Raw genomic sequence first — 222,134 nt, forward strand, 5'->3', positions numbered from 1 at the left:
GAGGTTAACAAGTTCTTAAAGTTATCTGTGTGTTGCATCATTTCTTCTGCCAAAAGAACCACCAATTATTTGTGCTAGTGTTTCTCGTATTCTGTTACTGATGTATGTTTTTTTCACAGGACTGAAAATTTGTCCAGGGCGTTTATACTCTTTTATATATTGCCTCTGTATAGTGCAGTTGAATACAGCTGCTTGCTTTGCAATAATGAAATATTCATTGTCTTTTTTAGGAGATTCAGTTCTGGGACATAAGCTCTTTGGGTTCTTTATTGAATGTCTAATGGCAGATTAACAGTACTTCCTTGTCTGTAGAACTGCTTGATGTGCCATCATAGAACTAATCTGAGTAGTGTCTTCGTCTTAACAACTAATCAACGTCTAACTTTTCTCAGGTTCAAATCTTTTTTCATAGAACTTTAAACTGCACTGTCTTTCTTCCTTCTGTTCCTATAACACTGGAATCGTACTCCTGGTAGCATTTAGGTTGAATTTCGCTTTCTGTTAATTTTGTTGCAGTTAGATTGTAGAGGAATGGTGATAAAATCCAGACAGTAGTTTAAAAGAGAAGCAATGGCCCAGCCTGGCGTGGCTCAGCCGTTGAGCATGGACCTAGGATCCAGGAGATCGCGGTTTGACTCGCGGTCAGGGCACAGGCCCAAGTTGCGGGCTCGATCCCCAGTTGGGGGCGTGCAGGAGGCAGCTCATCAATGACAACTCATCAGTGATGTTTCAACTCTCCCTGTCCCTCTCCCTCTCTCCCTGAAATCAATAAAAAAAGATATTTGTTTTTTAAAAAAAGAGAAGCAATGATTCAACTTTTCCTTTAGTTCTATGCAAAGCTGTCTTTCTGTATTTGCACTGTTCAGTGGTTGTGTGTGTGTGTGTGTAACAGGAGTAGAAAGCTATGGTCATTTTAATAGTTGGATTTTTCTTTAATTAAAACTATTGCTTTTTCATGCTAATTAGGTTTATATAATAAGTAATTGTATTTGATGAGGTGGCTGTAACTATGTGCTTAGAATAATTGGGCATAGAATGATTATTTATAAAAAAAATTTTTACAAACCTACTTGCCTGGTTGAATTTCCCCTCACTTTTTGCCTTTGAATTTATGGCTCTTCGAATTCCCTATTCTTTTATTCTTTCATCCCATGTATTTTCCTTTTCCATTTCTTCTCGTCAGCAATTCTTTAAGATTTTTTTTTATTGCTGCCATTTTCTATCAGATGTTTTGAAGACTTTTTAAAGAATTACCTATCGAGAATTTTAATTCCTTCTCCCCAGCTGAAGAAGCTTTCCTAGAATTAACTGACAGGAGAAGGAAGAGACAGGGCTTGGAGAATACATGCCAGCACGACCCTAGAATTTCCCCTTCCTTTTGGAAATGTTTCCTTCTAGAACCTACCCAACGAAAATACTTCAAAACAAGTAAGAATCTGCCTTATTATTTTTAACCCCAAATTGATGTCATCTTGTTTGGCAAAAGTGGTGCATGTGGTTTTGAATGGCATTCCTTGCGGCGGAGGACAGCTCTTGGGAACAAAATCACAAGTAAACCTCTACTCTTTGAAAAGTGAGGCAGAGGATTCTCCTGTGCTTTGCTTTCGCCTCCTGGGATAATAGTTGTGCACTAGGCACTGCCATCTTCTGCTGTGACTTATGTAGCCTTATGGAAGGAACTTATCTTCTCTTATTACCACAGCACAACAGAGTCCAGACTTCATGATGTTCCTGAATAACAGAAGGAAAATTCCATAGAATAATTTAGAGAGCTGCCCAGACCCAGTGGGATTCTCTTGCCTCTTACCAAACCCCATTCCCAAGGCGCCACAAGTAGCTGACCTACCCCCCACTTCTAGAAGCATTCCGGATACCACCACACCTTTAGAGTCAGAGCCACATTGACATCTACCCTAAGAAAAATGAGGAAGATTTCCCTTCACTCGGTCTGAGGCTCTCTCTCCTCACGTCCTGCTGGAGAACTGACCCTTCCCCTGGGAAACTGACAGTGAAAACATTCACTCTCTTCAGAGGAAATCCCATCTTTACCCAGAGACGTGTGGTCTGGATTTGTGGCCCCAAAAAGAAAATCGCCCAATAGTCTGACAGTGTATTTCAGGACGTCTGAATTGTTTGTGCTTAAGTAAATCACATGTGGAGCAGCAACAGCCAAATCCAGGTGAGGCTGCACCAGACTCAATCCTGTTTCTGTTTCACCTCACTGCATTAGGGTTTCAGGCATCTCCTAGGCCCCAATTTCAGCCGTGACCACCTCTCTATAACACTAATCAGCCTTGAAACATAATAGAATGTTACTTTATAATTTCATTTATATTATGTTCTTTTTGAAAACTAGCTACTTTCAAATCAGTCTTCTTCCTCTTTAAAATATCAAAATTTTGAAAGTAGAAGCAGAAAAAAAGTCAGGGAATAAGTGAATCACCTGTTTTCTTAGTGATCCTAAATTAAACACGTGACCAGTTATTTCTGAAATCCTTAAGCAATCATGATAGTTGGTATTTTTTTTCCATCTGAAAGTCTCATAATCTTTACCAGGTTAGACCTTCATTCCATGTTTTATTGTCCTTAGACCCTCTTAGGCTGCTAAATCCTCAGACACATTTACCAAATGGAAAACTGGTGTTCAGAGGTCGAGTGACTCAATGAGAGCAAGTGAAGCAGAACGGAGTGGTGAAATTTAACCTGAGTCTGAAGTTTCAAAACATGGCCATATTCAGTGTTCTTTATAATGCACTGTTGACTTAGAGGGTGGAAAGAGATTAAAAACAGCTGCATGATCAAATTTTAATTTAAGATCACAAATGACCTCATTTAGGGCAATTCATTACCTCATAATAATGTAAATTAGTGCCTTAATATAAGATTTGTGCTACATGTTAAGCAGTAGAAATTTATTTGGCCTCTTACTAATTCAGTAGTCTTTACCAATCCTGAACTTACAGAATATTTTCTAAATTTGCTCTTTGATAACTCTAGATCACTGCATAGAATTATTTGAAACTCACTTGTCAGGATGTCTTAAAGAATTTTCTTTTTTTTTCTTTATATCTAATTACACATAATTAGATGTATAATTACTCAAACTTTCTGTTGTTACTGAAATGAATAAGTGGAGGAAGGGAAACAGATGCTGTGAAAATGTGAAACAGTGACTTTACCCAAAAGCACAGTTAATAGTATCAGTGAGATTAATTATTCTTTTAAATTACATTAAGGTATGTAGATTGGTTCCCTTTGAACTGGTACCATTATCCTCCAGACTCCACCTATGTGACAGGATGGTAGTTGTTTCCTCTCTGAAATAACTATTGTACTTCTCACACCTAAGAATTAAAAATTAACCTCACCCTTTGGCATATCATGTTAAAATGAGGAGTTGTCACAATTATTTCCTTTCACCTCTCCCACAGGTAATTCCTCCCAAGATTCAACCCTGGCTCTTCTGTACACACTAGGTCAGCAAATATTTAATTAATTTTGTTAGCTTTTATATAAGTCAAAATCATATGCAGGAGGCTGGGGTGTGGTAACACAGACATGGGATCTCCTAATACCCTAATTCTAAACCAGTCAGTCCACACCCTCTTTTGTAAGAGAAAGAAGGACAGAAACAGTCTGATGAGTAACACTCTGGCTTCTAGAGCCATGAACAATGTGGTTCAACTAAACCTTGACTGTTCCTGACATTTCTGAACTGTGTTTTAGGAATAGTAGCCCCCTCCCATTAGCAGCGCAGAGAACAAAACATTCCTCAAGGGCCTCACTCTCATTTAGTTCAACAGTCTGGATGGGGAAGGGAGATACAGAGGCAACACAGGTACAGTGACCCCATTTCCCACCTCACGCACTGCGCACAGGAAAAGGCCCATAACTTGGCTCACCAGTTTTTTCTGCTTTAGTATTCTAGTCTTCAGTCAAGGTAACTAAAGAGTGACTTCAATATCGTATTATGATTCTCACAATTTCCTTCCCATTGGATGAAATTTAGCTGTACCTTTGAGCCCTCTGCTAAACACTGAGATGGGTGAAATGTTACCATTAGAGAAGTGGGAACAGACCCGACCCCTGCTCCATCACCATCAGTCAGGACTTGGGTGCAATCTTCCATTTTTATACTCCCACAGAGAATAGGCATGATCTGTTAGTAACGAGAAGAGGGTCACGCTTCTATCCAACGTTGTGAAGGGCGGGCTGGCCAGACGGAGGCCGGGGATGTGGAGCTAGGGGAAGTAGAGGCAGAAGGAAACTGCCTTGAGAGGAGAAGCAACTTCCAAGTATGTAGTTCAGGCCTTTGCCTAGGGCTTGTCTTTTCAAAGTCTGTCTCATTAACCCTTTCCCCAGTTTCCTTCTACTCTTCAAGCCCAATTCTTGTATCCATGTGAATGACTTTTTTTTTTTTTACACATATCTATTGATTTCAGCGAGAGAGGGAGAGAGAGAGAGAAACATCGATAAGAGAGTCATTGATCGGCTGCCTCCTGCACGCCCCAGAAGGGGGGATCGAACCCCGATCTCCTGGATCCTAGGTCGATGCTCAACCGCTGAGCTGCGCCTGGCCTGGTGTGAATGACTATTTTTGTTCCCAGGTACTTTGCTGGTCCTGGGGTTACAGAGAGGAAAAGATAAAATCCTCAGTGTCTAGAGAAGGCTACTACAACTTAACAGAGCCAATGACAGCCTTCAAATACATCAAACCAAAATGAGCAGTGAAGGCAAGGACTTAGGAGCAAAAAGCAAGTCAAACACTACAGATGCCCATTTACCTGAGATAAAGCCCTGCCAGGAGAAGCCTTCAAGGCAAATGAGGTTGCCTTTCGGAGGCTAAGCTTTTTATGAGATTAGAGAGTGAGGGAGGTCAACCAGTAACCTCCATAATGAAAAGTTTTGTTGATAGTGTTTGTTCACTATTTGGCCATCTTTTGAGTTCTTGGTTTCATTTATCAAATATTTCACTTCTAGAATTTCCATTTTGTATTTTTTTAAATTCCCAGGTGTCTTCCAATGTCCCCAATCCTATTTTTTTTTTTTTTATGTCTATAAACATATTAAGCACAGACATTATAAAATCCATGTCTGCTACTGCCATTATCCGGACCCCGCCCCATGGGTCTATTTCTATTGTTCATTATTTTTTTGGTATTCAGTTATATTTTCTTGTCTTGTTATTTTTAAGTGAATATCACCCTTCACAGTATTCTTTAGAATAAGACAAATGAATCTGTCTCACCTTGTGAAAACCACAAAATCTATGCTACCTGAAGTCTTCAGTGGCAGTGGTGTATATGTGGCTCTCAACTCAAGAACCCCGCTCACCTGCTGACTGACCTAGTGAAGTGAAAATGTTACATAGAGAGCTCAACAAAGGATTGACCTCAGAGACCCAAATGAGAGAGAAGCCCGCTCTGATTCCTATGATGTGTACAATACTCACTGATTAGTGTACTGATTAGTATTCAGTCTACTAAAGTCCTGTTCATTTAGACAATCAAGGATGAGCAGACCCATGTGGTCTTAGGAGGGAGTAAGCTTGTATTGAATGCCTTTGCTGTCACACTTCCATGGGGGCTCCATGAACCCAAGTTTAGAGAACACGTACTGAGGGAGTATCTTACATTCCTTCATTTTTGAGTCTTAGAAGCAAGCTCTACACTGCATGCTTAGCTTGACATAAACTCATTAAAGCTACATTTGAGAGAGACTTCCTAGTCTTCGCCAAGATAGTAAAGGCTAAGGGTTCGACCCTGTGCACTTCTGGACAGGTACTGCCTCAGTCTCTCAAGGAGGTTCTAATGTTAAACATCTTCTTAGGGGTCTGCAAGTTCTCAGCTTTTAAATTCAGATCATAAAATATAGAATAGACTCCAGGTCTGGGCTTTTGTTGCTGAAGTTAGAACCTTAATGTTGTAGATCCAAGAACTCTCTGGAACAGTTAATGGACTGGGACATGCTCATACCAACAAATCAATAGTAGTGTGGCAAATTACATTCAGAGACTAAGCACAGACATTGTGAATATATTAATTTTGATTTTGTCTGTTAAAGCCACCTGCCTGTCAAAGTTTGATGGCAGAGTAGATTGGAATTATTTCTATTTATGAGCTCACCCATCCAGCATGTTGGTCTTGATCTTAGAGTGGGGAAATAAATGGAGAGCAAAAAATAAAATTACCAGTTGGAATTTTATAAGCATTATACTAAATGACTTCCAAGAGACAATCTTACATGAAGAGATGTAAGAATAAAAACCGAATTGGGGAAAGTTTGAATTACATATTTAGTTGAAAAGTAGAAAGATGACATTTTAGATTCACAAAGAGCAAGAATTACTTCTCAGCCTGGCCGGTGTGGCTCAGCGGTTGAGTGTCAACCTAGGATCCAGGAGATGGAGGTTCGATTCCCGGTCAGGGCACATGCTCGGGTTTCGGGCTCAGTCCCCAGCAGGGGGCATACAGGAGGCAGCCCATCAGTGACTCTCTCTTCATTGTCTTCATTGATGTTTCTCCCTCTCTCTCTCTCTTTCTCTCTCTCTCTCCCTTTCCCTTCCTCTCTCTGAAATCAAAAAAGATAAATTTTAAAAGAAAAAAAAAGAATTACTTCTCATTCACCTTTATGTCTCCCACAGAGGTTTGCAGAGAGTCGGTCATCTGTAAATATTTGTTCAAGTAAAAGCATCTCAGACCATGACTTCATTACTTAAACCTTGTATTGTAACATACCTGTGTGCTTTGGTCACAGCCTATGGGATTTGGGCTACACTTATCTTTGAAGACTCCTTTGGCCCTAAACCTAGTCATCCTATTATGCCGTTTTTTCTTGCATTTTCATGTGCACAGGAGTCACCTGGTGTGGTAGTTATTGTGCAGAATTCTAGACTGAGTAGGTCTGAAGTGGGGTCAGGAATCTGAATTTCAAAAGCAGTTGAGATGATTCTAGTGCAGATAATATGGAGCCTCGCTTTAGAAACATTGAATTATGCTGTATACTCTCTTGCTTCAAGTGTTTGCTTAAAATGTAGCAATGTATATAGTATTCATCACCCTAAAGAATGTAATTTTTAACCTAAGGTGATTCCCTCTAAAAACGTATGTTTTACATTTTTAAAAATCTTTTGAAGCCAAACTTTTACCCAAGATGGGTATCACAGGAAACCAGAATCTTTCACACACCTCTCACCCACATCTGGCCTTCTTGGTCTCCCACCACATTTAAGAGCACCTTGTGCCCTAACTGTTTAAGATTGGGTTAAGAAATGCTCTTTTGAAGCAATTCCTATTTTCACAAAAACCAAGGATATCAAAAGACGTAGAGAATGTCTACAGAATTGTCTCCTTTGGGGCATGAAATAGATATCTACATACATGAATCTCACATGTGTTTTAATATCCAAACCTATTCCACCTTACCCTATCCTTAGACACTATTAATTTTTCTCTCCAGAACTTTGCAAATACTAGCTTAGCATCAGCATGTCAGTTCCAGTCAAATTAACACCTTCAAAGAGCAGGCCTGGAGGTCAGTGACTCAGGCCTTTTGTTGCCCTTTAGAAGAGACCAGCCACATCCTAAAGAGCAGCACTTCCATCCGGGCTGCCTTTTCAGGCCTTGTTCTCACTTCGAGGTGAAATTTGGGGGGAATAATTTCCTTGAGTCATTTTTGAAAATATGGTGGAGAATTCTTAAATGTTAACTTGAACTATGAAATGGCATTATTATTTTTCAAATTACATATCCTGGCTAGCTAACTGTGGCTGACGGTCTACCCCCTTGTCTCACTACGCCCAAACCATGTCATGTCTAGTGCATTGTTGAAGGAAATGAATTTGATCTCTTGATGCCGCTCTGAATGTTTCACCTTTCCATTGTTAGCTTTTGGAACTCGTTTTGGCAGAGGAAATTGAGACTTTTAGAAAGAAAAATGGAAGCTCATGATGGAATTTTAAAATCCAATATTTTATTTTCCAGTCCCATTTTAGACTGCTAGATCATTTGCCCATGCTTATTTTCACAAATTAAATGCAAGAACACACATTTGTGCCTGTACACATGCACCCATACACATCCACCCTGGAGGCCTCTGGTGAACACTCTGTCCTCAGGGCTGATGGGACTTGTTAGAATCTGTTGCCAGCTGGAGATGAACTGTCAGGAAGGTGTTTGGGAGGTGCTGCTGGGATTCACACCTGTAGGGAAGTGAGAGAAACAGGTTTGTGCAGGAGATGTTGAACCTGTAAGGCTGTTTTAACAAAGGCCTAAGCCAATCCCTCAGGGAAACTCTAGAACTGGGATGACCTTTCAGTCTTGTCCTACTTAGGGCAAGGCTGCCTGGCCTTTATTCAGCAGTATTTACCCATCAGGGGGCGAGGGCTGCCCAGGGAGTGGGCATGATCTTGGACGAGGCAGCTCTCTCAGCTGAGGGTAATTCCTTGAGAGAAACTCAGCCGAGAGCCATCAGCTGCCGACACTCCCAAGCAGCTGAGGGATGGGTGCCTTGAACTTGAAGGGGGACTGAACCACCCCACACCGTGTCCGCTAGAAAATCACTATAAAAGCATGGCCATGAAAGCTCACCCATGACTTCTGTCTTTAGGCCTTTATTGTTTTGTTTTGCCTTTTCAAGATTCTGCACTCTCTGGTCTTTGATTTTCAGTACTTGTAAGTTTTCCCAATTTAAAGATTGAAAATCAGGCTGAAACCATACCTGTCTGAAAACTCCTAAAAAATACACTGGCCAGGTATACTTTGCTCCAAAAGAGTAATTTTCTGGACCAATTTGGTGCGTGTGTGCACCACGTTTTCTTTAGTCAATTTGTCAGTGGACACAGGTTGTTTCTATGCCTTGGCTACTGTGAATAGTGCTGCAGTGAATGCAGGTGTGCAGAGATCTCTTCCAGACAGTGATTTCATTTCCTTCAGATAGATACCCTGGTGTGGGGTTGCGGGGTCATATGGTAGGTCAGTTTTAATTTTTTGAGGACCTGCCATACTGTTTTCCATAATGGCTGTACCATTTTACATTTCCACCAAGTGTATAGGGGTTTCCTTCTCTCCGTATCCTTGCCAACCTTTGTTATCTCTTTTTCAGAATAACCATCCTAGCAGGTGTGAGGTGGATCTTATGGTTTTGATGTGCATTTCCCCGGTGAACAGTGATGTACTTTTTCATGCACCTGTTGCCCATTTGTATGTCTTCTTTAGAAATATGTCTATTTAGGTCCTTTGCCCATTTTAATTGGATTATTTGCTTTATTTGCTATGGAATTGTGAAGCTAATTTTATAGAGAGAAAAGAATGGCGCTAGTCAGGGTCCTGGTGTGGAGGAATAGGATGATGTAAGGCAAAGGGTATGAATTTTCAGATATAAGAAGAATAAGTTCCGAGGACCTAAAGTAGAGCATGGTGACTATAGTTAATAGTATGTTTTGTATACTTGAAAGTTACTGAGAGTAGATCTTAAGCAATTTCACCACACAGAAAAAGAGAACCAATAATTTTCTTGATCTTGGTAATCATTCTGCAATCTATGTTTATCAAATCATCACATTGTACACTTTAAATATGTACAATTATATTCATCAATCATTCCCCAGTAAAGTTAAAAGTAAATAAATATTGTTTTAAAAAAAAAGAAGAAAACTAGAATCTGCCTCTAAAACCAATCCGACCAAAGAGCAGTGTGGACTGAGATCCGAAACTGTTGTGCACTATTACGTGCTGGCTTGAGTTTCCACTTTACGTATACCAAGTCTAATTCCTAGCCTATGTGGCAAGTACTATTATTATCCGACTATCTCCATGGGCTGCTAATTGTGTTTAGAGATACTGGTCCAGTAGATTCTTAGTGGTCCAGAATTACCTAATGAGCTTAAAAAAAATAAATAAATCCTTTCCCCTAGCCAGTTTGGCTCAGTGGTTAAAGCGATGGCCTGCAGACTGAAGGGTCTCGGGTTTGATTCCAGCCAAGGGCACATACCCTGGTTGCAGGCTCGATCCCCAGCCCCAGGACGCCTGCAGGAGGCAAACAATCTATGTGTCTCTCTCACATTGATCTCTCTCCCTCTCTCTCTCTCTAGCTCTCTCCCTTTTACTCTCTCTGAAAAGCAGTGGAAAAAATATCCTCAGGTGAGAATTAAAAAAAAAAAAAAATCCTGATAACTCAGGCCTCACCCCCTACCCACTGAATCAGTGAGGTTCAGGCCTCTGGCACTGATAATTCTGATATTCACCCAAATGATGTTTGACAACCACTGGTTTGAAGTGTGGTCCTGCCTCCGAGTCCCCTCAGGCCCCGGCAGACATCAGAGGCTGTCCCCCTGACAGCCATCCCTTGCTTCATTTAAAACAGAGCCCCAGTTATGTCCAGGTGGCAGTGTGCGTAGGGGACCAACATGGTTGTCTCCGTGTTACACTCTAGTCCTGTTACCTGTTGTACTGTCCCAAACACCTTCGCATCTCCTTGCAGCTAGAGAGGCCACTGGGAACAGTTCGGCCAAAAGCATATAAGGAGACTCTGCCGGAGATGGGCTTTCTAGGAAAGATTTTGCTTCTGAAAGAAGATGAAGCGAAAGAGAGAGGAGAAGCTCAAGGAGAGCTGGCTAGTGCCACTCCTGCGAGCATGGCGTTGAGGGGATGTGCTACTGAAAGTGGCAGCCATCTGTGGCCTTGAGATGACACGTCTAAGATGGAAAGCTAACATGCTGAGAAGGCGGGACAGAGGGAAAGAGCCTGGGGCCCTGATGACATCACTGAGCCCCACCAACCCTGCAACCGTTTTTAGGAGACTTACGTGAGATGGTTAGATTATTATTGGGCATTTTGTTACATGCAGCTGAAAGCATTTTTAACTGTACAGGGGGCTAATTTACAATGCAAATCAAAATTTCTAGTGATGGGGCTTGGGTTACTCGCATTTTTAACAACTACCCGGTTCTCTGTGCACTAAAGTCTAAGGACACTGCTCTCATCTATCCAGAAAATGATGACGCTGCTTCTAAATGACCCATGCTTTTCCACGTTACTGTGCTGCAAAGAAATGGAAAGACATTTTCATTTCCATCTGTAGTCCTCCCTTGTTCCCACACTACCCATGGAAATGTTGGTATTAGACATATCGGAAAATAATAAGTAAGGAAACGATTTGGAGAAAACGTGTCTACAAGTATTTTGTTAAACAAAACTGCAGTCTGTAAAATCCTATTTGCATACACACTGGGAAGTAATGGGTACATGGGGAATGGTGGGAGAAAGAGGGGGTAGCCAAGATAGCACCACTTTCACATGAGTTACAAGGGACCTGCTGAAGGGTGGTAGCCCCCAGGGTCTCTGAAAATGCACACCATAATCAGTTTACACAGCTTTTCATAAACATGTTAACTGCATGTATCAGAATATGCTCTAGTAATATATGTAGGGACACAATCTCTTTGTCTAAAAGAAAGCTTCCAGGCTTCTCATTTTAGAGTGTTTTGTATCTTCATCACTACCCCTTAGAGTTGGCTCTAGTCATTTGGAAATGATTCCGTGCGTAGAAAATTTTGAGTTCCCTGAAGAGACTAGTCTTTCCCTTTTTTTAAAATTTTATTATTAAAATATTACAGATGTCCCTTTTTCTCCTCAATGACCCGTTCATTGTCCTATCCATCACCTAAGGCACAAATGCTTTGTGCATAGTAGGAAGTGTTCATCCAACATCAACTGCAAAATCCCAAAAGACCCAGAAGGCAGGCAGCTTCTTGGAAACTGGCATTTGTGAGGCACCTGGAATATATCATTAGCTCATTCAGATGGGGCCCAAAACACAGAAAAGCAAAGCATTGTTCCAAAGGTCACAGAGCTAAATAGTAACAGAGCCAGCTCTCTGTGTTTGTGTGCTCTTTCTCCCAGGTTCATTCCTCACAATGCCCAAATCAACCTTCTTTAAACCAACATAAACATACCTGCCCTATGAAGATTACATGGAACAGGAAGGAAACTATTTACTCATCAAATAACATGCTGCCATTTAAAAGAAAAAAAAAAAGAAAGCACATTGTAGGGTCCTCTTGTATAATTAGAATTTAAATATCCTTGAGATCGAGACACGTGACTCTGATATTGTACATTATATGCAGCATAATGACTAGTATTTGGAAATTGAGTCAAATTCATCGTGCTAATACATCAAAGCACAAGTTTCTAGACCCCTTTCTTCCACCTCGCCCTCTATCTATCCCTGTTCAGTGCTTTGCAGCAAGAATCAGCATCTCACTAAATGCACAAAGAAATATCTGGCCATTTCCTGTCCAGCCCTGGGCGTATCAGGGATTCTGGTCCACAATAGCTAACTATCAAGAGGAAGACTTGCAGAAATTTCCTTAAAATGAGAAGACATTTAGGGAAAGCAAAAGTTAATAATAGAGTCTCTGTATGGTTCAAGACCTAGTTATAGATGCCCAGAACCTCCCAGCTGTTTAGTTATTTAATTATTCTGCAAGTAGCTTTAATTGTCCCAGTGTACTATTGACGCCAAGATGAAGTCATTTCCTTGGGTGTGAATACCAGCTCTGCCTCTGTCCAGCTGGGCAATCTTAAGTTTATGAAATTTGAACCTCCCTTTCCTTACCTATAAAATAGAGATAAGCAGTGTCATGACCATGTATGTAAATTCCTTAGCATAGTCTCTTGGGCATGTAAGAACTTAATAATTCTCTTACAATGATTAAGTAGTATGCTTGAACCGGCCAGGTCCGATCTATGCTGGAAAACAGCCAAGTGGAAGGACCTCTGTCCTAGCTTCTTACACTCTTCTCAAGACCTAACTCAAAGCGAAGGCATCTCTACCCTCACCCTACCTAACTGCAGTTTTATTTATTAGGAGGGAAAATGGGGCCTAAGAATCTCTTTTGCCAATATAAGTCATTATAAGTTATTAACGTTTTGCTCAGTCTCCATGAGTCAGGACAGGTTACAAAGACATCTACTTATATTACCAAAAAAAAAAAGGGGGGGGGGAAGGAAGAAAGGAAGGGAGAGAGGAAGAGAAAGAAAGAGAGAAGGGGGGGAGAAGAAGAAAAGGAAAGAAAAGTCCCTCTATTTCTCTCTATGTCCATTTCTTACGTTTGGTTCCCTGATTCTAGGATTGTATGAGCCTCGCATCCCCCATGCTCCCCATAGTTTCACAGAATAGCAGGTAAAGGGTTTCTAGCCTTCTGTCACTACATTTTTCTCTCAATAAACCCTATTAACGTGGCCACCCAGGTAGAGGAGAGCCCTATTCTAGCTACGGTCTAGATGTTTGCAAAGCCAGATCAAGGAGAAAGTCCACTGGGCATCTGTCTGCTAGAGGCACCACCTGTAAGGGGCACCAAAACATTTCTGGAGACATAATAAGATTAAGAAAACTGTGTTGACCAGAACTTACCTCAGGGAGAGAACTCTCTATAGGGAATACTTTGATAGACTGCTGAAGATGATACCGAGTGTTGGTTCGGTTAACCGAATGCTTGCTGTTTTGTTCTTGGGGGTATGAAGTATTGAGACCTGAGCTGAGGACAGCTACCAGCATTCTACCCTTTCTCCATGCAGAGTTTGGCATCACCTCTAAAAAATTGTTGAACAAATATTTGGAGATAAAATTTAATAGGATAGCCAGGTACTCACAGGTCTTGGTTTAGAAAAGATTTCCAAATATCACCTGGGATGATACACATAAAATCTACACTGTCTCTTGATGTTGGATATTACGTTTCTAGAGGTTATTTATTGGAGCTCCCTTTCTGGAAGACGGGGACATGCCTGTTTACCATCAAGAACATAGATTTACCCATCACAGTGAGATTCATTGGCCCCACATCTTGCAAGTGCCCAATTCACCAATGTACCTAACTGTATCAAGCACAACTCTGCTATTCATAAAAATATAAAACAGCAATTGCCAGTAATAATGCACATGCTGGTGAGTTTACTCACTTATATAGAGCTGTTCTGTTATGGCTTCATCTGTCCTGCCACATTGCAGAGTATTTCTTAATACATGTGTAGATAATGACATGTCAGCAGAAGAGATCGATTAGCTTGAGCAGTTAGCCATTAGCTGTTAATTTGTTGATTGCAGTTTATCCAATAGCAAAATTCCATATCTTCTTAAATTTGTATGCCATGTTATGGCACTAGTAGAACCAGAAGCAGATGTTTTATTCAATTTTACTTGTATAGTGGGGAGGGTAGAACTCAACAATTGCAATGTATTCTGTAGACTGTAATTTCAAACACTGAAACTGCCCGAACATACTTTTTTAAAAAAAGAATAGTTTACTGATTTTTAGAGTGAGGAAAGGGAGAAGGAGAGAGAGAGAAAGGTCAGTGTGAGAGTGCAACATGGATCGGCTGCCTCCTGCACACCTCCTGCTGGGGTCAAGCCTGCAACCCAAGCATGTGCCCTGACAGAATCAAACGAACAACCTCCTGACACCCACCCAACTGAGCCACATCAGCCAGGGCTGAGCATACTTTTTTAAAACGTGAGAATATACACTTGTTATGCATGTGTGATAGGGTGATTTGATTATAGCAAAACCGTGAGGACATGTGAGTTTGTGTGACTTGAGAAGCTTTGGATACAATCATCCTATTAAGTGGTAAATTCATGTGCCAAGGGAAAGAAGCTCCTGCACTGGGTACATTTCTGTGCGTTGAAATGTTTTTGAGGAAATCATATTGACAGGACATATACCAAAGAAGCCCCAGCACGTTTCTTGTCTAATGATGAGATTTGCTTTGAACTTTATGTGAAAACCCAGGATATCTGGAAGCAAGTTACAAAGACTGCAAAACCTATTCCTCTTAAAGTAGATATGAGTTTGACAAGCCACATGACAGTAATGGTTGTAGTCAGCTGTTGGTAGTTACTCAGTAAGGGGGAGAGTGTGGATGGGTGAATCCTCCTTTTGTGTACTGCTTCGGTTAGCTGTGAAAGGGATCAATGTGTTCAGTCTCATCCAAGATTCCGTTTTGAACCATAAACTGACACTCCGTGTGTGTGGATCAATGTGCACCGATGGTCCCCCTGCTAAGCTTGGTGCTTGGTAAAACTTCAAGCTTTGCTATCTATACACAGAGAGGAGTGGCTGTTTGTATAATACACTGTCATACACTTGGTACAAGAAATTTGTCTGCAAAAACAAAGAATACTCTGGCTTTTTTATATAGTGACAAAAACTCTACCAGGAGATAAAAACCACATCTTTGCATCTTTCATGATTTTTGTTAAGGAATTGGTAGCTGGCACATTCATTCATTTCCATAAGCAATTGAGATGACTTGCCATGGCGGCATGTTTATTTTGTAACAGGCTAAAATTATGAAAATTTGTGAAGCACTTCTTTCTTTTGCCTCTCTGAGAGGGTGGTGTTTGCCCAGTTGGCCTGAGTGCCCATCTGACTGACTGGGGGTGGTGTACAGTGGTAGAAACTGGGATTTATAGTAAGAAGGGATGCAAAAACATTATTTTATATTATTCAGATTCTGGCATAAGAAATAAGATTATGCAGAAAAAATATAAAAAGGACTGCCAAGTGAGGCTATTGCCTTGAGAGAGGATTTTCCAAATACTCTTATCTCTCCTCTTTAACATAGCACAGTCGCAGCCTAGAGGATCCAGCTTATGGAGTGTCCCCGTGGGCTAGAGAAGAAACCTTTGCTATCTGACAACAAAGCCCCAAGACCTGCTGCTTCTGCATGGAAAGAGATACAGCATCACAAAATAAAAGACAACCCATCCATTTTTCTTCCCAAGGAATCGAGGGAAGAGGGAAGCAAGATGGAGAAGAAAGGCCAATAAAGCAAAGGACAGGGATGGTGTGTGTCCCCCTACCCCCATCCCACACACACCCCCAGCTTAGATGAGTGAGGAAAACTGAGGTAGAGAGGACAGGGGGTTCTTGCCCTAACTCTGCACTTGGGGCTCTGGGAAGGGCTGCCTACAGACTGTTCTGGACCAGCCTGGATAGAACCCACACCACTTGGCAGCGCAGATGGTCAGGAGGAGCTTGTGGTTTCCCCAAGTGGCCTTGGTTCCCATGTGGCATATATACAGGACCCTGCATCGCTGAGTCGGGTGGAGAGCATCCCAGTGGGGGTTGCTGTAGTGGGGGTGGGTGCTTTGTAGAGAGGGTTACAGAACAAGCTGTGAGGCCAGGGACTCAGAAGTGCCTATAGCCCCCAAAGAACCAGAATGGGACTAAGTCAAGGAGAGACCAGATGACAGGGTGGCCGCAAGTCCCACAGATAAGCCCATCCTCTCACCACGTGGAGACCTAAGAGCAGCTCTCAGGGGCAGCTCCAATGGTTCCTAGCCATCAGCATTGAAGAAGGAAGGATATAAAGAAAGTGAAAACCTGTGTGGAGAATGGAGGGGAGTGTGCAGTTGCCAAACCAGCACACATGGGGACTACTTTTGTGGCACCTCTTGTTATACAATAGCCACAGAATTGAGCCACAAATACCAGCTGGGCAAGAACCAACCAAGTGAACTAGGTCCATCATCTGTCCAGTGTGCCCAAGACCCCGACCCAGGAATTGTGAAAACCACACTTATTTCCCTGTATCCACAGAAGCCCGCATGGAGCTGAGTCAGGGAGACATGCCATATAAGAGACCTGGGAGGCTGTTTCTGTTTTTGCCTTTCCCCCAAAGCTGAGCACTATCTGAAGGGATCATTTCCTTTATTCCTTTGAACTATGATTTCGCCCAGTTTCCCCCACTACTGAAGGTCAAGGGGAACAAATTTTGGTTGTAATGTAAGTTAAATTTGTAACCCTGTTACATTTATTTTTGAAAGCCATAAGAAATAAAAGTCTGTTTATTTACAACCAAAGTAATACTTTAGTTGGCAATTTAAAAAATAGGAAATTTATTCTTCACTTAGTACATGCAGTAACTTGTACTGAAACGTGAAAATGAACACAGTTCATCTAAATATTGATCTAAGAAGAACATGGTATGGCCAGAGACAAATTATTTGCTTCTGTAAATACACTTCTAGTTGGGATAAAGCATGTTGAAATAATTTTCCTTTTCTTGGAGAAAGTTTTAGAAAGTGAAGAAATGTCCATTGCAACTGATGTGACCACATGTTTGCAACAATCGAGTGACTCTTTTCATGGATATTTTCCACTGGAGATTTCATGTAGAAATAATGGAAACAAAAAAACAAGGGGACTAGAGCCATTTTTTGAGTAAGCTCGATTCCATCAAGGATAGTCTTCTGTATAAAAGATAATCTTATTGAATTATGATCCAGTGAGTATGTTTTAGGAAAAAAAGCTTGGGAATTTTTAGTGAACTTGAATAGCATATCCTAAAATGGCAAAGGCAACAATGGATATTAGTGATTTTAGATTATCTCACTGTTAGACATCAAAAAAAGGGTCTAGAAACTGATGACATAAATATAATTATTTCCAAGTAATATTCCCTCATTTCTTGAATATCTTTGAATAAAAACTATAGACAAAGAATATAGTGTTCTTATATGGCTATACTTTTTACTGTGTTCTTATTAATTCAATACTCTAATAAGTGCTAACTATATTTGATTTTATAGTTAAAATTATCTAAAAAGTATCATTCTCTTTTAGGGGTTTGTAATACATATGTAAGAACACGATTTGAGAGAAAAAGGGTGCCAGTGGCCATCGAGTTAAGGACCAGGGTTCCACATCCAAACTGTCAGTACAGCCTTCCAGAGATCTGCTGCGTGTGTCCCAACAGCAGCAACTCAACGGAAAGCCCACTGCCCACAGCTAAATGTAACTGAAGCCTCACCAAGGCATCCATTTGCCTTTCATTTTTAAACAATGTCTTATAGGGTTTGATAGACATAATGTCTACTAAGGACCAGTATGAAAAGCTGGTGTATTACATAATCACTTTCACTGATATCAAACAAATAGAGTAACTCTAAATTGTAAGAGTACATGTTGAATATGAAATTATAAGTAGGCTTTCTCATCACAAACTACTGGATCTTGAAGGCTCAGCATGTCTTATCTAATGTGTTAGCTCAGTGTCATTTCACCTCCTCTCCAGTGTTTTTTCGGTTGGCACTCCCTGTACATCGTTTTTTTCCCTTCTTCAGTGGTCATTTGTCTTGTCTGAGAGTGATGGAGCCCACACCCAACATCTTAGCCTATCCCTCTCCTTACTGTTTCTCTTGTCCAGTTGTTACATCTTTTCATGTCCCTACAGGGCACCAGATCAGCTTTCAAGGTCTCTACCATGAGAAGTTGCAGGTAGGGTAGAAAATCCTTACATGCATAGCACTTTATTAAAGTGTACATTTGCTAGAGTTATGCAGTTAAAAGATTTTCTGGATTCAAAGTCAATCTTGCCGCCAAAAAATAGTCCGCGTCTCCCAAGAAGGAAGTGTATCTCAGTCACATCCTTGGGTCCCAAGCTGTCCGACTGGGTGTGTAAGGTCGCTCTTGGGAGCAAAGTTGTTTGGACTTCTCCCAGCTGCTGTGGGTGGCCAAGGGGTTCTTCTGTGCTGACTTTACATTTCTATTTCTGTATGTATCTGGGTGAGTCTGGCTGCCCACTTCAGCCTCTCAGCCACCCACCCCTTCCTGCCCCGAGCACGTGCTCACAGTAGATTCAATAATGCATGTGTATATTCTCTTTTCACAATTTCATTAGCAAATCAGCAAAGTATTGCAGCGTGTTTACAAATGCTGCAAAGACAGCCCTGGCCAGGTAGTTCATTTGGTTAGAGCTTCGTCCTGATAGGCCAAGGTTGCGGGTTCCATTCTCAGTCAGGGCACATACGAGAATCAACCCATGAATGCATAAATAAGTGGAACGACAAATCGATGTTTCTCTCTCTCTCTCTCTCTCAAAATCAAAAATATTTTTTTTTTTTTTAAATTAAAAGAAACACTGCAAAGGTAAATATTTTCCAGTCTCCACACTGCCTTGCTCCTGCCAAAGTCTGAGAGTCTCCGCTTAGACCTTCCTGGTTTTGACTAAGACTCTGCCTCTTTGGCACAGTAATGTATCTTAGAGTCACCTGAGCTCACGCCCTTCAATCAAAAACCAAAGACGTACCTGAGTGCTGCTCCCCTTGTCAGCAAGATCACACCCATATAATAAGTATAAAATCTCACAGATAAAAAATATCGAATTCATGTCTGATATTCAATGAGAGACTTAGAAGAGGATTATCATGAAATTATTTCTGGGTAAGTTTTGGCTAACAAAAGAATTTTGAATCAGGAGTAGCTTTTGTTAGGGGGACTCAGAAAAAAGTGGGGTGGGGGGGAGGAACAAAGTAATTGACAAAGACAAAAGAAGGCAGAGAGAGCTGGCAGGAAAGGAACAGAGGTTTTTGCAGTAGAATACTGGAAAGCTAAGAGAAAACCATTGAAAGTAACCTAGGGCCTAAGAACCGAAGCCTGAGGGAGTATGTGAATAGAGATACTGAGGAGCTGGGAAAATGGAAAATAGGAGATAGAAGCCAACTGCCCCATAGTTACACATTCAGAAGATATTTGTAGCAAATATAGGTAGCAATCTACTGGATTCCATTTTCTCCTTCCAATCTAACAAAATGCTCATTTGTTTAGGACAGAAATATCATCAGTTAAAAATCGTTGCCTTCCTGGATTCCCTTTCAGCTAAAGATTCCCTATTGATGGGACACCAATGAGATGTAGGCGAATATCCCTGCAGGCTTTCCTTCCCAGTAGCCGGCCTCCAGAGGAAAGGAATGTTGCTAGGCCCCCATGCTCTGTCTCACCTTGCAGCCACGAGGGAGAAAACACACGACTAAGGACAGAAAGAGCTGAGAGGTGGGAGGTTTGTGGTTCCTGATGAAAGCCTTGAGCAACTGCATTTTTTGTTTTGTTTTGTTTTGATTTTGTTTTGTTTTTTTGTTTGTTCGTTTTTTGAAGCAGAGCCCAATTCTAAAAGATAGAGTATAAGGTACATTAAGAAGAGACCCACACAGATTTAAAAAAAAAAGATACTCCTTTTGAAGATATTATCTAGAACAAAAAGAAACTAATTAGACGCCTCTAATGCTGAAATGGTGAGAGAGGGATAGCCAGTTAAATTTCCAGTGAACAAAGAATGATAAGTGGAAATTAATTACTCATATAATTCATGTAAAATGAGGAAAATAGTATGAATACCATTTCTATTTCAAGTTCTGCCTTTCTTGGTATATTTTAGCAAACCTAAGAATATGGGCGCTTTCCTAAGTATGCATACAACCTGGGTCTGCCAAGGTTTCCTATTTTTTCTGTATAAGGTTTTAAGTTTTCTTTATAAGGTTTTAGTACTTCCTTGGGTGGTTTTGAGGAACCTGAGTCCGCATGGGAAAGAATTACTGTGTTATAGTCCTTTAGGGCTTTGAGCCCAGGGATATACACATCCCAGCAATCATAGTCTTATAGGCGCTGGCTCTATTCTCCTGCAGCTGTTGGAGTTTGGGTGTAACCTCTCAGAAATGAAGTTATTAGCTGGATAAAACAAACACCTCCAACGTTGCTATTCACCCTGAGGGTTCCTTAAACTCTTTGTTGTCCAGACAAATCCTAATGATATACATACACCCAAGATGAGTTATGGAGAATTAATTACAGACTCCTGAGAATCTAAGAATGGGATGGCAGCCCAGTGGTTCTGACCCCTGAATCATACTCTTTCATAGGGTCAACCTACCTTAGGGAAAAGTATTTATTTTTGATAATGCAACAAGTATGAACATAGGACACATTTCCAAGTGACTTCCTTTAGGAAGTTTTGAGTATATACCTGTTAACACTAATATGTAGTAAAAAAAAATATATGCCTTTAAAATTTGGACAACAAATTGAAAAGTGATGTTTCTCTTCTTTGGGGGAGAGGGGGAAGCAAATGTATTTAAAGTATATACAGAATGTATAAGTGGGTAAAATAAATCTAGCAGTTCTGTTTAAATTATCCTTTTTAGGATTATCTTAGTTTCTTATTCAGGAATGTATTAGGTCAACTTAAGTACTATTTATTACATGAGAAATACAAGCACCTTTGTTACCCAGTTTGGAAGAAAGAACATGGATCAGGTGTCAGTTACTCTTTAAATAAAGTAAGTCATTTCCTTCCGTTTTAATAGTTGAAATGTAAGAAAGAAAAAGGGCCATATGGGGATGTGACATGTTCCAAATGGCAGTGTAGTTCCAAGGAGACCTTTAGGGGTTGTTTTTTATTCCAAGAGTCGGCTCAATACTTTATTATGCAGAAAGTGTGTTTGATCAGGCGAGACCTTCAAGTGTGAGCTCCTCTGTGGTCAGGGGAATGCTAATGACTGTCTGACAGCTTGTCACAGACGTTGGATTTTTTCCCCTGCATCTCTGGCCAGTTTTCTTCCTATCTGGCGGCTGATGTGGTGCTAACTGCCAGCAGGCACCATACCCACTATATTGGGAGGATCTGTTTCCAGCAAGCCTTCTTTCACTGTCATCTCTATATTGCATCTCTATCCCAGGCCCTTCTAGTATTTATAGCCCTATGATTTTGATTTGCATTTGTTTGTTATATTGCTTTACACGAAATCTTTGTCTACTTCCTGAATCTGTGACTGATCTCCCCAGGACATCAAAGTGCCTGGAGGGTCTGATTCTCTGTGACACAGAGAAGCTCACCAAAGGCCATGCCTTTGATTTAGTTTATAGCTCTTTAAGACAGTGTTTTTGTCCCAAGCTCCCCTGCAGACTAGCAAATGACCTAAATTCTTGAGTGGGGAAGAGAAGGAAGGTAGTGGGAAGAAGTGAAACTCAAGGAAGCCACAATGCCTGTCCCCTGAAGAGGGGGATGGTGCCTCTCAGGTGTTACAATCTGTTAGCACTACACAGAACCGCTCATCAACTAACATCAACCACTTACTTTTACCTTGGGGCAAAATTATCTTGTATGCAAATAGTAAATATGTTTAAAATGATTTATGATGCCTAAACAACATTCTCAGATGATAATGACAAACTCGAAGTGTGACAGGGAAGAGTTCACAAATGTCCCAGCTCAAACTTGTTCAGTAGGTTCATGCCCAAGTGCAGAGGTTGGGAGCTTTCACTTCCACCCCTCCACCCTCCTTGGGGAGTCTAGGCCCAAGCCCCAGAGAGGTGGTGATTCTGCTTTTTAAAAAGTGCAGTTTGCATTAGAATAGGTCCAGTAGGACTGGGGGACGTCTTGAGACATGATGGGCAGACATTGCGCCTGCTGGGGCCTACAGGCATAGGACAGCCTGCTGGGCCTGGGAAGCAGGACAGATACTGTTGTTTCTCAGCACAAGCATGTGTCGGGCACTAGAGTGGTGAGTGTGTTGGGAGTCACCTATTGTTCAGTCGTGACAGCTGGTGCAGAGAGGAGTATATACGCAAGTGAAGACTGGGAGGGGCACGTACAGAAGCTGAGAGCTTGCAGCAAACCAAGGGCTAAGCAGGTAGTATGGTCGTGCCAGGAAGTCCATCAAAATGGAAAGTGGGGAGTGGGACCTCAGGCCTTGGGTCTTGGCTAAATCCTAAAAACTGCTCCCTGTGTTTCTGTTGTAGACAATGCATAGGAGTGAATGGGGCAGAAAGTGAGACATGAGGGTAAATAAGATGAGGAGAAGAGCATGGAGTCAAGAATGAGTGGCTTCTTGTCATGCCAATGGTCCTATGTAGGCAGAGCATGTGGATGGGAGGCCAAGGACATGCAAACATGTAAAATGGTGAATACTTGGATTGAGGGCACTGGGGTGATCAGTGCTACAGGGATGCTAGCTTTTTACTCCTTGGTATGTTTATCCCCCCACTCCCACCCCACCCCAGAATATGAGCTCCTTGCATTGTTCATTTCTGTCTCTCCAGCTCCTGGAACAACCTGGCACATAGCAGGTGCACAATAAATATTTGTTGATTGCAGGATTAAACTGGCTGGTACTCCTCATTCATTATTGGACAAAAGAGCCAGCCAGCCTACAAAACCCATTCTTGATTTAAAAGCAATAAAAAGCCATGTGTTCCAGTAATAGTAGAAAACCACTCTTATGCTTCTTCCCTTCTCTATCTTTTCCGTCCCCAACACTACCTCACCTACCCCCAACCTACAAAAGGTCTTTTCTCTTCATGTAGATTCCCAACACCAGCCCTCAACATGATTTCCCCCTCCCACCCCGCCCCAACTCTGTTATACCACATGGTGGGGAATCACTCTGCTCCTCCATGCAGGGAGCTCAGCACCATTAAGTTTGCTGGTAACTAAGAGGAATCCTTCCCAATACAGATGAAGCCTAGATGAAAAGCAGAGACATGGGCTAGAAGTGGATGGGGTCTTCCTGGAGGACACTTATATCTTACTGAATTTCGTCCATTATGAAACCATAAACCGGCCCTACAGATTCAATGCCTTGGCTTGGTCTACAACTGTATTCAGAGAAGCTTCAGAACAACACAGAATAACTTCGTGCAATAATACTCGGTTTTTCCCCCTGGGCAGATGTAGTCTTGGCACACCATCTGGTTATGTAGGATTCATTACTGCACTTGCGCAGGCCTCCTTTATTCAACTCTTAAATTGAATATCCTGAGCTGCTAGCTCCCACCCTCTTTGAAATTAGGCAGAGATAAATAAGAAAACTCACTACAGAAAGCTTTATCCAAAAAAATAATTAGTGAATATAGAGAATCCACAGTACATATTCCTGTGGTTTCCTGAGGTCCCTTAGGTAATATGGAATTCTTTAAAAATGTGGAAAGATTTTGATAACATCACAGTAAAGATCCTCTTAAATCACTGGTATCCAGCGGACTGTAAATTTTTCAAGCTATTCTCTCTCTTCCAAGCCCCAGGCCTCATCCAGAGCCTGACCTAGTGACTTGCTTACAGCCCTTACCAGACAGACACTGGCCAGATGAATGAAACCATTCACTAATCATCATGACAGGAAGAAGCTGAATAAATGATTCCTGTTTCCTTCAGTCTAATAAGAGGGAAACAGCTTGATAAGCACATGTGAATTCTCTTAAATATTTGCAAACCCGTGATTTTATTTCTCAGATGCATAGAGCTTATTACGGCTTAGCATAGAATTTTTTGCAGTTAGCTACTTCTGTGCATTTTCTTTATTAACCAATTTGGAGTTCTCTCTGTGCTTTCACTATAGTATTCATGAATCCTGTTAATAATAAAATATTTAAAGTGAAGGAAATAAATCACTCCCATGGGAGGCTGGGGATGGTGCTAGAACTGGAGGGGAGGAGAGATGACTAGATCTGACTATACATGTTTTGGTTTGCAGGAGAGCTCGCTTGCATGGGACTCTCTTCCACTGAACTTTTGTTGGCAGAAGGTATTCAGAGCAAGTGAAAAATTCAGAGGTGAATGTGCCAGAGTCAGAAGAGATACATGTGGGCACTGGTTTTACATTTTTTCAGTGAGGAGCTGATCCTTTTGCTTTATATGGTCCCAGCCCCCTTGCTCTGGAGCTCGGCTAGAGACCTGCCCCTAATTATAAGATTCTGAATGTGGAAGCTGCTGTTTATGCCTAAACAGCTACTCAGAATATCACTGTAATTGCATGTCTTCCTTTCTCAGTTCTTCAAAAACAGGAGCACGACTTGTAGGTTTGGAAAAGTTTAAAAAAGTGCTTAGTGCTAAAAGAAAAAGAGCTAAAAACTTGCTAGTATTCCATTATAGTTCTTTGTTTTAAGATTCTCTTTCTTGCAGTAGTAATACCTTGAATTTATAAAATTCTATAATGTTTTAAGCCTTGTCTTGCGTACTTTCCTCCCTGAAAATATAATGTACGCTTGATGGTTGTCATTATACCTAATGTGAAGGTAAGAAAATAGAAGGGAAGCCACTTGTCCTGCTGTCTGCTCTTTGTGTCCACAGTCTCTGTGGACCCCTTTGTCACTGTGGATTCCATTACTCCTCACGTGTGGGTGGAAGACTGACCTCTCTTCAGAGCTCTCTCCCCACATATCCTCCTGGACACTGTCCACAGATGTCCCACAAGTACCTTGAAATGAGTATTTGAAAACTGGACGCCTTCTCTTAACTCCGATCTTGTCCTTCACTTGTCCCAGCAAACGGCTCTCCTCCCCAACCGTCACCCAAGGCAGAGTCCTGGCCCAGCCCTTCACCTCCCCGCCCTCCCTTCTTTCACTTTCAGGTCTCCTTTATCCGCAGCAGCCACGGCTTCGTTCTGCTCTTTGTATCCCTTCCACGGCCGGCTCACACCACGCTCCCATTGTCCTTCCTGCTCTCAGCCTAGACTGTGCCAGCTCCTGGCTGCCAGAGTGAGCTCTTTGAGTCACACATCTGAAATCGTTAATTTCTAATTAAAATCCTTAAACAGCTTTCCATGGCCTACGGAATGATACCCAAATTATTACATATGGCATATAAGGTCTGGCCCTCGCCCACATCTTTAGCTTATAACCTTCAAGCCCCTAATATACCCTCCACTCATATTTCTAGCTCACTGAGCGCACATATATGCTTTGACTGTCACCTACTGCAGTCTGAAGCAAAGAAACCCATATGATCCCATTTATAGACTATTCCTGAAATGACACCATTATAGAAATGGGGAATAGAGTAGTGGCTGATAGGGGTTACGGTGGGATGAAGGCAGGAGGGAAGTGGGTGTGGCTATGAAATGGCAACGCGAAGGATCGTCTGGTGAGTGGAGATGTTTGGTCGCATCAGCAGGAATATCCCGGTTGTGATATTGTGCTATATACTTCTGCAGTTGTTACCGCTGGGGGGAAATGGGTGAAGGGTACACAGGATCTTTCTCTTGCTCCCTGTATTATTTCTTATAACTGCATATGAATCTACAATGGCCTCAAAATAAAAATGTCAATGAAAAATAACTGACAAATATTATAATAAATGTATGTTTGTTTGAGTAAATATTTCCAGGATTATTGAAAATTAAATCTCAGCACCACTCTTTATCTGCACTAGCACCAGGGTTTATTAGGCACTTAGGCATTACGCAGCCTTACGAAATATTTGGTGAGCAAATATTGCCCTGTAGGTAAGTCTCTCAGGTGAAAAGATTTCCCTGATAATTGCTCTTCCTGTTACAGACCCACATCTAATGTAAATTTCCCTTATAAAACGGTAACTTTCACTCTGTTTTCAGAGCTTCTCCTGGTTTCTCAAAACAATCAGCTCAAAATAATCCTTATGCAAAGAAGCACATGCTTTCCCCCTTCACAAATATGTTCCAAGGATATTGGCCGGAGCCCCTGGATTGCTCGTCTTCAGCTTTGGGCAGCCTCGCCTGGTTCCCGCAGTGGACAGCAGCAATCATTTTGTACGTGGTCATGAAAAGGGTCTTGTGTGAAAAGCCAGCCTAGGGTCTGGATTGCAGGAGGCATGAAAAGCATGCTACTTACTGTTTTGTGAGTAATGTCTCAGAGGTGTTTGGCATTTACTGTGTATCGGACACACGGTGCACTGCACCTTATCTCCTCTGGACCTCACAGCAACTTTATAAGCTAAATAGTATTATCCACAAAGAAACAAAGCTCAGAGAAGTTTATTAACTTGCTCAGTATCTCATGGTCTGTAACTGGTCAACCCAGGGGTTTTTATGCCAAACCCAAATTCTTAACATGGAGTAATCTTATTTTACCTGAGGGTCCCCATATTCAGCAAAATCTATAGTATTACAGGTGAATGAGAAGCCGGTCTCTATGCAGATAGGAGAGTCTAAAGGGTGCGGCTCGCCCTGGCTGGCTTGGCTCAGCGGTTAGAGTGACACTCTGCGGACGGAAGGGTCTGGGTTCGATTGTTGCCAAGGGCACGTGCCTCAGTTGCAGGCTTGATCCCTGGCCCTGGTTGGGCCACAACCAATCGATGTGTCTCTCTCACGTGTTTCTCTATTTCTCTCTTTCTTTCACTCTCTCTGCAAAGCAATGGAAAAATATCCTCGGTCGAGAATTTAAAATAAAATAAAATAAAATAAAATAATAAAATAAAATAAAATAATAAAATAAAATAAAATAAATAAAATAAAATAAAATGTGCCACTCAGGGTAGGTCAGAGACCCACAAGGACTTCATTTCTATTGGGAAATGAGCACAGTGCAAATACCTATGAGAAGTAACACTTTAGACACTATTAGTAAATAGTCTTTGGTATGAAGTAATATTTTATAGTCTTTGAAGAAGGAACTCAAATAACCTGAGCCCTGAGATGTCTATAAGGAAGGCAGGTTGGTGCTTTCTGCAGCTGACGGCAGACAGAAACAAGCAGGGGGGAAAGACCAGACTCAGAAGGAAACCTAGCGCTTTAGTGCTACTTCACTGTTTCCTAGCACAGGCAGAATTCCCCTTTTGGATCAAATGGAACCAGGGAGATGTGAGTGAGCACTTTGTAAATATTTGTTCAAAGCAGTTACCATTTCTTTCCAATTCCTTTCAGTAGTCCTCAGTGCCTGATGAGGACTCACTGGCAATTTTCTAAGACATGAAAAAGAATATTCTAGCTGAGTTAATAGACAAGATACCAAAAGGAGATGGGGAGCCCTGCACAGCCTTAAAATGATAACAGCCAAATTAAATATAGTCATCAACTTAACGATGAAAACTTTTTTGAATTGCTGTGCAGTGTGAGCAATTTCCATATAATTAATGGTTGCTTTGCATGTGGGGTGACTAAGGCAGCAGGCTTCTGGTTTCCCTGTAGGGAGAGAACATACTGCTCTGCAGATGTCTCACTAGCTATCAGTGGCTTGATTCCTTTCCTTTGCAGTGAATTCAGGGTGGTCCACTTCAAAACAAATCCTTTTTGGGTAGCTACTATATGCAGAGCAATCTCGAAGGCGTAAGAAGAGAAACAAAAATAAGTCTCAATAGCTTATCTCAAGAATACAATAAAGATAAACTGACATGTGTATGTACATTGCAATCATCTCTGATAGGATAAATGAGTGAGCACATCTGGTCCAGGTGGAAAAGCTTTGTCTTGCATTTGAGATAAGGCAAGATTCAAAAGACAGATAGAAAAAGGAATTTCCAAGAAAGGGGAACAGTGCCTACCAAGATAGGCACCAAATAATTTTGGAGTATTTTCAAGGAAACACAGGTATTGTGGCTGACAGGTATTTAAGGGGTTAGGGTCTGGTAGAACTAGTCTGTGTTCTCCAATACACTAGCCACTAGCCACATGTGGCTACTGAACATTTGAAATGTGTCTAGTCCAAATAGAAATTTGCTATAAATTTCAAATTGCTGTAAATGTAAAATACACACCAGATTTGAACACTTAATTTAAAAATACAATACCTTATTAACATTTTTACAGTGCTTATAGGTTGAAATCATATTTGGATTGCAGGGAAGAAAATAAATTTTTTCTCTCTGCTTACCTTAGATTCATTAGCCGAGGCCTTGCAAATTAGACTGACAAAAGGCAGATTCACAAGAGGAAAACAACCAGAATTTTAGCACTGCTCATAAACACAGGGGTAGGCAGTGATGAGTAACTCTAAGGGGTGGTTAGAACTTGTGCTTACAGAGCATCTTAACAAACAACAATAAATATGTAGAAACAAAGAAAAGGGACTTTGAGCTTCTGGGGGCAACAAATTGTGGGAAGACAATTTGGATGGAGAAATTAATGAAAGATAAGGGTGTTTTAGCAAGCTTTGTTTGTGTAGATCACTCTGGTGCCATCTCTGGGCTGAAAGAGTCTGGAGTTGTCTCTAGTGATTAAGAATCCTGCTGCCCTCCCTAAGAGAATGGGAGAAGGTAGAGTTTTACTTGGATCTGCTTCTTTTCAATTGCTCCCATGTCACATACAACTTACGTTGAATAAATTTATATGTTGTTCACCTGTCTTTGTTAGTTTGATTTTCAGACCCCGCCAGGGACCCTAAGAAGGTTGAGGAAAACTTTTTCTTCCCCTGCAGTATCAAGGGGGCAGTTCCTTTCACTGGAAGGTAGGCCAATGCTGCACATCCAACAGAGGCCCTGCCCAGGACTCCTCTCTGTGGAATGATTGAACAGAAGCCTCCTGCCCTTTCTTCCCTTGATGACCCAGCCCAGTAATTGTTCCCTTCTCCCAATAAGCCTCTGTCTTCACCCATGCTGTGTGGTGCTGTGGAATTTGTCCTGAACCCGGACAAGAGATACATGGTGACCACAAAGAGACCTGTGTTGCTTGACAGCTGACCACTCAGTCCCCAAATCCTACTAATCCTATAGTCGCCAGTTTATTGAATGAGCTGGGCTTGGTAGAAGCAAGCAGAGCACAATGTCTTTTTCTTCTTTCTTTTCCCCCTCAGACCTGCCCTGTGGATCCATTCCAGGCCAGCTCTGGAAGAAATCTCAGGCAAGTCTGTCACCTCTCTGGTCACTGTCGCATAATAAAAGGACCATCCCAGCCGACCCAGCTGTGGAGCTGGGTGGGGGATGCACAATGGAAGTCACTGTTGCCTGGGTCACTGCAGCCCATTCTCCCTCTCCCTGTGGTGGGAGAAGACTTTCAAACAGCTTCACACTTTCAACAAAGGGGAGAAGGTGACCACCTGATCCAAGAACAGCATCCTACCAAATTCCTAGGGATAACAGAAAGATACAAGGGTGAGAAGCAGCTCCCTGTACTGGATAAAATTAAGTCCCTTGGACCAGATCATGTCAACATGAGTAATTAATTAGGAGAATTCAAAAGGCATACAGCTGAATGCTAATCAAGCCTTCTTCCTGTTGGTGAAGGGACGCTGAATGGTGGCGTTTCCATGACGACTTCTGGTGTAGGAAAGTGAGAATGATGAAGATGGATTCCTGCATGTGGTATATGCCTCTCAGGAGACATTCGGAATGCAAATGTCCACATAAGACAAACTCCATCTAGTCTAGAATGTTTGAAATCCTTAGCAAGGATAACAGGGATGCTACTGATTGTGACTGATCGATTTGCCTAATCTCAGGTCATCAAAGCAGTGGGGTTTGAACAGAAAAACTGAGCTTCAAATGAGCATGTTCAGTTTTGGAAAAATTACATTATTTAACCTAGGCTCTCATTTTCAAACATTAGAAGTTTTTAAAAAAAAATACTCTGCCTCTTAAGTTGCCAATAAAATAGACCTTGGAGTTACTTCCATGCTTTCCCTCCCCCCAGCAGGAACTTGCAATTCAAGCAGTAACTTAAAGGCACTCAAAGAGATGTTGTTTTGGGGTTCAGGAAAATGCTGGCTTTTTATAGTAGGGTTTCTATTCAACTAGAAAAATCATTATAGGAGGATCTTTAAACATCAGTTGTCAGGCATAACCCTCCAAAAGTGATTTGCCATAGTGGTTGGAATAAAGCAGGATACATAGGAGTGTATTTTTGTTAAAAATTCTGACTCTAGTTGTTGAAGCTCCTGATTCCTTAGAACAAATACACCAAATGTTAATTTTCTTGCAGTGTTAGCAAGTTCTTATTTGGTTTTTCCTTTGATGATCACACACACACATACACACAAGCGCTGCTTCATAGGAACCATGAAAGATTTATAATATGGGGCCAGCTTCTAAAAAGTTCCCAAAGGAAAAAGGAATAGCATTTCTTCTGTTTTTGGATTTTCTCTAAGAACTCAGACTAGTTCTTGATTTCATAAACAAACAAGCAGTTGCATCCATTTCATTAGTAATTGAAACCATAGATTACAAAAGCTAAAAGCGTTACAATTCCAATGCACTCCCGTCTACCTTTTGGTTTAAAGCTGTATATGATTCAGGTTATCTTTTAAATGAATGACTAAGATATGTTATTAAAATTTTCTCACATTTTTAAGAGTACTTCCATTATCACTGTTATATGCAACAGCCATCAAAATTCCCCCATGTGAAGTACATATCCACTGTGTGGTAAATGTAGCAAAGGAGACATATGCTCTTTACAAATATTAATGGCAAGAGTTAAGTGTCTTCTAAGTTCAACCTAGAATAAACGACTTGACTTTTCCTGTTGCCTGCATGGGGTTTACTCTCAGCTTTTTTCATGCGAATTTCAGAAAATCTCAGCAAGGTCACGTGAGATTATACAGGTAGCAGGTGAAAACATCCTTGTGTTTAGGTGTGTGTGGAATGCCTGCGTCTGTTAGTGAAAGTTACTGGAGTAAAGGGGGAAAGGCAGTGTCACTGCGCATGGGCACTCACCCAATCACAAAGGGACCCCAACTTCCTGCCACATGCTCTTACTCCACGCATCTCCACATGGCCAACGTTTAACATGTATATCTTTTTACATTATATACAGTCTTAATCAGCCTGCCTTATTTCAATTGCATATATCATTATATCTGACGTTCTTATAACTACTGTGTGATCAATAAGATTCCTATAAGAGATACCGCTTTAAAAAAAATACCACACGAGAAGGGTGACCTATAGCCTACCTAAGGCGATGGTCACTTTATTTATAGGATTTTTAAAACAAGTACATTTTGTGTGTGGAGGGGGATTATTAATCCCTTCACCTTTTTCACCCAGCCCCCCCTTCCCTTTCCCCTCTGACAGTTATGGGTCTATTTCTATTCTGTTTACAACAAGTACATTTTTAATGAACTAACATGAATAAAGGCACAGCTGAACTCTTGCTCCCAAAAGAAAAAAGTCCAGTCCAGGGAAATAGTGAAACTCAAAAGCCCCCTCTAGTTTAAAACTTCCCTTTCCTGGGTCAGGCCTACTTCAGGCTATGAAATGTGCAGCTGGGAGGCTAATTTAGTTTTTCGTTATTTCTTTAGTGTTTGCTCTACCTTTTCCACACTGTTTGGATACTGCTGTGGGCCCCTCCATGGATAGAGCACCAGAGGTCTGCAGTGAGTGCAGAATATTTAATTTGAAGGCACAACTCTAATTATTATCCGGGCCCCTGGAGCCAGCCTGCACTCCTGTGGGCTCTGCGGAGCTAGCCCATCGCTGACCCGTCCCTCACCTGACAAGTTTCGGGGACAAGTGATACCTTTTTCAGGTGTCTGCTTGTGAGTTCCCACTTAGCTCCAGGTTCCCAGAGAGAGGCTCGTTCAATGGTTAGAGCCACTTCCCAGCCCCCAGCCCCGCCCTAGGCTGCCTGCTTGGATGGGGGCCCCTCTCCGAATGGCCTGGCCCAGCTGCTTCTCCGCGGTCCCCAGCGCACAGTCATCCCGGTCCTGCCCAACTGAAAGCAGGCGGCTCCTAGGCGACCCTCTCCCCCGCGGCTGCAGCTGCTGCCAGGCAGGCCAGCTCGCACCCAGCCTACTGGCTTCGCGTCCCAGGCAGGACGCAGACGACAGTTCCGATCACTCAAGTGTCAAGACAAGTTCAAATCTCCAAGTGCGGTTTTCTCTAAGCTCCTCTCGTTAGCTTAAAATAAGGAGGAAACACCCATTTAGAGGAACACACCAACCCTTCTCTGCAAAGAAACCCTCACAGGAGGCTCTTCAACCTCCCTGTGATTCTCACCTTCTCTTTCGCAGTCTGGAGGCACGTGACCTGCCAATGCTGGCAAAGCCATTTCACATTTTCTGGAATGCTCTGCAAAGGCAACACACTACCCGGCTTTGGGGATGAGGGTCCACTTGGCACTCCTCTTTCGTCCTCAAAACTTGGGGCCTCTGCTAAAGTTTCAGGACACCTTGTTACACTTGATGTGCTCAATTCTTAGATGCCATCTTTTATAACATCTATGTAGTTAGAGTTTATAAAGTGACAAGGAGACAGCCTTCGAGTGACAAAGACTCAAGATAGCAGCCACCACGGGCTCGGGAGTTAAAGTCCCTCGCAATTTTTGACTGTTGGAAGATCTCAAAGAAGGCCAGAAAGGAATAGGAGATGGCACAGTTAGCTGGGGTCTAGAAGGTGACGAAGACATGACACTTAGAAGATGGACAGGGATGATAATTGGGCCCCAAGAACAATTTATGAAAACTGAATATACAGCCTTAAAATAGAATGTGGACCTAAATACCCAGAAGCACCCCTCTTTGTAAGATTTGTAACAAAAATTAATATGAATGGAGTTAATAGTTCTAATGGAGTGGTGGCAGAATTCATATAGTATCAAAGTTGTCCTGCAGGAGCTTTGGCGCCTAATGATGTCTAAAGAAAATATGAAACTCCCTCAGCCACCTGAAGGACAGTGTCACAGCAATTAATCAAAAAGAAAAACCACAAGCCCACCCCTCCCCCATTCGATTTAAGCAGTCTTCATTTTCCACACTAGTAAATTTTCTAGATATGTCTTGTCAACCTCAAAGTGCTGGAAAGGAAGTTCCCATTTAAAGTCAGTTTATCTTAAGATACTGTAAATGATACTAATTTTTTGTCCATTTGAAGTATATAAGTTGTGCTATAACAAAAAAAAGTGACAAGGAGAGAGAAGCAGTAGTGTGCTCTGTGTGTTACTGACAAGGAGGTGACATACCCCCACTTTAGGAAATCGGGGTCTAACAGAGAAGAGTCTGCCCTTCAACACAGGAAATAGTGATTTCTTACATCTCTCTCCCTTTCTGCATTCTCACTGCCCCAGCATTGCTTTGGGCCTCATTGTGTCTTGCTCAGTTATGGGATATCTCCCTAATTAGTCATCTGAATGACTGGATATTTATCCCTTTCTCTGCTCACCTCAAATTGTTTCTACTAAATCACTGTATTGGCTTTTTAGGACTGCTACATCATATTACCACAAACTTAGTGGCTTAAGACACCAGAACTTCGTTGTCTCACAGTTCTAGAGGCCAGAAGTCCAAAACAAGGTGTTGGTAGGATTGGTTCCTTCTGGAGTCACTGAGGAAGAAACTGGCCTATGCTTCTGTCCCCTGATGGCTGCAGCAGTCCATCAGGGGACATTCCTTGGCTTGTAGACACATCATCCCAACTTCTGTCTCCATCTTCACATGGCCTTCCTCCTCTCTGAGTCTCTGTGTCTCAGATCTCTTTTCTTTTATAAGGACACCAGTCATTGACTTTGGACCCACCCTAAATCCAAAACAACCTCATCTCGAGATCCTTAACTTAGTTACATCTGAAAAGACCCTATTTCCAAATAAGGCCACATCCACAGGTATTGGGGGGTGGGACTTGGACATAGCTTTTTTGGGGATACCATTCAGTCATTACTGTCACAAAGGGCTTCTATAACATAGCCCCCTTCTCTTCTACTCAGCACTCACCATCTGACCTGCAAACAGAAAGGAGGAAAATGCTTCTGAAAGACTCAGTATGTATGCTGAGACACTTTTGTTTTTGTCTTTTGTCTTTTGCATAGACTAAGTGAGTTAGAATGGGGGCTGGAGAACATGGAGTGGAGAAACCTCAACCTGGGAAGGAGGGAACTGTGCAGAGGCAGACTTAGGGAGAGCCACCAGCCACCAGCAGGCAGCTCTTTCTTCCCCAGTAAGCAGCCTTTGTGGGTTAGTACTCACCCATGCCTGGTAACCCTGCCCAGCACACCACCCACACACACATCACATACCATACACACCCCCAACACACACCACGCACACATCATATACCACACAGCATACCACACACTATACGTACCACACACACACGCACATTATATACCACACAACTCCCTACATACATCACACACACACAGACACACACACACATGCTCACACACATACCACATAAACTCCAGGATTGGAGGTAGAGTCTGGGACACATATGGTGTGATGGCGATGTGAAGGGAAAGCTTGGCCTCTTTGGCCAAGTTAAAACGCACACCCTGTGTGCGCCTTGACACCTGCCACAGGCCATCTCCTCCTTGTCTCCTGGTCTCTGGTTCATTCAGCACACTGTCCTGCAGCGATCTTCCTAAATACCAAATCTGACCTTAAACCCACTTTCCAATGGCTTCCTAGAAGCTTCAGAATGGAATCCTCTCAGATTCTAACCACACAGCCTGCTTGCAGTTCCCTAAATAGGCCTACTTTGCCACCACTCCCCCGCATAGCTGCTCCCTGGCCTGGGTTGGCTTCCTATTTCTCTCCCTCTCACCCTTATCAAGCTCATTATCTTCTCTTGAGCAGCTTTGCCCTGTAGGTGTCGAGAGAGGTGGACAAGATGGGTGAGCAAAACGTGCCCAGACTGAAGGTGGGACTGGAAGTTGGTCCAACATTTCAGTGTCACGATGCGCTGGCTGCCAGGCCAGATCGTACCCATTCCAGGAAGCCCTCCCTGCACCCCAGGCTGGCATTCTTGCGGCTGCCACGTGCACATAGTGCATGACATCCTGGGCACGTGGCTCCAGCCTAGTCACACTGCTCTGACATTGACTGCCTCCTCCACTAGATGGTGGCTCCTTGAGGGCAGTGACTTGACTTATTTGTCATTATGTTACAATGCCTGGGACACAGTCAGTGTTCCTTAGAGTTGGATGCCTGGCAAAGGAGAGATCGCCTCCCAACTGCTCCCCTATCTTCCACAAGTAGCGGTGGTGCCTACATTTCCTGTGGGGACGGAATTAAGAATTGGAGTGATTCCTGTGCCCTCAGTTCCTTGGACTCCAACAGTAGACAGTCAGCATATTGACCTTCCACCCACAACTCTGAGTGATTGCTTCCTTTAAGATAATTATAATGCATTTATTTTCAATCTAGAGATATTAATAGTTTATTATAGAAAATTAAGAAAGCAAAAAAGTCAGAAAGATAACATTTTGGTGTATTTATCTCCAGAGTTGGGAAAGATAATTCTATTTTTGTCTGTTTAGGTTTGCTGCTTTAGAGAGAATTGGAAAACAGAGATGATACTATGTATTTTGCATCTGGCTTTTTTTAAATTTAAATTTTTAGAGATTTTTTTAAAATTATTGATCTTGAGAGAGAGAGGAAGGGAGAGAGAAAGAGAGAGAAACATCGATGTGGTAGCAGAACATTGATAGGCTGCTTCCTACATGCCCCCTACCGGGGATCGAGCCCACAACCCAGACGCGTGCCCTGACCTGGAATCCAATTGGCAACCTTTAGTGCATGGGGCACGATGCCCAACCAATGAGCCACACCGGCCAGGCTGCATCTGGCTTTTTTGATGTAATGCCTTAACATAAGCATTTTTCTACATTATTATAAAGTCTTGGTAATCGTTTTGTATCTTAAAACTGCACTACCTCTCCCTCCTCCCCCTCCCTTCCTTCCTCCCCCTCCTCCCCTCCTCCCCCACCCTCCCCCTTGTCCTCCCCCACCCTCCCCCTCCTCCCTCACCTTCCTCCCCTTCTTCCTCCCCCTCCTCCCCTCCTCTTCCACCCTCCCCTTGTCTTCCCCCACCCTCCCCCCTCCTCCCCCATCCTCCCCCTTCCCCACCCTCCTCCCCTCCTTCCACACCCTCCTTCTCCTCTTCCTCCTCTTTCCCCCGCTCCTACTCCTCCTTCTTCTTAATTTCACTCCCCGGTTGGCTCTAAGGGAAAAAGACTAGTGAAAGTAAAAAATTCAGAGTAATACTGACCTCCCAGTATTTCCTGCTCAACCAGAAATTCAAGTCCTGGAAATCCCCTTAATCTCTGTAATTCTCTCCTTCCTCATTTGTTAAACCTGTTTTTAATGCAGCTCTGAGGATTAAATGAGATAATCTGCAGTAAATTTCTACACATTCTGACAGAAGGTTGGCACTCCAACTGGGTCATTTTCCGCCACATTTTATAACCTCTACTCTCAAAGGTGAGCCCCAGGGGCGTCATGGGTCAGCAAATGAACAAGGGTGCTCCTAAATCCACATTCACACTCCTCAGATCAAAGCCTTGCTCAGAGCTCCACGGCTTCAGAGTGACAGAACCAGAAGCCACTTCTCCGACTTCCAAACTGGGCTTCTCCTCTTAATTGATATTTAAATTTAAAACAAAATAAACGTATCAGTATTCAGACATTCACAGCTGAGAGCTTTATTAGGAAGTTAATAAGTATGTATGGTATTGTATTACCCCCGGAATGACAAATTATTTCATGCTTCCACAAAACTCCTCCTTGGCGGTGGTAGAAAGCAGGAAGGAAGTGAAGTAGAATGTAATACGGTCCCAGGCCACATGCCTTCTCCTCCCCTCTGCTCCCCATTCTCCCCCTTCTCCCTGGTCCTTTCAAGGCTGTGGTAATTGGATTGCCACTAGCGTTTGGAAATTATGGAGTGGGCCTGTTCTGTGTCAGCTAGGGGAAAGATTTGGTAGGGGGCCTCCAGGTCGAAAGGGAAAAGGGCCCTCTTGACCACGTCATTCTGGCTTAGCCCAGGCCCTGTGCCAGCTTCCCTTTGAACGCGTGTGAGGTTCATGGAGAAGGTAACCAGCAACCGCATTCCCTCGCCTATCTGCGTGTCCACGCAGGAACTGGCCTGGAATCTGGAAACCCAGATAGAAACAGAAAGGCAGCAATTGTGCCACTGTTATGCCTCCTGGGTCACCTTAAAAGACAGATGTTCCTGGTGGCCTGTGGATAATTATGACTCTTCCAGAGAGGTGCCCTGGGAATCCAGAACATCAAGGGGAAACTGGCCATGGAGGAAGGCCACACTGGGGACAGAACCCCGGGTCAGAGCCACCACATCTCTCAGAGCCTCTGTCCCCTCACCCCTAAAAAGACTCTCCTTGGACTTTTCTCTCTTAGCTCAAGTAGTTTCAAGGAACAAATTGTTAAAGTAGTTATCTTTAAAAGATGGGGGTTAATGTATAGCTGGGGGGACCAGAAGTGAAAGCCAAGGGAGTACAAGGAGCTTCAGAAACCATCCCGATCATTCTGGGAGCTCTGCTTCCTTCTGTGGCTGCTCCAGTCTCTTCCCAGCTCCGCTGGCTTCCACCTTGCATCTGTTCTGCTCCAAATAAGTCCTGCTTGCACATAGCTTTCGGCTGCCATGGCCCTGATTCAAGCTCAGCATTGTGTATTTCTTTGAACTTCACTACAACTGGTTAGTCCTCTGTGTCTCTTAGTTCACAGTCCCAAGATAAAAGCTTTGATTGAACCAGTGTTTGGGGGTTGAATTGTGTGCCCCCAAAGGATATATTCAAGTCTTGTCTCTGGGTATCTGTGGATGTGACCTTACTTGTAAATAGAATCTTTGCAGATTGTAACCAAATTAAGATGAAGTCATAATGTATTAGAGAGGCCCTAAATCCAATACGACTGGTGTCCTTAAAAGAAGAGGTCAAATTTGGACACAGAAAAAAAGAGCACAAGGAGAAAGCCATGTGACAACAGAGGGAGATTGGAGTATTGCATTTAAAAACCAAGGAGCAAAAAGGATTATTGGCATCCAGCAGACACTGCAAAAGGAAAGAATCTTCCCTAGAGCCTTTGGAGCTTGATTTCAGACCCCTGGCCTCAGAACTGTACAGAATAAATTTCTGTTTTCTTAAGCCATTCAGTTTAGGGTAATTTGCTATGACAGTCCTTGAAAACTAATACTCCTAGCTTATCATTTGGGGCCAGGCCAACCTTGGAATGAGGCTCAGGTGGGACATTCACTCTTTGCCCAGTCAGCCAGGACCCAGAGACTAGGGCAATGTCATTCAATCATGGCCACTTAGGAAGCAAGGCTGTAGGCAGAGCAATTTCCTGTAGAAGGAGACATGTGGATAGGTATTTGCTGGTGTGACTTCTCCATGACCAACACATTGGTTTTCAAATTAATTTCCTTTCCAAAGATGCACACTGTCCAGGATTGCATGCCATCTCTGGTTGTATTCTAGTCCGAGGAACATATTTGTTGTTGTTTGCCAAAGCAATATTTTTAGTATGAATTATTTGCCCATCTGCAATTCCCAAGGGACAGTTTCTTCAAACAAAAGATGTGTTGATTACTGTCCTGATGTCTCTTGTTGACAGGGAAGCCCAGTGGCAATGCTGCCCACAGTGTCCCCCACCGAGGCAGAACAGCATGTTACCTAGCACAGCCAGTGACAATTACCTCTTAACAAGAACTAATGATCTTACCCAGAAAGCTGAATATAGCCACAGTCACAGCAAGTGAAATAGAGAAAAAAGAAGCAATGTCTATGGCCTAAGGTGCTGAAAGCTTGATGGACCAAGGTGACAGGAATGGCAAAGAAAGCAATTTAAAGCCATGACCATGAATGATGAGTGTGGACAGGATTTTCTCTTTCCTGCCCAAACTGTGTGCCTGCAGGGTGAATATGGTATTTTTAACACAGAGGAGACAGCCTAAGACTCTCTATTCCTAAATAATAATAATAATAATAATAATAATAATAATAATAATAATAAATGCTTTTTTGAGGAATTTACTTTTGGTTTAATGAACAAACCATTTTGATATATTAGAATTCTATATTTATGATGGTGGCCCTGAGTATTTGTTCAAAAAACTGATTATTAATTTAGGTACAAAATCAGAGACTGTAAGTTACTGACAGGGTAGGCTAGGGTTTAGCTTTGCCACTTATCTAGATACAACCTGCTTTCTTGTGTGTTTTAAATAACTTACTTTCATGAATGTAAACATTATACTTATTCACTGTAGAGATTTAGGATAGAAACTTGTTTATACACCAGTGACTTGCATTTGTTCATTCAAAATAATTATAAGTAGTTTAATTTTTTTTGTTGTTTTGTCCTTGGTCTGTTTTTCCATTGGGCTGTTTTCTTTATCTATTGATTAATTAAGAGATCTTTATATACTAAGGAAATTCATACTTGGTCATAGGCTGAGCAAATATTTTTTTCTTCAGTTTGTTATTTGTATTATACTTTTTAATGATTTTTCCCCCCTGTAGTATTTTTTACATAATTAACTTGTCATTATTTTCCTTTGTGGATATTGGGGTTTGTATCTTGCTAAGAGAAGCATACCTCACCCTAAAATAATAGTAAAAAAAAATCATTCATGATCTCTTCTAGTACTTTCTTTCCATATATATAAATGCCATCTTGAGAAATATGAACTAACCTTTAAGAGAGAGCACCCGAGTGGTGGAGATGGAACCTAAAACCCAGGTATGTGCCCTTGATGGGGAATTGAACCCGAGACCCTTTGTTGCAAGCTCTAACCACTAAGCTACACTATCCAGGGCAACAGGAATCTTTTGTAACTTTTCTCCCAGCACTCTCCTACTTACACTTAGACATTTTTTTCACTGTCATTGAGGTCCTGACGCGCTACAAATCACTGACCTTTCTGAAACCATGACCCTCAGGCTAATTGCTCTTATTTATCCCTTGGCCACATGCACACACTGATTCCCACTCTACACGTGCACTTTTCTTACAATCACCTGGTATCTCCATTCAAGAAGCAGCTTGGTCAGAAAGCCCATGGTATCCCTTCCCTCCTGCTAGAGGCGGTGTGATGTTAGGAACCCAGTCAGTTTCTAAAATTTGAGATCAGCAACAGCCTCCATGGATTAGAACAGAACTCTTTCTCATGTTTCTTGGGCTCTACTTGGGTTACATCTTCAATGCCATTTGGAAGATAAAGCAACACTTTTACATTCTTCTTCAGGGGAATAGGGATTATATTGTTGGAAGTAAGCAGTGGTTATTATAAGATGGAAGGAATTAGTATTAACATAAATAGGACACATTATGTCTTTCATCAGAGGATTCTTATTAGGTTATTGCCAACTTGATCCACCTGTCTCTTGGGATTTCTGTATAGGCTAAAGAATAATGTTCTAAAGCCCCATATAAGCCTCGCTAACAAAAACTCAAAGCCATATTATGACTGTGCCTCCTAAAGGGTTTTGTTTTTTCCCCTTAATATGAATTAATTCACTCACTAAACAAATCTTCATTGAGCACCTATATGTTAGCCAGTTCAGGTTGCTATAACAAATTACCATAGGCCAGGTGACTTAAACAATAAACATTTATTTTTCACAGCTCTGAGGCTAATAGTCTAAGATCAGGGTGCCAACAAGTTTGGGGTTTGGTGAGAACCTGCTTCCTGGTTCACAGCCGTCTCCCTGTATCCTCGCATGGTAGAAAGAGAGTGAGAGAGCTCTCCGGGGTCCCTTTTATAAGGATGTTAATCTCGTTCATGAGAGCTTCACCCTCATGACCTAACTATACTCAAAGACCCCACTTTCTAATACCATTACAATGGGCATTAGGGCTTTACCATATAACTTTGGGCGGGGGTAGGGTGGGGGACACACACAAGCATTCCATGCATTGCAATCTACTACACTAGCAGCACTTTGGATAAAGTAGTGCTGTACAAACATAAATCCCTGCTTTTACATTCTCATGAAGAAGACAGACAAAAATTATATAAATCAATATATACCCTCACATTAGGTAGTAATAGGTGCTGTGAAAATAAAATAAGGCAGGATAAGAAGGTGAAGAGTGATGAGAACCAGGCTAGCAGGAATGACCTCGCTGAAGACACAACACTGGAGCAGAGACCTGAAGGCAAAGCATTTCAAGAATAGGGAACAGCTGGTGCAAAGGCTCTGCAGCAGGAGTATGCTTGGCGTGTGTAAGAAACAGCAAGCTCGCCACTGTGGCTGGAGAAAACAAGTGAGGGAAAGTACAGAGATGTGGTGAGAGAGGACAGCAAAGAAACTATAAGCCACTCACTAGTTTCGAGCAAAAGGATATAACCGGATTTATATTATGCATATAAGTATATATAATATAAGGATATATAATGTATAAATTATATATAATATGTAATAAAATATATATAATATAAGGATATAACATGATATATATTATACACACACATGCACACACACATATATATGACATTGTTTTTATTTCTACTTGAGGACTTTCATTAAAAGAAAATAAGATCTAACTTATCTAACAAGAAGGAAGTTATTCATTTGACAAATTATTTAAAAACATTAGAACCTGATTTATATTTTAAAGGGCTCACTCTGGCTGCAGTGTGAAGAATTGACTATGGGAAAGAAGGAATGAAAGCAAGGTGTATTAGTCTGGGTTCTTCAGAGAATCAGAACAAATAGAATTTATGTATTTATTTATTTTTTTATGAATTATAAAGAATTGGCTCACACAGTTAAGGAAGCTGAGAAGTGACAGATCCATAGTTGCAAGCTGGAGACTTTAAGTTGAGTCCAAAGTCAGGAGGAGACCAATGCCCCAGTTCAAAGACAGTCAGGCCAAGAGAGGGAATTCTCCCTCCCTCAGCCTTTTTTGTTCTATTCAGGATTCCAGTGGGTCAGATGAGATCCACCCACACTGGGGAGAGAAATCTGCTGTATATACTCTATTGATTCAAACATCACTCTCATCTAGAAACACCCTCACAGACAAACCCAGAAAACGTTTAACAAAATATCTGGGCACCCCCATGGCCTAGTCAAGTGGACACATAAGATTAACCATTACACAAAGAGACTAGTTAAGAGGCGATTGCATAGGCTTGGCTAGAGCTGATTTAATAGTGGTTTGGAACCAGGAAAGTAGCCTGGATTGGGAAGAAGTGGTTAGATTCCAGATGCATTTTGAAGGTTTGGCATTTAGGATGAGAGGAGCTGAGGATGACACTGAGGCTTTTGGCAAGAACATGTGAATGGTGGTATTAGGGAGATGGAGAACACTGGGGGAGAAATCAGTTTTGGGGGCTGAATACAAAATTTGGCTTTGGACCTGCTAGTCTTGAGAGGCCTATTAAACATCTAAGTGGAGATTTCAGACAGACAAGTGAGGCTAGAAGGTAGAGGACAGGGCTAGAGATAAAAACTGGGAAGTCTTTAGCACAGAAAGAGTATATAAAGTCAGAGGCTGGAGGAGACCTCCAGGGAGAAGAATGGATTGTAAAGTCATCTGAGGCCTGAGCCCTAGGTCTCTCCAATATCAGAGGTCAAGGCCAGTGTCAGAGGAGGAAACCAGAATATGATTTCCTGGAAGCCAAAGAAGAAAGAGGCGCTTAACAAGAAAGGAGTGATCAAGTGTTTGAAAGGCTACCTAGAGATTAAGTAATATGAGTCCTGAAGGTTTTCCACTGCATTTGGCTCTTTCCTCCATGTTTCTTCCCATAGGATGGGTCCCTGGGGGGCACCTAGAGTCACCCCTCCCAGTTCAGGGAAACTGCTAATTGCCTACTGAAGATGCTTTCCTCTTTCTTATTCACAGAACCCCAATTTTATCCAGAGTGGTAATGTGTCTACCTCCTCATAAGGCGCAGGTCTGGTCAATTAAAGACAAACAAGGCATGGATTGAGGAATTGGGGAAGGTTTTTAAAGTGGACTAACTCAGCTGGCTTGAGTGTCTGTTTTCCTTAGTTCATCCCTTCCTGTCTGAAGCATGGATATGATAGCTGGAAATCTGGTAGCCATCCTGGCAGCAGAAGGACTGTGGACACCCTATGAAGAAGGTGGATGGAAGCTGGAAGAAGCTCAGATCACCCGGTGACAATATGGAACCTTGATGTGAGTCTTGGATTATTTACCTTTTTTCTTTTTTGTGGAAAAAAATTATATTTCTAATTTGTTTAACTGTCTTACATTTATTTTCTGATACTTGACAACAGAACCTAATCCTAATTGAAACACTGGTTGTGCAGCCTTCACATTGGTTCTCCCTGCCAAAGTACCCTATCTATCATCCTACACAGTCGAAATAATGTGGGGCTTGAGGTACAAGCCATGGTTTTAGGACCATTTTGATAGTCATATGCAGTAATGTGCCTTTGGCGAAATCAATTGAACAATCTTCAGACTTCTCTTTCCTTATCAAGATGGTGTGTTAGAAGGGTCAACCCTGCTCCTTTTTTATAGCCCTATAGTTTTCTTTCAGAATTAATTTTTTTCTTAGATATTAATAAGCTATACTGGTTTTGCTGCTTGAAGTAAATGTGAATGCAGTACATCTCCGGGACCCAGACTAGATCAAGGCTGTGGGAAAGGATCCATGGGCAACAATTCTTACAGAACTTTAGCTATGAAAATAGAAAGCTCCATGAGCCTTTTAGTGGCTTGAAAAATCAAGTCCTGTAAAGCAAGAAAAGCAAGAGCAAAAATTTCACATGTAAATGAAAACTACCTAGGCCTGATGCATTTCAAGGCCTAGATTGGCATTCAAAGTCAAACAGCTGTGTCAAAGGGCTGGGGGATTTGCACAGGTGTGGCTTTACAGAGGCCTTTAGTAAGACTGCTGGACACGCTGGCAGAGCCTACCAGTCAGTCCTCCAGAGAGGGGATAGTTTCGTGTTGGTGAACTTGGATCGGAACTGGCTTCCTGCTCAAGACCGATGCTGCTGCTTCAGGTCAGTGGGGCCGACTTTGGAACCAATGTGGGGGGCGGGGGAAGAAAGAGAAAGAGAGAGAGAGGGAGAGGGAGAGGTGGGGGGGGCGGCAAAGGAGAGATGAGAAACAGCAAGGGGAGAAAAGTGTAACCTCTTAAAACAATGATTTTAAAGTGTCATTTATAAACTCTGATACCTGAAACACCAGCATACCAAGTGCTGGTTCCAAGAGTGGTGTGCATCCTGGGGTTTTTCTTTTTTAAAATTTATTTTTATTGAAGTTATAGGGTTGACATTGGTTTCAGGGGTACAATTCTATAATGCATTATCCGTATATTGTATTGTGTGTTCACCACCCCAGGTAAAGTCTCCTTCCATCACCATTTATCTCCCTTTACCCTCTCCTACCTCCCCCCATTCCCCTTTCCCTCTGGTAATCACCTTACTATTCTCTATGAGGGGTTTGTTGTTGTTTTTCATAATCTCTTTACCTTTTCACCCAGTGCCTCTCTCCTCTCCCCTCTGACAGCTGTCAGTCTGTTCTCTGTATCTATGAGTCCGTTTCTATTTTGTTGTTAGTTTATTTTGTTTATTAGATTCTACATATAAGTGAAATCATATAGTATTTGTCTTTCTCTGACTGGCTTATTTCACTTAGCATAATGCTCTCCAGGTCTTCCATCCATACTGTCTCAAAGGTAAGATTTTCTTTTCTTTTTTACGGCTGAGTAGTATTTCATTGGGGAAATGTACCACAGCTTTTTTTAACCACTCATCTACTGATAGGCACTTGGGTGTTGGCTATTGTAAATAACACTACAATCAACACAGGGGTGCATATATTCTTTCGAATTAGTATTTCAGGTTTATTTGGATATATTCCCAGAAGTGTGATCACTGGGTCAAACGGCAGTTCCATTTTTAATTTTTTGAGAAAACTCCACACTGTTTTCCATAGTGGCTGCACCAATCAGCATTCCCACCAGCAGTGTACTAGGGTGCCCTTTCTCCACACTCGCCAACACTTGTTGTTTGTTGATTGATTGATGATAGCCATTCTGACAGGTGTGAGGTGATAGCTCATTGTGGTTTTAATTTGCATCTCTCTGATGATTAGTGACGTTTTCATATGTCTCTTGGCCATCTGTATGTCCTCTTTTTGAAGGAGTGTCCATTCAGGACTTTTGCCCATTTTAATTGGATAATTTTTTTGTTTTGGTGTTGAATTTTATAAGTTCTTTATAAATTTTGTATATTAGCCTCTTATCAGATGTATAATTGGCGAATATATTCTCCCATTCAGTGGGTTGTCTTTTCATTTTGCTGATGATAAAACTTTTCAAAGTAATTAGAGAGGCAGAGGAAGGGACAGTTCCTGAGCAGAACTGTTTAAATCAATGTTAATGCTTTCATTTGCATTACTTAAGACAGATTACATCGTTTATCTCCGTCCATCTTCATAATTCCCTTGTGAGGCAGGTTGGGCAGGTTCAGGGCTAATATCTGATCCAGTCTTGTTGTTCCTGCACTTGTGAAGGAGGAAGCCTCTTCTCTACAGAAGTCAGATGAGGCTAAACCCTTAAAGCTGGCTGGCAGCTTGGGGGGCACTAGTGCGGGGGCCCAGTCAGTCTGATCTGCAGTTGAGCTGGCGCTGGGCATCATTTGGATTCTATTTACCACTTGCTTCAACTGTTCAGTTTGTAAATGATGATTTTGTACCTCACCAGTCTCATTCTTATCGTTAGAGTAGGAGTGGTGGCCCCTCGGGACTTTCCATTTCTGGCAAAAGGGAACCACCTGGTTCTGCTTCATTCCCAGGCAGGCTCATGCAGCCCCTGGGATCCAGCAGCTCTAGACAGTGTGCTCTGTGCAGTTAATAGCAAGGAGCTGGTGACAACTTTTTGTGTTACCCTGCCCAGAGCTGTTCACATTTGGAAAAAGGAGCAGCCAGGAGGCAATGGCTTAGCTAAAAGGCACGACTATGCAAATAGGAGGATTTCAGACAATGTGATGTCAGTTATATCTCAATTAAAAAATAAGACAATGTGGCCCAGCCGGATGTGGCTCAGTAGTTGAGCATCAGCCTAGGATCCAGGAGATAAAAGTTCGATTCCTGGTCAGGGCACATGCCCAAGGTGGGGGCTCGATCCCCAGTTGGGGGCGTGCAGGAGGCAGCCGATCAATGATGACTCTCTCATCATTGATGTTTCTATCTCTCTCTCCCTCTCCCTTCCTCTCTCTGAAATCAATAAAGATATATTATAAATAAATAAGACAATGTGGCAAGTAGATGGAATAGGTATTTTAGGGTCAGAGAACACTTGCCAATTCCTTCGTATCACAGCACCTTGAACCCCTTCCATCTACGCTTGAAGCCTGCGCCTGTGGCTGCTGCTGCCTCCTCTGGTACCTTAGCTGGCTCTGATAATAGGAAAAGGGCCTAGAGCCAAGGAGGAAAGATGGGGGATGGCAACAGGGGATAAAGAATTAGGTGGTGAGGACTCAGAATCCCTTCACAAAGCATAGGCCTGCTGGTCCTACTCTCTTCCATCCCCCACCTCCTAAGAATTATTTCATTAATCCATTCAATTTATACAAATATATTGCAGTGCCAAATTTGCACAGCACACGATGCTGGATCCTGGCTATATAGCGAGCAAGACATGCAAGGCACTTGCCCTCAGAAGAGATAATAGAAAGCAAACAAACAAACAAACATTGTGAGGAGGTGGTGAATGTGAGAGTCACTAGAGGAAGAGTGACTAGACAGGGAGGTCAGGGAAGAGCACTGGAGATGAAAACTGAACCAGCCAAGCAAAGAGCTGGAGGAGGGACCTGAGGTTGAAGGAACAGTAAGAACAGATGCTCTGAGATGGGAAAGAGCCTTGCTTGTAGAGAGACAGAAAGGATGGCAGTGTGGCTGGAGTGTATGGGAGGTGACCAGGAAGAGGTGTGAGAGAATCAGGTAGGTAGGCAGGAGCCAGAGACGGCCTGTTGTGCAGGTTGTGAGAAACCACTGAGGTTTTCATAGTGGGAGAGTAGCTTGATATAATTTACATACACGTCCAAGACCACAGAGGCAGCCATAGGACAATGTATTGTGTGTTGGAGCTGGAGGGGAGAGAATAGAGAGTGATTGCGGGAGACTGAGGACTCCCTCCCTCAGCCTCTTCTGCAGGGTTGCAACAGCGGGAGGAGAGTTGGGGGGGGCAGGGGCATGCCTACATTGTCTTCATCCCCACCCAGAACTCGTTCCCTAGTTCCTAAAGGTGCTTGATCTCTCTTACTGGCCATTGTGTCTTTTGTGCTGAAGGTATGTGGCCATATGATCTTTTTAATATATCTTCATTGATTTCAGAGAGAGGAAGGGAGAGGGAGGGAGAGAGACAGAAACATCAATGATGAGAGAGTCATTGATCGGCTGCCTCCTGCACACCCCCAACTGGGGACTGAGCCCCAGGCATGTGCCCTGACGGGGAATCAAACCACAATCTCTTGGATCCTAGGTTGATACTCAACTGCTGAGCCACGCCTGGCCAGGCATGTGGCCATATTCTTGTCATTGTTAATTGACCACCCAGTAACACCTGGTGTCATCTGTATACTCCTATTTCCCCTTTTCATGTTGCTGCCACTTGCTGTTAAGCTGATGCAAGGACTATCAGGGACAGGAAGTGCTGGGGATTTTGCTTCATGATTAGAGAAATTGCACTTGGCAAGAATGCCCTAGAATCCATGCCAGAGAGCTTCTGAAGGTCATTACCAGAAGCCACCTAGAACACAGCTTTCAGTGTTCTGCTGTTGGACTATCCTGCCTCTGGTTCTCTGAGGGGCTCCAACTGAACCACCTTCTACTTTCCCACTAACAACCAACACCCCCGAGTTATGTCAGGCACTGTAATGTCTCCCTCACCTATTCCCATTCTGTTTTCAATCTAATGTACTGTGATTCTTACCTTAGACTCTGTAGACCTATTATCCTAGATAATGACCATTTGTGGGTGGTATTTCTGTCTTTTGACCCTCAGCTTTTCCTAATGACCTCTGACCTGGTTTGCCTCTCCTTCCCCATCTCGGCCACTGTGGAACCTACAGGTAGCCCCAGCTGTTTAACTGGCCCCTGGTCCCCTTGAGAAAGACTTGGGGACTGCCTTGGCTGCATCCTCTGCCCAATTGAGTCACCCCACCCCCAGGAACCCAACCATCAGATCTGAAGTTGCTTTTGCCTTTCCTCCTAAGAGTCTGAGTATGTCCTCATTCACACTGGACTCACAGCTGGCCCTGATATTCTAGAATTCCCAAGGCGGGCATGAAAATTAGATCTAAGCTGTGACCTTCATTTCAAACATGTACAAAGAATGTATGAGGACCCATAGCTTGTGAAAGCAGCCTCATTTCTTCACAATCACTTTTCAGAAACCACTAATTGCTTTATGATTTTTAACTTGAACAAAAGTATTACTCTAGCAGGCATTGAAATAGATGAGGAGATGGTATGTCATCTGAATCACCAGCGCAACACCTGTATCTCTAATGACAAGGTTCCTTTCTGTCCTCCCTCCCTTATTCTGGACATCCTGGTCTCAGAAGGCCTGAGACTGGAACAGACCATTGTCTGAATCACACCTGTGAGCATCTTCCTTGCTATCTGATAGAGTCTAACTCATACTTAATTAAAGAGAAACAGATTCAGCAGAAGTGAGTATGACTGTCTTGCTCTTTACAAGGCTAGGAGCCAAGCCACCGAATGGCTGATCGATCACTTCCCTGCATATAGGGAGAGAAGGGAAATTATGACGCGGAGACTAGTTCTTTCCTACAGGATGCAAGAGGAAGCGGAGATCCCAAGCTTGTAGTCTTTTGGTTTTGATTTTCTGAGAAGGATTGAAGAAGACTTAAGTGTATGCTCTTATAGTAGGAGGGGATATGAGGGAACTGGGAATAGAAAGGCATGTGGATAAAATTTCTAAAAATCCAAACTCCATCCCAGAAGCACAAATGTTCTTTCTCCACAAGAGAGGGTATAATCTGTGTTTCAGGGTACTGACTGGGGTATGATATTGTTGAACAGATGTTTTAACGTGCTCGGAGTCGTCTTATTCTCTTCTCATTCGGGTCACTGAAGTAATTCTGCGAATGGTGGGGTGGTGCACAGAGGCAATACAGAAAGGGCGCTGGGCTGAGGGCAAGGAGAGCTGGATTCTGTATCATGTGGGAACAAAAGGTCCCCCTAGACCACTGTACAAGGGGCCTCCCTGCTGGAAGACAAAGACCAGGGGACTGGGCAGGGCCCTGAGTAGTGAATCAATCAACAGCCAGTGCTGGTCTCGCTTGAAGACCAGCCCCACTCAGAGCAGAAGTCACCACTGAATTACAGGGGAATAGGCCTGATCTGTTCCATGGTAGCCCCTTGTCTCTGGCAGGACCTGCCTTCCCAGGGAACACCCCACATAGCCCCACACAAAGCAGGCTTTGGCCCCTTACTCTGTAGCCCGGTGGAAGATGCAAAATGCTTAGTGGGCCTGAAAAGTTGACTAACTGGAGCCATTTAAAATGTACGTAGGACAGCCATTCCAGAGGAACTGCTTTGCATGTCTTACTCCTCAGACCTTTGGAACGTGTGAACTGAGCAAAATAACCTTTGGACTGGGCCAGAGCAGCATTGCATTGTTTGGGATATAATTAAAGAGACACAGAAATACAGTGCTGCTCTGGCCCAGTCCAGAGGAAAGCAGATGTCCTGATCTTTCAACTGATAATTAAAGATGTTCTTTAGAATTAGCACCACCATGTACAGCTAAAGAATAACTTCTCTGGCTATAGGAAGTCCTTTCTTGACTTATGCACACCAATAGAAATTCCTTCCTTTTATGCATATAATTGTTCCCCCTTCCCTTTCTCATAAAAATCCTGTCTTCACCCCCTAATCAGGACACTATTTGGGTTTCTGCCTAAATCAGTGCTTTCCAAATAGCTATTCTTTTGTATCTCAAATAAATTCGTGTTGCCTCCCACTTTGGCTTTTTTAAAACTTTCTTTTTTTAAATACATCTTTATTGATTTCAGAGAGAAGGGAGGGGGGAGAGATAGAAACATCAATGATGAGAGAGTCATTGATCGGCTGCCTCCTGCATGCCCCCTACTGGGGATCGAGCCTGAAACCTAGGCTTGTGCCCCGGCCAAGAATCAAATCCTGACCTCCTGGATCATAGGTCGATGCTTAGCCACTGAGACATGCTGGCTGGGCAGCCACTTTGGCTTTTTATTCTTAGGTTAACATGGGCCACCCTTGCCCACTCTCACCAACTATGTTAATAGGTACTAAGGTCTTTGGGTTCCCTTCTGAAAAGTATCAGTTTCCCTTCCCAACACTGGAATGCAGACTTCTAGGCTAATTCTTAAGGGTTTTGGAGTTACTGCTGAATTAGAAGAAATTGCGTTGTGAAAATTACAAATGAGATTTGGTATTGAGGTAAAGAGGAATTGGTGTTTTACAAATAATAGTGGTAATTGTAAAATGGTACTTGTAGCATTATGCGTGGAAATGGGTATAAATTCTAATGAAACTTCTTTTGGATCCCTTTTACATTACAGTCTGCATCTAGAGCACAGAGGACTGGGGAGGGCCTGTCTGGATCTTGAGATTGTGGAGAAGGAAGGTAGAAGTTTGATTAAGTGTAGGTTTAAAATTCAAAGACACTTGGGTTGAGAACTCCTTGAACAGCTCTTCAGTTTCAACTCAACTTTAAGAGACACTCTATTTATAGTTTATAAATGGTTGCTAATGTATTTCCTACATGCCCTGTGCAGAAAAGAGGTTGAGTTTCTGTTATAGTAATCGTGCTGCCCAGAGTCAACCAAACCCACAGGTCTGACTCATAGCTGATCTACCCATCTGAATACCTGTGACCTAGGAATGACCCAAAGCCAGGAAGGCTGAAGGTTACTGTCACATCACTATGAGACTCAGAGGCCATAACAAATCACAGAATGGACAGATAGTGCCCTGAGGTTAAACCAGACCTGGATCAACCTTTGGAACTGGGCTGTGTGTCAAGGACTCCTCACAGGTCATTTACCCCATTTCTAGACAACCTGGGGACAGTTAGAGCAATAGCAGCACATTCCTTGAAGGTAGAAGAGCTGTTTTTGAGCAGTAACTTTACTATATAACTAGCTGTGGGACTAGCCAGAGTAACTAGCTAAAGTAACTATCATAAGTGACTGGGAGCAAATCATTCCAGATCCAGGAATGAGTTCTGGCATTTGTAAAATGAAGGCCTTGGACTCAGTAATGACTAGTAAATGATAAACTTCTATTAATATTTATGAAAAGAAGCATGAACTTTTAGGATGTAAGTCATAGGAAGTCTACGTCTAGTTCATCTGAAACTCCCTAAGGTATTTCCCAAATGATTCAAATAAGTTAAGCTTAGAGTTATAAATAAAGATGCATAAAACTGATAAGGCAAACTTTTGGGATTTCCTTAATAATGGTAATATACATACTTTATAAAAATTCCAGTTATTTTAAAAGTTAGAATAAAAGTTCAGTATTGGATGAAAAAGTTTACATTATAAGAAAAGTTCTTTTACATAACATCTGACATTCCCTAACAACGATAGTTTTATGAAATATTATAATTGATTTGCTGTCCACATGTGGAGTTAAACTTACTCCTTTAGTAAGTAGGCTTAGTGGGGATACATTGTTTTTTGCTTCTGTTTCAGCCCTAATCACACCAAATTCAGTACTCTAAATATAGTCAGGATTGAACAAAAATTTAATTACTGACTGAATAATGGTGTGTGATGGGGAAGGACATTGCTACTTGTTTGGACATGCCCCTCTGATTAAATTCCACTTTTGCCTTTCTAGTTAATCAGACAGTAAACTAAATGATCTTCCCCCTAAAAGAAGGTCAGTGGCTGAAAATGAGACCCAGTGTGATCATATTGTTATCGGTAGGGATCCTTCTGTGTCCCCAACTGACCCTGATGGATTCCTGTGGTGCTGTGGGAACAAGAATTTCCCGAGGCTCCCATGGGGGGATGAGATATCATGGAAAGCTTTATTGATGATGTAACACGAAGGGAGTTCCCGTCCAAGGTCCCATCTCCTACCATTCCACCATGGAAAAAGTCCCATTTTGTCTTCAGCAGAACTAGGATTAAAGCCACTGCCCAGAGTTTCCATTCCATGTTGAAGCACAATCCAGTCTAGCACCTGGCTAGTTTAGCTTGTGTTCCCAACTGTAGTCCCTTGTGTATGGGGTCCACATGCCTTGGGCCAGGCAGCTTCTAGAGCCACATGGCTGTGGAGACGAGTGTGAGTCACAGAGCAAGTGAGTGCAAGGAAGCAGGAGCAAAACAAGAGGAACAAGTGAGCAAGAACCCTTTGTCTCAGAGTTATGACTGGGAGCTGAACCAATTAAGCCTTCAGGATTTTGTGGGCTTGCAGTGGCTCTGTCACCCTAGCCAATTATCTTTGTTCTCCAGGCTAGACTGACAGGCAAACACCTTCCCTACATCACCGCAGACTTCACTGCGCAAGTGCCCATCTTCCCCTTGGTTGGACCCCTTCACGCAGGGCTTTGCAGTGAATGGACAAGTGGCTTCCTGGGGAGTGTGAAACTGTAGTTTTCTGGTGAAACTGCCCCGATGACCATGTTTATAATGTCTGTTCTTCCCTTTGCTCTCTTCCTATTATTAATAATAACTAGCTAGTTACAACTGTAACAATATTAGAAGGATTTTTATGTGTACTCCATCAGGGATATTAAGTCTAGGTGCCTTTCACATTTCCCCTTAGAACTTGTACTTATAGTCCCAATATTTTAAGAGCAGCACCAAAACATTCATTGCCAACTTCTAATTATGTTCTCAAACGGTAACTGTTACATACTGTTTCATTCAGGATCCTCCAGAGATATAGAACTTATAGGATGTATATGCAAGAGAGATTTGTTTTTAAGGAATTGACTCACTGATTATGGGGGCTGGAAAATAAAAAAATCTGAGAGGTAGGCAGGTGAGCCAACCCAGGGAAGAGCTGATGTTGCAGCTCAAGTCTGAAGGCAGTGGGGAGGCAGATTTCTTCTTCCTCAGGGGTCCTCGGTCTTTTCTCTTCAGGTCTTCAACTGATTGGATGAGGCCCATCCACATTATGGAGGGCAATCGGCTTTACTCAAAGTCTATTGATTTATTTTTATTTTATTTTATTTTTTTAAATATATCTTTATTGATTTCAGAGAGAGGAAAGGAGAGGGAGAGAGAGAGATGGAAACATCAATGATGAGAGAGTCATTGATCGGCTGCCTTGATCCTGCAACCCGGGCATGTGCCCTGACCCGGAATGAAACCCCAATCGCCTGGATCCTAGGTCGACGCTCAACCGCTGAGCCACGCCTGGCCGGGCAAAGTCTACTGATTTAAATATTACATCTAAAAACCAATATTTTTACAACATTCAGACTAGTGTTTGGCCAAATATCTGGGCACCAAAGCCAAGTCAAGTTGGCACATACAATTAACCAGCACACATGACAAAGAAGAAAAAGGATTTGGGCCCATTGCAGTTATCTTCTGAACATTCTCTAATTTCTTTTTTTATTTAAAATATTCTACAAATAACAAATAGTTTTTATGTTGATGGTTTTTCTAATTTTAGAAAGAAAACATTTTTTCTGGCCTTTCACCGTCTCCTCTCACTGAATCCTACTTCAAATTATGTTTATTAGCTTTATAACTGCTATACATCAGTGCTCAGGATACACAGAAGAAAAAGCATGGTTTCTGACCCTCAAGGAGCTACAGTCTGAGAAGAGAAGGATGTGCAGAAGACTATTGCCAGGCTATGTGCTTGTTTTTCTGAGTTGCTTGGCCTTGCACAAGGACAATAGAGGAAGCAAAAGCTTAATAAGTGAGTTAGCATATTGGTGGTGCTAGCATGTGCTAGTCCTGTTTGTTTTCTCTCTCTGGTACACATGTCCTCCTTGCACAGCAGTTAGAAATTTGATTTCCTCTGGAGTTGAGGCTGAGGTCGCATGACCTAAAAAGGTTTGTTAATTCATCATCCAACTCCATTTCCACAGCACACACTCAGCTAAATGAATTTAGTCTCCCAGTAAAACTTGTTGCCTAAGGAAATGAAATTTACCTCAATGGTGGTTTCTCTTCTCTTTTGCTTGCAACTTTTTTTTTTGACTAATTCATGATAATTTTTTTTCCCAGTTACAGTTGACATTTAACATTTTATTAGTTTCAGGTGTACAACATAGTGTTTAGACATTTATATAACTTACAGTGTGATCCCCTAATAAGTATAGTCCCCACCTGACACCATACATATTGTTGACTCTGTTCCCTAAGCTGTACTTTACGTCCCCGTGACTATTTCGTAACTGCCAATTTGTACTTAATCCCTTCACTTTTTCCCCTAGTCTCCAACTCCCCTCCCACCTGGCAACTAGCAATTTGTTCTCTGTATCTATGAAATTGCTTCAGGTTTTTTTTTGCTCATTTGTTTTGCTTTTTGATTCCACATATAAGTGAAATCTTATGGTATTTGTCTTTCTCTGTCTGACTTATTTCACTTAGCATAATACCCTCTAGGTCCATCTATGTTATTGCCAATGGTAAGATCTCATTCCCTTTTATGGCCAGGTAACATTTCATTACATATGTGTACCGCATCTTCTTTATCCAATCATCTATTGATGGACACGAGGGTCTTGGTTTTTTGTTTTGTTTTTTAATTTTTATTTTTTCAATTGCAGTTGACATTCAATATTATTTTATATTAGTTTCAGGTGTACAACATAGCGGTTAGACATTTGTGTAATTTATGAAGTGATTCCCCCTGGATAAGTCCATACGTAGTTATTACAATGTTATTGAAACTGTGTTCCCCATGCTGTACTTTACATTCCCATGACTGCTTTGTAACTGCCAATTTGTACTTCGTAATTCCCTTTACCTTTTTCACCCAGCTCCCCAACCTCTTGCCCTTTTGGCATCCATCAGTGTTTTCTGTTTCTGTTTTGAAGGTTTGTTGTTCTTTAGATTATGCAGATAAGTGAAATCATATGGTATTTGTCTTTCTCTGTCTTATTTCACTTAGCATTGCTTGCAGCTTTACATTTCAATTCTTTATGTTAATTAAGCTCCAGGTTTCTTTCTTTTTTTATTGTATTAAAATACACATAACATAAATTAACTATCTTGACCATTTTTAAGCTATGGTTCCAGTGGTATTAAATACATTTGCATTGTGATGCAGCCGTTTCCACCTTCCATCCCCATATCTCTTTTCCTCTTGTAAATCTGAATCTATACCTGTTAAACAATAAATTTCCCAGCCTCCCAGCCCCTGGAAACCACCATCATGCTTTATGCCTTTGTGATTTTTACCACTTTAAGTACATCATATAAGTGGAGTCATACAGAATTTGTCTTTTTGTGTCTGGAATTAAGCTCCAGATTTTAAAGTAGACTTTATGGCTACACCTGTAGTCGATTGAGCTGTGTCTGGTGATGGAGTGGACAAGGTGTGGGCCTATGTCGCCGAGGTCAACAAAAAACCTCCTCTCCCGCAATGGCACTAGGGTTTGATCATGCAGCTCTGGTACTGGCTCCTCAGAGCCAGGGAGGTGTTCAGCCCAGACTTTTAACTCAGCCTATATCCCCCAGGCACTGCTGAGAAGCCGCTGTCAACGAGGAATGAATTCTAGTACCTGGCATGCCAGCTAATATACCTCCTGGAATTATGAGCCTTTGACAGTAGCCTGGCAGGTCTGCCTTCCTCTCATTGACATCAGTGGTAGAGAAGGGACAGAGGGGATGGTGGGTGGATGGGCTCATGGACAGAGACCTGAAACTTTCAAAAATCTCCAGTTCTAGAGGACAGATAGCACCCTTTGTTTCCTAGTCCTGTTGTCTAAACCCTGTCAAGGGAGTAAAGAAAGCTATCCTCAGTTTTACCCTGTCTAAATCTGAGAGAGTCCTTCCCTGTTCCAACTCAAAAGCCTCCACCACTTCTCTTTTTCTAGTTTTCTTCACTCCAAGGCATAAGCCTTATTCATTGTCTCTGGCCAGGACACAAAGGTTGAGAAATCCTGCGTTCTGCTCAGTGTGGAGAGCTCTGGGTTTTAGATGGCGCCAGCTATGTCTGCGATTGCTTTCTGAAGTATTGGGGGAGGCAAAGAGAACCCAAGTTTCTCAATTATCCTCATCACATGCTTAAAATTCCAGTGCGCCATTAGATCCTAGAATGATTCAGAGTGAAAATTCCAGGGGAAATGGAATTATTAAAAAACAGAGCCTGAGGCATGTATGATTTAATAAAACTGCAAAAACAGCCCCAGATTCTGCATGTAAGGAAAAAAAAAAGGTTAGTGTAAGACTTATTCTGGCTTTTTAAAATGGCCTTCACACATTCTTTCTATATTCTGAATTTAAATGTTTTATTGCATGGAGATGACTTCTGCACATTAACCATCAGTTTGAAATGTGACTCCAGGGCAAATCCTCTATGCTGCTTTTTCTATGTTTTGTTCTCCCAGTTCCTCAGAGGAATTACATTAGCTCGAGTCTTTAAAAAATCACCGAAATAAAAAAATTGCAGTCCCTTTTATTTTATTCTAGGCAAATGAGAAATGCATAATCAATTCCTTCTCTTCCCATAGGCACATCTCATGGGAATCATAATTAGAAGGATGCTTAGGAGCCTTGCATCAGAGCAAGGGATGTGGTGGGGTGATGCCCGTGTCTGCCCACAGTGGTCTGTGACAGCCTGAAGCATCTGTCCACAGCAGGGTGAATTTGGGCACTTGATGTGGCTACGAGCTGGTATGCCCCCCACTTCCTCTGCCAGAGCAGGACGGGTGCCACCCTATGCAGTTTTAAGATAAATTTAAAATAATTTTGTTTTGCAAATATGTTGAGAATTATGAAATACCCCTTGAATCAAGATAATTTTGCAAAGACATAGCGAGTAGGATTCATCATTGCTGTCCACGTGCTTCTCACTGGTCCAGGTCAGCTTCCTTCCTCAACGCTGCTTGATGTTGACGCAGCAAGTCCTTAGCTTGGAAGGAAATGCCGCAGGCATCACATGCAGGTAGGTCCAAACCCTAGGAAGAAGACAGAGATGAACTGGGAAAACTGAGATGGAAAAAAGTAGAATTAGAAGAGGTGAGAAAGTGAGAGGAAGGAAAGGGAGAAAAAATGTGTATGTTTTTAAGAGGACCTGTTTTTGTTGGAAGTGTAAATTGCCTCCAAAACCTGACCATAGTTCCCTCACGGCAGTTTAGGCCACCCCAGGGTTTCAGCTCAGGGACAAGCCACGCGTCCTAATCATAGACTGATGTAGCAACAATGCCTTAGGCAGGCTGCTATTTTCTCTGTATTTTTCATCCATAATCATGAGATTACTAATAATTGCAAAGAACAATGAAAATAAAGATAGAAACGTGACTTAGCCGTGATGGTATCCAGCAAAAACTACTAGGTTTTTTTCTCAGCTCTTTCCTTCTTTCCCCTTTTTTTCTTTGCCGTTATGTATCGACACCCAACTGAGCACATCAAGATTGCTAGAACGTAATAGGCTAGAAATTTTATCTATAAATTGCTTCAGGTGTAAGCACTTTTGCCAAGGAATTAGGAAACAAAATTATTCAGCACTGTATGTTAGGTAACATAAATACAGTCTGATTTGGTTTTTGTCCAAACTTGCTAGATAGGTATTATTTTTCTCATTTTATGGACAAATAAACATTTCAGAGAGTTTTATTGTGTATATTCTCGCTGCTAGTGAACGGAATGGTGATTCAAACCCACGTCTTTGTGACGTGAACCTTTTCCCATTAATTCCTAGTATCAGTTCCCAGTGTGGGGAGTATTTGAAGAATCAATTCAGGAGCCTCCTTAGAAAGACGTAGTAACTTCTGTCAAACCTGCTCTTAAGACATACGTATTATATAATTTATAGGGTAGGCTTATTAGTAATGTGACCTGGGGCTTAAGGTTACTTAACCTTCCTGTGCTTAAGTTTCCTCATCTGTAAAGTTAAGTTAATAATGGGAACCTCACAACAACAAATAAAGCAATGGAACAGAATAGAGAATCCAGAGACATACCACCCAGGTCTGCTCACCTGATTTATGACAAAGGGGACACTTCAGTGCAATGGGGACAGGCTGGTCACTTCAATGAATGAGACTGGATAGAAATGTGAGGGGAAAAAACCTTGATCTCTACCTCACATCATACGTCAAAGTCAATTCCAAATGGATCGAAGAGTTAAATATGGACAGTAAAGCAACAATATTTTTAGAATAATAATAGAACAGCTTCAGTATTAAGCAAAGGTTTCTTAAACAGAATAGGAAAAGTGTTAGAAACAAGAAAAAATGGATAACTAGAACTATATTATAAGATTAAGAACATGAAAGGCCGTACTATTAGAGTGCACAGAATACACAGAGAAAATTTCTTTTTGCAATACATACAACTGACTCAAATTCAAAATAGAGAACACCCAAAAGTCAATTTAAAAAGCAGATTGTCCAAAGAACTTCTATGCATATATATATATAACCCACGGACACAGACAATAGTGTGATGAAGGCCTGGGGTGGGGGATGGGTACAGGGTAGAAGAGGTCAATGAGGGGAGAACGGGACATCTGTAATACTTTCAACAAAAAAGATAAATTTTTTTAAAACAGATTCTCATGAAGATTAAATTAATACAGGTTTAGGATAGGATTTGGCACATACTATGCATTCCCTTCATATATGCTATGAGTATTGTTACTAATCGAAACAAAGATCCAGGATTCTCCTGTTTTGAATTCCTGTCTTCTTCCCAGCCTGCGTGTCTCCTACACATAACTATGTATATGGCTATGCAGAGTTTGACTATGGTTACTATGGTATCCATGGTAATAAGGCACTAAAAATGTCAATCTGTGGAACAGGATTCAAAATAGGTGATTTAACTACATGGAGAGTAGTGTTCATCTTCCCAATATTTCAGTATTTATTCACTGCTTTCTATTGCTGTGTGCTAATGGGAAAGGTGTAAAGTAAAGAGCAATGTTACCATCTAAATTCAGCTTAAAGAGGATCTCACACTTACTCCACCATCCCTTCCACAGGCAACAGCCATCTCATAGACCTCTCATTCCTTGAGCACCCCCAAGCCCCAGACAGCCTCCTATCCAGGAGTCCTGAGCTCAAGGCCTCCCCGTTGAATCCTCACACTTAAGCCAATCTGAAGCTCCAGAGGGACCAGAGTCTCCCCTTCCACTTTATATTTGGCCCCTGGGAAGGCCCTCTGGAAGGAGGGCCTCTGTGTTCCCACATCCACCAAAAGGGCTTTGAGGACTAGTTTGCTCACAGTCTTGCAGTCCCCGTAACCCATACCCTGTTTTTAGTACCCTCCACCCAAGTCCTCCCTCAACCTGAGTGACTTCCATTTTCATGTGGAATCCTTGCCTGGTGAGTTCATGACCACTCTTTCCTCTTCAGCTACCTACTTTCATGACCTCAACTTAAACTTTTGTCAACTACCCACTTTCATGACCTCAACTTAAACCTGAGGAGCTCCTCTGAAGTAATAAACCTAGCATTCCACTCTTTAATACAAAATTGTGTTCTTCCAATTATTTTTTATTCATTCCTGTGACATTGGTTCTTTGATTTCAACAGAGTCACTAGTCACTGAATCCCATCACTTCCCAGCAGTCACCAGTATTTTCCACTGAATTGTGTTCCGAAAATCAGATGTTGACGTCCTAACTCCCAGTACCTCAGAATGTGGCTGTATTTGGAGATGGAGGTTATGTGGGTTGGCCCTAATCTCATATGACTAATGTCCTTATAAGAGAGGACATTAAGACACAGACAGGTGTACAAAGAAAAGACCGTGTGAAAACACAGTGAGAAGGTGACCACAGGCAAACCAAAGAGAGAGAGGTATCAAAAGAAACCAAATCTGCTGACACCTTGATATTGGACTTCTAGGCTCCAGAACTGTGAGAAAATAAATTTCTGTTTTTTAACCATCCCGATTGTAGTATACAATCACCTTCCATATTTGCTTCTTTGTCTAATTTGTATTTCATAAGCTTTTCGCCACTCTTTCCACATTCTTGTTCCATTGCCCTTCCAGTTAATTGGCTTAGCTAGTGCATGCCTACAAGTAGGCACTGATGGGGAAAGGGAAAAATTGACCCTCCATCCCCCCACCTTAAGTTCTTGTGGCTGGACTAATAATAAAACACAAGGTTAGATTAACAGGAGAAATACCAACTTCATACGTGTGTATAGGAGAATCATAAATCGTGCTCAGAGAAATGATGAACCAGCCAGCATTTTATACTTTTTTAGACAAATAATATATTTGTGAATTGACAAGACCAAAATAAAACTACTGCTCATTAGAAAAGGGTCTAAGCAAGGTCTGGGTATTCATTAGTGAGGAATCTAAACAAAGTTTGGGCCTGGGTAGTGAATTAATACAGAGGCAACAGCCCTGGCTGGTTTGGCTCAGTGATTAGAGCGTCAGTCTGCGGACTAAGCGTCCAGGGTTCAATTCTGGCCAAGAGAATATACCTGGGTTGCAGGCTCGATCCCAGCAGGGTTGCGTGAGGAGGCAACCAACCCATGTGTCTCTCTCACATCGATGTTTCTCTCTCTCTCTCACACTCTCTCTGAAAAGCAATGGAAAAAAAAAAAAAAAAAGCAACAGAATTGCTTCATACAGGGTGGTGCAAAAGTAGTGAGTACACAGAGTTTATTCTTGTATTATTTGTTATTGTACTTTTCCCATACGAACAACTGTAAACCTATGTTTGCCCCACCCTGCATAGGCTCTTCGGCCCTGGGTCTCCTAGCTCTAGCCATAAGGTTGTGTCTCTCAGCCCTCCTGGAGCAAGGAGGCCACCTTTCACATGGGGAGATTTATTTCCTACACTCAAGGAAACAAGGGAGGGTCAACATGTCCTTCTTGCACCAGCAGCTTGTCAAGTAACTTTAATTCAAAGTAATCAATATGCCATTGTGGGATATTTAACAGCACCTTAATGTGTTTGGAGAAAAATCACAACACCATGCTAACTGGTGAAACTTTCAAGTTAAGGTCTCAAATCTCAACCAGGCCCACTGCTTCCCTAGTTAGTTAGGTTCCTTTCCACATCTATAGACATGCAAGCTTTCCACCTCTCTCACTTTTGACAAATTATTTTGCCTCCTCAGTGAAAAGGAGCCATCGGACAACAATTCACTCAACTTCCTACCACCATAACAGCACGTTGCCCCGTCTAGTCTGCACCCATCTTTCCCATGTTGCTGTGGGACTGGTACCTGGCTAATCCTTCTGCTTGTGCTATAGATCACATGCTCTCCCCTCCACTTCAGGAACTTCCTTCTTTCCATGACCTCTTCTCATATCGTCAACCTCCTCTCCTTCTCTGTAACTCCTTTCCAACATCATAATTAGGTCTGTTCCCTTAAAAACAAAACAAATATAAAAACCAGCCTTTATCGCATGTGGAAAATTGATTGCAAAAAAATGGCCTCAATTCTGCACCCTCACCAGTGTGCCTGCAGTGGGACTTTGTGGTTCCTCCAGTCAAGAGCTAAATCTCTTTCCCTGTTCCTTGAATCTCGGCTAACTTGTGACACACTTTGGACAGGAGAATGTGACATAATGGTGTGCTGATTCATAACGAGGCCTCGAGAAAGCTTGCAGACTTCTGTTCTCTCTTAGAACCCTGCCATTGCCGTGTGAACTATCATGCTGGTTAATGAGAGAAACATGGCCCAGTTACCTCCATCATCCCAACCAACAGAAAACAGCTTTCAAAATGGTAAGACCCATCCTAGATCAGCCAGCCCTCAGCAGACCCCATGTGCAAGAGTGAGCACACCAGACCCAGTTCACCCAGAGTCACATGAGTGGTAATAAGTGCTTGATTTTAGAGACTGAATTTTAGGGGTTTTATACTGATACATGTATGTCCCCTCTTAGCTACCATCTAGTCTCTTTCTTCTAAATTCCCACCTTGCCCGACTACACTACATTTGCTCTTTTCACTTCCTTACTTCCCATCTTTTCCTCTACCTCAGCCTTGCTCCAGCCCTAATATTCACTCTTCTGCGAGAGTTTTTGCCAGAATCTCCATGAACATCCTGTTGTTAAATCCAATGGACGCTTTTGATGTGAATCTTACCAAGCTTCTTAGTAGCATTTATCACCATTGACTCTTCTGCTTTGGCTTTTGTGCTTAGACATCACACTTGACTCCCAGGCCTCGCCTCTGAGGATCCTTGGCAGGTTTCCCTTGGATTTCCAACCCTTGAACATTGCTATTAGCTGGGAAACATGTCCTAGGGCACTGCTCTTCCCACTTCACAGTCCTTCCTGGGCGATCTCATACTCTCATTTTCTTTCATAAAGCTATTTCTTTTATGATTTTGTTCCTACTTAAAAAAAAAAAAAAAAAAGTACATTATTTAATGACCACATGTGAATCACCACCCTATTTTGTTCACCAGATGTAACCACTTTATGAGTGGCTAAGCAGTAGCCCATATTAAATAAGAAAATTAATTTTTTTCTTAGCTTGTTGAAATTAGGTACCTTGTAATCTTGTAGATTGTTTCTGTTGCATCTATACTGACAGATAATTTCTTTCAGCTCTTTGAAAATGTTGAGACAATAATCTTAGTTGTTAATCATATGGTCGTTCCCTGTATTTAATGGGACATTTTTCTTTTGTTGCTTTCAAGATTGCCCTTTCATATTTTTGCTTTCGGGAGTTTGGCTGTGTTGTGGTTGGATGTGTTTTCCTTTGTATTTATCCTGCTTGGGATCCATCAGCTTCTTGGATCTTTAAGTTAATTTTGTTCCCCCAATTTGAGATTACCACTATATCTTCAAAAATAGAATATTTTTATCACCCTTAAAGCTTCTTTTTATGTCCCTTTGCAGTCACTACCCCCTTCCTATTAAACTCCCCATCTTATGTGGCCTAGAGCTTTAAATTTTGTCCTGCTCACCCTCAGAAGCTATGAAAGCTAAAATTTAAGACATTTTGAAACAAGTGGTATTTGGCAAAACCAGCTCCAATGACCTACTAACATCTAATTTCCCACTTCCTCTTAGATTTTAGCCTTGTTGTCCCTCAATATCTCATTAGCAGTTAGATGCTATTAAGAAATTTCTTCTACTTTCTTTAACAATTTCATTGTTTTTAGCAGGAGGATTTGCCCAACCACAGTAGCCCTATTAGCAGGAACAAAAGTCTCTAATTTTAAATAGGTTAATTAAATATTTTTTAAAAAAAATAAGCACAGATATTTAGTAAAGAACTTTTCTAGAAACACTTTTTAAAAAATGATGAGAATCTAAAACATAAAAAAGCCCTTTCTGTGAAAAGCCATACAATGCTGTTTGAATTGGAAAGAAAAAGATCTTTCCATTGTGCAAACAGAAACTACATAAAGTACCGGAAACCAATTCAAGGCTTTTAACATATTCATGACTATTTATATTTGATGGTTGAGGAAATCAAATAATACCATCCAATATCCTATAGTAATTAATTTGAGTCTTTTTCTCAAAATAAAGTTATAAAAAATTTATTCATTTAGGAAGCTCATTGACGCTCTATACAAAACAAAATGATCTGAGAAGGGGAAGGATTTGTACTGAGAAAAAAAGTATAAGAGAGATATTCATTAATTTGAAACTAACAGTTCTAGGAAAGTGCACAGAACAAACATATCATGGTAAAAACTTTCCACCTCGCTGTGCCAAAACTTCACTTAAAAATTATTTACCAGAGCCTTTTGGTACTGGAAATATAAATATCATCTATGGAGTTAAGTTTAAAAGCTTCATTGTCTTAAGATACTAAAAATTGTTTTTTCTTTATTAAACACATCAGATAAATCATTTGCAAATAATTTTTGCAAAGCTGAGTTAAGAAACTTGTATCCTGACTTCCATTACTTACACCAGATTGGTTTTCCCACAGTGGTGGATATTTATTAAAATAAATTGTAATGCCCATACTAACCAAAAAGAATGTACGTGGGCTTTCACTTAGCATTTGGCCACACTGGCCAGTAGGAGATGACCAGTGGCCTTCTTGTCCCTGGTGCATGAGCCCCATTTTAAAATGCCTGGTTATAGTTTTCATTAGAACGACAGAAGTCCCTCTGTCAGTAAGCAAATTATTTCTTTCCTAGGTGTGTGTGTGGGGGGGGGGGGTGTTAATAGTTGCAAGCTTCTGAGTGCCCAGAACATAGCTCTTTCTTCTCCTGATGTCTATCCTAAGAAAAATGGTTGTTCTCCATATTTTATTGCTATATTTCTTTTAAAATGTTCTTAGTCTCCAAGTGGCTCTAAGAAAGGTGGTGCAACCTCTCACCTAAGCAGTCCCTCTCTCCCCTGGCTATTTCTTTTACATTAGCATTTCTGTGACTCCTCCCAGTCCTAACCGCTGTAGGAGTCTAAGTCCACTGCCCCAGGTTACAGTTAGTTATTGTTTTATTTGTAGCCATCAGTAGCTACCACAAGGGCATTACTACTTGGGGGTCATACAAAAGGGGGTTGTTTTAGAAAATGCTTCATTAAAGATATAATATTTAAACCAAGTCTCTAGCATATGTAGGAGTCTGCCACACAGGAAACAGCAAGCATGAAGACGCAAAGGCAAAGACACCGAAATCAAAGCCAACTTAGTCCACTTGGGATTAGTCAGCAGAGTGGCTGGAGCATAAGGAGGGGAGGGAATGGTGGGACAGGATGAAAGCTGGATTGTGAGGGCCATGATAAGCTCTTCTGAGAAGGCTGGACTGTTATGTAGGCAATGGGGAGTGATGCTTTGAAAATAACCTGATTTGTATCTTAGAATATTTCTGATAATTCTCCGAAGTATTAATTGGCCCAACAATGCGTAAAAGGAGAACATTTAAAGAAGTTAGGACATAGAGGAGGGGGTAGATTTGAGAGAGATTTCTGAGGTCTAATGGGTAGGTCTCAGGGACTCATGGAAGGAGGGTAAGAGCTGAAGCTTAGCTCGGAGGATTGGCTACATGGGGATGCTGGTAACCGAGATGGGGCCACCGCAGTCAAGCTGGGCCTCAGAGAGACGTGGGGGTACTGTTGGAACTGTGCCAGCTCGGTCATGGGTGAAGCAGTGTCAGAGGGGGGTGAGGTCTCCACCCCCTCCGGCCCCAACGCCTCTCAAGAACAGCAGTGCTAACCTGATCGATCACACTCAAGTCACCACCATAGTTACATTTACCTCTAGACAGGGGCAATGCGTGGTATTAAACTATTAAAATGCTGAGTACATAAGGGCTATCTAGTCTCTGGAGAGCTCTCTCTCTCTCTCTCTCTCTTTCAGGCTGTGGAAGGGTCAGCTCATTCTCTCTCACACACATAAAGATACTCTTAAAAATATGAACCAGCTTTTTTGAGGTATAATTGACATACAATAAACTGCATATATTTAAAGTATGAAATTTGATAATTTTTGAAATATGTATATACCCATTTATTTTCTGCTTTCTATTTCAAAATGAGTTTCCATTTTGGTCTTATTTTCTTTCTTCTACTTAATTAAGATTTAATTTGCTCTTCCTTTCTAGTTTCTTAAAGGAGATGCTTAAATCATTGATTTGAAACCTTTCTTCTTTTTCTAAAGTCATTCAGTGCTTAGAATTTCCCCTAAGTACTGCGTTAGTAGCATGCCACAAATTTTGACGCATTGTGTGCTTATTTCCATTTAATTCAAAACACTTTCTAATATCATCTTTAATTTCTTTTTTGACCTATGAATCTAGAAATGTTTTATAGAATTTTGAAATGTTTGAGATTTTTTCAAATATACAAGGTGGGGCAAAAGTAGGTCTACAGTTGTTTATATGGAAAATTATACAATAATTAATAAATAATAACATGAGAATAAACTCTGTTTCACATACTCACAACTGTAAACCTACCTTTACCCTGCCCTGTATTTTGTTATTGGTCTATAATTTAATTTCATTGTGATAAAAGAATCTACTTGTTATTATTTGAATTCTTTTAAATTCATTTGCACTTATTTTATGGCCCAGAATATGTACGCTTATACCCAATACTCCATGAATCTTGAGGTTTTTCCAGTCTGGCTGGTGTGACAGGTGTTGTTCCCAGTCCAGTGTTAGCACCTGGTACTGCTCCCTCTAATCCTTTCCGTTGGTTCAGTTCCCAGCTTTGGGCAGTTTCCTTGTATGAATTCACTCATCAGCACTTAGCTGAATACTGAAGCTGAAGCCTCCACAGATCCTCCAAATCCTTGCTCCAATTTCTCTCCTTTCCATTCGTTTGTCCTGATCCTCAGAGTTCTGGTCACCTTGGTCTTCCTGAACCCTCAGCTCTTTTTCTTCAATCCAGGGAGTCTGCAAAGTTCAACCTTAGTTTCCCTCTCAATGTATTGTAGCCTGGACACACTTTCAATCAGTAGGCTGGAGCAATTGTAGGGTTCACTTCATTTTCTTTCCTGCTTATCGAGGATCACTGCTCTTTCTTAACTGATTTACAGTGATTTGTAAGCTGTTGTTTCCTATGTTTGGTCTGTTTTTGGTTGTTTCAGGAATGTGGATAAATCTATTCCATGCTACTACATCTTGATTGGAAGCAAAATTCTCCTTCTAAGAAACTGCAACAGTAACCATGTCAGACCCTTTCCTACATGGGAAGAAACTCAGCCATCTCCTATCACCTCACTCTTTGTCACATGCCAGCCAGGCCAAGGGCTACAGCCTACTACACACAGCCAAGACAAGCCTGAGAGTAGGAATTTGTACTTGTCAACTTTCATGGTCGTAACAAACAACCCCAAACCTAAGTGACTGACGAAAACAAACATGTTATTTCTTGCTCACACGACGTGAGGGCTACAGTTGATTCCAGCTCTGCTGGGCTCAGCTAGCTTGGCTTCATTCAGCTGGATTTGCCTGGGCTCAGCTCTGTGCATCTTATCTTATTCCAGAACCAAAGGTGAAGACACACTATTTCGTGGCAAAGATCCAGAACAAGAGGCACAGGGCCAAAGCACACAAACACACGCAGAGCTTCTGCTCAGTCATGGCACACTGCACATCTATGCACATTCCATTGTCCAAAGCAAGTTAACAGCCAAGCCCAAAGCCAGTGTATGTGAAAGTACGCCCTACCTACAAGGAGCGTGACAAAGAGAGGAAAAGAATAATTATGATCGAACAACTATAATCTTCCATAGCTTTGAAGACTTGCTCTCTCTTGCTGTATTTTCTCTACTATGTTCTCTGCTAACACAATGGACCTTTCTTGTAGTACTGAGCACATCATAGTATTTCACCGATTCATTTCCGTATGACATTTGTGCGACCCTTTTGTGTTTCCTCCACTAGAAAATAAGCTTCATAAATGCAGAGATGGTACCTCACACACAGTAGGTAGTAACTGTTGTATGAATGAATGAATGTCTTTCTCTACTTACTTTCCTAAGACATGAAGGAATGTGCTAGACAGCATTTGGTTAGAAACTGTTAAGGATGGATTAACCTAAAACCAAAAGATGCTACGTGATCTAGCCATGCTTGCCATAGAGCTCAGCCCTGGCATTGGACTTAAGTATAGACAACGAAGTGGAGTTTTGCTTTCCTTTGCTGTTGTTTTCTGGACATATTCTTGCAGACATAGGGAGATGGAGTTTGGAGCAATATTCAGGCATTCCTGGGTTCTTGACATAATTCCAAAGGAATACCTTCCATGACCACACCCAGTTTTTACGTTTGGCATCCTGAGTGGCTGTAGAGAAGCAGAACAGCAGATGAAAAGATCAAAGTTCCTGTGCTGGAAGAGGTTTCTGCAGGTGTTTAGAACTTGACATTGCATCCCCATGAGCCACAGGGCTGAGTTAGGCTCCCACGGAGTTCTAGTACTTCTGTGTCAAGTATTTAGAGTTCATACTGGATTGGCTGCCCCAGATTATCCTGTTTTGAACTGCATCCAAGAATAACCTCTGGGGATTCATGGCACATCCTTAGGTACAGTAACCTCTGGGATCCACACAGCACATTTTTGGCCATGGTAATTTCTGGAAACTCATGGCATATCCTTGGGTACCCCAAATCTCTGTGATCACTTATTTTCAGATTGGTTTTGGCTTTGTCTGTTTGGGGACAAACTTAGCGGCAGCTTCAGTGATATGGGTAATAATCTATTTCTTTAGCTGGGTGGTAGATACACAGGCTTTTAAATGATTATTTTACCTGAAAACCCAGTTATATGTAACATACATTCTTTTGTATATATAAAATATTTCAAGTATAAAGAAATGAACAAATGAAAGAGAAATAGATTAAGACTAAACTGAGATTTCATTTTCAACCATCAGATGAACAAAGATCAATTAACTGACAACACTCAATGATGGTGAGGAAGTGAGAAAGCGGGCATGCTCATAAGTTGGGGGAGTGTAAATTGGTACAATCTTTAAGGAGAGCACTTGGAAATCCCTGTCAAAAGTATGTTCTCTTTGTCCTTACAACCTTCCTTTATAAATATCTTTATAGATATACCTACACAAAGACTAACATGTGCAAGGATGTTCAATGAAGTTTTGGTTATAATAACAAAACATGGGAAACATTTAAGGGCCCCCAAAACACGAATTGATTAAATTGAACAGTGATGAAGGTCTTAAAAAGTCTCAAGTAGCTCTTGATCTACTGATAAGGAATGAATTCCACGCTGCTAAGTAAGGAAGTAAGGAAGAGAGAGAAGGAGGGAAGGGAAAATCCCAAAAGGAAACGAATGGTGCTCTCAAAAAGTAGCAAACGGTTGCGCATAAGCTGAATCGAAAAACATGTATAAATCTAAAACATGTTTAAAGAGCAGAATGTTTGGGTTAAATTTACCATAACTTCACAGCCCTGGGTGGATAAAGATTAGAGGTGAACTTAAGATGGAGGTGAAGCCAGTTTGGAAGAAATGACCGACTCAGCCCCGCCAGGCATGGCTCAGCAGTTGAGCATTGAACTAGGATCCAGGAGATCGCAGTTCGATTCCCGGTCAGGGCACATGCCAGGGGTTGTGGGCTTCATCCCCAGAATGGGGCGTACAAGAGGCAGCCGATCAATGACTCTCTCATCATTGGTGTTTCTATCTCTCTCCCCCTCTCCCTTCCTCTCTCTGAAATCAATAAAAATATATTTTAATAGAAATGACAGACTCAGGGCAGAGAGGAACAGAAAGAAGAAAGACCAGATCCACTGAGCAATTGGATATGGGGAGTGAGGGGGAGGAAAGAGTCTAGGATGTCTCTCAGAGGCCAATGTCACTGGCTGAGTGAGTGTGCCATTCACAGAGAAATGGAGTACAGAGGGACTGCTGGTTTGTCATGAAGCTGTAGAGTGGGACAATGTAAATTTGATAGATTTGGCCTCTTACTTTTAGTATGGAAAGAGCTCTGGCAACGCTCTAAAATTTGAAGAGGCACAATTTTAATCCATTTTACTGTATTTGTCAATATTTTTCTAATAACAGTGGAATACACCACAGGGAAAGTCCTCAAATTCCAGTATTTATTTCTTGGAACACTGTAGATGAGACAATTACATAAAGGCAGGGGTTGCTGGGTTTTTGTGGGTTTCTTTCCCCCCATGAGAGACATGTTCTGTTTTGTTTTGCTTTAAACAGCTAAAAGCAAGTCTGAACCGTGATTTATTCATAATAGAATCAATTTGAGAAAAATCCCAATTCATAGCATTCTTCATTAAGATGTGAGAGGGGGAAAACATCCAAGGAACAAACTTAAGACACCAACTAATGTGCTAAGGAGGAAATAACTGGAGAATTCTGTTAGTACTTAAAAATAATGTTAGGAAACTGTGAATGCAGAGTTTAAGGGCAAATTTGAAGAATGGCAAAAATACAATTATTTTGAAGCCTCTAGTCAATTTCAAAGAGAAACCAGAAGAGAAGTCTTTGCCCTCTTTGTAATGCACGAGGCCTAGTTTACCATTGAGAATTCCTACCATGTAATTCCTCTGTTTCTTTTGGCCTCTAAGATAGAGGGAAATTTCCCCATGTCTTCTATTAAAGTGGCAGTCATCTTCAGTTTTTAATATTCCATAGGAACATAATATTTAGAACAAAGGATGTGTTCATTTGCTCCTCTCCCCTACTCTAGTTACTAGGAACATCCTCACATACTGGAGGGCATGCTCAGAATTAGAGGCTAGGATGAAAAAAGAGCCACAGAAATAGCAGAGGCTGCGGAAGCAGCCGAAATCAAAAAGGACTTATCACTGGTCTTAAAAGAATAACACGGTCATTAGAAAAGGCTCTGCAGGTCAGCGTGGGAGTTTGTTAGGGCAGAAGCCACAAGATGCATCCAGCTCGACTTGCAGCAGTGAGAGTTGGTGTTGTCTAAAGAATGGGATAATTGTCCTACCAGAAATGTTCACCCCAAGAACGCCCAGTCACTTAGGGTATTTGTATAAAAGATATAAGCAACAGAAGAGTCACAGAACTGGAAGATTCTTGGAGATTCTCAGAGCCCTTAGTTTTCATCCTGATTAAAGCGGGGTTTAAAAATTCCTAACTTTCATAGTCCAGTGTGACTTTAAATGACTTTGTTTAAATGAAATTTTCAAAGGTATTAATTTTTATAAAATGATAAAAAATAATGCTTTTAAAATTCAAATCAGTTCAATATTTTTTTAAAAACCCAAAGTACCATAAATATATGGGTGAAGTATGATTTGGGGCTATTCTTGTTTTGACGATCACACTCTCACACACCCATACACACACATACCCATACATTCTAAAACGTCTTATTTTAGTGACATTATCAAAAAGGTATTAATAAGGAGGGGGGAAATCTTGGACACTTCAACAGCATTAATTCATCTTTGCATTGCTCTTGACAAAAGACATTGAATTATGGATTTATAGAGAAAAGGGCATAAACAGTTGAACACCTAAAATTCCAGGTCAAATAGAGTCTCTCCTAAGGCTAGCATAATGCAGATGTGTCCTTGCGGGTTTTCAGCTGGGGTTCCTCAGCAGACTTCCCTGGGGGGGTTCCAGTCTCATCCTAGATCTACTTAGCATGCATTTATCTGGCAGTTAATGAAGCTGAGCATCTCTTCACAGGTTTATTGGCCATGTCCTTTGAATTGACAATCTCTATCATTTTTAAAATTTTTTTCTTTTCATTGTTTTTGGTTTATGGGACCTCTTGGTTTACTAGAGATATGAAACAATTCTGTTACATGTTACTTGAAAATATTTTTCTCTCATTCTCTCGTTTACTTTTTGTTGTGTTTACAGTAAACATTATGACTAAAATCACCAAGCCTATTTTTCATTTTATACATTTAGCATGCTCTTCAGACCCCTGAGTAGAGCATTTCTTGCAGTTGGCAAAGTTGTTTTAACTGAATGAAAATGATGAATTGATCACCTAAGATATTTTAACATTTCTATGGAATGTTTTCATTGTTGACATTCTTCAACATCATTAGTACTTGATAAAATATTAAAAATTTCTCAATATCAATTTAAAATGGAGACTACTTTAGATACACATTGTTACTTCTCACACATATAATATATAGTCTGTCATTTTTTTCATTTGAAAATGGAGGAACAAAATGTCATATTTCTCCTCCATCTATATTGGCCTTTTAACTAGCTTAAAGCAAAAACATAAATCATTTTCTTTTCCAGAATTAATTCTCATATTGTTCAATTCAGCCTCTTTGATCCTTCATCTATCCCTCTTCCAAGCAATTATCTATTTATGTAATAAAACAGTGAGTTCTAATATATTTTTTAAATGCATTGTTCTTCCTATGTGCCAGGAACTAGGGACACACAGATAAATAAGACATGTCTTGCTCCTAAACTCAGAGAGCAAGACAGATGCTGTGATTGGGGGTATAATGGTTGTAACAATGTCCATTCCCTAGCCCCAGGGCCTTTAAACAGTTACCTTACGGGGCAAGAGGAAATGTGTAGATGTGATTAAGGTTAAAGATTTTGAGATGGAAGAGTATCCAGGTGGGTCTGATCTAATTACATGAGTCCTTAAAAGCAAAGAACCTTCCCCCACTATAGTCAGAGAATCACAGCAACAGCAGCATGAGAAATAGTCAACTTGCTGCTGCTGGCTTTGAAGACAGAGGAAGGGGCCATAAGACAAGGACAGTGGGCAGCCTCTAGAAGATGGAAAAGGTAAGGAAACCCGAAGAAACACAACCCCACTGACACCTGGATTTTAGCCCAGTGAGACCTGCATGAGACTTTTTACCTACAGAACTATAAAATAATACACTTGTGTTGCTTAGCTGCCAAATTTGTGGTAATTTGTTAGAGCAGCAAGAAGAAACCAATGCAAATGCTCTTCACTAAGTGCAAGGCAGTTCAGACTAGGGATAGAATGGAGGCATAAGCCAAGTGCTCGGGCCCTCAATGTTGAACATGGCCCAGCTGATGAAAAAGTACCACAAAGGAGGAGGGGAGGCCTGCAAGTTGTCCTTGAAGTATTAGGATTTGGTCATCACCGAAGGAGAAAAAGGATATCTCAGATAAAGGGACAAACTCCCAACTCAATATTACAACGTGTTTGCATATCAATTTTCTATGTGGACAAAGTTGTGAAAAGCTTGAAAAAGGAATATAAGTACTTCTACTTCTGGCAAAATAGCAGGCTAGGTATTCTAAAGGGTCTTTCTACTTTTCAACAACCATATGGTGACTAATGTATGCTTTTTAATGTATTGCTGGACTTCCAGGAAATAAGAAAATTCCCAAAGCCCTCCATCCCACAGTAATAAAATATGGTAATGGCCATCTCTGTAGCTCAGATCCACTTCCATGCTGAGGACAACTAAAAAAACACACCAAACAAACAAACAAAAAATCACCTAGAAATTACCAAGGTGCTAATACAATCAAGGAATCACCAGCCATGAAGATAGGAATCTAGAAAGATACACTCAACACCAAGACCTTTTTTGTGTGTGTGTGTGTGTGTGTGTCTTGGGAGAGTTTCCCACCCAAGAAAGGTGGCTGAGAGGTTGATCAGCATAAACAAGGAATAAAATGTGCTAGCCACAGAAGAAAATATGGGTAAATTTGATGGCATTAAAATTGAGAACTTCTGTTGAAAAAGAGTAAAGTGAAAAAACAAGCTGCAAAGATATTAGCGATACAAATATTGAACAAATAATTTGATTTAAGAATATATAAGAAACTCCAGAAATTCAAGGAAAAGACAAACAATCCAACAGAAAAATTTTCCCCAATTATAAACATGCATTTCACAGAAGCAGAAGCAGCACAGATGGTGAAAAATAGGGCGAAATATCGCCAGAGAAGGTCTATGCAGCTGTAAAAAAGAAGGATCTCTTACCTTTTGTGACAGCATGGAAGGACCTGGAGAGTATTATGCTAAGTGAAATAAGCCAGTAAGAGAAAGACAAATATCACATGATCTCACTTATATGTGGAATCTAATGAACAAAATAGATCCAGATGAACAAAATAGATCCAGAGGCATGGATGCATGGAACAGAACTGAGGGTTGTCAAAGCTTAACCCAAGAACATATACACATATATGCATAATGCATGGACATAGACAATAATGTGAAGGCCTGGCGTGGGGTGGGGGCAGGGTGGAGGGGGGCGAAGAGGAAGAAAATGGGGAATATCTGTAATATTGTCAACAATAAAAAAACATACAAGATACCATTTTCTACCCAGTATTAGCAAAACGAAGAAGTCTGACAGTACTCAGTGTTGATAAAAATATCAAGCATTGGAAACTGTTATACACAACAGGTGAGAGTTTATAGTGAATTGGTTCAAACACTTTGGGAAAAAATTTGATTTGGTATGATATACTATTTTCAAATGTTTACATATTCTGCCACCCAGCAATTTCATTTTTGGGTATATAGCCTAGAAAAAAGCTGGTGTGTGTATACCCAAAGCCACACATAAGAGCATTCATAGCAATGCTCCTGAAATTGTGAAAAATAAATTAATAAACAGAAACAATTCAATCGATCATAGACAAGACAATGGTTAAATATGTTATGATATACTCACACAATTATTATATAACTGTGAAAGTAAATGTGTATGAATTATAATGTAAAAACATAAAAGTTGCAAAGAATCCTATATTATAAAACAAATTTTCTAAAGATTAAAAAAACCTAAATAATAAATTTTGGGGAACACATTTAGATATTTTTAGGAATACATATGGTAAGAACATGTGGATTAATTATAATATTGAATGAAAATAACAAGTTGCAAAAGACTAGAGTGTAGCACCATTTTTATAAAGTTCTAAAATAAGCAAGACTAAGTATTGTTTAGAGATACATAGAGATATATGTGGTTTTACATGTAAAATTACATATAAAAAGCAATAGCAAAGTGAAATGATAAACACAAAATTCAAGATGAAATATCCCCGGCAGGAAATAGGGGGCTAGGATGGTTGAGGGGTACACAGGAAGCTTCAACAGAATTGGTTATGTTTGGTCATTCTCTGTGTGAAGTGTTCACTGGTGTTCATCTTATCACATTTTTAGTTACAAGTATATTGCATGTATTCTTTTGTAGTATTAAATATTACATCATAAAAATTTAATCAAGCTACACAAAATTATTTTTGCTAAGACAGCTGTTCCTCCAGCACCTCCTTCCTTGAGTGTTCTTCTTTGTGCCGCTGACCTTGAGTGAGGGTCGCAGGCCTGAAAGAAGAAGAGAGGGTGCTGTCAGATGATATATACAAATGCTGTCTGCACTTAGCTCAGAACTGATGATCTTCCCAGACTGGATGTCGCAAAATTATTATAAAATGACAGAGCCAATTCTCTATTACTCTGGTGGGTCATATTTCAATTTGGCGGCTCATTTTTCAGCCTAAGACCTAACTTTACAATACCCGGCTCAAGAGCGGATGTGGGCTTTAAGTAGTTCTTGGCTGTCAAGTGCCTTCTTTTTCCATCCCCCTAAAACTGAAAGTCATATTTACATATTTTAAAGGAAGAGTGAGAAAAGTTTCTTCATTTAAATTACAATTTCTTGTGTGCAATAGTTTAAACATACAATAAAGGTTTGTTACCAAACATGTTAGAGGAGTGCAGAGTGACAGCTGTTAATCCATTTAAGTCACTTAAATTCAAATTCAAACTGAGTTTCTTACTCAGTTTCAAAGCAAGTGAGGCAAAAATCTAACCACACCACTCCCACTCCTACCCCAGCTCTCAGAAACATTCCATCTTGCTAGGTTTCTGTCAAGCAGGACATCTTTCTTATCTCACTCCCTCCTACATACTCCCAACACTTCTGATTCCCAAACCAAGTCCTTCCCACCACCTACCTACCTTTTTTCTACTGGCAGGGCTGTGAGGGGTTTGGGGGACTGAAGTGGGTAGAAGGGACCAGAGGGACTAGGAAAGAATGGGGGGCTGGGCTGGGGAAGGAGTTTAATTCAACATAATACATAGAATAGGAATGAACAGGAATCAGAACCACATTGAGGTTGGGAAATAGACACTAAAGCCTATGTGTTGAGCTTGCACAGCTCTACGTTCAATCCCCAGCTCCACCATTTTTTAGTTGGGTTAACAAATTACTGTTAACAAATTATTAAACTCAGATCCTCAGCTTCTTTATCTGTAAAAATGGTTAATAATACCCACACCCCAGTGTGGTTGTAAGAATTCAATTATGTTCATAAATTATAAATACTCTGTATGCAATGAAACATGGTGCTTTATCTGTGTTGGGTGAATATGTTGAAATTAAAGAGGTGCTTTCTGGGCCTGCTGATGGAGATGGAAATTTGAGTCATGACAGGCTGACTTACCTGCTTAGCCCTGAATGCAGATTTCTTGACATTCCTTTTCACTGTTGAATCTGTTTCCTGAGCCATTACAGCCACTGAACCAAAAGCGGGCACAAGAGTTGACCTGTTGGTCATAATACCATCGAACCACATATTCACCACAGTTTCCAGGCTTTAGGTCTTCCAAACACCTAGGGTCTAGGTTGAGAAAAGGACACCGTGTTATTATAGGTTCTTCTTTCAGTGAAAAGATGAAAAAGAAAAGCTTCATAAATTATCCTCCATGCACATTAACATACCAATTAAGAAAACATTGTTCTAAGTTAAATAAGGGTTCCCTGATACCCAAAACACATCCTCCATCACCCCAAACTCCACCCTTAGATATTCATTCCTTTGAAAACAGAAATTTTTTTAATCCTCATGAAACTCCATTAAAAATTCATATTTCCCTTAAAGCATAACACTGTGAGCCTTCTTTGGCTAATATTCTTGTGGGGATTAGTTGACAGGAGAAAAATAGAACTTCTAATTTACTTTGGAATTGATTTAAAATCAAGTTAATATTTGGACTGAAGATGATTTTGGCTTTCTATCCACATTGCCTTCCAGTTTGTTCACAGAAAACACCATGGCAATCAAGTCATTGTGCTCCTAAAAAAGGAAGATTTCTTTAAGTTACAAAAAATAAGTAAAACAAAGGGCTCTCTTTATGCCACAAGTTTCCTTTATAAAGAGGAGCTATTGCAGTATAATAAAACATGACCTTCTATGTCAGTTTACAAATAAATTTCAGAAACATGTCCACTGTGAAAAAAAGCAAAGAAACGCTACAACAGTAAATCCTTTGTTAGATCCCTTTTTATTTCATGGTACTCCTTAGTGTCATGAATCATATTTCCTACCTAAGGAAGTGATTCCAAGGCCAAAAAAGACCAAAGAAGTACTTGCTGTCTGTTTCCTGGGTTCTGTGAGATGGTTTATATGTCATAGGCTTCATTTATCAACATCAAAACCAGCCCTCTCCCCATCTCCCATAATCATTTCCCTAGGTTTGGAATATGTCTCAAGTAGTTTACTTTCTAAAACTAAATGAAAACTCCTTAAACCAATTGGAAAGGATCAGTGGATTTTCACTACCTTTGCTCTTAAAAACAATAAATAATGTCGTGTAACTTGTTTTCCAGCCAATCTTTGCTTCTTAAAGCAAGGATATTATCTCTCTGGCATGTTCTTCAGGAACTATGTATCTAATGATTCATTTCTATGGATGTTCTGTAGAAAATACATTGATGAATCTAGATTCTAGCTTTTTTCTTTGTCTTCTACAATCTAAGATTCAAAACTCAAATGTCTATATGTGTGAAGGCCACATGTAAGATAATAGGGACTGGTAGGGACTGTGGCAAACATGAGAGCACAGCCCTGTGTAAAGGCATTCAAATTAAAAATAATAACAAACACGAAAGAGCTTTAAAATTTTTTGACCAGATTTGTTCTACAGATAGCCAGTTTTCTAATCCTTCATATAATAAAATGAAAATTATCTTTTGTCCTTCCTGTTTACAAACAAAATACGTTCTCTCTAGAGGTTTTAGAGACCACCGTCTCTGTGCCTTCTTCACATTGCAGATGCAGAGGCTGATTGGCAGATATCTCTTACCTTTGTGCACCAACTTTCCCCACTGTAAGTTCAAACTGGGACTTGGAGTTCTGGTTCCCAGACCCACTGTCCTATCCTCAGAGGGGCTGAGCAATGGCCCCTGGATGGTGGCAGCCTCGGATGAAGGAGTGGTGGGTAGGCTGTCAGCCCAAGTAGGCTCTGGAGGCTCATTCTCTCTGTCCTGGGCTCCGGGAGTACTGACCTACACAAAAAGTTCACACTTTTGTTCCTAGTGATGTCAAGTCAAAAAAAGCAAGTTTGCTTTTGGGAGCATTTAAGGAAAAGTTCAGCATGCTGCTTCTCTGCAATTCTTCAATATTAATTCTTTCAATAAAAGCTCAGGAAATGATGCCCCTCTTCTATATCACATATCTCTGGATACCTAAATTATGGACTTTCCTATCACTTTGTGTGAGTGTATGTGTACACACACACACACACACACACACACACACACACACACAGTGGGGGAAATGCTAATCAATTCTATTATTGGTGTATACATATATTTACAATGATTCCAGTACTACCAGATAAATCAGAGCAAATATTTCCACTGGGACTGATCTGGTCATCAGCCCTGTGTAATGGGCATTCAAGTCAAATACAGTAGTGGGTTTTCACTAGCCCCCAAACACAACCTTTGGTACAAATGGAGGTAAAACTGTGGTTCACTTGGCATTCCTATTTCTTTCAGAATGATCTTGTGTGTACTTATGACAATTTGAATGAGAGCTTTTGTTATAATCATAGAACTAGAGAATTTTTTTTAAAAAAATACATGTCTTTATTGATTTCAGAGAGGGAGAGAGAGAGATGGAAACATCAATGATGAAAGAGTCATTGATTGGCTGCCTCCTCCATGCTCCCCACTGGAGATCGAGCCTACAACCCAGGCATGTGCCCTGACTGGGAACTGAGCTGTGATGCTCAACTGCTGAGCCATCAGAACTAGAGAATTTTGAAGGTAGAGGAAAATTTTCTCAGTATTTTATTTTCTAGGAGGGAATCTAAAACTCCAAATGATTAAGGAACTTCCCCAAAATTATTGGTAAGCTAGTGGCAAAATCTGAGAACTGCCTGTTTTAGGGAAGAAATACTGTTGGGTTGTTGGGGTTTTTATTTGCACACATTTTATTTTCAGCAAAAAATAAGTTAAAGGAGAAGGATGCCTGAGGAGCAGTTTATCAAACATAAAAAAGTCACTGGACATTAGGCTACACTTCAGACGCTATCAGCCAGGCTCTACTGTTCCTTCAAAGCACACTGGGCAGCGTGGTTTTCTTAAAGGGATTAACTCAGCCTTTACGTCATTACTGTAGTCCAGCCTTAAGGCCTCCTGGGTTATCTTTACCCCTGTTACTTACAGGAGTGTGTGCTCTCTTTCTCAGTCACCTCATCATTTCGGAATTTTGACCACAAGAGCATTACACCTGAAGTTCTTAGAACCCGTGAAATAAATTTATGTTTTCATAAATGAAAATAATTTGATTTTTTGGCTCCCCAAGATTCAGGTTATTTAAACAAGTACATGATTGTTATGGTTTGCCATTTTTAGATTTTCCTTCCTTATTACAAAAGCAAACATGTTCATGGAAGGGATTTTAGAAAATCTGAAGAAGCAACAGGAAGGGAAGAGAAATCACAAGTGATTGATTCCACCTCCCCAAAGTAATTGTTGTTGACACTCAGGTGTATTTTTCCTCAGTCACTTTCCTGCGTGCATATATTTTTTTAATAAAAAAAATATACTGTAGCGCAGCCAGGCGTGGCTCAGCGGCTGAGCATTGACCTAGGATAGGAGATCGCGGTTCGATTCCCGGTCAGGGCACATGCCCGGGTTGCGGGCTCGATCCCCAGAATGGGGGCGTGCAGGAGGCAGCCGACCAATGACTCTCTCATCATTGATGTTTCAACTCTCTCTCCCCCTCCCTTCCTCTCTCTGAAATCAATAAAGATATATTTTTTAAAATAATAAATAAATAAATAAATACCCTGGTTCCATATATGGTTCCATATATTTTACTGTGACTCTATACACCGTTTTAAATATAAAATATACATAACTACAATGGCCTTTTATAAACATTTAATTTGCTCTTTTTCTATTAGAAACCACATGGCTGATAGCTGGTGAAAGAACACACATACTTGAGCTTCTGAGACAAAGTCCTCTTCAAAAAATTTTACCAACTTGCACCCTCACTACTGAGTGTCCTTTCTAAATTATCACAATTTACTAGATATTATGGTTGAAAAAAGAGACAATTACCAATTTGATAGGTAAAAAATTCTTCAACTGGTACCTGGCCCTGCCACGGCCTGTCTCCTCCACACTGTCGTAACCATGTGAGCTCGCCTCCCACTGCTCCCAGCACATCTTGCTGTGACCTTTCCCATCCCTTCCTCTTCTTTCTGCATCGGGCTCAACATGAACCCTCTTGCCACGGGCCCCATCTGCAGAACCTTCCCAGTAACCCAGCCGGTCCCAACCTGCCCCTTCCAGATGGTGCGTAGGACCTTCTAATGTTTCTACGCCTGGCCCTGGTCATACGCAAGTTAACCTTTAATCCTGTGCTGTCTTGCGTCATTTCTTCTTTCATATGTGTAAATATCACTTTCCTGATAAGAGAACTCAAACCATGCCATGCTTTTATTTCTTTTTTCCTTCCTTGCTTTTCTTCTTTTTAAAAGTCTTTATAGCATAGATCAGCAAATAGTGACAAGAGAATAAATTCAGAATGGGAGAGGAGGGAGAGAGAAAAAGAGAGAGGCAGAGGCAGAGGGAAAGAGAAAGGGGGGGAGCTTATTTTGGACTAATTATTTAATTCCTCTAGGCTTTAATATAATCATTTTAAAATAAGAAAAGCTTAGACCCTAACATGACTTCCAGCTCTATAGGTGGGATTTAAGCAGCCCCAAATTTTACTGGTAAAATACACACCAAATTCATGGTGGTGGTTCCCTCTGGAGAAAGGAGAGAGAAAGAGACTCCTAAAGAAAACAACAAGGACTTTATTTGAAGCAAAAGTGAGTGAACAAGTGGAAACAACGGTTCTGTCTGGGTGGTGGGGACTCAGATGTTTGTTATATGTACTCTCTGTTCTTTTTATAAATCTTAAACACAAAGGCCTGCCAGCAGCTCCACACATTTCTACTCCCACCACACTGGCTTGCCTTCAAGGAGACAAACGGTCCCAGCTCCAAGCAGGGGCTCAGCACAGTAAAAAGACACAGAAGAGGGGAGTAGGGGCACGTGAAGGGCCAGCACCTGGAGTCCAGGGCTGCTCCAGGGAGCTGCACGGGCGGATGTGTTATCGCCAGTCCCTTTCGATCTTAGGGCAGATCTTTAAGGAAAAGAAAACAGATTTTGAGCAGCATCCTAGGAACATGAATGTATGACCGAAAGGAGGATTACTAACAATTCCAAAAGGCCATCTGGTTTCTGACTTCCTAACATTTTCTTCGTAATTCATGACACAGAATTGTGCATTTATTACAGACAAGCTCTTCGAATCTGAGCTCATGTCTTCTCTGGATGAATGCAAATGATCATCTGCATTAGCCCATGTGTTCAGTCTGAGCTTTTCCCAGCAGTGTGGGTCCAAGTTTCTCCCAGTTGGCTGTGGGGATTGTGCTCTTGCCAGCTGGCTCAGCAGCCAGTGCCTTCAAGGTGCCTGGCTTCTCAGGCTCCTGACCTTGATTGCCTCTTCTCAGGTGATAACTTTTTTTGCCAGGACTCTCAGTGCTCAAGTAGTATTTAAATCAAATGCTCTTTATTTGCATTTAAGGTTGCTGAGGACTTCATCCAGTGCTTATTTGCTTAACAGACCATTATTGGTTATAACCAGTTAGTATGATTAAATGATGTTTACCTGATTTTATTACCCCACTCCCATTTATGTCCTGGAAATCTTAACCCAACTGGCCAAACCCAGAGATAATAAAGGAACATGAAGGACCAATATTATTAGTCCCTTAAAAAAATAAGGATTTTTTGATGTATAGTCTTTTATTTATTTATTTATTTATTTATTTATTTAATATATCTTTATTGATTTCAGATAGAGGAAAGGAGAAGGAGAGAGAGAGATAGAAACATCATGATAAGAGAGTCATTGATCAGCTGCCTCCTGCATGTCCCTGACTGGGGATCAAGCCCACAACCCAGGCATGTGCCCTGACCAGGAATCAAACCCCAACCGCCTGGATCCTAGGTCCATGCTCAACCACTGAGCCATTCCCGGCCGGTCAACAGTCTTTTATATAACAGTATAATTTATGCCTTCCATTGAAGAAAATCTTTAGATTTATTTTTTAGTAGAACAGTTGGTATAGCGTTTATTTGGTCAGTGGTATTTATTGAGCATCTGCTATTTGCAAAATGGGGCACAGTTTTAGGTTGTGAGTGGGACACAAAGTTTAATTAGACACAGATCATGTCCTCAAGGGTTTTAAATCCATTAGGAGAGTCGAGGTGCATATATAAATAATTATTAACAATGTAAAATGTGCCCGGCCAGCATGGCTCAGCAGTTGAGCATCGACCTGTGAACCAGGAGATCACGGTTCGATTCCTGGTCAGGGCACGTGCCTGGGGTTGTAGGCTCAATCCTCAGCAGAGGGTGTACAGGAGGCAGTTGATCGGTGACTCTCTCTCTTCATTGATGTTTCTATTTCTCTCTTCCTCTCCCTTCCTCTCTTTGTAATAAATAAAATATATTTTAAAAAACACAATATGATAAATTACAGAAGAAGTATAAATTATCAAGATTTCAGGAGAGAGACAGAGTAGAATGGATGTACATGTTTCAGTTCCTGGGACTGACCAGAAAGAACAACAGAGCAGGGTGTTGCTGAAGTGCTATGAATTTGGTAGAACCTGGGAAATCCTCCTGCTTTCTCTATTTCCCAACACACCTGTACCCAGATGTTTAGTGTATAGCAAATTCATCCCACAATTACAAAAAAAAATGCTTAAAGTATAAGTCCTTCTTGGAGGTGGAAACCTATTGACTTAGATTTTGCACTAAAGTGTAAATAACCAATATCAAAATTCTCCTTAAGAACGGATCTTGATAGAAAAAAGAGGAGAAAAAAGGACAGAGATAAGTGTCTAAAGGAGTGGATAGAAGGGACAGCAGAGAAAGGAAATAGAGACACAAAAGGGCTTCTGAGATCATGTGCTTTGCTGTGTTGCCTAGGGTAGGCTTCGGAACAATCCGAGAATCAAAAGGTTTTGACAGATCCTCTTTACTTCGGATGTTTGGCTACAGTGATGACACTTTTAGATAAAGGTGGGTGTGCATGCACAGATGTATAAATACGTTTTTGTATTAATGTGTGTATGTATTATATGTACATATGACAGAGATAAATGCATATATGTTTGTTAGGCTATATATCTGAGGAACATTCATTGTTCAGTCTTGCCTTGGTGCTTTTGTGAAGAGAGCCAGGGTGAAAGTCTAGAGAAAAAGGGGGCTATCCAAGAAGCCCAGGTTCAATGTGAGCTCCCATTATCTCAGTCACAGGCACCCTAGAGAGGCCTAGCTGATGCTGAGTTTCCTTCTGTGCAGCTGTAGGTGTTATAAATCCAAATTATTTTGGATGTACTCTTCTTATGCCCTTCCCTTCCCAGATACTAGAATGATTAAACTGTCATAATCCACTAACATCACTTGTGTCTCAGGGCCATCAGCCTTCCTGGGTCATGGTATGAGGCATAGGGTCTTGCTGTGCTTCATTCTGTGTCATAACTGCCTTGGATTTCCCTCAGGCACCTCTACTTTATCCGGTGCAAACTAAGCTCATTATTTTCCTTCAAAAAACCCCATCCTGCCTCCTAATATTCTCCATCTCAGTAGATGGTGTTTCATTTCACCCCATCTCCAAGCTAGAAATCCAGCTATCACCAAACGTCTCCCTCTGCCTAACCTCCAATCTATACCATCGCTAAATCCTGCTCATTCTGCCCCAGAAATGGTTTTCCAATTCATGCCTCCTTTCATTCCCACTGCTCTCATTCTCTCTCACCTGGACTATTACTCTTCATATCTGTCTCTAGTCTCCTCTCCAGCTCCTTCTATTTATCTGTCACACTGAAACCAGGGTTATTCCTCCTGTGAACTGAATATGACCTCATGACTCTTGCTTTAAAAACTTCTCTGCTCTCTCCTGGCTGCTTGGCCTATGAATACAATTTAAGCTCCTTTATTTGACAGATGAGGCCATTTATAATTGGTCCTCAAATTATTTATCCAGATTTAACTCCCACCATTCTGCCAACCACACTTAGGTTCGTGTTGGACTTAACGAATTTATTGAAATGCCCTGCCCTTTGGAATCCTCCTTCACCTATGTGTTCTTTCTGCCAGAAGTACCCTTCTGCTTTGAAAAACTCCTGCTTATTCTTAAAATTCAGCTCAGTGCCACCTCCTCCGTAAGGCCTTCCATTACTTTGCCCTGAAGTTAATTGTATCATTTCTTGTGGTTCATCCACAGCTCTGCTAAAGTTCTTAATATTTCCTATACCCTGGACTTCTGTTGGGCAGGAACTGTGTCTTTTTTATTTTTTTCAGAGAGAGAAAGAGAGAAACATCAATGTGAGAGAGAAACATCAGTCAGCTGCCTCCCGCACATGTCCTGACCAGAGATCTAACCCACAACCTGGGTATGTGGCCTGACCAGAAATCGAACCTGCCACCTTTTGGTGTAGGGGACAGTGCTCCAACCAATTGAACCACCTAGTCAGGGCCAGGAACTGTGTCTTAACAGTTGCCACCTACTAGAGCAGTAGATGATCGATTTATATTCCTTTTAATTAGGTGAGCTCGGTTTAAGCACCACTTGCTGGATGCAGCCCAAGCGGGCTCTTGCTTAGGAAGTCTTTAGAAAGAGACATGGATTGACGAGGGAAGAACAAAGTCATAGACTGTGCACATTAATGTCTGTAATTCACTTTAAAATGCCCGTAAAGACCAGGTCAGCAAAACCCCAGGGGCCAAGTCCTAGCCTTTGTCTGTTTTGGAAATAAGTTTTATTTGAACACAGCCCTGTTAATTCATTAAGTAATGGCTAGGGTGCTTTTGCACCTCAAAGACAGAGGTGAGTAATTGCAACAGAGATCAAATGGCCTGCAAAACCAAGAAGATTCACTGTATTGCCTTTTACAGAAAGAGTTTGCTGATCCCTGATATAAACCATGTGGTAAAAATGTGTGTTAATTTCAATCAACAATCCAGGGGCAGTCTGTTGCCCTAACTGAAACTACCCATCTCAGAGGCAGTTAGTATTTAATCAAATAGAAATATATTAGAGGCCTTTCTACCCTTTTTTTGAGCAGAGTATAAGAATCTAGTGAGTCCTAGAGTCTATCCCATTAAGAAAGCTTCCTAGGCCCTTCCTAGGATCCACGTACTGATCTGGAGATTTCTCAAGGCCTTAGTCCAAGTAGACAGCTGAATCCTGATGCTAGAATATTGTTGCACTGGCTCATCATGAATCTTTCATGTTCATGAAGCCATCATAACAGGGCGGGTCAGGGACTTCATTGAGCTTACAGAACAGGGTCAGGACAGCTATGTGCCTGCTTGCTAGAGGATGTCCGTATGTGTAATGCAGATGAGTCTAGACCTGCTTTATGTAACTTGGTGGGGAAGAGACTACAATACCCGCTGACCAGTAATTATAGGAAGCTCTCCATTTTTTACCTAATAATTGCTCATAACCTGATGGGCTGAGGTCAGTGCCCAGAAGCTGGCTTTGAGGATAGCGTCATTTGTCTCAGTACATTTAGGAGGTAGTTCTTTCAGTTGCTCTGAAAGAGAACATCCACCTTGCACCACATGCAGGCATAGCCTCCCTCCCAACCCCTACTCTGAGCACAGGAGGTGGAAGCTAAATCAGTAAAAGTGTGGCTTGGCTTCAGGCATGGTGGCAGGTTGAATACTGCACACTTTTGAAGAAATTTCAGAGGGTGCAAAATGGGCAGTGAATATACAGACAGATGAGAAAGTATTGTGACCTGGTATGAAAGGATCTACCTAGCATGGCAAATGGGTGATTCAAATAGTATAGTGCTAATCTGTTCTAGTGGATAGAATTACTTTGGTGGAAGAAGGAGTCTAATATAAAATATTACTTGCAACATTTAATAAAGAATGTCTTATAAAATAGAGAAATATTTTTAAATCTCATATTCATGCTCACAAAGCCCCAGAGCTGAACTAGAAATCTGGAGACAAAGTGCTAATATTTAGAGCCAAGGACCTGAAAATACACATACCTCAGCTGATTCCTGGCATTGCAAAGCAAGATGTTCTTTGATGTCAAACAGACAGAAAACACAATGTTAAGCTCGCAAATTAAGCAAGACAGTTACTTACTGACTCAGACATTTCTTTCTGAGGCTCTGGAGTGGAAACGCTGAGTTCTTCCCCTGACATCCCAAATTCAGGTTGGAGCGGCAATGAACCCAAAACTTGAGTGAGGTAGGAATCAAAATCTTCACAATGCTTTTTAAATAGTCTTTGCTTCAGGGTATCTTTTAAAAGAGAAGCAGAAAAAGAGACATTGTAGGAGCAACAAAATATTACTCAAAACCTGTTTAAAGAGAGCTGCACTCTCCTTAAAATAAACAAACTTTCCCATCACTTGAAGTCAACTACAAGGTGAACTATGTTTTAAAGCATTTTTACATCACCTGTAAAAGGACATCTAAAATAATGACTTAGCCCTTGCCAGTTTGGCTCAGTGGTTAGAGAGTCAGCCCGTGGACTGAACGGTCCTGGGTTCGAATCCGGCCAATGGCAGGTATCTCAGTTGCAGGCTCCACCCCCGGCCTCGGTTGGGCTGCATGTGGGATGTGTGTCTCTCTCTCTCACATCGAGATGTTTCTCTCTCTCCCTTCTACTCTCTCTGAAAAGCAATTGGAAAAATACTCTCAGGTAAGGATAAAAAAATAAAAATAAAGAATGACTTAAATGCTTGCTTATCTAAAGCATCAGTTAACTGTGAACCACTCTGTGGAAGGGGCAGCTCTCACCCTTAGAAAGCTGAATGAGCGGTTTTAGGGATAGCAAAAGGCCAGCCAGCCCCCAGATATATCCCTCGCTGGCTGGAACAAATTACTAACTCCTTTGGTTTAGATGATAAAGCCCCTCAATCATTAAAATATAACTTGTCTCTGAAATGCGTAATACTCTGGTCTTTCTAACACCTTCACAGCCCAGTGAGATTGAGTATATCAGACAGACCCGTTAGTCACCAGCCGGGTGTTAGGGGCATGGGACCCCAGCTTAGAAAGGTCTGAAGAAAAGGGAAACCAGGATGCGGGGCGTGCTGAGCATGATGTGCTATCACTGGGGCAGGCCTTGCTGGTACCCTGAGTGGGTGGGGAGCAGTGTGAGGCAAGGGGGGTCTGTGCCAGGCCGAGCCAGGCCCCACTCCTAGGGGGCGGAGAAGGGAGAATGGTGCCAAATGGAAGCCTGCAAACGCGTTAAGCTTCAATTTTACTACTTTCACAAGCTCGCGAGGTGTGTGCCCTGCCAGAATGAATGGTCAGTTTCCAAAGAGTTGGAACATGTCGCACTGGAAAGCAACACTGGCCACCCTTCAAGCACAGGGGAGACGGTGTCTTAGATTGCCTCGTGCCTCATGAAGAGACCTCGGCTCACGTGAAAGGGTGACGGAGCCCAGAGAAACCCAGCTCCTGAGCATTGACTGTGTGATGGATGTTCAGAATGGTGCTCTGCGAGATGACCTCCTCACATCGACTCGTTTGTTCATTATATGTTTTCATAAGAACAGAGGAAAGAATAGAACAAGCCCAGTTACTTGCACCCATCATCTCTTCAGACCACCATGATTTGTTTTCATTCATCATGCCCTTCTTAATTCATTTGGAGTCTAAGGTTACTTTCTGCCTTGCTGTTGGCTCGCTCCATCTCTTATTCAGGTTAAGTAACTTTCTGAACATTAATCTTCACAATATCCCCAAGTTCTAGTCTTTCTTTCCATCCATGTCCTTCGACCACAGATATCCCAGGTTACTCCAAGACCAACTCAGCACTTGGTATGAATGAATAAAGACAGGGGATTATACTCTACATGGATGATACGAAATGTTTCTTCCTTCTGGAGGTTATGTGTTACAATTTAATGTTTGCATAAGCCTTGTTAGCCTGCTGATTTCCATTTTTGCTCAGGGACATGGTACTTGCAAGAACAATGTAAGTGCCTTTCCCTGGAGCTGAGTCTTACCTTGCAGGGTAATGAAGTCATCAAATTGATAAACGTGCCCACTATCGGTAGCAATTAGATTTATTTCTTTGTAGAACATTTTGAAGTTGGGGTCATTTTTCTTCACCACCCCAATCACGAATATTTCCACATTGGCTTCCCTGGAGTCCTTCACCACCTCTGTCAGATTCTTTTTATCTCGAGTATCCGTCTGCCCATCTGTGATGACCAAGGCCACTTTCTTTACGCCTGGCCTTGCAGCTTCAAACATGTGGTTGGCTGCATGGAGAGCTGTGGCCGTGTAGGTGCCTTCCCCCAGGTACTGCATGCTGTCCACAGCCAGCTTGAAGTCATCCTTGCTGGAGAACTTCGTCAGAAGAGCCACCTCCTCCACCTTATGGCTGTAGTTGATGATCCCTATGCGGGTTGTGGCAACATCCAGAGCAACCTGGTCAGTCAGAGTCTTCACAAAATTTTTGATGATCTGAAAGTTTTGGGGCCCCACACTTTCTGAGCTGTCGATCACGAACAGCAGCTCTAGTGGAGTCTCTTTGCATTTGGGTCCACAACCTAAAGGATGAATGTTGAGACAGAGACATTGCAGTAGTGAAACTTAAAATGTCACTGATTAATAGCAGATTGGTAGGGGTGGGAAGAGATGGGCAGGAATGAACCTTAGGCCTGGATTATTACCTTCCTTTTCTGTGACTGTGAATACAACTGATAGCTGTCTCCCTTCTGCTTTCTATACCTCTCTCTTTTAAAAATCTAATTTATGAAGAAAACTACACTATAGATGACAAATAATAAGCACTATGTGCCGATTTCTCAGATTAAAAACTAAAACGTTTTAAGTTGTCAGTATCCCCTGTGTCTACCTTCCTGATTACATTCCCCTCCCTTTCCCTAAGAGAGAACCCCTATCCTAAATTTGTCATTCCACCATTTGTATTGAATCTGAATCTGAAAGCTAATATTTCAGTCTTCAACCATATCCCTATAGGAAAAGAGAGATCTGCTCACTGGTGTGGCCAATGGCTAAAGTAATGTGATGAAAAATTTTAATTGCAGGGGAAGGATTAGAGCTTTGAACTGTAAAAGAATAAAGAATAGCTACTCTATTTTATGTCCTCAGTCACCCACCATGTCAACTAAGGTGGCTCCCATCTTATCAGTGAGGCCAGCTGTCCATTCATGCCATACTATGAAACCTTTTGAGGGTAATGAGAATACTGGTCAATAACCAACTTCTATTCAGGGCTTGTCATTCAAAGCAGTTGCCAGATCCCCAGGCAATAAGAACTATCCATTGGTTTATCCACCCTCCTGTCGCCCAATAACCTTACCACAAAAAGTCTTAAGGAAACTTGGTGCTATTTTTACAGGGCTTCAGAAGTCACGTCTAAATTGGCCTATCACCATACAGAGTCCCAGGTTGGTTCTTAAAGGCCAGAACTCTTTGGGTGACAAGCCAGTTCTGGGAATATCAACAATGATATTCCTGCCTCTGTCCTGTTTAAACACTGAAGTTTCTTATCTTTATTAGTCCATGAATCTCTTGCCTTTTGGCTAAACTCTTTACTTCCTCCTTCTGGTAACTTTATCTTAAATCTACCCATTTAGTCAAATATGTAGAAGCACTTAGATAGTTGTGAAGCAAGAGGACCCTCTGGCTCTGTCTTCCTCCCTTTTGGGTGGAATGCACTTTAGAAATAGAGCTCAAAACTCAATTCAGAAAGACTTCTGGCTTCAGGAAAAACCAAAACTCAGACATGATAGTCACCAGCCAGGCTGGACTCAAATACAAGTTAGGCCCCTGTGGTCACATTTCCTTTGTTGCTTTTTTCTTCCAAAGCTCAGGTAAATGTCACTGAATATAAATAACACTGTGCTTACAGAAGGCCTGGCTGCCCACAGACTCTAGGCAGGTATCTTCATGCTTCTCAACCACCCAGAGAGATTTTCTTTTCTTAAGTCAGGATTCCCACAGCCCCTCTCACCGCTTCCTTTTAGTTTCCCACTGACTTTTCAAATGAGCTTCAAAGTTTCTCTTGAGCTATGTAATATACATCTTCTGGGTAAACACATTATCTTGACCAACACAGAACAGAGAGGGGTTGGTACAGTAAAGTTTTTTTTCTTCATAGTCAAATCTTACCACATATTTCAAAAATAAGTTTGATAATTTCTTCTTTCTGGAGAAAAAAGGGAATATGTATTAATAGTATGACCTTAATCCTATAGTCATAAAAGATATGTCTTGTTACAGTCAGCATTGGGTCATTTGATTTAATGCTTCCACTGCAGAAAATAAAATAAGTAGCACAGAGGTTAAAAGTTGGCTGTAATACATCATAACTGAAATGTGTTTGAGTTGTGAAATGGAATAGCTCAGACTTGGAGTTCAAATTGTGGCTCCAGCATTTATCAGCTGTATGACCTTGGGCATTAGGTGACTTAACAGCGTCTCGATCCACTTAGGCCTGTGGACAGATTAAACAAGGTAACACACACAAAGCTCTTAGCTCAGGATCTGGCTCCACAAGGTGCTCCCTGCCCCCTATCTGCAGTTTCACCTTCCATGGTTTCAGTTACCTGCAGTCAAGTGCAGTTTGAAAATATTAAATGGAAAATTCCAGAATTAAACAAGTCATAAGTTTTAAATTGTGCGCTGTCCCCCCTCCCCGCCAACAGAGTCACTTAGTAGCCATCTCGGTTGTCAGATCGACTGCAGTGCTCATAGTATTGCAGTGCTTGTCTTCAAGTCACCCTTATTTTACTTACTAATGGCCCCAAAGCACGAGAGTAGTAATGCCGCAAATTGGGACATGCCAAAGAGAAGCCATAAATTGCTTCCTTTAAGTGAAAAGGTAAAAGTTCTCGACTTAATAAGGAAAAAAAAAAAAATCCTATGTTGAGGTTGCTAAAATCTACAGTAAGAATGAATCTTCTACCTGTGAAATAAGATATTTTGAGACACCACATTCACATAACTTTTATTACAGTATATTATTACAGTTTCTATATTTTATTATTAGTTTTATTGTTTATCTCTTACTACACCTAATTTATCAATTAAACTATATCATAGGTATGTATGTAAAGGAAAAAACATAGTATATATGTAGGCTACTATCTTTGGTTTCGGGCATCCTCTGGGGCTCTTGGAACATATTCCTTGTGGATAAGGGGGACCACTGGTACTACCTACGATGGTGTGAGCCATGCATTTATTCAGTTATATGATTTAACCCACCAGGGGCTGGGCAACCAAGACAAGCACCAGGACCAAAAGAAAACATATTCTATGCTGTATCTCCTCCCCTTTTTCTGTACCATTCCCCAATTGTGCAAGTCCCCTCTCCAGTTTCCTAATATCTCTTTGGCTCTTTCATGAACTGTCCCAGTGTTCTGAATGCGCCTTCCCGGTCCTGCTGCCCATCAGCTCCCCCAGAAGGGCCAGGCAGGAGCTGGGTACTAGGAATACATCTGCCGATGCCCCACTCTGGGTAGTATGCTTACAAATAACTGGGATGAGACTAGGGAAGGCAGGACTCCACATTTGCCAAAGACAGGAAACTGCCAGGGATGATTAGCTCACAAATGAAAGAAACAGGATCCCAGAAAATCTCGACAGGAACAGTAGACCTAATCTAAGAAGATAAAATTTAACAGTTGCAAAAGTAAAGTTTTAAAGAAAAAACCTATAATGACAGAATTGGGGCGAAGGTGACATCACTAGTGACATGACTTAACAGAAGCATGTATGGGGAATATTCAGGGTATTTTAATTTAAATTTTTTTACTACAAATTAAGTAGAAGCCAATAATTCCAAGTGGCTATTTAAAAAGAACTCCCAATATGATATTAATAAAATTATATAAAATGAGGGCATCAACAGTTATATATATTTTTCAGGCCTTGTCATGCTTTTGCACATTTACTGAGGCATTTAAGAAATCTGAAACTAGAATGGTCTACAAAGGGGAAAAGTATATATTTATATATTTATGTTTAATTTTTATAAGTGAATACTGTGTACCAAGGTTTACAATTATAGTTTTCTGTTTAACATCATATCATAGTTAATTTCCCATATTACTTTGTATTCTGAAAATCTTGATTACTGATGTCAAATGCATGGCCATTTTGAGGTTCTTGATGCATACCGCCGAACTGCCCTGCAGAAAAACTGTAGTAATGACACCTCTAACAGAGTATATAAGAAAACCTGTTGATTTTAGACACACAATACTGGTTATTATTATTTTATAATCTTTGGCATTTGATAGAGCAAAATATCTCATTGTTTTAAATTATGCTTATTCAATTATTAATGAGGTTAAATTTTATTTTATATGCATGTTTTCAAGTTGTATTCTCTTGTGCACAATCTTTGTATGTCCTTTGTCCATTTTTTCTGTTACAACATTTGTCTTTTATTTACTGGTAAGAATAACTTATATATCAAAGTTGTATTTTAATTCTTTTCAATGTGCTTTTATGGGATAACCAGGTCTAAAATGCTTTAAGTAATCATATATGTATATCAGGTTTTTTTTTCTCGCATTCTTTGCTTTTCAGCGATTGGAATAGTTTCAGTCTTTCCACTAAAACTGATGAATAACTACTTTGGTTATTTGTTGCCAACGATAAAGTCATCAAATTTATACCCCTCAAAAGATTCAGTTTAGTACGAAGTAGACAAACAAATACTTTTGTAAGTGCTATGCTGCTAGGTTGAAGACAAGGAACCATATTGGTTTGCGGGGAGTTCCATGGGTGGGAGAGTAGCAGTGGGGTTGTGGTCCAGGGAGGTAGACTTTGACCAGGTTGGGGTGGGATGGAGGGGAAGAGGAATGTTCCAGGCAGGGTACAAACACACAAAGCACGGTGAATTACAGCCCTTGAGTAAACCTATGACTCAGGGTGTGTGGCAGAGAATGATAAGAGATGTGGGAGACAGATGAACTCTAAAAGGTCTTTGTGTCATGTTGCAGAGTGTGGGCTGTATCCTGGCCAATGAAATGATACCTGGCCTTAAGCAGAGAAGAGGTGTGATCACATTTTTATTTAAGAAAGAAGATCATGGCAGCCAATAGAGAGGTTTGAGGTTCCTTAATAGTTCAGACAAAGACAATGACTCCAGAAAGCAGTGGTGGTAGTGATGGATAGGAAGGAGCGGCCTGGAGGAGCATTTCAGAGGGAGCATGAAGGGCTGGGAAAGTAATGGGAAGAAAAGGTGAGGAGGAGGAAAGAGTCTAGGAGGACGCATATGAAGATGGCACACTGTCTGAGACAAAGATTGGAATAACAGGTTGGGAGCCCAAAAAGCTGTCTTGTGGATTAGTGTGGGGTCTTGGGCAAGAGAGGGCTGTAGCCCACAGTATGACCCCTTCTCACTGGACCCCATCCATGCCATTCCTACACTGCACGGGGCCATGGCTGGCATTCATGGGATGAACACAGTCCTCACTTCCAAGCTCTGTTCAAATCCCGTCTTGGGTGGGCCCATGCATACAGACCAGTGCTGTCAACTCTCCAAAGGGGCCGTTTGGGCAAGCAATTCTAGGATCCTGCATATCCAGAGTATGGCATAGAGGGGGCATGTGCTCAGGGTGGTAGCTCCCCGAGCCGTGAGGACTCCTCCCCAGCGGAAGGGATGCAGCTAGAGAGGCCCAGAGTTGGGCCTCTAAAGCATGGGCTCCAGGAAACCTACAGTCCTAGGGAAGGTGCTACTGATGTGAAGGAGCCTAACTTGGTCCCGAACACATTCTAGATTCTCATTGAATACAAATTCTCTCTCTTTTTTTTCACTCTTCCCTTTTTGCTAGTCCATTTTTCTAGAATCTAGAAAGCCAAAGTCAGAAGAATCATTCCCATTTCTAAGAACCCTGCCTCTTGGTTAAAAACCTTCTGTTTAAGAGATAAAAACCTCTCTTGCCCCCAAACATCATCATAGATCATTTTGTCTGCTCCAGACCCACATATCTACTTCTATCACAGCATTTACTAAACTTTAGGTGAACATCCTTTGTTTGTCTTTCTCTCTATTGGGCTGTGAGCTCCTTGGGTCCAGAGGACATGCTCTTTTATTCTCTATTACCCTCCCAGTGTCTCTCTCAGAGCCCGATCTGGAGCACATGCCCAATACATGCTGGTGACGTGAATAAAGAAATGAATGGATGCAGGAAACTAGTCTCCCTCTTGTTGGAATAGGAGGGAGGTATAAACCTATGGGGACCATTCCTCTGGGCACTTTCCACACACTCTCTGCTGCTGCTTCTGGGGAGGGATTGCTGCATATGCAGTCACTTCATCCACCATAAACATCTTGGGTGTGGGGCAGGGGTTGAGTTGTGGTGGGGAAGAGCAAAGAGATAAAGGCAGATGAGCCATAAAAAAAGAGGGCTGTTCTGTTTGTCACATGCCCAGCTCTCATCTCTCACCCTTACTATGGGAACTCCCACACCCCTCACACCTGGAGTTTCCTAGCACAGTACCTAGGATCAGCATCCCCAGACCATGTTCCACCAAAAAGTCAAAAAGAGAAGGTCCCTATTTCTTCTCCACTCTGGAAGACATGGTGCCTTCAGGTGAGAAAGGAAGAATTAGACTTTGCTATAAAAATTCTGGGACTTTACCACCCTGTGGAACTTTAAAGAGTTGGCTTTTTGTTTACAGTGGTGTAGGGAGATGAGTGGGGAACAGTTTGTAGATGCATCACAAATAATTGAATTAGTGAATCAGGACCTAAAAATACTGTGATTGCTGTTCTTCTCAGAGCACCTCCTAAAGAAACTAGTTGAGGGGAAAAGAGCCCCCATTCTGAAATACGAAGGATCATGTAAAATAAAAAGTCATTTGGCCATTTGGCTTCTTGTAAACAGCTCACCTCCTTGTGACCATTTCTACCAAGGTCAGAGGGGAGCAGTCACAGGTCTCCATCGCAAGGCCAGATAAGGGTTGCCGGGTGACACTTCTCCCTCACATTCAGATTCAGTTACTTCATGCATCTAAGTCAACACTGGGGTTGTTAGCAGTGCTATCATTTAAAGAGCAACGGGAACTCTGCATCAGAAGAATTCATACTTCTAAAGCTAAAACCTGAATGTACTAATTTTGCAAGCACAAACCCTCAATTAGCCTCTAAGATTGGTACTCACTGTAAGTCCTTGGTCTCCTTTTGGTCCTTGTAACCCCTGCTTAGTGGAAGAAGAGTAACAGTCAGTACAGGTTGAAACTACATATTTAACTTATAAAGTTACAGTAAGACTTTAAAAATCACTTCTTGCCTGTCTTCCTGGCAATCCGGGCTCTCCAATTTCCCCTTTGTTGCCTTTTTTCCCCACATCACCCCGTTCTCCATGCTCTCCCTTTAAAATATAGTGAAAAGACAAGTTTAGAATGTGAATTATAAAGCCAAATAAGAAAAACTCTGAAATTTTGTTTATTTATAACTGGTATCTCTTGAAAATCTGTAGTTCTTGTTGCTACAAATGTATGATAGAAATAAAAATTGGGGGCATTTTATTTGCATCCCCCCTCCCCCCCAGGTACCATAATATAATTCTATATGAACCAGAGATCTCAAAGTGAAGAGACCTGAGGTACCATCAGATCAGCTTACTGTCTTCAGGAAGTCCAACTATTATATCTTTTACACCTGAGCTATCTGGTATCTTCTACATGTTATATTGTAAGAATTTATTCCTTTATCAGCCTTCTTTTGAGAATGAAGAAAATGAGATTTTGTAAAGTAAGCATGTTCATAGTTAGGAAAGGAAATGCATAAGAATTCACTTTCAAATGGATTTTTTCCTCTGAGAGTTTTGTAAGGAGAAGACTAACAAGAGTAGGAGAGCTCTTCCAAAGTTCAAGTTAGTTGAGATCCTAAGCCTAAGCATTTTTTTAAGGTCCTGAAATACTTACCTTCTGGCCAGGGAAGCCATGGCCTGTCATGCCCTTTGGTCCTGGAAAGCCTTGAGGTCCTTGCTCCCCCTACATACAATATAAGAAAGGGAGATGTTCCTGTTAATTTTCCAAGTTAACTCAGAATATTCTTTGGGTGAGATTTATACTTGCAGTTTCAAAACTGTGTTATAGCATTATCTAAATTTGGGGGGGGGGGGTAGAAATAAGAATATATATGTCATATGGGCTCAGTGCTTTGCTTGTGAAAGTTTAATTGCCGAGGGCAGAGTAGAAGCGAGGCAGCTTGTTTATAGAATGTGCCTATTACTGTGGTGTAAATATTCCCACCTTGGCCTATTTCAGACTATGAACATCATATCAATCAGTTCACAAATAACAATCAGTTGTTATTTCAGTTGTGACATTGATGGTGATTTTTATACTCTTCTTTACATTTTTCTAAATTTTATTTTATGTTAAAAACATGCATTATCTTACTAACAGACAAAAAAGGATATACTAGTATCTCCCTCTAATTAATGCCAAGGAGTTGTTTATATAATTATCATACGCTGTTAATTCCATCCCTGATAATTTGTGGCAACATGAACCTATCTAAATTTAGTGCCCCCTTAATTCAAAAGATAAAGATTTTTTCACTTCAGGACTTGTTTTTAACTTTCCCCACCATATCTTAACGTTATCTCCTGCTCCCCTGCCCCTGCCCCTCAAACCACCCAGGTTTAAAGTGTTTTTATGATGTTGATCTTGAAACAGGAATAATCACTAATGAGTATACAGAGTCATAGTACTAATGCTGCTTGGATCCTACATGCAACCCTTACTTAACTCTAGATCGTTATTAGCAACGGGTCTGTGGGCAAAGGTCTGAAGGACCATGGGCTCCTGGGATCTGATTTGCTTGCTTACTTTCAGCATCGTTCTCAAAGGTATCACCCTAGAATCACTGGTATGTTTTAATAAAAAGACCAACTAAATGAGAATCAAGGGGAGGGGAGGGGGTAGGGGTCAAATATGTATTTTGTTATAGGCTTGCAAAGGCTTGACAGCCACTACTCCAGAAAGCAGGATGGGCTTTAGACAGTGACTCCTGGAAAGGGCCACAGAGGCTTGCTTGGAGACCACTGTACCTTTTTTTAATTGAATTTATTGGGGTGACATTGGTTAATAAAATTATATTGGTTTCAAGTGTACAATTTTATAATGCATCATCTGTATATTGTGTGCTCACCATCCAAAGTCAAGTCTCCTTCCGACACCATTTATCCCCGTGTTACCCTCTTCTAACTCCCCCCCACCTGTTCCTTACCCTCTGGTAATCACCATACTGTTGGAGACCATTGTAACTTAGAGTATTAGTATTCCTGAGCCCCCTTTTCTAGCTCATGCATGAGCTTTCAAGCTTTTTAAGTCAATAAAATCCTTTCTTTTTGAAAGTGTTATAATGAAATATTTCAGACACACACAATTTACAGGAAAAAAGACAAACATTTATCTATATACCACCATATTAAAAAATGAAATAGTACAGATACTATTGAAACTTCCATGTACCCAGTCTCATTTCCCAAAGGAGAGAGGAAATCTCTCACTGAAATATATATGCATCACTCATATCCATGTTTTTATGCTTTAGCTACATATGTGTAGATTCTAACACAATGCACAATATTATTTTTAATAGTTCAAACTTCAAATAAGTGATATTTATGCATCCAATTTGTATTTGAAATCTCAACACTACCTATATAAAATTTATCTGTGAATATGCACATGGTTCCAGTTTATTAATTTTCTCTCTGTACAGTATTCCATTGAATAACTAGCCTACAATTTATCCATTGTCCTAATGGTCGACATTCGGGTTGTTTCCCTATTATAAACAATGCTTCAATGAACACTTTTATATATCTTTGCACGCATCCCTAGAGGGGGTCCCTTTCATTAAAACAAATCTTACATGGGAGAGAGCAAAATAAAGTGAATACAAGTGGAGACTCTCTTGTTGAAGTGAAGTGCTCAGTTCTTCTTGGCCCATCCTAGCCCCTCACAGGAAGTTGGCTTGGCTGAACTCTTGGGTTCTTTTGGTCTCTGCCATGTTGTATTTCCAAATTAATGCAAAGTGTGGGGTTACAGTTTTGCCCCCTCAATCCAACTCTAGAAGACTTCGAACCAGTTCCTTACAATGGTCAAATTGCAGAGAACTCTCTCGAATGTCTTTTTCACCCTCGTGACCCTTGAGCCAGGCACAATGCCTTAGCATGCGGGAGCACAGTGACTGTTCATGCAGTATTGTGCATGGATGTTCTGGTCAACCCTGGAGACTCACCCCTGAAGGAGGAGTGCTCCCTCTCTTAGTTGCTTAGTTAGAGGAGACAGGCAGGGACATGGGTCTGTTCTTACCAGGAACCCTGGTGGTGCTGGGAGCTCCAGAACCCTGGATAGGGATGGGTGCCAGTTAAATATAAAGCCCCAAACACTAAGCCAACACTCAGATTCCAAGCTGCATAGTTAAGCAGAAAAAATGAGAGAAGGAAAATCTGTTCTGCTTCCAAAGATGGCACTGTGAGCACAGGTGTAATGGGAAGGAATAGGCGGGAATGTGCGGATAACACAGCCAACCCCATCACGCCTGCTGAGAAACATGCTCTGCTAAGAGTTCATCTGCAGCCTCACCCTGCGTTTGAGCGTAGAAGGGCCTGTCTACGTACAGACTAGGTGACCAGCCCAGAGTGATGTGAAGGACAGTTGAAGGATATCTACCTGAGAGTCTCCCATCATCGTTCTAATTAAAGAAAAAAAAATTTTAAGTATAAGAAAGATATCCTCTTAACAAAGATGTATCAGTAAATGATACTTTGGCATGGATTAGTTTTCTCCAGTTTCTTCTGTGAAGGTGACTGAGAACTACTTCATTCAACCAAGTACCTGGTTAAAAGGTAGTTTGGGGTAGTCAAGGAGATGTATGAGGCCACTGGTCAAGGAGTCAAGAGGCTTCCTAGCCACGTGTACGGGAGGTTAAAGGTTCATGGGAAAACACTAAAAGGAAACCTATGGTTGCCTTTCCCCACCCTAAAGGACAGAACAGTGTGGCAGACAGAGGAGACGATGAATTATCACCGGGGATTATATATTCAGAAAAAGTGGGTCCAGAAAGGACTTGATACCTTTCTGACAATTATTTAGAGGAATTATTCCTTTTACAATCTTTCAGATTCCTGCAGCAGCTGATATAGAAAACGTTCAATAAATGTTTATGACTAACTAGCAGCTTTTTAGAAATGATACAATTTCCTAATAAAGTTAAAAGCTGCTGTGTCTTCATTGCTGAGCCCTGAGGGGGAAACTACCGAGTAGCCAATTATCATGTGAGGATCAGCTCCATGTTCAGGAATTTATTTTGCATTATTTAATAGTATAGACATTTTATATACAATTGTTAACACTGTAGCTATTCCAGGCAGCTGGGTTTACCTATAATAAAGACTTCCACCCCCCACCCCATTTAATCATCAGTTTCCCTTCAAAATACTTAAAGGCTTTCTATAATTTTTCAGAGCAGACTATCTGGCTAAAGCCTTTAAGCAAGTAAGTCCTTGCCTTAGCTTGGCAGAGATGAATGCCATCCTATCAGATTTTTTTACTTAGAAGGGTCAGGAAAATGATATACAATGATTTCTGCATGAGTCAGAAGAAGCTGCAGGAAAGAACCTGTCTATCTGAGGGTATAATTAAATCTAAATGTCAACCCCAGCTTCTTCTCCACTGCTTCATACTCTTGGATCTGTCCTGTTAAAGATGTGATCTTTTTAATTTTTCATATGATTGCTTGTTCTCTGGGAGAGAACTTTCCAAGGAGAATGCGCAGCCACCTGAATATTTTAAAATATTTTTTTTTTCCATTACTGATATGTCAGGAAACAACAGCTTTTCTTTCCAAATGTTTCCTTAGTAAGGTAAAATTCATAGATGATAAAAAAATATATAAAATATTTTTATATAAAATATAAAATAAAATATAAAATAGATGTCTTCTAGTCAGGGTGTAGAAAACCAGAAAGAGGCTGTTTTCCTTCTTTAAACAACAACAAAAGCTGTTAACTAATCTATGAAATCACAACTTTTCTCAAATCCATCATAGTAGAGCTGTGCTTGCAAGGCAACCAACTAATTCAAAATCTCAGGAAACACAGGCTCCCCCCAGGAGAGGTAGGACGCTGCTACTCACTTACCTGCTGGAAATGCCAGATGTCATCCACGCTGGTAAGAATTCAAGTAACAATTTTAACAAATTGCTGAAAGCTGAGTGTGGCTAGTGAGAGAGGGTAGAACCCCTGGGAGCTTCAGGCACAAGGGAAATTCCTACCCTCTCCCAGGCTTTTCTCTGGGGACCTCCGCAGAGCTCAAGGAAAAGGCTGGAGACAGGGCAAGTCCTGAAGCTCCTAGTGGTGCAGGCCTAGGGAAAGGCAGCACAAGTCCTCCAGAGAAAGGCCCAAAGCCCCCTGTGGCACAAAAATCTTAAGCTGCTGAGGTCAGTGCGGCAAATACCGGCACTTTTAGGGCACAGAGGAAAACCCATGGAAACTGGGAAAAAGAACTAGAATAAAACCTGCAGAAATGCAGCCTGGGCCTAGGCCTGTAGAGAGGCCTTATTCCTTGGGGACGGTCAGGAAGCCATCCTCAGCCCAGACCATTAGAGGCCCTCTATGCATTTTCTGGAAATTATAGAACAGTATGTACTTAGAAGGGTGCATTTTTCCATATTTAATTTTTCACTAAAAAATGGGGGGACATTTTTTAATTAAAAAGAATGAACAGAACACTTGGAAAACCAAATACAGTTTGTAGATTAAATAACAGTATATCAACAGTCATGTGCCACTAAACGATATTTCGGTCAACGACAGACCACATATAAGACGGTGGTCCTATAAGATTCTAATGGAGCTGAATTTTCTGTAAGAAATGGATGGCTATACAGTTGAGGCGGATTTTTTTTCTCTGTTGAGAGCAGTATCTGTGGGGCTTGGGGACAGATTCCCTCTCACTCACTGCATCTTAGTTCTGAGTGCACAGATTACATCCCAAGCAGTCGCCACTGACCCGTTTCAGGGAGAGGGGCCTGTCCCCCCAGCACTGTGTATTCAGAGGGTATGCAGCCCTCCCAGATCTAGCTTTATGGTCTTCGGGGTACACTGCTGTAAATTCTTTGTTGATCCTGCGCAGCGACACAGGTCTCAGGAGCAACCTTAACAGAATTAAGTGTCACTGCCACTGTAGTAAAGGCTTTCTGGGGTAGTGTGGGGCCAGCCCATCCCGGCATTTTTGGAAACATTTTCAGGTTGTAATGATGTAAAGCATAGGTTTTATTTCATCCATCAGTTCGATGCCAGAGAGAGCCCTTTGTGCCAGGTAGGGTCAATGGAAACAAAACCAGATTTCCTATGTCAAAATACTGAGTCCTCAGTTCTACACCCTCTCCATGTTAAGCACCCTCAATTTTTATGAATACCACAAAGTTACTTAATCTGACCACTGCTCCAACGTGCAATAGCCAAACCACATTGTTGTGACAACCCCCTGTGACCCTTTATGTCTCCATTCTGATTTCTTAATCCTCCTGATCCTCAGGCCACCTTTCACTGCCCCTTGACAGTCACTATTATGGTGATCTACATCTTACACATCCAGTTTCTCCTCAATATTTTAAATCATTCCAGCTCACATCCCTGTTCATATGCAGCATTGACAGCTTTCGATGTTCTGTCTCTGACCCTCTTGGAAGGAAGCAGGAAGAAGGCTTGTGGGGCAGAGTTTATCAAGTCAACAGTAGTGGACAGGAACATCCTAGCCTTCACAGTCACTCACCACTCACTCACCCGGAGCAGCTCCCAGTCCTGCAGGCTACATTCATGTTAAGTGCCCTATACAGGTGTACCATTGTTTTTTAATCTTTTATACTGTATTTACTGTACCTTTTCTATGTTTAGATACACAAAGACTTACCAATGTGTTATAATTACCTACAGCATTCAGTACAGTAACATGCTGTCCAGGCTTGTAGCCTAGGAGCAATAGGCTATACCATTATAGCCTAAGTGTGTAGTGGGCTATCCCATCTAGGTTTGTGTGACTCTATGGTGTTCCCGCAATGACATAATTGCCTAATGATGCATTTCTCAGACCATATCCTTGTCTTTAAGCAACACATGACTGTAATAATTTTCTGATGTTCATAATTTTACTGTGTTATGTAAGAGAACGTGCTTGTTGTATAAAAAGTACTAAAGTATTTAGGGGTAAAGGGATATTGTATCTTCAACTTACTCTCATGTGTTTCAGAAAAATAATAATGTGTGTGTATACACATGCACACACAGAGTTTGATAAATCAAATGGGGTATGTTAACATTTAGGAAATCTGGGTAAAGGGTGCATGGAAATTAATTCTTTGTACTATCTTTGCAACTTTTTTGTAAGTCTGAAATTATTTTAAAATAAAAGTTAAAAATTAAAATAGACCTGGCCGGGTGGCTCAGTTGGTTGGAGTGTCATCCCATACACCAAAAAAAAAGGTTGAGGGTTTAATTCCTGGTCAAGGCACATACCTAGGTTGGGGTTTTGATCCCCTGCTGGGGCATAGATCAGAGGCAACTGATCGATGTTTCTCTCTCACATTGATCTTTCTCTCTTTCTTTCTCTCTCCCTTCCGCTCTCTCTAAAATCAATTAAAAAAACACATCCTTGTGTAAGGATTTAAAAATTTTTTAAATAATATATAAAATGAATGAATGAACGCACTGAATGGTTGCAAAAATATATCCTCTACCAATGCTAGAAGAGCTGAAGCATATGAGTATACAGGTACTTTACCAACCCGACGTCGGGGAACCCAAAGGCTAAAAGATCACCAAAAAACCTAAAGCAAAGACACAGTCATGGGTTTCTCCCTACCCAGAGACAACTTCTGCTCTTTCAATTCAGGAGGCCTACAGGTTACCAGAAACATGTTGCCCTGGGTTTACACTCATACCAACTTCAGTTCAACCCTTTAAAACAGCAGTAGCATTGTCTCACTTGGGCACAGCCAGTTTGTAAGCCCGATATTGGTGATCTCTCACCATACTATGACTTCATCTGTTTGGGGGTGATGTATATGCTAAATGAGAAAGTGGGACATCTGGGCTGCACAGCCTGAAAGGGAGCCCTCAGCTACCACTTTCCCTCCCGCTCAAGTTAATGCCTCTGAAGTTCCCTCTCTCCTCTCATAGGTAATAATAGAGATGATTATTTAGAACAGAGAGAGAACTCATTTCACATTTACAGAAGAGTACTAGGAATCCACTATTGGGGGAAATTTTTTAATGCCTTCTAGGATTTCAGCACTTGCTTATTGCCTCAGCTTAAAATGTGGATGGTAAGAAATAAAACCCAGCTATGATACCTAAATGAGATTTTGGCCCAAGCTCAGGCTCACTTCAGTGGAAACACTTCACCATTCTATTTTTAACTTTACACACTTTTCTTTTTACTGTTGAGCTGCTTTCTTATCAATTTTCTTTTCTTGCTAAAAGTAAAAGGGCTCATGTCAAAATTAGTAAAAGGTATCTCCAGTATTTCTAGCTCAACCAGAAGCTTGAGTTTCTTCTCTATCAAGATTTGTGGTCCTGTCTTAGGAATTGCAGAGATCTGGTTACATACTGAAAACAAGGGAAACCTCTGGCTAACCTTCAGTCATAGGTCAACGGGAACATTCTAGGCTGTGAGCTCTTGTAGAAGCTGTGAGAAGAGGAAGTATTTTACTTTTTGACCGAATTTTCTTTGCAGGATGCAATCGTGCAATCATATTAAAAACCTAAACCCATCCCATCATTTTGTAGTGACCCCCAGAACACCCTAAACTAAACCAATTTATCATCCCTCTGTCTCTCTTCTTGTTTGCCTTTGTTTCTGACGGTGATTAGTGTACTGTTAATTAGGAGCCAGGGGAATTGTAAATTTCAAATGGGAAGTAAAAGCTTAGCCAAGCAGCCTTCTGCCAGCTTGAATAAAGAAGCCAGTATTGTATTAAGATGTTGATTTAGTGGGTAAATGGTAGAGTTAGCAAACCTCAATGACCTGCCTTGAATAGTCATCTAGTATTTGGCCTGGAATCCAGGAAGCACTCTGTACTGAAAGGGATTATTTTCTTAAGCTTTGTGGGCACAGTTCACTTTAAAAGGAAAATGGTATTTTACAAGTGGCCTATGGAGTACATATCATTGTACACGTAGATGAAGGTGACCCAAAGACCCTTAGAACAAGTGAATGGCCTGGCATTTTGGCATTTATCTCCTCCTTGAAGTTCTGATCATAATAATCTGTTGTAACCACTGCTGCCACTTACCGTGTGCCTATGTGTGAGGGACTGAGCTAGGTAATAATAGAACTAGACATATTCTTACTTAATTTCTATAACAACCCTGGAAGAAAGTATATAAATGATAAAACCGAGGCTTGTATCTGATTTCACAGCAATGCTTTGAACAGTAATTCTCTCTCCCAGTGCAAAGCTGACAGTTCCCCCAAAGGCTCAGCTGATTTTTATTTCTCAGCTGTATCTTGCCATGGGGTGGAAGCCAGGCAGTTTCCTCATCTCTAACCTGAAAATCAAGAGCTTCCAGTTTCATAAAATCCTTTCCTTCGTGGAACTGAATTCTTCTAACCTAATGTCCCATTTTGATAAGTTAACATTAAAAAATGGGGACTAAGACAGCCTAGTTCTTGCTCAATAAAGCAACCTAATCTAGGGATTTGGACATGGACACCTCTGGGGGACATTATTCAGTCTACAAAAGTGACTTTTTATCTGTCCATGCAAAAAGTAAGCTAATTGTTATATTTTCTGTAATTTACCTTAACATATTTCAGTTTAGACAGTATCATGAATATGCGGATGTGCAAATTAATTTAATTTACACTCTAGGGATGCTGACTTAACATTTGAAATACCATAATCAATAGTCCACACATCAAATACATGTGCTTCAACTATTGCTATCTGAATTTGTTTCAGAGGGATGATAAATACAATTTATCCTTGGGGGGAAAAAGAGGTGTTCAAGACATGCAGTGGCTAGAAGTACAGGAACCTCATCCTTGTGTGGATGGGGTATAAGAGCCAACTGAGCCCACCAGCCAGATAGTTTTGGCAGAGCAGCCTCACTTCAGAGCTCATTCCGAATCGGTGCCTCCTAGTCTCATCCCACGATGCAGAATCCCTTCGCCTGACCTGACTAAAAGGTCCACTGGCCCCATTATGAGGATATTATTATATTTGCCTCAGAGTGATCATTTTGTGCAAAGTGCTTGTTGAAGTGCTTAAAAAGACAGAGAATTGGAGCTCGGACCAAGCTTTCACTACATGTTTTTTGACATGTATGTTAGTAAGTAGCAGAACATAGAATCGAATTCTGCCTGACACTTGTTTTAAACAAAATACGCCACCTAATAGCCAGGTTGTCTAGGACAGGGCAGGCAACTCCTACTGACTACTGATAGTCATCAAAAAGAATCTGACAAATTGTTAATGTCCAAGTTGACCAAGCTTAGCTCGCAACAGTCATAGCCAAACGTGCTCGATTTGGGCATATTTTCCCCATCACTCCTCTTAAACTTTTAGTCCCTGCTTTCATTTTTCTGTTTATATCTACCTCAGATGATAAACTGGTTGAACAAGTAGCACATGCATATTTGCAAATAATCTCAGCACTAGGCACTACTTGATGGACTGTGTGATTGCTTCGTGTATACATGTGCTCACTGTTATGATTTTTCTACCCAGTTCACAGAATTTAGTCCCATTGTTTGATAATAAAACAATCCTTAGTAGTATAAATGCTAGAATTGAATACATTGATAGATCACAGTGAAGAGAGTATCATGGCTTCTAGGGGTTTTATCAGATGGATTCAGTTGTAAAAATTGATACGTCCTACCCTTCTTCCTAAATAGCCTTCAGTAAACCTGCCAAATGTCATGAATATCTTGCATGTTATTTGAATATATTTGCATCACAAATGATGACTAGAAAATGACAAGGTTGGCTTTATAGCAGTTGCCTGTGCTAGAGACAGGGGACTCAGGAATGCTCCCTTTGCTGCCTCTCTGTACAGCGCAGTCTCCTGGGTGGTTGGTCTCATTGCCAATGTCTCTCTGGGTGCTGTGTGTGCCCTCAAGGTAGGTGCCTGCCTTGGCCCTTTTACTTTTGTATTATCCTTAGCAATCTTGTTCACATCCATGGCATCGATGGTGACCCTATAGGGATATCTCTAATTTTCTAATCCCCAGTCTTGTCCTGGACTCTAAGCTCCAGGCCTAATTTATATCTGCTTTCTAGACCTTTCCACTTGCTAGCCATTTCAGAACCAAATCTATCAAACACAGAAATTCTATTTAGCCTCATCTATTTCTCTTCCTGGCTCTCCCTCTTTCACTCACCTCTCAGTCTTCCAGGCTTGGGATTTTGTGTCTGACCCTGTCTGTGCTCCCTGAATATCCTCATTTTCAAGTCCCAGCCACCAAACACATCCAAGGGGTCTTCCCTGACTCACCCTTGCCCCACCAAGAGTGATACCCCCAGATCAACCCCACCTCTCTTTAACAGGTGTGGTTGCTCATATTCTTTCTGTCCTGTTTATCTTAAACTCCCCACGCAGAGGCACTTCATCTTATTTCTCTTTCTATCTGCTGGGGTTCCTATTTCAGGGCCCTGCATATCATACGGAGCTAGAGAGAGTGGATGTGGAGGCTGGCTATCATTTTGGTAGAAGTTTCCTGTCTTATTCAGCTTCACAAACCCCTATAGGTACTTAACTGCTTCTCTGGTTCACATGAGGCAAATGCCATGATAAGCTTTTGGGGATCGATGTGGAAAAGAGGCAACAGAATAGAGACACATGGGAAAGCGCCAGCCAAGATTTCAGGATGGGGGTCAACTGAAGGAGGTATTTATACACAGGACCTCCTGCTTTGGGGCTCCTAGCACAATATTCAACCCCTGTGTACAAATTCGCTGAATGAAAGGATTCCATGAGATGTTGTATGCCCTTCAAATTGCTCTTCTCTTTTCCATGTATCAGTTCATCAACTGACAGGAATGGGTAGTGAAAGGCCTTTGCCTCCTTTGTCTGAGTTAATACCGGGGTAGGCCAAATAATGGCTCCCAGAGATACACAGATCCCAGCACCGGAACCTGTGAGTGTTATTTTATATGGGAAAAAAAAATCTATAAATTCCAAACATCCCAAAATATATGTCATGCATCCTTGGACATGCAGCTGAAGGGAAGATTCTAATTAGAATTAGCTAGGCTCGGGTGTGCATCGACTTGAGCAACACCACGAGGGAGTGTATGGTGGGAGTCTTTTTTGTTCAGATGGAGAGAAAAAGTGCAGCAGGCAGCTCTGTACATGAGCAAAAGGCAGCAGCTCCAGATGTCACAATGAATGTGTCTCAATGGTCACACATTTAGTCGTGAAGGCTGGGGAAAGGGAAACTTGTTTAGGCCATATGTTACATGTTTAATTATATCAAAAAGAATATTCCAATGTGACATTCAGCCAGGTCTTCCCTTAGGCTTAAGTTATTTCCTCTTAGTAGATTTGGTGAGGTCTGTTAACTTGTGAGGTGAAACCAAGAAGACACCAAGGGGTGGATTATCCCCACCTTTCATCCTATGATCTCCTTTGGCCATGCTGGTGACCTCCAACCCACTGTAAGCAGAGAGCCTGCTGTGCCCACACTCTTCCAGATCAGGCCCCCAGCCATCTGGACACTTAGATTGCTGCCCCTCCCATGCAGAAATTCTGGACACATTATTGACACTGACTCCTAAAAGCCATAATGAAAATATATTGCTTTTCAATTCTTGTATTTGAGATGCGAATTGCAGGATATATGCCTCTGTGTTGTTCTAGTTTTATCACCTGTCAAAGAGGGTTATAGCTACTGAAAGACAGTAGCTTTCTATAAACTGGTTATTTTCTACTACAGATTAAAAGCACTAAAAGGACTAACAACTAATTGTCCTCTCAGAGAATGTCTTTCACCAGAATTCACAATATTAGCTTCTCTATTGGTCTGTTTCCGGATATGCTATGGGGATTAAAGAAGTAATATTTATATAGTTCTATGAATTCCTTAAATAAAAGTATGATAGGCTTATTTCACTTAGCATAATGTCCTCCCGGTTGCTTCATGTCCTCACATACGGCAGAATTTCCTTATGGGGGGGCTGGATAACAGTCTATTACATCTATATACCACATTTTCTTAACCCATCCCTCCCTCAAAGGGCATTTAGGTTGCTTCCACCTCTCAGCTGCTGTGAGTAGTGCTGCAGTGAACACAGGGTGCTAAGTGAAAGAAGCCAGTCACAGGACAACTACTGCATGACCACTTGGGTGAGATAACTAAAATAGTCAAACTCGCAGAAGCAGAGTAGAAAGAGACTAGGACGGGGAACTGAGGAGAAGTTGTTCAGTGGGTGTAAAGTCTTAGTTATGCAAGATGAATAAGTTCTAGAGATCTTCTGAACAACGTAATGCCTCTAGTGAACAATACTGTATCGTGCACTTAAAATTTAGGTGGGTGGACCTTATGTTAAGCGTTTTTACCACAATAAAAAATAAAAACAACAGCTGAAAATAATAAATTTGTCTAAAAAAGGAAATGATAAATATATTCAAGTGTATTTTTAATAAAATAAAGAAAATTAATTTTTAAAAGCTGGAAAAAATAAAAGTATAATAAAGCCTTATCATTAATAGTTCCTGTAGGCAGTCCTCAGTCTCATTCATTTATATGCCCTATTTTTCTTTCTCATTGCTTCCAACTTAACACAATAGGAACTATTCCTGACAATTCAAATGCACTTTCAGAGGGGCAGAGCTTGCTCATAATGGAAACTTTTCTCTTGATTTTTCCCTGCAACATTCTTTTAGACTGTCTTCATAAGCTGCTTAATGACAACTTAAGAGTTGGCCTTGATATGCCCTGGCTGCTGTGGCTCAGTTGGCTGAGTGTTATCCCATGCACCAAGAGGTCACCGGTGGGATCAGTCTCTGGCAGGGGGCGTCCAGGAGGCAGCCTATAGATGTTTTTCTCTCTCCCTCTCCCTTCCTCTCTCTCTAAAATCAATTAAACATATTTTTTTAAAAAAGAGTTGGCCTTGATATACCACGTAACATAGATGTGGTTGGCATATCTGAGGCAAAGAAACAGATTGAAATAATGTGGAAAGATCCATAAAGTCTCAGTCTCCTATAAAAACACACTTTTCAAGGAAATTCAGTTATTAGCAAAGTTAACTCAGGTTTTAATTGCATAATACTTGCTTCAAGCAAAAAAACATGAGTTAAAGTTTAACAGTAAAAGATAAATATATGTACAATAAAATTGTATTTACAAATTTTTATAAGCCTAGATTCATGCTCAAAGTAAAGTAGAAACCCACATCAAAGGATTAGCAGCAGCAAAAAAATTCACAGGTAGGCATATTTCAGTTCTATATAAAGAAGGAAAGTCTACCAATTATAGCTATAGAATAAGCCTTTCCAAACCCAATGAAATGGAAATACTACTACAAGTGTTGGAATTACAAGAATGTTCTCTGCAGCATTATTTAAGGAAGGGAAATACATGAATTATGTTACATCCATGTTATGGATTACTACATGGCTGTTAAAAATATAGTAAATTTTATGGATTGATTTGGAGGGCTATTCATGCTCTATTAATGGGGGGTAGAGTGGGAGAAGAAAGTTGGGGAAATTCTGTATAGAATGATTTTAAAGGCTGTCATGCTACATATGTGTATGTTCCCAGATCTATGGAAAATATGGAAGCTACACACCAAACTTCAAACAGTGGCAACCTTTAAAGAGTAGGACTGAGGAGAAAGGAGACTTTCACAACTTTACATAATTATAAGGTATTTGGATTTAATACAAGTATGCATTATTTTCATTTTAAAAAGTAACAAAGCTTCTTGAATTTGTTACAAGGTCATTGAAAAACATACAAGAAAGGAAAACACTTCCCTGGAGTGTCCAAGGAGAGTCTGGATGGCCAGATGCCCCTTAGAATGTTGTAGAATAGATTCTTGTGTTGGACTGGGGGGAGCATGGTAGTGGAAACCCCCTCTAATTGAAAAGATTAAGGGCATGCCTCTAGCAACTTCTTTTCCTTCGGCATAATGAATATTTCCTTGTTCACTAGATCTTTCCCATCAGCCTCTATGATACCATAATATCTTCCATCTTAAATAAAAATTCCTTAGTCTCACATATCACACTATTACTCCATTTCCATGTGCTCCTTTTCAAAAGTGTTGCCTGTATGCTCTGTCTTTACTTCCTTTCTCACCATTAACTCTTTGGGGGAAAAAATTATTTTAAAATAATTTGAAACTCACAGAATTGCAGTAATACAAATATTTCCCATATTCCCTTCACCCAGACCCATCAGTTGGTAAGACTTTTCCATAGGTTTATTCTGCCTGTGTGTATGTGTGTGCATAAGCATGAATGTGTGTGTGTGTACACAGCTCTTGTCAAGGTCACCAGTGACTTTCATGCTGTCAAATCTAATGATCACTTTTCAGCTCCCATCCAATCAGCAACATTGAAAGTAGTAGATCACGCCTTCCTTCGTCAAACACTTTCTTCACTCGGCCCCTAAGAACTACTTCCTTTTGCTTCTCCACCCCAATGGCTGCTACTTTTCAGTCTCCTTTGCCATGTCCTCATCATCATAAAATCCTCCAGATGTGGGAGGACCCAGGGCCCAGTCCTTGGATCTTCTTTTGTCTCTATCTACATTCACTCCCCACATGCTCTCATCCACTGCCAAAACTTTACATACTATCTATATATTGTTAAATCAAATTGATATCTCCTATATTGATCTCTCCTCCGAACTCTAGGCTTCTATTCCTAAATTCCTACTTAATAGCTCCACTGGAGATTTAGCTTTACATGTCCAACTATAAATTTCGGATTATGTATACTGATTTCTAGCACATCTACCCAGCTCCATTTTCCTATAGACTCTCCCATCTCAGGAAATGGCAACTCTATCCTCCCAGTTCTTTAGGCCAAAAATCTTAGGCATCTTAACTCCTTCATCTTACACCCCACATCCAATCCAGAATCCAACCACCCCTTACCATTTCTGCCATTACCACCCTGGGCTAAACCATCACCATCTCTCATCTGCGCTTCGGCAATAGCTTTCTATCTCAACTTTTTATTTGTCTTTGTACCCCCCGAGCCTACTTGCTACATTGCTGCCAGAACCATCCTTTTAGAACATGATTTATGCCAGGTTACTTCTCTGTACAAAGCCCTCTCACCTCATGACTCACTGCACTCCTCGAGTATGCTAGCCGTGGGCTCATATCCCAAATCCCGAATTAAGAATCACCCAAATCCCTCCTACCCACTGCCTGAGCTTCTATCCCACCTTTTCACATGCAGCATGGAAAGGCCAAAGCTAGGAATGCAGAGTGAAGAAGGACACCCTGTGGCCAGAGTGAACATGGCCAATGAGGGAGCATTTTCGACAAAGGAAGCAAAAGCAGGTGGTAAAGGGATTCTCCCAATGGGACAAGAGTTGCCCTGAGTCTTTTGTTCCTTTAATTCAGGGGTGGGAAACCTTTTTTCTGCCAAGAGCCAGTTGGATATTTATAAAATCATTTGCAAGCCGTACAAAATTATCAACTTAAAAATTAGCTATGAAAAAGGCTCTTAGAGGTTGCCTTGGCAGGGTCAGACCAAATGATTTCTTGGGCCATATACGGCCTGCAGACCAGACATTCCCCAGCCCTACTTAATTCATACTTTAGAATCTACCATCAATACAGCTGGATAATCTGGGAAAGAGTTTTCGACATTGGCTGATGTTATTTAGTTCCAGTTCCTGATTTCATCAGCAAAGCAACCAGGATTAAACTTGAGGACAGTTTCTTCATTCTTGTCAAGGCTGGTTGCAATGACATTCTCTTATGCAATGAGAAGTGGTAAATTATAAATACACATCTCCTACGGCTCAGAAGGAATGGGATAATGCTGATGTGTGATATAGGAACTCAGTCTTATTAGTTCCCAGTTCCGTGAGATACACCATTTCATCCAACACTTTCAACACATAGACGTCCCACTGCTCAGATGGCGTGTGAGAGAATGCATGTAGCAGATGTCTCAGACTGGAAGCAAATTGCTTTATACAAACGTTTAGATAATCAGACTGTGGAGAGTTAGCTTTCACTCTGAATGAAATAAATATCAAGTGAAAATATTAAATAAAGACATCATCTGTTAAGGTAAAGAGCCAATAGACCCAATCCACAGGTCCCTAATTTCTACTCCTCTACTGTATGTTTTGACTGTTTTTTACTAAGTGGGTATTAGGGAATACAAATGGAAACTGTGTAGAATCTAATCTCCATGTATAGGTGACTTAGCCACTGTAATAACTTCTATCCCTAGCACTTGGCACCGTACCTGGCACATGGCAGTTGCTGACTAATATTTGTTGAATGAATGCTCTGGGAGACAGGCAAGATAATAAATATTGAGGAAGGCTACAGACAGAACTCATTAAAATTTTATTGGATACCTAATACATGCCCTGTGTTAAGTGCTCAGGAAACAAAAAATAAACACAAGACATCTGCTAATCTCACTAATCTTACATCATCTGTGTTTAGACAAGAAAACAAGCACTTACAATATAATGTGAAAAGATCCATGATAGGGGTTATTACACAGTGTGCCATGAAAACACAAGGAAACACGGGTTTAAGGAGACAGGGAAGGTTTCTGGAGGAAACCTACCTAATACAAGCCCTGACATATGAGTAAGAGGGAGCCTGTTGAAGTGGGAGGGTGAAAGGGATTTCTCCAAGAAGAGGGAACAGCATAGGCTAAAGCACCAGTGTCAGGAAACATGGCTTTCACAGGAAACTGAGAGACTTTCCATATAACTGGATCATTGAGAACTGAGGGGTTAGGAAAACATAAAAGTGGGTGTCCAGATCAAATGGAGACTTGCTAATTTTTGAAGCTGATCTCTTTGGGTACACTTGAGGGGATCAATGGGGGGAAAAGGGGGACATCTGTAATAATTTCAACAGTAAAGATACATTTTTAAAAAATTTTTAAAGAGAAAGAAGATCCTTTAGATGTATTTTCTTGGCATGAAAATATACAAAGGTTTTTAAAATCGTCAAATGGATTTCCTGAAATATATTTACATCCACATCTTTACTATGGATGAGGGTTTAGTTTATTAAGAAGTTCATACCAGAAAGTTTTCTAATGGCCAATAGAAAGCAGACTTTTGCTGGACTTTGGCAGGAAGTCAGGTAATAACAAGTGGTATTTCTGTCATGTATGCATGTCCTAAACCACACAATTTCACCTATAATGTCTCAACATATAATTATCATAGATCGAAGAGAGAGGAGAAGAGAGGAAAAGGAGAGAGGAAAATTCCACCTTTGTTTTCTCCAAATGCATAATGAAAACTGTTTCTACGGTTAGGATTTTTTATTTGTGTGCCACAGTCAGGATATAAAGTATAGCTCAGTATGGTTCAATAGCTTAAAATTCAGTTGGTAGATGTGCAATCAGATTTATGTATCTGGCATCAGTTTTGTCAGAGTGTTTTCTGTTACATATTTCTGTTTTCAGACACTGGTCACTAAATATAAATCCTTTCCTAGGGAGTTAAATTTATGTGAACTAGTTTATAAAACTTAGATCCTCAAATGCCATTTGTAATTGCCTCGATTCCTGAATAGCCTCCTTATTCTCAACCCTGGTTCTGCTACAGTCTGTTCTCAGCCCACCAGTCATAGTTATTCTTTTAAAAAGTCAGCCAGCCTGGCCGGCGTGGCTCAGCAGTTGATCATCATTGACCTATGATCCAGGAGATCACGGTTCGATTCCCGGTCAGGGCACCCGATCCCCAGTAGGGGGCGTGCAGGAGGCAGCCGATCAATGACTCATCATTGATGTTTCTCTCTCTCTCTCTCCCTCTCACTTCCCCTCTCTGAAATCAATAAAGACTTTTTTTTTTTTAAATAGCTCTCCACCTTACTCTGAGTAAAAGCCAAAGTCCTTACAAGGCCCTATATGGCTATACCTGAACCAGCCCTCTTCCAACCTCACTGCTGTTATTTCCCTGACCTCATCTGCAGCCTCCCAAGTCTCTTGGTCCTTCTTTGCATGTGCCAGGCATCCTCCTGCTATCAAATGGCTTTTGCATGAGCTCTATCTGGACCGTCCTTCCCTTGGAAATCCACAAGGGTTGCTCCCTCAGCTCCTTCAGGTCTCTGCTCAAATGTCATCGTCTCATGAGGCCATCCCACTTAAAACTTCATCACACCCTTACCCTGCTCTCCTTTTGGCCATAGCAATTTTCATCTTCAAACATATAACTTATTTATTATATTTATTGCCAATAGAATGCAATTCCCATAAAGACAGAAATCTTTGTCTCTTTTGCTCATGATACATCCCAAGCACCTAGAACAGAGTCTAGCATGTTTACATATGCTCATTAAATACATATTGAATGAATTGCCAAAATAAAATTTTGTATAACTAGCTAGGACTGAATATTGGGGTCAGTATCCTTAATTTTGAGCAGAAAGAAGATCTGATTTAAAAACCTGTATATAAACTTCTTTTACTTACAGGCAGAACAAAAAGAGATTCTATATCAAAGGACATATTAACATTACTCATGACAATCCTGTCAAAAAGTCTGTGTGCACTATTTTTTAAGTTATATATGCAGCAAGAAAACAAATGTGTTTACTGTATGAAATCACCACAGTAAGGTAATTAAAGAAGGAAGGAAAGATTGAGGTCTATGGAAGATTTATTTCTTTATAAAACTGGCATAATAATCACAATGGGATCTATTGACTCATCAGATTTCATTTTAAAACCAACAGAAACCAGTTGGAGAACTTGCAGAAGACTAATATTGTAATAGATTAAAATCTGTTTTCCGCTTTGAAATTTAAGAGTTATTTAAAGGTATAATTGCACACGCCAAAGAAAAGTCTTATAAAAGCTCACCGTCTTTACAGCAATGAATAGGAATTGATCATGTGTTAGTTCTACTCTTTAATTGTCATCTCTACAGATATGAACTCACAAGAAAACCTGTCTGTTTCCAAGGATTAAGCTTCCTGGTTAAAACCACAAAGTTGTGAAAATCTAACCACTGGATAGCACTGGGTCTCTCAATTATTTCTATTCTAATTATTAAATTAAGAGGGTCATGGAACGTGTAATGATATTGCATAATGATTGGCTAGTCTGGTGATTGCAATGATGGATTATGTTTCCTTCCCCTTAGGTCTTTATTTATTTTAATTTTATTAATTTTTCAATTACAGTTGACATTCAATATTATATTAGTTTCTGGTGTACAGCCTAGTGGTTAGACATTTATATAACTTATGAAGTGATACCCCCATTAAGACAAGTACCACCTAGCACTATACATAATTATTACAATATTTTTTACTATATTCCCTCTGTTGTAATTTACATTCCTGTGACTGTTTTAATCTATTGATATGAGTCTTTAAAAGTAAGACCTAGATCAGTTCATTTAAGAATTTTTGTATATATCCTCTGATTATCACTAGGCAGAATCCACTGAGAATATAAAAGAACCACCCCCTCCCCCCGGTTTTTATATGTCAAACAAGTACATTTACTTTTATAGCATTCATTGTGATCCTGGTGTATTGTGGCAATACATCATCACAAAGATATACTTTCAAGAAAGCCAGATCCAGCACTTCTGAGACCTGTAGGTCAACCAAGTGAACAATCTATGAGAGTACGGCACACCCACTATCAAACACAAAAATTTAGAAAAAAAAATGATCATTTCACAAGTTTAGAGTTCTCTTAATGACAGAATTTAATACTAGTTTATTGAATTAAAGCCTATTCAAATTAATCATTTTTTGGGTTGACAATATGGTTACAGGTGGAACTTGACCATTCACCAACCTCCATACATTCATTCAATTACTTACTACGTTGTTCATTTATTAAATATGTGTTAAATGCCTACTATATGTCAGACACTCTGCTAGATGCTAGGAAATTAGAGATGGATAAAGGAAACAAACTATTTTTGTTTGTTTTTTACAGGGAAAAGACATAATAAACAAGTAAACAAAGAAACAAATATTTTCATATGGTGATAGTGCTATGAAAACAATAAATCAGGACAGTATTATGGAATGATTGAGAACTGGGTAGGGATGGGATAATGTGGTTAGGTTGGTCTCTCTAAAATGGGAGAAACAATAGCGCAAAGGCCCTACAGAAGGAATGAACTTTGTTTTTGAAAAACAGAAAGAAAATCATTGTGCCTGATTGTATTGTGTGAGATAAAGAGAGATGCAAGATAAAGTCAGAGAGGTGGGCAGCATCTGCAGCCTTTAGAGCTTTCTCTCTCTCTCTTTTTTTTTCTTTCTTTTAATTTTTTAAATATTATAGGAAGACTTTAGAAGCTTTTTAATCAAGGAAGGGATATGGTCTGAATTTTTTTTTCTAGAAAAATACTCTATATAGAATGACTGTGGACTTTAAAATCTCAAATAGAACATCTAAAAATAAAAAATATAATTGTAGCTAAAATTTAATGGACTGATTAAACAACAAATTCAAAACAACTGAAAAAAGATTTAGCAAACTGGAAAACAGACTAGAAAAATCTTTGAGATGTTGTGACTCAGAAAGATAAGAGTGAAAATATGGAAGGACTGATTATATAGGAGGAAACAATAAAAAGGTTTAACTAATTGCAGTTCTGGGAAGACAGACAGGGTGTGAAGCAGATTGCTTCTGGTTACTTATTGAAAAGATAAGGGAGAAAGTTTCCCAGAAACAATTAAAAATACTGGTCCACAAAATCAGGCATTCTAACAAATTTTAAGCAGGATAAATAAAACAAAATTTACATCTAAATGTGTCATAGTGAAACTGCATAACACCAAATAAAAAGAGAAAGCCTTAAATACCAGAGAAAAAGAAAAATTATCACCCAAGTAGCTAAACAGATAACTTCTCGAGGGCAACAAGAGAGGGCAAATGACAGGGAAATCTTGTAGCTAGATTCTATACTTAGAAAAATATCTTTTAAGAAGATATTAAAGAGAAAGAAATATAGTTTCAGGGGAATAAAAATGAGCAGAGGCTACTCTGGTAGATCTTTACCAAAGGAAATTCTGAAGAATCCAAGTCAGCAGAGGAAGAGTGGGTCCAGTCTGAGGGACAAGATGGAATAAAGGAGAGAATGGAAACCATGCAGATAAATCTAAATAAGCAATAATTGTGTAAAAATGTTTTGAGGGATTGAAACTTAATTAAAATATAAAACAACAATAACAATATTGGGTAGGGGGTAAGTGGAATTAAAGTGTTCTGAGCTACGATAGTAACCAGAAAGTTGATATGGGTATTTCGTGAGGTAAATGTGAGTATGTTTCAGAGTAAATGTTGAAAAAAGAGTGATAATAATGTTTAGATTCCAGACTACCAAGGGGGAAAATGCAATAGTTAAAAATTAATCTTAAAAAGGGTAAGAAATCTTTTTAAAAAGGAACATAAAACAAGTGGGACAAATAGCCCCAAATTGAAGGATAGATAAAACTTTAAAGTTTACTAATTACAATGAAAGTAAATAAACTAAATGCTCCTGGCAAAAGGCAAACATTATCAGACTGGAGTTTTAAAAACCCAAATACACGTTGTTTGAAGGAAACGTGTAAAATAAAAGGACACAGAAAGGCAGAAGAAAAGGTAGAGTATAGAAAAACAGTAAAATTTAACCAAAAGACAGTAACTACATTAATTACAGATAATAGAAGGGTGTAAGGAAAAAAGCATTACTAACTACAGCGTCTTTAAAAAGTCATTGTAACCAATTTCCTATTCTTTCTTTCATTCGCCTTTCTCGTTTTTCCTCCTAATTCCCTCTCTCTGTCTCCGAGGCAGATGATTTTTCCGCCTGTGTCTCTCCAGTGCCACACTCTTGGCTCCTCTCCTCACTGTTTGGCTTTTCCCTACAGGGCAGAATGCACACCAGCTGGGCCTATGGTTCCCACCCTGATAATGTGAGCAGCATTTCTGAAGAATTTCTGATTGAAGAATTTTTCACAGAATGAAAGAAAAATTATTCTGGGGCTATCTTTAACACAGCCTGTCCGTTTGAGCCAAAAACTACCCAGAAAACTGCATAAGCTTTGCTTTGTTAGGGATTTTCCGAGTGACCTTAGACAGGTCACTTCCCTCATTTCCCATCACTTCTTATATTTAAAATGAGAAGTCATATCTGCAGCTAGGTACTGATAATAAAAATTCAATAATTGGAAAGGTCTTAGGAAATGTGTAAAAGCAATAAAAACAGATGAGCTGGCTACTCATGGGCTTGTCTCAGAGGTCTGAAGGACATAAGAGCGTGTTCTGCAGCCAGCAAACCAGAAGGGACCCGACGTGCCTCTGAATGGTGCGGGCACAGCGATCACCCGGCAGCCGCACACGCCAGCCCAGAGCCGGCTGTCATTCCTGTCCTGTGCCTGCCAAGGGATTTCAAAAGGTCGCTGGGTGCAACCCCTGCCTTCTGACAGCGCCGCGCTCAGGGCAAAAGAAGTGCTCTTTCATACTTCTTTCTTTTAAAAAATTTAGATTATCAGGAAAAAAAAAGACCTCGCTGCATAGGTCTCTCATCTTGAAGGGCCACGTTTTAATTCCAACATGCAAATCTAAATGTTGCGTGGCATTTCCTTTTGAAAGTCTCAAGCTGATCATTTCCCCCTTTCTGACGTCCGCCCTGACTTTGTTTACTGCCCAACAGCTAATCTCCGCAGGGAGGCTGCGTGGAGGAGTAGCTGCGAGTGACCTTTTAGACTTACTTAACATCTCTGTGCCTTAGTTTCCCTACAGCCCGCTTCACAGGCTGGCAAGGCTCGAATAGGATGATGCATGAGACTTAGAGAATGTGCCGTGGCCCTGCTGCTGTCCCCGGGCTCCAAGCTCTGAGTAGTAAAGGTACCTCAGAGCCGAAAGGAGAAAGGGAAAATCTATACCAGGAACTTACTTCTAACCAAGCACTGATGGGTGCGAAAAGATAAAATACCTTTTATAAACTTTCAACAGTGACATTCATGGGAAATGCCATAAAGAGGGTAGCAGGATCTAAGAGGAATTTATCTACGTCCTTCACTCAACTTGGCTTTATATGGACAATATCTGTTACAAGAATGAAAAGGAATAAATATATAGTATTTATGTCTTTATATATTAGATATGAGTGGGCGGATAGTAGGCAGTGAGGGAGAGAGGAAGATATGAAGGAAAAAGGGGAGAGGAAAAGTCAGAACAATTTAAAATGTCAGCATGCTTACCACAGTTGTCAGTTACGTACTGTTAAGCATGATGAACACTTTCAGTACATAACTGCTTAAATAAAACATTTCATATCATTTTCTTACTTTTGGTGATAATGTCTTTTTATCTACTTATTTTTTAAAATATCCAGCATCAGCACATGATGTTGGACATTGTCTTTGTTAACAAGTCTTCGGTCCTTTTGACTTTTCTTTTGGAACTGGGGAAACCATAGTAAACCTTGGGCAGGATTCAATATTTACTTTGGAAAAAATGATTGAGGAATTAATTTTACCTTTCAGGTTCCTGACAGTGTAAGGAGCATGGTAGAAGTCAAGCAGATTTCTGTGAGGGTCACTAGCCATTGCATAAGGCCTTGTTCATTGTAAAGAGACAATAAATAAAAGCTGGTAATGATGAGTGCAGCCCCACCGAACTGAGAGCCCAGAGTTCCCGTTCCAGTTCTGATCTGGGGAGTTGGCTACTAAAAAGGAAAATTTAATAATGAGATTGACAGAGGAAAATGCCCTATCATGTTCTCAGATTCACCTTCAGAATTTAAAAATCAAACACACACAAAAATCCTTTTTCCTAAATGGCTGGAAGGAATGAAAGCCACTTGGCCCAGGAGGAAAATGAGAGTGTGAACCAATAATTGAGTAATGCGCATGGCCTCAGAGCCAGCCCCAGTTAATTAACACAAACTTTCCCTGATGTCTACAACCTTTATAGAGAATCCTGTGGGCTCAGGGCTTCTGGCTTTGGTTCATAACCCATATCAGTATTTTTCATCCGGTTTAAAAATAATAAAGGTTATAATAACATGGGTGAGGCCTTCAATGTTTGAAACTAGGTTTGTGGACTTCGATAATCAGGATTAACCTTTAGTCTCAGCCCTCTCCACCACAGGCATTTTGGCAACTATAATCCCAAAACATCAAACTCTTTTAGAGTGTAAACCTCCTGTGTGGTTCCAACAACTCCTTTCTATGTAGAGAAATCATTGTGGGAATTTGAATATTATAACAGAAGAAGTATTAGACGTTAATTCAAAGATGGTTTCTGGCATAAGCACATGTACAGTCTATTATGCTATTAATATAGACCATATTCCTACTGTTTCAATTTAATTTCTAAGGTGCGTTCAGGTTGAATGCAGTGAACATACTATTACCATGGTTGGTTTTGTTTTCTGTTTTTGCTGCTGTTAGTTTGTTTACAGACAGGAGGGGAAGAAAATTTTTAATTGAAACACCAGAAAGTCGTCATATTAAAATGTGAGTTTATTGCTCCCCTTGTAAACAACATCATGCGCATGGATATAAGTTTAGGAAACTAGAAAATTTCCTAATGCCGATACCTCTTAACCTTTCCACAGGTATTTGCGACTTTGGGTATACTGAACTTACCCTTGAGGTTTTATAAATGGGATTCTTTCCCCCTCAGGTCAGCCTCATTTCAGTGAATAAATCATTTCTGTTTGGACCTTAAGGGGGACAGTTTTCCATGCAGGCTTCCCATGAGACCCCAACACAGTATGTTGACATTCTCTCAAGTTTCACTCTTTCTGGTGACGGGACACCAGAAAGTGGGGAAAATACCTGATTCAGTAAAAAGAGCGCTTGGAGTTTACAGAACCACAGCTACTCTGACACAGCTGAAACAAACACAAAGTCTTCCTGGGAAGTGATATTCACCCTAAACACTGAGCCAAGAATCTCCAAGGCTCTTCCCTGAATTTCTAATCAGAGCACTTTGGTGGGAGAAGCCATTTTCATCCTGGCTGTCCCTTTGCTGGGCCCTGTAAGCTGGACTCACCATCCCACTCACCTCCACACCCCTGCTGGTCTCCAATGCCACTGGCATCCCAAGTCATCCCCGAGGATCCCACCCTCCCTAATTCCCCACAGGAGCCTCATTGTGGGTCCTTTTTGTTTCCCAGCATCACCATCGGGCTCTTCCCGCCAGCTCTGCCTCCCTCCTCTGATGTCACACGTATCTCCCCCTAGCCTTTCAACCACAGCTCTCTACCAGGTTTCAGGTGTCCCTCATCCTCTGACCCTGGCTTTGTCATAGGCAGAAATGAAAATTTCCTGGTCCCACTGAACCCCAAGCCTTGTCCAGTTCTTTATCTGGGACTCAGCCTGTTTACTCCAAACAGTTTCTAAATCACCCATGGTGCTCCTAACGCTGCTTGAAATAAATAAGAAGCTATCAAGGCTCTAAGGTTTTCTTTTTAAGATAGGATAAAAGAAATGATAGGGCTGAACCCTGTCCTTGTACACACAGGTGACTGTGCCCCACAAAATCAGGAGAGAGACAAGGCACCTTGGAAGTTGCCATGGAGACCACTCTCGTTTCCCTTTCTCTCCTGAAACCATAGACATACTTCAGAACAACAAATAGCTTTTTCATCTTACCTAGAAGTAGGTTAAATTATTTGTGGCAGGAGATGCCAGCTCTTTACCAAACCTCTGGTTCCCTTCTTCCTGGGCACACAGCTAGACCCCCTTTCCATGAGACTAGCTCTTGCCAATACAATGTGGTCAGAGGTGATGTCTGTCTCCTCTTGGCCGAGACGTTTAAGTAGGAGTGTGCCTCTTCCCCACTCTCTCTTTCTGCCTGCTGGCTGTAAGTGGTAAAGACGCCCAGCAGATAGAGGAAACATAAATGGAAGATGAGATTCTTTGAAATTCTATGTGGAAGAAAATTGACCACCAACCAGGAACACCCACATGGCCTGTTACGTGAGCAGCAGCCTCTCCTGCGTTTGAGCCGTTATATGTGTTGGGGTCCTTTTGGGAACCGAAGCCATGCCTACACAATCAATGCAACCAATATTTTATGTTTTAGATCATTAAATCACTTGAAGGTCAGAGTTCTAGACCTTCATTTTGGAAAATACAAGAAGTACTAGCAGAAAAGGGAGAGAAACAGGAAAGACTAGTAATGCGAGGAACGACAACATTTCCTGCACGTGTAGCCATGGGCCGAGCCTGTGCTAAGTGCATTATACATACTGTCTCATTGAATTACATTTATGCTTTACAACAGCTTTAGGAAATACCACAGTACTGTCATTACCCCCTCACTCAGACGTGGAAAGTGAGGCAGAGATGCAGTCCTCAGGAAGCCACTGATTCAAATCTGTTGACTCCATAGCCCTAGCTCTAGATGAGTAGCCACTACCGTGTTCCAGGCAGTTTGCACAATTTCATCTTACAACACCTTGTAAATGGGCTTTGTTATCCCCATTTTATCCCCATTTTAAAGATGAGTAAGCTGAGGTTCGACAAAGATAAATGATTTGTCCAAGCTTACACAAGTAGAAATATCCCGGCAAAGGTCTGAGTGGCTCTAAAGCTCAATCTCTTTCCATTACACCTTTGAAGTCAGAATACAGATAGATGAGAGGTCATTTGGCCTGAGTTTCCCTCCATTTCTGGGCCCCATATGTCTCAGTGGTTAATTTGTTAGTTCTGTGACCATGGGACAACTGCAGTCATCACTATTTGTTAGCTGTGGAAACGCTAAGATTTGTGCCGCATAGTGTTCACCTAATTCCCCCAGCATGTCATCGAAACTAATTTTTTTCACACTGATACTAAACCGACTAGGCTCGAAATGTTACTCAAGCCATCCTTTGCCCACAAGGAGAGTTCCCTCAGCCAGGAGGGGATCAATCATGTTCAGGCCTCAACAAAGAATGGAAGCCAGTGGTATAGGAATTCATTCTTTTAATGATTAAAGGGATTAGGCATAGCAGGAGTGATACTCTCAGTCCACAAATGAATCTCAGATTCCTCAAGTCATGGAGGGTCACCAGGAATCTTATATTTATAAGGACCTCTGATTCCCTTAAAAAAAAAAGAAAAAATCCTATGGGAATGGCAGGGCTGATCAGAACACTGGAACTGACTTAAAGATGGAGAGAGGGGAACTAGAATGATTCCTGAGTAGAAATGAAGATTTCTGTCTGTCCCCATACTTGGCTTTTTAACCCGAATGGCCCATTCTCTCATTATATCCCTCCTGGCCCCTTGTAAGGGCTGGCCCCTCAAGGGCTAATTGACATAGTAAGTAACTCTCTCAAGACCCAGCCCCATCCCTTCCCCCTTCTGACTTAATCTGGGGAATTACTGGCATATCTAGAGTCCATACCTAGGGGAAAGGTCAGTGCTGGAGGCTCACAGGGGGTTAAGATGATGTCATCATATAACCTCCTGGCCTATGCTGTGAATGTGAAACACCAAAGCCACTTTAAGACCAAAGAGCTATAGTCCCATATTCATCCATGCAATTAATAGACATTTGTGGTTGAGAAAAAGAACTGAGGCCTTCAGGAGCTGGAAGTCCTCTGTAGCACATTGGGTCATCTGGGCCACAGGGGGACTGTATAGGAATGACAGGAGGCTGCTGTGGTGCCCAAGAAAGTGAGCCTGTCATGTTTTCAGGGTTTCCCAGGACCAGGGATGCCACAGCAGCAGCACAGCCAATCACTGCAACAGTTAAATTTTTCACCAAGCAATTTATGTTTAGCATTCATGAGATGATGTACTTACGTGATTTTTACACTGCTGCATGGTGTCTTTAAATACTGGATGCAATTTTAATGGCTAAGCTTATATTAAATTCATTTCATAATAGTCACATTTGATATTGTCCACAACCTCTTTTGTCCGTCACCCTAGTGGATTGAGATGTGACTCTAGCACAATCATGTTCACTTACTTTAATTCCTTGTAACCCATAGCCAGGGGGGCCGGGGATGCCAGGCAAGCCTTTCTGCCCCATATCACCCTGTTGGAAGATGGAGAGAAATCAGACAAGTGTAAGGAGATTTAGGGAGAAACAGTGTATTATTGCTCTTGGCTTTGTTCTTACTTCAGTCTGATCATGACCTTCCTCCACGCTGCCCAAAAGCTACATCATATTTTATATAAAGCAACATTTTTAAGTCACAGAATCCTTTGCAAAACTCTTTCATATGATCCAAATATACATAAAGACTTGAGGCAAAGCTGCTTGATGTATGCCAAGTGTTGGCCAGTAGCCTCATCAGCTTGGGCTCCTTTCAGCTGCCCTACCACCAACCCCTAGACACCAGGGGTGTGAGGACCACTCGCACACAGTTCTGTGTGGCTTTCCATCTATTGCTCCATTTCAACGTGCAGTGCTAATTCACCAGGGTTGCAGTTAGAGATTCAGTGGATATTAATGTGGATCAGTGTTGAATTTTTAAGAAAATATGTAAATGAAGCAAAAAGTACATGACTTCCCAGTATGTATTCCTTACAGCATAAGTGAACCCTCTATTTCCTGAGGAAAAGCTTCTGTGGCCAAAGGAGATTGGAAAATGTTCTACACCACGGTATGTGCCTCTCCTTGGAGATCTCTAGCACATATTAATTAAAATAGTAAAGCCTCTAAGAAGTCCGGCAATAGAGAGGTTAGTTTAACTATCCCAGAAGCTCCCAGATTAACATTTGATGGAATAAGCTTTGTAGAAATGCTGGGTTAATATAAGTTACTGTATAAGTCAGACTTTTTCTTTCCACTATGAAAAAAAAACTTTATTTTTTCTGATTGTAAGAGGAATACCTGCTCATTGCAAAAAAAGAAAAGAAAAGGAAAGAAAATTTAAATAGATATAAAGATGACACTGAAAAAAATAGACCCATCTTCCCATCACCCAGTGATAACAACTACTAACATCTTGGGGCAATCTTCACCCACATAAAGTGATCTATGAGCTTAAGAAATAGCCCACTGCCCCAATGGAGTTGATGGACAAAGAAAAGATAAAGAATCTTAGTAATTCTGAGATCTTCAGTAACTTTGACTCATAAAGCCTCTCCCCTTTCCTCTCTGGTAACAGGATTCTAATTCACTTCCATGCATTTGCAGGGGTGAATACATCTATTTGAAATTTGAATTTGTGATGGATGGCTCACTGACACCTGTTTTCCCTATAAACATACCTGATACTTCTTTACCTTACTTTTTGAACAAATCAAAAAAATGTTTGTTGAGCAAGTGAGTGAACAATTAAAACAACCTCTCAGTCTCAGCACTATTGGCATTCTGAGCTGGATGATTCTTTATTATGGGAGGCTGTCTTGTGCACTATAGGCCATTTGGCAGCATCCCTGGCCTCTCTACCCTCTCGGTGCCAATAACAATCCTTCTCCAGTTGTGAACCCCCAAAATGACCCCAGACATTGCCAAATGTCCCCCTGCAGTGGAGAGAGGAGGACACTGGATTAAAAGGATAAATGATCACCAAACTGGAGTTGGCAAAAGGAAGAAAAGTAGAAGTGAGAGCAAAGGGAGCCAAAGGAAGTTTCTCTTTCCTTCCATGGAGACAGAAAACCTAGACCCTTGCACTGAGGCCCTGACAGTCTACTACACACCTATGACACAATAGATACAGTGTCTGGTGTCCTGTTAAAAGACCACCTGAAGCACCTCTGGCCAAAGTAAAGACACGCTTCTTAATGATTTCACAGCTTCTAAGGAACCTCGAAATATTTTGAGCACTTTGCAACCACTTTCTTAAGAGATACTGGCTTACTAATTTCTTTCGGGGAAGAGAATGGCCTTATAAACTTCAATGTTCTATTTACTGAACATTCACATGATATGAGAAAAGAAGACTTTTTATCAGTAATCAAGAAAAAATGAGCAAACACCAAAATGAACACTTACTATGAAGTGAATGTTTACTCAGTTGTCAGGGATGGTACCTGACCCTCACACCGCACAGACCTGGGGACTCACCTTGGGCCCTTGGGTTCCTATGCCCCGAGGCCCAGAGGGGCCTGGAGGTCCTCTGACGCCAGGCTCTCCCTGAAAAGACAATGCATGACAAGTTACTAATTTTTAAAAACACTTTATGTTGTATATTTAAAATATTAAAAATATTTCATATAAAGTTTTATGTTAAAAAATATATTTACAAATTCCACACCCTTGAATTTGACTAAGCTATTGAGTCCTTTTACCCCACACCACTTTCCTGAACTTGACAAAGGGGGTGTTATCTCCCTTTGTTTTCTTTTGGTATTGCCATTTATTCAGTCTGCAAGCCAACTGGGTCCATTTCAAAGTAATCAAGTCAATTAACTTCTTGGCAACCTTAATATATACTTTTTATTCAGAACTCCCTTCTCTGGAATCTGGAAAAATACAGCCATTGTGAAAAGAGACACGAAAAAAAAAGCAACCATGAAAAGATAGAAGCCCATCCTGAACTAGTTGCTCTCACTATTTTGTGCAGCAAAGATTACGCTACTTGGGTTAGGGATTGGCTCTGTGATACTTCTGCCACTAGAGTAGCTGTGACTGCAGGATAAATTCTATAAAGGCTTTTCAGATTCTCCAAAGCTCAACAGTTCCATAACAGGCGACCAACACCAGAAAAGTGGTGGGACCTAATTAGGGTAAGTCAGGCCCTGTGGCTAGACCTACTGGAGATGCGAATGATGGTGGGAAGAAGCAGAGAAATAAAAATCTCTCCATTAGCCACCCTCTACGTTCCCAACACTTTACTAGGCCTGTTCATATGTTTTATTTGATATAATTTAGTATTTACCACCATCCTGTACTGCAGTGATGACTAATTTACCTACCTCCTCTGAGCCTCAGTAAATTCATCAGATACATGGAAAACCCTGGGGAGATCGATGAAGCGAGACCAAGAATGTGGGTGCTCCTGTCAGAGTCTAGCATAGAGTAGACACTTGGTAAATGCTAACTCCCCACCCGCATAGTTTGCTAAAGAGGAAACTAAAGTTTGCCCAAAGCTTCACAGCTCTTAAGAGGCAGAGCTTGGAAGATGTGGAGAAATAGGAACCCTCAGATCTTGCTGGTGCAGCCACTTTAGAAAACAGTTTGGCATTCAATTTCTTAAAAAGTTCAACATAAATATACCTTATGATCTAGTAATTTCACTCCTAGGTATATAACCAAGGAACATGAAGACATATGTCCATACCAAGACTTACATACAAATGCTCTTAGCAGCATTATTCAGAAGAGCCCCAAACTGGAAACAACCTAAATGGCCATCTACTGGTAATGGATAGACAGTGTGGGATGGTCAGCAGTAAAAAGGAATGAACTACAGATGCATGCTCTGACATGGATGGACCCCAAAAACATTATTTTCAGCAAAAGAAGCCAGATATATGAGAAGGCATATGGTTTGATTTCATTTATATAAAATGCCCAGAAAAGGCAAATCTATAGAGACAGTAAATCAGTGGTTGCCTGGGGCCAGGAATAGGATTAACTATAAATGGGCATGAGGGATCTTATTGGGGGAAAGAAAATGTTCATAAACTGATTTATGGTAATGGCTGTAATAACTTGGTAAATTTACTAAACAGTCATTGAATTTTACATTTGAAATGGGTAAATTCTATGATATATTAAATATGTCTCCATAAAGTTATTTTTGTTTAAAAAAATGAATAAAAGGACCAGAGCCAGACTTTGAACCTAGATCTCCCGAGCCCTTTGCCCTGGGTCTTGTTTTGTGCGTGTCCTGTTAGAAGCTAAGTAGCTTATAGCTTCCAACAATGCCAAATGCATGGAGTTTAAGAAATGATGAAATTGTTTACCTAGGAAAACAGCTCATCCTTTACTTTTTACTTACAGACCTTAAAATACTTCTAGAGAAAACAAGGTCTGAAAAGAGTGAGGAAGACTTTTAAACTATACAAGTACCTTATTACTGACTTCATTCTTTTAATCTCTATTTTTTATAATTACATATTTCCCTTTTGCTTACATTCCACTTTCGTGATTCTGGTCTCCAGTCTCCAACTCTTCCTGTCACTACTTACCTGCTTTTGAGACCACAGGTACTAATTATCTCTTTAATGCCTCTCTCCTTCTGACTCCCAAATTTGAGTGGCCCCAAGTTTCTCCCAGCTTAAATGATCACTCCGATCATCAAGAATTCCAAGCAGAGAACATGAGCTTGCCTTGTGTTATATACGTTTTTATCATTTCTCTTTTCTGGAGTACCTCTGAAGTACCTTTAAAGGGAGTGTCTACAAGTTCACCAAGTGAAGGTCTCCAACTACACCTAACTGGTTCACACAGTTGCTACATTTTGAGTCCCTCCAACAAAACAGAACACAGTAAAGTAGTTAAGTACTAAATATAGTTAAGTGGATTTCATCCAGAATCATTAAATGTTTTATCAAAAAATAATTGTCTTTGCCTGGTTACCCTCGACCCCACCCAGATACAATAGGTCCCTCTCTTGTGTTTCTCTTCATTTCTACCCTTCCATGCTGAGGTTAGACACCTCATGTGATGCAGCGGCCTAGATGGCCCCATCTATGAAGCCTTCCAGCTAAGGAAAACTGACCCTGTATCTGGCCAGGTCTCTAGCTCGACATCTGACATGTAACCTTTGCTTTTAAAAAGAGATGTGAATTCAAATGCAACACTGTTTGGATCCCAATTCAAACAAACCAACTATACTAAATTTATAAGACAAGCTGGGAAATTTTAATGTCTGAAAATGGGTGATACTATGGAATTGTTACTAATGTTTTTTAGGTTTGCTAATGGTATTGCAGTGATTTTTTTAAAAGAGCTCATATATTAGAGAGACAGAAGCTAAAGCCCTAGATAGGTGATGTCTGGGGTTTGCTGGGATAATGTGGTGCAAGGAGGAGAAGTGACGAATGAGGGATACTGATAAAGGTTGACCACACGTTGATAATTGTTGAAGGAGTAGGATGGATAAATGGGAATTACTAGTGTTTCTGCTTTTGTATGTGCTTAATAATTTTCATAATGTTTTAATAACATTTTTAAAATCCATGAACAATACCTAATAAATATCTCACCAGTGTGGGTGAGGAAAGGTTACTGTGATGTTCATCCTTAATTAGGAGAATATGAGATTTTAAAGATAGGCAGATGGGCAAAGGGGAGGAGGGACACACAGGTAGATTCAATAGCATTAGTATAACTTACATGTGTTTCATGTATTCTTGGTATGTATAAAATGTTTCGTAATTTAAAAAAACTAGGGTCATGGTAAGAAGACAATGGAGATTGTTAATAAAGTAGTATTTCTTTTAAGAAAGAATTTGACACTCTATTTAATTCATGATACTTTTCTTGTGATGATTTTAGTCAGAACCATCATTTCAATTAGTATTTATCATACTAACACACACACACACACACACACACACACACCAGATGGGAAAGCAAGTGGGAAAAATCATTGAAATAAGTTGTGAGTTTACCTTAGGCCATTCTCACCAACTTCATTTTCACTGTTTTTTTTCTCTCATTTAGTTTCCCCTAACCCTCACCATTTAAAAATGTCTGAAGCTACATGCAATAGCATAGCTGACCCTGTAGACACCTTATGGCCCTTTTTATACTTGAACTTTGGCAAGTGAGTTTTTTAAGGGTGGGATCCCATGTTATATGTGGTGCTGCAATGTTTATCTCAAACAAGTTGTCCATTCTTATTAATATAATCATTGCCATATAGCTATGTTTTATCTACCAAAGTATTCTTTTATATCTTTTGGCCTATCTGAACATAATCTGATACAGGCTTTTATTAATCTGATAGACTTTAAATTAAGACTTGACATAAACTGCAGATGAGAGAATTGGTCAATAACATGGTAGTAGGGTCATTCCTTGGTATACATGTACCATGCTTTTCAATAGATGGGAATATCAGGCACTTAATGAGCTGTGTGAATCCACAGAGGTAGTGTCTCTCTAGTATGGAGGGGGTCTTAAAAATGCATCCTGTCTTTTGTTCCATGTGCCACATACCCATGCTAAGCTATACGATCAGGTAAATGTGTATACAAGGAGTGTCATCAGGACTCACTTCATACTTGATAGCACTGATTCTGACACAGTGCAGCACCAGTGGTACCAAAGAAGTGTGTTTACCATGACATTTTCAGTTATGTGGTTGGTGGGTACAGTGACATTCGCAAATAGAAAGAATTGCAACAGGTACTTGCATAGCTGGACTTAGCTTCCATGCAGAATCTAAGGGTTGTTGACGCCTGCAGAGGGAGCTCCTGCATTAGGAGTCAATGAGCAAAGCAGAAAGCAAATTCTGGAGTTGCCATTTGTAGCTGTGCCCATCAATTTCGTAAGACCATAGCTTAAGTCCTACCCCTACTTGCCCAACTCTGCTCCCTCAAAAAAGGACAACTAACTATTTAGGTTGCCTACAGCTTCCTTTTGGCCCATAAAAGGGATTCTAGAGGAGACATTCCTTTTGTTTTGACAGGAAATTGTCAAGTTTAGGACTACCTGCAGGTCTTGTATCCGTGAACTTAACAAATGATTTGGTGAAGGTTTTACTTAGACCATAACCTTGCAGAGTGGTTAATTTCAACCCCCTTAAAATCATACATAATCTTACAATAATCCTACTAAACATTTATTCAATCTTTTACTTTTTAAGAGAAATGGAAGAAAAAAAGCAAAAGCACTACCATGATCATTCATTTTCTCATTGGTAAATCTTTGCTTGGGTTCATCCTAAAACTATTATGATTAATAATAAAATAAATAATCATTAAAATGTATTAAGTTTATTGCATGGCAGGTCCTTTTCATTCATTATCTTCTCTGATCCTATGAACATCAACTTACCCCAGTTTACAGGTAAGGAAATTGAGGCTCGAGAAAATACATGATTTGCTAAAAACCATGCATCCAGAAGCAATTCAAACCAAGGTTTGACCCCAGAATTCACCTCTCGTCTTGGCGTTGGCCAAGGCTGGATGAAATGTGCTAACTTCTCCATAGACTTTCTTCCAGCCTCCACTTAATGCAAACACATGGCTCTGTGGCTGTGAAAGCTCTTTTCCTACACTTGAGTCCATCACACTCTCTCAAGGAGAAGAAGGAAAATATCCTGATTATAAGATTCCTAAGAGGCCCACACAATCTGCACAAATACCCAGCTCTCTAAGGCTTCCCTTTCCATTTCCCCCCCGTCGCCATTCCTCAATTTTGCGGCTTACCCCAGTGTTTTAATTGGTCTCATTCCAGATCTCCTGCCTACACGAATTCGTATGCTCTTTTTGTTCCTACTGCAATATACTTGATTTGGTAGATTAAGTGCATACTATGACTACTACTACTAATAATACTTTAATATATTAGAATTCATAAAAATGTTTTATGGACATAATTCCATTAATTTCTCAGAATAACCCTGTGAAGTAGGCATTCGTACCCCAAATCAAAGATGAAGAGGCTAAGTCTCACTGAGATAAAAGTTTTACTGAGGTCACACAGCTAATAAATGGCAGAGGTCTCAAGCAGAGTAGTAATAAGGAGACAATCTGTTATATCTTCTATATTTTATAAGATTGAAATATAGTATTTGAGAAGATAGTGCTCCTAGAGACAAAAGAGCCTATTAGACTCTCTCTCCCTCCCTGTCCCCCACACACTTTTATAAGGCTTTAATCATTTTTTCTCCCTTTGTTTGTGTCAATTAAGCCCCTGTCACTCTTAGAGAAGGTTGTAGAGGCAAGTTACAGTTGTCCTAAAAGTGATTTTATGCTTTTTTTTTTTTACTTTGGGGACAATAAAAAAGCAAATTGAATTTACTGTGAAAAGAATTAACTTCTTGAGAGTTTTCCAAGGAATGGTACACTGAAGATTCTACTACATGATGAAACTGAGGAACAATTGTGTTTTAAAATAAGGTAGAAGTCAAAGTGATGTTTGGCAGCTGCTTAATGTTTCTGTCTTTCTGGCTTTTAAATAAAATTAAGATATAACTACTAAGGCTCCAACTACCACAAAAATAAGTCCCACTCTGGGATGAATTATGTAATGAATGTATGCAATGCTTGAGTAACTCTTGAATGCTTCACTTGTGTGGCCAGAATGTCAATGGAAATTTTAGAGTCTTTCTTCGAAGCTTATGGACAGACATCGCAGATACTGACAATGTGTGATTATTGACTAACCATTGTCCTATCACTCAGTCACTTCTCACTGACACCCAGTGAAAAGGAAAACAGCAACAATTAACAGCACAAATATCAGGGGGATGAGAAAATAATTAAGAAGATGCGAGAAAACACTCAAATCGCTATAACATTTCCTTTAGTGTATTTTCCAAGATTTAAATTTCAAAATATTTAAAATAATTTCAGTTCTTCAAATCAATTTCTCTTCTTGAAATTTAATACTCACTCCAAAGCAGCAGTAACTCAATGCCCATGATAATTTAAAAACTTAGTTTAGGATTTAGGGAATTTGTTGTTGATTCTTTCTTTTCTCAAAATCACCTCACCAAAGATGAGCAAGTGATTCTCCTGTGCCAAGAGTGGCATTGGAGAAGGACAGTCTTACTTAGCTGAGATGGAAACCTTGAAAATAGAAACACTGACACTGCCCCTAATGACAGGGCGGAGAAAAGGCTCTCTTGTACTGATATTTAATATAATTTTTCACGGGGCGGAGGGGGGATTTCCTTCAGTCTGCATGATTAAAAATAAAAATATGTTGATGGGTGGAGAATGTTAGGAAGACAATAGGGAAGAAGGGGGGGGCATATGTAATACTTTCAACAATAAAGATAAATTTTTAAAAAAGAAGACGACTTCCTGTGCATCTCCAGGGCAAAAGGGAACGTATGTGTGTACTCCTGGGGAGAGAAATGCAAAGCTAGGAAAATAGCAAAGAGAGAGGAAAGCAATACTGAAAATCATAAGATACGAGTACAGCTCTGGTTTCAGCGATCATGCATAGAACTGAAGTGGGAAGTAACCTTGAAAAGTCACCTAGTCAAGTTTTCCTGGTTTGAATGTGACCTTTACTGAAGTCTAAAGGTCAAATTGTCTGGAATTTAAATTTGATATGGCTCTGGCTTTAATTAGTCCTGTTTTCTGAGCTGATTGTCCTGCCTGTAGCAATTTTGCAGTCAAGTTATGGGAGGTGGGTTTCATCAACTCCAGTTTGGAATCATGGACCCTTAACTTCATTACCATGAAGTCTGTGTCCCAGGCCAGCCCTCCTTGTCAGACACCGATCAAATGGAGCTCCTTGTGCAGTCCATGCCTGTGATGGAATCGACAAATTCCTGGTGCATGTCTGTGAATCGCTCCTCTGTCCCGCCACTGCCTGTTTGGTGGTGTGCACATATGTGAGCCATTGCAGAGAACAGAGGGGCCATTCAGGCGCTGGGAACATTTTTAGAATAATGATACTCACTGGAATTTCACATAGACTTGCCTTTTAATTTATGACTGCGGGCCACTTTTGTCAAAGAAGGCATGTATTTACAATAGTCAAACATTTAAAGCTTTTGAAAAATGTTTAACTCTTTGGAGTTTAGGCTTTTGCTTCTCTTGAATGTTTACATAATTTAAGTCGTGGCCGTGGAAAAGCTAGACTGAAAAGAGAAACAATCCAACTGTACGCTAAATGATGTCATGATAGAAGATGGACAGTTCTGGAGACTGAGCACCTATAGAGCAGGCCTAGTCATTCTTTCTGCTCTGACTTATTTACGTATTTAGTCTTTCATTCATTCATCCTATTCATAGTCTCCTTCTCACACACAAACACGATAGAGTACAAAGGGGAAAGTTGTTCAGCCTTTATGGTTCTTGATTTCCTCGCCTGTTTAAGAGGGGGTTGTTTAAAAACGTCACAATATTCTGGCAATATTTAGATATCATACAATATATAATATTTAGGTAATATAAAATAATAACAACAACAACCCAAGTCTTTCTGCCCACAGACCTTATTCCAAACACTCGCCGGTAAGAGGTCCGTTGAGGGCCCCAAAAACCAGGCTTGATCTGCTCTCTGCAAGAACTGGCCTGAGCTCAGCTGCTCCAGAGCTTTGGGGAAGGCCATGGCTTTCTCTGTGAGAAACTAGCACACTGAAGGGGGCTGAAAGAGCTCAGAGAGGGACCTGGGAGGATGCACCTACTTTTATGGAGCTCATGAGAGCCACTTTTTGTATTCATTACTCTTCTAAGAAGCCAAGAACAAATTCTCACCCTCAGAGATGTCAGTGTATCAGCCCTGGGGCGATATGCACCCCACGAGCCTTTGTGGGCAAAAATACAGGAACAAAAAGTTATCTGAGCTTCTCTAGGGGAAATTAGATTTGTATAATGATTGTCCCCAAATCACAAAGGGTTCTTCTCATCTCTAATGGTCCAGTAAAGAAATGCAGGCAGGCCAGGCGTGGCTCAGAGGTTGAGCATTGACCTGGGATCCGGGCAATTGGGGTTCGATTCCCAGTCAGGGCACATGTCCGGTTGTGGGCTTGATCAATGACTCTCTCACCATTGATGTTTCTGTCTCTCTCTCTCCTTTCCTCTCTCTGAACTCAATAAAAATATATTTAAAAAAAAAAAAAAGAAAGAAATGCAGGCAGCATTAGATAGGATCTTTGAACTTGACTTCCCTGTGATGAGCAGGGAGTTTGGGTCCCGGGGCCAGGGCACCGAATGAGGACACCCCACTTAGCAAGAAACAAAAATGTCTGTTCCTCTTCAGGGCATGTTTCCAAAGTGGATTTTAAAACCATATCTGCTATTTCCTCGAATGTTGCCGTTTTTACAAGAATTTTAGAAATCTCTCAGAAGTCCTTGTCAAAATTTGGATTAAAGTAAAGGTAATGTATATAGACGTGCTCTAGCCACTGATGTCATATGGAATTCTTCCACTTGGAAGAAAGCCCTGGAGCACCACAAGAGTGCAAGATGTCAGGGACTGGTTTTTATATGTTTTGAAACATAGGAGCTTTGATTCCAATGTCTGTGTCATGTGCTAACCACATGTGACCTTAACCAAATATCACAAAAGCCAACCATAAATTAATCGTCAACCTTAATGGTTTCCTCATTTCAAAACACATTTGTTTTATAAGTTAATGCCCTAAGGCCAATATTTTAAGGTGACTACACAGAGTTTAAATGAAAAACATATCAGATATATATGTCTATACAACTACACACATTATGATTCTCTGCCATTTTAAAAGTCAAAATGGAAGGAGAGGAGTTTTGCACAGACTTAAGTCCTGTACTTTTGCCACCACTGACAACTTTAGGTATTTTGAGAGTTTCACCTTCACTCTGCCAATCCAGAAGGACAAAGTTAAGTGGTAATTAGACTTTCTTGAATACTTTCTTTTCTTTACCAGCTTCTGTGTGTGTGTGTCCAAATTTTCTTTAGGGAAAAAAAAAAAAAAATCCATATAGAGACTTTAAGGCTTCTTTAAAAGAGGAGAGATGATTTTGCAAATTATGAAAAGCTGATGTTTGGTTTTTAATTTCCTTTATTTTCAAGTTATGATCCAAGTTCGTGGATTCTAAGACTAGCTCTCACTCCTAACATCTCCCTCCAGGGCTAGTGATCCTCAGGATAACATACCTTCCCAGCATCTACAGAGAGAGGCAGAGAGAGAAGGAAAAGTCAGCGGAGAGGGAGGCGGGCGAACAGAGGCAGGTCCTAGCTAGAGCTCTCGTCTCCCTTCAGCGAGAAGTGAGCTACAGGCTGGGGCTTCCACTCAGCCTCCCCTGTGGGCTCACAGAGATAATATGTTTCACTTAAGATACAGCTTCTGACAACATGTTGACTGTTAAAAAAAATAGGCAGGATAAAATTTAAAAGGAACACTCTTTTCCTTGAATTTTCCCCTTAAAATGTGTATGGAAACAAATACCAGGGACTCAGAGAGAAACTGTATATGAAGTCATGTAGTAAATGTTTTAGTCCGCATGTTAAATAATCTGAGAGTGAATATTCACAAGAATCACATTTTTAAATGTTCTCTATCTGTGTGCCTCAATACCTTTCTTTATTATTATTGCTCATTACAAGACAGTAACATAATAGTATAATTAATATAGTACAATACATACTTATATAAATTATTTATAATGATTTACTCTGGAAATGTAAATGATCACACAGTTCCATTGGAGTACAAATCCACTCCAGTATATACTGAACAAATTTTGTATCATGCCTCCATTTAAATAAGAATAACCTGTTTCTCTAACCAAAGGAATATTTAGTGTAATAACAAAAGTTTTTACTAATGTTTCACTCAGAGCAGAAAATAATGAGATTTATGTATTGAAGTTTCTCTTTCTACTTTTGAATTTTAACATATGACAGATATTTTGTCATAAAGAAAAAAGAATATTACAGTACCCAAATTCAGCGTGCTTATTGACACTGTTGAGGTGCCTTAGTAGATGGGAGTCAGTCCTTAGTCTGACCAAGACAGACCCTCGATAAAAGAGCCTCAGGTGTGTCTGCTCTGCACAGTTTACTCGGCACTTGCAGACACAGCCTCTCCTGGGCTCTCATGATGACCCCAACAGACAGAGATCTCCTTCGGAGATGATAGTTAGCGCCACGGGTCTTCAATCTTTCATTCTAGTGGGAGAGAACATGAGAACACCTGCCCCGTTCATTATACAGAAGCAGAATCGAGGTGTGGTCACTCCTAAGTGATGGGGCAGAGACCAAGAAAAAGTTGGCATTGAGCACTTACCACCTCTCTCCTTAATGACCTGGAAGCATTTAAAAAACAGAGTGGGTGTATTTCTAAGGGAAAGTGCTCTCTGTAGGGTAATATTGATCATTCATTTTCCACTCGTTTAACATGTTATAAAGCTCCTGCTGGGTGGCACATCTAGTGCTGGGGCCGGGAATTTCTCAGGGAACAAGGCAAAGAGGCTGCTTTCCTGGAGAATTGACTCTTGTGGAATAGGCCAGGCAGGAAATGAGTAAAATGACTTCAGAAAGTGATACATTCTTTGTAGGAAACACAGATGGGGATACAGTAGTGATCAGGAGGCAGGGAGAAGAGAGAGGGTTGCTTTCGTACCGACGGTCAGGGAGGCGAGCCATCCTGGCAGAACCAAGCCTGGAAGCAGGAATGAGCTGAAGCAGTGTGTAGTGGAGGCCACACTGGGGGTAGAAGAGCGGGGATGGGGCGTCAGCAAGAGAGGAAGGCGCAGGAGCTGCCGTCAGGTTGCAAAGGGCCTCGTAGGCCTTGGAAAGTGGCTGGAGTTTGCTCTCGGCACAAAGAGGTGCCACCAGTGTTTTTCTGTTAAGAAAAGAGATACGGTCTGATTTTTGGCTGTAAAAGAGCCCTTTGCCTACTGGGCAATAGAAGGGCAGGCGTAGAAGGGGAAAGGCCAGTGAAGAGGCTGTTTTAATAGCCCAGGAAAGAGATGATGGTGCTCTGCCCCTGTGGGAAGCAGCAGGCGAAAACCAGCCAGAGGCGAGATATATTTTGAAGGTAGAACTGACCACAGGGCTCAACGTAGAGGGAGGAGTGGGGAAGGAAGGGGCCAAGGATGACTCCAGTGTCGTGGCAAGAGCGTGGGGTGCATGGTGCTAGCATGCAGGCTCATGGGGTGGAAATCAAAGGCTCACTTCTGATGTTAGCTCAGAGAGGCCTGTGAGAAATCTAAGAGGAGCTATGGGGAAGAAACTAGACGTGTGAGACCAGAGCTTAGAGCAGGGAAGATAGAAATGTGGATGCTACTAGCACGTGGATGGCAGTTAAAGCCATGGGACTGGATGAGAGCACCTGAGAAAGAGAGGAGGGCTCTACCCCGAACTCTAACAGAGCAGCAAAGCGATGTGAAAGTTGCCACAAGGAAAGCAGGAGAAAAACCATGAAGTTAAGCTACGTGTTCAGATTGGTGCAAGGTCCCCAGGAAGCCCACAGGGGAGGATAAATAACTTTATCAATTCTTAGATTGCTCTCCTCTTCTATTGCACCTGATAACCACTTTACCAAAATCACACACCTACAGGCACGTTTTTAGAAGCTACTATGTTACCTGCTTTAAAATCTTACCTTTGCTCCAGTGTCCCCCACTCCACGTAAACCCATTGGCCCAGGGGGTCCTGGTAATCCTCTTGGTCCCTAGATGGCAAGATAAGGGAGAGAGTGAGCAGCCTTGCTGTTTGTAAAGTTCGGAAGGAAGGAAGGAAGGAAGGAAGGAAGGAAGGAAGGAAGGAAGGAAGGAAGGAAGGAAGGAAGGAAGGGAGGGAGGGAGGGAGGGAGGGAGGGAGGGAGGGAGGGAGGGAGGGAGGGAGGGAAAGAAAGAGAAAGAAAGAAAGAAAGAAAGAAAGAAAGAAAGAAAGGAGGGAGGGAGGGAGGGAGGGAGGGAGGGAGGGAGGGAGGGAGGGAGGGAGGGAGGGAGGGAGGGAGGGAAAGAGAGAGAGAGAGAGAGAGAGAGAGAGAGAAAGAAAGAAAGAAGGAAGGAAGGAAGGAAGGAAGGAAGGAAGGAAGGAAGGAAGGAAGGAAGGAAAGAAAGAAAGAAAGAAAGAAAGAAAGAAAGAAAGAAAGAAAGAAAGAAAGAAAGAAAGAAAGAAAGAAAGGAGGGAGGGAGGGAGGGAGGGAGGGAGGGAGGGAGGGAGGGAGGGAGGGAGGGAGGGAGGGAGAGAGAGAGAGAGAAAGAAAGAAAGAAAGAAAGAAAGAAAGAAAGAAAGAAAGAAAGAAAGAAAGAAAGAAAGAAAGGAGGGAGGGAGGGAGGGAGGGAGGGAGGGAGGGAGGGAGGGAAGGGAAGGGAAGGGAAGGGAGGAAGGAAGGAAGGAAGGAAGGAAGGAAGGAAGGAAGGAAGGAAGGAAGGAAGGAAGGAAGGAAGGAAGGAAGGAAGGAAGGAAGGAAGGAAGGAGGAAAGAGAAGGAGGAAAGAAAGAAATGAAAGCAATGCCCAAACTTACAGCCACACCAGGATAGCCATCGCCTTTGAGACCTGGAGCGCCCACTGGTCCTCGAGGGCCTTGGGCACCCTGGGAAAATCCCAACACCAGGTGATATCATAAGACTAAACTGTGAAACACCAGGCAAAACTTAAGCAGAATACCAGCTCAATATGCCAAAGGTGGATTTGGTAAGTGCAAAGAAATGATTGGAAAATGTTTAAAAGGAAGTCCTACCACATACGGTAACTTATCTCTTCCTAAGTCCTATCCATTGTGTCGGTGGGAATCGTGGAATGCATGTAGGGTGTGTATCTGAACCATTACCAAGTGCTCTATAGGAAACACACTTCATAGGGATCAGAAGATGGCTGTTTGCCAATATTTATAAGGGGATAGGACACAGAGTTTGTGGTTCATATCTTGAGACCTAGGAAAAACTTATAAATTTGCTTTATAGTGATAACCTTAGGCATCAATAACTTTTAGTGTAACTACTGGCCTCCTACATAGAGGACAGAGAGGGTGGTTATTGCCTTTTGAACAAGTTTTTGAGATGTATAACTTTACAAATGGAAATTAAATAAATTTTTGGCTAAAGTAGAATGGAAAGAAGAAAAAAAAACAAGGAAGACACTTCTAGAAGATTTATTCAATATAAATCTTAAATTTAAAACTTATAATATTCCTTTTATACCACATCCCATTCTGTTACTGTCATAACTGTTGCAATGGCCTTTGTCAATACACATCAATTATTCTTGGTTTTTACATTAGGAAGAAACTCTACTAATACATAGAACTTTGTTTTCCAAGATTGGAAAAAGTAGCAAGACTCTCAATGCTTTTCTTATATGCTGGCAAACACTGAAATCAAACTGCCATTTTTCCAAGCCAAAATGTTGCCCAAAATGCAACTCCCAGAAAGTTTCTAATTCTACTTCTGTGAAAGAATGATTGATTGGAAGGGGGAAAAAATATGCATACCCTTAAAACAACAGGAAAGTTAAATTTGTTTTGAAAACCATGCATGCAACAAGTTTTTTTCTCTATTAAGTCTAAGAGACTGGTTTTATATGATTAACCTCCTAAGAATGATCATCTTCAGAACACATGTGGTCACTTATTAAAACTTAATTTCTTATTTATCATTAACAGAAATCCAAGGCAAGGTTTTCAGGAAAGGTAAGTTTTGGTATATCTCCAACTATAGGAAACTGGCCACTTCTCAGAAGCAATTTATTATGCTATTCCAACTATGTTTAAGGTTAAAGCTTTAAGCATCCATATGGGATATGTCCCAAAATAAGATCTCCATTTCTCTCCATGCTTACACAAGGAGCCAGCCAACAACAAAACAAAGCAATAACTGCTCCCTGGTTAAGTTGAAAGGAAAAGAAAATTGGAATAAAAATTCACTTTCAGTTTTTATTTATAAGTCTCAAGCCTATAACAAATGATCAGCAGCTGTTGTTGTTTAGCCTCTGGCCCTCATTGGGGGTGGGCATTAATAGTTCACAAACATGTTTTCCTAGAGAACTTTGTCTCTCCTGCAAAAATTGTAGTTAGCGTGTTACTTCTAACGTTAATAGGAACATCAGGAGATGGGGAGAAGGGGAGAGTTCTGACTCAAATTTTTTTTTTGGACTCCTCACAATACATTTTTAGATGAAATTTTGCCACTTGGCCTCTTGGCACTGGATTCAAGAAAATATCGTGCAAAGTGATTCAATTTGAAGTGTCTCTCATTCAACATAAACTAGGGCAGAAATCTTAATCTGATGTTTTAAAATGGGCTTTAGGGGAAATCTGGGAGCTCCCTGAAGTAACACACAAAAACTGAAAATATGCCAAAACTTCCATGAGGCATTTAACCCCTCAAATGCTTAAAAACCAATGCATTAGGAAGAATGACAGAAAGAGCATCTTTAGAGGTCAAGGGATTCAAAAATGCTTGGGGTAAAGAGGAAAATAACTTTAAGTACTGTCACCAACAACGTCCAATGATGATCAGTAGAAAACTGCATATTTAATTGGATTTTATTTCTGTTGTAAGGAATAGTATAATTAGAGAGAAGTAACTATAAATCATAAACTTAGTAATACACAGATCCAGGAAGTTATCAAACACTATGAAAATTGTCACCCAAATATTCTTGATCAAGGTCATATCTAGAGTTTTAGCATTGTGAAATTTGAAATTTTCTCCTTGACTTATACATAACTTAGGTTCCCGTGTGTTTCAAAGTCTGGGGAGTAAGGTGATCATCTTGTTCTGGTTTGTCCAGGATTTTCTCTGTTTCAGCTTGAACCTCCCACATCCCTGGAACCTCCTCTGTCCCCAGTAAACCAAGAGATTGTCATTTTAGCAAGGATGACTGCTAAAGTGATTAAGAACAGTGACGGTCAGGATCCTCCCTTGACCTTCAGAAAGAATCCCTACAATTTAATCAGTGTATAATGGGTTTTGCATTATATTTCAAAGATGGTTCTAAATTGCTTTTTTTTTTTTGAAGTTTGAAAATCACTGATGTTAGTACTTGAACTCTTTTGTCTAGAAGAGACAATGTGATAGAACTGAAGCCAGCTTCAAAGCTACATAACAACATGCTACTAATTTACTAATTGCTGATTATGGAGCCCTGAAGCCCATTCTCATAGACGGGGATGTGCTTGTTGCCATCTGGAATGCTAAATATTGCTGTAACGCTCGGTGTTGTGTGAGGGGAATGGCACTTTGTCACCATGGAAAAATAGAAATGACTACTTAAAGCTGTCTTCTCCTATCGTTATTTGCATTTTCATTTAAAATAACTCTGAAAGATGGATGACAAAGCAGAGAAATTTGATTCATAAAAGCTTCCAAACATAAACATTTTGGACAATGTTTTGCAGAAGAGATACATCGGCCATTAATGTGAAAATGAAAAAGGCTAGAGGCCATATAATCTCATATCACAGACATTACAAAAAGAGCATTTTCAAACAACTGTTTAGCCAGCAAAAAATTTAACCATAGGAGTCATCATCCCCTACATTTATGAAAAATAAATGATCTGTTGGCTTGGTGTTTTTTTAAGGGAATAGTCTGTTCTTATATTTGGGTTCATCAACAGATACTGGAAGTAGAACCACCTCAGTCATCAACTTATAATGCATTAAATCTACTTTTATTCTCTCACATACAGAAAAAATAAAATAAAAGAACATGAATAAAGCCTACCTTTGGTCCTCGAATAGCAATGCCAGGTTCTCCTTTAAATCCAGGCATCCCAGGTCCTCCTCTATCACCCTGTATATTTCAAATAATGTTCAGAGTTTCAGACTTTAGGTTGCATGGGAAATAATGGCAGGGGGCAAAAAAGTGATTGGTTAGTTTGTAAAGGGCTTAATCTGTTAGGCTCAGATCTTGAGAGAGTATATTCTTCTAATACACTTGAGGGGAATTTCAAATCCTAAGTAAATAAAAGCTGTCAGTTAAGGCTACTAAGCTGGTTAGAGAAAGGCCACTGAAATAAGAGGTGGCTGACTAGACAGAAATATTTAGACTGTAAGAATGCCTGGGAATGCTCTCAGATTGGAGTGGATTTCTTTTCTGTCACACTTTCTGATTATAAATCCTAGAGGATTCTTCTGAATAAATGCAGTCAATTCTTACCTGCATTAAGGTCTAGAATTTGGGAGAGGTAATTCAAACTGAAATGACAAGTTCAAGACCAGGAGCAGAAATCTGGTTTCTAATCTTATATTTGCTGCTGGCCTTTAGTTTGTTTAAGTGTGATATATCAGGATTGAACTAGATAATATCTTGATTTTCTTCCAAAACTAAAATTCTAGTTGACTGGTATCATGAATTTTGCTCCTTCCAACTATCTAAGAAAAAGAAAAAAATATTCCCAGGAATGCATACCTTAGGCCCAGGTGGTCCAGGAATTGATGCTCCAGGAATCCCAAAAGGACCCATAACACCCGGATCACCCTAAAAGCAGAGCAAAATACTCATTACATTTCATATATATATATATATATATATATATATATATATATATATATTTGAAAATATATATATATTTTTCCTGTATATATATATATTTGAAAAAATATATATATATACATATACATACAGGAATTATATTAGCAAAAACATAGAAGTGTGTTTCCAGCATTTTAAAATATCATGACCTGTCTGTTTCACAGATCAATATGAAAATATTTTTACATCTTTATTAAACCACTACTAAAGTTATTGATGACTAAGATTTCAATGCCATTAATAAATGCACTCAACTAATTTCTAAATATTATTAAAATTTTATCTCTTGTGCATCCTTTTATTAGTTAATAAAAATTATGCAATTCCTGGTGCTTCCTTTTTGTTGTATGCCAGGGAGCTCAGAGGGAAATATTTGTTCAATTATAACAATTATCTTCAGTGTAAGGTTTTAGGTATACATGGTAGATAAATAATGTTTCTTATAGTTTATTGCTTTTTCCTTTGTTATTTTGTTTTGTGGCCCATGGCATGTCAGTCTTCCATTGTAAACTATCTCATATCCCTTTTAGAAATAGAAAGCATATGGTAAAAAAAAATTTTTTGGTGTCTCAATATTGAGTCTCAATAAAGACTCAGTTTGAAATACCAAGTAGTATCTCTCTGTCCCACCTAGTTCTAGACCGATTATTCTAAAATTTTGGGGAGTAGAAAAATCATCAGAGGCATTTGGTAAAATACAGAGTACAGGGTTTCGGTCTCAGAGATATTAAAAAAAAATTTATTTTTCAATTCCAGTTGACATTCAATATTATATGAGTTACAGGTGTATAGCATAGTGGTTAGACATTGATATAATTTATAAACTGATCGCCCCAATAAGTCTAGTACCCACCTGGCACCATACATAGTTATTACAGTATTGTTGACTGTATTCTCTATGCTGTTCTTTATATCCCATGGCTATTTTGTAACTACCAATTTGTATTTCTTTATCCCTTCACCATTTTCACCCTGCCCCCCCCACCTCCCATCTGACAACCATCAGTCTGTTCTCTGCATCTATGAGTCTGTTCCTGTTTTGTTTGTTTATTTATTTTGTTTTTTAGATTCCACACATAAGTGAAATCACATGGTATTTGTCTTTCTCTGTCTGACTTATTTCACTTAGCATATTACCCTCTAGGTGCATCCATGCTGTTGCAAGTGGTAAGATTTCATTCTTTTCTATGGCCGAGTAATATTCCATTGTATATATGTACCACAGCTTTATTTGGTTGTATACTGATGATCAGTCACAGATATTTCAATCCAAGAGATGTAAGGGCTGAGCCCAGGAATATGAATTTTTATGAGGCACCTCTGGTGATTCTGATATAGGTGCTGTTACCTCATTAAACACACTGTGCAAAGCAATTATCATTAAAAGAGGAAGCACAGACCCTACAAGTATTTAAAATTACCCATTTGGCATTATTAGAAGAAAATATTAGGACTACACTATATATTTTTATATCATCTTTTAAATTTTCATTTAGATAAACCTTATTACATTAATATGATATTGTATGAATTAAAATTATAATTAAAAAAATAAACCTATATTGGAATGTGGTCAAATTTTATTTTATTACTATTAGAGATTCATACAGTTTGGAAACTACTGATCTAGAACAGATACAGCAAACTGCGACCTGTGGACCAAATCCCACCTGCCATCTGGTTTTGTGCAGCCATGGGCTAAAAATGACTTTCATGTTTGTAAATGATTGTATGTAAGTGCATACATAATATCCTCAATTTTGCCTCTTGGCCAGCGAAGCCTAAAATATTTACCACCTGTACCTTTACCAAAAAATGTGCCTCCTCCTGCCGTGGCCAGTGTGGCTCAGTTGGTTGGAGCATTGTCCCATATACTCAAAGGTTGGGGTTTAATTTGGGGTCAGGGCACACACCTAGGTTGCAGGTTCGATCCCTGGTGGGGTGTCTACAGAAGGCAACCAATCGATGTTCTCTCTCACATTGATCTTTCTCTCTCTCTCTCTCTTCCCCTCTCTCTAAAATCAATAAGCATATCCTCCATGAGGATTTTAAAAAAGAAAAGAAACTTGCCTCCTCCTGCCTTAAGGAATGAACTATTCTTAAGATCATGAGCTGCCCCTTTGATCTCCTGCCTCCTTTGGAGATTCGCTGGTAAGGACTCCTGCCCTGAGCCATGTTCATCTTCACAGCTGAGGCCCCCTGCTCTGCTGGGTCCCCAGTATGAGGGACAGGCTGAGCACATCGGCCTACTGGGGCCCAGGTCATGCCAGTGCACATGTGTGCCGATCCTCAATTCCAAAGCTACAAGGCAAAGGCACATGACACACCAGGATCCTGGCAACAGATAACCACCCAATTCAGTCCTATGGCAGAGAAATAAAACATTAACCTGTTAAATATTTCACTAAGGTCAGGGCAAAAATTATGCTTCCAAATTTAATCTACTCTACTTTTTTTTAAAGAGGCCAGTTACAGGACTTTTAAAATACAAAGTTATATACCTAGGAGGTATACAATTTTTTAAAGACTTTGTTTTAAGGTGTGATTATGCTTTCAAATATAGCAATTCTTCATCAAAAAAAGCTTTATTTCAAAATACAGAAAAAAAATCACTTTGAATAAGAGTAACTAAGATATAAAGAGTGGTCACTGTCATTAATAGTAATATAACATGTTTCTTATAAGGTGGGATTTTTCATTATGTGCTCCTTGAACTACCTGCAGCAGAAGGCATTTATTTAAGATCAGACACCTGGTACCCCCTCACCTACTAAATCCAGATCTCTGGGCATGGGGCCAAGAAATATGGATTTGTAACAAGCTCCCTGGGGGGTACTGAGGGACACTGATGTTTAAGAATCACTGGTCTACCGGGGGTGCTTTGTTTTGTACCTGCTCTCATCCGGCCAGCATCATTTTTTCTTAGTTCATTCATAGTCTGGTCCTTGTCTCTTTTTACAATTAGCATCTTCCTAGAGGCCTGAACTCTCTTAGGTTTGCAGTGTCTGTTTCCTGACACATCCAAATGACCTCAATATTGTCTCCTGCTAAGTCAGGACATGTACCTAATTGCTTGCCTCACAATTCCCTTAACTTCTTCCTCAGTTCTCTGTCCCAGCCACTTTTTCAGGACATAAGTCCCTACTTTCCATCACAGTATTGATTTTCTCTCTGAGTAACTGCATGTATTAAACTCTCACTATGTGCCAGGCAGGAACTGTGCTAAGCGTTTTATTAACTGTTTTAGTCTTCCCAACAACCCTTTGAAACAGAGATATTATTACTTTCTTTCTATGATTAAAACAACTGACCCTGGAAGGTTGGGGGGGGCAGGTGAGAATCCCACTCCCCTGCCCTCTGGGACCCCGCTAGTCATCCCCACTGCACCACCTTTCAGCCTGGGACTCTATAAGTTGTTCAGCAACACAAGACGCTAGAGAACTGGTATCTCCTCTGGTCCTAACTTCATCCCAACTTCTGGATATTTGATTGTTAGTAGAGCAGAGTGACATACGGATTTTCCCTTGGAAGCATAAATATTCCAATGAAGGGTGCATATTTTATGCAGTATCTTTATTCTACTCAATTATGGTCTGGAGTAGTATATTCTCTAAAGCCTTTTTCATTTGGGGGTTTTTGTTTTGTATTTGTTGGCAAGGAAACAGGAAATCAAATTTGCAGCAGAAATCTAATATTCTATTAAAACCAGACACAATTACAATCTCCCCAAAGCAAAAACAAGAGTATAAAAACCTCACCTTTGGCCCTTCGGCCCCTGGAAATCCCCTCTGCCCTTGATTTCCTTTGCTCCCTTTCTTTCCTTCGTCACCCTGATAAAATAATCAGAAGAATACAGTGGTTGCATTAACGAACCTTCCTCAGTCGTATAACAACCTTATCAGGGCCACATTCTCGACTGATCCCGATTTTAAAGTGACATGACCCAGCCCAGCTCAGTTACACAGGTTTGTCGATGTTCTTGCACATATGGGGTACTTCGGAACTGCTCACCATTTATTCCATGTGATTTAATAAAACAATCTAAGTTCAGTATCTTTCTTCGGGGACTTTTGTTTGAATTTACAATTCTTTTGCACCCTTGGTCCATTAACAGGTGGTTCTTTAGCTTTCATGCTATTTCAGTTTTAAAACATAAAATGAGATATTTTTCAAACCCAGTCCCATTTATTCCTCTGGGGGGAGTCTAGTTCTTTCTCCCAAAGGAGACTGATCATTCTATTAGTAGAAAGACATGTGAGCATTAACCTGGGTCAGAGCTAGAAACTGCCTACTGACTGTTCCCCAGCCTGGTTGTGTATACCATTGCTCCCCCAAAAGAACTGTTTTACCTGCATCCAGAAGCCTCCAAGCATTTCTTCTCCTATAACCTTCCATAAGCCACAGATCACCTCAAAGCCACAAACCCAGCGGCCTCTGTTTTCAATGCGCGTTCTCCTTGCTCCGGTGGTGGCATCTGCCACCTTCTGGAACCCTTTCTCCTTGGTTTCCCTAACGTGGTAACTCTTCTGCTTATCCGTGTCCTGTCTACATATTCTATCTCCAGCTACTGTACAACATGAAATTCAAACCTCAGCTCTGCTTCTCAGAGATATCATTCATTCTTACAGCTTCACTTATTAACTCAAGGGCCAATTTTCCAAAAGTACATTCTAGGATACACTAGTTCTCCCAAATGTTAGTAGGCGAGCATTTCTATAAGTATTTTTGCATGATGTTAAAAAAGTATGCTCTGTTCACATTCCCCGCTCCCCTCCCTTCCCAAGGATCTTATAATCTGGTAAGTCAATAAATAAAATTGTTGCCAATTCTACAAATATATTTAAATTTCAAATTCTCACATTTAAGGTTAAGGACTCAAATTTAGCCAATACATTTCAAGACATAGACTTCTTAAGCTATCAGTTACTATTTTAATACAATTATAGAGTACTAATTAGTATACAGAATTTATTTTTACTTTCCTCATTTAGAATTCTTCAGAATCTTTATGTGGGCATTGATGACTGTACATAAAAACTGCAGGAACATCTGGCACCTTGGAGGCTGTGGGTTATGCCACTAATGGTCTTATGGATGAATTTGGATATTCTCATCTTGACATATAAAGATGGTATTCACTAGCATTTTTACAATGTATAAAATAATTTATTCCAAATTGTGAAATTAAAGCTGCCATTTAATAAGGAGATATTTCTTATTACTGTGTGAAATTCCATAAATATTTAAAGAAAATTTATGGACTTTCAAGTCTCAAGAATGTATCTCAAGGCTTCTTTTCCTTTCCTATGTGTTTTTTAAATGTCCGCCTGGCTATTAAGATAAACATGTGTTGCACTCTTCGTAGAAGCTGGGTCTTATAATAGATGTTAGGAAATAAAAATGAATAATACATACTTGCTTTCTTCCACAGCTCACAAGCTAGTATCCATAACTTTTAGCCAGAAGTAAACACATTTGACATAGCAGGAATAACAACTGAATTTCCTAAGTTGGCTCCTTAGTATCAAGACCAGAACATAGATAGTCTGCTTCCCCCAACACGATCAGTTCCATACCTTAGGGCCAGGCTGTCCTTTTCCAGGTGGTCCTTCCGGGCCTCTTGCTCCTGGAAGCCCTGCTTCTCCCTAGAGGAAATGATACTGATATCTTAGCTGACCCTTCATGGACAGCATATATCAGCCCACCTTATTTCTTATGGCCAGTGGGTTCTCTGCTGAGACCCCCCCCCCGCAAAAAAAACAGACCAGACGTTAACTCTACTCTCAAAAGTAATTTGGAAGTTTACCAACTTGAATAAATGAATATCAAACTCTAGTTTAGCTCAGAGCAGTTGAAATATCATGAAAAACTCCCAATTTCTCAGCCAATTTCCAAAGCAATAAGTCACTTTCCTTTGGCTCAGCATTCATATTGGTGGTTTGTTTTTTAAAAAAACAAGAAAGACCTTCAGCCTTTCCATCTGCTGTTTTTCAATGCTTATATTGAAAAATGAGTATTTCACATGTCCACTCAAAATCGTTCAGGAAATCTTTATAATGGCCTTACTTCCTGAATGCCTTCACAGATGCTTCATTTAGAGGAGGCGAAAAAACTGGTGTTTTTCTCTAAGTTTAAATTAGAGTGCTTTCTAGGAATCCCAAAAAGACTAGATCACTGGAGGATGTCAGGTCCAAAATACCAGAGAAAAGGCAGGTTTGAAACACTATTCACTCTTTGACTTGGGGCTCTCTTTCTCTCTGAAGTAAGTGAACAAGGAAATTTAGACTTGTGGAATTTTTTTCTTAAAAGACTAAGTTTGCCCTGAATTGTTTAATCTGAGTCCTGTAAGACCAAGGTATCAGTATGATTCAATAGGTTTTATTCCTGTAACACGAAAAACACAGTTACCTTCTTCCCTGCAGCTCCATCTTCTCCTGGTACTCCTGGCTGTCCTGGGAGCCCTGTTGAGCCTGGTGCCCCCTGGTGGAAGAGCAAAGGTTTTATTTCCAGAAGTTCATGTTTATCATGCACCCCATTTTGTGGTACTTGCAATTAGATAGATCTTATGGTGTCTGAGAAGAGCCTCTGAGCTGAGAAATCAAAATAGTAATTAATAGTAATTAAACTATTTGACCTTGGACAACTTACTTAACCTCTCTGGATCTCAGTTTTGGCTTATGTTTTTTGTTATGGGTTGAATTGACCCCCCCAAAAAATATGTTAGTACCTGTGAATGTGACCTTTTTCAGAAATAGGATCTATGCAGATGTAATCAAGTTAAAATGAGGTCATTAGAGTGGGCCCTAATCCAACATGACTGGTGTCCTTATAAAAAGAGGAAAACACCATGTGTACACAGGCACATAGGGAGAACACCATGTGACAACAGAGGCAAAGATTAGAGTGATGTAGCTGCAAGCCAAGAAATGCCAAGGATTAGCCACCACAAGCTAAGAGGCAAAGGACTCTTCCCTACAGGTTTTTGGGGAAGCACGGCCCTGCACACACATTGATTTTCTGTTTCTAGCCTCCAGAACTGTAAGACAATAAATTCCTGCTGTATTAAGCCACACATTTTGTGGTACTCTGTTACAGCAATTCGAAGAAACTAATATAAAAGTGTTGGGGACCTACTATCACTTCCAGCTGTAATGCTCAACAATCCTACTTACTTTCAAGTAAATTTAATGATTAAGAAGAAGTTATTTAATATATTCAGAGAAAACACTTGCTACCTTCAAACAGTATAAAAGTGTCCTTACTATATTTATTACAGGCAAAATATATTAAAGATAATTGAAAGTCATTTCAACTAAACCAAACTAAAAAAGCTAGTGAAAAAAAGAATGGTGAACCTAAAAATAAGAAGAAAATAAAGATGAGAACAGAAAATAATAAACTTGAAAACGAAAAGTAAGAAGAGTAACAAAGTTAAAAGATAATACTTTAAAAAAACTAATAAAATAAATAAATCTCTAGCAGAAATGATTAATATTATTTTTAAAAAGGCACAAATAAACAGTATTAAGAATTAAAGAGATATAATTATATACATCATAAATATTTTTTAAAATCATAGAAAATTTCTGTGGCAATTTCAAAAAATACGTTGGAAAACATTAATAAACAGATAATCTTCAACAAAAACATAAATTACATAAATAACGTAAGAACAAATGGACAAGCTATCTAAACCAATAGCATTAAGTAAATGAATCAGTAATTAAAGGGCTTTCACGTCCTTTCCTTTCAGCACCACAAACTTAGTTTTACAGTCAAGCCCTATCAAATTGTTAAACCTTTGAAGAACACATATTTCCTATCTTACACCAGCTCTGAAAAATAAAAAGGAGGAAGTCTACACAATTTATTTTATGAAGTTAATATCTTGATTTAAAAAATCACACAAAAGCCCGACCGGTGTGGCTCAGTGGTTGAGCGTTGACCCAGGAACCAAGAAGGCTCGATTCCAGGTCAGGGCACATGCCCTGATTGGGGGCCCAGGAGGGGGCATGCGGGAGGGGGCTGATAGATGATGTTTTCTCTCATCAATGTTTCTCTATCCCTCTCCCTTGCTCTCTCTAAAAATCAATAAAACCATTTTAAAAAATCACACAATAACAAGACAAGAAAACTAAATTATAGACCAGTCTATAGATTGGTTGAAAATAGATAACAACTTAAGGGCCCAGTCAGAATGGAGGAATAGGGACTGGATTTAATTTCCTGCCTGATACAACTAAAAATCCAGACAAAATATATGAAACAATGTCTCTCTATAGACCAAATAATGAAGGAAAATAATCCCTAAGAGAGGGAAAACAAATCAGGTGACTGCTACGGTTTCCCCAGTTTTCTGCCTGGGTAGTTTCCAGACCATGGTGCAGGGGGCAAGTACCCAGGCAAAATTCAGAAGTTTAAGGAGACAAAGGCAGCCAGGTGTAAAAAATTCACAGAACAGATTACCAAAAAGGAAGGAGTTTCATGGAGGGAACTATGATCTGATGAGCTTCCCCCTGGAGTCAGGTGAATACTGTTCAGCACAGTGTCAAGAAATGACCCAAGGCCAGAAAAACAACCAACTTATAGGATTCGAGAGAAACAACAGCAGGCCAGAAATAGTGCCTGCTCCTAATGGCAAGACAGGGAACCTCACAATTCTGAGGGCAAAGCTCGGAGACCTAAAAAGGGTCTTGCCTCAGTTAATTTCCCCCCCAAATTAACCCTAGACTAAATGCTATTCTTTTCCTACCTAGTAAAACTTAAAAGCAAGACCCAGAGGCTCAAACTGTTTTCAAGTAACTTAAAAAGCATCCAGGAACAAAGCTAAAAAATAGTTATAGGAATACAAAAATATCCAGTACTCAAAAAAGAGGCAAAATTAACAAAGGTTGCCATCCGATCAGAAACTATCAGGCGTTCAAAAAAGCTGCAAAATACAGCCCTTTGTGCCGGGAAAAATCGATCAATTGAAACTGATCCAGAAAAATGACACAGGTGATAGAATTAGTAGACAAAAACATCAAGAAACTATTATGACTGCATTCCATATGGGTCGTGGAATACATGGGTGTCCATTGTATTATTCTGTGTAGTAGTATGTTTGAAATATTTTATGTCTTAAAGTAAGAGATGCTTAAGATCGCACATCTAGTTAGTAGAAAAACTGGGGTTTGAACTTAGTCTAACTGCTGAGCTTTTCTGCTCTATATTGCCTCTCTGAAGTTGGCTTATATATATGACATCATATATGCATATGCATAAATATATTCACTACATATATGTATAGACATATGTCATATTTAGCACTTAGTACATTATGGGGCACATCAAAACCACTCAACAAATGGCAGCAATTATTAATACGTTAGTACACTTTTTATCCTGTCATTATATGTTTATATATATGGAACATGTATGTTCTTCTTAGGCCTGCATCTTATGTTTCTTCTTATAACCAAATACGTTTAGGAGTGATGACAATAACAGCAGAATAATGGTGAAATTTAACGCTTAGTGTGGCTCATCAGATTCTATAAGCTTTCAGGATGAGTTATAGAAATTATGAAAGGGGAAACAAGGGTTCATTAATTTATTCAACAGCATTTATTGAATGCTGTACCTATCATGTCCCCCAAACTGGGGATTCAATAATAATGAAGAAAAAAAAGGAAACAAGGTCCCTGCCCCAATGGAGCAGCATTGTCCAATAGAAATATAAAGCGAGCCATGTATGTAATTATAATTTCTCTAGCAGCCACATTTATAAAGTTAAAAGAAACAGGTATAAATAATTCTAATAATAGATCTTATTTACTCTACTATACCTGAAATATTATCACTTCAATATTTAACCAATGTACAAATGTATTAATGGTATATTTTACTTTTTTTTTTTGTAACAGGCATTGTAAACCAGTGTGTATATTACTACATTTGTAGCACATCTCAGTTCATACCAACCACACTTTAAGCATTCAGTAACCACATGTGGCTAGTAGCTGCAATATTGGACAGCGCAGTTCTAGAGGGTATAGTGAGATGAAAAGTGCAATTGATCCTTGAACAACATAGGTTTGAGCTGTGTGGGTCCACTTACACGCAGATTTTTTTTCAATAAATATACAGTCCTTCTGCATCATTGGGTTTTGCATCCAGGGATTCAACCAAACTTGGATTGAAACTATTCTGTGGTTGGGAATCCTCTGATGCGACAGCCAACTATAGGCATTCTTCTGCACCATTTTATGTAAGGGACTTCAGCCTCCAAAAATTTGGTGTCTATGGGGGTCCTAGAACCAATCCTCCGCACCCCCACAGACGCCAAAAGACAGCTTGCTTTAGGGGATGTCAAAAATTATTGGGGAAGTCTGCACCCCTAAGCTCTACATTGTTCAAGGGTCAGCTGTAATTAAAAAAACACGCAAGTTAAATGCAAGTTGAGATAAGAGGTAAAGGCAAGGGAAACAAACAGCATGTTGAGATATAAAATTACTGGGTGGCAGAAGTGTGCTGGACTTACTGTAGATTTAGGGAATAGGTTGCTTAGGAAGCCATAAAGCAAAGAAAGGGAAGTAACCTTTCCTGAACTCCTAGTTAGTCCATGCTTTGTTTTATAATATGGCAGGTGATAATGTTCTTAAAGAATCCCTCTGTTCCAAAAGAGGGCCTCTGATGCTAATAAATAAAAGAAACAAATAGCAGTCATTAAAATAAATAGATTTTGGTTTTTCTTAAACATTAAGAGTTATACTGAGCATCGGACCCTTTTCTGAATAAATACTCTATACCTATAAAGTAACAATTAAATGACACATGCATGATCTGTATTTCATTTGGATATAAGTGAAACTTTACATAATATCACATAAATGATCTAAATGATTCTGAGCAGCATAGTCAACTCACCTTTGGACCTTGTACTCCAATCCCCACCGGTCCTCTAGGGCCTGTAGGTCCTATCTGGCCTACTTCTCCCTAATAAGGAAAGAGTATTTGGAGAGTATTTGACCAGGGCAGCAAAACAACAATAATATATTTCTTCTTTGATCTCCCAAGAGCTGTCTTTCTTATATCAACAAAATAAGAGGAAACTGAGCTTCATGTGCTCAATTCATATATATATATATATATACCCCCACCACATTTGAAATGTGTAAATGTATAAATGGTCTGGCTTAAAATATAGGCTATGTAACATATTCAAAATTGATTTTAAGGAGCCCTCCCGATAAAGGGGCCCTGGAAATGATAGGTATTTATGTTCTAGAAGAACTGAAACTGATACATGAGAAGCCAAGATGACTGAGGGTCAAGAACAGTATTGTAACTGGAGAGAACAACCTGAGCTTTTGATGATGTGCCCCTAATCAGACACGCGAAGGACAGTAACAGTATTCTACCGAGCTGCTTCTCACATGGGCATCACTAGGGAATGTGCCGAAGGTGAGAGCTCTCAGAGAACTATTATGATTAATGATCCTTTGAAGCCACATTAAGGACAGCTAATTAGAGAATAGGTGCCGTACCTCTCCCAAAGGATAAATAATAGTTCTAATTTAGGAGATCATTTGATTCCTACATTTATAGAAAATGTTTATTTGTTGGGTCATTTTTGACTCCATATCTTTCGCTAAATGTTTTAGTAGTTGGACCTGCTGTGGGAATGCTGGTGAGAATGTGTCAGTCTAGAGAGGCATGTAACCACAGGTAGACTCTACTGATACTACTGTTTGAGTTGCTAGAACAGGGCCTCATAAGTAAAACTAATAAAGAAAACAAGAAAGGCAGATTGTGTAAAAAAAAGCTTCTAAGAGCATAAAGAAGATATATTACATTTTCTAAACCATTAGGAATATCAGTAAATTTTACATTAAGTAGAGAGCTCTGGTTTTTAAGTTCATTTCATCTGCTACTTTCCAAATGACTGGCCACTGCCCAGAAAACAGCAGTTAGACAGACTATCAAAATATGAAACTTCTCTTTCATTGAGAAAGTTACCTTGGAACCAGGTGAGCCCTGTCCTGGGGGTCCTTGAGGACCAGGGGGACCAATAGGACCTTGGATTCCCTTTAAAATAAAAATAAAAAGAAAAATTTTAGTAGCATTAGTGAAATTAAGAAGAAATATGAATAAGAGTATTTTCCAATCTTCTAAAGTAAGTTTAGCTCATGCCCTGTAATGAATTACTAATACTCCATATTAGTTGAATGGGATAGCAGAGGCTGTGCTAGTTGAATCATAAAACACATTCTCCCCTCCTCCCATAGTAAGAGAAAATTCAGCAGACCCACATGGCTGCCAAGAATAAAGACATTTCCCAGTCCCTGTGGCAGCCAGTGTTGCCATGTAAATGGAAGCGATGTGTGTAATTTCTGGTTCAAGCCTGAAGCCCTGATGAGCAGAGACACCACACCAGCTTGGGGTTCAAAAAAAGAGATATAGCACTTCAGCTTGTTAACCCGTTTCACATCGCAGTCACAGGCAAGCAAACCTGTTTCCTAGCTGTACCAGTTTATATATATCAAGATGTTAAAATGATGGTGTGACCAAGGCTGTAAGAAGCGATAGGCAGCAGCCACCAAACCGATACATGCTCAAACAGTTGACTCTCACCCATGCTGTAGGTACAACAAGGGGAAGGAGGCAGCATTTATAAAGTTCTTCTTTGGAGAAAGGAGTCATAAAAATTTTTCTTTGGAAAAAATGAGAGGTGTTTCAGTTGCTTCGCTCTTTACCCCATTCGAGAAAGGGAACTTCAATGAAACCACTTGAAGAACTTGATAAAAAAAACAAAACAAAAACATCACCAACAAAAAACAGCTACTAATTTTTATTTTTAAGAACTTTTTAAATGTAATGTATTGGTTAATAAAATTCTATAGGTTTCAAGTGTACAATTCTGTAATACATCATCTGTATATTCTATTGTGTGTTCACCACCCAAAGTCGAGTCTCCTTCCGTCACTATTTATCTCCACTCTACCCCCTTCTACCTGCCCCTACCCCTTTACCTCTGGTAATCACCATACTGTCTGTGTCTGTGGGTTTTGTTTTATTTTTTGCTTAATCCCTTTGCCTATTTCACCCACAGGGGCGAGTGTCTGACTCATGCCTGAGAAAGCTAAGGTGGGCCTCGACAGCCAAGAGAGAGCTGGGTGGGATCAGACTGAGCGTCAGGGTTTGTGCAAAGGCCACCTGAGTATTTTTTGTGGACCTGATGTTTTCTAAGCATGAGACAGAGTAGGCCGCGAGCTGTTTTGAGTCCTGTCCAGCAGGACCTGGGAGAGTAACGGAACTCCAACAGAAGGAGTTGGTATAGAGTAACCCCCCGGAAAAGCTGAGGCTGCTGGGGAGAAAGAGCTGGAGGGAGAGAGTGCTAGGAGGGGCAAAGACGGGGGCCAGTGCAGGATCCCCCCGAGAAAGAGTGTCAGCATCAAACTCCTGCCAAGACCAGAGGACTCAAAGCCCCCTGACAATGGACCAGCCAAGAAAGAATCTTTGTACCCGGCCTCTGCTCCCAGCCTGGACTCAGCTGGGAGGACTGAGAAGCACATCCCTTCCCCTGAACCACAGGCTCTCCACGCAGCTCATCCCAGATGAACAAAGACTGAAAGGAAGATTTATACATTGACCGGGTAGTTTTTATTGTACAATTAAAACTGTGATTTGCAACTTAGAGTGACCCTATAACTTTCTATTAACAAAAAGTGATAAGAAAAATCTATAGCTTGGCGATAATTTCTTTCTGTGGTAGGACAAAGAAAAAACTTCCCCTGATGAAAAAAAAGTTTTAAAGGGATATTGAGAGAAAAAAACTAAGATTTTATTTTGCTTACACCCCACAAGTCATGACTGTGCATATAAGGGTTACAGAAATATGATTATTTTATTATAAATGATATGCCCTTTCCCTAGCTAGATGATACAACTGCTTGTTCTTTTTTTTTTTTTTTTAATGTCTTTATTGATTTCAGAGAGAGGAAGGGAGAGGGGGAGAGAGAGAAAGAGAGAGAAATGTCAATGATGAGAGTCATTGATCGGCTGCCTCCTGCACGCCCCCTACTGGGGATGGAGCCGGAAACCCTGGCATGTGCCCTGACTGGGAATCAAACTGTGATCTCCTGGATCCTAGGTCAGTGCTCAATCGCTGAGCCAGGCCAGCTGGGCTGCTTGTTCGTTTTTAAATGACAAATACTATTACCCTTTCTCTCATCGATGAAGATGAAACAGTCTAAACAATTTAAGAAAGCCCAATTTTAAAATATTGAACCTTTATAAGAAGGAATTCTTCCTAACTTTTTCAGTAGTTCACAAGTAGTATGCAATGCGACAAGGAACCAAAAAATTCAAAGGGATGTGGCCATATGTGCATATACATGTGTATGTGGCTATTTATATTCTATTTTATTTTATAAAAGATTTGAGGTTGTCAAGTCTGCAAATATTTAGTGAAAATCCGCAGGCCACTTGAGGGATATTATATGCTTGTTGCTGGGAATGGAATCAGAAGTTCCCTCATGAACAGATGAGTGAGAAAATTCATTTCTCTGAGAAAAATAAGAAGATCTAATAATTACAGGAATTCAATGGATAAGCATGTTAAATTGAGGATAAAAATAAAAATGAATAACTGCATGAATTAAGGTTAAATTTAAGTAGAATTTAGATCATTTGCCTTAAAAGGATAAACAAATTCTTTTCTTGTTCAGGGCAGTTGACAAATAGCACATTCTATTCAGTCTCCTATCCAATGGGGCTCCGTTCCACACGGACACGTCTATCTCAAAAGTTCTTTTCTCTTGGAAAAGAACAGAAGGCGGTGAGAAAACAAGAAATCAAGGAGGTTCGAGGACTTTTTTAAGCTAAAGGAAAACAACCTCCAGGAAGAACCAGCATTAAAGGCAACAGGAAGCTGCAGGTGGGAGGTCCAGAATTCACAGGCCATCTGGAAGGACTTGGCTTTCTTTGAACCTCATTTTCAGCCTTATCGTGGTGACTCAGCACCAGGAACACCACAAGACCCAGGATGTGACAGTACTGTCCAGCCACTTCTGGGATTAGAAGGTAAACAAATAAACTACAAAGCTTCAGAATGCCTGGTCACAGAGTCAAGCCGTACATAGTCAAAATGTCCACCTCTTAATTATATTCTAAATACTTATTTACAGATTTATCTTGGCTTCTCTGACGCTTTAATCCTCCTAATCTACTACACTAGGACCTCTACCAAGAAAAAGGAAATGGAAAAAGAAGTCACTCCAACTTTGCTGTTGCTCGGATTAACAATAAAAGTATACTAATTAATGAGAAGATGGTTAGCAATAAACTCAGAATTAATGCCAACAAGAAGCTTTGGAATTATCTCATTTTTAAAAATCCTTTTCTTCTCCCACTATCCTAGATAACGGAACTATTATTCATTCTCTAGGCAACAGGAAATTCAAACCTTAATCATAAAATTTAAGCAAACTGGTTTACCATTTTCTATGCGGGAGGATGTTCAGCATAAATTTGGATTTACTGGTCACTTGATTAAATGAGATAATGTATGTAAACAACTGTAGATAGTATCATTATGTTATCTTCATATTACTTAGACATAACAAGATTACTCAGCTTTTCCAGTAGTTCTGGTCAGAAGATTTTGGAAGCAATTTCAGTCATGAATGTAGAGACAAGCTAAGAGATCTTTTCTTTCTTCTTACCAAAAAGGGCCAAGTGTCATTTATAAACTCTATTTGTGGCTTGTGTCTATTTAGGAATGGTGCCCCTTAAAATTAAGTAGTTACCTCTGATTCTGGACCTTGTTTTAAATGTAACACTTTTTTAATTGGTATATGGCTGGGAGTGGAAGTACTACTCTACTGGCATTGGAAGAGAATGGGATTCGATTTCACAAAGCTGCAACGGGGGAAGATAAACACACAAACCAACTGGTAAATAAACTATTTAAGTCATAGAAGTTCTAAAAGAGATCTCATAAACCATCTTATCCTTCCCTATACTCACTCTGCATGTGAATTCCATTTATTTGACTATCAAGTATACCATTGGTGTTTGCAGAACTGGCCTTCAGTGAACACCAGGATTGGGCCAGATATTCCGTACCTTAGGAAAGGGCTAACGTATTGATTACCTGTTCCCCTTGACTTCCAATTCCAGGGATGCCCATCGGTCCTTGGGGTCCCACAGGTCCCAAATCCCCCTGTGTAAAAGGTAAGTCAGAAATATGAAAAGAAAATGAAATTTCATTCTTTCATACTTTGCTAACCTGGAATTAGTCTGCATTAAAATCTATCTTTACATGCTTAAAAAAGTTCAACATGGAAAGTTAACAAACTCCATTCCTTTTAAACAATTTAGTTAAAATTTACCAAAGTAGTTAATGGTGTTTTTTCTATTTAGTCTAAATTGGTGAGAATTTGCACCCATTTATATTTATCAGTCATTTTTCTCATGAGAACCAAAAATTCTTGAATGGTTGTTATATGGAGTTCAGCTCTAATTCAGAACTGGGTTATTCTGATTCATCACTTGATTGCTTATCACTTGGCAGGCACTGTGCTAAATGCTTTTCATGCTTCATCTCATTTAATCCTTACACCACCCTCTAATAGTAGACATCCCCATTTTCCAGATGAGGTTAAGTAACACCCTAGTCAGAGGCAAGATTCAAGTCCACTCTCTCTGACTCCAGAACCCAACTCATAAACACTATTCTGCAAATATTCACCATACTCCATAAGAGAGACCCTCTTTCGTGCATTGTTATTTACACTTAAATAACTATATCAAAACAGCTTTCTTATTTTGTACCAATTATATGTATTTGAGAGCCCTTAACATAGAGGTATTTATCTTATCACTTGAAGTACAGACACCAAAGTCTCTGAATCTAATATACAAGGTTGGGCAAAAATTGGTTTACAGTTGTTCACACAGAAAATAATACAATAATGAATCAATAATAATATAAGAATATATTCTGTGTTTAACGTACTCACAACTGTAAACCTAACTTCACCTCACCCTATATAGAAAAGGACAGAAAAGGAAGAATGGGGGAAAGGAAAAGGAAGGTGGCATTGATTTGGTAAGGGAATAGCCGGTGACAGTTTTGCAATTACTCTGTGATAATGTCCTGATATTTCAATGTGTTTTCTTTGCACAAGCTCTAGGTATAAAAATTAAAATGCGATGTCAACAATACTTAAAAGAGTTAATTTACTAAGGTCATAAAAAACTGGTTCTGTTATACTGAACTTTCACTGCTCCAAAGGAAGAAAAAGCATCTTACATATTTTTAGAGTACTTTGGAGCTTAAGTTACAACTAAGAATTGTATTACATCTAAAATGTGTATAACTCACTATTTACCACTCTCTCTGCTATTTAAATACAGATTCCTGAAGAGACCGCTACCAGTAAATTATAGAACTAAGTAATTCAAGATTGAAACACAACACCTAAAATAATCTTAAATACCAATCATCATTCTAATATAATATATAATATAATGATATGCTTAGAGGTTCACATATAAATGACTCCAAATTGATATGAGTAACTGCTGCTGCTTTACCAATTACAATGAAGGCTGGCTCCATTTTTCTCACCACCTAAGTCATATTCATTAAAATACCCAAACTTAACATTGCCCCCACTTCCTGAGAGTGTCCAGTTTAGAGACATTTCATACTTTCTTAGACATTTGCCCAAATCAACTAATATATAAGCCCAAATCCTATGAAAAAAACTTTCATCTTCTTACTGAGTTGTGATAGGTTCCCACAGTATGTGGTATCTTTCACTGAAATGAGTTAATAAACCTAAATTTGTTCAACTATTTGTGATTCTTATTGGTCCTTGCTGGAGGGCATCAGTGCTAGTTTTCTTAAATGAGTTATCTTATTTCAGCCTCCTTTTAAGGTAATATTTTTGAGTGCGAGCCTAGGAGTGGATATCCGCTACTCTAAGGAGGTCAAGTCATGTTTTCAACAGCTATTTTCTTTACTAAGTAGGAGTCTCTTCTGCTAATGTTTGGCTTCAAAGGAGCTTGACTGAAGATAGGGCTACTGGAAGTCAGAACCCAAATAAATGAGATATTACTATAAATATATAGCATGGGAATTTCCAGATCATAATTCATCCTACACAATAATATACCTCACATATACTTGATTTAGAATTAAGTTGACACCTGTGTGGTGTGGTTGTCAGGATGTATACAGTTCATAAATATACATATATAACAAAATTTTTAAAATAACTATATTGGCATATTTTCTATTATATATTCTATATGCAGTACCTTGTCCCCTTTGATTGATAGGCCTTGTAGTCCTTGTGGGCCAATTGGTCCTTCAGAACCTTTATCACCCTGAAAGTATATGGGAGAAACATCAGTGCACTAATAAAAATCAGAATTTTACAACAGTTAAAGCATTCAAAGCAACCAAATTTACTGCCCACTGCAAATAGGTAATTCTAATTGACTCCAAGATTTGTAGCTTGCAAAAAATATTAGTCTTAAATAGGAAAGACCCTGTCCAAGCAGAACACATATGCAACACTACTAAAGGTAGAAAAGAGCTCTATTCCCAATATAACCAGAAATATCTGGAGATGGAGAACCTGATCAATCACAAAGTCAGTCCTCCATCTCCTCAACATTGCTACAACTATACCCATCGCACAATGGAAATTTGTCTCTTGTATTAGTATATGAACTAATACTTACTACAGTTGAATTATTTATTAAAAGTTTTATATCAGAATGTATAAACATTTACTGAAAATTTAGTTTTTAAAAGAATTCATGTAAAATCTTCTTGGATAGAATCACATGACCTATGTGAACAGCTCTAGTTGTAATGTAGTATCAGTGAAGTCATAACAGTGCATTTGTATGAAAAATAAACCATATAAGCAATCAGAAGTGGCATTCATCTCAGGAATTGATTTGAACCAAGAGCAAAATCAAAGGACATTTGCAAGAAACCTAAGAAACAGTAGAATATACCTTTGTGTCTCTCTATTCAAAACAGCCCCAGGTGGCACATAAAGCAAACTCCCATTGGTCCTGCTGATATTTTGAATATTGGGTTCTTCTAATCATTTCCACAGTATATAATTGTATACAGCTGACTCTAAAACAACACTGAATATACTGTGTTGTTTCTTTGATGAGATAAAGGACAATGCACTGTGTGGGTTATTATGAACAAGGGGGTACCATATGTCATGTAGTTGAACTAGTCACTAAGACATACCTTCTTGTACACTTCTTAGTGTTTCATGTATTCATGTCTCATTTATTTCTTTATCTTTAAAACAGATTATAAAGAGAAGTAATTCTGGCTATTTAAATTTTCCAGGTTGTTTGGGCTATACATATATAGAAATTTATTATATAACAAAAAATAATTCAAGAAACTATGTATCATAAATCTTCCTGAAATGTAGTGCCAAATTGCTAGACTCTGTATCTGATAGTAACAATTGACATTTTATTAGTCAAGGGTGTTAGTTATGTTCCTTTTATCTAACATATTGTTTCCATTTATTATGACAAATTAAAATTTGTGAGTTGAAAGGGGCCTCTCTGAAAATTCAACCCAGCAGTCACTCAAAATTTAGTATGAATTATTTGTTTTAGCTAACTACTTTCCCTCCAGCTGAGATTCAGGTTTCTCATAGATCACTGAATATTGATCATGAAGGGAGAGGCTAAGACTGAGATGCAGTTTTAGAGCGTGAGGCTGTACTGAGAAGGTCAGAACGTAGCGACCTGACCGAATGCAGTGAAAGGTCTTAGTCATTGAGAAAAGAGCATGTGCTTCTCTGGGCAGTGTGTGTATTCATGCATGTGTGTTTGGGGGAAAGACTTTAGAAAAGAAGGAAGAAGGACTCCAAAATTTATCCTTACTTACTCTGAAATTTTGTTAATGCTGCCCAAAGTATCTTGGAAAATCATGTCCCATGTGGCCTTTGGCAGAGGTGCCATAGATTGTGAGTAAACAGCCTAGACAAGGGATCAGCAAACCAAAAGTCCAGTGGCCAAATCCAGCTCACTGCCTGTGTTTTGTAAATACAGCTTTATTGGAACACAGTCACACTCGTTCATTTATACTACATTGTTTATGGCTGCTCCCATGATACAATGGCAGAGTTAAGTAGTTGCAACAGATAGCATATGGTTCACAAAGCCTAAAATATCTACTCTCTGGCCCTTTCAGAAAAAGTTTGCCAGCCCCTGGTCTAGAGGAACTTCAGCTCCAAGAATTATATGTGGAAAGCAGTGGAAACCTTTAAATTCTCAATTGCCAGGTAAAAGATTGGTCTTTCATAACATTTTGCTCCTTACGGTAATAAGGTTATTCCCTTTTTATTATACTAATGGCAATACTGTTACAAATCAGTTTACTAGCCTGTTTTTTTAATCTATGTTTCACAAAACAAATCTGTGGGCAAAGCTTCATCATAGCTATGCTCTGTGACTCATCTACTGGACATAAAGATGCTCTCACTGTGGTTTTAATGTCTACAGTCCAAGAGATTTTTCTAATACGCAATAATTATATAAAGTAGACATCTGTCAATTACTTATTCATGATTGCAAAATTCACTGTCGTCTCATGTCAAGGGGAACTTTACATATTCCTTCATTTAATAGGGTAAAGTTGGTCAGGAAAGTATTTGACTTCTGATCATTGGACACATTTCTTTAAATTTGTAATTCACAATGACACAAGACAAAGCACTTTTGCTAGTACAGACGGTGCTGTTACCTTTGGTCCTGGGAACCCTTCTCCCGGTAAGCCCCTCTCTCCTTGTGCTCCCTCGGGACCTCGGGGACCCTGGTGAGAATAAAGGGATAAAAAATAGGAATAGAGAGGACAGGATAATGGGAGGAGGAGAAACAGAAGGGAGGAGAGGAAGGGAAAGAAAGAAAATGGTTATATTTCAGTTCACATGGGCATGGCAATGATATAGTCCTATTCAAGTCATTAGTAAGAGTCCTTCTAGTAAGCTTCATACTAGTCAGAATTATAGAGTTTTGAAGAATAATATTCCCATTGTATTAAATACTTCTTCTACTTGATTGGCATATGATGTTCTATTCCGGTGTCCTCAAACTAGTGGAAAATGGAAATAAAGTGATGCATCAGGTAAGGTATAGAAAATAAATCCTATGAGGAAAAGCTAAAATCTAGGACTATATGGCCTGGAGATGATGCAGAGTAATTCAATAGCTTAATTACTAGGGGAGCCCTGCAAAGAAACCAGTGCACAGCTATTTTAAAACTTTAAATTCTGTTTACATGTGTTTTAATTTCTATCCTCATAAATTTGAGCTTAAACTTGAATTATTTCAAGAACTAGTTGAATCCCCTGGAGGTTTATGTGTAAATAGTAATCTTGACCAAGGGAAATATGCTTTTCAACCTCAATAATTAAAATTAAGAAGCTTATGTAACTATCGCTCAGAAGGGCACTAGGAAAGGTGAGAACTTCTCACATAAGGAAAGAAAAACAATGCAGTCTCAGCTTTGAGGTAGACGGGCAGGAAAGGTATTCACTGAAAATAAAAGACAGCAGTAATGTATTCACTTAAACACCAGGAATTCTAAAAGGCTACAGATTTTTCCTCTTGGTCTTCTTGGCCAGCAGGCCAAAAAGTAGGACAGGGACTAACAACAGGAATCTTAGAAGTGCAAACTGGAGCTTTTCTTTAAATGGGCCTAAAAAGATAATTAGGACTCACTTGCCAGGGAAGTAAACTTGTGACAGAACAAGAGCCACTGAGCTGCCCAGCAGACGCTCTGAATGGTCTTGGGGCTGGATCTGCAGTCAATCAGGGTAATTGAACAGATGCTTTCTATGCAAACCAGGAGGCAGAATCAGGATGGACCATTATGCTAATCAGTGACTGAGCACAGTTATGGATTTATAAGAAAAAAGCTTACAAGAAAGCTTGCAAGGACTGTATCTCAGTGTTTAATTCCCCCCTCCCCCAATACGATATATTTTAAAACACAGTCTTCTTTAGTATTTATGCATAGTCAATTTAGTAAAGGTTTTAATTAAAATAAAAAACTAACATTTAATTCCATTTAAATTGCTGTGTTTATGGGAAAACCTAGTTTTTTAGTTCTTAATAAAAGCATTAATATTCATGACAACTTACTCTAATGTTAGAGCAATTAACTAGGGGAAAAATAAATACAAGCATGAAAACTGGATTGCAAACCAGACAATGTCTAGCTAACATCACACACTCTACAAAAAGAAATATTGACCGATTATCTTCTTTCCCAATGATATGACAAATAAAAATAACACAATTTTTACTAAATGCAAAGAAGTCTATTTTCCAGTTCATTCAATATTTTTTTTCATTCAATTAATATTTACCAAATGCCTAAGAGGTGCAAAGCTCTGTGCTAGGCTCTAAGAAGAGCACACAGACCTGCTTTCTGTCTCATGGAGTTCATAGTCTTGCATGATAATTAAAAGCAGATTTTGGTGTCATTTGGACTGAGTATTAGCAATGTGACCTTAAACAAATAATTTAATCTCTCTAAAGCTCAGCAAACTCATCACAATGGTGGTAACAACAGCACCTACCTCAACCTCAAGTATTAACGTAAGGATTAAGTCAGAGAGATTTAAAGCTTTTATATATTAAGCACACAATTAGTATTTCCTATCACTATCAAAATTATTTTACTTGAATCAGTTACTAAGAATGTCCTTTTATGGACATTTTGACAAAAAAGGTAGTCTCAGCATGAATGGTTGATACTATCAAGAGAGGCCTGCTGCACAGGATAAACAGGGATCCTTCCTTCTCTGCATTTCTAGAATACATCAGCTAAGGTGAAAATGAAAATAATAGAGGCTTTTAGGAGCCACGTGTTCCAAACTGCTGAGAACAAAGAGTTAATGCTGGTGAGCAATCACTTAGGAGCATTTTTAAAAATGGAGAGCCAAGGTTCAGTTACTGTAAACTGTCAAAATAATATTCCACACCATCAGCGTACTCTCAAGTTCTCTAGTTGAGCAGTTAGGATAAGATAGGATTGTTAAGCAGAGAAGAGAGAGAGCAGATACTTGGGTTAGATGAATTATATTTTTAATTTATTAAGACGGGATCAATGGATTATTCTTTAAAGATAGAAATGCTTCTATAAAAAACTCAGTGTCCTTTTCAAAGGCCATGAGAATCAATTGCAACTATGACATATTTATTTGGTGTCTAATGGATACCTCTAATAAAAAAATATAATAGAGGAAACTCATTATCTATTATTAGCATAGTCTGTCAGTGAAATGCTTTGTTTGAGACATTAGCAAGATAAAATATAATTATCCATTATTTTATTACTTTCCTTAATAATCTAAATAGTGTAGATATTTAATAAAGTGTTTTTTAATATACATGGCAAGCATTAAAGATAAATATATTAAATAATAATAAAAATTGTCTATAATATTCACACATGCCATGCACTTTATTTTTAACCTCAAAGTAATTACAGTTTTACTTCAGGGAGTAATGTTTTACTAGTAGTGCTTTGACTAACCTCACACAAAAGAACAAACAGATCACCCTGAGAGTCTGAATCGATTTCTTTTTCATGAATCAGTCACCTATGAAACCAGCACAAAATGAGTGGTAATCAAATAATTAAAGATGATAGTTTCTATATTTGTTACTGGACTATAGACATAAAATTGATTTTGTATGTTCAGCTTGCATCCTATGACCTCAGTGAATTCAGTCATTAGTTCTAGGAGGTGTGGTATAGATTTCTGGGGATTTTCTACAAAGACCATTATGTCATCTGCTAATAGGGACAACTTTAATTCTTCTTTGTGATCTTTATGCCTTTTATTTCCTCTTCTTGCTTTATTATGCTGGCTAGGACTTCTAGAACTACGTTGAATAAGACTGGTGAATGCAGAAATCTTTGTTTTTGATTTTGCCTTTTCGACATTGAGTATAATGTTAGCTGTAGTTTGGGGTCTTTTTGGTTTTTGTTTGTTTGTAGAAGTTGAAGTTCCCTTTTATTCCTAGTTTCTGAGGGTTCACGAGGGGTTTGAATTTTAAATTTTGCTGAATGTCCCCGGCCTGCACTGCACAGCGATTGAGCATCGACCTAGGATCCAGGAGATCAGGGTTCGATTCCCTGTCAGGGCACATGCCCGGGTTGTGGGCTCGATCCCCAGCAGGGGGCGTACGAGAGGCAGCCGGTCAATGACTCATCATTGATGTTTCTGTCTCTTTCCCTCCCTCTCCCTTCCTCTCTCTGAAATCAATAGGACATATTTTTTTTTAAATGTTGAAGTTTAAAAAAAAATTTTTGAATGCTTTTCTGTTTCTTTTTATATGATCATGTAATTTTTTAGCCTATTAATATGATGTATTATATTGATTAACTTTCAATTATTAAATCAGTCTTGCATCCAGGAATGAACCCCATATGGTCACGTCATATAATTCTTTTTATATGTTGCTGACTTCTATTTGCCAGTATTTCGTTAAGGATGTTTTTGTCTATATTCATGAGGGATATTATTCTATAGTTTTCTTTTTATGTATTGTCATTGTCTTGTGTTGGTATCAGGGAAAAACTGGCCTCATAAAATAAGTTGGGAAGTGTTCTTTCCTCTTCTGTTTTTCTGGAAGAGATTATGTAAACTTGACTGTATACATAATGTTTTATGTCTTTTCAAGAAAATCTAAAGCACGTGTAGCAGAATATTAAGATTTGGTTATCTGGTGGAAGTTCACTAAATCCTCTATATTTTTTAGCAGCTCATTTTAAAAAAATTTATTTTTTTAGTTCATTTTTATTTCCACTTATTCTGAGCACTGATAAAAGATTCTTGTTTATTCTGCTTTTAAAATCCTAGATTCTCTGCTGTATTCCCTGTACACATGGCGATCTATATGTGCCTGTGTCTTTCTTTCTAGTTGTTGTCCCTCCAGTTTTCTAGGTTACCAGCCTCTCCAGTGAAAAACTAGCAGTGTCTGCAAGAAAGCTGATTTCTTCTCTCTCCAGGCTTTATCATTAAGGGCACCATCTAGTTAGTAGAAACAGACTTCATCACTGATCTCTAGATAATTAATCTAGTATATCTTTCCTCTATAAGATGTGTTCTTTTTTGAATTAGTGCACGTAGACATTAGTGAAAAGCTAATCCTCAAGCAATATGCTCCCATTCCACTCATAGAATACAGCTGGGAAGCACACTTCTGTTACTATTTACACATGAGGAACTATGCGATGCACAAACAAATTGGGAGTTCAACTATGTTTCCGCTTGTACCCCAGTGAGTCAGCTATTGTTCTTTTCTAGGACAATGCTTACTTGAAAAGTTAAGAAGCTTCTTATGCTAGAATGGTCATGTTTTATTCATTTCCTCTTCAGATCTCTTTTGCTAGAAATATTTTTTTTCTTTTCCAACAAAAAGAAACTTCAAAGCTACATGAAGTAGAACCTGCAAATAACACAGGTATGGCCTCTCTACCATCATTAATATCAGCTTTAGAGTCCACTCTTGGATTGGGTAACGGGCAAAACCCTCATTGTCAATGAATTTCTCATAGTTACAGGAAAGTAAATTACAAAGTACAGACATTAGGCCTGAATCCAGATCTCTTATCTCCTAGGAAATGTTGACACATAAGAATTATCCTTCTTGAACAAACCGATTCATCTTGTAAGAGATTACAGTAAGGGAGAGCCAGCGGTACATATCCTACATATATACAGGTGGGGCAAAAGTAAGTTTACAGTTGCTTGTATGGAAAATAATACAATGATTAATAATAATACAAGAATAAACTGTTTTGTGTACTCACAACCATAAACCTAGTTTTGCCCCTCCCTGTATATGTGTGTGCTTGTGTGTGTGTCCCTCTTTCAAACATTATGAAAAATGACACTTATATCTGGTTCTACCATATTTATTGTCTATTGTTGTCCAAAAGATACAAATGGACTAACTGAACCATTTATTCTAACCAGAAGGAGCACATAACTATGTCTGTTCTTATTCCATCTAGAATTTCTTGCTACTTACTGGCTGGCCTGGCTCACCAACGCCAATTGGTCCCGGAGCCCCTGTTCTTCCTTCCTGGCCTCTCTCCCCCTAAGAGAAAGAAATCATCAAATGAAAGTTTGAGTTTTAAATATAGAAGAAACATAGCACAAAATACTCTAAAAATTTCAGCAAACATATATAGCAAAACAGCCAAACTTTTCTCATTTCATAAAGATTTTAAGAAATCTGGAGGAGGAGGAATGGCTTGAATTGAAGTGAACAAACTACCCTAAAATGTTCAGCATCCCTTCTTGTCTAAGAGCAATATGGCACGTCCGCTTTCAGAAACTGCTGTGTAGTAATTGCAGGATGGTCTATGTGTGATTCATTTTGGCTACTGAGAGAACCACGCTGGCCATCCTCACGCTGTTCCTGCCCCCTCGCCACCACCCTGGAAGGCTGCCCTTCCCCCCCATTCTGTTCCATGTCACCTCTCCTCTCAGTTCTGTTTCACACTTTATCTCCTTCAGAAACCCGTCTCCCATAACTCCACCAATATAAACTCCACCTTCCCTGAAGCCTCAACCTTCCCTGTGCTGTTGTGTAAATGCCATCCGTGGTGACAGTTGATTACATTCAGAGTGTACTGTTCTGTCCCACTCTCTGTTTCAGTCCTGCATCAACATCTTTTTGGCCCCAAGACATAGAAAATCCATTTAAAATAAGCTCTATTCACCCTGCACGATGCAGAGGCTGCAGGGTGTTGGTATTTCAGTCCTTTCTGGTTCCCCACAAACCTTCCTGTCAACGTTAACTTTTCAGTGTCATGGTTCTTCTGGTTTTGGCCCCCATAGGCTTATTTACTGTGAGCATGTGATAGTTGATGTGTGAAGGTGTTTCACGTCCCAATAACATTTTGCATGTTAACTTTTCAGTGCATGGGAAGTCAACAGAACCAGATGTACATTGGCAAGAAGGTGGGTATTTGAAGACAAGCAAATTTTTTCATCCCAACCAAAGAACAAAATGCATTGATTATTCTTGTGGTAACTGCCCCTGACCAGGGCACTCAGTGTCCAGGTATCCCGACTGTAAGTAACTTCTGCAAGCAGCCTCCTTGTACCTATGAGGGCAAGGCTGAGCAGAATTTAAATCAAAGCTCCTCCAACCCCTACAATAAATTCAAAAATCATCAATGGGCAAAGAGTCATGTATCTTTACCTTAATACCTTGCTGTCCAATACCAGGGACTCCCGGAGGACCGTAAGGACCAGGAGGACCTGGCTCACCCTAGAGGAAGAAATAATGACATGTTAGCTAAAGTAAGTAATATTTGTTGGGCAGCTCTTAGATTCATAGTGATGTGATAGGGGCCTCGAGGGCAACAATGAAAACTAGTACACAGTCTCTGCCCTCAACGGTTTACAAATCAGTCAGAAACACATCATTAACCCAGGGTGGAATTGTCCACTGGGCATAGTAGGCGCAGTATTTAAGGCTCACAAAAAATGTTTCCATTTTTATTTTTTAAACCAGAATTTAAAAATAAACATAATAAGAATGAATACATAAAATTGAATTCAGTCTGGATTTTATTTATCTTTATATCAGCTCAGTTGTAAAACACTATTTTTAACATATTTTTAGGAAGGAGGGGCCCACAAAGGCAAAGTTTTTAGGATCCATGAAAATTATAATGCAGCCCTCACTTGTTCATTCAACAAATCTTTATTAAGCGTTTCTGGCAGACATATATTATTTTCTACCCAATGACCATCTTCTCTCCTCTTTCCTTCCCTGCTGTTAGAAATCTGACCTGTTTGGGTCATGGGCAGCTATTCTTTGCCCTCGGGATGTAGGATGAATGAAAATTTGTCTAATGCAAGCCTAGAATCTCCTTTTCCTTGGCCCCTGGCTAGTCTAGGTTGGCCCTTTGGCTGAGTTCAGACAAATGTAGGGATGTTATTGAATGCAGAGAAACCTTTTGCCTCAGCCTCCTCTTACCTTCTTGGAGCTGTGATTGCTGTCTATAGCCTTGAGGCAACAGTCTCTAAATGACTGCCAACGGTTGAAGAGGGTGATGCAGAAACCATTTAAAAGAGCCTGCCAAGCTCCTGGAGGACCTCATTAAGCTACTGATTCTGCCCTGGACCATCTACCTTCAAATATTCTGTCTGTTCAACAAAAAGAGTGCTTCTGATGCAAGTCACTATTAGTCAAGATGCCTGTTACTAGAAGCCAGGGCATTTTCCATTAATGCTTCTACTATGTAGCAGGCCTGGCATCGAATTCAGGCCTTACAGAACTGAACAGGAGCGTCAAGCTCATCCATTTCACAGATGACGAATCTGCGTCCCAGAGCGGTTACTTCAAAATCAGTTCCTTGTGAGAGTTTATGATGCTTTGGCATGTGAGTGGATTGAATTTAAAAGTACCTTCTGTTCATCCTTTTGAGTACAAGTCAATTTGGCAGGTAAATCAACTTCAATTTTTCCCTTTCAAGTTCAAGGTTGTAGTTCTTTGTCTACCTAGATTAAGTTTTCTGGAGCAGCCAGGTAACTGCCATTGTTATTTTTGACGTGTTCCTGGCCGTGGAATTTCTCTCTATATAATATCAGATCAAAAGTTCTCCCTCAATTTAAAGCTGTTTTCTTAATCTCAAAGTTTGATTGAAGTGCTAGAGAATATTCAGTTTCCTAAAGAATCCAGGTTTTCACTTCAAAGAACCTTTTCCTTACAACCTCTTGTGCTGTCCACTCAAGTTGGTATCTCCTTGTCAGTTATACTGCGTGTGGTGATTGCGTCCATTACTCAGCAAAGGAACACCAAGTACATGCTACGTGGAGGGGAGCAAAGGAAATACAGAGATGTTTAAGACATGGTTCCTCAACTCAAAGCACTAGTTAAAATGTTAAATGATGCCTGGCCAGGTGTGGCTCAGCGGTTGAGTGTCGACCTGGGATCCAGGCGATCAGGGTTCGATTCCCGGTCAGGGCACATGCCCGGGTTGCGGGCTCGATCAATGACTCTCTCATCATTGATGTTTCTCTCTCTCTCTCCCTCTCCTTTCCTCTCTCTGAAGTCAATAAAGATATATTTAAAAAATAAAAATAAAATAAAATGTTAAATGATGATAATAATAACAATAATAATAATAATGATATAAGCCCTAAATTCCTTTATTGTATTTATTCTCTGACCCTTTTGTATGTAGTTTGATTCTGTAATGGGTCAGAAGGTTGTTAAATATTGTATATGTCATACATATTATATATTTAGAAGAGAATTTAAAATTTTTTTAAGTAGCAGAAGCTCTGTCCTACTTAGTCCTTGCCTGTGTGTTTGATCTAGAACAAAGGAGCACAGGTTGGTGAGAAAGCTTCCTCTGCTATGCACAAGGCAGCAATGCGGTTGTTACCTTGAAATGTGTAAGCCAGGAGAATCAAGAGAAGTAACGGTCTTACTCTTGAGCCTACGAGCTCCCTTTAGCTTTAGTCAAGTATCAGTAGCAACTGGGAGATTTCTTAATATTGCTCTTTCGGGGAAATTACAAGGATCTGAAGCTTACAGAGGGATTGCTTTCCCCTACCTGAGCACAGCCCTGTAGTACATACCCTCACATTTCACTTGTTTCAATTGCTTTCTCAGGGGCCTAGCATCTCAGCATTGGACCTGCAGGCCAGTATTGGCCAGCAACGAGCGTTTCCCTTTTCATACTTCCCCTTTCCCTTTCCTACAAAGATTCCTGAGATGCCAAAAAAAAAAAAAAAAAAAAGTAGTCCTTTTTGTAAAGTACCACAGCTGGGCAAGACAGAACAAGAGAGGAGAGTCAGCACTGTATTCCGAATGATTTTCTGGGAATTTCCAAGGCAACACAGCCCTGGTAAGACTCCAGACTTGATTCCTTTTCTGCTATTATTCTTGCCCCGACCTGCACCAGCAAACACACACACACACACACACACACACACACACACACACACACACACACAGATGAATGCCCTGAGTATTACTTATTATTTCTCTACTTCACTTTCTTTAACCATCACAGGCACGTGCAAAGAGGACTGGGTAAAAGCGGTGGCCCCAGAGGGCCTCTGTTTCTTACGACGTCCAGCGAGTGTGAATGTGCGCGAGCAAGTGCAGGGGCATCACTGAAGTCAGGTCGGCCACTTTGGTCCTTCTCAGAAATTAAAAACTTTTACACTATGGGCCTCAAGATTGAAGGAAGCCAATGCTTAATTAAACCACCTATTCCCAAGGACTGCCCCGACACTTTATATGCGTTATTTAATCTTCTAACAATCCTAGAAAATAGGTATTTTTCCACAATATGATGTTGAAATATAATCTCCACATTTTTTAATCTATTTTTCAGCGTGTATGAAATCAGAGGGGAAAAAACAGCTTTGGAGTCAGCCATTGTAGTTGAATACTAGCTCTATAATTTACTAACATTTTGAGCTTTTGTAAGATCCTCAAACACAAAATGAAGATGATTATATCTACCTTACAGGCTTGTCGAGAGGACTCAAGATATTGTCTGTAGAATATCTAAGTCATAACCAGTCACGTGGTAGCTGTTTAATGGGTGCAGATTCAGTTGTTATTCATCAGGCTTTCCTTGAGCACCAGCCTGATACTGAGCACCCGGTTACATAATTACAGACATAAATCAGGTTGCACCTGCACTTTCAGACACTTACAATCTGGCTGGACAGAAAAATGAACATAAAACAAGATTAAAGCATGTAAATTAGGTATTATAAAGACATTAACAGAGCATGTAAGACTCTGAGGCAGAAATGTTTAATTCTGCCTTAAGGAATTGGGAACATTTCATATAGTAGAGGTGATATGTGCTCTGAACAAAGAAGTAGGAATTATATCTTGTCTGGTAGAAAAGGGGAGCAGAAGTTCAGGAAAAGGAAAGTATATAAGACATAAAATGATTCGAAATGTTCTGGGGACAGTAAGCCATGGGCTCAAAAGGACAGGAATGAGGTGACAATAGAGTTACTGTCTGGAGCAGTGCTGTCCACTAAAAGTACACAATGAGCCACACATGTAATTTTAAATTTTATAGTAGCCACATAAGGAAAGTAATAATATATTTCACTTAACCCAATATATCCAAAATATTACCCTTTCAACATATAATCAATATAAAAATCTTATTAATGATTTAATTTTTCATTATTTTTAATGCTATGACTTTGAAAGCCTATGTGTATTTAACATTTATGAAACATCTTAATTTGCACGAGCCACATTTCAAGCGCTCAGTAGACATATATGGCCATTGTACTGGACCCCACAGATTTAGAATGATTAAATCACAGGCTGGAGGCTCAGGTCAGAACCACGGAGAGTACCAACAATTAAATGAAGTGGGAGTGGAAGAACAGAGATGTCTTGTGGGAAGTTGGGAAGACAGTGGCCAAGAAAAAGAAATGTGAGCTGACAAAAACAGCGTAAAGGAAAATCAGGAAAAAGAGATTTTTAAAAGAAACTCATAATTTCCAAAGACAAACTCATATCTTCCATTTGCTGTTTTGATCACCTTCCAGCATTCTCTATCTCAGGAAAGGGCACCACAGTCCCTCCATGGGTCAAGCCAGACCCTAGGACTCATTCTGGACACCTCTCCCTCCCTTATTCACCATATGCAATGCATCACCAGTGCCTGGCAATATGCCTCCTAAATCTCTCTCAAATCCATCCATCTTTTCGATCTGCTACCATGTCTCTACAGTCTACCCCAAATTAATATCATCTTCTGCTCAGACTACAATAAATTCCTTAGTACTCTACATGTATGCATTTCAGCACACTCTAATTTATTCCCCTCACTGCTGCCAGAGCAGCCTTCTCATTTGCATTTTAATCTGAGTAAAACCCTTCAAAGCCTTTCCCTTCACTCTTAGGGTAAAGACAGAGCTCGTTACAAGGCTTTTAGCTCCTGTACAGTATGGTCTTGTGGCCTTTCCTATCCCATCTGTTATTAGTTCCTTCTTCACACGCCACCCTGGCAGCACTGACCTTTGTTCAGTTCCTTATACTTGCCATGTTTCTTTCTGCCACAGGATCTTTGCACGTACTATTTTACCTATCTGGGATATTCTTACTTCCCTATTTTCCTAGTCAATTCTCTTTTTTTAAATTTATCTTTATTGTTGAGAGTATTACAGGTGTCCCATTTTTTCTCCCCAATTGACCCCCTCCACTCCACTCCCACCCCCTCCTCAGGCCTTCACCCCGTTATTGGCTGTGTCCATGGGTTATGCATATATGCATATTACTTCTTTGATTAATCTCTTCCCACCCTCCAGCCCCCTTCTCTCTTTCCTCTGAAATATGATCGTCTGTTGCATGTGTCAATGTCTCTGGATCTATTTAGTTCGTCATTCTTTTGTTTGTTAGCTTCTTCTTAAAAAAGACCCTTTGACATTTCCTGTAGTGCTGGTCTGGTGGTGATGAACTCCTTTAGCTTTTTCTTAACTGTGAAGCTCTTTATCTGACCTTCAATTCTAAATGAAAGCTTTGCTTGGTAGAGCGATCTTGGTTGTAGTTCCATGTTTTTCATCACTTTGAATATTTCTTGCCACTCCCTTCTGGCCTGCAAGATTTCTGTTGAGAAATCAGCTGACAGTCCTATGGGTGCTCCCTTGTAACTGCTTTTCTTTTGCTGCTTTTAAGATTCTCTCTTTGTCTTTAACCTTTGGCATTTTAATTATGATGTCTCTTGGTGTGGGCCTCTTTGGGCTCCTCTTGTTTGGGACCCTCTGTGCTTCCTGGAATTATAAGTCTTTTTCTTTCTCCAGGTAGGGGAAGTTTTCTGTAATTATTTTTTCAAATAGGTTTTCAATTTCTTGGTCTCTTTCTTCCCCTTCTGGCACCCCAATAATACAAATGTTGGGCCTCTTCAAGTTGTCCCAGAGGCTCCTTATACTATCTTCATATTTGTGGATTCTTTTTTCTTTTTGCTCTTCTGGTTGGGTGTGTTTTGTTTCCTCATGTTCCAAATTGCTGATTTGATTCTCAGTGTCCTCTACTCTACTGTTGATTCCCTGTAAATTATTCTTCATTTCAGTTCGTGTAGACTTCATTTCAAATTGGTACTTTATTATGTTATCGATTTTCTCAGTTATTTCCCTAATAGTCTGCTTAAACATCCTTATAAACAAAATTCTGAACTCTGCATCTGTTAGCTTGCTTGGATCTATTTCATTTAGTTCCTCTTCTAGAGATTTCTTCTGTTCCTTCCTTTGTGACATGTTTCTTTGCCTCCCCATTTTGGCTGCTTCCTGGTGTTTGTTTCTATGTATTAGGTAGAGCTGCTATATCTCCTGGAATGTGTAGAGTGGCTTTGTGTAGTAGGTGTCCTGGAGGGTCCAGTGGCTCAGCCTCCCCAGTCACCTGAGCTGGGCCTTCCAGGTGCTCCCCTGTGTGGACTGTGTGCACTGTCCTGTTGTAGTTGAGCCTTGGTTGCTGTTGGTGTCACTAGGAGGAACTGACCCCCAGACCAATCAGCTGTGACGACCAGCTGCAACTACAGCCAGAGAGCTGCTGTGCTGGAGACACCCCTATGGAGCAGGATTTACTTCAGTGGGGCTTTGGTGTTCACCAAGTGCGCCCCTTGAGTGTGTCACTCGTGGCTGTTGTAGGGTTGTAATCTAGCATGGCCAAGTCTGACCACCAGGTGCACTGTCTCTGGGGCCTCCAGGGAGGTGCAAAGTCAGCCTGTGCCAGTGCCTTGCCCAGGGTCACCCAGCATGAGCTACTCAGCAAACTGTAGTTGGCTGCTACTTGTGCTGGGCTTGGAGGAGCCCAGGAGAGGCCAACCTATGAGCCAGTGCAGGCTGCCACTAGTGCCAGGCCTGGGGCCTCTTACCAAGCCATATGGGGCAGCTGCTGCTGGTTTGAAAGATTTTAGGAAAGTCCTAAGCATGAGGCTGGAGAGGCTACTTGCACAGAAAAGCCCCTGGAAATGGCCTGGATGAGCTGCAGGTGGGAGGGGCGGGGCCTCCGGGAATCACGGGGCGGGGCCAAAGGTGTGAGTCAGGTGCTGGCGATTCAAATATGGCGCCTGCCTGCCGGCTGTGCGGGGAGGACTCGCCAAGGGAGCCACGGCCTCTGCCAGCCCTTCTGCCTGGGAGGAAGCCGCCCTCCGCCTCTCGCCCGGATCTCAGGCAGGTTAGTTCCCCCCCGAGTGTCCCGGGTCCCTTCAGGCCGCTCCCGGCGCTGGGCTCGGAGGGAGCGTCCGAGTGAGTCCGTGCCGGGCCCTTTAGAGGAGCTGCTGGGGCTCCCGCAGCCTCCGCGACCCTCAGGGACAGTCCCCGCTGGTTTCACAGCCCGGAGTTGTGGGGACATCTCTTCCCAGCCCTGGGGCCCTGGGCTGGGAGCCGGATGTGGGACTGGGACCCCCTCATTCCTCTGGGAAACCTCCGCCACCAAGATTCCCTCCCAGGTGTAACCCGAGGCCCCGGGGGTGGGCCCGTTGCCGGGTCTCTGCGATTCAGCCCCGATCCGCCCGTGTCTCGGCCCCTCCTACCGGTTTCGGTGCTTCTTCAGGTCCCTGGTTGTGGGGCTTCTGTGCAGCCAGGTCTCAGGAGGCTCTGAGTGCTGGTGGTTCTGTATTTTAGTTGTGATTTTGATGCGGTTGCGGGAGGCGGCGGGGGCAGCTGTTACCTCCGCGCCATCTTGTTTCTCCTCTTTCTGTCCCTTGTCAATTCTGATTCATCCTTCAGATCTTATTTTAAGCAGTATGGTTTCAGGAAAGGCTTCTCTGGTCCGGTGAAATCCCCAGTAGTACCATTTCCCTCTTTTCCTGAGCATTCTTTATAATGGCAACTTTGCCTTTAGTTAATATGTCTCACCCTAGACTGTGGGGAGGACATCATGTGATTTGGCCTAGTTTTGCATTTTCAGTGCTCACCCAATTGATATTGAACCATCCGTGCAGCATTTACTGAGCAGCAACTAGGGGTGAGGTGCTGTGCTAGCTGCTGGGGGCAAACAAAAAAGGAAACCTGGCCTAGGCTGGGGGAGTTGGGACATTGGAAATGCTCTTCTGCAGATCCCCCCGGTTTACTCAGGTGTTCAACCAACAGCAACTGTATATGAATTACATAGTGATATCAAGTACCTTTTAAACAGTTTCTCTTTCATACCTACCCAGATACAATTCATAATTTTTTTTCAGCTGAAGGAGTAATGAAATCCTGATAGGTGACCTAAGCTTACACTGTATGAAAAATCCAGCTAGAGAAGCCCAACACTCCTATTTCCTGGCACTGACTCCAACCAAAACCAACATCCTTCCTTTCCCAAAGATAATAAATAATGAATGATTGCCCAAGACTCTTGGAAATTTTTGAGGATAGAACTTCACCATTTCTCGACTAATGGAATTATGAACAATTTAATCAGGCCATGAGCTTTTTTTAACATTATATGGATGTTTTAGCAACTCTTTCTATTATTTCCCAGATATGTGTAGCACCGACACTAATATTTTAAGTCTTGTGACAAATATTCTCATAGTTTCCAAGTGGAACAAAATGATGGATGAGCATTTTGTAAGTGCAAAGTGGTTCAAGTATGGCCAAGATACACTCTTAGCTAAAACTCAAGGAAGTGATGACTTTATACAAAGGCTTGTTAAAAAGTCCAGAAAGGCCCCCTTTTTGGAAAGAAGGAAAGGGGAACTGGAATTTAATGTTTATCAAATACTTGCTAAATCAAGCTCTACTTTTAGCCCCTAGTTTCTCTTATTTGAGAGAAAGCATTATGTAATAAGAGGCATACTTTTCAGAACACATATCAAACTAGGCTTGTTCTGCATTAATAAGAAGAGGGGTTGTCAAAGTCCTTAACTGCTTAGTAATTATTGTCAACACATATGGCATTTACTATGTAACAAGTGCTACTCCAGGTGCTTCACATACATTGACTCATATAAGCCTCAAAACAACTTTAAGAGGTAGGTACTGATATTAATCCATTACATGGGTGAGAAAACTGAAGCATAGGTAGGAAAAGTAAGTGGCCCAAGTCACAGAACTAATACAACAGCAGGCTAAATTTGAACCCCAGAAGTCTGGTTTTAGAGCCACTGTGCAAACTGCCCCTTTGGGACTTTTTCAATTCTTAAAGTAGTTCAAAAATCACCTCATTGCAAACAAAATTCATTATCTTTATCATAGGATGAAAAACTCAAAAGTCAGATAATTTCAATCTACCCATAGTTGAAATTCCATCCTTTGAAGGCCAGGAATCTTGAACTACAATATAAGCCAAGAGAAAATCTACTTTATACAAGCTGACTCACATGTCATTTCAGGCATGCTTTATGTTTGCCTAGATCAGTGTTGTCACTGAATTAGTGATAAAGGTAACATAACTTATAATTGGCAATACTGTGATCACACAATATCATTCTACACATATAAACCAATTATTAACCAACTGCAGTGAGTTTGGAACCACCATTATTTCAAATCTCCAGTTACGGTCTTTTCTGAATACCTTCTACTTGGGTAAGAGAAAAGACCACGGTTCACATATTCCACCTCCTTATCCAAACTCCAAAGAAGAAAAAACTTCATAATAACAAAGAATTGGTGAGTAAGGTTATTGAAATTATATTATTGTACCAGATCTTATTAACACTTAACTCATTTTCTTTAATGCCATTAGGTTAAACCATGTGAAATTGACAATAGTCAATCAATCAATTTGACCTACAAAAGTGGCAGTTCATATGGTTCAATCTAATTGGAAAGTCAGGCTTCATCACATATAATAAAGTCTAAGGTACTGTGTGTCATTTTCCCTAAAAGGAAGGACCAGTCAGCAGCCCACTGGGAGAGCTTCTAAGAATCACAGCTCTGGTGGACACTGTCTGGATTCCTTTAGCACAGAATAAATAGCTGGAAAATATTCAGGGTGAACCCTCTCCATAAATCTGAGAAGAAAACATCGATTTATGAGAGAAGATGATTTCAAAGGACAGTGTGATATGTTTCTCAAAAACTTACTTTTGAGACTGGGGGGAGAGGGAGACAAGGAGACTTATTGTTTAAAGGGTACAATGTTTTTGTTGGGATGATGAAGTAGTTTTGGGTTATAGACAGTGGTGACGATTATACAACATTGTGAATGTATTTAATACCACTGAATGTACACTTACAAATGGTTAAAATGATAAATACTATGTTATATATGTTTTACCTTATTCCTGGAATATACTTTATTTTCCCTGTTGCGATGTTGCTGTTGCAACTTACTTGAATTAATTAAAGACACTGATTTTATTATTTTAAAAATTCTGACACCTCTCTGAAGACATTGCAGTAGCTGATTCTATTTCACATTAGAAATAGGGACTGGGCATGTGGGTTAGACTCAGTACCTTTGTGGGAAATGTTGGCAGCATTTTGGTTTCTCAGTTCATCAGAGTTTTCACCTTAGCTGTCTCTGCATACACATCTGCACACACATTCACACACCACATACACCTGCAGTCTGCTGAGAACCACAGCGTCAGAGATTTGGGAATAAAAATCATCAACCTTGAAGCCATTGGCTGACATCCCACATGTTCTGGCAGCCGCTTCGAGTTGTCACTATCAGTTGTCTCACATCAAGTGAGTTAATAAGCTAATTTAGAGTCCTGGTGGGCAGATGTGCATGTAGGTCAAAGCCCTTTCCACAAGAATTGCTGGATTACTGATTCTTTCCCTTTAATTATAGGCCAAGGGCAGAAATAGCATTTAGACTTTGCCATCTCCAAAGGAAAAACATTCATCTAGTTTGGCGGCGTGGTTCTGATTCTTCATTAAACATATATTTATAATTGGAATTGTAAAGGGATTCTTCCTGTTACACTGCTCTACACTGAGCGGTCACAACCTTGTTCAATGTTGTTAGCCTGAGCCAGAAGGCCCATTATTGCTTTTGGACAACTGGGAAAGCTGACGTGTTCCAGTACCCTGTACTTAAAATACTTTATATGAAGCCAAAACTACAGTCATTCAGTTAAGAGAGCTGTGGACTTAAAAAGAAAGTTTTCTGTTGATTTATTATTCTGTGCTGGGAATCGCTGATGTCCACGTATGTTTCAGCTGATTTACTTCCCATTGAGTTATAAGGAGTTATATCCTGTTGCAAATCATGATTCATTTTAGTGGTTTGAAAGCAACATCATAATGTTAGGAAATTGTTAGTTTTTTGAGTTGTGTGAGAACTAATAAGGGGAAAGTTTAAAATTCTTCGCAGTTGTTTGTATTTGTGGTTTTGAACTACTTCCAACCCACAATTGAAATATCAGTTATGTTTAGTAGGTTGACCTACTAAATCTACTAAGCTAACTTTGAGTCAAGTCAAGCAATATATTTTTAAAACTAATAAATCTTCATTAATGATTTCTCTGTTCTAATGAAAATATTGACATTCTGTTCTAATGAAAAAATATATATATATTATAAAAAACATTAGAAGAAACAATGTAGCCCTGGCCAGTGTGGCTTAATGGTTAGAGCATCAGCCTGCACACCAAAGGGTCGTGGGTTCAATTTCCAGTCAAGAGCACTGACCTGAGTTGCAGGCTCGATCCTCAGCCTTGGCTGGGGCGTGTGCAGAAGGCACCCAATCGATGTGTTTCTCTCACATCGATGTATCTGTCTCTCTCTTTGTCTCTTGCTCTCCCCCCTCCCTCCCTTCCACTCTCTCTAAAAATCAATGGAAAAAATATCCACAAGTGAGGATTAATAACAACAACAACAAAAAACAATCAAATTGTATATATGAAACTGTAAAAAACAGTAAGTCCTAAGTCCTCATGCCACTCTTAGGAGAAAGTGGAAGTATAAATAACACATTAGATTATTTAATGCAAAAGAAGCTTTTGATGGTTTATGTCAACACTGTACTGTTTCTCTTATCCAACTATCTTGGAAGAATGGTCAAAATTCCTGGCTACTGCACCCTTCTCTCTGATTCCTTCCAAAACCCATTGTCATCTCCCCAATCTCTCTATTGAAACTGCTCTCTCAGAGGTTTCCAATAGCCTCAAACTTCACAAACTAAGTGACTGCTTAGGCTTGTTTCGCCTGTCTGTGGTATGCTCCTGTTGACAACTCATTCCATTTAAAACCTTCCACTCAGTCATTCAGTCAACAAATACTTATTTTATTTTTTGCTTATCTGAAACATGCATGAGTGTGCATATGAAACTTTCATATCTCTCAGATGTGATTGCTGTGCTCCTAATCCATCACTGGATCTTCTGCTTTAAATATTTTCTTTAAAACAGTGATGGACCTGCACGTATCTGTCCAATTCTTCTGCCAGCAGTTCATATCTGAAGAAGGCTGGCAATGTTTAAAGGCGCAAAACATGGAAGCTCAAAGAAAACTTGATTAACACACTGCCAGCTACCAAAATTATCTGCCTATGCATTCTTAGTAGCTGTGTTAAGGGTTGACAAGTAGTCCTCTTGTTAAAAATGACCTCTTTTCATAGAGCATTTTGAAGAAAACAGGATGTTGTATAGGGATGTTTACTAGGCTTACAGTTTTAATTTTAGGATCTGTATATTTAGCTATTACTTAACTTCTTCATAAAAATGCCAGCTACTTCAAAAATATCCACTGCGCTTGGGAACCTCAAAATACGGCATGAGAATGATGGAAACTGGACAGAGGTGGGTAGGAGGACTGGGGCGTCTAAGAATCATGGGGTGGCGCAGAATGCTGGTGTGTTCTAAGTGCCTAATTTGCCCTCACTACTCCTCTTGTAACATAGGTTCTGTTTTTTTCATTAACAGTAGGTCCTTTGTTCATTTTAGATAGATGATGGATGTTTGATTCCCTGGAGATTATTTTCCCTCACCATATCCAACTTATTCAACTGGACCAGACTGGTGACATTTCTCTATGGTTTTTTTTAACATCTCAGAAGTAAAACTGAACGTAAGGTAAGACCAAGTCGCATACATGAAAGGATTTTGAGTTTCTTATTCTTGAGTGGAGGGCAAGAAGGAAACATTAGGGGGAAGAAAGCCCTGCGGGAAATATATGAACATCTGAGAGTAAAACAATGGAAGAGGTTAGAAGAAGGAAGGACAAGTCATTTATTGAGATAAACTAATATATAATATATCACATTATTTCTAATTGTTTGGGTATTCACATGTGGTACTTTGACTTGGGAAATTACACCAGGGCTATTTCCTAGTGCCCTTTGGCCTTAGCACTGAAGTTCTAGCACTAGGAGACTTCAAAATGTCACAATCTGCGTCCTAGTCAAGCCATGATGAGCTGTCCCTCCTTCCAGGAACACAAAGAGGGTCTTGGAAAGAGCAAAATTGCATGAGATTTGAGGAAAAAAAATACCCTTCAGAAATAACCTCAGGAAAACATGAAGGAATGGCAAAATTACCTAATGTGGACTCGCACACCCTGCATCTGTTTATTTGTTCAAGACTAATGTCGCTAGTTTGTTCTCCGTGATTTGAGAGGTCTGCCAATCTTGAGCCTTCTTTCCAGTCATTAGAGGGCCCATTCCATAGCTGGATATGACTGCCACCCAAACCACCACTGCAGCCCTTGAAAGTTGGTGCAGAGTTCTTGGGCACTCAGCTTCTACTGAGAGAGCATGGTGCTCTTCCTTGAGTTACACTCTCAGTTCCATCCTAGGGATAAGTCTTCCTGGGCACTTTTCATTCTACTGATGTAGAGACTAATGGGATGTTCTCCTTATGAATGCCACTGCATGACTCTCATATATGGGAACCAGGCTGAGGTGCCCTTGGAGCCAAGGCTTCATTATGAAGAACATCTATGTTTTGTTTCTAAGGAAACAAGGGCATTCAGGGCAAAATAGAAACTACTTTACATGTGGAAAATATTAATGACAGAAATGGTGAAACAAGGCCAGAATCACATTTTTTCTTGATTTATCACATGCTATTCCCCCCCCCTTTTGTTCTTTGGCCACCTTGACGGCAAATCCTTTGACGAAGAAAATCCAACCACTAGAGCAACAGAAGGGGATTGTGATTCCTGAGAGAGACCATTCATAAATTTAGGCAGGCCCCATCTAGAACCTCTCAGGGAATATTTACAAATGTTACAAATCTAAAGGTTTTTATTTTAAGGTCTTATAAGAAACAAAATGTATGAAAGAGCACTTTACTGGTTTCTTTTTCCCCATGCAATTCCCTTCTTTCTTTTCCTGCATTTCTAGATAAACATTATAGCCAAGTTAGAAAGGTACCTCTGAACAGACTATTGTTTCCAGCCAGAGTACATTAGAACTGGAGACAGATGCAATTTCCATACTGTCCAAAAGAAATGCATTTGTCTCAGATCGACTATTCAGGAAATTGAGTACTTTTTCTAAGGAGATAAATATAATATGGTGGTTAAGAGCAGATTGGCTGGGTTTAAATTCTGGCTCTGTCCCTGGCTCACTGTGTAGACTTGGACCCATTGCTTAAACTCTCTGTGCCTTAGTAACCTAATCTGTACCTAATCTTGTGGTAAGAAAAGAGTGTGCCTTGAAGAGCATTTAGAACTGTATCTGTACATAGAAATAATCAATAAATAAGTGTTATCTATTATAGAAGTTTAAAAATAGATAATCCTCCCCTGTGCCCATTAAAAAATACAGAATTACTGGATTTTAAAGACTGTTTCTGTGCAAATTGCAGTAGCAATTTCTTAAAAATATTTTGTGATAAAATGATAATGGATGAAATGTCACTGTAAAACAGAACATTATTTTTAGATTGAGAAGAAAATAGCTTATTAAGTCTTTAAGATTTAGAAGTACCTTCTGGGATGCAAAATGAAACTATTCCCTGAAACCTGACTTTTAATATAATACAATACACTCATAACTATATAAAATTTTAAAAAATAGTGATCAATGTGACATGCATCCCTGGTTGACAGATCCAAAGAGAAGTGGAAATTAGTAATAGTGTCAAAGTAAGAGTCCAGAGACCACTACACCTGTGACCTTAAACCAGAAATATAACTAGAAGAAAAAAGAGACTCATTCCCATCTTACCTCCTCCCAACAACTTGAATATGCTCTAGAAATTGACATCTTTTCAGTTGGCAGTGAACGTTATATGTTCACCTGGCCGTGAAATTCATGATTAACATCTAAGTGGTCATTTTAGGTATGTATCTTTTACCACAATTTAAAAATAAATAAATTAGGAGACGCCCTTAGAAAAGTGATGAAGTCCTCGAATACTTTTGAAACAACTCCTTTTATGATGTTGTGAAAGTCAAGCATGATGTGTTATTACATCACAAAATTACAAGCTCCCCCAAGCACTCAACTTTTTATGTATTTATTCTTTCTAAGAATAAGTGCATGGTTGGAATGAAAAGCTAAATTCTGTTGAAATGAATTTATTTACAAAGGAAAACCTAAGTAGTAATTATATGAGAGATAAAGAGAAGTGATCAAATGGGCACCTTTTTATGGACTGCCATCAACCATCTCCCAAAGCCACAAGCCTGCTCCCAACCCAGCACTTCCTCAGTTGCCCTCCAGAGCTGAAGAGCCTGGCTCTGCCCCTGCCTCCGGCAAGCATTTGGTTTCCAGGCTTTATTTCTTATTTTCCAAAGTGAAAACTTTGAGGCAGTATGATCTCTAATATCCCTTGTGGCTCAAAAATTCTCTAGTTCTATTACTGTTGCAAACTCCAACCCTGACCCCAGATTGTAAGCCTCTCTTTCACAAACATGTGAAAATTATCATCTTAGGTATACAAAGAATCCTAAAAATAAGCATGAACTGTCAAAATATTTTTTTTCTTGCTGCAGGATTTTACCTACAGCCAAAGCAATTTTATAAAAACCTTCTACTCGGTATTCAAAAAAGCCATTTCTTTCCCCCAGAGAAAATTAATCATAGGCAAGGACTGGAAAAGACACTTTCCCCAGATGCAGCTTGAGCGAGCTCCTGCGGAGAAGCCCATTCTATTTTAATTTGCCAATTAAAAGTGGCCTGGGGAATCACACACTGTCATTATCTCATTAAAAATACTATACTTGTCACTCCCTTTCCTCTGAAAACAGAACACTCAAGTAGACCAACTGCTCCCCACAACTTAAATTTAATAGCACTTTTAAAATATTGTCTTTATCTAGAGTCCTCTGGGGACTTCACCTTCAGCTGCTATTAACGCCATAAATTCCACAGATCTCCAGTCACTAACTCAACTCCGTTTATTGGATATTTACTATATCCATGAAATTTATTAGGCATTGAGAAGAATTAAAAAGGAACTGGGAGGCTTGCTTTCAGCAAGTTAATGGCCACTCTCATTGGAAAACAGAGCCTTCTGCAGACCCTTTTATAGCATTTTTGGTTTTGTTTGGCTCTTACTCGACCCCTCCCTACATCTTGCCTGGTTATCTGTGGGATCACATGACAAGCATGGCACTGATGACTCACATTACACCCTTGTTAAAAACAAAAAAGCTTGATTTCTTTTGGTATAACAGTTATAAATTCTCTTCCCTTATAAAATGTATATTGAGTTGGCGCATGTGGGAGAGTCATTTGACTTAACTTGTTACTACTTACCAGCTTCTAATGAGCCATATAAGGACTAGAGAGGGCAGAAGCAAACAAGGAAATGCTGCAGATTCTGATAATGGTTTGTTTTTAATAATGCCCCTTTGAATAATGTAATAATAAATGACAAAGCTATACCAATGACTTCCTACATGTACTTGAACATGATTCTATGTATATGCCTGCAGGTTATTTTGTTTCTCCAAAGATGCTTCCTTGAAGAGTCCATTGACTTCTGTCTAATAAAAACATGCATTACCATAGCTCACTAGGAGAAAGGGACTCTGCTTGTCTTTAACCCAAGAACAGGATTACCTTATTGCCTTGAAATCCCTTCGGGCCTGGATCCCCTGGAGGTCCACTGATGCCCTGCTCCAAGATGAAAACCAAGAATTAGTTTCAATGACCCTATGATAACTAGAGTGACTGTCCTACCCTGACACAATCTCAGGCTAAAACAAAGGAGTTGGTGGTTAACTAGATGTTGTCTAGGAAATCTTGCGTGGAGTATAATTTTCAGTAGACTTTTTGAAATACTGAAATTCTTCACACACACACCCCAGCCCCCCCCCCCATTATAACTGTAGAAGAAGCAAGTTCACAGACTAGAAAAAAATCATCCAGATTATTTTTTCAAATCTATGAGATGTGTCTAACTTAAATAAATGCCTTAAAGAATCATTGTTATTGAGCATCAGCTACTTATAGTGACAAATCAATACAAACACTTAATTTAGATAAAATGCACGACTCTTCCAACTCTATTAGAGTAGCACTGCAAAAGCAGTTATTCTGCTTTTAACTACTTTGACTTTATCTGTCTTCCTAGACTCTAATTTTTAAACTTTTATCCCTTCAACCACTCACTAAGTAGACTCACCTGCTGGTACCTATCTTTAGGGAGCCTGAATTAGTTATTAAGACATTAAGGTAGTAGTTTCCAAACTTGACTGAACATTGGAATCACTTGGGGATCTTTAAAAATATTGATGCCTAGCTCCAATCCCCAGACATTCTGATTGAGTTGGCACGATGCAAGCGGGCAAAAGGATTTTTAAAACTTCCTAAGTGGTTCCAGTCTAGACTTAGATATGGTTTTAGCCTCCTTACCTGAAGTCCTCTGGGTCCTTTTGGTCCATATGGCCCTGGGGATCCCTGTGGAATAAAATTAATGGTGAATCACTCTAAATATCCATCTTCAAAGTGCAATGACTGCAGGTGTTCTCTGTAATGGCCAATCTTCCCTGGTGATCCAAACCTCAAAGCCAATATATTCAGTGTTAATGAAATGATCCTAATTAACAAGCCAAGTGTGTGGGGAGGGGTCAAACTTTTCTTTAGCAAACAGACTCCAAGAAAGCATAATTTTAGTTGTAAGTTCTTGGCCTATATATTGACATTTTAATCAAAGTAAATGACTTCTCAAGTAAACTTGGTGGAATAATGTTTTCTTTTATTTTTCTTTTTTTCAATTCTTCACCCAAGGATATTTTTTCCATTGCTTTTCAAAAAGAGTGGAAGGGAAGGAGAAAGAGAGAGAGAGAGAGAGAGAGAAAGAAAGAGAGAGAGAAACATCAATGTGAGAGATCAAGAGATCGATTGGTTGCCTCCTGCGCTCACCCCAACCCAGGCCAGGGATTGAGCCTGCAACTAAGGTACATACCCTTGTTCAAAATCAAACCCAGACCCTTTGGTCCACTGGCTGACACTCCAACCACTGAGCAGAACCAGCTAGGTCAGTAATATTGTTTTCTTCCAACAAGATGATATCAGTTAAATTAATTTAGTGAGTTTCTCCAATGTCTGCATCACTATTTTGCCCATCTTTAAGACATGAAACTTGGCAAAATATTGTTTGTGCTCAACACTCTTCTAATATAAAATATTTCGGTATGTTCCATAACTAGGAAACCCTTTAAAGTTTATTTTTGTTAGAGTATATTATGGTCTAGTCTCTTTTATTCTCAGATTTCCACTTTTTTTCTGCTTTTGTCATATATGTGTCCCTTCACACTGCTGTTAGCATATTTTCATCCAATTTTATTCCCAATAGATTTTTCTTCAAATAATTTAATCAAAGTGTATATATCTTTTTTATGTTTTACTTATTTGTTCTTCTGTTGTATCAAAAATATTTTTCCATGTCATTAATAACTCTTAGTAAACTGCGTAATATTCAAGAACATAAATCTGTAATGATTTACTAACTCATTTCTCAAGTTTGTACATTTAGATTGTTTCTGATGATGATTTTTAGATAATGTTATAATGAACATCCTTATGTATACATCTTTGTCCAACTTCTGATTCATTCCTAAGGATAATTTCCTAGGAGAGGATGCCTGATGCAGAGACAGACAATAAGCACATTTAAGATTCTTACTCTCTTTTGCCTCTCACACCTTCTATGGGAAGAAAACATGAAACCTTTCTCCATAAAGTTTGTTCAGATTTCCATTCTCACTACCTCTGTAGAGAGAGCACACCTTCATCTTACAGAATCCCCGTCAACACCAAGTATATGTTATTTCAGTGTTTGCTAATTTGATAGGTGAAATAATATTTTAATGTTTTAATTTTACTTATCTGATGGCTTATGTATTGGCTATTTTTTTTATTTATGAGCCATTTTTACTTTTTTGGGGGGGTTCTGATTCTTTGTATGTTTTACTTATGAATTTATGTGAATTCTTCATGCCAAGGACACTATTTCATTGGCCCTACGCAAGCATTTTTCAAATTTTCACATCTCTGACTTTGGGATACATCTTACAATCAATTGCATCTTTATAATTGGAAGCATTTTTTTAAATTTCTTTTTGGCACAGAATATAATAGAGCATTTAACAGCCCTTGGCATCTTAGTCAATGGAATCTAATACTCTTTGTCAGCTATAGCTTTTGTTTTGGCTCTCTCTCCTCCATGTGTCCCTTCTGCTGTAACTCTGAGTCCATCTCCCAATTCCAGTCATCTCCCAGGAAGAATCCATTCATTATCGCACTTTCCCTTTTGCCCAGAGATCATTACCAGGCCTACATTTTCAGATCCACCTGACCTTTCACTCTCCCGCAGTTTAAAAGCTTTCAGAAAGTCTCAAGCTATTTAAAGAGGTTAGTTACATGTGCCACTGTCCTCACCCTATCCTTTCCTTTTCACCTTCTGCCTCGTTTTCTCTCCTTGAATCTCTGTCACAACTAAAATATAGATATTGGGAGACTTTGGTTACCTTAATGGCACGCTCTTAATAGTTCTTAACTGCAATGAAGACTACTTTTACTGCGTGCTTTTTTTGCCCTTTTATTATTATCTTTCAAATGCACTTGCCATGTATTTCTGGCCCATTAAGGAACTCTTTAACATAGTTAATACTGTCTCCGTTTAAATACTTTATTCATGTTTATTTTTTTAATGAAAGGTAAATACCTACTCAATTGTCTGTGGTTTGCCGCATTTTCAAAATTTCAAACCCCTACTTCGTCTGGTCCCACCACATTATTTATAACCATTTCATAGTTATTTATAACTTATTTCATAGAGTTCTTTATTCTGCTTTGGAAAGCGCTTATTCTCAGTGTTTACAACTGGAAAACAATCCTATTTTTTTCCAATTGGAGCTTGAATTGACTCTTTGCTGGTTAAATTATTCTTTTCACCATAACATTGAATAGGCCTGGCCTCAAAGGTTAGGGTACCACAAAGCAAAGTCTCAATGGTCCATAAGAAAGGCATCTGGGGGCGCTGTTAATTAAAGTTAGATATGACTTTGTTTTCTGCTGCATGTTTTACTGATGTGAAAATTGAGCCAATGACTTTCCAACTCTAATACTGAGATCAAAATAATGCATCCCAGTAATTTCCTTTTATTTTTTTAATTGTTCAGGAATTTTATATATATATATAAAATATTTTATATTTTATATATATTATATATATATGTATAGCTGGTATACAATCTTATATTGGTTATATTAGTTCTGGGTGTACAATATAGTGATTCAACATTTTTATACCTTACAGTGTGATCACCCCATTAATCCTAGCAATCACAATATTGTTGACTATATTCCCCTTCCCCTTTGCCCCCATCCCCCACTCCTGGTAACCATCCCTTTGGTTTCTGTTCAAACCAAACCAACCAAGCAGACAAACAAAAACAGACTCATAGAAACAGGAATTTCCCCTTAAGGCAACTCCGCCCCAAAGGATCACAGCTGTTAGTATTTTATAAGCATGTTCCTTACTTTGTCACCTTTTATTCCTGGTTTACCGCATTCTCCGGATGCACCCTAAAAAATAAATAAATGAAACAAATAAGAGGCCACTTGCTGTCATTCAGTGTTAGGATTTTCTTTAAGGATTCCCAGCAGAGTCTTATGACACAGCACTCTGACGGATTATACCCAGTTTAATCCTCAATCCTGTGGGTTGTTTGGGCATTGGACTCTGAGAAATTTTATCCATGAGTCACCTTTGACTCTTTGACTTGACAGAATCAAATCAGTGATGCCACCTAATGAGGCTTAACATTTTTGAGAGACGGATGAAACTGAAAGAAAAGAAGCTAAGGTTGACTGAGCATCTACCATGGATTATATGCCCTTTGCATGTGTGATTTAATTGAATCCACAGTACAGCCCAATGAGATCAGTTTTACAATTCCTACTTTATAGATGAGAAAACTTAAAGCTCAGCAAGACTTCTTTCCATCAGAGAGCTAGTAAGGAGAATCAGGGTCTGAACCCAGGTCTACCTTGACTCAGAGTCCCTTTTGTTCCCACAACACCAAGCTCCAGCCCCAGTACCAACTTTGACCAAGTAGTAGCTTTTGCCTAGAGAGTGTGAGGGAAGAGTCCTGAGACCATGTCCCGCCTTGGTAGGGAAAGGAGCCTTTGTTAGCAAGGCCTGCTGTGAGAGACAGCGGGGCACGGTGGCCAGCACACTATGCATTTTCCATCATCATTCTTCACGGTCCTGCCTTTCCTGGAATAGTAACCAAAAAAACTGACGTATAAATTACGTTTCACAGTTTATTATTAATGTTATTTTACAGAAATTATCTCAGTTAATCTGAAACCATCTGTCTGGGGTAGATATGACTAGCCCAATTTTACAGTCTAAAATTTTGTGACTCAGTTTTGCTCAGGACTTCTAATACGTGAACTGTAACAGAGTCGATTCGAATAACAACGAACGTTAGAATTTCAAAGAGCTTTCGTATATATATTCTGAGCCTCAGAGCAATTCCTCTTTTTAAGATAAGGCAACTCAGTCCTTTGGAGATTTACTGAAATATATGTGCTAGCCAATGACTCCTAGTCCACTGCCCTCACCACTAGTTTCTGCTTCTATTGCTGCTTTATTTTCTGTGTGCTGCTCAAGGCATGCTGCTCAAAGTGCCACTACACAATGACATAAGGAACTTGCACTAAAATGTACTTTAGTGCCCTGCTTCCTTCACCAAGGACATCTTGCTATGAAAAATAAATGTCAGCTGAACTAAACAGTATACATAGCGATCTAGTGGATTTATATTCTGGTGCAAGCTTTATCTTATCACAAAATAGCAACAAACATTTCACGGATTGACAGCCAGCCTGCCCACACTTTGAACAGCGCTGCTCCAAGAAGGGAGATCACAACTGTAACCACCAACTGTGGATGCAACGTATGTGCCAAAGCCTTTATATCACTGCTAATCCCCATGCCAGAATTGCAAAGGAGATATATCTCCATTCACAGATAAGGAAATTGAGGCTCAGAGAGATTGAGTAACTTGCCCATGACCACAAAGTGAGTCTGTTAGACTCTCAGGCCCATGTTCTTCATTAGCCACTCAAAGTTGAACAAAACACACTGCCGTGATCCACAAGTCCCTTTCCACTGACTCGACACTTCTGCCTAGGGTACTGCACAGGGTATTGCTGGCATGGGAGCAGGAAAGAGGGATGTACAATCCTTAGATCCAGCTATGCCTCATTCAAAAGCAATCTATTCTCTCCCCACATAATGTGAGTCAGACTGACCCAGGAAAACCTGAGCTTTCACTTCGAACAAGCCAAAGATTTATTATTGCAAGTGGAAAATCGCTCTTGAAGAATCCATTAGGAAGCAATTAATTTAATAATGTTGGGTGGGAATAAAATGAGTCAACCACCAAAATATAAAACAGAAAGAGCCATAAATACACTCAAAATGATTTGGGCCAGAATTCACATTCCATTAGTCCGGACAGATTGGTTAGCTATAGGGTCCTGAGGAACAGCATTTGTTTGGGGCGGGGGGCAGATTTCCATCAATGAAAATATTGTGCTCATGTTATTTGCCTCTGCAAAGGCGTTTTCTTGTTTGGTGGGCTCATTAATCCCTGTGGAATGGCCATAATTACACAGTTCCAGAGAGCAAGTGCCTCAGAAGGCTATGAACAGATTAGCTCTGTTCCCAGCCTCCGACTCCTGACGCTGCTGTTCCTGCTGAAATTCTGCTTTGAATGTCGATAGGTCAGGGTTACTGTGCTCTAACAGCCTGTACTTTCCAGTGAGATCTCCAATGAATCTATAATTCCCCAGAAGTTTAAATGAATATTTTCATATATAAATTATATATATGTATGTGTGTGTGTGTGTGTGTATAATATTTATATATATATCTTCCTGGTGTTGATAGTCAGCTCACTGTATAATTCAGGGTGGGGTGGGAGCATTCATAATTTTTCTCAGCTATATAGGACAATTTTGTAATCATGGGACTTTTTAAACTTTCCCACATTATCATTTACTTCCTATCTCTTCCTAATATCACCTTACATTCACAGACCAACAAAAAGTTTACAATATATTGTCATGCCCATTATTCCGTTTGATTCTCTGAAGGTCAGGGAGGCCTGTGCTAACCTGGTTCTATGTGGATGATGAACTGGACACTCCAAGAGGCTGAGTCACCCAGGTCCTTATGGCTAAGGGCAGAATCACCGCATTTCTTACACCCTTCCTCTTTTAGGCTTAACATCTCCAGTCATTGGGGATACATTTATTTTCCTATATGAAGGTTTACCCCAAATGTTTGCAGGGCCTAGGGATGAGGACAAGCAGAGGCCATATACCATATACCTAAAAAGTAGGAAGTTATAAATCAAGCTAAAAAACTCATCACATTCTAGCTTCCTTTCTTGACAAATAGACCTCCAAAGGAAATTTAAAAACCATAAATTTTGAGGTTCCTCAAAGGCCTATACAGGAGTAAAGCCCCAGCCTAGAGCCCAGCCCCCCCTTCACTTCCCACCCCCAGCTCCTTCCACAGGGAGAGATGCTGTGAGTGTACATGAAGGTGCCCACACAGCACAACAGAGGTCCCTTCACGGCCCCCTCCTGCTTGAGCAAACAGCTGCCATTTGGTTATCCCTCAGGCCTGGGAAGAAGATGAGCATGGGAAAGAGGTTTGTGTATGTCTTCAGAGCAGGCTCAGACCATTTTGCAAGGACTTTCTGCATCTTGGTTATCCAAAGCATGATCTAGGCGGAGGGGGCACAGGCCTCTTGCCTTGCGAGTCCTGACTCCAGGTGTGTGTGCGGGGGGGGGGGGCAGGAAACCCAGAGCAGCACCCTCTAAAGTGCAGGCCTCTTGCCCACATCTGAGGGTTTTACCACCTGTAGGACAGAATGGATGGTAGGGACATGTTCAGATTTCAGACAGAAAATCTGATAATAGAACAATGGCAGATTTATTAATGAACCTTTGAGCACTCCAAGGTTCCTGAGCTCCAGTCCAACTTGTTTATTTCTTTTGAATCAGAATGTTAATTTCTTCTGAATTAGTTTGATTAGTTTCCTAATTTGTAATTTGCAGATAATCTACCAACCCCTTCCTGTTGTTAGTTTGTTTGTCAAATTTATCCCCCCTTACAATCTCTACCCAGATGCCTAACTGAATGAAGTCAGTGGTTCTTCATGCCTAACCAGGATAAATTCTCTTTCTCCCATAAGAGGGTTGGATTTCTAGGTTTTATAGGAAGTTAAACACCAAAGGAGCAAACTAGTTGCAGTATTTCTGCATCCATTTGTACACTGAAACTTTTAGTCTGGATACCTTTGCTGCATGGCTGTTAACCTGGGGTTCTCTATTCATGTCTACAGAGCTCAGAGAAACTGGATACCAATCTCAGTAATCTCAAGGCACCGCCTGCCCCTTACAATACACACCCATATATTAAGTTACTATTTTGTGTCAGCAGAGTTGAGTATATTTACGAATTAGGGACTCTAGACTTACAGAAATGAAGGAAAGTAACTTATTCAGCACATAAATACAGTGATGTTTCCTTTTTGTTTCTGGAATTCTGGTCTATTTCTTATTACAAACTTACCTTCTCACCCTTGTACCCAGGAATTCCCTAATTAAAACGAGGAAAGAAAAAGTAAAATATGATATTAGAAAACATAGTTGGAGGAAGCATTTGATGTTTTTCATTTATAGCATATAACAAAACACGTCTTGTACAGTTTTGAAAAATAAGACCATTTAGATGTAGGCTGTTTCACTTTGCACTTAGGGAATGTACAGTTACTCGGGAGAAGAAAAGAACCTATTTTTCCTTGTATCACATTTATTCTCAGTTCCAGGTATTTTTTCAAACCCAGTTTCTTACCCTTTGGCCTGAAGCTGAAGGAGAGACTATACACTGAAACTCATTGTAGAAGTGAAGACCTGTAACAGTCCTTTCAAATTGTTATATTTGAACTATCACAGCTGACAATGTTTCACAGTGACAGGTACAGAAATTGGCTTTGAGAATGAGCTGGGATAATGTCCTTTAAAATGTCCATAAATATTTATATTTTCTTTTTTTTAAATATATCTTTATTGATTTCAGAGAAAGGAAAGGAGAGGGGGAGAGAGAGAAACATCAATGATAGGAGAGTCATTGATCGGCTGCCTCCTGCACGCCCCTAAATGGGGACCGAGCCCGCAACCCGGGCACGTGCCCTGACCAGGAATCGAACCGAAATCTCCTGGATCCTAGGTCGAAGCTCAACCGCTAAGCCACTCCCAGCCAGGCAATATTTATATTCTTTATGCCCCCCACTTTCAAATTCGGTCTAGAATCTAAACATCAAGCAAATGAATGGTTCCTTTTTCAACCCTAATGAGTCAGTGAGCTTTAAGTGACTACATTTTATCTCATGCTAAATAAGGAGCCAGAGCTTCTGCTCCTGTTGGCCTCTCTTGGGAACCCTGCACAGCCCTCTCCATGTGTCACTGCCCATAAGCCCTTCAAGTAATATGATACTGAATGCTAAAGGCACTGGGGAGTTACAACTTCAAGCAACACGTTGCAAGTCTTTTTCAAACAGGATTTCATGTCTTCACACACCTGTAGTTTTCAAGTATGAAAATAGAATTGAAAGACATATTTTAAGTGGGCTGGAGAAACTAGTGGAATAGGCAAGCTATTCTTGCAGTTACATGTGGGTCAGCCAACAAAATTTTGTTCTGTGTGTGACTTTGTTACAGAAAGTAAAAAGGACAACTCCGAGAAGGAAATAACACTGCTCACAAAGGAGTGGTCACTGAGAGATAGAAGATAGAAATAGAACTAGTCCAATATATTGTTGCTACAATTTAATCCATTTTTGGAAATATTTATTCACATAAATGGTTTAATTTTTAGTATGGTGCCCAGCTCTGTCCAATATAATGGGAGCCCCAAATGGAAGCCCCATATGTAATTCTAAATTTACCAATAGCCACATTAAAGTAGCAATGAACAGGTAAAATTAATTTTTAATAATAGAATTTATTTGTCCCAATAGGTCCAAAATACTGTCATTTCAGCATGTAATCATATAAGAAATATTGATGAGATGTTTTACACCTTTTTTTGGCTGCTAGGTCATGAGAGATACACACCATCAAATCTGGCATGTGTTTTATTTCTAAAGCACACCACAATTCAGGCTAGTCGTATTTTGGCTGCTTAGTAAGCCCAGGTGGCTACTGGCTTTCATTATCAGCCAGAGCAGCTCTAGCCAATGTCCCTGTTATTTCTCATGTGAGCTGTAGCAACAGACTTTCTAAGTGCTTCTTTCTTCTGCTTATTGCAACTTCAATTTCTCTTTTAGAGCCATGCCAGACTAATCTTCCAAACACATAACTTTTGGGTCATCTGCCTCATCTGAAATCTTGGGGAAGTGCCCATTACCTATAGAAACCCAGACCTTACAACTGGAATAGTGCACCCACTCTGACCTTCCAGCTGTGTCTGACAATACTCCTCTTCAGGCACCCTCTCTCACCATTTTCCCATACACTGCCTTCCCTCTGACTGCTGCTCAGGGTCCTCTCCATCTGGAACCTTCCTGTTCTGTCTTTTCCTCTCACAATACTACCTCATTTCAGGGGTCATCCCGTAAAATCTATCCTGACAACTCCAGTCTCTGAATTCCCGTAATACTTTGTGCATGCAATTCTCACAATATTTTTTTTTTAATATATTTTTATTGATTTCACAGAGAGGAAAGGAGAGGGAGATAGAGAGAGAGAAACATCAATAATGAGAGAGTCATTGATCGGCTGCAGCCCACAACTCGGGCATGTGCCCTGACTGGGAATCGAACCCTGATCGCCTGGATCGTAGGTCGACGCTCAACCGCTGAGCCACTCCCGGCGGGGCTCTCACAATATTTTGACACCCTGCTTCATATAGTGGCTATTTTAAATATCTTCTCTCTCCCATGAGATAATAAACGTTGCAAAAATATAAGTGCTTTGTCTTAATTTTATTTTCACTTAATAGCATGCTTTATGTATAGAAGATAATTAAGAAATGTTTCCTGAATAAGTTACACAAATTTCTGAATGAATTTCCATTGAAATTACCAAACTTTCTATCAGACTTTTTCATGAAGTTGTTTAAAAACACCAAGATAACAGTTTTTAAAACCTCTGGGTCCTAGACTAGAGCTTTCACCCCAGGAGACAGACTGAGAGTATAATGTGGCCTCCTTTTGCTCACTGTATACTTCTGTGCTATTTGCTACATTGCTGTAACTCCCCAGAAAAATGCAAATGAAAAATTTTTCTGTAATTATTTCTCATACAATTTCTGATAACTTCTAATTTTAGGGATAATCAATCAACTAAAATTATCTCTCTCCTCTCTGTTTTCTTCCCATCTATACAATTGAATTTACAAAAGCATAGTTTAGATTATATAATTGTTATGGTCCCAGAATTTTAATATCATCTTTATTGAAAGAACAACACAAGAAGTAAAGCAAGATATTTCTCTTATTTGAGCGTTTCACAGAGGTCAAGTTTAGTATTAGGGAAAGTCATGTGGTTGACCACTCATCTCATCATCACTCCTGTTAGACAGAGTATTTTCTTCTCACATTTCTACTTCCAGGATCATATCTGTCTGACTGCTTCCCTGAGACATCACTAGCACATGCAGATAGAAATCAGTTTTGTATTTTTACTCCAAGGGTCAAAATGATCAATTCCAAAATCTTAGCACCCTGGGATTACTTTCTTAGAAAGGCAATCCAGTTGTGTACATACCCCTGGGCCTCTTTCTCCAGGTTCCCCTTTCTGAGCATCACCCTGTGACAAACAAAAAACTCAGTCAGAATTCCACAGCCATGCAGAGGACTCATTGCTCAATAAAATGCATTATTCAGAATTCCCAGATTAATAAATGAAGCCAATTGTGGGGGGAGGGAATCTTTGGTCTTTCCCATTGACATTTTCTCCATGCAATCTGGGGAAGAAAATAGCAGCTCTGATAGCCTTTGCCCTTTGGAGTGAAGCCAGATGTAGAGGGTGCGGAGTCCAGGTACATTTTCACAGCTTAGACGAAGTCTTGCATTCCAGTTTAACAACATGGCCATTGTTCTCAAATATAGCACTGTACCCACTGGAAGCCAGCCACTCTGGCTTTTCTCCAAGGGGTTTTGGAATGTTTTCCAAAATGTCCTAAAGAGTGATTGCTTGACTTCAGCAAGACTTAGGAAAATATATATGGTAACACAAAATTACAAGTCAAATAAATGAAATTCAAACATAGACTTATAACAGGTATTTAACAAAACAAAAAGACATGATGGCATTAATTTCAATCCATATAAGGTGAGTGAATGTAGGTATGTGTTAGTGTGTGTTGTAAAGCCACTCAAAGATGCTTTACATTCCCTTTCTTTGACAAGCATACAATTGGCAAAAATACCTTCATGCATCTAACTTATTATATTTTTCATTATTTCCCTACGCATATTCTCAGAAATCAAGTATTGGGTTAAATTTTTGAATATTTGAATGCCTTTTATGTAGTGCCTAATTGTTTTCCAAAATTTGCCACATTACCTTTGCAATAAAGAGCAAACCAGTTTCACCACCATATTGCTATCACTAGTTATTATTTTTTTAATATTGCTGTGTTAGCTGTTATAAAAAGTAATGCTATTTTAAAATTTGAAACACAGAATAAACCAAATTATGTGAACTAGAAAATTGATCTCCTCCCTGCGTCAAAATACAAGCCAACCACCCTGGACTCCAAAGTTCCTGCAATATGAATAATTAGTATTAAAGGGTACCTCAGTGTCTCTATTTTAAATTTCATTTATTATATAGTGAAATTAAGTGGTTTTCTATTTCTTTATTTACTAGTTTTATTTCCTCTCTTGAAAATTATTTGTGTTCTTTGACCATTTAATTATTAGAAGCTTCATATTTTCTCACCCATTTTATTGTCTTTATGTACTACAGAAATTAACCCAATGTCCATTGTATTTGGTGAAAACATTTTCCTATATGTTTCCCTCTTTATTTTAATTATTACTTTTGTATTATACATAATTTAGCCTTAAATTTTCACATAGTTATATCTGCTAATCTCTGTCTTGTGATTCCTTCAGTCACTTTAAAGCTTGGAACACCATCATCCTGACAATTATCTGAACAGATAATTAAAATAATATAGAATTTTTTGATAGGTATATAAAGAAAATAATTGAGGAGATGCCTGAAGAGTGAGAGACAACCTGGAGTTTTTCTATTATTATTGTAGGTCAATTATCTACAAAGTAGATCCATAAAAAACATGTCTTAATAATTCATAGACATTGTACTAATTAATTTGGGACACCATTATTTAATTATAAGTTTCTATTTATTGGGTTCCAAGGTTTCCTAAACATATTGACTAAACTGGTCATATGTTACTCAGAATTTATAAATGCAAATTAACAAAACCAGATAGCTAAAGTAGGAAATGAACATCTCGTATTTTTCACAGAAATCATAAGGTTTTTGGCATTGACATATACTGCAATGCTCTTAATTTTTCTTAATTTTTGTTCTTTAAATAAATTTAGAAGACACACTGGTTTAAAGGAAAGCTGTTTATTCATTTACCGGGTTGCCTTTTGGTCCTCGCTCACCTTTGATACCTGGGTTCCCATGGGTACCCTGAAGACAAAGGGAAAAAAGATTGTATTGAGCAGCCATTCTGTTAGTTTTCTATACCTTACAATAATTTCTGATCAGCTTCATCCCATAAAATGGGGGAAGATTGTAAAAAACAAACAAAAACCTTTACCTACCAAGAAGAGAGTCAACTCTCTTCTCTCCTTTCCTACATATTAGGAAGGCTGCACTCTCTTGAATAGGAAGATTCTCCAGATTATCCAAAAGAGGATAACATCTTTCTCTCCTTGATATCCAAGGGACAATCTCAAAAGACGAAAGAAGAGAGTCCTCCAAATCTTATTCCAGAAAGGCGCTTCGTTTTCCTACTCTCAACCCATCAAAAAGCTCACTTTTCTGAGAACTGGTTTTGGGGGCACCCAATAAATGTTACATAATACAGTTCTATAGCTGTCATTATTATTATTTTTTTAAATATCTTTATTGATTTCAGAGAGAGGGAGAGATAGAAACATCAATGATGAGAGAGTCATTGATTGGCTGCCTCCTGCACGCCCCCCCACTGGGGATCAAGCCCAGAAATTCTGGCATGTGCCCTGACCCTGAATCACACCGTGATCTCCTGGATCATAGGTTGATGCTCAACCGCTGAGTCATGCCTGGGGGTGGGGGTGGGGGGTGCTGTCCTTATTAAAAAATGGGACTAGCTCTTCTAACAATATTGCTCCACTAAAGCTGTCAGGTTAGCTCAGCTATGGCAAGTTTTGTTACTGTTCATTCTAAAACAACTGACTATCACAAGTAAACCTTCCACTGGTGATCCCTTGGTGTAATAAGTATAAACTAAGACTTTATGAGAAGGGAAATTTAAGCCTTTGCTTTGGCTAAAGTTAGATTCTACTGGCTGTCACATTATCATGTAATGTATCAAACTTTGTATTTTGAAGAAAAAGACAAACAATCCCATTATCTAATTGATTGGGAGGGAGGGTTGAAAAAGTATAGCCTTTGGACTCAAGTCTCAAGGTAAAATGAGTCATAGTCTAAGAAGTTCACAGCACACATTTCCCTTCCCATCCCCCAAATACAAGTGTTAGTTCAAGCATTTTATCTCCACTGTGCTTCTGAACATCGAGGTTTGGAATCACATAAATCACATGAAAAAAGAAGCATGGGTGCTTTCTGATGATCTGGTGTTAGAGAAATGTTCAGCATCTCCAGTCATCACGATATCATTCCATGTCACAGAATTCACTCCATCCCCAGGGCTTCCTGACCAGAGCTTCCTCCGCACAAAGCCACAGGGTATTGCCCTTGCTTGTTTCTAGGTGGACCAAACAAAGCTTTGCCTAAAGCACTGAGGATTTGGATGATCTTTCTATATTTTCACTTCAGTATTGAGAAATTCTGGCACCAGTTGCCACATGAGAAGTGATGCTGAAATAACCTTTGTGGGAACAATTTCAGCATTCTAAACCAAATCTGCCCTTGGCTCAGGCCAGTAAAATCCCAGGATTATTATTCCTAAGGACAGAAGGCATACCTTTAGGAATAAAAGAGAGAAAGCATTTCCCTTTTTGCTGCTCTTTGCACTCCACTGCTTTTCAACATTGCCAAAAGCCCTGGTATTTTCAAGTATGAGGAGAGTGATCATCATTGGGACTTCCTGACCTGACCTAAGTTCAAAGAAGAAATATACTCACCGGAAGCCCTGGATCGCCTCGATCCCCCTTCTCACATTCACAAATTTTGCGTTCACACTGAATCATTAATGAAATACAATATTAACACATCGTGAAAGACAACATTTCAAATCTTATCCAGTACATTACTAAATGGAACACTCCCTTGAAGAAATTTATGGAAATTTTGCTCTGCTTATTAAATTCTTCTAGGAAAACTCAGATCTCATAAGAACCAGCTAATAAAGTATTATTAAACATTGCCATGGTTAAAGAGACCTCCTATCAAATATAGATATATAAAGCATCTAGTTGCCAGTTTAAAAAGGGGAAGATAAATACTTTCAGTGGACTCTTGGAATTTCTGCTGTTTCTCTTTTATATAACACATCAAAGCTCAATAATATGCAAATATCAAATACTCCTTTACTCAGCAAAGGAAGACATTTGACTTAAAACATATTTAATCAATTCTAAGATGCACATTTTTCTTTATTATAACATCACTGAAATCAGAGTGAGCCCAATCCTGATGAAGCTGCTATTTTCTGCATTTACGCTTCAAAACTGACAGAATGAATGGAAGAAAACTCCAGAGGCACGACTGCAGCACTCTTAAGAAATGCTGTATCACCAGTGCTTTTGATGGAACAGAGGCCGATATTTTATAGAAAAACAAGTCCATCAATGACTCTGAGACAAAAGGTGAGTCAGAAGATTCAGACTCTGAACGTGAAGATGTTTTAGAAATAACCAATTTAGTTTGCTTGTATTTTCTCCTATATGTATGTGCAAAAGGGATACAGCATTTAAAAATCTGTATCTAAATAAACCTAAAAGGACTCTTCACATAAGTTTAAAATGAAAAATCATAATTAATAAGGCATTGTATCATAGTTTAATCACCAAAGTTTGTTTGTTTGGTTTTTTGCCTTAATGGCACATAAAACAATAGTATATCTGACCACATATAATTCAATGAAATGTGCTCTACAGGTTTGGTTGGCTCCTATTATCTCATGCAATATTTTGTGTAAATTTTCTGATGTTAAATAAGCAGTTTATAGAACAAAGTTTAGATGTTCCAAACTCATTGCATTAGGAAACACATGTTCACTACAGGAGACCTCAGCAAGCTGATGGTCATCTATTGTACTAGGTACTATCCAACCAATATTGGTCAGCTTTCTCTGCCACTTGGCCTGGTTGCCACCATCAGGAAGAATGAGCTTTAGGTCAACCAGCAGGTGGCAGGGGGAGACTCTGAGCTCTGTCTCTTAGCCAAGAACACTCTACCTAACCCTGGCCAACACCAGGCACACCTCCTCAAGTGGAGGACCTCTCCCACACTCCCCCACCCCCAGTAGTTGATGTCAGAGACATGCTTAGAATAAAGGAAGTCATATCAAACTAGGCAAAAACTATGTCATTTGGTTATCATTAATTTCTGAAATCGGTCTCTAAAATCACATTAAATTTTTTTCTAATATTCCAACCTGCATTGGATATGGTGGCCTAAAAAAATCAGATGGTGGCCTAGAAATAGAGTGGCTCTTTTTAAAAAGAGTTAAGCTTTTTTATTTAGTCACACCTAACTTCTAATGTGAATTATAGTGCTGATTTGATCATTCGAGCTTTTAGAGTTATTCAAAGCAAGTAGTACTTACCTTCTTTTCAAATAAGATCTCCTAGGAGGAGAAAAAGAATGAAACATTAACTCAATTCATGGTTCTGCCTCCAACTTCTCATTAGTCTTAATTATTCTCTATGGGATATGCAATTTCCAAGAAGAATAGCAATTCAGCCTTTTTAACCTTGTGAAAGCGATGAAGCCTACCAGCCAACCACCCAAGGAATACTCTGAGCCACATAATAACAGGAGACATGAAGGGCACTAACATTAAAAGTTATTCTGTTTTCTGGCAACTTTACCCTATTGCCTCCTATGCTTCTCTTTGATTTCCTTTATCAGCTCTATGATCTGGCTAAAAGCTTAATTTGGTTACAAGTTTAATCAGTCATAATGAGAAATTTTTTACTTTTAGTTACAAAGACTTAGGCAGAATACATAATTGTGTATTTTCTCTTTTTATTTTTCCATCCCTAAACATATATGTGTTTGTTTGGAAACATTAAAACATTCGTCTTAAGGTTGTAACTTCATGAAATATTAATGAGTGAGCCTTAGAAGTCAATCATGTTGAACCTCTCATTTTGCAAAGGACGCTAACTTAGTCTGCAGTGTTGTGACGTGTCCATGGTCACACACTTAGGGCTGAGCTGCCTGACCAAGTTCAGTGCTGTCTCAGACTTACCCACACAGAAATGAATTAGCCAGAGAATTTTTCAAAATTACTTTAAATTCCTAATTTTAGAGAAATTCACAGTCTTGTTGTAGCCCAATATCTAGGCCTCATTACCTTACTATACAGTTCAGTGGATATTATTTGACAAGGGCACTGAAGGCTATGTCTTAAGTCAAACCCTGGGAAAAAATTAACCTATGTTTACAGATAGAATTAGTGCTTTCTTAGAATAGGTATTCTAAGTCAAATTAATGCCTTATGATTGACTCAGAAGGAGTAACATACATATGATAAAGCAGAAAGCAAAAGTAAAAAACACTAGAATATTCATTGCAAGATATTAAAAATGAAGAACATAATGATGAAATTAAAGATAAGTCAGAGTTATACTTTTATGGAGGATTCCACATCCCTGTAGTTTTGTTTCGACTTTATTTTTATATACATTAAGACTAACAATAGAAAGAGAAGATATAGCAAAATGCTTTAAGTAGCTCAATTTAACTCTGGGAGGAAAAATTAGGCTGGGAATTAAGTGTCCTCCATGGTTTTCATTCTGTTTCCACCATTAACTGCTCATGTGGCCTTGGGCAAGTCATTTTCTACACATATAAATGAGAAAGTTTGACCACACAGTTTTTGGACCTGAAAAGTCTGTCCACAGACCCTATACAAAATTCAAGGTCTCACCTGTGGTCCTCTTTCCCTCCTTCCTCCACCCCTTCCCAACCCAATGATTTAAAATCACTAGCCAGTGCAAGTCCAGGCTGAAAGCACATGATGTCTTAAAGGTGTATCTTCAAGATCTAGCAGGTCATGTGGAGAAATGGGAACGCAGATACAATGGGAGCCTCAGTGTAAAATGACCTTGGGCTGTGCCTGGAATGCTGAAGATGTGCATACTTTATCTCCAGGCTGCCCAGGACAAGTCCTTGTTTGCACCTATTGTCCTGACAACCTTCCCAGATATAGCCTAGAGAAATTCTTGTGCATTTCAGCATTCATTGCTTTTAATAGTGAAAAATTGGGAGTAATTAAAATATCCACCAGTAACGGAAGGGATCAATAAATGAAATACTATTCGGCAGGTAAAGTGAATGTATTGGATCTACGAATTTCAACATTAAAATAAAATCTCAAGAACATTGAGTGAAAAAACAATGTGATCCAAATTATGAAAATATTTAAAACATGTCACAAGCTTGGTTTCTTCTGGGAGAAAGAGAGGGAAAAGGAATTTGAAAGGAGTTCAAGAGAGACAATAAAACAACTTATAATACAAGTCAAATTGTAGTATTTGAGAACAACTAGTGAAATAAAGGAATATTCAAATTTTTTCACTTTACAATCCTTTTATAATAAGCAGTGTCCTTATCAATTTTAAACTCATGAATTTAGCTGCTACTGTGCCTGATGTATAATTTCTTGCTTTTCTAGCTCTTCCTTTGAAAACTCAATTTGCGCTATCTAAAAATGTGTGCCATGAGGATTAAAATCATAACAACACAACTAACTAATTATTTTTGGAACTCATTTGATTTTGTGTTTGTTGGAATTTATATTTCTATGGAAACAAAAGTGGACCCAGAACTGCACAATAGATGAGACTGTTTGAAACAATGAACAAAGCTCCATCCCTAAGGGCACTTATAGTCTTAAGCCCCAGAGCCAGAAAACAGATAGTTCAGAGCAACCAGCGTGTGGGAAGATCCTGGATTGGGGGGGGGAGGGGGGGCTAACAAGATAGTTTCTCGGAATAGGTGGATTTGCTGGGTAATTTTGAAAGGAGGAATGCAAAAGACCAGCTCTTTGATGGAATGCTGTTCTATATGTCAAAGTTTATGAGGAAAAAGTCAAAGACTTGTGTGGGCAATAAGACAAAAGAAGCAGTAAGGAAAGACATTTAAAAAGAGTGGACGGAGAGGCCCACATGGACAGAGCTGGAGACCTTGGGATGTAGTGGGAGCTTTCAGTTGGGCTGAGCGACAGGATGTGTGGAGAATGTGGGAAGCCAGAGGGAAGGGCATGTTCAATTAGGGTCCAGGCAGACGCTGTATTTTAATGAAAAGGGTAGATAAAGGCCCTCACTAGGTCAAAAGGAAGTGCATTTTATTAATGGAGCCAGAGTTTTGTGATGGCATATATGTGTAAGGAGAAAGGAATTGCTAATTTTGTGAACGACTGTGAGGTCAAGGGAAGAGAGGAAATGTGAGGAAGCTGCAAAAGTTATAGCATGACAGCAAATGGCATGAAAATAAAGAACTCAGTAGGCAAGGATCACAAGCTCTATGACAAAACAAATATTTGCAGCTTTAGCAAAATAGAAAATCTTAAACAGAGGACAGAAGTAAGGCTCTAAAGAGAGGAAGCCTTGAAAAACTGGGAAGTGGGCTAGAATTAATAAATTAATAAAGCATAGGATTCTAAAGATGACACAGCAATTATCAAGTTGTTCTCTTTTTATGATGTAAAGAAGTGGATACACTAAACTGATGTTTTTCTTAATAATCTTCAGAGAAGGAGACAAATTTGACACAACCTTTATTCCCATAAAGGCTTTTTATAAATTTAACATCAAAGGTGGTAGAGTGAAGAATTTTTTTTCTCTCTGCATACTGTTTCTTGCTCTTCTAAAGGACCAAGTAATATATCTGGGAGATTGGGCTGAGTTTCTTAGGTTTCAATACTGTTATGTAAACCATCATAAAGTAGCAATAAAAATATTTTCCACTTTAGAATCACAGGTCTCTCCTGGGTGATTCGGAACTGTAATGTTTTCATGGGGTTCTTAAACTACACTTCCTACTAGAGGTGTTAAGGATGTGCAATGATTTCCTGAATTTGTCTTGACTCCTACAAAATCTATTCATGGTGGACACTCATGTCCATAAATTCAACTAAAGTCTACTCTGCAATAAAAAGGAATAAAGTGCTGATACAAAAAGCAGCCCAGATGAATTTTAAAATCATTATGCTGGGAATAAGAAGCCTGACACAGGAAGGGCGCACACTAGATGAGTTTGTTTACGTAAAATTCTAGAATGTGTACACTAATCTAGAGTGAGGAGTCAACGTCAGCAGTAGCTTGGGACATGGGAAGAATGTATTACAAAGATGCATGAGAAAACTTTGGAGGTGCTAGAAATGTTCTGTATCCTACTTGTGTTGTGGTTTCCTCGGTGTATACATCTATCAAAACTCATGGAATTGTGTACTTGAAGTAAATGCAGTTTTGTACAGAAATTATACCTAATTAACTTATTTTTTAAAGTCAACTACATAATTATTTCAAAATAAAAAGTTTAAAAATCCAGCTAATGATGTAATAAAAATAAATTAGATGAGCAATTTTGCCAGTGGTTTGATCAAAAGTCAAGTTCTGCCTCCCAAAAGTGGCGATTTGAAACATTGAAACTTGGTAGATCTTTCTTTGAAGAGCCTGATAAGCCCTTTGGATTCTGGAAGTATTTGGAAAGCAGCGCCTCCTTCTAAGAAGTGGCTTGTTCACAGAGCTTCCATCTGAACAAACAAGCTGAAATCACGTTAGGACGCTTGGTCATTTTTTGGTTTCCCCAGAAACGAGCAAACAGTCTCGCTTCGAGCCTACTGCCAAGGTCCTGTTCTCCGCTGCGCAGGAGCTCTTGGTGAGGGTGCGCCTGGAGGGAGCATGAACTCCTGAGCTTTCGCATCTGGCCAAACAAGGAGCTGCCTGTCCTGCATCTTCTACAGTCAGCAACGGGCAACTCATTTTCACAACCCCAGAGTTCTCCCCTGCACATACTGGAACTTTCTGTTTTGGGTTCACTGGTGAGGACTCCTTAAATTACCGCACAGGCAGGACAAGGCAGTTAGCCAGGCACCCTGCACAGCTCCCTTTCACACAAAAGAGCAGCTCACAGGAAGCATTCACCCCAAGCTGCTATTTCTCCTCAACAAGACTTTACAGGGTTACGCATGCAGGCTGAGGTCTTTTCCCAGCCTTAAATTTTCAATGATAGAATGATGATAATAACAGTATCTACATCACAAGATTATTGTAAATAATGAATAAAAATATGTAAAGTGCTCTCAGAACAATGCCTAATACACAGAGTGCTCAAGACATGATAATTATCATTTAGATAAGAAAAACTCAGGGTCTCGTGCTGAAAACAACTGAGTAAAAAATTAAGAGTAATGTTGGGGAAAAGACTGGAGGAAGGGACAAAGGAGCAAAACAATCTCTGAAATGGAGCTTGAGGGGTTTTTCCAACCTATACAAAACAGCAATATGAATGCTCAGTACCCGCAGGACACAGTCTTGCTCTCTTCTTGAGAAATCAATGAAAATCAATATTTTTAAGGAAATCAATTTTTAACACTTAACGAATCAACCACTTTTTCTCCAGGGGTTATTTCCTTGAGAAATATTGTGAAGGATTTTGTTTTGATTGCTTTGTCTTGTGTTTTACCAAGCAGCAAGGAAAGGTTGTAACACACAGCTGAGCAACCAACCCATAAAGAAAAAAGCACTGACACAGCCAATCAGACCAATCAAGAGGGGCTCATTGATCTGATGGGAGAAAGTGTTGGGTGACTGCAGGTTGTAGGTGATTTTACATTGAGTGACTTTGTTAACACCTAAGAAACAAGGAGATTTTTTAATTGGAAGTCTATGAGCATAATATGGCAGTAGGTAAGACAAGTCAAAAAATATTTCTGCACATGTGGAAAGGGAAAAAGGTCAACTTAATACAAAGATAGCAGGCCATAAGTTGACCACAAATTGAGTCTAAGTCAGCAGTGTTCAATGAGCCCAGGATGTCTGAGGTGCATGATGGAAATTAATCCTCAAATCCTCAGCATTGGCAAGCAATAAAGTTAGGAATGCTATTCCAGAGAATGAGCCTGGTACTTCCCAAGTTTATCTGGTATAAATGATCAAGGAAGTAAAGAGAGACTTCGGAAAGATTCTTCTTTCTAATTCCAAGGTGGATTTTTTTTTCCTTTCACTTTTTTGACCCAGTATATATTCTTACAGAATTTACAATCAAAATATTACTATTATAATGAGAAATATGTATACAAACCAACCCATTAGATACCTACCAGGCGATCCTGAATTTTATCTTCAAGGTTTGGATCACTCAACAGAAGAATGGGTTCACTGGATGCATCCCCAGATATCAAACGAAGTTTGGCTTCATTAACTACCGTAGAAAGTCCAATGGTGATAAATAATATTCCTGCAGCTCTGGCTCCTTCAGAAATACTTTGAACATCTGGATTCTTTGGATGGTCAATGCCATCAGTCATCAGCAAAGCTACTTTTACACCATCTTTGCGCCCTTCTCTCTTAAGTAGCCTAGTGGCATTGGAGATAGCATAATAAGAGAAAGTTCCTTGACCAATGAAGTTCATAGACTTGACCTTCTGCTTAAAAGTCTGCAGATCCTTCCAAGAAGAGAAAGGTGGATCGATTTGGACAGAGCTGCTAAACTGAAGGGCTGCCAGTTTGATGTCATATTTCAAGGAGCGAGCTGGGGTCAATTGGAAAACCTTGTCACTCAGGCTTTCCACAAAATCTTTCTGTTTATCAAAGAGAACAATTTTAGAACTTTCAGAGCTGTCCACAATGAAGACAACATCTATGAAGCAAGTGGAATCTGAAATAGAGCAAATTTGTTAGGCAAAATACTTGTATCTACTCCTGAAACAATTTTGCGTAAGAAAAGCCCTGAGCTGATATGTTGTGTATTTGTTTTTGAGAGAAGAGAGAAGTGAAATCCAGAGGCACCTTGTAGATAGGGCTTAAGGTGTAAAGAGCTAAATCTCTTTGCGAGCCTAAACATTCTTTTTCTCAAGTAAAATCATGCAAATCAAAAGCAATAATTTTTAAAATACCATATATTCTAAGCACCTTCCCAAAGTAAAACCCGCTTAAAATGGGAGGAAAAAGTGCATCATAGTTTAAAAATTCAACAAGCATTGGGCAAAGTTCTCTAGAAGTAATTAATACTCTACCTATTTCTCAGGTTGTGTGTCGTATTGGTGAGGCTCTTCCTGTAGGTGTTTTGTAGTTTTTAGTTTTTTTAACTTTTTGAAATTAAGGGAGAAAATTGCTATACACATCACACTGTAGCTACAGTAAAGGAGAAAGAAACTTAAAAGCAGGGAAATTAAGGTTGAATCTTAGGGCTATCTTACTTAGTTAATTTAGGGCTATCTTACTTAGTTAATTTCCTACGGCCTTGAGTGTGCCACTTAACCTCTCTGGGCCTCAATTCTTTATCTATAATATGAAAGTGGCAATCTCTGTCATGCCTATTTTATAAGATTACTGTGAATCTGAAATGAGATAATAAGTGTACAAGTGGTTTAAAAACTTTGATGTTTTTATAAGCATGCCCTATAAGTATGTAAGGTGTATCCTCATAATATAATCATATCAAAGTAGAATGTCACATATATGTATATATATATGGTTTGTTATTTACGTCAAATGCTATTGGTAAAAATGCACATTGGTGTTTTAACAGGCTAAAACTAATCATTAAAAACAAAAACAAAACATTTTTTTTACCCTGGAGATCATTTTTCCTTGCAAGTAAATTGGACTTTGATGCTTTCTTTCTTTGTCCATATATTGTTTGACTCATAAAAGCTGGCAAAAGCAGAAGATAAAAAACATGTCTGTTCCACATTTTGGTAGATGGTGAAAAATCATCTGCCTGTAGCACCTTTAATAGAAAAATCCATTATAAATACTCTAATAAAATACAGTTTTTACTATTTTTAATTCCAATCCTGAGGAATTGAACTAGCATGTGCCTAGAGAAAAGAGTTTTCATTCATATTTACAGAAAAATATGCACATTGAGATTTTAGAAGGTTCTAATCCAAATAAATCATGGCACTACAAACAAGCATTTATTAGTGAATATTTCTATAAATCAAAGAGTCACATCTTACTAGTTTGAATTTCCCATTTTGTTATGGGAAGCAGGGAGTGGGGAGAGGCATTTAAAACATTTCGGTCCCATTCTATATGATAACTGGTTCAATCACAGGGTCTGCTTGACATTTCCACATTCAGACTGTTTCATGGTTGCTTCATTCATTTTCATTATAGCTAATTCCTGACGAGCCCAATATTTTTACAGGGTTGCAGAGAACCACCACCATTTCAGTCTTACTATTTGCACGCAAAACTTCAGTGAGTTCAGAGGTCAAGTAAAAAATTAAGTTGCCCTTTTGTATAGAATCCCATTTCTCTTTTTTACTCTTATTTTGGAAACTGTACCTCCACCAGAGTTCCACCCTGGACCACAACTGCATATCCATCCAATAAATCAAAATAATATAAGAGCAAAATAGATTTGTATAGCTATTCTTCCAGCTAATGGACAAATATAGGACTCAAAATCAGGACACACCCCTTGTGAGCAGCCCTGTGAACCTATTTTTCTGGGCAGATTAACAATAAAAAATCCAACCCTGGGTTAAAATCTTCAGCCATCTCCATCACTCAATATGCCCTGCTATATGAGGTGACTTTTAAATTCACACTCTTCCCTGGCAAAAAAAAGATTCTCATGTGACTAACTCACTGTACCCAAGAATGACAGTAAGAAAGCTTATTCTGAACCAATGCTCTGCATGGTTGAGAAATGTTTGCCTGCTTAAACTATATTGACTTCAGAAGTTCTGGGAAAGGAATCATATTTTCCTCCTTTGGCACCTTGCCTTCAGGGAATGGGAACTGGGAAATCATGAGCATGATTTTTCCAGGCTCTGAGTAGGGGGTAGAAATACATGCAAAAGCAGTGACAAAGGAGATGGGCGACTGATTTCTTTCCTACCTGCCAGATGAAGAAACGCCAAAGGGAAGCAGAGCTGTTGGGTTGGGGATGAACCAATGGATGGCTCCATGCCATGGCCTGTTTCTCAAACAGCATCATCTAGCAGGAAGTGTATTAAGCTGACTGTATCAGGAGGGCCACGCATCTCTGCCAGCAAGTACATCAAGTGCAAGTGATCAAATGTTAGCCACCCTTTAGACCAGGTATGCTCAGGTGTGAAGACAGGTGGGTGTTAAAAGAAAGAACAAGAATTGTCCCAAGGAAATAGGATACACAGAGGACATCCCCTTGCTAACCAAGAAGGGTACAAAAGGATGTTCGAGTTTCATTTTGAAGACTAGTGTAAGGGTAAGGCTATGAAGCAAAACACAGCTGCTAGTGCATTTAAGGGGGGAGGGGTAAAGGAATTGTGCCATGCCCCTGGTATTACTTATGACTTTTCTCTTTTGTTGAGCCCATACCAGAAGGAACTTCTCAGAGACTGAGAATTTAATTTCATTGAGAACAAGAGAGACTTTGCAAGCTACATAATCAAGATGACTCTTTAAAAACCTAAGGAAGGTGATAACCATGCAGGATCATGAGAAGAAAACCACTCTCTTCTTATTTGTGGGCCTCATTTGGGCCTTTGGAAAAGCTGGTTTTAAATAAAGACTTACCTTTCTCTAAAACTAAGCACCTGTTCATACAGTTTTCTTGGCATTTAATCATAAATTCCTACCAGAACCTCGGTATAGACAATGTTTACTAACATAACTTAATCATTGGTAATAATGACAATGTCTCATATTTTATTACTATTTGCTGTAACATTTTTTATTTAGCTCTCCCAAACCAAAGTTTGGTGTTCCTTTCTGTTTACTGATATTGGCAAGAGGACATGCTTACACCTTTCCATTTTTCTTTCTTTAGTTTTTTAGCTCTCCTGCTGTCCTGAAATCTTTATTAGTTTGGCATCTTAAGAGCCCATCCATTTCTAATCACCTTTACCATGTTTTATTTTGCCTCCCTTTTAAAATAATTCCCACCTTTCTCTCACTTAAACATCATATACAAATAAAATAGGTTTCAGGGGGGCAATGCCATTAGTTAAATGAAAGGAATATATAAACCTCTATTTTTACTATTGGCTAAATTTTATAAATGCAGATACTGACTATCTTTAACCAAATGCCATATTTTTGTCTAAAATATTTGGAGGATGGTAAATATCAGGATCAATAACTTCAAAAGACTTTATATTTTATGAGTTCTCATAAATGAAATGATCTTTCAGTGAAGTTTACCAATTTTACTCACAGTGTTTGCATCTCATTTGTTTCCACCTAAAGATAAAATGACGCATAAATACTTTGTTCAAATTGCCAAACTAGCCAAGTTTTAAAGTATTCTGCAATTAACACATAATTATAAAAATGTTTCAAATTAAGAAAAAGATGCCTCAAAAGATATTAACATCATTGTAGTGCCACACAGTAGACTGTAAGTTAAAAAGTATTTTTAAAATAACTTTAAAATAAATTTTAAATTTTTACATTTTAAAATTCTACAGTCGTATTTTTCTAATAATTAATTTAAAATAATAGCAGAGCATACAATTTTTTGATCAGCTTTCTTCACATAGTGAGTATGTAAACCATTTAGCCTTCCACAGTTCCACAATGGCCCTCTCTGATTAAAATGATTAAAACAAAGCAGTTATGTCTTACCTTATAAAGTTTGTCAGACAAGAATTAAAGACTGGTGAAGCCAGTGCCAATAGCAAGGACCATCGCTGGGGATGGAGCTGGCTATTGAATACTTCTCTGTTCTGTGGGAAATAAAAATTGTCCTTGCTTTGGATCTTTTGCAATCTTTTATTCATGTTTATTAGACTAAGTTAAAGCAAGAGTGGCCAGGCATTTGGCCAGGGTGCAAGATTTGGGTGGGATCAGTAAGTAAGTTAAAGGAACAGTGTCCTTTTGGAACAAGTCTGTGTTTTCCAGACTGTTTTAAAAACAATTTGAGCATTTTTAAATGTTATTTTATTTTTTACATTTTAGGCACTTTTTGAGTCTGCCTTTGTTTCTCATGCTATGTTCTTCACTTTCCATTTTTACATTTCTTTGCCTGGGGTATGTGCTCTGTTAGATGTGTGTTCTAAACAGGCCTGAGAAGGAACATACATGATTCTAGACCCAGATGCAAAACTGCAGTGTTTTTCAAGAGTGGCAATTGGTTGAAAATTATTGAAGCTGGGTGACGAGTATATATAGAAGCTCATTATTCCGATCTTTCTACAGTTTTGAAAGTTTTTTTGAAAGTTTTCATAATAAAAGGCATGCATAATATATAGCAAAAGAGTGATCTAAATTTAGTCCTTGGTTCTGTCTGTGACATAGGGACCTCAGTTTCCCACATATGAAACAAGGCAGTATATTTAATTATTTATCAAGGTCCTTTCAAACTGCAACATTAGAGGTAGGTTTACAGGGGTCAGTATTCTGAGGTCTCTGTCCAGGAAAGGCGGTCACTAGTGGTTCCATTCTCTTTATTTCCTATTTTTTCTTCCTTGTAGTTACAGCCCATATTAAGTCAGTGTTTATCAGTACAAAACATACTGCCAAAGGCCGCTTGACCCCTAGACAACTAACAGGGAAGCTTCTCTATGGACAATCTCAGCGATAGATATTAGCAAGAGGATCAGCAAGAGAAAGCAATATAATTGTTCATGTTATAATTCTTTTAAATCAGCTTTCTGAGGAATGCAGTTTAGCACTTATGCATCTGCATATTGTAACAACAATAGTTTCCATTTCATGAACACTTTACCAAGCTAGGTACTATCTAAATGCTTCACACACATTATAGCACTTAGCCCTCCAAAAGCACAACCACCTCCCTCTAATAAGTACTCTAAGAATTCACATTTGCTGCCCGAGCCATTTGGCTCAGTGGTTAGAGTGCCAGCCCTCGGACTGAAGTGCCCCAGGGTTCGATTCCAGTTAAGGGCTCGATCCCTGGCCCCGGTCAGGGGGTGCATGTGGGAGGCAACCAATCGATGTTTCTCTCTCTCTCCCCCTTCCACTCTTTCTGAAAAGCAATGGAAAAAATATCCTCAGGTGAGTATTAAACAAAAAATAATTTACATTTGCCCATGAGGATGTTGAGGCCTGTCACTTGGCCACTATTATACAAGAGAGCGCCAGGATGGGATCTTAACTCAGGACCATCTGTCTGCTGAGACTCACTTGTAGCTGTTGCATCATTAAACTTAAACGTCCAGATGAATGAGCGAATGCTTGTGCTTTCACCGTCTCCTCACCACAAAGCAGTTCTTGAGGAACTGAGGGAGTTTTGTGGGGCTTTGATAATAGAAAGAGGAAACAGTGGGTGTGTTGCAGAAGCAACAGTGGGGTTTCCCATGAAGCACGCATATACATTTATGTATTTACACACATATATTGTAAATAGCCTGTGGGTATTAGCCACACTTTCCACTTTTGTGAGATGAGAACCATGAGATAAGGAAGCAGCATTTTTCAAAGGTCACTTCTCTTTTTCCTGAGGTAGATAACAACTTGAAGAAGAATAATGCCTCTAAGAAGTAAGCAGGTGACCTGGAGGGGAGGAATGGACTAAAGCCCTGGTGCTTTTAAACTGTTCTGATCGAAGGGGGTGGAGGGTTGGAGTCCTGCCTGTTCACCATTTCCCCTCCACCTCCAGAATCAGATAGGATAACCTACACCCAAGTTTGCCACCCCTCATTTCAGGTGTAGCAGTCAGAACTACACTGACTGCGTAGACGACTCAAAAGAAAATATTGTGCTCTGTCAAGTTTGATCTGGCAATTAGCTTTGTACCCAGAGAAACAGTGAGCTATGGCTCAAGACTACAATCTTAATCTTAATGGATGATCTTGAATTAGTGTGCAATTGGGCATCACAGACCAAATAAGAGAGCGTGGGTAACAATGATAACTAAAGTAAGGCAACTTGGGTGTAGTCCAGGCTCCTCCGACAGTCTGTAGCATGGCTTTACAGAAGAAAGATAGTACACTATTTTTACTGTTACTACTATAGATGGATTATAAATACTTGTTGAATGAATGATTATTAGAAATAAATTTTAGTGTTCATCAGTCACCTGAGAACCATGATACAACAGGTTGCTCTCCTCCAGAGCACTGCTAGACAGCAAATCCTTTTCAATTTTTTCAAAAAATTTTGATACTCTACCTAAGTAGAATCTATACTGGCTTTATTTGTCTTGGCACTAGTGCCAAGATCTCCATTTCCATAGTGATGATATTTTGGGGTCCCAAGATCATTTAAAAGGAATCAAAGTCTGGGATGGCCTGTATATATCAGAAGGTTTTATCTGCATGAGGTTACGAGAACAAGCAAAAAAAACTGTATCACAGTTACGCATCTGGACCAAGATCAAGGTATAGTGAAATGTTTTACAATCTTCTCCCAGTTTTACCCACCTCCCATACTGCCTAATGAGAACAGAAAAGAGCGTTATCAACTGAGAAGGGAGAAGTCAATTGGAGAAATTTGTCATTAGAGGTCCCCTCCTATTATTGTTTTTTCAGTATAAAATCTTGGTAGTAGAATTGATAACATTTGCCAAAAACTCTGAAGTTTCTGGAATTTATTATCCTTCTTGTCTTTAAGAGTGACTTGGACATTCTCTCATGTAATTCTTAAGGAAATTTAAGAAACACCAAAATGGCATTGGTCTTATTTATGAACTTAGGAAAGGATTAAAAGCATTCAAAGACAGCAAGGAAGTGGAAATTATCGTTGGTAATCAAACGTAGAAAATGTGGCATTGCTTAAGTCTGGAACAGTGTTACTCCAGCGCCCCTCCCCTCCCCAAACTCTGATTGAGTTGACTCTTCCACATTCCCTCTACTCAATTATTTTTGTCCTGTTTACTCCCTAATATATCTTGCTCCATTATTTGTCATGCGAGCCCCAGCTTAAATAATTGTGTCACATGTGCAACACAAGGTGCCCTAAATCACAGTGACAGTGTAATTCTCATTGTACCAATCTTAGGACTATTAAAATCTTTCTCTAAAATTTTCCTTCATGATTGATATTTTCTTACTGTGTGTTATTTATTCTTTACTAAGAGCAAATTACTTTATGCCAAAAAACCAGAGTGCTCTCTGGAAAAATTTACAATTTTCCTTTCTAAGAAATATCTGAAAGTGGATAGGTTTTGTTCTATCATAGATTTGAATGTTTGATTTTTTAAAAATTATTCTTTTCAGTCAGTGGATAGAGCAGTCATAAGTTTTTCACGCAGAGTCCACCAAAAGAGAAAGATTAGATCTGTTTAAGCTTTGACCAAATTCTACTTTTAATAGGGAAATTATTTTCTGATTTTTTAGTTGACTTTCCTTTCACATATTATAAAGTGTCATACGCTATCTTAGTGAATTATTTGATTGCCCACTAGATGGTATTTAACCTTTTCTTGTATCAGAGACAAATGATATCACTGAATCTCAGGACTGGAAGGAAACTTAGATACTACTCTTATTTGATTCACCCATTTCACAGATGACAAACTAGAGGGCATCAAGTCTAGATGTTGGTGAGTCAGTTGGCCATCTTTCATTATTCCTAAGTACCCCAGGAAGTATCTAATTCTTTGTACCATACAGACTTGAGCCAGAGCAGGGGAAAAAGGAGACTAATTTACAGCCAACAGTTTATGTTTGAAAAATATGGATTTTATTTCAGTGGGAAATGGCTCAGGACAAATTAACTTGGGCTCAATGCCAGCACACACTGAGTCTCGCATCTCACTGCGTAAATCCTAACGCCTGGGCCGTCAGAGGCAATGAGCAGCACGTCTTAGATCCCTGAGCTGAAGAACTTTCTCCTGCAGGTTTGGGTAGTTTTGCCTCAGTAGCTGGGTGTTGTTACGTTGACCTCAGTGACCTGTGGTGCATGTCATTGATACCTGATCAAAACACAGCCAATAATGTAGGTAGATATTATTATCACGAATAAGTTCCAGAAACTCAACACCCATTTGAATTTCCTGGTCAGTCCATTTGAGATTTAATAACAATATTCAACAAAGAAATATTTTAAAATAACCCTTTCGGATTCCTGGAACAAAAATGTCTTAAGGACATTAAATAACTTATCACCTGACATTATGTTAACCCATTACAACTCTGTTTTACACAACACTGTCACTAATTAAGGTAACAGAGGCATCTGTTATTTGAGTTACATCTAAATTATATAGTTCCCTTGGATAATAGTTTGTTTCTTCTTCTATCCGTTTGAATTGTGTACTAAAGGTAAATTACCCATGGACAAAGTTTGCAGTGAAAAGGCCTTGAGGTAAATTAATATCCTTACTATTTAGGGAAATAAAAAACTTTTAATAATATAAAACCCTACACAAACATAAGATACCTATTATAATCAAGATTTATTGTTTGTATCCAGAATTGTAGATTCTGAAATTACACATGTCTAATTTTATTTAATGTAAATAACATTTACTTAAGGATATATATTTTTTATTATACTCATTGACCAAATTCAGAAAGGCCAGATACTAACACAAATCAGTGAGGACTGATATTAGGTAATGTGGGACTGTTGTTTGAAAAAAGATATTTGGACACCACCTTGTGGGGCTTTGTAGAAAGACATGGTGTGAGAGCTTGTCTACTATCGTTAACAGATTAAAATTTTTAATTGCCTCTGGTGCTGCACAGGTAGAATGTAAATTGCTTTCTGCAAATTTTCAGGATAGGGAAATAACGAGATGAATCAAAGGAGTGACAAAACTTCTTTTATATATGAATCAAGAAACGAAGTAACATCTGATATAATCTGAAATTCATTCACTTAATAAACATTAACTTAGTTTCTACTATATAGAGGATTGGACAGAAAACGAAATAAGACACAATCTCTTCAACCCAGTGGAGGAAATTGGCAAGTAAAAGGCAATGGCAAATCTTACCCATAAACATTTTTTTTAAGTAATCAAATATCTAGTTAATCAAAAACTCTATTTAATGATACCATGCTGAAATGTTTGGGAGCCAATTGTACTGGTGTCTGCAACTGGATGGGTAGAGAAAATATGTCAATTGTATGTCCAATGTTAATGGCTGGCAAATGTTAATTGTGGTGGATTTTGTTGTATCATTCTGTCAACTTTTCTGTATGTTTGAAAATTTTAATAACAAAATATTAGACAAAAAAGCAATGTGATACTAGCTATGAAAGAGGCCTGCGAAGAGGGCACCGGCCTGGACTGTGCCACGGAGGTCGGAAGTGCAGGCACCAGGGGATGTGTAGGGGTTTCTTTTATGCCGTGTTAAAAGGTTTAGAATTTATCTTGGAAGCAATGAGGAGCCACTAACAATTTTAAGCAGGGGAGTGACGTGATCACATTTTCGTATTCGAAAAATCACTCTGGTGACTGTGTAAAGAATTAATTCCAGGAAAGCAAGCCTAGAGACTGAGAGACCTACCAGGAACCTTACTAAAATGCCAGTGAGAGATAAGGCTCTCAAGACCAGCAGTGGGAATGCAAAGAAGTGAATAATTTTGAGAAATACTTAGGAAGCAGCTAATTGGCCTAGAAAAGGGAAGGGAATGAAGAAGGGCAGTACCCAGTGGTTTTCTGAAAAGTACTTAACAATTGGCTCTCTGGAAAAAAAGTGTGTGTGTATATGTCTGCAAGTTTATTATAAAGGTTACTGATATAAAGGGTATATAGTATTCAATTTACAAATAATAACAAAATATACAATATCTTCTACTGATTCTTTCATTGCTTTTTGCCAAATTCTTGTATCCTTAGTAAATCTATGGCTGCAACTGATGAATGACTATAGTTCCAACAGGAATGTTGACTGACATTTCCATGTTCTGTAACAAGTATGAGGCCCCTGCTTTAATATGTATATGATACCTCTGCTAGTGTCTAACTTTGGGTACCATTCTTCCCCTTATTCACTCCTCTCCACAGGAGGAGTTAGATTTCTCCTGAATGATGGGGATGATAGCCTAACATCCATTGGTCCATTTTTACTAAACAGGTAGAGTTAATATGTTAAAAGTTCTGTGCCTGTGTGACCTCATCTTCTCCATACCTACTATTCGGGTTCCAAGGATGGGAGGTTGCAAGTGACACCATTTGCAGCTGGAAGACTGGTGAGAACACCCAAAGTCTAGATACGGATGCAAGTACCAGGAAGCTTGGTTGGGGTTGCAGGTCCAAGTCACACTCAGCTTTACTGATAATAATGCTGGTATTTTTATCTCCGTGTTTCTAATTGCTGTGTATATTTCTCAATTAACTCCAGACCCGAAGGAAGAATATTGTGAATTATTATCTCCCTGAACCTCTATCTCCCTGTGTATATATAAGGTGTCCCAAAAAATGTATACACAAACTTTGAATAATTATAAAAGCAATACTTACTAAAATATACTTCAGTTTCAAAATTTAGCTATCAGCTGTTAAAGTGTGTATACATTTTTTGGGGGGGACACCTTGTATGTGGGCATGGTTAAAAGTGACTATGTTTTATTTCATTATTTATATAATCTCCACTCCACAACCTCTACCTTGTAAAATAAATGCAAAGAAAAGAAAAATCCAGATGAAAAAGAATAATTTTCAGAAACCTAAAATTTTAAATAGGTGCTAAGAACACCAATGTTAATTTCAACAAGAACTAATGGAGTCAATGCATTTATTAGAATGAGTAATAGTATCCAAGTCTATTTATTTAAACAGATGTTGAATTTTGTCAAATGCTTTTGCTGCATCTATTGGGATTATCATATGATTTCCCCCCCTTCATTTTGTGACTGATTTGTGGATGTTGAACCATCCTTGCATCCATGAAGTAAATCATACTTGATTGTGGCATATGATCTTTTTAAATGTATTTTTTAATTTGCTTTGCTAATATTTTGTTGAGGATTTACATCTATGTTTATCAGTGATATTGTCCTCTGATTTTCTTTTCTTGTGATGTCTTTGGTTTTGGTATCAGGGTAATGCAGGCCTCATAAAATGAATTTAGAAGTGTTGCTCCCTCTTCTGTTTGTTTTGGACCCAACTCTACTTAACAATCAGGGCAGGGCTTACCTGCATCCAATAGTGTCAAGGTAGCCCCTGATAAATTAGCAGACTTTATAGGCTATTGGATGAAATATCATTTCCCAGACAATTTCATTAAAATTACAAGAAAGAAAAACTTGTAGGCAATAGGACATATATTTAATAAATACAATTTGCAGGCATTAATATAAAGAATTATTTCAAACAGAATAATTCAGATCTTCAGTCAGAGATGGAGAATTTACATGTAGTTGGGGACAAAGTTCCTGATAATAGAATAAGATAAGAACAGAAAAGCTTAAACTTGCTCACAAAAGATAATCGAATGTCTTTCTATTTAAAACAGTTTCTTCAGCCTTTGGAGCTGAATTTAATTTCAATTTATACCCAATACACTGATTTTTGACATGCTTATGAAGAAGCCAATATGATAGATATATATTTCTTTGGCTGGCATGATAAACACATATAAAAAATTATAATCTTAACTTTTAAACCATTAGATAAACAAGGAATGCCCCCCCCCAATTAATAAAAACTACTCTGCTTTCTGGAGAGCAGATTATTTTTAAACCCAGTGTATAAACATCCATCATCACAAAATAATATCATTATATTAGATTCCTCCAGTTTCAGGATTTAGCCATGATCATATCTGTTTGTGTAACAGGATGTTAAAAATAGGGTTTGTCATCCCTAGTTTTGGCTAAAGCCCCACTAGACTAGAATAGAACAATAGGTAGTGAAACCCCCATATTCCAAAGCGAGCTGCTACCACCTAAGCAGAGCTGGAAAAGATTTGGTAAGCTGAAGATCCAACACCAACACCCCTTCGCCGCCCCTGCCAAAGGATATAAAAAAAGGCTTAGAACTGAAGAGTCTGGGAGAGATTTCTTCACAGAAACTCATTTCCAGGGAATTTCATTCCTAATCCCTTAGG

General features: G+C 39.8%; 1 protein-coding gene and 2 pseudogenes across 3 annotated transcripts; 2 read left to right on the plus strand and 1 right to left on the minus strand.

Moving 5' to 3' along the window:
- The first annotated feature begins 29,447 nt into the window (after nucleotides 1–29,447).
- Nucleotides 29,448–29,873, plus strand: LOC308561621 (microtubule-associated protein 1 light chain 3 beta pseudogene; annotated as a pseudogene). Its single transcript has one exon. The product of its transcript is annotated as a microtubule-associated protein 1 light chain 3 beta pseudogene (transcript).
- Nucleotides 29,874–32,752: 2,879 nt separating this feature from the next.
- LOC308561545 (ubiquitin-conjugating enzyme E2 variant 1 pseudogene) lies at nucleotides 32,753–33,154 on the plus strand (annotated as a pseudogene). The gene has a single exon. The product of its transcript is annotated as a ubiquitin-conjugating enzyme E2 variant 1 pseudogene (transcript).
- A 41,398-nt stretch (nucleotides 33,155–74,552) lies between these two features.
- COL28A1 (collagen type XXVIII alpha 1 chain) lies at nucleotides 74,553–213,914 on the minus strand. Its single transcript, XM_081147142.1, has 36 exons — nucleotides 213,796–213,914; nucleotides 210,808–210,964; nucleotides 209,334–209,890; nucleotides 203,607–203,627; nucleotides 201,961–202,017; nucleotides 200,246–200,299; nucleotides 198,392–198,433; nucleotides 195,195–195,221; nucleotides 191,078–191,122; nucleotides 187,946–187,990; nucleotides 187,151–187,204; nucleotides 170,450–170,518; nucleotides 169,268–169,336; nucleotides 163,962–164,030; nucleotides 161,483–161,551; nucleotides 159,309–159,377; nucleotides 155,171–155,239; nucleotides 154,079–154,147; nucleotides 149,579–149,650; nucleotides 148,747–148,815; nucleotides 146,929–147,000; nucleotides 143,048–143,116; nucleotides 142,361–142,429; nucleotides 139,159–139,227; nucleotides 138,288–138,356; nucleotides 126,182–126,250; nucleotides 124,133–124,201; nucleotides 95,928–95,996; nucleotides 95,291–95,371; nucleotides 95,162–95,197; nucleotides 90,153–90,189; nucleotides 88,016–88,564; nucleotides 86,140–86,297; nucleotides 77,753–77,954; nucleotides 76,111–76,287; nucleotides 74,553–74,989 (listed from the first exon to the last, which is right to left on the minus strand). Exons 2-35 carry the CDS (start codon nucleotides 210,926–210,928, stop codon nucleotides 76,115–76,117), a joined length of 3,438 nt encoding a protein of 1,145 aa, XP_081003268.1. The 5' UTR covers nucleotides 210,929–210,964; nucleotides 213,796–213,914; the 3' UTR covers nucleotides 74,553–74,989; nucleotides 76,111–76,114.
- Nucleotides 213,915–222,134: the final 8,220 nt, after the last annotated feature.

This window comes from Miniopterus schreibersii, assembly GCF_964146895.1.
Source record: "Miniopterus schreibersii genome assembly, chromosome: 9".
Taxonomy (NCBI): domain Eukaryota; kingdom Metazoa; phylum Chordata; class Mammalia; order Chiroptera; family Miniopteridae; genus Miniopterus; species Miniopterus schreibersii.

What these genes read in the sequence shown, in the direction of transcription:
- COL28A1 (XM_081147142.1), bottom strand. Translation starts at nt 210,928, where the DNA reads ATGTGGAACAGACATGTTTTTTATCTTCTGCTTTTGCCAGCTTTTATG. An exon ending in GAGGCGATCCAGGGCTTCCG is followed by an intron (nt 200,300 to 201,960) that starts GTGAGTATATTT and finishes CTTTGTCTTCAG; the next exon opens with GGTACCCATGGGAACCCAGG. An exon ending in CAGGAATAAAAGGTGACAAA is followed by an intron (nt 187,991 to 191,077) that starts GTAAGGAACATG and finishes TTTATTCCACAG; the next exon opens with GGATCCCCAGGGCCATATGG.